Source organism: Salvelinus fontinalis, chromosome 24 (genome assembly GCF_029448725.1).
Source record: "Salvelinus fontinalis isolate EN_2023a chromosome 24, ASM2944872v1, whole genome shotgun sequence".
Classification (NCBI taxonomy): domain Eukaryota; kingdom Metazoa; phylum Chordata; class Actinopteri; order Salmoniformes; family Salmonidae; genus Salvelinus; species Salvelinus fontinalis.
In genome coordinates, this window is record NC_074688.1 from 5,125,474 (window position 1) to 5,353,893 (window position 228,420).

A 228,420-nucleotide genomic window follows, 5' to 3' on the forward strand; every position below is an offset into this window, starting at 1 on the left:
GTGTGAGTCTATAGATGATACTGTACCTCTGAGGTAGTCTGTGTGAGTCTATAGCTGATACTGTACCTCTGAGGTAGTCTGTGTGAGTCTATAGCTGATACTGTACCTCTGAGGTAGTCTGTGTGAGTCTATAGATGATACTGTACCTCTGAGGTAGTCTGTGTGAGTCTATAGCTGATACTGTACCTCTGAGGTAGTCTGTGTGAGTCTATAGATGATACTGTACCACGGAGGTAGTCTGTGTGAGTCTATAGATGATACTGTGCCTCTGAGGTAGTCTGTGTGAGTCTATAGCTGATGCTGTACCTCTGAGGTAGTCTGTGTGAGTCTATAGATGATACTGTACCACGGAGGTAGTCTGTCTGAGTCTATAGATGATACTGTTTCTCTGAGGTAGTCTGTGTGAGTCTATAGATGATACTGTACCACTGAGGTAGTCTGTGTGAGTCTATAGCTGATACTGTACCACTGAGGTAGTCTGTGTGAGTCTATAGATGATACTGTACCACTGAGGTAGTCTGTGTGAGTCTATAGATGATACTGTTTCTCTGAGGTAGTCTGTGTGAGTCTCTATAGATGATACTGTACCTCTGAGGTAGTCCCAGTCGGTACGTCTGACTGCTGCTCCCTCTGTCCCTCCAGGTGGGCGTTCACCCTGATCATCATCTCGTCCTACACGGCCAACCTGGCCGCCTTCCTCACTGTCCAGAGGATGGAGGTGCCCATTGAGTCAGTGGACGACCTGGCTGACCAGACGGCCATCGAGTACGGCACCATGCACGGGGGTTCCACCATGACCTTCTTCCAGGTGAAGGGCATGCACACACACATGCAGACACACACGCACGGATGCATACCTCACACATGGCCCCCTCCACTATAATAGATGACCTGTCACTGGTCTTCTCTTAAACCCTGTCTGTCCCCTGTCTGTCCCCTGCTCCACCTCCACCGACCATGACTTATCTATTTCCTGTCTGATTGTCAATATCCTCTTCCCCCTGAAGGAAAGCTCAGTGCTGCACCTGGAGAGATAGGCAGTCTGGGTCAGCCGCTGACTTTCCCTTTCAGCCTATGTAGCTGGCCTCAAAGCAGGCTTTCATCTGTCAAAGAGAAAGAGAAAGGGCGGAGACAGAGAGAGAAAGACAAAGACCGAAAGGGAAACAGTCAGAGAGAGAGGGAGCTCCTCTCTCTCTCCTTTAGATTCCTATGGGGCCTCCTTTGTGCTCCAGAGCCCAAAGCATGCCCTCAGATCAGACCAGATCTGACCGTGCTTCTCCCTCTTCTTGTCACATGACCCCCCCCCTATATCACAGAACTCGCGCTACCAGACGTACCAGCGCATGTGGAACTTCATGCACTCCAAGCAGCCCAGTGTGTTTGTGAAGAGCACGGAGGAGGGCATCGCCCGCGTGGTCAACTCCAACTATGCCTACCTGCTAGAGAGCACCATGAACGAGTACTACCGTCAGCGTAACTGTAACCTCACCCAGATAGGAGGTCTGCTGGACACCAAGGGCTACGGCATCGGCATGCCAGTGGGTAAGTGTGGAGGGAAGATGGGGAGGAGAGAAGGGCATGGAGGAGAAGGAGAGAGTACCAATTTACACAACTCCAAATGGAGCGTGCATTTTTTGGGGCAAGTTTATGGGTTTTCTCTGCTCACTCTCGTGTTTATGAAAAGGAAATGCTGTGTAACGGCTTTCTTCCATAGATGAAGGAGAGGACCAAAGTGCAGCGCGGCTAGTGTTCAACATGTTTAATACAAGAACAAGTGAAACACTACAAACAACATACAAAATAACAAATGTGCAAAACCGATACAGACCTATCTGGTGCAGAACACAAACACAGAGACAGGTAACAAACACCCACAAAATCCCAACACAAAACAAGCCTCCTATATATGAGTCTCAATCAGAGACAACGACTACCATCTGTCTCTGATTGAGAACCCACACTAGGCTGACATAGAAACAGACAAACTAAACACACAACATAGAATTCCCACCCAGCTCACGTCCTGACCAACTAAACACATACAAAAACAACAGAAAACAGGTCAGGAACGTGACATGCTGTCACTACATCACTTTCAAAGTCCATGAACAGTGGAGCGAACTGGAATGAGTGAAATTATTTTAATCGACTCTTGGTATGGACTGGAGTTTGCTTGAAAAATCTTGTTCAAAGTGAAACCAACAAATGCATTGGTTTTTGTCTTTGAAAAGTGTTTCCCAAACCGGTCCTCGGAAACCCCTAGCCATACCACATACCAGAATTTGTTCAATTTGGGAAACACTGCCTTAGTGTACAGTGTGGGATATGCAAATCATAGGTCATAGGAAGGTTACGTTTACGCACACGCATATAGACTAGCACTTCCTGTAAACTGCACTCATCATAATGCATAGAAACACATGCTACAGGAAACCTCCCGGGTGTAACGCTCGTCGTAATTGGACCAAAGCGCAGAGTGGTTTGAATACATACTTTAATTATTTAAACGAAGACGAAAAATACTTGACAAAATACAAAACAATAAACGACGTGAACAAACGAACGAAAACAGTACCGTGTGGCGAACAAACACAGACACGGCAACAATCACCCACAAACAAACAGTGAAAACAGTCAACCTTAATATGGTTCCCAATCAGAGACAATGACAAACACCTGCCTCTGATTGAGAACCATACTAGGCCAAACAATAAACCCAACATAGAAACACATAACATAGAATTCCCACCCAGCTCACGTCCTGACCGACTAAACAAGACTGAACAAAGGAAATAAGGTCAGGAACGTGACACCGGGAATGTATCTATATGCTCACTCATTGACGAGACGGTCTTTGCAAGGCTGTGACCCTCTGTACATCTCCTCCCTCCTCAGGGTCAGTGTACCGGGATGAGTTTGACCTTGCCATCCTCAAGCTGCAAGAAGACAACCGTCTAGAGATCTTGAAGAGGAAATGGTGGGATGGTGGCAAGTGTCCAAAGGAGGAGGATCACCGTGCCAAAGGTGCCATTACCCCTCCATCTGTCATTCTCTCTCTATCTATCTATCCATCCATCCATCTATCCTTCCCCCTTGTCCGCCCCCTCTCATCTTACTCACCCTATTTAGACGGGTATAGTATCAGGGTCACTGTGATGCTGACTGTGGTGTGTGTGTGTGTGTGTGTGTGTGTGTGTGTGTGTGTGTGTGTGTGTGTGTGTGTGTGTGTGTGTGTGTGTGTGTGTGTGTGTGTGTGTGTGTGTGTGTGTGTGTGTGTGTGTGTGTGTGTGTGTGTGTGTGTGTGTGGTGGTGGGGCGTGTGTGTATATATGTGCATTGTATATGTGTGTGCGTTTGTGACTCTCTCTATTTCTCTCTCTCCCTCTCTCCCTCCCTCTCAGGGCTCGGCATGGAAAACATAGGCGGTATCTTCGTGGTGCTGGTGTGTGGTCTCCTGGTGGCCATATTCATGGCGGTGCTGGAGTTTATGTGGTTTCTGCGGCAGACGCCCGGAACAGAGGTGAGAGAGGGCTATTTTACCTGCATCTGCTTTGTCTCCCTCTCCCCACCCTGATGCTCTCTTCTCCCAGACCCAGCTCAACTCCAGGAGCAGCAATCCCCACAAGCCCACTATGCTGCCTCACACATGGGGAAACACACAGCTTCCTATCCCTGCCACCCCTTGCCGAGTGGGCGCCATGGCCTTTATTTGCCTCTGAGACCTTACAGCACAAAGACAAAGATAATACCTGACATACAGTATCTAACTATCAATCTACAGGCCTTTAGGTAATAGACTTCAGCGGTCTCCACTGGTAGTGAATGTGGCTTCACATGCTGTGCTTTTGTTCTTGAGCAGCCTAAAATCAGCCCCCTTCGAATGAACATTTGAATGAGACGTAGTTTCGTGGTTTGACATTAATTTTATTTCCGTTTCGGCAGTCATTTTCTGTCATGTTTTTCTTCACGAAATAGGATTGTGTTTTCAATTGGATTTGTTCCCGATACAACACCGTGATACAAAAATTCTAATAATATCTAAATAAACCAGCATGTTTACAGAAAAGCCTATGCCACCTGACTTATTTTGGTACGGGGACTAGGAAACAATCAAGTGAGTGTGTGTGTGTGTGCGTACAAGCTGTCTATCGATCTAATTGCTTATTTGGATTGACTTATTTGATTTTTTGTCAGTTGGCATGGCTCATAGCCCACACAGTGCCTCTGTAAGCGTTTCCCTTCTATTACATGGTACAAAGGGAGATGCCATGGGCCAACACAGTTAGAAAGATGTACAGTGTGACTATATCTCTGTTCTTCTCTCCTCACAGAGAGGAGACAGGCACACTAGCACACACAGATACAGCAACACCCATGTAATGCAGTTTGGGCAATATGGGCAATTAGTCTTACGCCATAGAGATGACAATGGCTAAATGTACAATGTAACCAATATTTTGCAATCCTTTCATATAATATATACGAATGTTAAACAACCTAGAGGAAATATATCAATATTTAACCATCAAGTACGGTATACAATGTTGTACAGTTGTCTGTTTTTCTTTAAAGACCCTAGGTTGTCGTTATATTTTCTCAACAAACTACGTCTTCAGTTCCTTTTCGTTAGATATTGTCACGTTTAAATGTCCAGTGCATCCCATTCTATCTTATTTGTGTAGCTGTATTCTCTGTCCGTCAGTCTCTGATCTTGCAGTGTGTCAGTGAGATCACCCGGCCTCTCTCTCTCTCTTCCCTCTCTCTCCCTGTGTGTGTTGCAGCTGTCGGTGTGTGAGGAGATGTTACGAGAGCTCCAGGGGATCGTCCTGTGCCGGGACAGCCTACAGCTGAGGCGTCGGCGGGGGACGACCATGCTCCGTCCTCGCTCCCTGCCCCTGGAAGAGCGCCGGGCGAGGGCCGCCGCCGTCAGCCTGAGCAATGGCAAGTTGTGTGGCGCTGCCGCCGGCCTGCCCCTCTCCGAGCCCCTCTCCCACAGACTGGCGCAGGAGGCGGCTTTGGTGGCGCGTGGCTGCAGCCACATCCGCATCTGCCCCGAGTGCAGGCGCTTCCAGGGGCTGCGCGCCATTCGTCCCGGGGGAGGCCCCGGCCACGGCGCCTCGCCCACCCACAGCGAGGAGAGCATAGAGTGGGAGAAAACGACCAACAGCAGCGAACCCGAATAACAATGACCCCACCCCCCCTTGACCTGGACAACCCTTTTACCTACCTAGACCACCACACACCCACTGTACTACTGTACCCAGTAGGCACGTCTCCACAAGGGCAACAGGGGGCATCATGGGAAGGTCATGTGGTACTGTGGCAGGAGCTGCCTAGTTCCTGGTGTATTTGATTTGGGAGGACGGGGGCTGGGGCGTTGGCTTTGGCTGTGGAAATTTTGGGCACGTCCCCCCTGGAAGAGATCTTTGAGTTGAGTAGAGCTCTGGAATGATGCCCTGGGCTTAGTGATGGAACTCCCGTTGTACATGTCAATAGAGACTACCAGAGGAAGTCCGTGAGAGGGGACACGACCTCTCTGTATGGGCTGTCTGTCTCGAAGGCCCTATGCCCTGTCTAGGATGTGAAGGACACAGGTTACGGGGCATTTGTACTATGCAGTATTTTCTGTCACTCGTGCTAATTGTTGATTTGTTTATAAATTATTTGTCCTTTTTGTTGTGTTCTTGATATTGATCATATTGTTACTATTCTATTGTTCTCTGAGACGGTACCATTTTTTATTTTCTCGAGAGCTGTGGACATTATTGCCTTTTCAGAGCTAAAAACAGAGAACGCGTAGAAAAAGACTTCCAATTCAGCATCATTCTTTGAAAGTGCCGACAAAAAAAGAGGATATTGAGCGATGGGAAAGCACCACGGCCTTGGGACGACGACGATGACGACGACGAGAACTGAACATGAAAACAAACACGACGACTCGTTTTATAATAGTGACTGTATCCTATATGAAAATGTGTTTTCAACATGCTTCTGAAAGACAGCGACGCATGTCAGCAGGTGTGATGCTGATGCTTGGAGGGGAGAATGAGTTTCCCGTTCAAACAATTTGCCCAGAGTCACAAAGAACCCCAATGTAATCAGAAATAGTTCTCATTCATTCCCTTTGCGCATGTGTGGGCCCTGTCTCTTGATATTGCCCCCGGATCACAAGTCATAAACAATACTAGGAACCACAACATCCCACCATTTTGAGTTTCTTTCCATTGTCCACTGTGGTATACAGTATCATATGAATCCCATATACTGTAAGAAATTGGTATTGGTTCGCTATTTCCAATTTGTGCTCTCCATTCCCTCTGTTCAACTCACTCCCTTTGTCATCGTACTGCACCATTGCCTCGACATGACTCAGACACAATCTCTGCGGCATGCACTACACACTCATGCACACGCACAGAAATGCACACACTCACACATGTAGGCACACAGGCATGTGCACACACACACAATACACATAAGCAATGCAGATAGTTACACTGCAGAGGTAGTCATACTGAGATGGTGGCATTGGGGAAGAATTCAACACATTCCAGAAGAAATTAAAACTCCCAGTAAATGTTTTTTACAGGAATTTTAATTTGATTTATTAAAGACTCCACCCAAAATGAAACATTGTCTGACGTTTTCGTAAGTCCGAGATGTTTGAAGTCTTTTATGGGACATTTATTCCTGGATCACCATTTTGTAAATTCCGCAATATAATTTAGAGAAAGGATATGGTGCCAATTATTCCCATTAATTTAGGATATAGGTCTGCAGATTTCCCAATGATAACAAACCTCAATTTTGGGGTGAGCTATCCCTGTAACCATCAGCAGAGACCGTATTAATTTGGCACCAAACGGAACAAAAAGGACTGAAACAGTCTTGAACTTGTCCAATAAGAAACAATCATTTTAATTCTCCTTTGCCATTTAAAAAAAAAATGCGTTTTCCATCACATGCCTTAATGAATACAATCCTTGTAATGAAATGAAGGCCATCCCCGTCCAGATTGGATTTGTGGAGCAAAGCTGTACTTTCTCCATGTGTTCATTCAAGTTGATTTAGTCAATGTACCATATCGCAAATTCATTGATGTAGCATGTAATGTTACTCATTTTCCTTTAGGAAGTTGGATGTTTTATATGTTGCTGGTGGTGTCCTTGGGATTCATTGTTTTGTCTGTGCTTTTCTACTAAATTGACTAAAATGAGTGGGCGAAAGTGAACAACTGTTGTCTGTCTGTCAACATTAGGCTTTGATAGATCCGCCTCCTCGACGATGCCCAAGGGGTGTGCCACTCATATGTCAAGAGTGCCTGAAACCAGGCCATCTTGACAAAGTATTCGATTGGAGGTATGCCAGGTTCATTTGTATTTGTCACATCCAATCTAAAACCTGGACCTTAAATCTGAAGGGACTCTTTCAGCATTTGAATTAAATCCACTATTAAGTTGATTTCATTCATCTCTAAAATTGCTTTTCAAGGCATCTAATACAAAGTGCCAGTCAAACACCGGATTTCCGCACAGGATATGCATTCTCCTGCCTTAGTGTACTTGGTTGAAGGTGTATGACCTAGGCCATGCATTTTTACAATGATGTTAATGAAACGGCTGAGCAGACAGCTTAGTTTGGGTCAATGAGGGTCTGAGACTGTAGAAGGAACTGTTGTCTATTTTCATAATGCCTTAATCTACATGCATTGCGCCAGCAGGCCACAAATGCAAAAGATCCCTTAAGAACAGTGGTATTCAAACTTTTTCAGCGGGGCATACATTATTTTCCACCTGAATTTCTGGGGACACCATTTTCTTCCGAAGAATTTCTTGCGACCCCCACCTCAAATATAATGGCACAACCTTAAAATCATTTTGTTTTTTTACATCAACAATAAACCATTGCATTTTCCTCATATACATTTTTTTAAGAAACCAATAAATACATGTACTCAATAAAATTATATTTTCTAATTATCTTTCTCAGAAACATTTTAATATATATTCCATACAATAATCTGTACTCATAATGTTTTGTTCCTAATATACATCTATACACTGATTGAGTGTAAAAAATATTAGGAACACCTGCTCTTTCCATGACATAGACTGACCAGGTGAATCAAGGTGAAAGCTATGACCCCTTATTGATGTCACTTGTTAAATCCACTTCAGTCAGTGTACATTGAGACAATTGAGACATGGATTGTGTATGTGTGACATTCAGAGAAGGAATGGGCAAGACTACCATACCCTATTTAAGTGCCTTTAAATGGGGTACGGTAGTAGGTGCCAGGCGCACCGGTTAGTGTTTTAAGAACTGCAATGCTGCTGGGTTTTTGGCGCTCAACAGTTTCCTGTGTGGATCTAGAATGGTCCACCAGCCAAAGGACATCCAGCCAACTTAACACAACTGTGGGAAGTATACAAGTCAACATGGGCCAGCATCCATGTGGAACACTTTCGACACCTTGTAGAGTCCATGTCCTGACGAATTGAGGCTGTTTTAAGGGCGAAAGGGAGTGCAGCTCAATATTAGGAAGGTGTGTACACTCAGTGTGTATATATATATATATACAATATACATAGATATATATATATATATATATATTATGTTTTGTTTTGTCGACCCCACTGCAGCCTAGCTTTGAATACCACTTTTTAAGAATGTTCTCTTGCTTCAATACTAGAAGATCACTAGTGAATTCCTTTAGTAGCCAATGCCAACACATTCAACAAATATGACGTTCATATTCCCCATTTAAAAGTCCCTCAATTACACCAAATATGGTGTTGCGACTTAACAATTCCTTTACTTGTGGTATGCACAGCCATACTTTTCCTTAGTTTGATTTTACAAATAGACTTGGGATCATCATCTGTTTTCAAAGGATTCGATTTCTTCTCATGTCTGTTCATTATTCCACTGGAGACCAGTCCGACATGTTTCCATACGTTGTGAATACCCGTAAATACATTTAGTTTGATGCTCTACGAGAGGTTTTACCCTGTGAGTGAAGTCGTCCTGGTTTTGCTGTGTGACTATTCTCTGAGAGGTGTTTGCTGTACAGTGTGTTTGTTTTTGAGCTCCTAAGGATACAGAGAGAGGGGGTAAAGAATAAGCTGTACAGCGCTCATTGTTTTATCATATAGAGGCTATAGTGTCAATCCTCTTATGGAACTTTCTTGTCATAGGTGTGTGAATACAGAATGCTCAACAAGGGTTTCCCAGTGGAGGTTCCAGGGGCTCTTTATTTCTACAAGCCCTTACCTTAATTAACCAGTATCCACATCAAATTGAACTTGTGTGAACACACACACACACACACACACACACACAAGCACACACATACTGCACTCACGTCTACAGGCATGATGAACAATGACACATTCAAACATTCAATCTGCAGGTGTTCTATAAGGAGATTGTATGTAGCTGCTAGGTCACAGAGGCTGCATACAAAATGGTACCCTTTTGCTATTCCCTGCTCTGGACAAAAGAAGTGTGCACTATATAGGGAATAGGGTGCCGTTTGGGACAAACACTGAGACAGCGTGGGGTCAGCTGGATGAGCTCCCGAGTTTAGGGAATGCATAGTGGGATTCTGTGCTCCCAACTTTTATGCATCGAAAACATTCACAGACTTTCAATCAAGCGTAGTTGGAATAAGATTGCCAATTACCTTAAAGGCTAAAGGGAGTTGAATTGGAATGAAGAGGAATCGTCACGTAGAAGTAGCACTCTGAGACTTTCACTGGGAGACCCTGAGTAGGATGGCAGGATTTGGTTGCTATATTTTATATGCTTTATTTTCTTATGTTGTCCTTTTTATTCCAATATAAATACATTTCTTAAAACATAAACCGCCGATCTGAGGGTTTCCTGTTTGTCCTGTTGTCTTTATTCAACGTTGTAAGGCCATGCAACATTTTAACACGTATGGTGAACAATATTGACAGTTAAATAGGCAGGTAATCCCAGCAGTTAGAGGGGCGAGCCAGCAGCCGGAGGGTTGCGAGATCAAATCCCGGGTCCGACAGGAAAAATCTGGTGGGAAGTGAGCTGGCAACTGAACGGTTGCTGGTATCAAATCATAGATGCCCTTGCCTGCCTCTGTGCCTTTGAGCAAGGCACTTATCCCACCATAACACAGTGTGGCAGCTCCCGCACCTCTTCGAAACCTGTACATGTATATATGTATGTCTTTCAGAGGGGTTGGGTTAAAAGCGGAAGTCAAATTTTAGTTTGTTGTGTGCACTTCACCAATAAAGTGATTTTAAGATCTTGATCTTAATTGCATTTTCCAAGGCTGACAAAGTAAAACCTGGGCCCCTACTCACGAAGCGAATAGTAGTTCTAATCTAGCATCAGATATAATCTTGTTAATTATGATCTAAAAGGTAAAGGAAAGAGTCTACACATGAAATGTTACAACAAAAGGGACACGTTGCTTCTTACTTGACTTGCCTAGTTAAATAAAGGTTCAACAAAAATAACTAAATAAACTCAAGCTTCTCAAGTACAAGCCTACACTAAATAGTGTGGGGGACATACAGATCTCTTCCTTAAAGCTAATGAAATTAGGTTCACAACTAGGGTTGCAAAGGGAGGAAATATTACTGGAAACGTTCAAAGTTTTCCAGTAAACTACCAGAATTTTGGTATCATTCAAGAATTGTATGTAATCTATCACAAAACATTTAGTGGCCCTTTTGGGTACTTGAGATTATCACAGTTGTCTGTAATTATCTCTGGCCCTCTCTCTGGCTTTATCACATGTAAAATATATGAAATAATTCAATAAGATGATTTTAAAATGAAACATAGAATGATGTAGCTGCAAAACATTATCCTAAATATAAACCATACATTTACTGAATACTTTTGGTGTTTATTTAATATGAGAGTTTCAGCATAAATAAATACAGTACCAGTCAAAAGTTTGGACACACCCACTCAAAATAAGAATTTGTTCTTAACTGACTTGCCTAGTTAAATAAAGGTAAAATTTCAAAAAATTCAAGGGTTTTTCTTTATTTTTTACTATTTTCTAAATTGTTGAATAATAGTGAAGACATCAAAACTATGAAATAACACATATGGAATCATGTAGTAACCAAAAAAGTGTTAAAACAAATCAAAATATATTTGAGATTCTTCAGAGTAGCCACCCTTTGCCCTGATGACAGCTTTCCACACTCTTGGCATTCTCTCAACCAGCTTCATGAGGTAATTAATAGCTGTGCCTTGTTAGAAGTACATTTGTGGAATTTCTTTCCTTCTTAAGGCTACTTTGAAGAATCTCAAATATAAAATACATGTTGATTTGTTTAACACTTTTTGGATTACTACAGTCATGGCCAAAAGTTTTGAGAATGAGACAAATATTAATTTACACAAATTTTGCTGCTTCAGTGTCTTTAGATATTTTTGTCAGATGTTACTGTGGAATACTGAAGTATAATTACAAGCATTTCATAAGTGTCAAAGGCTTTTATTGACAATTACATGAAGTTGATGCAAAGAGTCAATATTTGCAGTGTTGACCCTTCTTTTTCAAGACCTCTGCAATCTGCCCTGGCATGCTGTCAATTAACTTCTGGGCCACATCCTGACTGATGGCAGCCCATTCTTGCATAATCGATGCTTGGAGGTGGTCAGAATTTGTGGGGTTTTGTTTGTCCACCCGCCTCTTGAGGATTGACCACAAGTTCTCAATGGGATTAAGGTCTGGGGAGTTTCCTGGCCATGGACCCAAAATACTGTTTTGTTCCCCGAGCCACTTAGTTATCACTTTTGCCTTATGGCAAGGTGCTCCATCATGCTGGAAAAGGCATTGTTCGTCACCAAACTGTTCCTGGATGGTTGGGAGTAGTTGCTCTCGGAGGATGTGTTGGTACCATTCTTTATTCATGGCTGTGTTCTTAGGCAAAATTGTGAGTGAGCCCACTCCCTTGGCTGAGAAGCAACCCCACACATGAGATGGTCTCAGTATGCTTTACTGTTGGCATGACAGGACTGATGGGTAGCGCTCACCTTATCTTCTCGGGACAAGCTTTTTTCCGGATGCCCCAAACAATCAGAAATGGGATTCATCAGAGAAAAGGACTTTACTCCAGTCCTCAGAAGTCCAATCCCTGTACCTTTTCCAGAATATCAGTCTGTCCCTGATGTTTTTCCTGGAGAGAAGTGGCTTCTTTGCTGCCCTTCTTGACACCAGGCCATCCTCCAAAAGTCTTCGCCTCACTGTGCGTGCAGATGCACTCACACCTGCCTGCTGCCATTCCTGAACAAGCTCTGTACTGGCGGTGCCCCGATCCTGCAGCTGAATCAACTTTAGGAGACGGTCCTGACGCTTGCTGGACTTTCTTGGGCGCCCTGAAGCCTTCTTCACAACAATTGAACCGCTTTCCTTGAAGTTCTTGATAAACCGATAAATGGTTGATTTAGGTGCAATCTTACTGGCAGCAATATCCTTGCCTGTGAAGCCCTTTTTGTGCAAAGCAATGATGACGGCACGTGTATTCTTGCAGGTAACCATGGTTGACAGAGGAAGAACAATGATTCCAAGCACCAGCCTCCTTTTGAAGCTTCCAGTCTGTTATTCGAACTCAATCACTGACATGATGTCAGCTGGTCCTTTTGTGGCAGGGTTGAAATGCAGTGGAAATGCTTTTTGGGGATTCCGTTCATTTGCGTGGCAAAGAGGGACTTTGCAATTAATTGCAATTCATCTGATCGCTCTTCATAACATTCTGGAGTATATGCAAATTGCCATCAAACAAACGGAGGCAGCAGACTTTGTGAAAATTTATATTTGTGTCATTCTCAAAACTTTTGGCCACGACTGTACATGATTCCATTTGTGTTATTTCATAGTGTTGATGTCTTCACTATTATTCTACAATAGAAAATAGTGAAAATAAAGAAAAATCCTTCAATCACTAGGTGTGTCCAATCTTTTGACTGGTACTGTATGTCAATATGAATTTGTTGTACATTTTTTGGCGTCAAACTGGTGGCAGTTGCGAAAAAAGTCAATAGTTGGATGAGTTGCAGAGGTAATTGAAAACAATGCCATTGTTGATTAGAAGCTTTTTTCATTAATTAGGCTATTTTCTCTTGAACAATATGGTCTATCTACTTGAACTCATGGACATTATGGATACAGATATATAAATAATACTATGTATGGATTCAAGTTATTCAAGTGTAAATGACCAAAGTTACGATATAGTGCCATACATTTTCTGTTAATTACCCAAATTACTAAAGATTTGCAACCCTATTCACAACTCAATCTGTCTGCATTTCCTCAATGGGGTTTTCTCTATCTCTATCTCTATCCATGACTGCAGAGCTGACACCTCAGACCTGGCTCCAACTTATTTATATTGTTACCCAACCCCAGTTCTCCCTCTCCTTTTCTCTCTTCGTGCAGATGCCTCTCTAGACAAGGGCCTGTATTCATAAGACGTCTCAGAGTAGGAGTGCTGGTCTAGGATCAGGGCCCCCCTCTCCGTGTAGTCTTATTTATTATGATCTAAAAGGCAAATCTGATCCTAGTTTAGCACCCATACTCCGATACAGTGTATGAAGACTGGCTCAAATCCCCATTTGCACTAGTTGGCATTGCATAGCCTAGCAAAACGTCACCACCTGTGTGCCGTGATGAACTCTGCTTGTTGTGAGAGAGACTTCTCATCCCCTGCGATCTCCGCTGCTAGCTCAACATAAATAAAGCAGATCCCCATCCAGCAGCCTCGGTGATGCAGGAATTTATCAAATGGATGCAAACTTAAGGCCTGCAGTCCGTGTGTGACTCCCCTGGCATCGCCATGGATGTTGGAACCCATTCTGATTTGAATGAGGCAAGAGAATTCTCTCTAGATAGGATGGGGATTATACTGGGTTTTGCCCAAAAACTCAATACTGTTTCCTGTAATGAAGATTCTATGCCTCTTAGTCTTTTTTAAATTTGTATTTATTTCACCTTTATTTAACCAGGTAGGCCAATTGAGAACAAGTTCTCATTTACATCTGCGACCTGGCCAAGATAAAGCAAAGCAGTGCGACAAAAACAACAACACAGAGTTACACATAAATAAATGTGCAGTCAATAACACAATAGAAGAATCTATGTACAGTGTGTGCAAATGCAGAAGAGTATGGAGGTAAGGCAATAAATAGTAATAATAAATAATTACAATTTAGCATTAACACTGGACTGATAGATGTGCAGATGATTATGTGCAAGTAGAGATACTGGGGTGCAAAAGAGCACGAGGATAAGTAACAATATGGGGATGAGGTAGTTGGGTGTGCTATTTACAGATTGGCTGTGAGAGGTACAGTGATTGGTGAGCTGCTCTGACAGCTGATGCTTAAAGTTAGAGAGGCAGATATAAGACTCCAGCTTCAGGGATTTTTGCAATTCGTTCCAGTCATTGGCAGCAGAGAACTGGAAGGAAAGGCGGCCAAAGCAAGTGTTGGCTTTGGGGGTGACCAGTGAAATATACCTGCTGGAGCTCGTCCTACGTGTGGGTGTTGCTATGGTGACCAGTGAGCTGAGATAAGGTGGGGCTTTACCTAACATAGACTTATAGATGACCTGGAGCCAGTGGGTTTGGCAACGAATATGTAGTGAGGGCCAGCCAACGAGAGCATACAGGTCGCAGTGGTGGGTAGTATATGGGGCTTTGGTGACAAAACTGATGGCACTGTGATAGACTACATCCAATTTGCTGAGTAGAGTGTTGGAAGCTATTTTGTAAATGACATCGCCAAAGTCAAGGATCGGTAGGATAGTCAGTTTTATGAGGGTATGTTTGGCAGCATGAGTGAAGGAGGTTTTGTTGCGAAATAGGAAGCCGATTCTAGATTTAATTTTGGATTGGAGATGCTTAATGTGAGTCTGGAAGGAGAGTTTACAGTCTAAAAAATACGTCCAAAAGATGTTGGCGTCGGTCCGTCCTTACTGGGGTGTAGACTATCAAGTCCGCCTGCAATGGCATTTTATGAATACCCATCCATGTGTTAGGCCCACCGCTTTATTGGTCCACATTACTGTACCTACTCAATTTGGCTATTTAAGTTCTGAATTTCAGCCTCCCAACTTTACAAGGAGTTATCCTGAGCCTTTCTGCAATGTGTTTACACAGCAGAAAATGCAAAAGAATTTTCATTTTCGCTATGATCAGCACGTCAAAAATGTACGGATACAAACTTGACTCCTCTGATCACGACAATTTAGCTAACGAGGTGAAACTCCTGGACAGCAGTTGTGAGTAGCCTGATTGTCCATTCCATATTTTCCATTTTACCCTAACTTGTTTTTAGGATATTTTAGGATATGTCAGCATATTTTTTATTTGATTGGGCGCCATTTAGGTTAGCCTATTTGATCGGAGGAACCTGCATGATGTAAAAAGTGTCTGTCTCATTACATTGTCATACATTTTATCTCCAGCCTGTAGGCTACAGAAAAGGTCACACACTCTTTCTACCATATACGACACTGAATAAAAATATAAACGAAACATGCAACAATTTCAAAGATTTTACTGAGTTACAGTTCATATAAGGAAACCAATCAATTGAAATAAATAAATGAGGCCCTAATCTATGGATTTCACATCTAGGAATACAGACATGCATCTGTTGGTCACAGGTACCTTAAAACAAAAGGTAGGGGAGTGGATCAGAAAACTAGTCAGTATCTGGTGTCACCACCATTTGCCTCATGCAGGGCGACATCTCCTTCGCATAGAGTTGATCAGGCTGTGGATTGTGGCCTGTGGAATGTTGTCCCACTCCTCTTCAATGGCGGTGCGAAGTTGCTGGATATTGGCGGGAACTGGAACATGCTGTCGTACATGTCGATCCAGAGCATCCAAAACATTCTCAATGGTTGAGTATGTCTGGTGAGTATGCAGATCATGGAAGAACTGGGACATTTTCAGCTTCCAGAAATTGCATACAGATCCTTGTGACATGGGGCCGTGCATTAGCATGCTGAAACATGACGTGATGGCGTTGGATGAATGGCACGACAATGGGCCTCAGGATCTCGTCGCGGTATCACTTTGCATTCAATTTGCCAACGATAAAATGCAATTGTGTTTGTTGTCCGTAGCCTATGCCTGCCCATACCATAACCCCACCGCCACCATGGGGCACTCTGTTCATACTGTTGACATCAGCAAACCGCTCGCCCATACAACTCTCATCTGCCCAGTACAGTTGAAACCGGGATTCATCCGTGAAGAGCACACTTCTCCAGCGTGCCAATGGCCATCGAAGGTGAGCATTTCCCCACTGAAGTCAGCTACGACGCCAAACTGCAGTCAGGTCAAACACGCAGATGAGCTTCCCTGAGATGGTTTCTGACAATTTGTGCAGACATTCTGCACAGCTGTCCAGGTGGCTGGTCTCAGATGATCCCGCAGGTGAAGAAACCGGATGTAGAGGTCCTGAGCTGGCGTGGTTACACGTGGTCTGCGGTTGTGAGGCCGGTTGGACGTACTGCCAAATTCTCTGAAACGACGTTGGAGTTGGCTTATGGTAGAGAAATGAACATGACATGATCTGGCAACAGCTCTGGTGGACATGCCAATTGCACACTCCCTAAAAACCTGAGACATCTGTGGGATTGTATTGTGTGACAAAACTGCACATTTTAGAGTGACCTTTTATTGTCCCCAGCACAAGATGCACCTGTGTAATGATCATGCTATTTAATCAGCTTCTTGATATGCCCCACTTGTCAGGTGGATGGATTATCTTGGCAAAGGAGAAATGCTCACTATCAGGGATGTAAGCTCAATTGTACCCAAAATTTGAGAGAAATAAGCTTTTTGAGGTTATGAAACATTTCTGGGATCTTTTATTTCAGCTCATGAAACATGGGACAAATACTTTAGATGTTGCGTTTATATTTTTGTTCAGTATATATCTGCTACATGATTTATGTGACATCATTTTTTTGACGCAACGTTGGTTGAGCGTGGCAGAGATGCGTCTCTCCAACAGCACCCTGGAGAGGCGCTGAGAATGGACAAGCTATATATTTTGCGCCCCAGCCTTTGACAGAGTGGGCACTGCTTATCACACGGCGTCATCAGAGCTCAAATAAAAAGCCAATTTGTCACTGGTTGAGAGAAATTGTCAATGTTTGGGGGCAGAATTATTTGACGTTTTATGTGTTGTCGGAGGTGCGTCTTGGTCAGTTTAGTTTAGAAAATGCCGCCCTCTTCAATCTGCCGGCTGCCTAATCCTGCCTAATGAGCAGGCCGGCCTTGGGTTTCAGGGTATTTATCAATGACAAGGTTAGATAGGAGGCACCAGTGAAATGCCCAGTCTGGTAGTTTTGGGGTAGGGGAGAATCAGAAAAGAGAGGCTATGGAGTGTGATGATAGGGTAGTAATGGAGGGTCATTACAGTATGGTATGGGTATGGTAAGTATATATTTTGAAACCAATTAAAGGACTGTTCGAAGCTTAGAACGTAGTAGGCTACACAATTGTAGCAACACTATAAGGCCAATGATTATTACGAAATAAATTGAGTTTCAATTCTCTGATTGCAGACAATATCAGGACCATCAAGTCCCATCCTCCAGCTACACACATGTTATAATCTTATTGTATAGCAATGTATCTCTATTATGTACATTAAGGTAAAAAATACATGAAAACAGATATAATTGACACTGATTAGGTTCATTTTTCATTGATGCAAGTACCACAGTAAAAGAACATTGGCAACCGGTTAGCAGGACACAAAATACGACACAAATTTTTGTGTTTATTGATTTGCTGGCAATTCTACGGAATGACCCATTGTGGTGTATAAAGAGTGGTTTTCTAGTGTTTCTAACCAAGGTGAGACGCTCGTTGTTGGACATATTGACCAAAACATCTTGACATTGTTTGTCTTTCAGAGAAATAAAATGGAGGTTCATTTACTTTGTTGCGTCCCCTTGCGCTTTATTCCTGCCTTAATCGATGGCCCTCGAATGGGGAAACATTGATTGCCTAGCAGCCAGATTGTGTGTGAGGCAGAGAGACACATCAGCCTGCACAAAAGTGTTACTCTGAAGAAATAATATAACACATTTCAGCAGGGAGACATACACATGGGCACATGCATGTGTGTAAACATGTACACACACACGTAAACACACACATATGCACACTTGCACACGCACACACACACACACAAATGTTTTCATGGGTAATCGCAGCAGGAGTGTCTGATGATTCATCAGTTGGAAACAATCTCAGATTTGTGATAGTGAGAGGGATAGCAACCTGTACGCCATGCTGTTGGACAGCCATTGGAGTAAATAATCATGGGAGTATAGAGTACACAGCATATAGAGTACACAGTATTATTTGCTCCAGTTTGCATCATAGGTTTACATCAGACGCAAACAGCTCTTTTTATGCATCTGCAGCAGATACGGCTGCCACTTAATTGACACGAATGCCATCCTGTATTGCAACAATCAGACCATAGACTGTTTGAATCAGTGAAGTCATAGGGCTCATGTAACCTTCCCACGAATGTGACCAAGAATAGAGTCTGGTGATTTCTGTCTACTTGTGGAGTTGCTATTCACTTAAGAAACATGTCTCAGTTGTGTATGATTTATACCACTAAAGCGACAAACTAATTACAATGAGTGTACACACACATTACTAAAATGAAGTTGGGTTCATACTTCTTATTGGAGTGAATTTAAGGGAAGTTTGATCATTAGCTGCTGTGGAAGCACAAGACAAAAAGCATAAAGCAGCAGAGACACCTAGAGGCCCCAGTGGAGAAAGTGCTTCTTCTGGTTGCAATTATGTTAGCACAGCTGAAAAATGTTGTCCTGATTAAAGAAGCAATAAAACTGGCTTTCTTTAGACTAGTTGAGTATCTGGAGAATCAGCATTTGTGGGTTCGATGACAGGCTCAAAATGTCTAGAAACAAATCATTTCTTCTGAAACTTGTCAGTCTATTCTTGTTCTGAGAAAATGAAGGCTACCCCAAGTGAGAAATTGCCAAGAAACTGAAGATCTCGTACACCGCTGTGTACTACTCCCTTCAAAGAACAGAGCAAACTGGCTCTAACCAGAATAAAAAGAGGAGTTGTTGGCCCCGGTGCACAACTAAGCAAGAGGACAAGTACATTCGAGTGTCTAGTTTGAGAAACAGATGCCTCACAAGTCCTCAACTGGCAGCTTCATTAAATAGTACCCGCAAAACACCAGTCTCAACGTCAACAGTGAAGAGGCGACTCCAGGATGCCGTTCCTTCTAGGTGCAAAGAAAAAAGTGCAAAGAAAAAGCCATATCTCAGACTGGCCAATAAAAATAAAAGATTAATATGGGCAAAAGAACACAGACACTGGACAGAGGAACTCTGCCTAGAAGGCCAGCATCCCGAAGTCGCCTCTTCACTGTTGACGTTGAAATGATAAACTTGCTGATAATGGGCCTCTGTACGCCTATGTAGATATTCCATTAAAAATCAGCCATTTCCAGCTACAATAGTCATTTACAACATTAACAATGTCTACACTGTATTTCTGATCAATTTGATGTTATTGTCACGCACTGACGATAGAGAGCCCTTGGTTCTCCATGGTGTTGTAGGTCAGGGCGTGACTAGGGGGTGTTCTAGTCGATTTGTTTCTATGTTTGGGATTGAGTATGGTTCCCAATTAGAGGCAGCTGATTATCGTTGTCTCTAATTGGGGATCATACTTAAGGTGTCCCTGTTCCCACCTGCATTTGTGGGATATTGTTTCTATATGTGCTTGTTGCACTATATTACTTCACGTTTCGGTGCTTGTTTATTGTTTGAGAAGTTTCACTTTCAATAAAGATGTGGAACTCCGATCACGCTGCGCCTTAGTCTGTCCATTTTCACGAGCGTGACAGTTATTTTAAATCGACATTTTTTTTAATTTTCTTTCAAAAGCAAGGACATGTCTAAGTGACCCCACACTTTTGAACGGTAGTATTTATACATATATACACAGTGTCCTCTTAACTGTGATGGAAAAGTACGAGAGAGATAATGTGCATCTACTGTATTTTTGCATCTTGTTTATTTCCCTTTGTGGCCTCCGGCTGTCCTGCTTGTGTCCCACTTGGCCTTTAGCCCACACAGCATATGGCCAGTAAGTAAGTCCATACTTCACACGACCATCATCTTCACTGGATCTCTGCTTAAGTCATGGCATTAATATATTCTAAACAACATTACAAACCTATACAAGTACATTTTAAGTGGGTATGGCTAACTACTGACACCAACTCAGTGGCCTTGTGTTGGAGGTTAGATTCCAAGTCATACCAGAGCCTCGACAAATTTGAAGTTAGTTTTGTCTTAACACGGTTGACAAGCAAACACTTTAAATAGCGTTGCCACAAACGCAATAGTTATGAAGCAAATCTGCATTCATATCTTTCACCAGGAAGAGCCTAAAGCTAGGCTTAATTGTGCCATGATCAGCCACATCTAGTGGACATGAAAAGGTAGTGTTCAATAAAATACCTGAATGACTATCAGGAAAGATGGGAGATGCACCCTGGTAGAAATGTACGATACATAAACTAACTTACTTCCATAAATATGTGTTGTAAGTGTAAAAAAGCCAATCAATGCACAGTAGTTGTTTCCCTCTCAAACAATAGCCATTCGTTTGAGAGTTAGTATGTAAGTTACTGTGGATCATTTCAAACGACAATTTGTGTCACCCAAAGATTCAAAAACGTAATATTTGTGAATGACCATCAATAGCACAATAACTATAGGAAGAAAATCAAACGGCATGTATTTAAGAAGTATTTTAAGAAGTATTATACATCATGAAAGACACAGTAACAAAATGAATCAAACACTGGTTGTTACATTATTGTCATTAAGTTTTCCTTCTCGTTAATGAATGACTTCAAATCAACACGGAATCTATCTATTTCCTTTGCCATAATGTGTGTCAAGCGTCTCAGAGTAGGAGTGCTGATGTGGATCAGGTCCTCACTGTCCATGTAATGTTATTCATTCTTATCTAAAAAAGAAAACTGATCCTAGATCAACACTCCAACTCTGAGACGCTTGACACATACGAGCGCCTGGTGTGCCTGCTCTTATACAAGCAATGGCACTATGTGGTGGTGATCAGGGCCAGTATTCATAAAGATTATCAGAGTAGGAGTGCTGATCTAGGATCTATGTAGCCTTTTAGATTGTAACGAAATGTACATGGACAGGGGGGTAAAAGGGGGGACATGGATCCGAGATCTGCACTCTTACCCGGAGACATTTTATGAATACGGGCCCTGGTTACATAATTAGAGTCCTTCAGATGTCCAGTGAGTTCAAGCCAAAGTCAGAGAGCAGCTCTTTGTATTCCTGATGGACAACAGTACTCTCATGCTCCCACCGCAGTCGAGCCTCAGCCAGTTGGGAGGTCAAACTGTCCAACGTGTCCTGGTAGGGGTCAATCAAGAAAAGCACTCTATTGCCAACTATTGCCAAGTAGTGCACCATATAGGGAAAATAGTGTAATTTGGGAAACCCACTGGGAATCATTCTCATGAAGAGAAAAACAAGACCTACATATAATATCTCAAACGTTATCACATCTATAGCATACGTTGTTATCAAAGATAGAATCAGTGGTAGCAAAAGCATCAATATTTACATCAATAGTTTACAATTGGCTCATTCATCCCCCTCCTCTCCCCTGTAACTATTCCCCAGGTCATTGCTGCAAATGAGAACGTATTCTCAGTCAACTTACCTGGTAAAATAAAAAATAAATAAATAAATAAAAAATATCATTGCCCGATATTCATTTTCTTCAGGCAACTAACAAATGTGTTTGCATTCCTTTCATACTCGTTCCCTGTGATTATGTTACAACATAAGCCCTCGTTGATAAGCTGAAATGAGTTCACTCACATGCAGAATCTTCTCATAGTCGGTCTCCATGTTGTCCAGTTTGTTTTGTAAGTCAGCTATTGTGGTATCCTTCTCCTGCTGCAACTGCTCATGCGCTTTCCTTTCTGCCCTCAGCTCCTCCTGACACTGAGCTGAGCACACTCAGACAGAGACAGACAGACAGACAGACAGACAGACAGACAGACAGACAAGACATCACTTACAATGTATCCGATTCTTACTAAAACAACAATTGTTGCAGCTTGAATGAACTGGATATACTGTGTGTTCAATAGCTCACCAAGCTGTTCTCGCAGCAAAATGGCCTCATCCCCCAGCTTTTTCACTTTGACCGTCATGTCTGTTTGCATGGTCTTATACTGACGGGTGAGATCTGCAAGGTATGCCAGTATTACATATTACCTAAAGAGCACCCTACTAATAATAAAGAATAATACATTTTATTTTAAGCACTTTTCAAGACACCTAGGGTGTTTCTCAAAATGCATACTACCGTGCTCGCAAATTGGAGCACGGGAGGGTCGGAGTATGAGTCCAAATCAAAGTGTGCAAAAACGGACACTTCTCGAATGAGTATTCTGTTTGTACATATCGATGCAAGTTTCAACGGAAAGTATGCAAAGAAATATGACGCAACCACATAAAAAAATTAAGAAACATTTCTTGAAATCAATGGCGGTCATTATTTGAGCTGATGCGAGAGGAGATACTCTACAACTTCAGAAATGAAATGTTGCCTATTCACATCTCATATGTTGCCTGACTACAACATTTTATCTTGATACTATAATAAATACATGCTGTGTTCCTTTTGGCATGTTTACCTGCCTATGTATTGTAGATTGCAAGCCCATAATAAGTCAATAGGTCTAAGAATTTAATGACCTTTTTATTTGTTGAGTATAATTCAAAATCTACTAAGAAATAGGCCTTTTTATTTTATATAAACTATTTATAAATTAATTTACTCTCTTGCATAATATTCGTTTTAGGATATTTTTGTCTGTTAAACTTTCTGGTTAGCGACATTATTACGATTCACATATAGCTAGCTGATAGTTATGAAGTAAAACGGTTACTTTGTGTATATCTTGTTTCGTCTCTATTGCCATTGTTGTCCTGGCTGGAAGACGGTTCAGTGAATGGGTAAATCAATAGTAAGTCAATAGGGCTAACTGGCTAACTAGCCATGAAGTATTGGTAGCTACCCAGGGAAAATGTACATCTACCTTCCATAACAGTAGTTTTAGGTCATTTTTGCCTGTTTTAACTAGCTGGCTAGCTAGATTATTACGATTCACATATCTAGCTGACAATTAGGAAGTAAAATGTTTGCTTTGTGTATATCTTGGAAGAAGGTTCAGTGAATGGGGAGGTGAAGTGTGAGGTAATACAGTAGGGGGAGTGGGGGTCCTTCTCAAGTGTATTGTTTTATGCATTCTCCACACTCTAGTCCTCACAAGGATGTACTCAAGAGAACGTAGTCGGAGAATGCACTCTGAGCATGACAGTGTGGAGCACGATAGTATGCATATTGAGTGTGTGTGTGTGTGTGTGTGTGTGTGTGTGTGTGTGTGTGTGTGTGTGTGTGTGTGTGTGTGTGTGTGTGTGTGTGTGTGTGTGTGTGTGTAGTGCGTTACTGTGTGCGCGTACGTATGCACGTGTGTCTGTTTGAGATTGTTCCCTTCCACCAACCTGCACTGACGTCTTTGCGGTCCAATCTCTCATGGTGGAGCTGCTGCTCCATGTCCCGCATACGAGATCTCAGGTCATGACTGATGGACTGGGCCTGCTGTGCCACGTCCCCTCGCAGAGCTGTCGTGTCACACATAGAGTATGCATTTGATCAGTGTGTAAAATACCTTTGTAGTTATTGTTCAATCAATTCGTAGTTGTTCATATTGAAATCAGTACATCTCAGAAGTGCTGTGGGATCCCAGTGTAATTATTTGAGTTAGTGTTTTAACCTCCTAATAGGTAGCCTAGTCAAAAGATCGGTTCGTGCTCTTGCGTTTTCCACTGTCATTCCATAAGAAGTTGACAAGAGAGCAGAAACAGGCCCGCACCCAGGCTAGTTCATTTGTTCTAATCTCCAGATTATCACGAATTTATAAAAAAATATATATATATATTTTGAGGTGAACTGATTGAACTGACTTATTTGATGATTGGAGCAAAAACATACTAAGGTTCCCCTTGAATAGCTTTCATTTTAGAGTCGCTGCTCTGCTTTTAATGAACGCATTTTAGGAGCTCTAGAGAAGTGGCCGCAGTCTAGTGTTCTCACCAAGATGGTCCCTCAGAACTGTTACATCCAATGCACTTCGCCTGTACTTCTCCGCCAATTCATTTCCCCCTGCATGAACACAGTGAATTAGACAATACTCACATATGCAGAGCCCAGCTAAAATTGTGCGCTCTTTCTAACAGGCAAAATAAGGTTTAAAAAAGTACGAAAATTAAACATATTACATCGAAAATGTAACAGTAAGCAGCCCTGAGAAAATAAAAAAACATACCCTCATTTGTTTTCTTATTTTTGGTCTTTGACTTATTGATATTACTTTTCCCTTTCTTCTTCTTTGGAGGCATTATTCTGCTGCAAAATTCCTCTTCAACCGATATGCCTACAAGCAAATGCGCATTGCTTGGCGTCCCGTTGTTGCTGTGGTGACAACGCGTCACATTCATGGAATCCTTATTCAGGAATGCTTTGTAGGTTGAACGCTCCAAAAACGTGCACGGGGGAGTTTTTCAAGTTAGTAGCCAATAATACCATATGTTCTATTCGGTTGGATTTATTCATACATTTCATTAACAAATATGAAATAGCAGAGAAACATGTATTTGGTCAACTGACGAACTAAGTTCGTGTAGTGTATAGAGAAATGTGAGATACAATTATTTTATAGGATTTGTTTATTAGAATATTCGGTGTAGGGGCATACACGTTTTATTTATTTAAATATATCATAGTCCAGTCAGAGATTAAAAGCAGGTGAGCTGGTTTTACTATTTTTCGTGTATTGTGGTGGGAAACTGAGCAAGTCAAGCATATGTCAACCCATAAATAGACAGGCTAGATTTTATTTTTTTAAAGCTTGCCTGGATTTCGTCAGTAAGGGGGTGACTGCAGCTGTTTTGAAGATCAGTGGTACCTCTCAGGTCAGCAGGAACTTGTTGATCAGGGTGGTGACGCTGGCTGAACAAACATAAGCAAGCTAGATGAACCGGTTTTGAGTAGGGATGTAGTCAAGGGAGCCTTCATTTTAGAGATGATTAACTGCACAGTGGAGGTTTCTACCATTATTATCACTAACGTACAGTATCAGTCAATAGTTTTAGAACACCTACTTATTCAAGGGTTTTTCTTTATTTGTACTATGTTCTACATTGTAGAATAATAGTGAAGACATCAAAACTATAAAATAACACATATGGAATCATGTAGTAACCAAAAAAGTGTTCAACAAATCAAAATATATTTTATATTTGATTCTTCAAATAGCCACCATTTGTTTTTCAACAGGACAATGACCCAACACACTTCCAGGCTGTGTAAGGGCTATTTTACCAAGGAGGAGAGTGATGGAGTGGTGCATCAGATGACCTGGCCTCCACAATCCCCCAACCTCAACCAAATTGAGATGGTTTGCGATGAGTCGGACCGCAGAGTGAAGGAAAAGCAGCCAACAGGTGCTCAGCATATGTGGGAACTCCTTCAAGACCGTTGGAAAAGCATTCCTCATGAAGCTGGTTGAGAGAATGCCAAGAGTGTGCAAAGCTGTCATCAAGGCAAAGGGTGGCTATTGGAATGGAGTCAGCCCCATGGAGGAGTGACGAAGTGAGTTCTGGGTGTATTCCGCCCAGGGAAGGAACCGGGACCGCTCCTCTTGCCGGACCTGGCAGTGACTTCTTAGGAACCTCCCCAGCTCCTGCTTAGTCCTCTCCACCTGCCCGTTAGACTGGCCCCCAGCTGCTCCATAAAGGAGGACGTCATCAGAGTGTGCAGCTGAACACTGTATGGTAGAAACACTTGGTTTGTTATTTGACTAAAACATAACCAATATTTGTTAAATATAAATACCAAACTTGTTTTTTGTATGGATTCCACGACGCGGTTAGCTTTAACAGCTAGGACCGCTATTTCTTGTCCCAGAATCCCGCTTAAGACAGGTTGAAGTCTGCTTGACAGAGCCGCTAAGCTGCTAGCCATCAAGTTAACGAAGTTAGTACCAGATGAGTTTTGCAATGGAGCCGTCTTTGTCTGAGGAAATAAATTAACGGTTCCAGCGCTGTAGTAGCTGTATCTGTAACGGATGTGAAATGGCTAGCTAGTTAGCGGGTACGCGCTAGTAGCATTTCAATCAGTTACGTCACTTGCTCTGAGACATTAAGTAGGGTTGCCCCTTGCTCTGCAAGGGCCGTGGCTTTTGTGGAGCGATGGGTAACGACGCTTCGTGGGTGACTTGTTGATGTGTGCAGAGGGTCCCTGGTTCGCGCCCGTGTCGGGGCGAGGGGACGACGTAAAGTTATACTGTTACATATCTACTACACTTTGTTTGACAAACCGGATCACTCAGAGTTCCAATACGGCAATTGTTTACTTGCCGAGGATTATAGGCTTGAGGTGGCTTCATTGATCACACAGGTAGCCAGCCTACGTAAGAAACGGGAAAATGCAGAGTGGAATGTTTACCTTTTCTACGCCGGTGGCTGGATGGCGATCGCACTTGTTGGATGCATCTCCGCCTTATCGTTTGTCATTATCCAACTGGCCGGTGTTGCCCGGGGCTCCCCCATCTGATAGTGGAGTCGAAGGAGTACAGCAAGAGGAGCATGGCAATTAAAGATGGTCGCATGTCATGAGCCGTGGAAGCCGAAGACAGCGGCTTTTCGCAAAGCAGTCAACACTCCCAACGAGTGGCCCGGAGCAGATACAAACAACCAACTGTTTGGCCGTCCTGGAGCCTGACCACCCTATTCATAGACGGTTCTCTCTGCTACCACACGGCAAGTGGTACCGGAGCGCCAAGTCTAGGTCCAAGAGGCTTCTAAACAGCTTCTACCCCCAAGCCATAAGACTGAACATCTAGTCAAATGGCTACCCAGACTATACACATTGTCCCCCCCCCCCCCCCCCCCCACACACACCACTACCACTCTCAGTTGTCATCTATGCATAGTCACTTTAATTAACTCTACCTACATGTACATACTACCTCAACTAACCGGTGCCCCCACACACTGACTCTGTACCAGCACCCCCCTGTATATATTGTTAGTTTTTTACTGCTCCTCTAATTACTTGTTACTTTCGTCTTATTCTTATCTGTATTTTTTGAAACTGCACTGTCGGTTAGGGGCTCGTAAGTAAGCATTTCACTGTAAGGTCTACACCGGTTGTATTCGGTGCATATGACTAATACAATTTGGATTTGATCTTCCTGCACCTTCGTCGCTGGGGGTACCTGTACCTGTTTTCTGTATTATTTTAATTAGGTCAGGGTGTGACAGGGGGGGATGTTTGTGTGTATTTGTCTCGTCTTGGGGGGTTGTATTGTATAGGGGGTTTTGTTGAGTGTATGGGGTTGTGTTCAGTATAGATGTTTAGGAAAGTCTATGGTTGCCTGGTTTGGTTCTCAATCAGAGGCAGCTGTTTATTGTTGTCTCTGATTGGGATTCATATTTAAGGCAGCCATAGGCATTAGGCTATTGTGGGTAATTGTCTATGTCTATGTTGTCTATGTCTATGTCTATCTTCACGATCGTTTGTTGTTTTTGTTCGTTTGTAAGTGTTTGTCTTCATTAAAGAAGATGTATTCATATCACGCTGCGCCTTGGTCCTCTCTTCAAAGTTACGACTATCGTGACAGAATTACCCACCATACCAGGACCAAGCAGCGTGGTAAACGGCAAGAGAAGCCAGAGCAAGAGAAGGCAAGAGCAAGAGAAGCCCGAGCCGTCCGCCAGACAGGAGCAGCCAGAGCCGTCCGCCAGACAGGAGCAGCCAGAGCCGTCCGCCAGACAGGAGCAGCCTGAGCCGTCAGCCAGACAGGAGCAGCCAGAGCTGTCCGCCAGACAGGAGCAGCCAGAGCCGTCCGCCAGACAGGAGCAGCCAGAGCCGTCCGCCAGACAGGAGCAGCCAGAGCCGTCCGCCAGACAGGATCAGCCAGAGCCGTACGCCAGACAGGAGGAGCCAGAGCTGCCCGCCAGCCAGGAGCAGCCAGAGCTGCCCGCCAGCCAGGAGCAGCCAGAGCCGCCAGCCAGCCAGGACCTGCCAGAGCCGCCAGCCAGCCATGACCTGCCAGAGCCGCCAGCCAGCCATGACCTGGCAGAGCCGCCAGCCAGCCAGGATCTGCCAGAGCCGCCAGTCAGCCAGGATCTGCCAGAGCCGCCAGACAGCCAGGATCTGCCAGAGCCGCCAGTCAGCCAGGATCTGCCAGAGCCGCCAGTCAGCCAGGATCTGCCAGAGTCACCAAAGCGGGTATTAACTATGGTGGAGTGGGGGCCACGTCCCGCACCCGAGCCGCCGCCGTAGGAAGGCCCACCCGGACCCTCCCCTTCTATGTCAGGTTTTGCGGCCGGAGTCCGCACCTTTGGGGGGGGTACTGTCACGCCCTGGCCTTAGTTATCTTTGTTTTCTGTATTATTTTAGTTAGGTCAGGGTGTGACACGGGGGGATTTTTGTGTGTATTTGTCTCGTCTTGGGTGGTTGTATTGTATAGGGGGTTTTGTTGAGTGTATGGGGTTGTGTTCAGTATAGATGTTTAGGAAAGTCTATGGTTGCCTGGTTTGGTTCTCAATCAGAGACAGCTGTTTATTGTTGTCTCTGATTGGGAGCCATATTTAAGGCAGCCATATGCATCAGGCTATTGTGGGTAATTGTCTATGTTGCATGTGTGCACGTAGTTTGATTAGCTTCACGATCGTTTGTTGTTTTTGTTCATTTGTAAGTGTTTGTCCTCATTAAAGATGATGTATTCATATCACGCTGCGCCTTGGTCCTCTCTTCAAAGTTACGACGATCGTGACAACGCCGGCAACCTTCCGTCCCTGCTCTGGGTTGAGCGGGGCTTCTCCATCTGAGGCCTGGCCTGCTCCAGGCACAGGGAGTAATGGGTTATCAAGTTATCCTGCCTCTCGCCCGTCCATAAAGGTTTCTCCGAATCCTGTGAAGCGTGGGAGTGGGCGGATTTCCTCGTCCCTCTCGCCAAACGTGATATTGGGCAGCTCCATGGTAAGAAATGTGACCATTCCTGGTGCAAAAACTAGTAAATTATGTTACTAAGCTGCTCCCGAATGTACTACGTCAGGACATGAAAATGAATTATATCGTAGTCCATGTGGGTTTTAATGACATTATGAAGGGCAGCTCTGAGCAGTTAAAACTTGATTTTAAAGAGCTGACTGACTCTCTGCTAGACACTAATAAAAGACCCATCATATCTGGCCCTGTGCCGTCTCTGAATCTTGGCATTGAACACTTAAGAAGGATTCTTTCTCTACGTGATTATTGCAGTTCAATGGGTGTAACAGGTGTGTGCAATGATGGTTTGCAGGTGTGCGCAATGATGGTTTGCCAGGACCGATGGTTAGTAGACCAGCGGCATCGAGCGCTGGAGGGAGGAGCAGGAGTAGGCTTGACAACAACATTGCTCTTAAGGAATTGGCACATTGCTTCATTGATATTTGACATACTGTACAGCAGGGGTGTCAAACTCATTCCACGGAGGGCCTTGTGTCTGCAGGTTTTTGGTTTTTCCTTTCAATAAAGCCCTAGACAACCAGGTGTGGGGAGTTCCTAACTAATTAGTGATGTTAATTCATCAATCAAGTACAAGGGTGGAGCAAAAACCCGCAGACACTCGGCCCTCCGTGGAATGAGTTTGACACCTGTGCTGTACAGTATCAGAATTATGCTCATGTAACCGATGTGAAATGGCTAGCTAGTTAGCGGTGGTGCGCGCTAATAGCGTTTCAATCGGTGACGTCACTCGCTCTGAAGCCTTGAAGTAGTTGTTCCCCTTGCTCTGCAAGGGCCGTGGGTTTTGTGGCGCGATGGGTAACGATGCTTCGTGGGTGACTGTTGTCAATGTGTGCAGAGGGTCCCTGGTTCGAGCCCGGCGAGGGGACGGACTAAAGTTAAACTGTTACACTCAGCATTAAAAATAATTACTGTAGATCAGGGTGGATTGCAGGTTGTGTTGCGCATCATCACGCGATAGATACGCTATAAAGGGCTACCATATCTCAACGAATGTATTAGATCTGCCAGAGATATCATGGTAAATTCTTGGTATATGTAGTAAACTGGTGACTTCAGCTAACCAGGTTTTAAAAACAGGTACAGTTTCCTTATTCCAAAGGCTTAACATGCCATATTGTACAGTCGTCTGTTCCCAGTGGGTTAGAGTCGTTAGGTGCTGTGACCTGCCTAAAACAGCAGTGTCTGGAGATGGTATGAGGTTACAGCTGTATACTTCTGAGTAACACTTAAAAATATCCTGCCAGAATGTGTGTAGTTTGGGGCATGACCAAAAGAGGTGTGTGAGGGCAACTTCTGTCAAACCTTACTAATGCTTGTGTACTAAGATATCCTTCTTTAAGCCTAGACATTGGGCTTGAGATTGTTAAAGAAATGACCTCCTATAACATAGAAAAGTGTGTGTGCGTTTTGATGTGTGTAGAATGAACCCATGATGTTCAGGCACTCAGCCAAGAATATGACAGAAACTGACTGGTTCCTCTTGATCCTCGACAGAGTAAAGATTATATCCTGCACACCAGCAACAGAGCTATTGTTCTGTTTTGGAGCCTGTTCCTGGGGAAAGATTGTGGTGGAGAAATCCGAATTAGCTAAGTAACACAGATAATTAAGATGTCTTATCGGCAGAATACGCTTATATCATTGAACTGTTGAAACTCTTGTTATTAGAATGTCTCCTTTCGGACTCTGGTGTTGGCACCTGCACTTCCTCCCTCAAATGGGCCTCAGTCACCTTGGGTCCAGAGAGGGGAGAAGTCAGCCTTATCTATCACATGTTCCTGTTGTTATGTAAAATATCAGCAAGGAGTATGGCAAAGGAGGTCAGAAGGAAACATTGTTTCCATATGTGAACTGTTGTGTCTTTATTGCAAACCATGTGAAGGGATGGCGTGAGTAATGGGGAAGCAATCACTTGTCTCCACAATGTCTGTGTGTTAGTCACCTCCTCCTAGGGGGAGATTGTTCTCTCCCCTAGTTCAAGGTGGAAACTAAGTAACAACAAATGTCCTAAGTTCTTAGTACTGAACAAAACAACAAGTTATTTGTATTTGGGGCCCAAGGTCTGGCACAGGATGTGTGGGGTTAGTGTTTGGAACCATTGTATGACATTTCCGAAGTGGCACCTATCCTGAGATAGTATTTAACCCAGAAGCTAACTCCACTCAGTGGGCTCTCACTCCACCACCTGCGGGGGTGGGCTGACCAGCCTCCTCGTTGTAACAAGTCTTTTAATAAAAGTAACACCTTGATTGATTATTAATTTTGCCTCTCATTATTGATTAAGGGTAGAATTCCCACCACAGGTGACCAAGAATACCCTCGGCAGACTTGCCTGTTAGGGCATATCGGAGAGACCAAGGGGTAGAACGAGTGTAATTTGGTTCAGGAATAGTGTAGTGGTGAATCACTTTGTATTGAATAAGTTGGTGTCGGGAGTTTATCGAGCACAAGTGAATATCTCGAAGGCAATCAGCCCAACTGTCATCAGCAATCTCCATACCGAGGTCTTCCTCCCAGGTCTCCTTCAAATGTTGTGTGGATACAGAGTAATATGCTGTAAAGTGATCTACACATCTGGAGATCAAACTAATGGAGTCAGGGGCAAGGTTCATGTAATATACAGTTCGCGGGCAGGTGTAATTGCCTCAAAATTTGGTATATTTAAGCAAACATAATTTCTTTTCGGAAGAAGTTAGATGCAGGGAGATCGTACACTTCCCTCAACTGTGCAAATGTGGCAAAAGTATTATTGATGTAAAGGTCTGCAATAGCAGTAATGCCCTTTCTCTTCCAGAATAAAACGTTGTCAGTTAGTGAGGGGGGAAAGCATGGTTATGGTAAGTAGGAGAACTCTGGGAGAGCGAATATTTTCTTTATTTGTAAAAATGTGTAATATATTTTTTTGCAGAAAGTTACTGCAATTAATACTTGTAGGGGATTTAGTTGGTGAAAAGAGAATTGCTGGAAGAGAGGTGTTGTGTATATCTTGTTCAATAGTGAGCCATGAAGAGGTGGAGGGATCTACCACGCCAGTGTAACGGCAGTCTAGCTCTTCCTCCTCCTCGGACGAGGAGAGGCGAGAAGGATCGGAGGACCAATGTGCAGCGTGGTAAGTTTCCATGATTTAATATACACGAAGACAAGACACTATACAAAATAACTAACATACTAACCGTCAAAGTCCGGTGTGGCACAAACACTGACACAGGAAACAACCACCCACAAATCCCCAACACAAAACAAGCCACCTATATATGATTCTCAATCAGGGACAACGATTGACAGCTGCCTCTGATTGAGAACCATATTAGGCCGAACACAGAAACAGACAAACTAGACACACAACATAGAATGCCCACCCAGCTCACGTCCTGACCAACACTAAAACAAGCAAAACACATAAGAACTATGGTCAGGACGTGACAGTACCCCCCTCCTGAGGTGCGGACTCCGAACGCACCCCTAAAACTCAAGGGGAGGGTCTGGGAGGGCATCTGATCGCGGTGGCGGCTCCGGCGCAGGACGAGGCCACCACTCCACCATTGTCTTTGTTCCCCTCCTTAGCGTCCTTTGAGTGGCGACCCTCGCCCCCGACCTTGGCCTAGGAATCCTCACCAAGGTCCCCACTAAATTTAGGAGACAGCTCAGGACAGAGAGTTAGCTCAGGACAGAGAGGTAGGGTGCTTGGGGATGACAACACCTAAATATTTAATTTTGTCTCCTGCGATTTGAAAGAGTTATGTTTAAGAAACTGTGGGTTTAAATCGCCATTAAGAGGCATGAATTCACTTTTATCCCAGTTTATGGTATAGCCAGAGAGTTCTCCAAATGATTCAATGAGCTCCAACAACAGTGGGAGTGACTCTTCTGGGCGTGAAAGGAACAAAACAATGTAATCCGCATAGAGCGAGATGTGTTGATCAACTTTGCCCATGTTTAGCGGAGCAATGACAGGATGGCTTTTAACACTAATAACTAGGGGTTTGATAGCAATGGCAAATAGCAACGGACTCAAGGGGCATCCCTGGCGGCAGGAACATTGAAGTGAAAACAGAGGTGCTTTATTGTAATTAGTGAAAACTGAAGCCGCCGGCCACGCATATAGTATTCAAAGAGACAAAACTCTCGGCCTAACCAAACTCATTAATTACTGTCAGAATGTAGTTCCATTCCACTTGGTCAAATGGTCTTTGAGCGTCAAGTGCAAGAATGGCAACTTTAGAATCTTTGTCATGTTTGGAATACACGATATTCATCAGTCACCTAACGTTGCAAAATGAGAATCTGCCTGGGATAAAACCAGTTTGGTCATGATGAATTATAATCCAAATATATTTATTTAGTCTTTGTGCAATTATTTTAGTAAACACCTTAAGGTTGCATCCGAGGAAGGCAATGGGATGATATGAAGATGGATCTGTTTCATCTTTCTATAATATTAGGGACATATTGGCCAAGTATAAACACTCTGGGAGTCTGCGAGTTTCAATAGAGTGTTTAAACATCCTCAACATAAGAGGATTAACCTTTTCTGAATACACTTTGTAAAACTCTATACCAATAGAGCGAGATGCGTTGATCATGATTCCTCTAAAGAATAGAGGAAATTAGAAATTTCCGCTGTATCTACAGTAGTCTTTGAAGTGTAAAGGTCTTGATAAAACTTTGTGAAACATGCATTCTTTTATTTGGGGTCCGTAGTAACAGCTTCTGTACTAGATTAAATTTTATGAATAGCTCTATTGGCCTGTATACCTCTCAGCTGGCACACCAGTAGTTTATACAGCTTGTCACCCAACTCAAAGTGTTTTTATTCCATCTTTAATTAATAGCATTGTGTTTACTTGGTTAGAGTGAATAGTATTGAATTCATATTTTAGTATTATTATGTCATTCAGCTTCCATATAATCTCTCTCAGGCACCGGGAGCTGTGCCTCGAACAAGATGGAGCTGACAGAGAGGGCCGCCTCGCTTCTTGTCCTTAGGAAACTTTGCAGTATTTAGATTTTTTTATGTATTATTTCTCACATTGTTAGCCCAGAAAATCTTAAGTGTTATTACATACAGCCGGAAAGAACTATTGGATATCAGAGAGATGTCAACTTACCAGCACTACGACCAGGAATACGACTTTCCCAAAGCAGATCCTTTGTCGGAACCACCCAGGACATCTGAAATGATTCCAAAGGCTGACCCAAAACAACGTTGCCACAGAAGACGTAGATGGAGCAGCCTTCTGGTCAGACTTCGGAGGCGCGCACACCCCTCACCACTTCCAAGTATATTACTCACTAATGTCCAGTCTCTAGATAACAAGGTAGACAAAATTATGGAAAGGGTTGCTTTCCAGAGAGACATCAGGGATTGTAACATACTCTTTTTCACAGTAACATGGCTCTCTCTGGATATGCTGTCGGAGTCGGTACAGTCACCAGGATTCATTGTACAGCTCGCAGAAAGAAATAAACATCCCACTGGGAAGAAGAAGGGCAGGGGTGTATGTTTCATGATTAACGACTCATGGTGTAATTGTAACAACATACAGGAACTCAAGTCCTTTTGTTCACCTGACCTAGAATTCCTCACAATCAAAAGCCGACCGTATTACCTCCCAAGAGAATTCTCATCGGTTATTGTCACAGCCATGCATGTCCCCCCTCAAGCCAACACCACGACGGCCCTCAAGGAACTTCACTGGACTTTATGCAAACTGGAAACCATATATCCCGAGGCTGCATTTCTTGTAGCTGGGGATATTAACAAAGCAAATTTGAGAACAAGGCTGCCTAAATTCTATCAGCATATTAATTGTAGCGCTTGTGCTGGCAAAACTCAGAATCACTGATACTCTAACTTCCGCGATGCGTACTAGGCCCTTCCCCGACCTGGCCCGCCCTCCCTTTGACAAATCTGACCACGACTCCATTTTGCTTCTCCCCTCCTATAGACAGAAACTCAAAGAGAATGTACCCGTCACAAGGACTATTCAACGCTGGTCTGACCAAACGGAATCCACGCTTCAAGATTGTTTTGGTCACGCAGACTGGGACATGTTCCGGGTAGCCTCACAGAATAATATAAATGTATTCGCTGATTCGGTGAGTGAGTTTATAAGGAAGTGCATAGGAGATGTTGTACCCACTGTGACTATTAAAGCCTACTCTAACCAAAAACCGTGGATAGATTGCGGCATTCAGGCAAAACTGAAAGCGTGAACCACTGCATTTAACCATGGAAAGTTGACTGGGAATATGGCCGAATACAAACAGTGTAGTTATTCCCTCCGCAAGGCAATCAAACAAGCGAAATGTCAGTATAGAGACAATGTGGAGACGAAATTCAACCGCTCAGACACGAGTCGTATGTGGCAGGATCTACAGACAATCATGGACTACAAAAATAAAACCATCCACATCACGGACACCGCTGTCTTGCTTCCAGACAAACTAAACACCTTCTTTGCCCGCTTTGAGGATAATACAGTGCCACCAACGAAGCCCACTACCAAGGACTGTGGGTTAATCCTTCTCCGTGGCCAACGTGAGTAAGATATTTAAACATGTTAATCCTCGCAAGGCTAAGTAAATCTAAGTAAAGGAATGGAATAAGAATATACACATATAAATACATGGATGAGCAATGACGGAGCTACATAGGCAAGATGCAATAGATGGTATAAAATACAGTATATACATATGAGGTGAGTAATGCAAGATATGTAAACATTATTAAAGTGGCATTATTAAAGTGACTAGTGATCCATTTATTAAAGTGGCCAATGGTTTCAAGTCTGAATGCAGGCCAAAGTTGTGGCACATTGTGTAACGGCAGCCTTCCTTCTCTTCAAGAGAAGAGGAGGTGTAGCAGGGATCGGACCAACACGCAGCGTAGCCAGTGCTCAACATGTTTAATTAAATGATAAACAGAGAACCATTACAAATACAAAATAACAAAAAAGTGGCAAACCGATACAGTCTTAGCTGGTGCAGAGAAAACACTTTAGACAGGAAACAACCACCCACAAACCCCAACACAAAACAAGCCAGCTATATATGATTCCCAATCAGAGACAACACAAAACATCTGCCTCTGATTGAGAACCATATTAGGCCAAACATAGAAACAGACAAACTAGACACACAACATAGAATGCCCACCCAGCTCACGTCCTGACCAACACTAAAACAAGCAAAACACATAAGAACTATGGTCAGAACGTGACACATTGTTACGATGGGGCCGCAGTCATGGCCTCTGGTATAAACAGAGTACAAGCCAAGGTGAAAGAAACTATCCCGCAAGCTCTGTTCATTCATTGCTATGGGCACACTCTTAATCTGGTGATGTCACAAGGTGCTGGTAAACTTAAAGAATGCAAGAATTGTTTTCCTTACCTTGGTGGCCTAGCATCGTTTTTCTCGAGATCTGTCAAAACGAACAAAACTACTGGATGAAATATGCCAGGGAAGACTACCCAGAGTGGTGCCAACACGATGGAACTTCTCCTCGCGCTTAGTTTGCACTGTGTATGAAAAAAAAAGGCGGAACTCATTGAACTCTTTCGATACATAGCGGACCATCACGATGACTCTGATGAAGACACCGTTCACAACGCAGATGGATACATGATGCACCTGACAAGCTTCGAGTTCTGCTTCCTTCTATCCGCGTTCTACTCCATATTTGCATACTCCGACGTGCTGTTTGGAATATTGCAGAACAGGGAGTTTGACATGCAGTTCTGCTTGTCCAGGGTGGACGACTTCTACAACACCACAGAGAGGGGGGAAAGAAAAATTTGATTCCATCTACGAGGACACTGTGAGTGAGACCGGAGTTCCAAGGGACACATATGCAAGGAGACGTTCGCGGGCAGCACCAACAGCTGCACATTGCGATCATCGACAACATCACTCAGCTAAGAAACAGGTTCAATGACCATGAAAGGCTCATGTTCCTTTCCCTCCTTGACCCCAAAAGGGAAACGGCAAACTTTCCAAACGCTGCGTTCTCAAGTCTCGAGGAAAGCTATGGCCCTAATTTTGATTTGCCACGGCTTAAAACAGAACTCACCATTATGTACTCAATGTCTGACTTTGAGGGTAAGAGCCCGGCTGATCTGCTTCACTTTCTCCAGCAGAAGAGACTAATTGATAGTATGCACCAATTGTATCTACTTACCTGTCTAGTTTTGAATATTCCAGTGTCCACTGCATCAGTAGAAAGAATATTTTCTGCATTAAATAGGATCAAGACATATTCCAGGAACACCACTGGACAGATCCGACTGTCAACCCATTTTCTCAATCGAAAAATAACTTATTTCGGTTTTAAAATCAAAAGGCAAGCTATATGAACCTGCCTTTTCCCATTTCATAAAGAAGGACAGGTGAATGGACTTAGTTTTTAAATGATAATCATAATGGTGAGTGGACTTTTTGTTTTCATCTACAGCTTGTTTTTTTGTCGATATCTCGTTCATATCATTTTGAATACAATGTGTAAAATATTATTTCAACTTTAGATCACTGGTTGTGTGGTAAAAACAACGGTACCGACCGTTGCAATTGGAAGTACTGGGTACATGACATTTCGTGTTATGGTGCATTTTTTTACTTATTTATTGTTGAACGCTGGAGATCGAACATCGAATACAACTTTGTTCTCTCTGACAGCATATACTGTCCGTGGTCTTAAAACAATGTGACTAGTTGTGTGGTTGAATTTATTCCGCCACTATTTGAGTGACTCTTTGTTTTGGTAAATGTTTCTTTGAAACGACGCAACCGTATTTTCTTCTGGCGATATTTGCGACCGTTGTGTACGTCTGCTGCTTCTGTGAGCCACAGCCGAGGCGTGGCTTAGGACCGTTTGACTCTGTCATCAAAGAATTGCTTCTCTTACATAGGTCTGTAAAAGAAAGGTCTCTAGTCATGCTCTGTATACACAGGCATCCGAGTTCTCTATCTATATCTATGACGTCAGATCTGTTTCCGCAACTGAGGGCCTAGCTCCAATAGTCACGGTTCGCCACTGGAATAAAGACAATTCAAATGTCAGATTATGCCTATATACAGTGTTGTAGCAATGTGCAAATTACAAAAGGGAAAATTAATAAACATACATTTGGGTTGTATTTACAATGGTGTTTGTTTCTCTCCTCTCCCCCTGTCTCTCTCTCCCTCCTCCACCCCATTCTCTTCACCTTCTTCTTTCCTTCCCTACCCCTCTACTCATCTTTCTTCTCTTCCCTCTCCTCTCTCACCTTCACAAACAGGATATTGACGCATAAATATGTGACACATAGTAAGTCAAAAAGGACATTCAATGCAAAAACGTTGGCGATAAAGCTGCAATGGGTAAATTGGTGAAAGACAGACAGGCAGAAGGTTAGGCAGACACACAGACAGACAGACAAGTAGACGCAGACAAACTGACAGTTTCAATCTAAATAAATGTGACCAATATCCTCTTCAGAATTCATTCTAACAAGGATCTTAGTTTCTAGAACTGCAAGACCATTGTGTCCAATGGAGGTCAAAAATTATTTTGGGTCAATTAACCCATCAAAACCGCCCCTATTACCCCCAATTAAGTCACTTCCTGTAATTGTGTATTTGCAGGAAGCTGAAATTCAATGTAAGGCCTCCTGGGGACACTCTTTAACAATGCCCTGAGTTAGCATGTTTTATTTGTATAGTTCCAGCCCAAGCAGCAGAACTATCGGGGCAATACCCACTGGGCACAGACTTCAGTTCAATGTCTAGTTTTGATTTACATTTGGTTGAGTTGTCAACTAATGTGAATTCAACGTGAAATAAACCAAACATTTCACCATGTCATTGTATTCAGGTTCAAAGTTGTGTGAAAAAAAAGACTAAATGCCCTTACGTTGATTACTTTTCGCAAATCCAATTAGTTTTCCATGTTGATTCAATGTCATCACATAGATTTTGGGGGGTTGAAATGACGTGGAAACAACATTGATTCAACCAGTTTTTGCCCAGTCGGTAGTCACAGACAGGGAGAAAGAGGTGGAGGAGATAAAGAGAATGCAGCTAAATGTGTGGATATTATTTGAATTTATCCCTAAAAGAAATTGTTTATGATTTGGTCGTCTGTATCAGATCAAGAGCTCCAAATATGTTCTCTCTGTAATTCCCGCCACCGGGACCAAGGGACAGCTAGCGAGAAAGAGATGGAGGACTTGAAGAGAGAGAATGCAGGTAAGAGGCTTTTATAGTGTGATACCTTGGTCACAGTGTTGATTGCCAACTAATTCTACCAGAAACAGACACATTTTCACAAACTGTGCATCTATATCATTTCCAGAAGTTGTTGGTGACAACAATCTATTTATCTCCTCATCTATTATCATCTGAGAGTCACATGATACTGTGTGCTACATTTGATGTTTCCATTTTTCTTATAGAAGTCGGAACATTCTGTGAATGTATCTTTCAAAGTGTAGCATATCATTGCCTTAGGCTCTTTAGATCAACAATATGAATGCTGTGTTGTTGGGCGCACTGGATGGAATCTCAGGTACGCCGTGACAGACATGGATCACATTACAGTAACACAGTGTATTGTATGCTTGATGGTACTGTACTGAGGTACAGTGTAGTTGAAATACTGTGGAGTTCACAGACAATCTGAGGATTTCATTTGAGAAGGTAGGACCTTTCACTGATGATACCACTACGGTCTTCACCAAAGTCATCACAAACATCAACAATGCATACAGCTCAGTTACAGGTACTATTAACACATGTATGTACACACATGTATGTATGTATGTACATCATATCCAAAGAGACCAGCGACAAGCACTGAGTCCAATGTCACTAACAGGCTGTCTATGAGAGAATGCCAGTGATATTGTTGATCCCTCCATGCTATTCCTCTGATGCAGCTACCTTCACAGCACCAGTTAGAGGAGTCTACGACTTCAGATTCACTGGCTTGGACAACTGCAAACCTCTGTACATGGGCGCATGGTTGAGGCATAATCGCTGACCCATAATGTTATTGCAACAGAGCAATAGTCATGGAGGGCAGGATGTATCCAGTGGAGCAATTGTAAAGATGGAGCAGGGGGACTCGGTCTACCTGACGCTCCCAAAAGGCTACAGGCTCATTGATAATGGCTTTCACAGCAGCTTCAGTAGATTCCTGCCCTGTGTGAGGGGAATACAACTAGAGATGTAATGAGCCAAAATATAGGCATGAGTTACTCTGCCAGGCATACAATACAAAAAAAACATGAATGACAGACCAGCAGTAATTTAACAAAGGTCGCGTTCCATCTGCTTAGACGTTGCTAGATCTTACAAAAAAATATTTTTGAAAGGTCATCCAACTCGGAATTCCAAGTCGGAAACTCTGGCATCTTTCTAAACCTCCGACTTTCCGACCTGAAGATCACTGATGTCATGATTTGACCTCGTTTGTTTATGAGTTCCCAGTTGTCTTGAAGTCACCAAACGCAATCTGTCACTCGATGACACAGTCGATGTTGTCGCACGCAACCATTGGATGCATGCAACGTCTAAGCAGTGGAATGCAACCAAACTGGAGTGCTTGAGGCAGCAGGCCACAGGTGCCAGCAATCAGCTAATGAGCAGGATTGCAAACAGCCGTTTGACAATTAAAGGGACATTTCACTCATTCTTCATTCAAACAAACAGGTAAAGATTGTGTTGATGGAAAAATATTAATTACAATAACTGTCCCGTGAAAATCTCCCTTTGAAAAGTTAATATTCTGTTAAAGGTCCAATGCAGCCATTTTGATCTCAATATCATCATTTCTGGGTAACAATTAAGTACCTTAAAAGTATTGCTTTTAATTAAAATGCTCAAAAAGAAACTTGTCAAAGAGTGATTTCTCAAGCAAGAATTTTGCTAGGGCTGTCTGGGAGTGGGGAAAGGAAAACTGAAAACTAGCTGTTATTGGCAGAGAGGTTTGGAACTCTGTTTCTTATTGTTCTATGAACTAATTTCCCACCTGGTCATGTCACCGGCGAGGCCAAAACTCCATCCAACCAAAACAGGCTGGAATTTCAAGTGGTCTTGTCAAACAGCTCTTACTCTAAAAGGCCACTAACATTTTCACAATTTCGCAGCATTATTCCAACCTCATGGTGTGGAAATATACAGGCGGCCCATCATTACGTACACCTGTCACCATCGTTACGCGCATCAACGCTTCATGGGACTCACCTGGACTCTATTACTTTATTGATTGCCTCCCCTATATCTGTCACATCCTCTGTCATTAATGTTGTTTTGTTTCCCCTGTCCAGATGAGGTCCGTGGTTTGTTTCATGTCCGTTATTTATTAAACGTTCACTCCCAGTACTTGCTTTTCGTCTCCCAGCGTCTGTCCTTACAGAATGCAGACATCAAAATTGGAAGCATCAGGGAATTTTTTTGTTGGGGTTGGTGACGTCGGTTCCCAGTGCCGCTGTCGAAGGAACCGGGGATGCCTCAGCTGGCTCGTTGGGCTTCCATGCCTTAGCCGGCTCGAGAGGTTTTCTTGGCTCGGCAGGCTCCCATCCCACGTCATGCCTCAGCCTAGATCAAACTAAATATAATCACGTCACCAAATAATTGATTAAAACACACTATTTTGCAAAGAAGGTATACAGAAGCCTCACCAGCACTCTGTAGGGTAGCACCATGGTGAAGCCAGAGGAAAGTTAACTTCCGTCCTCCTCTGGGTACATTGACTTCAATACAAAACCTAGGAGGATCATGGTTCTCACCCCCTTCCATAGACTTACACAGTAATTATGACAACTTCCAGAGGACGTCCTCCAGCCTGTCAGAGCTTTTGCAGCATGAACTGACATGTTGTCCACCCAATCAAAGGATCAGAGAATGAATCTATTACAGAAAGAATAAACTACAGCTTGCTAGCATTGCAGTGTATAAAATATGGTGAGTAGTTGTACTCAAAGAGTGAGAGAAAAATAATTGAATAGTTTTGAACAAATTAATTTATTCCAAAACGAAGGAGAAGCAAGAGAGAAAGAGAGTCAGATTTTTTCAGTTTCACTTACTTAGGTAACAAATGCAGTTACTATATCTAGTTTAGCCTACTGAAACACTCTGCTCAAACAGATGGATGCTATGTTAGCTAGCTGGCTATGACTTTCCAACACAACACTGGAACTCTTTCAAGTCTAGGTAAGCTTTTGTTAATACTAATTTATTGCCACCGGGGCCCGCAGGTGTAACTGCTTACTGACTGTACACTAACGTTATGGCATGATTGCAGCGGGTTTACTAACGCGTTAGTTCTATTAGCTATGCTGACTATGACATTACTTTAGCTAATATGGTGACAACGATGTAGGCTGTGTGTAGGGGTTTGGCCTGGATTCTTTTTTCTTCGCCTGGCCACATACAGCTGATGTGTTGTGCATTGAAGTCTACAAGCAAACGGAAGAGAAAGAACACAACATGGCTGTTATGAGAGTGAACTCTGTTTACAAGTGATCAGGGGTGTATTCATTCCGCCGATTCTGTTGAATCTTTTTGAATCTTTCTAATCGAATAGTATCCACAGATTGCGAGTTGAAGATAAATACTTTTACTAAGAGTATTAGTATATTGGTAATTGACTGACCAGGTCTCTCCAGATCTCCTAACAATGCTATTTCTAGGGTGAATTTCAGATTAATGTTATGCTTTTTCAGCCATTCCTGAACCAGAGACCAGAAACAGGCTACCTGAGGGCAATACCAAAACAAGTGGTCTATTGATTCTGTATCCTCACAACAAAATCTTCAGAGCTGCGGTGATTGTATGCCCCAAATATTCAACATTTTGTTGGTGGCAAGAATTCTGTACAATAATTTTAGCTAAAAAGCACGAAGTCTTGAATCTTGCATCGTTTTATATATCAACCCGTACCATGGAATTGGTACACCAAAAAATCTCTTCCCAAATATTTTGCAATCTGTATGGCACAGCTGGCAACATCCTGGTCCTCAAATGAAACTGGTATACTTTCCTATTTATGCTATTTTTATTCCTCCGCCAGTTTTGACCCTTTATATTAGGCAAACAGACCAGTTCACTAGCGCCTCCCACTGCCAACTGCCTCTTCTATTTTTGGGGTAATGCTGTAATCAGTTGGTTGTAATCTTGGATTGGGCAGACCTTTCGATACAATTCTGATAAAATGAAATGAATGATGAAAGAAATAACTACCATTCCAATTTACAATGTCATATAAAACAAAATACCTTTTTCAAACATATTTTCCATAAATACAGGTCTTTTATCAAATAGCACATTTGAGTTCAACCATAATATTTGTGTTAATATTTGTTCTATCTTCTCAGGGGGAGGAGATTGAAATTGTAACCACCTCTGCAATGGTTGTTTGAAAAAGAGAGATACTTGAAAAAGGTTTCATTTTCAATTAACAAAAAATTCTGCACAAAGAAAAAAGGCCATTTTTAAACAATGGATGGGCTTTTGTTAGTAATCTACTTGAGAACCATTTAAGGAACAAGTAAAACTTTTCTCTAAGTGAAGTTAATATTCAGATAGGCACGGTTTATCTTGTCTGGAAAAGCATCCCAGACAAAGGAAAATATTTTTTACTCATGATTTGAAAAAATTAATCAGGAGTAGGCAGCTCCAAAGGAAAATGCCTTCAGAAAGTTTTCAGACCCTTTCACTTTTTCCACATTTTGTTAGGTTATAGCCTTATTCTAAAATTGATTAAATTGTTTTTTCCCTCATCAATCTAGACACAATACCGCATAATGACAAGGCAAAATTTGAAATATGACATTTACATAAGTATTTAGACCATTTATTTAGTACTTTGTTGAAGCACCTTTGGCAGCGATTACAGCCTTCTTACAGTCTTCTTGCATATAACTCTACAAGCTTGGCACACCAGTATTTGGGGAGTTTCTCCCATTCTTCTCTGCAGATCCTCTCAAACTCTGTCAGGTTGGATGGGGAGCGTTGCTGCATGGCTATTTTCAGGTCTCTCCAGAGATGTTTGATCAGGTTTAAGTCCAGGCTCTGGCTGGGCCACTCAAGGACATTCAGAGACTTGCCCAGAAGCCACTCCTGCATTGTCATGGCTGTCTGCTTAGGGTCATTGTCCTGTTGTTAATATGGGGTATTGTGTGTAAATTGCTGAGAATTTGTATTTATTTAATTAATTTTAGAATAAGGCTTTAAGGTAACAAAATGTGGAAAAAGTGAAGGGGTCTGAATACTTTTGTTAGGATTTATGTTTATGCACTATAGCCTGCTACCATATTGTATGAAGATGAATATTGTTTTGTTACACACACACACAAACAATACAGATGTATGTGTGTAAAGACTGACCAACATTGAGTGAAAGGCCATAAAAGCTGTGGTCAATCTGGAGAGGGGAGGGGTGCATATATCTAAGCCAACCAGGAAGGTTAGGACACTGGACAATACCAAATAAGGGACTGTGTGTAGCATCGGGGGAGACACAAGACAGATCTAATCTACGCAACGACCAGATGCGGACATCTGAGAGAAGGGGACAGGCTGAGCAAAGTTTAAACCGCGCTCAGCCTCTACTGTGATAGGCCAACAGACGCGTTGGAACTACGTCATCACGGTATAAGAACAGCTGTTTACGTACTTCCTGCCAGTTCCCTGTTCTACCCTGCGCGGAGATACAGCGAACCCGTATTTACGAAAATTGCATTTGCCATTTATTGTTTGCGTTAATTAAACATAATTAAAGAAAGTTAGCAGACCTTGCTTTTTATTTATCCTGATACCGGATTTGAATAACACAGCGCTCACACTTTCCGAAGGCACTGTAAGTGAATAAACTGAGATATGACTAAGGAGATAATCAGTGCAATTTTTACATACAGTTGAAGTCGGAAGTTTACATACACTTAGTCATTAAAACTCGTTTTTCAACCACTCCACAAATTTCTTGTTAACAAACTATAGTTTTGGCAAGTCGGTTAGGACATCTAATGTGTGCATGACACAAGCAATTTTTCCAACAATTGTTTACAGACAGATTATTTCACTTATGATTCACTGTATCACAATTCCAGTGGGTCAGAAGTTTACATACACTCAATTAGTATTTGGTAGCATTGCCTTTAAATTGTTTCACTTGGGTCAAATGTTTCGGGTAGCCTTCCACAAGCATCCCACACTAAGTTGGGTGAATTTTGGCCCATTCCTCCTGACAGAGCTGGTGTAACTGAGTCAAGTTGGTAGGCGTCCTTGCTCGCACACACTTTTTCAGTTCTGCCTGTTCCATAGGATTGAGGTCAGGGCTTTGTGATGGCCACTCCAATACCTTGACTTTGTTGTTCTTTAGCCATTTTGCCACAACTTTGGAAGAATGCTTGGGGTCATTGTCTATTTGGAAGACCCATTTGCGACCAAGCTTTGACTTTGTGACCGATATCTTGCTTCAATATATAAATCATTCTCTCTGCTTTTATTGTGATATTTCACATTCTTAAAATAAGTGGTGATCCTAACTGACCTAAGACAGGGACTTTTTACTAGGATTACATGTCAGGAATTGTTTAAAACTGAGTTTAAATGTCTTTGGCTGAGGTGTATGTAAACTTCCGACTTCAACTGTAAATTGACAGGTATTTACCTCTACATGGTTGCAGGATATTGTCTATTTTTACTAGTTTTCTATTGAAATTCATTGTGGAGAGCTCATTTATATAATTTGTGATATGAATACTAAGTTGTTCTACTTCAACGTCAGGTTTCATGAATAGGTTTTAATCCAGAGTGCAGAAAAGTTATCTAGGTCTTCAATGAGACATTGCAGGGATCTAGCTTGCAGACTTAATATAAAACTTGAGTCATCGGAATGCATGGACACCTTTGTTTTTAACGCTTTAATTTCTAATGCTTTAATTTTTTATTTCTTGTTATTTATTTTACCTTTATTTAACCAGGTAGATCAGTTGAGAACAAGTTCTCATTTACAACTGCGACCTGGCCAAGATAAAGAAAAGCAGTGCTACACATAAACAAACGTACAGTCAATAACACAATAGAAAAATCTATGTACAGTGTGTGCAAATGTAGAAGAGTAAGGAGGTAAGGCAATAAATAGGCCATAGAAGTAAAATAATTACAATATAGCATTAACACTGGAGTGATAGATGTGCAGATGATGATGTGCAAGTAGAGATACTGGGTGCAAAAGAGCAAGAAGATAAATAACAATATGGGGATGGGGTAGTTGGGTGTGCTATTTACAGATTGGCTGTGTACAGGTACAATGATTGGTAAACTGCTCTGACAGCTGATGCTTAAAGTTAGAGAGGGAGATGTAAGACTCCAGCTTCAGTGATTTTTGCAATTCATTCCAGTCACTGGCAGCAGAGAACTGGAAGGAAAGGCGGCCAAAGTAAGTGATGGTTTTTGGGATGACCAGTGAAATATACCTGCTGGAGCGCGTGCTACGGGTGGGTGTTGCTATGGTGAGCAGTGAGCTGAGATAAGGCGGGCTGGGCTTTACCTAGCAAAGACTTATAGATGACGTGGAGCCAGTGGGTTTGGCGACGAATATGTAGCGAGGGCCAGCCAACGAGAGCCTACAGGTCGCAGTGGTGGGTAGTATATGAGGCTTTGGTGAAAAAATGGATGGCACTGTGATAGACTACATCCAGTTTGCTGAGTAGAATGTTGGATGCTATTTTGTAAATGACATCGCCAAAGTCAAGGATCGGCAGCATGGTCAGGTTTACAAGGGTATGTTTGGCAGCATGAGTGAAGGAGGCTTTGTTGTGAAATAGGAAGCCGATTCTAGATTTAGTTTTGGATTGGAGATGCATAATGTGAGTCTGGAAGGAGAGTTTACAGTCTAACCAGACACCTAGGTACTTGTAATTGTCCATATATTCTAAGTCAGAACCGTCCAAAGTAGTGATGCTAGTCGGGTGGGAGGGTGCGGGCAGGAATCGGTTGAAGAGCATGCATTTAGTTTTACTGGCATTTAAAAGCAGTTGGAGGCCACGGAAGGAGTATATATATGGCATTGAATGTATATACAGTATATATATATGATATGTATATGGCATTGAAGCTCGTTTGGAGGTTTGTTAACACAGTGTCCAAAGAAGGGCCAGATGTATACAGAACCGTGTCGTCTGCGTAGAGGTGTATCAGAGAATAACCAGCAGCAAGAGCGACATCATTGAAATATACAGAGAAAATAAAATGTTCTGATGTTCTTACTTGATCTGATTTTAATAGCTAGCATTTCGATGACCATAACGAATAGATAAATATGGTGACAGCGGACACCCTTGTTTAACTTCTTTGGGCTGCAAGCCCGAAGCCGGGCACAATATGACAACAGCCACTTCAAGTGCAGGGCGCGAAATTCAAAATATATTTTTTAGAAATATTTAACTTTCACACATTAACAAGTCCAATACAGCATATGAAAGATAAACATCTTGTGAATCCAGCCAACATGTCCGATTTTTAAAATGTTTTACAGCGAAAACACCACAATACACCACAGGTTATACATACCCTTATGTTTTGTTCGAAAATGTGCATATTTAGAGCTGAAATCCGTGGTTATACATTGTGCTAACGTAGCATCTTTTTCCCAGAATGTGCGGATATTTTTATGACACTCAAACTATTCTGACCAAATAACTATACATAAACGTTACTAAAAAGTACATGTTGTATAGGAAATGATAGATACACTAGTTCTTAATGCAATCGCCATGTTCGAATTCTAAAAATAACTTAATTACGACATCCAGTTTAGTTATAGCGAGAGAGTGCCCAAACTCTGGGCGCAAACGACTAGTACAACATGTTCGACAGATATATGAAATAGCATCATAAAATGGGTCCTACTTTTGACGATCTTTCATCAGAATGTTGTACAAGGGGTCCTTTGTCGGGAACAATCGTTGTTTGGATTTAGAATGTCCTCTTCTCCAGTCAATTAGCACGGAAAGCTAGCAAATTGGCGCGAAGCTCTCCTTCCTGAACAAAGGCACACAACGCAACACGCCTAATGTCCCCCAAAAAATTCAATAATCTAATAAAACTATATTGAAAAAACATACTTTACGATGATATTGTCACATGTATCAAATAAAATCAAAGCCGGAGATATTAGTCGTCTATAACGGCAGCTTATCAGAAGGCAAATCCAGGTCCCTTCACGCGCTCTCCAGAAAACAGGAAACTGGTGACACGTCATACAAAGAGCTTTTGTTCGACCCCAGATCAAGTTACACACTCCATTTCTTCTCTCACTGCCTGTCACCATCTAGTGGAAGACGTATGAAGTGCATGTATACTGATATATATCAAGGACATTTATAGGCAGGCCCTAGAACAGAGCATCGATTTCAGATTTTCCACTTCCTGTCAGGAAGTTTGCTGCAAAATGAGTTCTGTTTTACTCACAGATATAATTCAAACGGTTTTAGAAACTAGAGAGTGTTTTCTATCCAATAGTAATAATAATATGCATATTGTACGAGCAAGAATTGAGTACGAGGCCGTTTGAAATGGGCACCTTTTATCCGGCTACTCAACACTGCCCCTGCAGCCCAAACAGGTTAACTGCTCATGTCAATTCAAAACTCTGAGAAGTAGCTGAGAGACCTTTACATGACTATCAGAACGTCACACCAGGGTAAGCCTACACAATACACAGCCCTTATTTTAAGTGTTTCTAAAATCCCCTATGGGAAAAATTTATGGTATCATTACCCTGTTTGACCACTAGGTTTTATGGGTATTACGACACCACTGTGGGGCTCTATAGGCAAAATATGTGCATTGACTGAAACATAACACAGATAGGCCTATGCTATAGTTTAAGACCATCTGCTCTACAATTCGCTCACTGTACATAATTCGAAACAACACTGTAGGCTACCTTTAAACAACACTGTACATAACTCAAGAAGATCTAAATGCATATTCCCAGGGTCACAACTTTCACAACTTTTTTTCAGACACATTCTGAAAATGCACCACCCAGTGTTATCATTGGAGTGTCATACAAAACAGGGGAACTCTGTGCTTTACGACCATGCGGACGCCTCCAAGCGTCGGGTTGGCTGTTTGGAGTGTTTCTTCGACAGGATTCAATAATAATAATGCCCCCCCCCCCCCCCCCCCCCCACACTTCGAAAACGAAAATTGCGTCCCTGCACATTCCCACATAGGAATGAAAACTGATATGAAACTGATTTTAGTTCAAATGTTTCACTGGTAAAACTTGAAGAATTTTTATTCACGATTGACAGTGAGAAATGTTTAGGTCTGGGGAAAGGTTTCCAGGGGAGCAGAACGGGCAGTTACCTTCGGAACCAAAGCCTCTGCCGTTATATAACATCTGAATTATCATCTGAGAGAGTTGAAACGACAACGGTACAGACATAGCTTTACGCGTTTTAGTGCCAATTGCACACTTATCATGAAGTAGTACCCATCTAGGTAGGCTACAACATTAAGTATAATGTAATGATTCAAGCCACAGGAGCGGGCACAGGTCAATGTCACCTCAGTTATTGTTAGGAATTTACAACAAAAACTTGTGTCTGAATTTACACAGCCAAATGTTTTTGGTAGAAAGGAATTTCCGACCATAATTGATGATGTTCTTGAACATGCAGTCTACTGTTACAACAGACGCGCGTGCCTGTATTTTTACCTCGAGATCGCGCATGAAGAGGGCGTAGTTAGAGGAGGTGTTGGGGGCAACATTTGTGCAAGACGGAGGGCAGGGAGAGGTTCTGCAAACGGAAGGGGATGAACAGGAAGAGCACGGGCCGTGCACACAGAGGGGGGGAAACTGCAGGCTGTGTGGATTTTTCTAAATGTATTTATGCACCTCGTCTCTCTTCCGCCTATGTTAATGATTTGTGTTAGCTATGTAAATGTCCCTTTAGTTTATTGGCGCCACCGTCAGCTCTCCCTTCTACCTCAACAGTAAGCGTATTATCAAGCTATCTTGACTGTATCCAGCCTGCCACTGAACTTCCCGTCACTGAGAAGAACGCAGACGGAGAGATCGAGCAGCTGAATAGGAAACATAGGGGTTGTCAATGAGAATACAGTTCAATCTACACGGAGACCAGACGGATAGACAAATCATTATCATTGTCTTTTAGTCGACTAGACGGGTCTGGACTGGCTTGCTTACCAACCTGCGTTGTATTCCTTGCTGAGCACCCAGCTGCAGTTTGCCCCACTGTCGTCGAGGCTCGAGACAACCACTGGTGGGGGGTTTAATGGGATCCTTGTTTCAATAGAACTCCCTTCTCCCACCCCCCGACGGACCTTCGCTCGAATCCGACTCGGGCGCTGTCTTCCCCGGGGGGTGCCGGTTTTTGCTCAGTCTGACTGGGGAAGGAGGGCGCCCCCCCCCCCCCCCCCCAGCATTGACTGTCGCTCTGGCCGACCCTAGTGGAGCCTAATATGGCAGGAAATCTGAAGAAAGGCGGAGGATTGATCGGGATGATGAAGGACGCGTTTCAGCCTCATCACCACCTCCATTCCCATCACCAACCTGGGGCCGTGGACAAAAAGACGGTGGAGAAATGCTGGAAACTAATGGACAAGGTGGGTGACTAGCAGTCGGAGAACTATCTATCTAGCTACAGTACCCAGCTGATGATCAGTGGCCCAGGAAATTAGCTTAGCTAACTTTAGCTAATTTGCTGGCTAGCTTCCTAGCTAACGAGTCAGTTTCTAGCTAGCTAGATAACATTAGTTAGCTAGGGGTACACTGACCAGCTAGGCTACACCGAATAGTAGAGAAGGTGGTAGCTAGCTAACGTTAATGATCTATAATATATTCTATTCATCTGCAGAATATGTAGCTAGGTGAAGTTAGCTAGAACTGGCTATATGGTTGTAACTAGTTAGCTTAATGCTGGTGCCTGGATTGCTAGCTACGTTAGCCAGCTACCTAGCCAATTAACATTAGTTAGCAACATTGACCAATATAATCTCGTGTACATGGGGATGGTGACTCAATACTCATCCCAGATTAGGGTCATGAAAATAGTAGCTAGTTAGCTGAGCAAAATTAGGCTTGGGTTTTGATCATACCCACCGAGCTATATTTGACTGTTTAGAACAAGATCCTTTCCATTGACAAAGTTGTTCAATAAGGTTGTTAAATGTCAGATTTAGCTAGCTAAATGTGATTTTAATCTGTAATTTGTATGATCAGATATTAAACACACTTAGCCGTGGCATCTGAAATCCAGAGTAATGTGCAGTAATGAAATTAATACATGTGAGCATAATAAAGAATTAGCTACATTTACAGCATCACTTCTTGGTAAATGTAGCTGGCTGACCCCTAGTTTCCTGTGTGATTCACACTGAATTATCACAGTGATTCAGAGGACAAGACAGCCTTTTATGTTCGTTTCTCTAGGAGTATTCTACACATGTTATTCTTTTCTCTTATCCGTAAGAACCCAAGCCCCTGAAGATTGTCATAATGGAACTTTGTTGGGGCCAATTTGCATTTCTTTCCACCAGACAAGCACATCTGCATTGACTCTTTATGATGAAGAGGTCACTTCACACAAACAGAAAAACAGAAGTGACACTGCAATGTCAGTTCTCCTTTTCTGTTTCAGAAAGTAGCCTGGGCTTCCCAATCAGTGGCACAATGACTAGTCTGAGGCAGAGTTGAGGAAGAGGTGTGTGTGTGTGTTTCCCGCAAGACCTTTGAAATAGAAGAGTTTGTCCACGATGGAGGTTTTGTTGAGAGGAAAACCACTGTGGAACCTGCGATACGTGTTCTTTTGCCTGCTGATTTTAGCAGACTGTTACCCTGTATCAACAGGTCTCCGTCAAGTAGTGTGAGTGCTTCAAGGCAGGATACAACTTTACAAATGACCCCTGTGGAGACTTTGTTTGTTACTGCGGAAACTGGTACCCTATCAAGGGTTCTTCATAGAATTTGTACAGTATGAATGTCCCTCCCCTCTTTCAAAACGGGTTAACAATCATTACACTGACCTTTCTGCATCAGGTTTAACCAATAATAAAAGCTTGTGTTCAGACGGTTATGCTCCATGCACAAGTTAGCCTATCTGCTCATTCAAATATCATGAGGACAACCCAAACAACAGTGCATGCTTGTCATAGATCGGCCTAAGAACGTCAAAGTTCAGTAAAAGTGTTTGAATGGAATATAAGTGTCCTATAGGGTTATTATAGGCTTATTACTCTTCCCATGTTGATTGGGTGTCTCTCTCTCTCTCAATTAAATGTCAATTTAAGGGGCATTATTGGCATGGGAAACAGTCAATATTTTAGTGGTTTTATCATAGCAGGAACCTGCAGTCATGGGTTACGTCCCAAATGGAATCCTATTCCGTATGTGGTGCTGATCAAAAGCAGTGGGCTATATAGAGAATAGGGTGCCATTTGGGATGTAACCCATTACTGCAGCTTTCTGCTATGATAAAACCACTAAAATATTGACTGTTTCCAATGTTTCCCACAGCTGAGAGGCAATCTTCTCTTTGTTTTTGGTTCGGTCCAGGCCACCACGACTGGATGTGTGTGCGTGTGTGCACGTTTAGCCAAGGGCTTATCTGCTCTCTGACAGGACTCATATTCTTGGGTTGGAAGCGCATTAGGGTTTACTGTGACCCCCTCTGTCTGACGTCAGCAGTGCTGCTGCTCAACACATGGCATGCGTCTCTCTGTATCCATGCGTCTCTCTGTATGCAGCCTTTTAAGCATTCTAGTACAGTTAAATAGTTAACACACACACATGGACGCAACGGTCTAAGGCACTGCATCTCAGTGCAAGAGGCGTCACTACAGTCCCTGGTTCGAATCCAGGCCGTATCACATCCAGCCGTGATTGGGTGTCCCATAGGGCGTCGCACAATTGGCCCAGCGGCGTCCGGGGTAGGCCGTTAATGTAAATATGAATTTGTTCTTAACTGACTTGCCTAGTTAACTTCTCTAGGATAGGGGGCAGCATTTTCACGTTTGGATGGAAAGCGTGCCCAGAGTAAACTGCCTCCTATTCAGTCCCAATTGCTAATATATGCATAGTATTACTAGTATTGGATAGAAAACACTCAGAAGTTTATAAAACTGTTTGAATCATGCCTGTGACTATAACAGAACTTATTTGGCTGGCAAAACCCCGAGGACAAACCATTCAGATTTTCTTTTTGAGGTCACTCTCTTTTCAATGGGCTTTCATTGGTAATTCATTTTTCTAAGGGACCTTCTTGTAGTTCCTATCGCTTCCACTGGATGTCAACAGTCTTTAGAAATTGGTTGAGGTTTTTCCTTTGAGAAATGAAGAAATAGCCATGTTCAGAATGAGGCTCCAGTTAAGTGTACTGTTTGTCAGAGGCACGTGACCAGAAAGCATGCTACACATTGTTTTCCTCCGGTATTGAACACAGATCATCCCGTCTTCAATTTTATCGATTATTTACGTAAAAAAATACCTAAAGTTGTATTACAAAAGTAGTTTGAAATGTTTGGACAAAGCTTACAGGTAACTTTTGAGATATTTTGTAGTCACGTTGTGCAAGTTGGAACCGGTGTTTTTCTGGATCAAACGCGCCAAATAAATGGATATTTTGGATATATTTCGACAGAATTAATCGAACAAAAGGACCATTTGTGATATTTATGGGACATATTGGAGTGCCAACAGAAGAAGCTCGTCAAAGGTAAGGCATGAATTATATCTTTATTTCTGCGTTTTGTGTCGCACCGGGAGGGTTGAAATTTGATTGTTAGCTGGGGTGCTATCCTCAGATAATAGCATTGTTTGCTTTCACCGTAAAGCATTTTTTGAAATCTGACACGTTGGTTGGATTCACAACAAGTGTAGCTTTAATTTGGTATATTGAATGTGTGATTTCATGAAAGTTACATTTTTATAGTCATTTATAGTCATTTATAGTCATTACAGCCAGCAGCATACCACCCTGCATACCACTGCTGGCTTGCTTCTGAAGCTAAGCATGGTTGGTCCTGGTCAGTCCCTGGATGGGAGACCAGATGCTGCTGGAAGTGGTGTTGGAGGGCCAGTAGGAGGCACTCTTTCCTCTGGTTTAAAAAATATCCCAATGCCCCAGGGCAGTGATTGGGGACACTGCCCTGTGTAGGGTGCTGTCTTTCAGATGGGACGTTAAACGGGTGTCCTGACTCTCTGAGGTCATTAAAGAGCCCATGGCACTTATCGTAAGAGTAGTGGTGTTAACCCCGGTGTCCTGGCTAAATTCCCAATCTGGCCCTCAAACCATCATGGTCACCTAATAATCCCCAGTTTACAATTGACTCATTCATCCCCCTCCTCTCCCCTGTAACTATTCCCCAGGTCGTTGCTGCAAATGAGAACGTGTTCTCAGTCAACTTGCCTGGTAAAATAACGGTAAAAAATAAATAAATAATAATTATTATTATTTGAATTTGGCGCTCTGCATTTTCACTGGATGTTGGCCAGGTGTGACGCTACCGTCCCACATATCCCAGAGAGGTTAAATAAAGGTTACACACACACACTGACCAAAAATACATTTTTGGGGCATTTTATGTATGTCCCCATTATCAGTAAAACAATCATATTCTTCCTTCACTTACTTGCTGTGCTGTTTCGTTGTTCATTTGTTCAGTCGTTTCATTCTCAACCAGGATTTCATCATACATGTCAAGCAGTGAAGTTTCAGCTCTCTGTCCGTGGCTTCTCTTCCTCGGTGTACACTGTCACTGTGTCCGTTTCCATCTTGAACAGCTGTGTATGTAACATTTCACACAAACCCTGTTTCTTGTCTGCCTCGCGGTAGCGGTCTTTGTACATAGCATCGAGCATGGTGGCGACACGGTAAAGAGAGAATGCCACCGAATCGCTTTGTTGAGCAGGCGTTTCAATGCCATGACCGAGGGTATCAAAGTCTGTTGCAGGCACAGTTGATACGCTTATTTCTCGAGTCAGTTGTTCGACTGGAGCTAGCTAGTGTGTTCATGTTTCAAACATGTTCTCAAATGCCATTGAAATGCCAGTAGCGGTATGACATCTGGTCATACATTTGGCAGGAGATTAGCAAGTGCAGCTCAGTTTCCACCTCATTTTGTGGGCTGTGTGCACATAGCCTGTCTTCTCTTGAGAGCCAGGTCTGCTTATTGCGGCCTTTCTCTTTTTTCTTTTTATTTTTTTTCTTAATTTTTTTATCCCATTTTCTCCCCAATTTTCGTGGTATCCAATCGCTAGTAATTACTACCTTGTCTCATCGCTACAACTCCCGTACGGGCTCGGGAGAGACGAAGGTCGAAAGCCATGCGTCCTCCGAAGCACAACCCAACCAGCCGTACTGCTTCTTAACACAGCGCGCCTCCAACCCGGAAGCCAGCCGCACCAATGTGTCGGAGGAAACACCGTGTACCTGGCCCCCTTGGTTGGCGCGCACTGCGCCCGGCCTGCCACAGGAGTCGCTGGAGCGCGATGAGACAAGGATATCCCTACCGGCCAAACCCTCCCTACCCCGGACAACGCTATGCCAATTGTGCGTCGCCCCACGGACCTCCCGGTCGCGGCCGGCTGCGACAGAGCCTGGGCGCGAACCCAGAGACTCTGGTGGCGCAGTTAGCACTGCGATGCAGTGCCCTAGACCACTGCGCCACCCGGGAGGCCCCATTGCGGCCTTTCTCAATAGCAAGGCTATGCTCACTCAGTCTGTACATAGTCAAAGCTTTCCTTAAGTTTGGGTCAGTCACAGTGGTCAGGTATTCTGCCACTGTGTATTCTCTGTTTAGGGCCAAATAGCATTCTAGTTCGCTCTGTTTTTTGTTAGTTGACACATTGGAAAGAATTATCTTTTTGTTTTCTCATGATTTGGTTGGGTCTAACTGTGTTGCTGTCTTGGGGCTCTGTGGGGTCTGATTTGTGTTTGTGAAGAGAGGAATAGCTTGCTTAGGGGACTCTTCTCCAGGTTCATCTGTCTGTAGGTGATGGCTTTGTTATGGAAGGTTTGGGAATTGCTTCCTTTTAGGTGGTTGAATTTAACTGCTCTTTTCTAGATTCTGGTAACTATCGTGTATCAGCCTAATTTTACTTTGCCTGCATTATTTGGTGTTTTACGTTGTACACTGAGGATATTTTTGCAGAATTCTGCATGCAGTCTCAATTTGGTGTTTGTCCCATTTTGTGAATTCTTGGTTGGTGAGCGGACCCCAGACCTCACAACCATAAACGGCAATGGGTTCTATAACTGAATCAAGTATTTTTTTAGACAGATCCTAATTGGTATGTCAAATGTTATGTTCCTTTTGATGGCATAGAAGGCCCTTCTTGCCTTGTATCCCAGCTCATTCACAGCTTTGTGGACGTTACCTCTGGCGTTGATGTTTAGGACAAGCTATGTATAGTTTTTTGTGTGCTCTAGGGCAATGGTGTCTAGATGGAATTTGTATTTGTGGTCCTGGCGACTGGATCTTTTTTAGAACACCATTATTTTTGTCTTACTGAGATTTACTGTCAGGGCCCAGGTCTGGCAGAATCTGTGCAGAAGATCTAGGTGCTTCTGTAGGCCCTCCTTGGTTGGTGACAGTAGCACCAGATCATCAGCAAACAGTAAACATTTGACTGCAGATTCTAGTAGGGTGAGGCTGGGTGCTGCAGACTGTTCTAGTGCCCTCGCCAATTCCTTGATATGTTGAAGAGGGTGGGGCTTAAGGTGCATCCCTGTCTCACCCCATGGCCCTGTGGAAAGAAATGTTTGCCAATTTTAACCTCACACTTGTTTGTGTACATGGATTTCATAACGTATGTTTTTTCCCCAACACCCCTTTCCATCAATTTGTATAGCAGACCCTCATGCCAAATTGAGTGTCAGGCTTTTTTGAAATCAACAAAGCACGAGAAGACTTTTCCTTTGTTTTGGTTTGTTTGTTTGTCAATTAGGGTGTGCAGGGTGAAATTCATGGTCTGTCGTACGGTAATTTGGTAAAAAGCCAATTTGAATTGTACCTGCAAACACCAGTCTCAACGTTAACAGTGAAGAGGTGACTCCGGGATGCTGGCCTTCTAGGCAGAGTTGCAAAGAAAAGCCATATCTCAGACTGGCCAATAAAAAGAGAAGATTAAGATGGGCAAAAGAACACCGACACTGGACAGAGGAACTCCCACTCCTTTTTCTATTCTGGTTAGAGACAGTTTACGCTGTTCTGTGAAGGGAGTAGTACACAGCGTTGTACGAGATCTTCAGTTTCATGGCAATTTCTTGCATGGAATAGCCTTCATTTCTCAGAACAAGAATAGACTGAGTTTCAGAAGAAAGTTCTTTGTTTCTGGCCATTTTGAGCCTGTAATCGAACCCACGAATGCGGATGCTCCAGATACTCAACTAGTCTAAAGAAGGACAGTTTTATTGCTTCTTTAATCAGGACAACAGTTTTCAGCTGTGCTAACATAATTGCAAAAGGGTTTTCTCATGATCAATTAGCCTTTTAAAAATGATGAACTTCGATTAACTAACACAACGTGCATCACAGAAGTGATGGTTGCTGATAATGGGCCTCTGTACACTTATGGAGATATTCCACTAAACATCTGCCATTTTCAGCTACAATAGTCATTTACAAGATTAACGATTTCTACAGTGTTTCTGATCAATTTGATGTTATTTTAATGGACAAAAAATTTGCTTTTCTTTCAAAAACAAGGACATTTCTAAGTGACCCCAAACTTTTTAACTGTATGTGTGTGTGTGAATTAAAGGGGGTTTCCACCCAAGTAGTCTGCATATTAGATGCAGTAGTTGGTGCACTTCTCCAATCTCTGATAGTTTTAGGTGTCTTTTGCCAGAGGTTACCTCAGCATATGTAGGCTGATGAGCTGAATGATACATGGTGTGGACTGCATCATGTGGTGTACTTCTCTGAAGGACTGTGTTCTGCCTGACCCTAGAGTAGTGGTCAGAGCTGTGTTGTGATGGGCCGGGTCCAGTAGAGCTGTGTTGTGATGGGTCTAGTCTGGTAAATCTGTGCTGTGTTGGGCCATGTCTGGCTCTTCTCTCCTAGGGACGGTGGGGGTACTGTTGTTTCAGAAAGGGGGGGGGGGGGGCACACTGCTGCTGTGGTGAAGGGTATGGGTCCCTGCCAAGTGTTGCATCCTTTAGGTCCTTAGCAAAGGTTCTGACACTGTCCTGATCAAGATGTACATTATCGTGTAAGTGTTCAGATGTCAGAGTGGGATGGTGAGCCATTCTGACATTGAGCAGTAAGGCACAGTCCACGGTGATCTGTTGATTTATTTTGTTGATCAACTTTCCTGGGACGTCTTTTCTTGGTAAGACCCAACTATATTGTTTTTTGTGAACATAGCCTGTTCTGCCACTCTTCTCACTGCCCCAGATACTTTTTCACCTTTGCCAGTGTGGAGGATGATGTTGTCAGGGGTGTCAATCCTGGTCTGACTGAGTAGCTGCATTGCGCTCTCTGTTGTAGGACACCAAAACGTATACTTCTGGTGTCTAGGGAATACTATTTCCTGGACTAAGAACTTCCCATTTGAATCGATAAGGATTGCAGTTGTGGGTGATTGTCTGGGTGGAGGCTGGTATTCTGACCTGAGCTATGAGCAGACTGGGAGGCTGGTATTCTGACCTGAGCTGGAGCAGACTGGGAGGCTGGTATTCTGACCTGAGCTGGAGCAGACTGGGGGGCTGGTGGGTTGACCTGGGCTGGAGCAGACTGGGAAGCTGGTTGGCTGACCTGGGCTGGAGCAGACTGGGAAGCTGGTTGGCTGACCTGGGCTGGAGCAGACTGGGAAGCTGGTTGGCTGACCTGGGCTGGAGCAGACTGGGAAGCTGGTTGGCTGACCTGGGCTGGAGCAGACTGGGAAGCTGGTGTAATGTCATCGGGCTATGTGGTGGAGCCCATGCTGCTTGTGCTGGTCTCAGGTTCTGCCTGTTTTGTACCAAGCTGGTGGACAAGTTTCTGAGATGAGTTCCGCTTCTACTTTTAGGGTAGCAAACACATTCTCAAAAGCCTGGAGACTTGAATCATTGCCTTGTATCAATACAGTTCCATTATTGTATAAGTTGACTGTTTGATATGTGTTGCTCTGGTCAGCTTACAAAAAGCTGATCTGGGGCCTCCTGAGGGGCGCGGTGGTCTAGGGCACTGAATCACAGTGCAACCTGTGCCACTAGAGATCCTGGTTCGAGTCCAGGCTCTGTCGCAGCCGGCCGCGACCGGGAGACCCATGGGGCGGCGCACAATTGGCCCAGCGTCGTCCAGGTTAGAGGAGGGTTTGGCCAGCAGGGATGTCTTTGTCCCATTGCACTCCTGCAAATCCTGTGGTGGGCCGGTCGCGTCCACGCTGCCACGGTAGCTAGGTGTATGGTGTTTCTTCCGACACATTGGTGTGGCTGGCTTCCAGGTTAAGAGGGCATTGTGTCAAGAAGCAGTGCTGCTTGGTTGGGTCGTATTACATGACAGTTTGCTCCTGTATTTCTTTATAAAGTCAGCAAAAAAAGAAACGTCCTCTCACTTTCAACTGCGTTTATTTTCAGCAAACTTAACGTGTAAATATTTGTATGAACATAAGATTCAATAACTGAGACAAGTTTCACAGACATGTGACTAACAGAAATTGAATAATGTGTCCCTGAGCAAAGGGGGTGTCAAAATCAAAAGGAACAGTCAGTATCTGGTGTGGCCACGAGCTGCATTAAGTACTGCAGTGCATCTCCTCCTCATGGACTGCACCAGATTTGCCAGTTCTTGTTGTGAAATGTTACCCCACTCTTCCACCAAGGCACCTGCCAGTTCCCAGACATTTCTGGGGGGAATGGCCCTAGCCCTCACCCTCGGATCCAACAGGTCCCAGACTTGCTCAATGGGATTGCGAACCGGGCTCTTCGCTGGCCATGGCAGAACACTGACATTCCGGTCTTGCATAAAATCATGCACAGAACGAGCAGTATGGCCGGTGGCATTGTCATGTCAGGAGGAGCCTGCAGGAAGGGTACCACATGGGGGAGGAGAATGTCTTCCCTTTTAACGCAAAGCATTGAGATTGCCCGCAATGACAACAAGCTCAGTCCGATGATGCTGTGACTAACCGCCCCAGACCATGACGGACCCTCCACCTCCAAATCGATCCCTCTCCAGTGTAACGCTCATTCCTTCGCCGATAAATGCGAATCCGACCATCACCCCTGGTGAGACAAAACCGCGACTCATCAGAGTAGATCACTTTTTGCCAGTCCTGTCTGATCAAGCAACGGTGGGTTTGTGCCCATAGGCGACGTTGTTGCCGGTGATGTCTGGGGAGGGCCTGCCTTACAACAGGCCACATTTTTTGGTGTTGCTACATACAGCTGGAAATAACTTTTGGATATCAGTGCAGGGGTAACTCACCAGGAATACGAATTTCCTGAATTGGATCCTTTGTTCGTAACCCCAAGGGCAATTGAACTTATTCCAGAGGCTGCTCCAAAACACCGCCGGTGGAGAAGCGGTATTCAGAGTGGATTTCTAGTCCGACTCAGGAGACGTGCACACCATCCACCGCTTCCGAGTATATTACTCGCTAATGTTCAGTCTCTGGATAATAAAGTAGACGAGCTCAGGGTGAGGGTCTCTTTCCATAGAGACATCAGGGATTGTAACATACTCTGTTTCATTTAAACATGGCTCTCTCGGGATATACTATCCCCGTCCAATCAGCCATTTTGGGTTCTCAGTACATCGCACAGACAGGAATAAATACATCTCTGGGAAGAAAAAAGGCGGGAGTGTATGTTTCATGATTAACCACTCATGGTGTGATTGTGATGACATACAAAAACTCAAGTCCTTTTTTTCACCTGACCTAGAATACCTCACATTCAAATGCTGACCGTATTACCTCCCAAGATAATTATCTTTGGTTATAGTCACAGCTGTGTATATTCCCTGTCAAGCCGATACCACGACGGCCCTCAACGAACTACACTGGACTTTAGGCAAACTAGAAACCACATTCTGAGGCCGCATTTATTGTAGCTGGGGTTTTAACAAAGCAAATTTGATAAACGCTATCGAAGTTCTACCAACACATTGGCTTTAGTACTCGCGCTGGTAAAACGTTGGACCACTGCTACTCAATTTTTCAAAATGCCTACAAGGCCCTCCCCCACCCTCTCTTCGGCAAATCTGATCACGACTCCATTTTGCTCCTCCTTTCCTATAGGCAGAAACTCAAACAGGAAGTACCCGTGCTAAGATTTATTCAATGCTCTTCTGACCAATCAAAATCCATGCTTCAAGATTGTTTTGATCACGTGGACTGGGATATGTTCCGGATAGCCTCTAAGAATAACATTGACGAATACACTGATACGGTGACTGAGTTCGTCAGTAAGTGTATATGAGATGTTGTACCCACTGTGACCTATTAAAACCTACCCTAACCAGAAACCGTGGACAGATGGCAGCATTCGATGCAAAACTGAAAGTGCGAACCACCACATTTAACCATAGCAAGGTGACTGGGAATATGGCGAGCTCTGAACCAACTAATATTAATTTGGGGACAGGTCAAAAAGCATTAAACATTTAAGGCAATTTAGCTAGCTAGCTTGCTGTTGCTAGCTAATTTGGCCGCGGATATTCAGGTATAATGCGTGTGCGAGCAAGGAGGCCTAGAAACCTGACTCAGTTACACCAGCTCTGTGAGGAGGAATGGGCCAAAATTCACCCAACTTATTGTGGGAAGCTTGTGGAAGGCTACCTGAAACTTTTGACCCAAGTGAAACAATTTAAAGGCAATGCTACCAAATACTAATTGAGTGTATGTAAACTTCTGACCCACTGGGAATGTGATGAAAGAAATAAAAGCTGAAATAAGTAATTCTCTCTACTATTATTCTGACATTTCACATTATTAAAATAAAGTGGTGATCCTAACTGACCTAAAACAGGGAATTTTTACTAGGATTAAATGTCAGGAATTGTGAAAAACTGAGTTTAAATGTCTTTGGCTAAGGTGTATGTAAACTTCCGACTTCAACTGTATATACTGTATTATATTCTACTGTATTTTAGTCAATGCCACTCCGACAATGCTCAATCTAATATTTCATATATTTCTTAATATCATTATTTTACTTTTAAATTTGTGTGTTTTGCTGTGAATCATTTTTAGATACTACTGCACTGTTGGAGCTTGGAACACAAGCATTTCGCTACACCCGCGATAACATCTGCTAAATATGTTTGTGACCAATAAAATTTGATTTGCTTTTGACTGTCTGCAAGTTGAACATGAATGTAGCCAGTAAGTCTAAGGTAGACACAGATTCTCTGTTTTTTGATCTAGCCTTTATACTATATACAAAGAAGAAGCTGACGAAAAAGTAGATGACAGTGTAATTGGGCATACTTTCCCGACAATAATAAATCATCTTCCTTGTTTCATTCTGATAACGTTACTCATTCATCGCAGAATGCCATGACATGCGTGTTTGTGTTTATTGATTGTGTTTATGGTTGTGTCTCAGCTGCATACCATGCTTCGCTATATTATTTTTCACCAGATGTGTTAGTAGCTTGAGGGGAGTGACAATGGGAAGTGCAAACCCACACACAGCCAAGATGCCAGCCTCCGACAAATACTTGTAAAAAAACAAGAAAAATACTTGTAAAAAAACAAAAAGTACTGTCAGCCCCTTGCATCAACATCTGCTGTACAGTTCATTCAGGAAGTATTCAGACACCTTCACTTTTTCCACATTTTGTTATGTGAAAGCCTTATTCTAAAAATGTATTAACCTGTTTGGGATAGGGGGCAGCATTTTCACATTCGGATGAAAAGCGTGCCCAGAGTAAACTTCCTGCTACTCTGGCCCAGAAGCTAATATATGAATATTATTCGTAGTATTGGATAGAAAACACTCTGAAGTTTCTGAAACTGTTTGAATGATGTCTGTGAGTATAACAGAACTCATATGGCAGGTGAAAACCTGAGAAAAATCTGAGGTTTGTAGTTTTTCAACTCATTGCCTATCGAATATACAGTGTCTATGGGGTCATATTGCACTTCCTAAGGCTTCCACTAGATGTCAACAGTTTGATGCTAGCTACTGTGAAGGAGGGGGGAAGAAGAGCTGATTGAGTCAGGGGTCTGCCAGAGTGGCATGAGCTGGTCACGCGCACTCATGTGAGAGCATCCTGCGTTCCATTGCAATTCTAAAGACAAAGGAATTATCCGGTTGAAACATTATTGGAGATTTATGTTAAAAACATCCTAAAGATTGATTCTATACATCGTTTGACATGTTTCTACGAACTGTAATATAATTTTTGGAACTTTTCGTGGGAACTTTCGCCTGGACTTGCCCGTGTCTCGTGAGTTTGGATTGTGAACTGAACGCGCAAACAAAAGGAGGTATTTGGACATAAATGATGGACTTTATCGAACAAATCAAACATTTATTGTGGAACTGGGATTCCTGGGAGTGCATTCTGATGAAGATCATCAAACGCTATTTCTGACTTCTGTTGACTCCACAATATTGCGGGTGTCTGCATTGCTTGTTTTTGTCTGAGCGCCGTACTCAGATTATTGCATGGTTTGCTTTTTCCGTAAAGCTTTTTTGAAATCTGACACTGCGGTTGCATTAAGGAGAAGTATATCTATAATTCTGTGCATAATACTTGTATCTTTTATCAAAGTTTATTATGAGTATTTCTGTAAATTGATGTGGCTCTCTGAAAATTCGCCAGATGTTTTCGAGGCACAACATTACTGACCATAAAGCGCCAATGTAAACTGAGATTTTTGGATATAAGTATGAACTTTATCGAACAGAACATGCATGTATTGTGTAACATGAAGTCCATTGAGTGTCATCTGATGAAGATCATCAAAGATTAGTGATTAATTTTATCTCTATTTCTGCTTTTTGTGACTCCTCTCTTTGGCTGGAAAATGACCGTGTGTTTTTGTGACTAGGCTCTGACCTAACATAATCATATGGTGTGCTTTCGCTGTAAAGTCTTTTTGAAATCGGACACGATGGGTAGATTAACAAGAAGTTAAGCTTTAATTTGGTGTATTGCACTTGTGAATGTATGAAAGTTACATATTTCCCAAAAATATTTTTGAATTTCGCGCGCTGCCTTTTCAGAGGAATGTTGTCGAGGGGTTCTGCTAGCCTAGCCATATTAAATACATGTTTCGTTTTCATCAATCTACACACAATACCTCAATGACAAAGCGAAAATAGTTTTTTTGAAATGTTTGCATATGTCAAATTTGTATTTTTTTATTAAATAAGTATTCAGACCCCAATCGGGGGAGAAGGGTCTTGGTCAGGGAGGTGACCAAGAACCCGATGGTCACTCTCACAGAGTTCCTCTGTGGAAATGGGAGAACTTTCCAGATGGACAACTATCTCTGGGGCGATCCACCAGTCAGGCCTTTATGGTATAGTGGCCAGACGAAAGCCAATCTTCAGTAAAAGGCACATGACAGCCCGCTTGGAGTTTGCCAAAAGGCATCTAAAAAAACTCTCAAACTATGAGAAACAAGATTCTCTGGTCTGATGAAACCAATATTGAAGTCTTTGGCCTGAATGCCAAGCCTGGAGGAAGCCAGGCACTGCTTATCACCTGGACAATACCATCCCTACAGTGAAGTATGGTGGTTGCATCATCATGCTGTGGGGATATTTTTCAGAGGCAGGGACTGGGAGAATAGTCAGGATCGAGTGAAAGATGAACGGAGCAAGGTATGGAGAGATCCTTAATGAAAACCTGCTCCAGAGCGCTCAGGACCTCAGACTGGGGCGCAGGTTCCCCTTCCATACCCAAATAGACTCGAGGCTGTAATCACTTCCAAAGGCACATCAACATATAGTACTGAATAAAGGGTCTGAATACTTATGTAAATGTGATATTTCAGTTTTTTTAATACATTTGCAAACATTTCTAAAAACCGGTTTTTGCTTCGTCATTATGGGGTGTTGTGTGTAGATTTATGAAAACAATTTAATCAATTTTAGAATACGGCTGTAACGTAACAAAATGTGGAAAAAGTCAAGGGGTCTGAATACTTTCCTAATGCACTGTACAAGCCATAACATGATGATTTGTAAGAAAACACAGGGCTTCACTCGTGTGTGTGTGTGTGTGTGTGTGTGTGTGTGTGTGTGTGTGTGTGTGTGTGTGTGTGTGTGTGAGAGAGCACATGCACGTGTGTGTGTCCTCTATTACCGGACCAACAGGAAGCCGTAAGCCTGAGATGAGTGTGTTTTCATTTTCTTCACTGTGTTGAAGGCTTTAAAATAGACTCACTTAGCAAACCCTGAATGTTACGACCTGAGCACTGATCTTTCGCTCGCTCTCCCATGCTCTTTTACTAGATCTCCCACTTCTCCTCCGAGAGACTTTTCTCTCTTCCCCTTTTGAACCTAGTCCTTACTTGCCTTGATGCTCTGGCAACCCACTGCTGCACAAATGATTGTCAGATAGAGCTGGAGTATTTTACATTCACGCGAAAAGTGGTATGATCAATATAATCCACGTCACACTATCGTAATACCCACGTAATACCCATGTATTTGTCAAATGGTGTTCAGTGGTAGTTTCATTAGTGATATTGATGGTTCCTTTTCACTGACCATTTTATGTGCAGAAGTTCTGCTTGTGTATGTAGGCTAGTTTAAACACGGTACACTCTTGAAGTTAGTTCAGTTAATGTTAGGGTACTTGTCAGGGTTTTGGTCAATTCACTTCCTGAATTGAAAAGATATTCATAGGAAACCAATGTGCAACTTTCAATTCAAGAACTAGCATTTTTATTCACTTCCTGAATTGAAAAGCTATTCATAGGAAACATATGTGCAACTTTCAATTCAAGAACTAGCATTTTTATTCTCTTCCTGAATTGAAAAGCTATTCATAGGAAACCAATGTGAAACTTTCAATTCAAGAACTAGCATTTTTATTTACTTCCTGAATTGTATTAAAACAGAAAAATGGATCCCAGCTCTGGTATGCATTAGCGTGCTACTCAGTCTCTTCCTCCACGGTTGCTGGCTTCTTATTTGTCTCAGTAAGCTGATTTATCATCTCCCCTAATGTGTCCTATTCTCTCCCTCCATCCAGGTGGTGAGACTGTGCCAGAACCCCAAGCTGGCCCTGAAGAACAGCCCACCTTATATCCTGGACCTGCTGCCAGACACCTACCAGCACCTCCGCACCATCCTGTCCCGCTACGAGGGCAAGATGGAGACGCTCGGCGACAACGAGTATTTCCGCGTCTTCATGGAGAACCTGACCAAGAAGACCAAGCAGACCATCAGCCTGTTCAAGGAGGGCAAGGAGCGCATGTACGAGGAGAACTCGCAGCCCAGGTGAGAGGATTACGTTTTTTGGAGATTTGAGGTGGAAATGGAACTTGTTGTTGACGAAATATAGCTTACTTTTTCTGTAATACCTAGGTACTTTTCTCAAATCTCAAAATTGCCGTATCCTGATTTTTACGAGACACCAAGAGAATTGCCTCTGTTTTTGTACATCGAGCGAGAATCATTCGTCATCCTCCTGAAATTCTCTTGTGAGGTAGGTCTGTACCCTGACCCGTGTTGAGGGATACTCCGTTCATTCACTACCAGAATATTATCCCTTTCATGAGCCCAGAGCTAAGCCGAGCTGTGCGGTACTGGCTTTGGTTACACATCCACCATGGGTCCAGGGACCGTAATTGAAGGAACATGGTGCACAGCAAGTATCTGAGCCAGTACGGTTTGGGATGGCACAATAGTAGGATCAACATATTCAGAACCTTTTCAGACTATGTCTGAAGTGAAGTGGGGTGTTCTTTTTGTTGAACCCTTCCCAGTCATAGCATGCAGGTGTAGGGGGTTAGCTCTCATCCGTGGGTACGTTTCTTCACCGATCTTAAAATGGAGCAATTTAGACTTGTACTGAGTTAACAGCCTAAGAGAAGAGGGTGCTGTGGTTTGCACAAGGGAACGTTTGTGGTCAGGATGACGCCGCTCTACTTGCCTGTGACTCTGTCCCTGTGTTCACAGCCTTTTTTGTCGGCAGTAGCCCCCAGACCCGCAGGCTAGAAGAAGCGAAAGAAACCGCAAAATGTAGTCTAACACATTTTCTTTTCTCAATAACATCGACTACAGCAAAAGTCACTCTCTATGCAAAGGTATACATACAAAACAACTTACGGATGCACACAAACAATGACTACATCTCACACCCCCGTCCCTAGTGCCTGCATTATTGTTCGCCACTAGGCCTTAAATTGAATCAATTTAACTAGCACTTTTAAAAAAGAATACATTTTGTTTAACAATTTCTTAACGTCGTTTTAGATGAGTTAATTTTTTTGCCGCAGCCCTTGCTGTCCATGCATTTGTAGGTCAGGGGTCTGAGTAATCAAGCATCCCAGAGAAGGACTTGTATGCGAAGTCATTAGCAATGTTGAAACATTCTTGACCGCCCTTTATAAATCCCGTCAGAAATGCAGGATTTGGCCTAAATCTGTGGGGGGTGGGCTATGACAGGCTGTCATTCAACTTTGCCAACGGCACCCCTTATCATTCCTCCTCTGAGATGCCTGATAACTACGGCCCCAGGTTATACAGTTAAATAGGACGATAGGCTAAGCTTGATTTGCACATATCTATCTTATTGCTGGCCTCTCCCAGCCCAATCGGTTACACGCAGGGGGAGCATGATTATGATGGCTTGAGTCAAGTATCAATAGCATATCTTTTGTCCATGAACTGATAGACAAATTAGACCCCTGAGCTCATTCTACTCAAAACACTACCCTTTTTATTTTATAATAATAAATAAAAAAAAACTTATGAAAACTGTAGTTAATTTCCTTCTTTTAATGCGATGAATCAGAGTAGCGATGACTCTGTCTGCCTGTAGTTTTTCCACGGCTTCTGTTTTTCCGGACAATGAGTCTCCTTGTGCTGAAACTAAGGGAGAGGAGGCTCCGCTCACAAGTTCATTCCTCTTCTGTCTTCCCCCTAATTGAATTAGCGTTAAGTAATGGGCCCATTTTTTTGAACTGTCTTAACCACTCCTTTGTGAAATACAATTTCATCACTTCGTTACAGAGGGAGTGGGTTCTAGAGCCGGAGCTGGTAATAACCGATGAAGCTCTCTCACACGGACCAGAGACAAAGAGCGCTATTGTGCCTAGGGAAGGGCTCAAATGAGTAGGCTATTGCCCGGTAGTGTGGTTAGTGTGTTACCGTTAGACATTGGCTTTAGCTGAGTGACACTCCTCCCAGCTCTACTTTACCTTTTTTTACAAGGAGCACGTGTTTGCTTAAGTTGAAAAAATGTAGGCGGACACACAAATTTAGGAGCACAATGAAAAATATTTGAGTTGCTAAAGCTCCTAAATTATAATTCCATTAAATATTTAGGGGCGTATGCGACTTTAAAACGGTCGCACTGTAGAGCCCTACTTACCACTCTCTCTTTCCTTCTGGATAGGATGGAGATGGTTAAAACAATTTGATACACTGTTAGCTTCAGACTCGACTGATATTAGTTTCCTGTATCGACATAATGTTCGCTATTCCCTTTCCTCTGGTTGTTAAAGATTGAGCACCATTTAGTGAAAAATGATGGATGGTAGTTATGAATGATACGTGATGATTACAATGGCCGTTTCTCCTCAGACCATTGCAGTACAAAGAGCGATAGAGTGGGTGGATGTGGTGCTGAGATGCATATGCAGATTTCGCCACAATAGTACCCCCGCTAAATTCACTTCTATTTATTTACATTTTGGCGTCCGCCCCTCCATATTTAGGTTTGAGCAGTACAAATAGTTTTTGCTTCTCTTGTACACAGACATACAGACACACAGCCCCCATAGGCTCGCGAGTGGCGCAGTGGTCGAAGTCTAAGCATCTCAGTGCTAGAGGCATCACTACAGACCCTGGTTCGACCCCGTCCGGGTTTGGCCGGGTAGGCTGTCATTGTAAATAAGAATTTGTTCTTAACTGACTTGCCTAGTTAAATAAAGGTTCAATTAGTATACTGTATATCTTTTTTTTATTCTTAGGAGTGTGAACTGTGCATTCAGTGTTCTGACTGTATTGCTGGTTGATTACCACAACCACGGTAGACTTGCTATTTTGAGTTCCGCTTTTTGTGCGGCGGTGGTCTGACATGGGAGTCTAGCTGCAGCGCTGCTGTGTGAGGGGGCGAGGTGGTGTCTGCGAGAAGGGACCTAATGATTAACAGTGACACAGAGTCACAAACTGTGTGCGCCACCGTTTCTTCCCGGTAGCCTGCGAGCTTCCTTTTCCTGTTTCTCACAGGCCAGCTAGTTCCATTTTTCCTACCCTGCTCAAAGAGAAAGGGGGAGGGTGCACAGCTGACGCTAGCCTGTCTATAACCGCAAAGTCCAGGCTGAGTATGGAGTCAATGTGGGCAGAAAATAGGCACTTCCAACCTCCCCTATATCCAGATATTGTTCTAACCTCCCTGAGCTTTGCTGTTTGATCTGGCTTCCTTGACTAAGCCTATGACGAGCGAGCCATCCTGACTGCTGGTAGTTAATACATCCTGAGGGGAGAGGAAGGACCACAAATGGCATCCTCTTCCTTATATAGTGCACTACTTTTAACCAGGGCCTATGCGGCTTTAGTCAAAAGTATTGCACTATGTAGGGAACGGGGTGCCATTTGGGATGTAGTCCCGGGTCTGTAGTCCGAGGCGCGAGGCAAGGCTGTCATTTCAACTCCTACCGCCGTTTTCATCTCCACGGGGCAGGGTACCAGAACAACAGTCCGGCTCTCCTTTTTAGCGGGCTGGCTCTCTCATCCTTGTTTCACTCCACCGCATGCCCATGATCCTGGCCTTGTTGGATTTGAACGTGTTCAGATCAACATAAGAGGAAGGACACGCCCTCTACATTCATGCATCCCCGTTACAGCCTCCTGCTGCCTGTCGTAGCCTCCGCTGGCTACAGCTGGGGGTATTGCAGATGGTGGGACCGCAGTGACGTTGCGAGAAGGATCTGCATGGTTGGCCCTGGGCCTCCTACTTCATCTTCCTCACTACTGCCGACACCCACTGTCTCTGCCATCCTTTCTCTCTGCAGACAGGGGAAGAGCTAGCCGCTCATATCTTCTTGCACCTGGCAGTCTCAAGCCAGTCTGCACGTCCCTGAAAGTGCCTCGGTGGCTCACACAACCCCCCCCCCCCCCCCCCTGTATCCATCTCTTCCACCTTACTCTGACGTATTCAATCTCTTCTCTAAATAAGACAAAGACATGATTGCAAATGGTTTATTTTGATAGTTTTGAGAATGCGGACAAAACGGTTGTCATTACAGTATGTAGTTGCTGTCTGAAGGGGCTTCTCTGCCTCTTATCTATGCTGCCGGGATCTACGCTGTGGTATCATGCCAAGTTCAGCATTAGTACCATGACGTCACTGTATTTGCAAAGGGCACTTGTGCCAGTTGCTAAATGTGTCCCTCAAAGCTCTGGCCTAAGATAAAGTATGACTTCCTATTTTCTATAAATGTGCCTGACTAGACGGGCGGACAGCCTGCTGGTGAAACAATAGTTTCTCTCTCAGGAGCAGGCTATTGGCTTTGACTATCCCATCGTATCTGCTGGCGAAGGTCTATGTGAACGGATCAGTTCTAGCAATAGGGAAATGCACTGTTGGATAACAATATCATGCAAAGAAAGGATGTGCACATTTTTGTGGTGCATGCAGAGAATGTGGCCCACATTTGCATAATGCATAATGCAGCGTCACTCACTGTCTGCTTATCTGTGTTTTAGGCTGCTGAATTTTACATATTCTTTTCCACTTCATTCATTCATTCATTCATTCATACTTTTATATAACTGCTTTGTCTGAAATGTTAGGCTATTTCTTAATGGGTTCTGTAAGATCAGACAGACGATTTGTGGTTGGTTTCTGACTAGTGGTGTGACATGGAAAACATTTAACGTTTAAACAGCCTTTTTTTTTTTTTCCGAATAAGAAAATCGTCTTAAAATTTACATGTGAATTTACAATACAGCTGTGCTGCTTCCGGCAATGGTTTGGGTCTGAGTCCCTTTCAGATAGTTAAGCAGTGCACCTGTACCTCAATTCCACCTCGCCAAGTTTGCATATCCTTCTCATTTAACTTCTCAAAGTGTTGCCGTACAGGGAGGGCTGACCCATTTAGTCGATTGTTTGGTGGATAGGCTGTTGGTCGACCAAGATGAAATGAAAAAAAAATTGTAGAGCAGTCCAAAATATATATATATATATATATATATCTTTTATTGCGCATGAGACACCCGTCTCATTCACTCCTGTCTCGGTGGACTAATCCATTGCGGACGCCACGTGTATGGCACACCAGTATCACCAGTAGTACATTTACCATTAATTCCCATCATTTCTCATCTACAATGCTTGTTTGGTTACGGCCATTTCTGTTAATGCATGACATATATTTTGATTAGTCTTTTACAGTTTTCATTGTCTGAGTGGACATGTTTGCAGACCGCACAACCTAGGCTACACTAGTTTTGGTTCATTTCACTCCATTTAGGAGTTGTTAATTTATTCATTGACATTTTTATATATATATATATATTCTTTTAGGGGGTAGATTGTAGCTTCCATCAATGTAATTGTCTGTATCACTTCCAATCCCCCATATATTTTTTTTGCAAATATATATATACATATATATATATATATATATATATACATACATACATACATACATACATACATACATACATACATACATACATACATACATACATACATACATACATACATACATACATACATACATACATACATGCGTGCATATACATACACAAATACACACTTATATATTTTCCTTTACTTTCTAACTCTACCACCCGAACAACAACGCTTCTGCTTCCAGCTTATACATACTATATAAATAGTTGTCATTGTCGTTTGTTTCAAGCGATCCTGTCAATGTTGAATAAAGACGCGCTCCAGATTATACATAGAAGTATGCCTGCCTGGCCTGTGTGCAAATGTAGGCCTCTAAATGTGCCCATTTGGGGATCTGATAGTATTTCTCATTTACTTAACTCACCACCAGTGTGGAACTTCTCAAAGTAATTTTTTTACTTCACGTCAAACAGCAAGTGAACAAAGTCTTTTTACAGCCATTAAGAATAGTCCCTCAATGTAGTCTATTTTAAACATCTTTCCAGCTCTCTTTCCGTAACCACTCAGCGTGGGGGGGTTGCAAATGTGCTCGAGCTTCAGTAGCTAGGTTAGACCCAAGTTAATAGTTGATACAATGTTTCATGTTCGTTGCAGACAGGCCATGCCTAGCCAATGTGATTTCTAGAATATTTATTTTTATCCGGATATTTTCTATCTGCAGGCTGCAATGTTTTTATTTGTTGGCTTTATATATGCTATTTTTTTACATAGTTAGCAATGGCTATATAAGTATTTTTTTTATAATTTTGATTAACCACATGATCATTTATTTTGAGATTCGAAGACTTTATTATACTGAAAAAAATATATAAATGCAATATGTAAGGTGTTGGTCCCATGTTTTATCAGCTGAAATAAAAGATCCCAGAAATGTTCCAAATGCACAAAAACTTATTTCTCTCAAATATTGACAACAAATTTGTTTACATCCCTGTCAGTGAGCATTTCTCCTTTGCCAAAATAATCTATTCGCCTGACAGGTGTGGCATGTTAAGAATTTGTTTAAACAGCATTATCATTACACAGGTGCACCTTGTGCTGGGGACAATAAAAGGCTACTCTAAAATGTGCAGTTTTGTCATACAACACAATGCCACAGATGGCCCAAGTTTTGAGTGAGCGTGCAATTGACATGCTGACTGCAGGAATGTCCACCACAGCTTTTGCCAAAGAATTTAATGTTAATTTCTCACCTGCGGGATTGTCTGAGGGGGTGCTAAGGTCTATTTCTGTCTGCAATAAAGCCCTTTTGTGGGGGAAAACTCATTCTGATTGGCTGCGCCCTTACCATGTGAAATCCATAGATTAGGGCCTAATTTATTTATTTCAGTTGACTGATTTCCTTATGAACTCAGTAAAATCTTTGACATTTTTGCATATTACAATTTAGATATTTTTTTCAGTATATAAATTAAATAAAACTTTAAATTAAAAATGTGCATATAAAAATCATAACTGGTATGCAGATCGGTAGAAATGGTAAGATAAGTTGGCACTCCAAGTGGAAAAGGTTGCTGACCCCTGGAGTAGCCTGAGTTTTCCGTGCATCGCCAAGATGGAACAAGGAAGTCTTGAGGTTTTGCTCACCTGAGGTAGAGTATCTCATGATAAGCTGTAGACCACACTATATTTACCTAGAGATTTCATCTATATTTTTCGTAGCTGTCTATTTACCAACACAAACCAATGCTGGCACTAAGACCGCACTCAACGAGCTGTATAAGGCCATATGCAAACAAGAAAATGCTCATCCAGAGTTGGCACTCCTAGTGGCCAGGGACTTTAATGCAGAGAAACTTAAATCAGGTTTACCTAATTTCTACCAGCATGTGCAACAAGAGGGGGAAAAAAACTCTAGACCACCTTTACTCCACACACATAGACGGGTACAAAGCTCTCGCTCGCCCTCCATTTGGCAAATCTGACCATAACTCTATCTTCCTGATTCCTGCTTACAAGCAAAAACTACCAGTGACTTGCTCAATACCAAAATGGTCAGACGACGCAGATGCTAAGCTACAGGACTGTTTTGCTAGCAGAGACTGGAATATGTTCCGGGATTCTTCCGATGGCATTGAGGAGTATACCACATCAGTCACTGACTTCATCAATAAGTGCATCGATGACGTCGCCCCCACAGTGACCATACGTACATCCGCATCCAAAAGCCATGCATTACAGGCAACATCCGCACTGAGCTAAAGGGTAGAGATGCTGCTTTCAAGGAGCGGGACTCTAACCCGGACGCTTATAAGAAATCCTGCTATGACTTCCGACGAACCATCAAACAGGCAAAGCATCCATACAGGACTACGATTGAATCCTACTACACCGGCTCCGACGCTCATCAGATGTGGCAGGGCATTCAAACTATTACGGACAACAAAGCGAAGCACAGCTGCGAGCTGCCCGGTGACACGAGCCTACCAGACAGCTAAATTACTTCTATGCGCGCATCGAGGCAAGCAACACTGAAGCGTGCATGAGAGCACCAGCTGGTACGGACGACTGTGTGATCACGCTCTCCGTAGCTGATGTGATTTAAGACCTTTAAACAGGTCAACATTCACAAGGCCGCAGGGCTAGACGGATTACCGGGATCTGTACCCCGTGCTTGCGTTGGTCAACTGGCAAGTGTCTTCACTGACATTTTCAACCTGTCCCTGACTGAGTCTGTAATACCAACATGTTTCAAGCAGACCACCATCGTCCCTGTGCCCAAGAACACGAAGGCAACCTGCCTAAATGACTACCGACCCGTAGCGTTCACGTCTGTAGCTATGAAGTGCTTTGAAAGGCTGGTCATGGCTCACATCAACACCATTATACCATAAACCCAAGACCCACTCCAATTTGCATACCACCCCAACAGATCCACAAGTTATGCAGTCTCTGTTGCACTCCACACTACCCTTTCCCACCTGGACAAAAGGAACACCTACGTGAGAATGCTATTCATTGACTACAGCTCAGCGTTCAACACCATAGTGCTCTCAATGCTCATCACTAAGCTAAGGACCCTGGGACTAAACACCTCTTTCTGCAACTGGATCCTGGACTTCCTGATGGGTCGCCCTCAGGTGGTAAGGGTAGGTAACACATCTGCCACGCTGGACCTCAACACGGGGACCCCTCGGGTGCGTGCTCAGCCCCCTCCTGTACTCCCTGTTCACCCATGACTGCATGGCCAAGCACCACTCCAACAACATCATTAACTTTGCCGACGACACAATGATGAGACAGCCTATAGGGAGGAGGTCAGAGACCTGGCAGTGTGGTGCCAGGATAACAACCTCTCCCTCAACGTGAACAAGACAAAGGAGATAATCGTGGACTACAGGAAAAGGAGGGCCAAGCATGCTCCCATTCTCATCGACAGGGCTGTAGTGGAGCAGGTTGAGAGCTTCAAGTTCCTTGGTGTCCACATCACCAACAAACTATCATGGTCCAAACACACCAAGACAGTTGTGAAGAGGGCACAACAAAGCCCCTCAGGAGATTTGAAAAGTTTTGGCATGGGTCCTCAGAGCCTCAAAGTTCCACAGCTGCACCATCGAGAGCATCCTGGTTGGTTGCATCACTGCAACCTGGTTTTCTTCTGGTTTTCTTGATCTCTGGCACCCTCGAGTCATTTGTGTCTTAATTATTTAAACACAGTGTGCTTAAAGCATCAGACAAGCTCAGTAGCCTACATATAGTTTTATTAAAACACATAGGGTGTCTAAATAGGGAAAAATACACGTTTAAAAATGTATACCAATCCATTGAAACAGACGAATCTAGGTCGACCACTATTTTATTTTTAGTCTGGGTCAGCCTTACGTACAGGACTTCGCTTCTGTCGCTTTCCCTTCTCTGCCAATTTTCCAACTGTTAACAACGATGACGTTGATTCCTCGACTTCTTGCCCAGTGTCGACTCATTTCTGAGTGTCAAGATTAGATTCTGCTAGGAATCGATTCCTAAGATTCAGTGTTTTTGGAACGGAGGAAACTGTTTAGTTGCCGTACTTCCAAGAACATTTGCAGCTTTCATAGCAAGCTAGCGAGGGATGGAGAGAGACGGGAGGGGCACAGTATAGGAAGGTCGGCCACCAGGCAGACCGAGTCAGAACTGTGTACTAGGCCTACCCATCGGCGATCAAAAGCTGTATCTCACAATTTCTTGGCTTAGTGTCTTGCGGCTAGGATATTCTACACGCAACAGACCGAAGACTGAACACATACTCGCATCAGTAGATAAGAGAAAGACACACACACACACAGACGCACACACACACACGCACGCACACAGGCACGCACACAGGCACGTACACATATATGCACGCGTACACAAACGCACACGGAGGCAACACTGCATCATGTTTATTTATGGCGTTCTGCTGTCAGTTTCAAAATAATACAGATAATCTAGTCCTCACACTAGATTACGAGCAACATTAGGCTATTAACAGTTTCCTATTTGGCCTGGCGACACAGCAAATAGGCTATGCAAGTGTGGTAAAGGCTATTTAGACAGGAAATGGTAAGATTAGGCATTGGTTGATATCTCACACTGTTAGCACGTAATAGCACTGAGTGAACATTTTTCAGGGGTGAGGCAGTGACTTGTGTCTTTCCGAGTCTTGATCAGGGTGGATGCGTCCGTCTGCTGTCACTGCTGTTTCCTATCAGAGATCTGGTGCGAAGCCACTTCCGGAGAGTTCAATGTTACAATGTGAAGACTGTGATGAAAGGGGAACTCAGTTTTTCCATCTTGTAGCAGCGATGTTTCTTTTTTTTTTTTTTTTTTAAGTGTCAATATGAGTATTGTGGCGTGCTTTTGTTGCTGCTGCACGCTGGGTGTTGAGGATCCTAGTTCACAGACTGATGGTACATTGTATTGCGTTGAAAGAAGGCCTACCACCAGGCTTGCACAATGTCAATCCCCCCCCCCTCCCCGAATGTCATGTAGGCCTAATGTGTGCAGCCACTGTCATTTAGTCCCCCAGACCGTCCGTCCGTCCGTCCAGTAATTGGCTTCAAGTGGTCCGCGGCTTTAACTTTCTCGCTTTCTATCTCAGAAAACCGTAAACGGGAAGGGAGCAGCCAGCTGCAGGTCAAAGGTCAGCACCGTATCCAGGGAGAGCTTGGCCCATCCCCGCGGTAACGGCGAGGATCTATGCTTCATTGTCGAGGTAGCGCTGGATTGAGGGGGCATATGTATCTGCGGGTTAACTAGCGCATGCAGAATAAGAACAGGACTGCATCCCAAGTGGCACCATTTTGCCTATATAGTGCACTACTTTTGGCGAAAGTAGTGCACTATATGGGGAATAGTATTCCATTTTGAACGCAGAGAAATGCCATGCCGGGGTTAGCAAAACACCCAGCAGCCCACTCACTGAGGTTGCATTTACTTAGAAACACACTCTCTTTCTCTCCCTCTCTCCGGCTAATGATGTCCTTGGGTTTTTCAGCGGAAAAGGAATGGACATAAATAATAAATGGATGTATTTGTGAGTTGGTGTAGTTTTTCGAAAATTCTAACTTTAACTTTTGTTGGGTGCTGCTGTTTGTATCTGTTTTGGTTTTGAGTTAAAGCAGATGACACATACAGACGCGTATAGGACTAGCCTATATATTTTAATTTGATTTAACTAGACAAGTCCGTTAAGAACAAATTCTTATTTACAATGACGGCCTACCCCGGCCAAACCCGGACGACGCTGGGCCAATTGTGCGCCGCCCTATGGGGCTCCCATTCACGGCCGGATGTGATGCAGCCTGGATTCGAACCAGGGACTGCAGTGACGGCCCTTGCACTGAGATGCAGTGTCTTAGACCGGGAGCCCGTATGCACTTGTGAGGATCCGAGAGGATTCTAAACAATGTTTTTAATAGCACCACCTTGCCCTCTGTTAGGAGTGTGTGGACTAAGCAGTGTCAACTTCACTGTCCACTAGGCTGGTCTCTGTATCAATCAACATACCTGAGATGCATTTAAGGGTTAGGGCCCCCTTGCCTCTCCTTGTAGCATTGGTGCCATGCCCAGTCGCACAGAGAAATACATAGCAAGAGTCCTACCCTAGTCAGAGATGTGAGGAAAGGAATCACACGCACACTGTAAACTCATAAACTACAATATCACTCTCAGATTAACAGTAACTCATTGTTTTCTAGAAAGTTTCACTTAATGGTGACTACACACACATACACTAGTCTCTCACACACACACAGTGACTGAGCACAGGTGTGCTTCACCGAGGGCACTGCCACCTACAGAGCAATGCCCACACTAGCCTCGTCAAGAAGGCAGGAAGTTCATGGCAAAAAAATAGCTAAATGAGGTGGACACCCTGTGTAAATCTCACACACACACCCACACACACACACACACACACACACACACACACACACACACACACACACACACACACACACACACACACACACACACACACACACACACACACACACACACACACACACACACACACACACACACACACAATTTGTAGGGTGTCTGTATCCTCACTCTGTTCTTAAGTCTGTCCTCCTCTCTCTCCCCTCCCTTCCCCTCTGCTGGCATTGTGGAGTGAGAGGAGAGGGAGAATCTGGTTGGAAGCAGCTGCGACGACGCTGCCGCCACACTCGCGCTCTCTTGTGCATGTCAATTGTCCCGGCTCCAAGAGCCTCGCCTCGCACAATCCCTCACTGTGCTATCCCGTAAATCACGCGCTCCCTCCCCACTTTCTCCCCCCTGCCAACACTGCGCTCGCCCTCCTGCCCCACCTCGCTGCTCATGTGCCCAGGGGCGGCTGGAATCAGATAAATGTACCAGGCATGTCGTGGCCTCACCTCCCTCCAACCACCCCTCCCTTCTGCCCGTCAAACCCCAGCTTGCACATCCAGGGCCCAGGCTAGCATGTGTAGCGTGATGGGGGTCTGGTCCCTCCTGGTGCTCTCTCTCTCTCAGCTTCCACCATGAAGCTCAGCCCCTGGCCTTTATCTATGTTGTGGCGTGGAAATTACAAAGACATGTTAACATGACATGTTAGCTATCGGTGGCTAAAGTTAGCTGATATGTGTAGTGGCTGTTTTAAAGAAAACAAACCCATGGGTTAGTTTTCTCCTGGCCCATAAGAGTACTTTCAGGGTGAGGAACCATCTAACATGAAGTTGTACAATACTCTCTCTCTCTCTCTGTTCCTCTTCTGTAGACGGAACTTGACCAAGTTGTCGCTGATCTTCAGTCACATGCTGGCCGAGCTCAAAGCCATCTTCCCCAACGGCCTGTTCCAGGGGGATAACTTCCGAATCACCAAGGCTGACGCCGCCGAGTTCTGGAGAAGATCGTTTGGGGACAAGTGAGTCCACCTCTGCTCTCTGCAAAAAAAAAAGTAGACATTTGCTGCAAGCTAGCTAGTCACGGTGGAGGTATTTACATCTAAGTGGTAAGACTGGATATATTTATGCACCACATGATGGAAACAGGAAGAAGGAAATGGCTTTGACCTTTTCAAGCTATGTGAGGTAGCCTAGATAAGCAGATAGAAAGTAGTTACTTGAGTAGATTTTGTTTTGTTTACTATCCTTGTTTTATTAGTCACATTTTTTGTCAGTTGTCGTAAACACCCAGAAAAAGGAACTGGTCAAATTAAGCCCACGTGATTTCATATGGCGTGACGAAAATGGGTCCATAAAAAAGAACAGAATCGGCCGTGGCTTGATGTCATTGCTGACCCCTGACCTAAACTCTATTATTGCACTGTAGCAAATAACATTGTGTGGAACGTCCATGTGAAGGGTCAAATCAGAAGTGGGATCGGACATTGTAAGTGCAATAACGGGGAAGGTTTAATACACTGCATCGATGTTGCTTGTTCGGCTCAATGGGTATAGTATCGTAAACATGTTGTCCTGATGTGTTCTCAAGGACTATAGTGCCTTGGAAGGTGTTCCGGCAGGCACTGCACGAGTTCCACCCCATCAGCTCGGGCCTGGAAGCCATGGCCCTCAAGTCCACCATCGACCTCGCCTGCAACGACTACATCTCCGTCTTCGAGTTTGACATCTTCACCAGGCTCTTCCAGGTCGGGCCTACACTCGCATGCGCACACACACATGGACGCACACAATCACACACTTCCCCCTTTGTACTACTTCCCACTGCGACAATGTACACACTTTCTCTTGAGAGATAAGTTGAGAAAAAGGGTCTAATAATGCTCATTACCATAGCAACACTTTCTAACTACCCATGGGTTTTCCAAAGCAAGACTATTGTGGCCGTGTGTGTTTCGCTGCTATGTGTTATTGGGTGGCAGTTGTCTGCATCCCTGGCTGCCTGCTGAGAGAGAGACAGGGAGCCAGTGTTTTGAGTTGAGTGGCTGCTTCACGTGTGTCCAGGCTGAATAGAGGCCTCTTGCTGCCCCTTGTTGTTGGCATAATGCAGGCTCCAACTCTTAAAGAACCCACTTTACAGCAGTGGTTCTCAACTGGCTTTGCTTCGGGACCCATATTGAACCAGGCTGTCTAAGTCGCGATCTAATATTCGCATCGTGATTTTATTTATTTTTTGCCAAAATGCAATCTGGAGAACTGTTTTATTCTATATTGATAGTAAATGTGACAATTATATGACAAGTGAACAACAGTCCCATCTTTTTCATTTTCAATAATACAATTTTGCCCATATTCTGGTTTGAGACTATAAAATCAACCAAATACTCGAAATGAATAATTCTACATTGAAAATACTACGATTGAAGAAAAGTAATTTGGAGGTAAAATGATTTAAATGTAAAGGTTCATTATTATTTCTACACACTTTCTACCTGGTCTAAGTCATTTCAAATCAGACTGGAGTATATATTTAAAAAAAACACTCACAACCCATTCAAACCTGAGTCGCGACCCACCAGTTGGGAATCGCTGCTCTACAGGGAGTCAGGAGACTGGGTGAAATGAAGTGCCTTGGAGAGGAGTGGTGTTTTTGGGCTAATTCTATCAAGTCGTTAAGTGGCCACTGGACAGAGAACAGAGAGCGCTTACTGGGCCTGCTGGTGAGCTGTGAGGCACAAACTGTACCACAATATATCCGTCCTGTCACAAAGGACTTCTAGTTGCATTGAAGATTAAGTTTAAGCCTAGTGTTGGATTGGTTTCAATTTAGATGAACCTCTATCCGGGGACACCCCCCCCCCCCCCCCCCGCTGCTCTTCTACACACACGTCATGTTTAATGCTGCTGCTAAATGCTAAAAGACCAACAACCAACTAAGTTATTCATTAGGGCACGCACCGGGAAAATATTGTAAAACGTTTTGCGACAGAAAATGGAAATGAGGTGTTTCTTATTGGACAAGTCCAAGTAGTTGCTCCTTGTTTCAGTCCATTTTCTTCTGTCTGGTGCCTAATGAATATGACCCACGCCACTTACATGGCAATTTCAAAACCTAAAAGCGAAGGTTTATATAAATGTTCCCAATTTGTTTCTAAGGGACAACTAATATTTGATTTGATGGTTTCTTCATTTCATTAGGCCGTAGCTAGCTCCCCGGCTTGTGTGACTGTGAGCGGATTGGATGCGGTGCAACCTAGATGGCTGGCTGGCTGCGAGTCGTGCTGAACAGCTGAATACAGGCTCTTTATTTTGGCTTTTAGAAGCGCCCTGGAAATAGCCGCGGCGTGTTTGCCGACAGCGCTCATGTTCTTTCGAAGCCCCTGGACATCAAGGTCATGCTTCTCATCAGCATGTGAATCAACCTGTATGATGGATAGATGGATAAAGGAGACACTGCAGTAGGATGGAAGCATCATTTCCAGTTAGTAACAAGACAGGGTGGTCTGTTTTAGAAGTAGTGCACTATATGGAATAGGGTGCCATTTGTGACGTGTCCGTTTGCTACTAGCTACCTTTTATACAATAGCCAACTGACGATAAAAATACTGGTAGTAGTAAATGTATAATTAGGACTGCTGTCTGCCATGGATGTCTTAGCACAGGAGCCATAGTTATAGATATCTGATGGTTAGGTTCAGTGCAGTGTGACGTGACTTTGATTAATGTGATGACTGTTATTTATAGAATCAACTAACTTATGTTTAATTGTTACCAGATTTAATTCATCACGTAACAACTAACTCATTTGGAATTTGGGGCACCACGGAAGTTATTGTTTAACGAGTTACCATCTCCCGAATTCAACTCATTCCTAAACTAGCCCACCAATGTCTGTTGTGTGGATCGAGCAGTCATTTGAAAGAGTAACAAAATTTCAGCGAGACAACTCAAAGGTGAAATCCATTAACGCCAAGATAATGGAATTCATTGCCCTTGACAATCAACCGTTCTCTGTCGTGGGTGATGTTGGCTTTTACATTTACATTACATTTAAGTCATTTAGCAGACGCTCTTATCCAGAGCGACTTACAAATTGGTGCATTCACCTTATGATATCCAGTGGAACAACCACTTTACAATAGTGCATCTAACTCTTTTAAGGGGGGGGGGGGGGGTTAGAAGGATTACTTTATCCTATCCTAGGTATTCCTTAAAGAGGTGGGGTTTCAGGTGTCTCCGGAAGGTGGTGATTGACTCCGCTGACCTGGCGTCGTGAGGGAGTTTGTTCCACCATTGGGGTGCCAGAGCAGCGAACAGTTTTGACCGGGCTTTTGCCGACTGGTACGCATTAGCAAGTGCGCTATTTTTCAGATGTTTCTCTACCGGAGTTAGCTTGTGTAGCTTCACAACATACATACTATGGAACACCGTTTGGGTCTTTGCATGTCAAAAAATATACAGTATCGCTGTCAAAGCTGTACAAATAAAGTCTGCAAACTAGCAAACACCGGCCTCAAACGATGTGTTTACAATACCGCGTTGGTAATAAAGCATAATTTGGTCGACCGCAACTTCTGGGGTAGCTAGCTTTAGCTTGGTACCTAGCTAGCACCAATACATCCAACCTGAAAACAATGACCAGTAGAACCTACAGTCATTTTCATTATTCTTATCAATAATTTAGGAATCCTTGTGTGTAAGTATTAGCTAGGTTGCCACTTGTTGTTCGCCTATTGAAATTGAACTTCAGTTCATGAAAATAAATAGCTAGTCAGCAACTTCACCCTGTTTCCCAAGCTAACATTATAAGCAGCCAGCTAGCTTAATCTGGCTAGTGAGGCTCGACCGCACAAGGTTATGTGTTGTGAAGCTAGCCACAATAAGAATTATGCACAATAATGTAATTTACGGTTTGCCTTCAAAATAAAAGTATGTCATTGACAGTAATGCAAATGAATACAAATAGTAGAATTATGCCATAGTTTTATTTTAAAGGCTAACCGAAAGTCCACTTGTGGCTAATCCTTATTGTGGCTAGCTTCACATAGATGGGTCGGACAACCATTAATCAAATAAGAACTGTCTTATAAATTAGGGTTATTTTAGATGATGACACCTAGCTATATAGTTAGCTGGCTAACTATAGCTACTGAAGCAGATGTTGTGTTATTTGACGTGTCAAATAACACTATTTGACGTGTATCTTTTTTGACACATAAAGACCCAAACGGCCTTCCATAGAAATCCTGGTTGAGAAAGAAACGACTGAACAAATTAATAACAAAACAGCACAGCAAGTAAGTGAAAGAAATAGGTTTTGATTGTTTTACTAGTAATGGGGACATGTGTAAATGCCAACAAAATAATGTGTGTGTGTGTAACCTTTATTTAACTAGGCAAGTCAGTTAAGAACAAATTGTTATTTACAATGATGGCCCAGATGACACTGGGCCAATTGTGCGCCGCACTATGGGACTCCCAATCACGGCCGGATGTGATGCAGCCTAGATTCAAACCAGGGACTGTAGTGACGCCTCTTGCACTGAGATGGAGTGCCTTAGACCACTGTGTCCGTGTGTAACGGATGTGAAATGGCTAGCTAGTTAGCGGGTACGCGCTAGTAGCGTTTCAATCAGTTACGTCACTTGCTCTGAAACCTATTAGTAGTGTTGCCCCTTGCTCTGCAAGGGCCGTGGCCTTTGTGGAGCGATGGGTAACGATGCTTCGTGGGCGACCGTTGTTGATGTGTGCAGAAGGTCCCTGGTTCGCGCCCGGGTCGGGGCGAGGGGACGTACTAAAGTTCTACTGTTACACGTGTGTGTGTTAACTATACTAGAATGCGTAAAAGGCCACTAAAATTGTAAATATCGGGTATTGTTTTTTTGTCAAGGAAAATATTGGATATCGGTATAGGCCAAAAATGTAAAATGTGCATCACTAATATAAGATATATCGATAACTGTCATTTAGTAATCATTACCTCATATCAGTCTCATTCTGAACGTCGCAGACTTCTTGAATCCGCAAGAACCCCAGCCTTTTCTGATTATTCAGTTCTACACAAATTGATGTAAGTATTTATTTACTAAATAACAACACAGAATACACATACACACTTACATGAGACAAAAGTCCCATGTGGACTGACAAGATATGACGGCTTGTTACACAGTGGCGAGGGGGTGGGGAAAGCGAGAGATAAAGGGACGTTTATCGTGGATACGTTTCTATAACTATTCTCACATTAATCATAAACCTTGCACATGAACCACAGTCCGTCTGGGTAAGAAATGCAATGTACAGTTGAAGTCAGAAGTTTACATACACTTTAGCCTAATACATTTAAACTCAGTTTTTCACAATTCCTGACATTTAATCCAAGTAAAAATTCCCTGTTTTGGGTCAGTTAGGATCACCACTTTATTTTAAGAATGTGAAATGTCAGAATAATGGTAGAGAGAATGATTTATTTAATCTTTTATTTCTTTCATCATATTCCCAGTGGGTCATAAGTTTGCATACTCTCAATTAGTATTTGGTAGCATTGCCTTTAAATTGTTTAACTTGGGTCAAATGTTTCGGGTAGCCTTCCACAAGCTTCCCACAATAAGTTGGGTGAATTTTGTCCCATTCCTCCTGACAGAGCTGGTGTAACTGAGTCAGGTTTGTAGGCTGTCCACAAATTTTCTATAGGATTGAGGTAGCTTTGTGATGGCCACTCCAATACCTTGATTTTGTTGTCCTTAACCCATTTTGCCACAACTTAGGAAATATGCTTGGTGTCATTGTCCATTTGGAAGACCCATTGCAACCAAGCTTTAACTTCCTGACTGATGTCTTGAGATGTTGCTTCAATATATCCACAACATTTACTCTCCTCATGATGACATCTATTTTGTGAGTGCACCAGTCCATCCTGCAGCAAAGCACCCCCACATGATGCTGCCACCCCTGTGCTTCATGGTTGGGATGGTGTTCTTCGGCTTGCAAGCATCCCCCTTTTTCCTCCAAATATAACAATGGTCATTATGGCCAAACTGTTCTATTTTTGTTTCAAAAGACCAGAGGACATTTCTCAAAAAAGTACGATCTTTGTCCCAATGTGCAGTTGCAAACCGTAGTCTGGCTTTTTTATGGCGGTTTTGGAGCAGTGGCTTCTTCCTTGCCGAGCGGCCTTTCAGGTTATGTCGATATAGGACTCATTTTACTGTGGATATAGATACTTTTGTACCGGTTTCCTCCAGCATCTTCACTAGGTCCTTTGCTGTTGTTCTGGGAATGATTTGCACTTTATGCACCAAAGTACGTTCATCTCTAGGAGACAGAACGTGTCTCCTTCCTGAGCAGTATGACGGCTGTGTGTTCCCATGGTGTTTACACTTGCGTACTATTGTTTGTACAGGTGAACTTGTTAACTTCAGGCGTTTGGAAATTGCTCCCAAGGATGAACCAGACTTGTGGAGGTCTGCAACTTATTTTCTGAGGTCTTGGCTGATTTCTTTTGATTTTCCCATGATGTCAAGCAAAGAGGCACTGAGTTTGAAGGTAGGCCTCAATGTATCCACAGGTACACCTCCAATTGACTCAAATGATGTCAATTAGCCTATCAGAAGCTTCTAAAGCCATGACATAATTTTCGGTAATTTTCCAAGCTATTTAAAGGCACAGTCAACTTAGTGTATGTAAACTTCTAACCCACTGGAATTGTGATACAGTGAATTATAAGTGAATTCATCTTTTTGTAAACAATTGTTGGGAAATTACTTGTCATGCACAAAGTAGATGTCCTAACCAACTTGCCAAAACTATAGTTTGCTATGAAGAAATTTGTAGAGTGGTTGAAAAACGAGTTTTAATGACTCCAACCAAAGTGTATGTAAACTTCTGACTTCAACTGTATTTATTTGTAGATGTTTTTGTTCTTCATCTCTTTGTTGAAACCAATCGATCCTTCTATGGGGAATGTCTCGATGGGTGTAAGGCTCTGGTTGTCCACCAGAGGTCACAATGTCCTTGTATGTGGCTTCTCAATGATTCACCAGTGATTTTCAGAGGTGAGCTTCTCGACACTTTTCTTACTCGGGTAGATAGTCAAAGTTCTAGACCCTTTTACATGCACAGCTGCAGACTGTCAATGTTTGGGTCTAGTGAGGTTACCTTCTTCACCTCATGTTGAGTTTCAGAGTTTCAACCATTTGTAACTTTTAGCTCACGTTTCACGTTTGCTGGTCTGGGAGTTAATTCTTAGCGAGTCCTTTTAAGCACTCTGGTCGAAAAGGGCGGTTCCGTCTCACTGACATGCTCTTCTGACCTCATTTGGGGCATGGCTTAGTTAATGTGCAAGGGACATGAAAACTACGATCTCGTTTGAAAACTAAATCACATTCCTATCTTAACCTCTCTGGGAAATGTGGGACGCTAGCATCCCACCGGCCAACATCCAGTGAAAATGCAGAGCGCCAAATTCAAATAAATGACTATAAACAATTTACCTTCATGAAATCACACATGCAATACACCAAATTAAAGCTACACTTGTTGTGAATCCAGCCAACATGTCAGATTTCAAAAAGGCTTTACGGTGAAAGCAAACAATGCTATTATCTGAGGACAGCACCCCAGTAGACAAACACAGACAATCCTATTTCAACCCTCCAGGCGCGACACAAAACGCAGAAATAAAGATATAATTCATGCCTTACCTTTGACAAGCTTCTTCTGTTGGCACTCCAATATGTCCCATAAACATCACAAATGGTCCTTTTGTTCGATTAATTCTGTCGATATCTAAAATGTCCATTTATTTGGCGCGTTTGATCCAGAAAAACACTGGTTCCAACTTGCGCAACGTGACTAAAAAATTTCTCATAAGTTACCCGTAAGCTTTGTCCAAACATTTCAAACTACTTTTGTAATACAACTTTAGGTATTTTTTAACTTGAATAATCGATCAAAGTTAAGACGGGATGATCTGTTTTCAATACCGGAGGAAAACAAAGTGTAGCATGCTTTCTGGTCACGCGCCTCTGACAAACAGTACACTTCACTGGAGCCTCATTCTGAACAATGCTACTTCTTAATTTCTCAAAGGAAAAACCTCAACCAATTTCTAAAGACTGTTGACATCCAGTGGAAGCGATAGGAACTGCAAGAAGGTCCCTTAGAAATCTGGATTCCCAATGAAAAACCATTGAAAAGAGAGTGACCTCAAAAAAAAGAAGAATTCTGAGTGGTTTGTTCCCGGGGTTTCGCCTGCCAAATAAGTTCTGTTATACACAGACATGATTCAAACAGTTTTAGAAACTTCAGAGTGTTTTCTATCCAAATCTACTAATAATATGCATATCTTAGCTTCTGGGCCTGATTAGCAGGCAGTTTACTTTAGACACGCTTTTCATCCGAACATGAAAATACTGCCACCTATCCCAGAGAAGTTAACAAAAATAGTTTCTTTGTACTGTATTAACATCATATTGGATGGAAACTTAACAGCTAAAGTTGGTTTCCTTCATAAGTTACAGTATTTGGTTGATACAGTTAATAACACAAAATGAAAAGCAATATGACATGATTATTTATTAGTTCCCCACTGACCAATCTTAACATTTCTATCCTAGAAGTATTGTTCCAAAGTTCACTCTTTGGGTGTTATAGTTTTGGCTGCAAAAGTCTTAATTGGGGACAAAGGCATTCCTTTAGTAATACTAAAGAGCAAGAGAGGGTTCTCTGCTGCATAAGATTTACGATTGGTGTGAGGTGTCATAAAACCTGCCCAGGTTAAAATGGCTATCTGTCAGCCTTTTGCCAAGCTGATCTGAGGTCTTGCATAGAGGTCGACCGATTATGATTTTTCAACGCCGATACCGATTATTGGAGGACCAAAAAAAAGCCGATACCGATTAGTCGGCCGATTTATTTTATTTTATTTATATATATATATATTTGTAATAATGACAATTACAACAATACTGAATGAACAATGAACACTTTTATTTTAACTTAATATAATACATCAATAAAATCTATTTAGTCTCAAATAAATAATGAAACATGTTCAATTTGGTTTAAATAATGCAAAAACAAAGTGTTGGAGAAGAAAGTAAAAGTGCAATATGCGCCATGTAAAAAAGCTAACGTTTTAGTTCCTTGCTCAGAACATGAGAACAAATGAAAGCTGGTGGTTCCTTTTAACACGAGTCTTCCATATTCCCAGGTAAGAAGTTTTAGGTTGTAGTTATTATAGGACTATTTCTCATACCTTTGACTATTGGATGTTCTAATAGGCACTATAGTTTTGCCAGCCTAATCTCGGGAGTTGATAGGCGTGAAGTCATAAACAGCGCAACGCTTGAAACACAGCAAAGAGCTGCTGGCAAATGCAGGAAAGTGCTGTCTGAATGAATGCTTACGAGCATGCTGCTGCCTACCACCGCTCAGTCAGACTGCTCTATCAAATCATAGACTTAATTATAACATAATAACACACAGAAATACGAGCATTAGGTCATTAATATGGTCAAATTCGGAAACTATAATTTCAAAAACAAAATGTTTATTCTTTCAGTGAAATACGGAACCGTTCCGTATTTTATCTAACGGGTGGCATCCATAAGTCTAAATATTCTTGTTACATTGCACAACCTTCAATGTTATGTCATAATTACATAACATTCTGGCAAATTAGTTCGCAACGAGCCAGGCTGCCCAACTGTTGCGTATACCCAGAATGCGTGCAATGAACGCAAGAGAAGTGACACAATTTCCCTAGTTTAATATTGCCTGCAAACATGAATTTCTTAACTAAATATGCAGGTTTAAAAAAATATATACTTCTGTGTATTGATTTTAAGAAAGGCATTGCTGTTTATGGTTAGGTACATTCGTGCAATGATTATGCTTTTTTCGCAAATGCGCTTTTGTTACATCATCCCCCGTTTGGCGAAGTTGGCTGTCTTTGTTAGGAAGAAATAGTTTTCACACAGTTCGCAACGAGCCAGGCGGCCCAAACTGCTGCATATACCCTGACTCTGTTGCACAGAACGCAAGAGAAGTGACGCAATTTCCCTAGTTAAAAGAAATGAATGTTAGTAGGCGGCAATATTAACGAAATATGCAGGTTTATAAATATATACTTGTTTATTGATTTTAAGAAAGGCGTTGATGTTTATGGTAAGGTACACATTGGTGCAACGACTGTGCTTTTTTCGCAAATGCGCTTGTTAAATCACCTGTTTGGCGAAGTAGGCTTTGGTTCAATGGAACATTAACAGGCACCGCATCGATTATATGCAGCGCAGGACAAGCTAGTTAACCTATTAATATCATCAACCATGTGTAGTTAACTAGTGATTATGTTAAGATTGATAGTGTTTTATAAAATATGTTTAATGCTAGCTAGCACCTTACCTTGGCTCCATGCTGCACTCGCATAACAGATAGTCAGCCTGCCACGCAGTCTCCTCGTGGAGTGCAATGTAATCGGCCATGATCGGTGTCCAAAAATGCCGATTACCGACCGTTATGAAAACTTGAAATCGGGCCCTAATTAAGCGGCCATTCCGATGAATCGGTCGACCTCTAGTCTTGGAGTAGTAGGTTTGCTAATGGCTCGTATTGGTGATGCTGCGTGCATGACACTTAGCACCTGGTAGTGGTTGAGGTAAAGATGAACACGTAGCTTTCTTTCTGGTCATATAAGGTGACTGAAGCTGAAGTCAAAGCTGAAACAACTGACTGATATAGCCTTGAATCTAGGACTGTGTCCTAGGGTTGTGTACATTGGGCATAGACTGGGCTTAGAAAAGTGCCCTAATATAAATGCTTTCACAGTTACAGCCACCATTTTTTTTTAATGACATCTGAAGTGACAGGATGCCATTTGGGGTCTTTCGGGTCACCATACATGCATAACCCATTGGTTAACTGTGTTGAACAAGGCTAGGTCTTTGGCCATTGTGTTTCCACTTTATTTTTCGTGTTGTGTTTCCTCTAAACCATCAGCATGAATTCACTTCACAATTTCTTTCACCGTTTTTGACGTGTCCAAGGACCTCATAAACCCACTGGTGTGGATCCCCCTTTGTGCCGCTATGTAAGCTAGCTAATTGCTAAGTACATTTTTAAAGAGGTTTATAGCGCGTTAGCTTCCATCGCTAGCAGTATAACTTTCACAATCACCGGCCTAACTCTATTTCCTCGTTCCTCTTGTCACCTCGCATACATTTTTAAGACCAGCCAGCTGAAAATGGTTCCTCGCGGTGTTTCAGTGTACTCTGTGAATTCGTCCGTCCCTCCTCCTCCTCTTCCCGGCGGAGTAACACTCTAATTTGAGTCAAGCAGGCAGGCGTCGTGCAGCGCAGGGTGATTGACTCTTAGTACAGTACCTTCGTGGCTTCTCACTATCGTTACCACATTACCATTCCCCAGGGGGGCAGATCTGATATGAAGATATGAAGATAGGGTTGCATCTCTGGAGGAAGTAAAGGGAGCTTTTAAGAGTCAGTCATGATTTCTTGCTTTACTCAACGTGTTGTACCACTCTGAGACGACGGGACTCACCCTCCGCTCTGTGTGCGCGCGCGTGTGTGTGTGTACAGCCTTGGTCATCTCTGCTGAGGAACTGGAACAGCCTGGCGGTGACTCATTCGGGCTACATGGCCTTCCTCACCTACGATGAGGTCAAGGCCCGGCTGCAGAAGTTCATCCACAAACCTGGCAGGTCAGTGTGAGACTACATACGTACACAGACGCATGCAACACTGGCACGCGCACGTCAACACACACACATAGCGTATGCACACTGACCGGAGCACACACACACACACCTCAGCTAAATACACTTTCTCCGCTAATGTCAAAGCACAAACACAGTGACAGATGCTGCTGTTTATTATGCACTTTCATTCACGTTACAAACTCATTATAACCATTACTCTGCATATTCAAAAAAAATCTATAAATAATCAACTCACTGACTTGCCCGTGCTGTCGCGTACTCTCACACTCCAAAACAGCTACTTAGACAACTGTTAAGCACACTGCGTTCATACACAGTCTGTCTGACATGAGCTTACACACCACTAACAAACCCAACCTTGCACCACCAACCTAACACACACTTACACAATGACACAGAAGGCGCCAGTCCGCCCCCCCCCGGTCTCACGTGCCCCCTGTGGCACATGGAACGGCGTGGTACCTAGCATCAATAGGACGTATTGTAGAGACTGGGCTGATGTCAATACTCGCTCCAACAGAGAGCAAGTGTGTGACACAACACAGCAAGTATTGAGCCTTCATTCACCTCTTAGTCCTAGTTGACACATTTCTAATGATTTTAAAGCATAAGCTTTGCTTAGCTATTTATGGATAGTATATATTCATACTAATAATACTTGAGGTTTCTGTGATGTACAAACATTTACAAGCATTGTAAGCATATATACTGCATTGTAAGCAATGGGTGTGTGCGCACACACTCACACTATAAGCAGTACAATTTATAAGCGTACCGTCTATTGTTTACTAAGCTTGTAATGCCCACAATTGCTTTATAAAAGGCTCGTTAAGGAAAATATGTCCTTTAGTATTGAACTCAAGACAGGGAAGCTCATCAGGAGTTTGTTTAGGGTGGGGATGAGCTGGGATTGGGCATTTTGTTTAGTTTTTTCCCCCTGTTGTCATTAGTCCTTGGTGTGTATGTGTGTGTTCCACAGCTATATCTTCAGGCTGAGCTGCACGCGGCTGGGCCAGTGGGCCATCGGCTACGTCACTGCAGACGGGAACATCCTGCAGACCATCCCCCACAACAAGCCCCTCTTCCAGGCCCTCATCGACGGCTTCCGGGAAGGATTGTGAGTTTCCCTAACCTCTCTCTCTGTGTGTCGGTCTCTCTCTCTTTCTGTCTCGCCTGTCTCACTGTCGGTCTTTCTGTCTCACCTGTATTTCTGTCCCCCCCGCCCATATATACAATGTGGCTACGTCTCAAAGTCCCTATGCCACTGAACTCAAACCAACACGTCTCATGTTGCGTCGGCCACGACTCCATGTCTGCCTCTTCTGTTTTCATAAGCAACAGGAGAGTTTGATTTGCAATGTGCAGTAGTTAGGGGGGGATAGTGGATATGATATCGTCTCCTACAGCAGTGGTTCCGGACTCTGGTCCTCGAGTAAACCCCAACAGTACACCTTTCTGTTGTGGCCCCGGACAAGCACACCTGATTCTACTCGTCAACTAATCATCAACCCCTTGACAAGTTGAATTGAGGTATGTTTGTCTGGGGTTTCAACAGAAAGATGTGCTATGGGGGGGGGGGGGGGGGGGGGGGTACTCGAGGACCGGAGTTGGGAACCACTGTCCTCGAGTATGCCGGTGTTCAAACTTCTGTTTTGTTTTCATAAACGCTGTGGTATAAACCTGTAATCAAATGCTGAATTAGTCTGTGGAAAGGTTTGCTTTGCAAAGAGCCGGATGCATGTGTTCTATAAAGCCACTATGAAAGTATCACTTAGGCCTCTACATGAAAGATATAGTCAGAAGCACGCAGTATGGCTGCGACTCAAATTGCACCCTATTCCCCATAGGGTGCCCTATGTGGCAGCCCTGTGTGGCTCTAGTCCGTAGTAGTGTACTTCATAAGGGGAATAGGGTGTCATTTGAGACAACCTATGTGTGTTGCTTTACCCTTGTGAGTGACCAGAGTTCCACCTCCTCTGCCCAGCTACCTGTTCCCCGACGGGCGCACCCAGAACCCAGACCTCACAGGACTGTGTGAGCCCTCGCCACAAGACCATATCAAAGTCACACAGGTGGGTCTCCTCTCGCTCTCTCACTCTCTCTCAGTACATACTGCACTTCCTGAATCTTGGGTCCTGTTTAGTAGGGGGAAAGTTTTTGAAACTGAGTGAAACGCATATGAACGTGTCCAGTCGAAAATTCTCATTAGTTTTCTGTTTCAAAATGCTTTGCTGCGCTGTGTCCTCCTGAACATGACCCTGGCTCTTTTTAGTTGCCGTATACGGTACGAACTAAACTCAACTAAGGGTGCTTTAATGTGCTCTATTTGTATGAATGTGTTACCCTGTGCTCAGGGAGGTTTGCTGAAATCCCATGGCTGACTGTGTGTATCTCTGTGTGTATCTCTGTGTGTATGTCCTCAGGAGCAATATGAGCTCTACTGTGAGATGGGCTCCACCTTCCAGCTGTGTAAGATCTGTGCGGAGAACGACAAGGACGTGAAGATCGAGCCCTGCGGTCACCTCATGTGTACCTCCTGTCTCACCGCCTGGCAGGTACTGTACCCCTAGTCTCTTTCACACTTGCTGAGTTGGGCGGGTGGGTGGATCAGTGGGTCAGTGGGCGGAAGTGTGTATGTGGGTGCATGCATGTGCGTCCTCATATCAACATGAATTTCCCTAATCCCTCCTCCCCCCTCTCTCTCTCTTCTTTTCTTCTCCTTCAGGAGTCGGAGGGTCAGGGCTGCCCATTCTGCCGCTGTGAGATCAAGGGCACGGAGCCCATCGTGGTTGACCCCTTTGACCCCAAGGACCCCATAGGTGGCTCCTGTAGGGCCCTGTTCGGGGCAGAGGGCGCCCCCTCGCCCAGCTACGATGATGACGACGATGACCGGCTGGACGACCCCCACCTCATGATGAGCAAGCTGGCCTGTTCCAAGGTGAGCGCGGTCTAGCTGGGGCCTAAAGCTGATTATGGAGCCCTCTATAGCTCCGGGGAGAAGTTTTCTCTAGGTGACAGGTCTAGGATCAGCTTCCCTGCCCCCCCCAATCTTAATACATACTCTTCCTCTATCGCTGGGCCACGTTCAGCAAGGTGCAACACTGTGGAACGTTCAGATAGAAACGTATTATTTGTGACTGAATTTTTCTCAAAGTTTGCTTGCCGAATCTGGGCATATAGCCTACTGTAATCTTTGGGGACTATAGTTGAGCACCCCTGCTGTGAACTGAACTGTTCTGAGAAACTCTTCCCCTCTCTCTTTCTCGCACCTTCAGAGTGTAAGATCACATCGCTTTCATCTTTGACTTCTAAGGTCAGGGTTAGCTTTGCTTCTTCCAGGTATTTGATGTGGAGGGCCCTTTCTTTTTCTCCTCTTGTGAGCCGGCATCTCTCAGCTGTCTGTCCGTAACACGTCAGAACTCAGCCAGTGGAGTAAGCTTGAATAGACAAATACTTTGAGAGTGAGACTACACACACAGCTTTGACGTGATGGGGAAAGTTTCCCCCTGGTTTTGAAGAGTATGTGCAGTGAAAAGTATCCATAACTCTCTTCCTGAGCTGTGGGGTGGTGATGTTGGTGTGTTGCAGGTGGAGCGTCCCCCCTCGCCCATGTCCCTGGCGCCACAGTCCTCCCTGCCCCCCGTGCCCCCCCGCCTTGACCTCCTGCAGCACCGACCACCTAACCCCCCAGGAGCATCCAGCCCAGGGGCCACATCCAAGGCAAGCTCTCTGCTCATTAAACAGCAATAGACAAATGGGAATGTCACAAGTTGAAATGTGTGAGAGAGGGGCCTATTTAGCCACTGTTTGAGGACAAAATAATAAATAAACCAAAAACCTCAAACAACTTTCTTAAAAAAACCAAAGGCATGACAGCTGTTAATAATAATAATAAGTTGACAAATAAGTTGACAAAGGCTACTTCCTCCTTTGAAAACAGATTCAATTGATTGTCCTCACGGTCTGTAATTGTGCTCTCCTTTCCCCTAGGCGTCCTCCCACCACAAGGACAAGCCTCTCCCCCTGCCCCCAGCCCTGAGGGACCTGCCACCCCCTCCTCCCCCAGACAGACCTCTCTCTGCCGGGCCTGACGGGTGGCTCGGCAGACGTCCCCTACCCTGCACCCCCCTGGGGGAGCCCAAGCTGCCCCCGGCCCCGCCCAACCGCAACCTGGCTGACTGGAACCCCAGGCCAGTGCCCAAGGCCCCCGGACAGCCACCCGCTGTGGGAGACACGCGGGGGGTCCGGGAGCTCTCCAACAGACACTCGCTCCCCCTGGCCCTACCCTCAGCGCTAGACGGATGCACAGACGGACAGCGGAACAACAGCTCGCTCAGTCTGGACCATCAGCTGGAGAAGGGAGCCCAGGTATAATACTAGCTTCTGTTAGAGCAGTTGGTTAAATGTGGTTTCACAGACATGGATTTAACCTATACCAAGACTGTGTACAATTTGTATGGGGATCACAAATTGGTATTTACAGAAATAGGACTTTAGCTGTGTCTGACTGTGTGTCTTGTCTGTCTTCTCTGTTCCTCCCCAGAGTTTTGGAGGCACGGCGTCTGGCAGTCAGGCGTATGACAACCCCAAAGTGAAGCCGTCAGTCTCGGCCAATGCCATCTATGCTCTGTCAACAAGGTGCAGTGAAGGACACACACTCCTCTCCCTGCTGTGTGAATGTGTTGTATGATGTATAGGGCCAGGAGTTTTTCCTGGCCAAGTGACTTTACCCATGACAAACTCTGTCCTAGGTTTTGCCTATACTCGGAACCTAGAGTTTTCCCTGGTCAGGTCCCAAAATCTCCTGGCCTTGGTTATATGAAGTGTCCCCCTCTCTCTCTCTGTGCGTTGTCAGATCCCATCCAGGTCTGAAGCCAGTGGCTGGGGAGGAGGCCTACGAGAGTGACGAGGAGTCCGACTACATGATCCCCACCTCTCGGCCCGTCCTGGCCCCCATGGCAGCTCCCCTTGTGGTGGCAGAGACCCCAGTCCCCAAACCTCCCCAGCCTACCTCTCTCAACTCATGGTAAGCACCCTCTGCTCTAAGTCAGCATATCCTCTCATTGAAAAACACTTCACTGTAAGTTCGTTGATGATATTGTAGGGGTACTGTGTACATCTTCTGTTATGTATATTCTTATTCTGACATTTGATTGCACGTCAATAGCGAAAAACACAATTATTATTATTTATTTATTTTTTAACTTATTTGGCCATATGATGTCATGTCCTATTAGTCTCCCTCCCCTTCCTGTGTTTGGTAGGCCCATGCTGAATGACCTGGATGAAGGACCTCAAATGTATGAAGCCATGTATAACGTCCAGGCCCAGGCTCACCTGGCCAGAGACTCGGGTACTGCCCTACCGCAACACTGTCTGTGTGCCAAATGGCACCATTTTCACTACATAGTTCACTATTGACCAGTACTTTTTGGCAACTCTCTGTTACTAAACCCCATCTACTTCTGCTTATTATAAACACACATGCAGTATACCCCATCTTTGCTAGTTCAGCACTCCAGCTCTATTCTCATTTTAGCCCACTGATCTATCCCACTGTATTCCATCCCACTGTATTCTATTCTATCCCACTGTATTCAATTCCATTCTATTCAAAGAGATTAAAATGCCATTGTTTCATTTCACCCCTCTGAACCCACTGTGAATCCCTCCGTTCCCCAGATTACTCTGAGCTGCCCCCCTTGGCCAGTACCAATTGTCCCATCTGGGAGATCCCCTGCCCGGTCCGGGAGCCCCCTGAGGAGGTAGTGGAGGAAAACGGCTACGACATCCCCAAACCAGTGTTGCCCATGGCCCCTGCCCGACGCACCCTGTCCGAGCTGGGGGCCACTTCCAGCGCCGCCATCAGCCGTCTCTCCATGGACAGCGAGCCCGGAGCATCCGCCTGTAAGGGTCTGCTTCAGAGTCACCAGTTTCGGACCCCTATAGTTAATTTGTAGGGCAGGGAGTTTTTCCTGACCTGATCTGACCAGGGAACACTGAGCCCTAGGTAGTTTATTTGATAGAGACCATGTACGACAAAACGGTGCACCAGATTTGAGTTAAATAAATAACTAATTCTGTTACTAGAGCCCAGAGTTTTTCCAGCCCAGTCGTGTTGAAGAGAAACTCCTGGCCCTATGTGTCTCGAACGGTTAAACAACCCTGTTTATTTAACAAGGTAGTCCCTAGTGTTGTTTTCCTATATTCATACTATTTAATCTCAGAGCACCCTTATGGCGTCTTCAAGACTTCCGATTGCGATCTACATATTTGGGCAGCAGTACTGGATTGTAAATGTGGATGCTGCTTGTTGTTCTGTGGTTTGGGATGTGAATGGCGTTTTATTTTCCTCCCTGTCCTTCTAGCCTTCTCAGATTCCAGCGACGCCCCAGTGCGGCCGCCCAAGCCCCTCCCCCGCCGCATCAACTCCGAGCCCCGGCCCAGCCCCGTACCTCCTGGATTAGGCGGTGGTGGAGGAGGAGGAGGTGGAGGAGTAGCCAACCCCCAGATCACCAGTGAGATCGAGCATCTCATGAGGCAAGGCTACACCTACCAGGACATCCAGAAAGCCTTGATGATTGCACAGAACAATATGGAGATGGCCAAGAATATCTTGCGCGAGTTTGTCTCCATTCCCTCCACAGCTCACATTCTTACATAGTACCTCCTCTGCTCCAGCCCTGCCCAGCTCAGCCCAAAGCCCATCGCCTGCAGTACTAGCGCTTCAGTGCTAACTGGAGCCCCTGCAGTCTCTTGTGCGGCGCCCTCTCAAAACTAGCTCACTCCGAGCCCTGCGCTTCACTCGCTTTTTTAAGAGTGTCCGGACGCCTTTTGTCATGTGCTGCAGGGCCACTCTCCAGATCCCATGGGGTGAAGTGATGATGATGATGATGATGGTGGCTCATCGCACGTCCGGCGCTTCGGCGGTCGTTTTCACGTCCTCTCCAGGCCTCTACCGAAATGTAATCGACACCTCCCCCCCCAAAAAACATGTATGTGTGTCTATCTAAGAATTTAATATTTAACTAAATATATATTAAATGTGTATAATGTATACATATATATTTCCAATGAGTTCCGCTTCGAAGGTCTGTTCTTGTCTTCATGTTAAGGATAGATTGCAGAGGACAAAGATGGTGATTCTTTGGGAGAGAGCACCCTTCTATAGTCCCCAGCCCTCACTTTGAAGAGAGCGGCGGTCTTCGTTTAGCATTCAGAAGCAGGCGTTTCCTAGACTCACAGCAGAACATTTGGCAACATGTCAAATATGGCCTTTATTAATATTGCTTCGGTACTTCTTTGGGGGGGAAATGAATGTGTGTGTGTGGTTTGCCTCAAAGTAGCATGATGTTAGTGTGAGATGTCTAGACTGTTGTCTTCAGCTGAGGGTGTGTGTGTGTGTGTGTGTGTGTGTGTCGGGCCAATGACTTGGCTAGTAGGGTTGGGACATGTGATGGCTGACCTAGCTCACTGGTTGACCATATGACCTAAAACCCCGGTGAAAAGCAAAGCTGTGTTTGACTGTGTTGTTATCTATGTGCATCATTTTCTACTGTGGGTGGCATTGTTTCCTACATCTAACCACCCCTAATCATCTCGTCAGTGATTTCCATGACCAGACTGGGATGCCTGTGTTTTTTTTAGTTTTTTTTTCAGTAAGACGTTTTTTAAGAGGCAGTCCTGGCTCTGCTGTCAGAGCTAATCAATCGAAGCCATCTGCGAGGTCCCGGTTGGCCCATGTCCCAATCCCTCTTCTATTCGTGTGCAAAATGAATGTGGAATTAATATATTGCTCAGACGTTTTTTGTTCTTCCTCAAATGTAGTGCTCTCTTAACAAGAGTCTGAATGGGAGAGTCTGAATGGGAGAGGCAAAGTGTACTGAAACTTAATGGTGAGCGAAAAAGGATTGATGGATTCTAATAAAGGCCCAGTACCCGGGCCAAGATTCTATGATCCATTGAAAACCACTCAGACATGAGGAGAGCTTCGTCAGAGATGTACACCGAAGCTGTTCAGCGTGGCGTAACAAAATAATGTGTCATCGATTACTTTAATAATATATTATTATTATGATCATTATTGTTATTATTAATTCAGAAGTGCTTTACTGCTGCTACTATTGTTAGTGCTATACAATTAAGCCTTAAATGTACATTTGTGAATATTGTTTAACCAGGTTTTTTTTTAAAGTGACAGTATCTCATTTGTATTCTTTATTTGGTGATGTAGCATACTTGAAAATGCAAGCAGCTTGGGTTGTGCAATTCAAGCTGACTTCAGTTGTTTTCCCATTTTTAGGATCGTGTTTGACTGGATAGCCTTTAGAGGAATTACGATGACGTCGTAAACGGCGCTGTCAGCTTGTTGACCTACGTGGTAGCACCAGCAAAACAATGTGATTGACGAAAAGTAACCGTGTCATAACTCATTCGGGAATCTGTATGGTAGATGCCTCCCACTTTTCAAGGGGAGTCTAATCTAATCTAGATTACAATTGTGCGAGCTTTGTCATTTAAGGATCGACTTAATTGCACCGCTTGCAAAAAGCCCAGTAGCTTAGTGAACAAGAACATGTTGAGACGCACACCCAAAACATTGACGAGTTGCAGCCCCAAAAAAAAGGAAAAGGGGGGTGGGGGGGAAAGTTGCACATTCTATAAAACTCTTTATTTATTTTCGTAAACCTTTTCGGTCACACAATGACGGGGTTCTAAAGAGTATGACTTTTTCCTATAGAGATATTACAACCAGTGTTTGGGTCAACGCAACAGCAGGGTTTGTGGACCAGTTGGGAATGTGGCCATTTTTTATCTCTGTTTTCGATTGTTAAACACTCCCTGGTTGAAGGAGGACTAACACATCTTCCTCTGTAACTAGGGTTGCAAAGTTACTGAAACGTTCCCAAATTTCCCAGAATTCCCAGTTGGAGGATTCCCTGCTTTTACCTCCCGATTCCAGGAAAAATGGTGCAATCCTATCTGTAACTCAAGAATACCGTATGTACCCTAGCCAGACAAGTGACTTCACATGGACTGTTCCGACTCGGCTTGACTCTGAGTTGGCAACGAATTGTTAAACTAACCAATGCACTCATTGAATTACAGTAGGGTGCATCTTGTTCCTGTATGTCTACATGGTAGGTCTTCATTCACTTTGAGTTTTCCTGCGTTTTCAGATTCAGTGGTTATAGGGCCTTGGGAGTTTGAACGCAATCCACAAACCCCTATTTTTAGGGAGTCCATACCGATGAATATCCGAATATCCACACGTATTGAATTTACGAAAGAAGCCTATTACTAATTGTCATCATTTTGTGCTGACTTCTATGACATTGTTGGTTAAAATGTAAAAAATCTCACTGACTCACATTCCTAGATGTTTTCTCTCCAGGACCGGTACTATTGAGGTACATTGGCTTCACCCCTAAAGGTGGAGAAGCTCGGTTAATGGGATTGCCGCCATGGGCTGTAGAATCACCGTGTAGGCTAGCTTCTCAACTGTATCTCACGGTCTCCGGACTGGAAGAGGTTTGTGCGGTGTCTTTTTGTTTCTTTTTCTTCTGTTCCTAGTTGCCTTGAGGGAAAGGGTGAAGTAACTTTCGAATGCACCACGTTCAATAGGGATTGTGAGGTTTCAGAATGGAATCACTTATCCTTTCATCTTGATTTACTGTACTGATTCTTGTCTATGTATGAACATGTATGTACAGTGCCTTCCGAAAGTATTCATACCCCTTGACTTGTTGCAGCCTGAATTCTAAATGGATTACATATTTGTTTCTCACCCATCTACACACTATACCCCATAATGGCAAAGTGAAAGTGCTTAACAATGTTTGCAAATGTATTGAAAATGAAATGCAGAAATATCTCATTTACATAAGAATTCACACCCCTGAGTCAATACATGTTAGAATTGCCTTTGGCAGTGATTACAGCTGTGAGTCTTTCTGGGTAAGTCTCTAAGAGCTTTGCATTCCTGGATTGTACAATATTTGCACATTCTTTTTTTTCCCGTTTTTATTCTTCAAGCTCTGTTAAATCATTACTAGACAACCATTTTCAGGTCTTGCCATAGATTTTCAAGCAGATTTAAGTCAAAACTGTAACTCGGCTACTCAGGAACATTCACTGTCTTCTTGGTAAGCAACTCCAGTTGTAGATTTGGCCTTGTGTTTTAGGTTATGGTTCTGCTGAAAGGTGAATTAATCTCCCGGTGTCTGGCGGAAAGCAAACTAAACCAGGTTTTCCTCTAGGATTTTGCCTGTGCTTAGCTCCGTTACATTTATTTTTTTTATCCTGAAAACTCCCCAATGAATACAAGCATACCATTAACATGATGCAGCCACCACTATGCTTGAAAATATGGAGAGTTGTACTCAGTAATGTGTTGTACTGGATTTGCCCCAAATATAACACTTAGTATTGTGGAGTAACTACAATGTTGTTGATCCATCCTCAGTTTTCTCCTATCACAGCCATTAAACTCTCAAACTGTTTTAAAGTCACCATTGGCCTCACGGTGAAATCACTGAGCGGGTTCCTTCCTCTCCGTCAACTGAGTTAGGAAGGACACCTGTATCTTTGTAATGACTGGGTGTATGGATACACCATCCAAAATGTAATTTATAACTTCACCATGCTCAAAGGGAAGTTCAATGTCAGCTTTTATTTTTACCCATCTACCAATAGGTGCCCTTCATTGGAAAACCTTCCTGGTCTTTGTGGTTGAATCTGTCTTTTGAAATTCACTGCTCAACTTAGGGACCTTGCAGATAATTGTATGTCTGGGGTACAGAGATGAGGTAGTCATTCAGAAATCATGTTTTTGCACACAGAATTATTATTGCACACAGAATTTGACTTGATTTGTTAAGTACATTTTTACTCCTGAACTTATTTAGTCTTGCCATAACAAAAGGGTTGAATACTTATTGACTCAAGACGTTTCAGCTTTTCATGTTTTATGAATTTGTAAAAATGTAGAAAAAATATTTTCCACTTTGACATTATGGGGTATTGTATGTAGGCCAGTGACAATCGACATGAGCTTCAGGCTGTAACACAGCAACAATATGTGGATAAAGTCAAATGGTGTGAACTTTCTGAAGGTACTGTAAGTGTATATTGACTTTTTCTGCATACTATACCAATTTGTGCTACGATACTGTCACTTAAAAAATGAAGTGTATACTGACTGATTTAAAATAATGTGCGGAAATTGCTATGTTGTATTTTATTCAGCATTCCTGTATATGTCAGAATTCTATTTTGTATTTTTCCCCCCAATGTTTTTTTGTTGACTTTTGTGAATAATTCTGTGAGCAGTGCCATATGTTTAGAAGTGTCGGTAACGTCCTACTGCTGACTAAGGCATCGTCTGACAGGAGGACTTGGTCTCGGATAGTCCAGTGTTCTCCTTACAGTACCTATAGGCCCTCTCTGCCTATTGGATGGCGTCACCACGTTACACACCAAACTCCTTTTCTCAGTTGGAATTGTTCAACTTTTTACCAGAAGAGGGAGCTGTCTGTCCACATTGCCATGTTTCTTTCAACAGTCGAGGCGTTTGAACTTTTTGATGTTTTTTAATGCTCATATCACTTTGGAAGTATGCACAGTGCTGTACTGTTTATTAAATGAATAGTAAGATGTCTCTGTTTAGCGGTACTTATGCAACGCTCAAGGGCTGTGTTCAGCTCTCTACTCTGGTTCACACCTGTGCCACAGCAGAATATTCTCTTCATCCATCTAGTTTTTAAAAACCATGTTTTATACATAACATGTTATTGACTGCTGATTGTGCCCCAGGCTTGGGCTTTTGGAAGACGCTTATCAAATCAAATGTATTTATATAGCCCTTCGTACATCAGCTGATATCTCAAAGTGCTGTACAGAAACCCAGCCTAAAACCCCAAACAGCAAGCAATGCAGGTGTAGAAGCACGATGGCTAGGAAAAACTCCGTAGAAAGGCCAAAACCTAGGAAGAAACCTAGAGAGGAACCAGGCTATGAGGGGTGGCCAGTCCTCTTCTGGCGGTGCCAGGTGGAGATTAGAACAGAACATGGCCAAGATGTTCATAAATGACCCGCATGGTCAAATAATAATAATCACAGTAGTTGTCGGGGGTGCAGCAAGTCGGCACCTCAGGAGTAAATGTCCAATCCCAAATCAAGCCCTTGACCCTATGCACCTTTAGAAGTAATATGGTAATTGGTCCTGAGACCTCCGTAAATGCATAGAGGTTATGGGTGGATTTGGGATTGGGGAAGTGTCCACCCCTCTCTCTCGTTGCCTTACTGCTTCAGTTTTTCTCACTACCAAGTGTGAACTGCCATCAGTGTGAACGTCCACTTTGGTTTAAAACATCTGTAAGTCGATGCATGTGGATGGGCCGATAACGGGGGCCTTTCAGAGTCCATTGTTCTTCGTTATGCATTTTCCATTATAAACATATTTAGTCATTTAATGCTTTACTGCTCCTCCAGAACTTCATAAAATCATGTTTTTCTGGAATTTGAAGCATTTTTCATGTCTTGAAAAAAACATATATATACATACATTGCTGTGCTGCATTTATTTTGTCCATGCTCATTAATCCTGTTTGTTTATTTCTGCTATTTATCCATTATCATAGACATTCATCAATTTGATGCAATCCTCTCTTGTCACTTGAATCACAAAGAAAAGACCCAGAAAGCCCAACTAGGGTTATGTCCTGATTCTTCACCCTTCTCCCTTAGTCCAGAAACATGCAGTCGTGGATTTAACAATGGTGGAAACGACCTCAAACGCTTACACTCAATGCATTTAAAACCATGATGGGTAGTGTGCACTGTGCACATGCACGCTTTGGGAGAAAAGTTGGAAAATCGGAACCTTGGACTTTAGCTTCTCCAGTGAACTTGAACATGATTCAATTATCCACATTGGGGTGCGCTTGTCCTCCAGTTAATCTCCCAGTAATAAGCGGATGCTCTGCCAGTCCGCCTTCCTGTCCAACTACAACAAACATCTCTGCAGTGATCACTAGGGGACGATCGAGGTCTTATTTGCTTACTTGTCGTTTGTGCCTTTTGTCTGAGTCTGAAGGTAAACTCCTTGGTAAGAATTGTTATCACCATTTTAGTGTTCTTAAGGAAGGGCTAAGATCCTTTATGAATATAGACCCAGTACAACCAACTCACTCCTGTTCCCCTCGTCTTGGTATCAATTAAAAATGGGATAATTATCGAAATATGTTTTAGTACTCTTGGGAAGCAACGTGGGAAACATGGTAGATGACAAACGCTGTCTTCACAAGCCAAAAGTGGTCTTCTCTTCCACCGGTGTTTATATTTGGATTATATACTATACAGTATTCTTTATATCAATGGATGGCTAGTCCTGTCAAAAAAACGGAAAGTGGAAGGTCGTCAAGATGATGTACAATCTTTTCAGGCTTAAAGACACGATTTTCATTGAACAGTCATTTTTATTTGGCATTTACTTAAAATAAATTGCAAACAAAAGGAATCTGTTAATCTGTCTTTGCAACTCATAGATATTACATTTTTTTTTTTTAAATAATCAAAATTAACACTGATAGTTCTTGTCCAAAATATGAACAAAACATTCTTTAGGGGGAGATATTGAAGGGTGTAAGTAAAAATGAACCAAACATACATTTTACCTCATACTATCAAAGATTGATTGATTGATTGATTGTCATTCTTTTCTCCTCTAACCGTAACATATGATTGGGAGGACCATGAGTAAAAATGAATAAAAAAATCAACTGGTGGCCCTAATGATTGATGCAGACTTAAGTTTGGCGCTCACTTAAGCAAACCAGCTTTTAACCTGTAGTGTAATGAGAGGACATTCTGGGGTTTGTGTTTTAATATGGCCATGAGCGAGCTCTTCGGATCTTACTTGTGATTAAATTAAGGAAGCTCAAACTAAGGAGTGTATTGTTAAAGTCATTCTCTCCTGTAGAAATGGTAGGCAGTCTGACCAACAGATCAAATGAATTCTTGCCATTTTGTTTGTAGAATGAAAACCACTAGGTATGTGTTTATACATATATACAGTATACACATATAAGCATTAGCAGAGGAGTTCTGTGTAAAACACTATCAGAGATTAACATTTTAGTCCCTGTTCAGATGACTTTCATATAGTTTATATTTGCCATAGGGGAGAGTAGAGTACATTTGAGATGTTTTACTTTCAGCATCACGCCATCAAGGGAAATATAGTATTCTTTCGAACAAAGATATCTACATATGTCAGGATGTTGTGTATCCCTGGAAATAATCAGAATTCATATAAAATGTTACCGTTTTGAAAACATAGCTTGTCCAAAAAAAAGTGGTGTCTTGACACAACTTACAAGTTGAGCCACCTACAAATTTCTTTACTGAATTAAATATGACCACTACCTTTTTAAAAAACATATCTATCTTTATCCTGTTGTTACCTCATATTCCAGTGATAATGCCTTGCATTACGCCTGGGAAGAAAACACTTAACTTGGCATTTCCTCAACTTACCCCATGGCCAACATTTTGACTTTATTAGCCCACACAGTTACAAGGATGCACTTTCATGGTGTGTTTAGGAATTCCTATTGAAGCTTATAGTGACCCCAACCAATGTATAGAACAAGCTTACAATGATCTACTTTGGTTTAGATACAAGCATCATGAAACCTTTAACACAATCAATTCATTTGACTTGGTGAAAATCTGTTTTTTGGACCTAACTTGCTTACCACTTTTTCCATGTGGTTTCTTCCTACACAGACTTCATGAAATGATGACCTCTTCCTAAATATTTGGTCAAATTATTAATTTTGTGAAGGGTTTCCTAGACACAAGGGTGGCTCAACTTTCCCCTCTCCCCACATCAAAGAGCCATTTTACCTTCACTTTCATTAAAAACTAGCTGACATTTCACTCACATTACACGCGCAAACACTCCTTCACCCAACTTAAACCAGAGATTCACAAACCAAACATGACAAAAAAAATCCTAACAAACAAAACAAAATCAGTGCACTGGACATTCTCACGAATAACTGTAAAACAAGTGTGAAAGAAAATAAGCTATACTGCTAGCTGTGATTTGTAGAATAAGAGGCTGAATGTATAAGCCAGACAGAAGTTTACGGACAGAAGCTGGAAACATATCAGCGTGATTCTAACCTCTTATTTTACAAAGAATACAAGAACTGTGGAAGAAGAAAAAGTAACCAATGACACTTTGGCTTCATCGGAGCTCTGCTATTGGCTATTGTCGTACAAAATAACCCAATCCTGAACAGATAGGAATGGGGACCTCTAATCCATGGATATTTCACCACATATCCTTCCTTCCATGAAGAAATCACTGATTTGACCTGATTGGATAGACCTTCACCTATCCGAGTCATGTCAGCTCGTTGATTACTCCAATGAAGGAAAGAAGCAAGGATGTATTCCAACATATTCAAACAGGGCCCGTCTCTCATAAGATAACAAAAGGATGAGACAAGGCCTTACATGTTCATTCACAAAGCCATTCACAAAGGGGAAACACGTCTAAGATTAGTTTCAGTGGTAAGTAAAAGCTACAACAACAAAAAATATACAGACTAAACTAAAACGGAATCATGACCCATACTGGAGTCCATTTTGAGAACATAGCTCTAAAGGTTGGATGTTGGTTTACATGGGTAGATGAAGCAGGCTGTATACATGTAGACATGGTTGGTAAGACCGTCATTATGCACCCATGGTTTCAGTGTACGGACTTTAGCAAAGTAGGAAGGGAATGCAGCCAATCACACGCAGAGCAACAGCAGGTGGACCTCTAAGAGTAAAGCTAGCTCTGGTCCAGGGCGTTAGTTCACGTTCCTCCACTATGCTGCCGAGGAACGTGCACTAACACCCTGGACAAGAGCTAGCGCAAAGCCTACACAGACGTCCCTCCATCAAAAAGCAACAAACCCAAAACAACTCCTAGCCATGTCTTTTTAAAAGGTTTGTCTCAGGGTGTTTTAAATAAAGAAATATATACAGAATATAATACTCTTCATGAAGAGCAGTTCCAGGCTGTTCTTCAGTGATTGGTTGCCCCGAGTTGGCATTTGGATTAAGGAAAATATATAACCAAGAGTCCCTCTTATTTTATGCTCTAACTGGATTTTATGGGTGCAAAGAATAACCACATTCATAAAAATTGCTAGGGTGATCCCAGATCTGTATGTGCTTAGGCCAGCATCTCTGTCATGTTCTTCGTTATGCATAGGAAAAACATGATAAAGTATGAAATAGCATGACTTAATAAGAGAACATAGCCACGACCTTTGTTAGCCACTGCCGTGCTAAAGAACTACGAATCTGGGATCAGGTTAGAGAACTGCAGCACATATCAGATGAGTTCTCCTGGGAGTTGTAGGCTATGAGGCATCAAAGGATCCATCCCACCCTGAGAGAGTGAACTGGACTGGGAGCAGCAGCAGCAGCAGTCGCCCCCTCACACACCTACGCTCACTTCTGCACGTACATATACTTATCACCCTTTACTCCAGAGGACACACACACACACACACACACACACACACACACACACACACACACACACACACACACACAAAATGTGTAAATGGACTGTATCATAGGGCAGCTGGTAAGGAACATTCAATACCAACACAACAATGCATTGTATTAACCACTAAAGTTCAGATACTAAAAAATACAATTGTAACTATAATTTTGATGAGTAGTTGTACAATTTATAAGGATGGTAAAAAAATAGCCAGTGTCCATAGTTACCTGGTCACTAGGAGGTTTCTTGTCTCCGTTGACACTTAAAAGCACGGCCTCCTCTGTGTTGTCACTCTTCATCTCCACCACTATGCCGCCCTTATTCGGTTTGGTACTAGAAGGACAGCTCGTAATCACCAGCATGACCAATATAGTACCCTTTTCACACTACTACGAGCTGGCCTGTTATTGCCTCCACCATAGTTGCGATACTAAAAAAGGACAACAAACTATCCCAGCCAGCACAGTACGGTTCGGGTTAGCACGATAGTGTGAAAAGGGTATCTGATAGCAACTATAATGACACATCAGGTTAAATCATGGAGGAAAAAAATGAGGAGCTATTGTAGAGATATCGTCTGAGGCATATCCAACAAAGTAAGCGCTCTGATAAAAAAAAAACTTTCTCCAAAATGCACATCTCTTCCAGCAATCCTGATTGGAGGATTCCTGGGAATTTTGAGAAGGCTTCTGGAATTTTGCAAACCTTAAATAAATAAAAAAATGTGGAAAACACACTTACAGATCCTGCTTGCCCGAACGCCCACATGGGAGCTTGCCCTTCTTGTACAGGAAGTACAGCACACTGCCAAGGATAGCCAGCAGGAGAATACAGATGATGATGACAGCTATGACCACACCGCTGCCCTCTTGTGGGACAAAGAAGAGGAGGCAGAACCACGGGTCATTTCCTGTCCGGTAATTGCTTTATGATAACATCGTCCTCTTGTGTGTGTGTGTGTGTGTGTGTGTGTGTGTGTGTGTGTGTGTGTGTGTGCGTGTGTGCGTGTGTGCGTGCGTGCGTGCGTACGTGCGTGCGTGCGTGCGTGTGCATCATTCAGAGACAACAGCATGAACAGGTGGTGGTGGTGATGGTGATGAACAGGTGTACAGTCTCTGAACCAGGTTGTTCATCATGGAAGAAGTTCTTCATTGAGAACTAAAGATCAGTCTGAAGGAACACTTTCCAGAGTTGTGCTGCTTGGTTTCTCTGTCAGAGAATACCAACCAGAACTACAGTAGGAGGTAGCATGACAAAGGGAGAGAGAAAGAGTGAAGGAAGGTAAAGAGGCGGATGGGTGCACTTGGGGATGGACCTCCCCTGGAGGAAGAATGCAGATGTAGATGAATGGATCCATTTCCATCAAGGGAGAGAATGGGTGATACCACTCCATTCTCTCAGGAGGGGGGTTGTACTCAAAATGCTCAATGTGCAAATTGAACTTTTCAGCCTAGTTTAACTTAGTTTTTTCTGATTATGTGTTCGATGATTCACGAAGCATCATACAGAGAAAATATACAAATGATAACATTGTAACTAACAATGTATGATGATAAAAAAAAAAAAAAAAAAATCTAGATTTCATAATATTCCACTTTATCATTTATAAGTATCTCTCCACATAGATAAATACGGTACATTTTCATACAGTATTACAAAGTCACAAACAGAGAGATCCTATTCAATTATGAATTATTCCATACGTCACAGGTGTTGCCTCCTGAGTAGTGAGTACAAAGCCCTCCCCTGCATAGAGAACGAGGGTCCTGTGTTGAGAAAGTGAGAGTGTGCAGGTTGTGGAGGGTGATGGTGGTGGTGGGGGTGTTCAGTCTAGGCAGTGTGAGCTGGGTGGAGCGAGGGGTGGGCAGGGCAGCCTTCTAAGCGTGTTAGGTAGGTGGCAGCATCAACACCCAGTACCAGAAGTCACAAACCTTTCTTGACTCTCTTCGGAGGAGTTACTGGGGTTACTGTTGTTACTGTCACTGGAGCTACCACTGTTACTGGAACTAATGGAGTCGTTACTGGACAAACCACATGGACACAGTTATCATGATAATACAGCAGCTCTATGGCAACCTAACACTGTTAACCATTGTGCAACAACCGCCTTGTCTACTTAGCATGGCCCTAATCACTTAGCTCCGTGTTACAAACACAGATAGGCAGGAGACATGAACCAGGAAATGCTCTGCAGTCTGCACTCCCCCCAAAAATGTCCTAATCATTTCCATGAGCAGCAGCGCTGGCTATTTAATCCAATTTTGTCTGCAAATAAAACAACAAACAGGATTTTCCCTCAGAGGGACGTAGGCAAAGATTTCCTGGCATGACGTGAGCGGTCCGCTGAGGTAATGGGAGTCAGGAGACTGTGTTGAGGGCCCTTTACCATCAGTGCACGGCTACAGTTTCAGCCTCGATCCTGATCTGTGTGCAAACAAGACAGCTATAGGCTATCTTTATGCAATAGGGCGATACGCAGCCAGTTAGTGAACATAGCCAAAATAGGATGACAGCGTAGTAAGAGTTCTATGGCTGGTTTCCTGGACCCAGATTTAGCCTAATCCTGGACTAAAAAGCATGCTCAATGATAGCCCAGAATCTCCAATGAAATAGATTTTCAGTCCAGCTCAGGACAAGGCTTAATCTATCCGTGTCTGGGAAGCCGGGCCATAAAGATTTAATTTAATCGAACATCTAATTATGATAGTTATCAAAGAACAGATCCGGATATGTTCGTATTAGATGACGAAGCAACATATGGAAAATAAACAGCTCTCGCACACCAACTAGTCCATAAAAGGTTTCTCGACCATGAGACCATTTAATTATGAGTTTTATTTCAGATTTTGGTCATTTCTAAAAGCACCTGTCGCGTTTTTTTCTTTGATTTAAAAAGAATTCTGCCTGACTCACATAGAAAGCTAAACTAGACCATAGACCGCTCCAACACCACGGTCATTTTCATTGCATTCACGCTGCACAGGTGATCCGATCTCACAACGCTTGGCAAATGTTAAACACCCCATTGATGGGATATAGTATAGTGATCTTCTGGAAGGTGCAGCCCGACCGCAATAAAGACAACGTGGAACTCAACCAATGCCACAGCAGTGATGACAGTGAGTGTTATCTACTAAAAGAGTGGTACGCTTACCTGTAGTACTGAGAGCTGACGAGGTCGTTTGGACAACTGAAAACAGGCAAAAAGGGAGAGTGACACTACTGTTAGCTCACTGAGTTTGAGGGAAACTAAGAGACGCTTTACTAAAGATGATTTGAAGCTCAGGTTCAAGTTTTCTGTTATGTTGCCATGAATTAAATCCTTCGGTCGTTAGTATATTCTGCCTGTTGATTTTCTCTTAACAGTCAAACCGGACATGTTGACATAAAATATACACGATATGACAAATAAGAAAGTGGACAGACAAAACTTACTGGCTTTGAGGCTGAAGGAGACGGAGACTGTGCCATGCTTGTTGGAGGCGTTGCAGTAGGCTGTGATGTCAGAGGTCACCTTGACGCTCACCACACTGAGGACCTCGTCCTCTGTCTCTCTTTGGGACAACTTCAGGACCTAGCACAAACAGGGAAATAAAGCACAGATAAGACCAGAAACAGAACAGCGGGTGTCCCCCAAATGTCATCCTATGGGCCCCGGGTCAAAAGTAGTGCACTACAATGGGAAAAGACTGTCATTTGGGACGAACAATAAACATTATTGACAAATGTAGAGATGTCAGTTAAGAAAGGAATGTTGAACGTGAGTTGCTTTGTCTATTAACATTGTTACAGGAAATGACCCAGGTAGCCAGGATTGGAACAGATCTGTGCACACATAGATCAAAAGCTAGTCAAACATTGTCTGTATGAGCTGACCCAGAGAAGCCCTCTTTTCCTGCTGGTCTGTCTGTCTGTCTACCTGTGATTTGTCAGAGGAGCTCCAGGTGATAACAGGGGTTGGGTATCCTCTAGCGTGGCAGCTCAGCTTCTGGGTCTTCTCTGGGCTCACCTCCTGGACTGGGTCTGCTGACTTCTTGATCTCTGGGCGTCCTGCATGGGAGAGGAGGAGGGTTAGTTGTGTGTGTGTGTATATGTATATGTGTGTGTGTTTGTGTTTGTGGGCTCACCCTGTACGAAGACACGTAAAGAACCAGTGGTCTCCAGTCCTTCCACTGAAGGCACCTTCACCACACACATGTACGTCCCTGCCATGTCAAACACAGCGTCCTTCAGGGTCAATGTGTGGCCCTCTGCAACTTTTTTTCCTTTCTAGACACACACACACACACACACACACACACACACACAGACACGTCTAAATAAAATCAAACTTTATTTGTCACATGCGCAATGAAATAATTACTTACAAGCCCTTAACCAACAATTTAGGTCAAGAAATAAACTGAAGTAAATCAAAATAAAAAGTAACACAATAAAATAACAATAACGAGGCTATATACAGGGGGTACCGGTACCGAGTCAATGTGCGGGGGAACGGGTTAGTCGAGGTAATTTGTACATGTAGGTAGGGGTAACGTGACTATGCATATATAAAAAATAGCGAGTACCAGCAGTGTAAAAACAAATGGGGGGGTCAATGTACAATTGAAGTCGGAAGTTTACATAGACCTTAGCCAAAGACATTTAAACTCAGTTTTTCACAATTCCTGACATTTAATCAGAGTAAAAATGTCCTGTCTTAGGTCAGTTAGGATCACCACTTTATTTTAAGAATGTGAAATGTCAGAATAATAGTAGAGAGAATGATTTATTTCAGCTTTTATTACTTTCATCACATTCCCAGTAGGTCAGAAGTTTACATACTCGCAATTAGTATTTGGTAGCATTGCCTTTAAATTGTTTCACGTGGGTCAAATGTTTCGGGTAGCCTTCCACAAGCTTCCCACAATAAGTTGGGTGAAATTTGGCCCATTCCTCCTGACAGAGCTTGTGTAACTGAGTCAGGTTTGTAGTCCTCCTTGCTCGCACACACTTTTTCAGTTCTGCCCACAGATTATCTATAGGATTGAGGTCAGGGCTTTGTGATGGCCACTCCAATACCTTGACTTTGTTGTCCTTAAGCCATTTGCCACACCTTTGGAAGTATGCTTGGGGTCATTGTTCATTTGGAAGACCCATTTGCTACCAAGCTTTAACTTCCTTACTGATATCTTCAATATATCCACATCATTTTCCTGCCTCATGATGCCATCTATTTTGTGAATTGCACCAGTCCCTCCTGCAGCAAAGCACCCCCACAACATGATGTTGCCACCCCGTGCTTCACGGTTGGGATGGTGTTCTTCGGATTGCAAGCATCCCCCTTTTTCCTCCAAACAAAACAATGGTCATTATGGCCAAACAGTTCTATTTTTGTTTCATCAGACCAGAGGACTTTTCTCCAAAAAGTATGATCTTTGTCCCAATGTGCAGTTGCAAATGGTAGTCTAGCTTTTTATGGCGGTTTTGGAGCAGTGGCTTCTTCCTTGCTGAGCAGTCTTTCAGGTTATGTTGATATAGGACTTGTTTTACTGTGGATATAGATACTTTTGTACCTGTTTCCTCCAGCATCTTCACAAGGTCCTTTGCTGTTGTTCTGGGATTGATATGCACTTTTCGCACTAAAGTACGTTAATCTCTAGGAGACAGAACGCGTCTCCTTCCTGAGCGGTATGACGGCTGCGTGGTCCCATGGTGTTAATACTTGCATACTATTGTTTGTACAGATGAACGTGGTACCTTCAGGCGTTTGGAAATTGCTCCCAAGGATGAACCAGACTTGTGGAGGTCCACAATTTCTTTTCTGAGGTTTTGGCTGATTTCTTTTGATTTTCCCATGATGTCAAGCAAAGGCACTGAGTTTAAAGGTAGGCCTTGAAATACATACACAGGTACACCTCCAATTGACTCAAATGATGTCAATTGGACTATCAGAAGCTTATAAAGCCATGACATCATTTTCTGGAATTTTCCAAGCTGTTTAAAGGCACAGCCAACTTAGTGTATGTAAACTTCTGACCCACTGGAATCGTGATACAGTGAATGATAAGTGAAATAATCTGTCTGTAAACAATTGTTGGAAAAAGTATTTGTCATGCACAAAGTAGATGTCCTAACCGACTTGCCAAAACTATAGTTTGTTAATAAAAAAATTGTAGAGAGGTTGAAAAACTAGTTTTAATGACTCCAACAGGGGCGGCAGGTAGCCTAGTGGTTAGAGCGTTGGACTAGTAAAGAAAGGTTGCAAGATTAAAAAAAACCTAAGTGTATGTAAACTTCCGACTTCAACTGTAAATAGTCCGGGTGGCCAGTTGATTAAATGTTCAGCAGTCTTATGGCTTGGGGGTAGAAGCTGTTATGGAGCCTTTGGTCCTAGACTTGGTGCTCCGGTACCGCTCGCCGTGCGGTAGCAGAGAGAACAGTCTATGACTTGGGTGACTGGAGTCTATGACAATTTTTGGGGCATTCCTCTGACACCGCCTGGTATATAGGTCCTTCATGTCAGGAAGCTTGGTCCCAGTGATATACTGGGCCGTACGCACGACCCTCTGTAGCGCCTTATGGTCAGATGCCGAGCAGTTGCCATACCAGGCGGTGATGCAACCGGTCAGGATGTTCTCGATGGTGCAGCTGTAGAACTTTCTGAGGATCTGGGGACCCATGCCAAATCATTTCAGTCTCCTGGGGGGGAATAGGTGTTGTCGTGCCCTCTTCACGGCTGTCTTGGTGTGTTTGGACCATGGTAGCTCGTTGGTGATGTGGACACCAAGGAACTTGAAACTCTCGACCCGCTCCACAACAGCCCCGTTGATGTTAATGGGGGCCTGTTCGGCCCAACACGATCTGCTCTTTTGTCTTGCGCACATTGAGGGAGAGGTTGTTGTCCTGGCACCACACTGCCAGGTCTCTGACCTCCTCCCTATAGGCTGTCTCATCGTTGTCGGTAATCAGGCCTACCACTGTTGTGTCGTCAGCAAACTTAATGATGGTGTTGGAGTCGTGTTTGGCCACGCAGTCGTGGGTGAACAGGGAGTACAGGAGGGGACTAGGTGGGAAAGGGCAGTGTGGAGTGCAATTGAGATTGCGTCATCTATGGATCTGTTGGGGCGGTATGCAAATTGGAGTGGGTCTACGATATCCGGGATGATGCTGTTGATGTGAGCCATGACCAGCCTTTCAAAGCACTTCATGGTTACCGACGTGAGTGCTACAGGGCGGTAATAATTTAGGCAGGTTACCTTCGCTTCCTTGGGCACAGAGACTATGGTGCTGCTTGAAACATGTAGGCATTACAAACTCGGTCAGGGAGAGGTTGAAAATGTCAGTGAAGAAACTTGCCAGTTGGTCCGCGCATGCGCTGAGTACATGTCCTGGTAATCGGTCTGGCCCCGCGGCTTTGTGACTGTTGACCTGTTTAAAGGTCTTGCTGACATCGGCTACTAAGGGAGTTATCACACAGTCGTCCGGAACAGCTGGTGCTCTCCTGCATGCTTCAGTGTTGCTTGCCTCGAAGCGAGCATAAAAGACATTTAGATCGTCTGGTACGCTCGCGTCACTGGGCAGGTCGCAGCTGGATTTGCCTTTGTAGTCCGTAATAGTTTTCAAGTCCTGCCACATCTGACGAGCGTCAGAGTCGGTGTAGTAGGATTCAATCTTAATCCTGTATTGACTCTTTGCCTGTTTGATGGTTCGTAGCGGGATTTCTTATAAGCGTCCGAATTAGTGTCCCACTCCTTGAAAGCGGCAGCTCTAGCCTTTAGCTCGATGCAGATGTTGCCTGTAATCCATGGCTTCTGGTTGGGATATGTACGTACGGGCACGGTTGGGCGACGTCGTCAATGCACTTATTGATGAAGCCGATGACTGAGGTGGTATACTCCTCAATGCCATTGGATGAAGCACGGAACATATTCCAGTCTGTGCTAGCAAAACTGTCCTGTAGCATAGCATCTGCGTCATCTGACCACTTCCGTGTTGAGCAAGTCCCTGGTACTTCCTGCTTTAGTTTTTGCTTGTAAACAGGAATCAGGAGGATAGAATTGTGGTCAGATTTGCCAAATGGAGAGTAAGGGAGAGCTTTGTATGTGTCTCTGTGTGTGGAGTAAAGGTGGTCTAGAGTTCTTTTCCCTCTGGTTGCACATGTGACATGCTGGTAGAAATTAGGTAAAACGGATTTAAGTTTGCCTACATTAAAGTCCCCAGCCAGTAGGAGTGCTGCTTCTGGATGAGTATTTTCTTGTTAGCTTATGGCCTTATACAGCTGGTTGAGTGCAGTCATAGTGCCAGTATCGGTTTGTGGTGATAAATAGACGGTTAAAAAACATATAGATGAGAACTCTCTTGGTAGATAGTGTGGTCTACAGCTTATCATAAGGTACTCTACCTCAGGCGAGCAATACCTTGAGACTTCTTTGATATTAGACATTGCGCACCAGCTGCTATTGACAAATAGACACACACCCCAGCCCCTCGTCTTACCAGACGTAGCTTCTCTGTCCTGCCGATGCATGGAAAATCCCACCAGCTCTATATTATCTGTGTCGTCGTTCAGCCACAACTCAGTGAAACATAAGATATTACAGTTTGTAATGTCCCGTTGGTAGGATAGTCTTGATCTTATATCATCCGTTTTGTTTTCCTATGATTGCACGTTAGCCAATTGAACGGATGGTAGTGGAGGTTTACTCACTCAAATTCTCAGAAGGCAAACCGACCTCCGCCTCCTTTTTCTCTGTCTTTTCTTCACGCAAATGACGGGAATTTGGGCCCGTTCCCAAGAAAGCAGTACATCCTTCGCGTCGGACTCGTTAAAGAAAAAATCTTTGTCCAGTTCGAGGTGAGTAATCACTTTTCTGATGTCCAGAAGTTATTTTCGGTCATAAGAGACGGTAGCAGCAACATTATGTACAAAATAAGTTTAAAAAAACAAGTTACAATTCATGCGAGAAAATGAACAAAATAGCACAGTTGGTTAGGAGCCCGTAAAACGGCAGCCATCCCCTCCGGCGCCAATCAAGCACAGCTACACCTCTTTTAGGAGAGTCGAAAGACACAGGGAGATTCGAAAGACACAGGCAGATTCGAATGACACAGGGAGATTCGAAAGACACAGGGAGATTCGAAAGACACAGTGAGATTCGAAAGACACAGAGAGATTCGAATGACACAGGGAGATTCGAAAGACACAGGGAGATCCGAAAGACACAGGGAGATTCGAAAGACACAGGAAGATTCGAATGACATACTTGAGACAGATATCAGGGGGTTGTGGGAGCTGTTTAGTAAGACATTATCGGTCATTGTCTTCTGCTGAAAAAAACATGGCTTTCCTTTCTCTGCCATATCGTGGATTGAGTTACCTATCTAACAGAACACAGTGGGAGTTATTTAATGGAAGCCCCTCTATCATAAACCAGATAGAGTTTGGTATACGTCTAGATAGCTGTCTTTTGACCTACCACCAGTATTGAGTAAAGCCTGTGTGTCTATGTATGTTGATGACTCAACATTATACACATCAGCTACCACAGCAAGTGAAATTACTGCAACACTGAACCAAGAGCTGCAGTCAGTTCTAGAATGGGTGGCAAGTAATAAGCTAATCCTAAATATATCAAAAACTAAAAGCTTTGTATTTGTGACCAAACATTAGCCTAAACCTAATATTGTAATGAATAATGTGGCAATTGAGCAAGTTGAGGATCTGCTTGGTGTAACCCTAGATTGTAAACTGACATGGTCACAACATATTGATGCAACGGTAGCTAAGATGGGGAAAGGTCTGTCCGTGATAAAGCATTGGTCTGATTTCTTGACATCACAATCAACAAAACAAGTCCTACAGGCCTTAGTTTTTATCACAGATTAACTACTGCACAGTTATATAGTCAATGCCACAAATAAGAACATAGGCTAATTGACTGCATCACTACTTGTCTTTGTGAGAGGTATTGCCATGTTGAAAGTAGCTAATACACCGCTCTGACACCCATACATTCCCCACAAGACATGCCACCAGGGGTCTCTTCACAGTCCCAAAGTCCAGAACAGACTATGGGAAACGCACAGTACTACATATAGCCATGACTACATGGAACTCTCTTCCACATCAAGTAGCTCAAGCAAGCAGTAAAATCCCACATACACACACACACAAACTCTAAAACACACTCTACACACAAACACACATTTTAATGTTGAGGTATTGTGTATTTTATATTGTACATTTGTATTAAGATAGTAATAATGTAATAATATATTGTATGATGTACTGTTTTATTGAAGAAGTAGGCTGTTGGTGTGTTTTGTTGTAAGGTAATTGATTTAATCCTGTGTTGACCCTAGGAAGAGTATGGGGATCCTAATAACTACTAAATATCAGCATAGCTCGATCGCCTCTGAAGATGAAATATACAGTAACATAGTCTAATATAACTGTGTAGGAGTATAGCGTTTGACTCAGTGGGCTACTGTAATTTACCTTGAACCATACAGTGTGTGTGGGCAGAGAGGATAGAGCGTTGCATGTGACCATCAGCTCCTCTCCCTGGGCCATGACATGGGTGTCTTTGGGAATCAACACAGCCGGGTCCAGATCTATGGACACACAACATCCAATGTTATGAACACTGCTACACTGCTATATATACAGTAGGCCAATGTTAGTAACCAGATCGAAAGGCCAATGGTATACATTGTTCACATTCAGTTTCACATTCGCGACCCACAGTTTGAGGACCAGTGCACTACATTACACTACATTTCACTACTACTGCAATAATTAGGCCAGGAGTTTTTCCGGAGCCAGGGAATAATTCCTGGTACTACTAATAAGACCACAAAAAGGGCCCTAAGTTTTTCCCGGTCATGTCACAACTCCTGGTGCTACTAACAATGACTAACGTCCCAGAAATGTCCGGGAAGTACAGGACAGTTGCACCAGAGTAATGTCTCACTCACAGTCGACGAAGAGCTCTGTTTGCCCTAGGGTTTCCTCGTACGTGTCCAGGTCCAGTGCTGTACACGTGATGTTGCCGTTGCTTTGCCGCGTCACGTCTTTCAGGACCAATACGTTCGGCTCAGATTTCAGCTCCTCCTAAAGAGAGACAGTGGCATTTATAACATACATCAACAGTGTTGTGTATGAACAAAGACATGCACCCCCCCCCCCCCCCCCCCCCCCACTTACAGTAAACACATGCATAAATGTATATGGTTCTGTTTATAGTTGGAGACACAGGACACATTTTATTTAACATTTTTATATGGGACTAGGAGATAGGCAAGGGTTTCTTACCATATTGTGCATGAATGTAAAGGGTGGTTGAGGATTCCCGTTGGCACGGCAATGAACCTCAACTGTGTCTCCTTCTTTGACACGCCCCTTTGGTGACTCCACCCACACATCAAGAGAAGTGGTTGGATCTGAAGAGATTTTACATCCATTTGATTGAACTCCTTAATTTTTCCAGGCAAGTCAACAAGATTCTAATTCTCGTTGACAAATATGACCTGGAAAGTGGCAAGTATGGCCACGTAAAGTACAGGACAAGAGAAACTAGACAGAAACACGTGGCGACAGCACAAACAGTCAGAAAATAAAAACGTTGCACTGTAGCATAGTTACTTGTATTTATGATTCATGCTTCTCGTTGAGACTGAACACGATTTGAGATGGCACTGTACATAGTTTTCTACTGTCTCCATATGAGGGGGGACACATTAAGAGGGTGCACAGTAGACTCACAGTAGACAGTAATGTTGATCTTGTTGGTTTCAGTCATCTTGGTTCCACCAGGGACGAGGTAGCTGACTTCGCAGTAGAAGAACGAATCCTTGTCTTCCTTGACCACGTTCAGGTGAAGGTCACTCTGGACAGTGTACAGACCACTGGACTCCTTGGTGACCAGGGTCACCACACTGACCTCTGTGAGACATGCAGCACATATGGAAAACAGAGAACATGAGTTACTGTAGAAGTGTAGCTGCTTGCACATGTTGATGTGTGTTGATGTGGAATTGACAGCTGTTATTATCAACTCTGTTTCACATAGCGTAGATACTAATGTGTCTATGGACACCGTGGTCCAAGCCTTAGTAGTACTCACCGCCTGGCGTGTTCTGCAGTGAGCTCTGGTCACGGTACCAAGTGATGTTGGGCCTGGGGTAGCCGTTCCTAGCCTCACAGCTCCCCATCTGTGGAGAAAAATGACGTTACACGGTCAGTGTAAACCCTTTTCTCCTGAAAACCATGTGCTCGATTTCGGGGATAAAAAGCTCAATGTTTTTTTTGTTTTTTTTACAATAAAACCGGCATACTTTGCATTTCGCTAAATGTCAGTGTTACAAGCCCTCAAAAGTTACAAGCCCTTACCTTATCCCCATGCTATAACCTGAAGTCCTCCCTGTCAATCACTAACAATGTGGTTTTTGTTTGTTTGTTTTTACCTTTGATGGGTTCTCATTGCTGACAGAGATCCCAGATTCCTCCCCTGTGATGATTGGACGATCAGGTGACGCTAGAGGAACAATGGATGACATCAAATAGAGAGCAGTAGCTAGAATACTGAAGCTTTATAAGCATGCCACATGCTTTTTAGTCCAGGACTAGGCTAAATCTGGGTCCAGGAAACTGGCCCTAGGAATGGGTGCATCACACTCTTACCGAACACCCTGAGCATAGTGCGTCCCTCTTCGCTACCGACTGACATCTCGTTGACCTGGCAGATGAACTCTAGCTCATCCTCCAGCTTCACGTCCCTGATGGTCAGCACCACCTCGCTGCTATTCCCCATCCCGTTCACACTGATCTTGTCTGTGAACTGCCCGCCCCGGTCGACTACCTGCATGGTGCTGTTTCCGTAGTAGATCCTCAAGCGGACATTGGTCTTTGTGATCTACGATCCAAGTCGAAGATCATTGTCAAAGTCAATTGGAAAACAGGGCAGAGACAGAGGGATGAATCCTTGAGATCCATGGGTGTAAAGTAAATATTTGTGCCCATGTAAATCTCCCATTTACATCAATGTTAGCTGATGTATAAATGTACAGATGTAGGTTAGGAATCAGCCCAGAGAGCTAAGAGAGCATGTGTTCATTTGTGAAACATGGATCTGAGATGGAAGGGATATGTTAGCCTGGTTGTCAGATCTGTTGGTCCTTTAGCCAGCTGCTAACAGAGTTAGCTAAAGCACTAACAGATTTTGCAACCAGGCTAATGTGCGTGTGTGTGCGCGTGTGTCCATGTTCATGTGTTTGTGTGTGGGACTACTCACCATGTACCACTGGATAATGACGTTGTCGGGGCTGTCTGAGACCGTGAACATGCATGTGATCTGGGCCGTGTCCCCCAGAAACACCTCCACTCTGTCCTCCATGTTCACCTGCACCGTGGCCCAGGCTGCTGTAGAGACACAGAGAAACAAGCCACATGTTTGAGATCATTTACAGCAGGCAGAGTGTGCAGAATCAGTCACGTTTAAAGACCCTTTTCACGATGATGTGACAGTTTGTATTTCTGTACCAACATTAAAGATGGAATCCGCAGTAGGGGGAAACAGCACCGATGGCCGCCCCACCACCGTCTTCTATCAATGGACAAACGGTGTTTGTTGTTTGCAGTAACTTCTTTGTTGTTGCAATATCACACACGGACATTGCTATTTCACCATTAACACACACACACACACACACACACACACACACACACACACACACACACACACACACACACACACACACACACACACACACACACACACACACACACACACACACACATACACACACACACACACACACACATACACAGACAACCATTGCACAATCACACACACATCTGCCTGGCCTGAAAAAAAGCAACAAAAAGCTCATGATGGTCAAAGAAAAAAGAAGCAATGACAGGAATTCTGGAAGCCCACCCATGTCCATATTAATGTTCTGCATTCCAGTGTGTCACCGTTTAGGAGGGAAGAAAGACTCAATTTACAAACAGCATAGTGAGCCAGTGTTCGGCTCTCTCACAGAGGAATGAGTGGTTTTTCCCTCCAAGCGTGTCTAGGACGACACACAGGCCAGAAGGGCCATTGTGCACTTTACACACAATATGAAAGCAGACTCCTTCCTATAGCCTCTAGGTTGGCAATGACCCCCTGCTGTGCCTATAGACTTTTCTGCCCAGATCCAGCGTTAATTAGCCACTTTCAGTAGCATGCTGTGAGTTAAGAGTTAAGAAAGGTGGCAACTCAATCACGTGTGGTTTGTTGATGTGGACACCGTGTGTGTGTGTGGGGGGGGGGGGGGGGGGGGGGGGGACAGTGTGTCATTGGATGCATGGTCTACGTACATGTACTGTATGTACGTATGTACTGTATGTACTGTATGTACGTGTGCATGTCTTCCTTTTCACTTGAACAAGTGAGACCGTTCACACGGAGGGCACATTAATACTCACTGAGCACGTTTGACCTCAACAACACAGTGACAGCCAGGTTATTATCTCTCCGCCATGTCATGCACCAGCAGTAAACCCACATCACACACACACCAGAGGCTAATGGAGGAAGAAGGATGTTGTCTTATTACAGTGATTCAATTAGGTATCCCCACAAAAAACATTTCCTGTGCATTAGCAACGTAACAACAGGCCAATGCTGACTCACTCTGAACAGGCTTGTGTGTGTCCAGTGCTTGACTTGGACTGAAATAGGTGCTGGTACTCATTTTATATTAAGGCGCGGGGGGGGCAACACATTGGCCTCCGTATTTACAAGATCTACAGTACCATTCAAAAGTTTGGACACTCCTACTCATTCCAGGGTTTTTATTTATTTTATTTATCTACACTGTAGAATAATTGTGAAGACATCAAAACTATGAAATAACACATATGGAATCATGTAGTAACCTAAAAAACGTGTTAATCAAATCAAAATATATTTGATATTTGAGATTCTTCAAAGTAGCCACCCTTTGCCTTGACAGCTTTGCACACTCTTGGAATTCTCTCAACCAGCTTCATGAGGTAGTCAGCTGGAATGCATTTCAATTAACAGCTGTGCCTTGATAAAAGTTAATTTGTGGAATTTCTTTCCTTCTTAATGCGTTTGAGCCAATCAGTTGTGTTGTGACAAGGTCGAGGTGGTATACAGAATATCGCCCTATTTGGTAAAAGACCATGTCCATATTATGTCAAGAACAGCTAAAAAAAAAGCAAAGAGAAATGACAGTCCATCATTACTTTAAGACATGAAGGTCAGTCAATGCGGAAAATGTCAAGAACTTTGAAAGTTTCTTCAAGTGCAGTAGCAAAAACCACCAAGCACTATGATTAAACTGGCTCTCATGAAGAACGCCACAGGAAAGGAGGACCCAGAGTTACCTCCGCTACAGGGGATAAGTTCATTAGAGTTACCAGCCTCAGAAATTGCAGCCCAAATAAAAGCTTCACAGAGTTCAAGTAACAGACACATCTCAACATCAACTGTTCAGAGGAGACTGTGTGAATCAGGCCTTCATGGTCGAATTGCTGCAAAGAAACCACTCCTAAAGGACACAAACAAGCAGAAGAGACGTGCTTGGGCCAAGAAACACGAGCAATGGACCTCAGACCGGTGGAAATCTGTCCTTTGGTCTGATGAGTCCAAATTTGAGATTTTTGATCTCCGCATGTGTGGTTCCCACCCTGAAGCATGGAGGAGGAAGTGTGATGGTGTGGGCGTGCTTTGCTGGTGACACTGTCTGTGATTTATTTATCATTCAGGCACACTTAACCAGCATGGCTACCATAGCATTCTGCAGCGATACGCCATCCCATTTGGTTTGCGCTTATTGGGACTATCATTTGTTTTTCAACAGGACAATGACCCAACACACCTCCAGTGTAAGGGTTATTTGACTAAGAAGGAGAATGATGGAGTGCTGTATCAGATGACCTGGCCTCCACAATCACCCGACCTCAACCCAATTGAGATGGTTTGGGATGATTTGGACCACAGAGTGAAAGAAAAGCAGCCAACAAGTGCTCAGCATATGTGGGAACTCCTTCAAGACTTTTGGAAAAGCATTCCAGGTGAAGCTGGTTGAAAGAATGCAAAAAGTGTGCAAAGCTGTCATCAAGGCTAAGGGTGGCTACTTTGAAGAATCCCAATATAAAAAATATTTAGATTTGCTTAACATTTTTTTGGTTACTACATATGTTTTATTTCATAATTTTGATGTCTTCACTATTATTCTACAATGTAGAAAATAGTAAAAAATAAAGAAAAACCCTTGAATGAGTAGGTGTTGCCAAACCTTTGCCTGGTACTGTATAACGAGTTATTGATGGTCGGGAGGCCAGAATGTGAGAGGAGCTGTGCCCCTTGTTCACACTGTGCACAAGTGAGGTGAGTACCTTCACGTGCAGAAGAGATACGTTCAAACATTATGTAGCCCTCATTAAGGCTTTATGAATGCAGCCTACTTACTGTAAGGTGTTACCAAGACCTTTCTCCCATGGTATTAGGCATTATCTTACCTAACATTGAATATAATTACCACATGGTACAGTATTATTTTGCAAATAAACAAAATGCTTGATACCAGCAGTTGAAAACATCCTTTCATCATTATGACATGAAATGCTTTGCATGTTTTTTAAATGCGATTACCTAGTAGACTAGACTGGACACATTAAGAATGTCTTAAAAAAGGTTTCAGTGAAAAAAACGGGGCTTCAAACACAGCATTGTTCACTGCAGTCAGTCTTTAGCTGGAGGCAGTGCATACCTAAGAATCAACCACCTTGAACATCATAATTGAGTCTAATTACGACAAACGAGTCTTCAGACACGTCTGGAGCGGGCTGACAACTCGGATCATTTCTAGGTGTTGACATGCTCTCTGACAGAAGACGAGAGATTAAAAGAGTTGTCATTACGGTGCATTAGCAATGGAGTCACTGTTGATAGTTCAAGTGAGGAACCGGAAGTGTTCCAGCTGTCCATGTGAGATCATGTGAGATCAGTGGGCTTGCCAACAAAGCGTGGCATAATTACACCAGGTAACAGAAACAAGCATTTTCAGGTTAACTCTTCATTATTGTTACTGCTTTCAAAGACATGTAAAGGCGGAGCCCTCTTTTTCAGGCCATATTATATCAAATATTTTGCATATCTGCACACCGGACTTTGATGTATTTGTAGACGTAACTCCTGCCTGCAAACACCTAGTGCTGAGCGATTATCTGAAATGTAGGTTATTTCTCGGTTTTTAAACAACTAGTTGATGACATAAGTTCAATTATTTGAATTCCAGTTGGCTCGGGTTTTTTCTGTAACCGCAATGCGCACATCGTACAGTTTCTCTAGAGATAAATCACATCCAAACATAGTCCGGAGTTGTAGTTTCCAACATGCCAATATTCTACATAGTTTAGCGCATAAAACGTGGCAATTAACTACAATGACCATAATCAATTGCGCATCATTTGTCGGTCTGTGTATATATATTTTTTGGGTGTGATTTTGTCAGACAGCATAGGCATCAGCTCTATAGAGATGAGATGATGACTTGGAATGAAACAATAGTCATCAAACCTAAGAATCCCCAGTTTACAATTGGCTCATTCATCCCCCTCCTCTCCCCTGTAACTATTCCCCAGGTCGTTGCTGTAAATGAGAACGTGTTCTCAGTCAACTTACCTGGTAAAATAACGGATAATTAAAATAAAACATAAAACAAAGATACACAACAACTGAAATGTTTAATAAAGTAAAGTGAATAAATGAGGGTTAATAAGTAATAAGCAGTAATGGGTAGTCACTACCATCATGGGACTTGTATTCATTGTTGTATTATTTGTTGTGCGTTTAATGTGTACACCATGACAATGTTCCCCTCTTTCTCTCTCTCTCTCTCTGGCCCAGCTGAACCCAATCGGCCCACCAGCTGCTCTACACATACACACTCAAACACACACGAAAGCACACACACACACGAAAGCACCCACATACGCATATGCAAGCACCCACACATCCCCACAAACAATACGCACGCACGCTCGTGCGCACGGTCATGTCCGAATACCCATTCTAGCGTACTACGTACAAACGGCATACTCATTTCGGCGTTCACTCGTCTTTTCCAAGTCACGTGTTTGACAACAGCTGATAATTGACGCGCTGTACTTAAATGAACTATGGCGGGAGTCAACGCAATCACGCACTAGATCATGCATTCGGAGTAATATTTTCGAGATTTCACATACTATAAAGCTTTCTTTTTTTTTCTTCCCCTAACCTGCAAGTGCAAAAAAGCAGAAGCCACAGACAGGTTGATGAGACACAGCACTGGCTTTTCAAAGCCTGGAATGTGTTTGACTCAAAGGTATGCATGGAGAGACAGCCCTACCCGCCTCCCTCCCTCTGTCTGTCTGTCTAGCTAGCCTGGCTTTAGGGGAGCAGGTATGGGGCACTCACACCACCTCTTATCTCTTCATATACTGTATCTCCCCATCTAATCCGCTTCAAGGTCTCACCTTTCAACTAGCATTGGACCTTGACAGGATATCTGGGTTTCAACCACACTAGCCAAAGACCTGCATTGTTAATTACATACCATCAGAGTCTCAGCAGTCATCTTTGGGATTCAATTCATGTTGCCACTGAGGTTAATGCTGATTTTAAATCAATTATTATGGAGGATGTCCTTGTGATTTCCTAACTGAGAGACCTGTCATCTGACAAGACTGCTCATCCCTATCATCTGTCTTGGGGGGCCATTGGAGTGGTACAAATCCCTGTGAGGAGGGGGGTGTGGCGGTGGATTCAGATCTGCGCTGATGTGGCCGATGTGAAATGGCTAGCTAGTTAGCGGTGGTGCGCGCTAATAGTGTGTCAATCGGTGACGTCACTCGCCCTGAGACCTAGAAGTAGTTGTTCCCCTTGCTCTGCAAGGTCCGCGGCTTTTGTGGCGCGAAGGGTAACGATGCTTCATGAGTGACTGGTTGATGTGTGCAGAGGGTCCCTGGTTCGCGCCCGGGTCCGGGCGAGAGGGACGGAAGCTATACTGTTACACTGAGACTCCCCAAACAACCACCCTCCATCCCTAAATAAAGCTTCACCTTACCAATCGAACGTGAAACATTCAACTTAAGCAAGTTTATGCTCTGGGGGCCCGTGAACTTGACCTGAAGACATGATTCCACCAGTAAACAGACTACACACGTTAAAGGCAACCTGCCAGATTTACAGCATTTGAGATCGACACACATCTACACACACCACATTATAGTACATATATACACGGTAAGGAATCTTTCTGCACATCCATTGGAGAGTCATTCTTCCCATTACTTTACGTCTGTTTATGTTTCAATAAGTGATTGAGTATTACTCTCTCGAGGCAGTTGTGAAGAGAATCATTTGTATTTGAAAACTCTTCATATAAACTGCATATAGTACCACAATTCTGTTTTATTTATAATGCCTACAATGTATTTCATCTACTCTGATTGATCTTCCAGTCAGGTGAGTGTGTCTCTGTGTAGCTGTAAAGTCTGGCACGCTAGATGAATCTATTCTAAACAAGACTAGGGCTACATCTAAATATTCTTTATAATATTTAGATATAAGCTGTGGATTCTCCCCACTAAAAATAAATCCATTCTTTATTTATAGTGGACTTTACCATGGTCTTCGATAAACTGAAATTTCACAAAGCTAAAAAGAAAAAAAAACAGTACGGTTTAGGAACCAGGAGGACAGAAAGCAGCTATTCCATGCTTTCTCATCATTTTCCCCATAGATGTTTGTTATAGAATTTGATCACTGCACGATACAGTGCATTTGGAAAGTTTTCAGACCCCTTCACTTTGTCCACATTTTGTTACTTTACAGCCTTAAACAGAAACAGGATGCACCTAAGCTCAATTTCGAGTCTCATAGCAAAGGGTCTGAATACTTAAGCAAATAAGGCATTTTAAAAAATATATTTAAATCATTTCTAAAAAAAATGATTTTGCTTTGTCATTATGGGGTATTGTGTGTCGATTGATGAGGATTTTTATTTATTTAATCCATTTTTAGAATAAGGCTGTAACATAACAGAATGTGGAAAAGTGAAGGGGTCTGAATACATTTACATTTACATTTAAGTCATTTAGCAGACGCTCTTATCCAGAGCGACTTACAAATTGGTGCATTCACCTTATGATATTCGGACGGAAGCTATATACTTTCCGAATGCACTGTATTTATTTATTTATTTATTTATTTATTTATTTTATTTAACCTTTATTTAACCAGGTAGGCAAATTGAGAACACGTTCTCATTTACAATTGCGACCTGGCCAAGATAAAGCAAAGCAGTTCGACACATACAACAACACATAGTTACACATGGAGTAAAAACAAACATATAGTCAATAATACAGTGAAAAAATAAAAAAATAAGTCTATATACAATGTGAGCAAGTGAGGTGAGATAAGGGAGGTGAAGGCAAACAGATATATGTATAAATAAATAAAAATATAAAAAGGCCATGGAGGCGAAGTGAGTACAACACAGCAAGTAAAATAAAAACTAAAAAAACACTGGAATGGTTGGTTTGCATTGGAAGAAAGTGCAAAGTAGAGACAGAAATAATGGGGTGCAAAGGAGCAAAATAAATTAATTAATAAATACAGTAGGTAAAGAGGTAGTTGTTTGGGCTAAATTGTAGATGGGTTATGTACAGGTGCAGTAATCTATGAGCTGCTCTGACAGCTGGTGCTTAAAGCTAGTGAGGGAGATAGGTGTTTCCAGTTTCAGAGATTTTTGTAGTTCGTTCCAGTCATTGGCAGCAGAGAACTGGAAGGAGAGGCGTCCAAAGGAAGAATTGGTTTTGGGGGTGACTAGAGAGATATACCTGCTGGAGCGCGTGCTACGGGTAGGTGCTGCTATGGTGACCAGCGAGCTGAGATAAGGGGGGACTTTACCTAGCAGGGTCTTGTAGATGACCTGGAACCAATGGGTTTGGCGACGAGTATGAAGCGAGGGCCAGCCAACGAGAGTGTACAGGTCGCAGTGGTGGGTAGTATATGGGGCTTTGGTGACAAAACAGATGGCACTGTGATAGACTGCATCCAATTTATTGAGTAGGGTTTTGGAGGCTATTTTGTAAATGACATCACCGAAGTCGAGGATTGGTAGGATGGTCAGTTTTACAAGGGTATGTTTGGCAGCATGAGTAAAGGATGCTTTGTTGCGGAATAGGAAGCCAATTCTAGATTTGACTTTGGATTGGAGATGTTTGATGTGGGTCTGGAAGGAGAGTTTACAGTCTAACCAGACACCTAGGTATTTGTAGTTGTCCACATATTCTAAGTCAGAGCCGTCCAAAGTAGTGATGTTGGACAGGCGGGCAGGAGCAGGCAGCGATCGGTTGAAGAGCATGCATTTGGTTTTACTTGTATTTAAGAGCAGTTGGAGGCCACGGAAGGAGAGTTGTATGGCATTGAAGCTCGCCTGGAGGGTTGTTAACACAGTGTCAAAAGAAGGGCCAGAAGTATACAGAATAGTGTCGTCTGCGTAGAGGTGGATCAGAGAATCACCAGCAGCAAGAGCGACATCATTGATGTAAACAGAGAAGAGAGTCGGTCCAAGAATTGAACCCTGTGGCACCCCCATAGAGACTGCCAGAGGCCCGGACAACAGACCCTCCGATTTGACACACTGAACTCTATCAGAGAAGTAGTTGGTGAACCAGGCGAGGCAATCATTAGAGAAACCAAGGCTGTCGAGTCTGCCAATGAGGATGTGGTGATTGACAGAGTCAAAAGCCTTGGCCAGGTCAATGAATACGGCTGCACAGTATTGTTTCCTATCGATGGCGGTTACGATATCGTTTATGACCTTGAGCGTGGCTGAGGTGCACCCATGACCAGCTCTGAAACCAGATTGCATAGCGGAGAAGGTGTGGTGTGATTCGAAATGGTCGGTAATCTGTTTGTTGACTTGGCTTTCGAAGACCTTAGAAAGGCAGGGTAGGATAGATATAGGTCTGTAGCAGTTAGGGTCAAGGGTGTCCCCCCCTTTGAAGAGGGGGATAACCGCAGCTGCTTTCCAATCTTTGGGGATCTCAGACGACACGAAAGAGAGGTTGAAGAGGCTAGTAATAGGGGTGGCAACAATTTCAGCAGATAGTTTTAGAAAGAAAGGGTCCAGATAATCTAGCCCGGCTGATTTGTAAGGGTCCAGATTTTGCAGCTCATTAAGAACATCAGCTGACTGTATTTGGGAGAAAGAGAAATGGGGAAGGCTTGGGCGAGTAGCAGAGGGGAGGGCAGTGCTGTTGTCCCGGGTAGGGGTAGCCTGGTGGAAAGCATGGCCAGCCGTAGAAAAATGCTTATTGAAATTCTCAATTATAGTGGATTTGTCGGTGGTGACAGTGTTTCCTATCTTCAGGGCGGTTGGAAGCTGGGAGGAGGTGTTCTTATTCTCCATGGACTTTACGGTGTCCCAGAACTTTTTTGAATTTGTGTTGCAGGAAGCAAATTTCTGCTTGAAAAAGCTAGCCTTGGCTGTTCTAACTGCCTGTGTATATTGGTTTCTGGCTTCCCTGAAAAGTTGCATATCACGGGGGCTGTTCGATGCTAATGCAGAACGCCATAGGATGTTTTTCTGTTGGTTAACCTGTTGGGGATGGGGGCGCTGTTTAGACTATTTATGCTAATGTGGCTAATTTTTTAAACGGCTTCCCACAAAATCCTTGATCGTACAATATGCATATTATTATTATTATTGGATAGAAAACAGTCTATAGTTTCTATAGGAGTTGAAATTTTGTCTCTAAGTGGAACAGAGCCCATTCTACAGCAATTTCCCTGACATGGAGTCAGATTTGAGAAACGTTGGCCACTTTTCTGAAGTCATTTAAACGGGCACTGTCGTTGCTATGACTATACGGACACTTCTTACGTCTTCCCCTGGATGCCTTTACGTGATGACGATTCCAACGGGCTCGATTGCTCGTTCACAGGCACTACAAATGAAAAAAACCTTTAGCTAGCAAGTCTTTTCTTGCTGCGTAACGCGCGTGGAAGACACCGACCCTCTCCTGTTCCAAGCATTAGTTTAGCCTGTTATATTTCTCCGGTCATCTTTTCACTCGTTATAGGAGTTACAAACATCACAAAGTAGTTAATTTAAAGCGTTTTATAGCAATTTATATCCGTTTAGTGCGATTTTGGGACATTTATTTTTGCAACGATGTGAAAAGTTGGGAACGCTTTTCAGTTCATCCCGAACGTAGTTGACATTTCCACATGGCAAGAGGACAGCTTTCCACCAAAAGACGATTTCTCCCAAGAAAGGATCCTTTGCCCAAGATACTGATGGAAGAACAGCTCAAGGTAGGACATTTTTATTATGATAAATCGTGTTTCTGTCGAAACATTTTAGTGGCTTAGGACGCCATGTTTTTTGACGTAGCTTCGCTTGGCGCAAACTGTATTGAAAAGTAAGGATAAATTAAAAAATGTAATAACGCAATTGTATTAAGAATTAAATTGTCTATCAATCCCTGTCCACCCTATATTTTTTAGTCACGTTTATGAGTATTTATGTATAAGGGTAGATCACTGTCTAAGTGGCGCAAGGACAAATTCTGACCAGCTGAGTTACATTTCACATTGTCTAACCATGATTTTGGTGGCTAAATATAAACATTTTCGATCAAACTGTATATGCATGTTGTAATGTGATGTTACAGGAGTGTCATCGGAAGAATTCTGAGAAGGTTAGTGAAAAAATTAATATCTTTTGGCGATGTTGACTTTTATCGCTCACTTTGGCTAGAATCAATGCTGGGCTGCTAATTGCTATGTGCTAAGCTAATATAACGATTTATTGTGTTTTCGCTGTAAGACACTTAGAAAATCTGAAATATTGTCTGTATTCACAGGATCTGTGTCTTTCGATTCGTGTATGCTGTGTATTTTTACGAAATGTTTGATGATTAGTAGTTAGGTAAACACGTTGCTCATTGTAATTATTCTAGTCCATTTGTGATGGTGGGTGCAATTGTAAACTATGCCATATACCTGAAATATGCACTTTTTTCTAACAAAACCTATCCCATACCATAAATATGTTATCAGACTGTCATCTAATGAGTTTTTTTGTTGGTTAGGGGCTATAAATATCTTAGTTTAGCCGAATTGGTGATGGCTACTGGTGTTGGTGGACAAATAAAAGATGGTGGAATATGCTAATGTGTTTTTAGGTAATAGATGTACATCTTTACATATTGTGTCTTCCCTGTAAAACATTTTAAAAATCGGAAATGTTGACTGGATTCATAAGATCTGTGTCTTTCATTAGCTGTATTGGACTTTAATGTGTGAAAGTTAAATATTTTAAAAAAATATTTTTTTTGAATTTCGCGGCACTGGTTTTTCAGTGGGGGGGGGGGGGGTGTGCCGCTAGCGCCACGCTGATCCTAGACAGGTTAAGGGCAGTCAGGTCAGGAGAGAACCAAGGGCTATATCTGTTCCTGGTTCTAAATTTCTTGAATGGGGCATGCTTATTCAAGATGGTGAGGAAGGCATTTTTAAAAAATGACCAGGCATCCTCTACTGACGGGATGAGATCAATATCCTTCCAGGATACCCCGGCCAGGTCAATTAGGAAGGCCTGCTCGCTGAAGTGTTTCAGGGAGCGTTTGACAGTGATGAGTGGAGGTCGTTTGACCGCTGACCCATTACGGATGCAGGCAATGAGGCAGTGATCGCTAAGATCTTGGTTGAAAACAGCAGAGGTGTATTTGGAGGGCAAGTTTGTTAGGATGATATCTATGAGGGTACCCGTGTTTACGGAATTGGGGTGGTACCTGGTAGGTTCATTAATAATTTGTGTGAGATTGAGGGCATCAAGCTTAGATTGTAGGGTGGCTGGGGTGTTGAGCATGTTCAAATTTAGGTCGCCTAGCAGCACGAGCTCTGAAGATAGATGGGGGGCAATCAGTTCACATATAGTGTCCAGAGCACAGCTGGGGGCAGAGGGTGGTCTATAGCAGGCGGCAACGGTGAGAGACTTGTTTTTAGAGAGGTGGATTTTTAAAAGTAGAAGTTCAAATTGTTTGGGAACAGACCTGGATAGTATAACAGAACTCTGCAGGCAGTCTTTGCAGTAGATTGCAACACCGCCCCCTTTGGCCGTTCTATCTTGTCTGAAAATATTGTAATTGGGGATAAAAATGTCTGAATTTTTGGTGGTCTTTCTAAGCCAGGATTCAGACACGGCTAAAACATCCGGGTTGGTAGAGTGTGCTAAAGCAGTGAACAAAACAAACTTAGGGAGGAGGCTCCTAATGTTAACATGCATGAAGCCAAGGCTATTACGGTTACAGAAGTCATCAAAAGAGAGCGCCTGGGGAATAGGAGTGGAGCCAGGTACTGCAGGGCCTGGATTCACCTCTACATCACCAGAGGAACAGAGGAGAAGTAGGATAATGGTACGGCTAAAAGCTATGAGAATTGGTCGCCTAGAGCTACCAGAGCAGAGAGTAAAAGGAAGTTTCTGGGGGCGATAAAATAGTTTAAAGGAATAATGTACAGACAAAGGTATGGTAGGATGTGAATACAGTGGAGGTAAACCTAGGTATTGAGTGATGATGAGAGAGATCTTGTCTCTAGAAACATCATTGAAACCAGGTGATGTCATCGCATATGTGGGTGGTGGAACTGCAGGGTTGGATATGGTATAGAGAGCAGGGCTAGAATCTCTACAGTGAAATAAGCCAATAAACACTAACCAGAACAGCAATGGACAAGGCATATTTACATTAAGGAGAGGCAAGCTTAATCGAGTGATAAATAAGGGTCCAGTGAGTAGAGGTTGGTTGGGGTCGTGGCGATCCAGAAAGCTGGTCGGGCATATGGCTATCGGTAGCAGCATAGGATGGAGGTCTGTTTGTAGATACCTCGTGCGTTTCCGTCGGTAGGTTCCGTGTAGTGGGGTTTTGTTCAGATAGCAGCCGATAAGACAGCTAACGATTAGCGGGCCTCAGATGAGCGTTCAGGTAACGCCGGGACGGAGGTGCCGGTTGGATAAATCCCTCGGGCAGATAACGTCGGCAGTCAGTCGTGAAGGCCCGGTGGGGTTCCGTATCTGCAGCAGCAACAAAGAAACGGGTCCGGATGGTGATGGAACTCCTCAGCTGGCTAGCTCCAGCATGATTTGAGTTAGCTCCGGGGTCGACGTAAGCCAATAGTCACACGGTATGCAGCTAGCTAGCTGCGAAATCAAGGTGCAAGTGTCCAGAGGCTGCGGTTGGAATCCGGGGAAACTGAGAGAAAAAAAGTCCCGGAATGCTCCGGTCCGAGTCGCGTTGCACAAAAGTGCCGGTAGATTATCGAGCTAGAGGAATAGCTGATGACCGCAAAACGTGGGCAGCTGAAACACCAACGCTAGCCAGCAAACCGGCTAATTTCGGGGCAGCTACAGATTAGCTTCTGGCTAGCTATCGGAGTAGCTTCTGGATTAGCTTTCAGGCTAGCTTCTGAATTAGCCCCTGGCTATCTTCCACGATGGATTTCAGATTGAGGTAAATAGTACTTATTGTAATTGGTGAAGCGGGTTGCAGGAAAGCTTTTGTAGTTGAGTTCTTGGATAATAAAATAAATAAAAGATATGTGAAGAAAAGGTGTAAATATATATATATATACAGGACACGACATGGACACGACACGACAACACGGAAAAATACGTCTGAACTGCTAAGCCACCTTGGTATATGTTTCCATACATACTCATATACTCCACTCATTGTTCATAATGACAGTTCAATGACATCTCTGTCACCTCTAAGAATAACAATACCATATCATGTGTGTTTGCTTACACGATACGGTAGACACTGTACAATGCGTTGACCCCCTAAGCGTCATAAATAGACCCCCTACTTTAGTGCCGTGCCAGTGTTCGTGAGAACCTAGGAACAACATGGCTGGGTTTGTTTGGCCTGTCTGGCTCTAGACTAGGAGAGAGTTGGCACTGGACTTGGCATTGAGAGTTAGCACAGAGTGGTGCTGTAGCCTAGATTCTTACATTTAGGGGTAATCCTTCAACAGGAGAAATATACTGGATGGCAAGCGGTGGAGTAACCTCCTGAGAGGGCAACAAAGTTCAAGACCGTGTCAACCCAACACAGAACTGCATTCTTGTACCACTAGTTTCCCTTGTTACCTAGAGGTCTTAAAATCCTTAAGAGAGTAGGTCTCTCTCAGAGGCATTCCCAAAGATGCAAATATGAGGACCTTGTCAAGAGCTCGTCAATAAAATTAGTTCTGCTGCTGTACCCTCTGTCTGTTCTAACAGGCACCAAAGAAAGAGCTCCCCTTTAATCATCAGAACCATCAAATGCTCTTTTATCTGTCAAAAACACTGATCCTCACAGGTTACGCTGCGCAGGCGTACAATTCGCAGTCAGTCAAGCATGTCTGCATACACAGAACATGTTAAAAGTCAAATCATCAAATATGCTTTGGGACTAGACCTTCAAAGAGAATGGAAAAGTGATCACAGGTGTGCATACTTCAGAGCGAATGAGAAGAGGCCCCCTTATGAAGCATCAGACACTAGGACTCTGGCCGTCCCCTAATTATTGCCTGGCTCATTAACTTTCAATATCCTCTTTTGGGAGTATGTTTTATTAGGCGCAGAGTGAAGTTGCCCCCTAGACACCGGTCTTGAGTCAATTTGGGATTTTTCCCACTAATTGGTAAGATTAGGTAGGATTGGGGGAGGGGTAGCTGATAGGAAAACCCTGCTATCGGGAACTTAAAAACACACACATACTGTATATCGTTGGCACTGGGGCGAAGAACAACAACCCACATTTCACTGGTGGGATGACTGCATGGGCTCCCTTTGATACATATGCAGTACCGTATAACATGCTACTTTTATTGTAAAAGAAAAAAAGAAAAAAAACATAAATCAGCATCGGTGCACGCAATGCACGTTCACATGACGTTACTGTAGATTGTGACATATCAAAACTGAACTACCACGTGAACAATTATTGTCATGGCAGTAGTTCTGTAAATGTCTGTCCTTTGCATTAAATCCCGAACAAGTCAGAACAAAAGTGTTGAATGAGGTGTTCAACAATAGAGTAGCCCCTGTCTGAATAGGAATGGCGAACAGGCAAAGCCCTTGGCCTTGGGCGTAATGCACTCAATATAAAGGACCATGAATAAGACTTGTTTTCTCACCAAACTTGGTATTTGATACACAGTGTCTACAGAATAAACACCGGCAGAAACCTTTAAGGAATAAAAACATTACAGAGAGACACAGAGATCACAGAACTGTTTTTCTATGCCATCGCAGTAACATTGGGTATATTCTGAAATCTCTCAAGACCTAATAACAATGTGTACTGGTCCCAATTCCAGCCATCATTTAATGACACTGTGCTAGCTACGGTAGTGGCGTAACCTTGGGATAGCGCTGGTGTTATGGCGGAGCTTCAACTCACCACACCTGCTATGGTTCCAACTTCACTGTGCTGTGGTTAGCTGCTCTGCTAGCCAGTTAGCTTTAGAAAGGCTAACTCCAGGTTTTAACTCCCTATTTTTTAACTCCCTATTAAAAAGTATGGGTCAAATCAGTTTTACTTCAACGTCTTGCAGAGCAATAAATTGGTACAGTATGGTGACATCGAAACTAATGTAGCAACTTCACTGTGCTGAGTTAGCTGCTAGCCAGTTAGCATTAGAAAGGCTAACTCCAACTTCACTGTGCTGAGTTAGCTGCTAGCCAGTTAGCATTAGAAAGGCTAACTCCAACTTCACTGTGCTGAGTTAGCTGCTAGCCAGTTAGCATTAGAAAGGCTAACTCCAACTTCACTGTGCTGAGTTAGCTGCTAGCCAGTTAGCATTAGAAAGGCTAACTCCAACTTCACTGTGCTGAGTTAGCCTTTCTAATGCTAACTGGCTAGCAGCTAACGCCAACTTCACTGTGCTGAGTTAGCTGCTAGCCAGTCAGCATTAGAAAGGCTAACTCCAACTTCACTGTGCAGAGTTAGCTGCTAGCCAGTTAGCATTAGTAAGGCTAACTCCAACTTCACTGCGCTGAGTTAGCTACAGTAGCTATCTTGCGCTGCAAGAAGCTGTGACTCAGCTGATACTTTACATGCTGAGAGATAGTACTGACATGGGCAGCTACAATAGGCACATTTCCGTGCCAAAATTCAAGACAACATCCAGATGGACCAATAGAAGAGGTGATTTTAGGAACAGGTGTGCTGTTTGGTCACCATGACCCAAATGCTTTCCCCTGGGCCGTCATCTAATGCCTACTCTGGGGGCCAGTCAACATACCGTTACAGTCCAATGATGTATAAGAGAGAGGAGTAGGAGGATGAGCAGAAAGTAAACATAAGATGGATAAATGGGACCACACACACGCAACAGAAAAGAACGTCATCCAATTTTTTTCTCAGTGAATCCGATCCCTTCTTACTCTTTCAGCAGCACACCTGTTCCTAAAATCACCTCAGGGGCGGATTTTTTAAAGACTTAACACTCCTCTTCTATTGGTCCATCTGGATGTTGTCTTGAATTACATGTTCCCATAGGGAGAAAAGGTTGTGAAACAGGGAGGTACTACCTGAACCTGTCCAATGAGGTTACAGGTTTTTGGTTTTCTGTTGCACTGTTTTTATACGATGTACCCTAATGAACACGACCCAGTCTAGAACATTCTCCGGCTCCCACTGTGAAGAGACTGAAGACTACTCCTGCAGATTCAGCAGGTTCACTGGCTCATCGCTCTTGAAATATTTGTTATTTGTTTGGCATTGTCTCAAAAGATGAACACCAAAAGAGAGTTCACTGTGTTCTCCTGCTTTGATAACTTGGCGACATATTGCTCTCTTCCACGCACGCTCTCCAACACTCACTGTTTGGATAACCTCTGCATAAAAGTATGTGTTGCACATGACTTCTGACATTATGTGGGATGCGGTCAGCTTCCCATGTCCAGCTCTGACTCCCACCCCCAAAAAATACAAGTGAAATCATAACAAAATGGACACTATCTCACAGCTGCATTTTAACTGCAAACTCAGAGGGTTCCCGCCTTTTTCCGTATCCCATGGTGGTAAAAATTTCCCCTTCCATCCTCTTTCCCACATTTCAGAGAAAAAGTGGCCTCCAAAAGGATTTGTGTACTCAGGAAAAGGCAAAAATAACACTGAAGCACAAAAGTATGGGAAAGGCCATTAGGGACAATATTATTTTCGTGCCGCATTGACTGTGACGACAGAGCAAACCCCATGACATGCCTTCAGAAATATGAGATGTATGCTGGAACTCTCTCTCTCTCGCATTGTCTCTCTCTCAGTGGCAATTCTAAAGATAGCCACCTTTGGAAGTATTCGAGAGCGGCTCTCTCCTTTTTTGGTGTACCCTAAAAGTGGCATGAATCAATGCCAGGTAGTACAAAGTACTATACAAGGGGTTGAGTGTGTCAGAGAAGCAGCCATTCACCCTTTGAGACACAGAAATCTTTTAAAGCAGGTTTTCCCAACAGGTGGCCAGTGGGTGGTTTTATTCGCCCCCCTCCCCCCCCCAACTTTATTAATATATTACATTGTTGGTCATAAAAGATTGTAAAAACACAGGGAAATCAGCTCCAAGTGATTTTAATTTTGGAAAACTGTTCCAAAGTATTCCCATGCATTATAGATTGTATACAAATGTAAGCAAGGTATTAAATGATTATGTTTTAGTCAAATATTATATCTATTTGGGATTCTTGCTGTCAATTTGCGGTCTACAAATGATTTGTAATTATTATGTTCCGGCCCCCCGCCCATCCGCTCAAGAAGAAATCAGCCCGTGGCTGAATATAGTTGATGATCCCTGTTTTAAGGGCATTCGATATCCATGTGGTGAAAAAAAGCCTTTATGTGGAGATAAAACAAATACAAATAATTTGGAGCCAATATTACAGAAAGAGCTGTTCCCTATTAAAAAGTATGGGTCAAATCGTCTTGCAGAGCAATAAATTGGTACAGTATGGTGACATCGAAACTAATGTAGCGTCTTTTACAAGGGCTTTATCGTAGTATGCTAGTCCTGAAAATAGTAGCAATGTATTGTTCTTATGAAGAAGGTACTAAGCTAACATATGGAATTGTTTTAAGATGGTCATACCATGGATCATTTAGTTATTTATTTAAGGACTCCTTTAGATATCAATATATTTTTTGGGGGGGGGGATAAAATATTGAATTTGGCCTTTACTACTATAGCCCATAGAAACGCATGAAAAACACATTCATAAACAGCAAAAAATAAATTTAAAAAATTGCTAATAAGGTTTTGAAGTGCCTGTCCGATATCTAAGAGATATAAGAAAGCTCAGGAAAATATATATATATATTTTTACACATATTTAACCCTATATTTTGTTGGCACAAAACTACCTCCATACTTCCATTAGTCTGACATTAGTGGGGGTCTCATGGTCTGACAAAAACGGCTGTAGCTCGGCCACCTTCCACCGCAGATGCGGAAGGCCGACATAGGCGGATGCGGTGGATTGAGATGCAGCCCGTGCAAGCTTAAGCTGACGGATTTTTATGGGGATTTTTGGTATTATGTTGCTTTGATTGACGCATGGGTTCAACAACAGACTCGGAAGGATTCAACATTTTACACTTGAAAGTGTCTTAGATAGAATAAAATAATGTAGTGTCCACTGTGTATTATTTCATGTGCTTCTTCATGAAAGATGTTAAGATGTAAATTACCTCACCCAATAATACAACTCTATATGGAGGAGCCATACAACATATAATGGCAATAGGATCTTGTACAGTAAGGCTACTGTACAGTAAGGCCAGCGAGAAGAACATTGTCTGGAATGTAAACAGACACTACCAGAGTGCTCTACTGTATGTTCCATGAAACAGCACAAACACACGCGCACATGCACGCACACGTGCACGCACAAACACAGTAAAGTAGTGTGTTCTGCATTAGGCATTAGGGTTAAAATGCCTAATGTGCTTTAGATGAGCTGAGAGACGTTTGATGTTTCAGAAAACAGCATTCATTATTAAGCAGCAGTGTGTACTGATGGCAGTGGACGAGACACTGCTTCTGACACGGGCTGAGCGATCTCCTCCGCTCCCACATTTCAACCAATCAAATGAGCACCCCCGAGGGCCACTCCAGTACTCTCCAATACCTATACAGGCCGTCAGCTAAAAGCAGGGCTCTTTGAGGCTCTGCAAGAGGGACTCCGGTGTTCCCATATTTGACACTGCTGTCCCATCAGCCCTTTACATCTCTCACAGCCAGCGCCAGTTTAGCAGGCCTACCATATTAGTCTTATCTCCCAGAGAGAGAAAACATATACGGTTGTTTGATATAATACAGTAACTACTGTACATCTGATTTTTCTCAAATGTAGCCCTCTGTAAAATATTATGTCTAAATATGGAACTTGGTGTAACTGTCAAATTCAATGTGTGTCATGCTCACCAGCAACTACAGAAATTGAACTTCTCTCCTTGTCCGGCTAGTCTGACTCTGTGGTTGATCTATAGCGGCATTCAATCACATCTGCTGAATCAAATATACCAAACAAAAATATAAACGCAACATGTAAAGTGTTGGCACCAAGTTTCATGAACTGAAATAAAAGATCCCCGAAATTTTTCATATGCACAAAAATATTATTTCTCTCAAATGTTGTGCACAAACTTGTTTACATTAGTGAGCAGTTCTCCTTTGCCAAAATAATTCATCCACCTGACAGGTGTGGCACATCGAGAAGTTGATTAAACAACATGATCATTACACAGGTGCACCTTGTGCTGGGTACAATAAAAGGTCACTAATATGGGCCGTTTTGTCACACAACAGAATGCCACAGATGTCTCATGGTTTGAGGGAGCGTGCAATTGGGATGCTGACTGCAGGAATATCCACCAGAGCTGTTGCCACAGAATTGAATGTTCATTTCTCTACCATAAGCCGCCTCCAATGTCGTTTTAGAGAATTTGGCAGTACGTCCAACCGGGTCATGTAACCATGCCAACCCATGACCTCTGCATCCGGCTTCTTCACTTGCGGGATCGTCTGAGACCAGCCACCTTGACAGCTGATGAAACCGAGGAGTATTTACAATATATATCTGTAATAAAGCCCTTTTGTCGGGGAAAACTCATTCTGATTGGCTTGAATTGAGAACCATGGCAGGAATCCAGGGCTGGTCTGAGGGATCGGAGGCCCTCTGCCCCTGAATCTGGCGGGGGAACAGAAGAGAAGAGAGAAGCAGGCAGGCAGGGGGAGAAATGTCTGAGGAATGCTCGGCATCTCAGTCCATCATGGCTGCCTTGGCTATTGGAAGGGCCCAACCACATGTGCACACACACATGCACACACGCACACAAACACTCTCTCAGAAAACTCACAGTACCGAACCCAGTTAACGGACCACTGTCCAGAAGTGTCTAGCTACTTGACAGTGAGACAGGGGCGAGCACTCCACAGCAATTGGCCACCGTGTCTATAGGAGTCAAGGAGAAAGCATAAGGAGTGGTAGTACCAGGCAGGGCCTCCTTTTCCTTATCCTGCTCCTCCTCTACTGCTCGATGGTGACTGGCTGGTGTTGAGTGTTTTCTCTCAGGTCATTAACCCTCACCACAGGAACAGAGAGCAGTGTGCGTTTGACCCCAGGGCAGAAGTCAAGGGCTTGAGAACCACAATCACAATCGGCCTAGCTAGAGCGAGAACGCTATAGCAATGACCAATGGCATGACATGAAAAACCAGTTAGCTTTCTGGTAGCTTTCTGTAGTACACAGTAAGTTCATGATATACTTCATATTACCGATCTACAATATTCTCCACATAGAAGATTCAACAGATTCTCCACACAATGATGAAAATCCACACAAAGAGTATATCTTAGTTTCTTCCTGGAAAAGAACATCTTCACTAGAATATATGTTCTTGAAACAAAACAGCCTTCTCAACTCACATGGTCTAAAGTCATTTTCTTTTTTTGGGGGAAACATTCTATCTACGTTAGCAAACCTTCTGAGAACCTTTTGGTGTTAAAGTTAGGAGAACGTTCCCGTAATGTCAAGCAGCACTTATCTAGAATGTGGTTACAATGTTCTCAGAGTATACAGCATTAATGTTCATGGGATGTTGCAAGAACATTCATGTGTCCAGTTTTATGTAAGAGCATCATTCTATTTGACCTGGCACCAGGAGCTTAATGCTTAGACAGAGACGGTGCAGAAGGACCATTTAACCAAACACAAAGCCGTTGAGTGGCCTCAGATTCCAGCAAATCGCGTAATGAGCTCCGGGCTTTAGAAGTGGCTTCCACACAACACAATTCATGTGACAGTGGACACTGGGCAGCGAAGAACACAGAGCAGAACAGGCCTCTTTCATTCATGGCACAAGCAGGCTGTTAGAGCTACCTCGGGTATGGTAGCACTTGATATAAGGCTTGCTGTCTCTCTATCTACGATCAAAAAGGTGCACAAACTAGTTCATAAGTTTGGACAGTTGCACGGAATGTTTACAAATGCAATTTAGTTGTCTATAAGATCAAAGTGTGTGTGCATGCTCGCCTTTCTGCTTCTGTCTGCACGTGTGTCTGTCTGTGTGTTGTCAGCTGAGGGGGTGAAAGGTTGAAACAAATGTCACTCCTTTGGTTCACACAGACTCACACAGCACAGCTGTCATGCCTGACTCTGTCCGATCCGTTATCATCACACTGCTGTAAGGAGTAGAGCTATGTTATCTAATAACCACATGGACACATTGAGAGGTGCTTAGCCACAAAATATGCCAATTACTGAAACAAATGACCTCAACTGCTCCTGAGGGGCAAAGAGGAAATAAAAGCTAGCCTGATTTAATTTAGCTCTCAGCATTTTGTCTCCCAACATTTTATTCCTAAAATAGGCAGAGACAGCAAGAATTGGCACGTATAACAACTTAATAAATGAGATATCTGGAGAAAACAACAATAATCTTTCACAACCAGGTGATGAGTCGAGTGTTAAAGCAACTGTTTGCATGCCGACTGGGCTTTGTCCCGAAACATTTGCTTTGGTTATTGTATCCAAAAGCATTCAAGCATTAAATAATGTCCTTCTATGGTATCATGCCTTGTCCTCTGAGAAAACGCCAGACAGCAAAACAAACTGAGAGTCACAGCTAATTGTGTAAGTGGGAAATAAAATCATAGACTGATACAGGTAGAGAGTCTGATGAAGGTGCAGTCATAACAGGCTAGTGTGTCATATTTGTAATTATAAACTGGGTGGTTAGATCCCTGAATGCTGATTGGCTGACAGCCATGGTATATCATACCGTATACCACGGGTATGACAAAACTGTTATTTTTACTGCTCTAATTATTTTGATAAACAGTTTATAATAGCAATAAGGAACCTCTGGGGTTTGTGATATATGGCCAATATACCACGGGTAAGGGCTGTATCCAAGCACTCCGCATTGTTTTGTTTTAACAGCCCGTAGCCGTGGTTATTGGCCATATACCACACTTTCTCGGGCCTTATTGCTTAATTATAAACAGGGTAGTCCTGGATGCCAGTGGGGGTGTGGTATATGGCCAATGACACAAAGCGGAGTACCCGGGTTCCTGCCCTTAGCCGTGGTACACTACATGACCAAAAGTATGTGGACACCTGCATGAAAATCTCGTTCCATATTCATGGGGATTAATATGGAGTTGGTCCACCGTCTGCTTCCATAACAGCCTCCACTCTTCTGGGAAGGCTTTCCACTAGATGTTGGAACATTGCTGCGGGTTCTTGCTTCCATTCAGCCACAAGAGCATTAGTGAGGTCGGGCAACTGATGTTGTGCGATTAGGCCTGGCTCGCAGTCTGCGTTCCAATTCATCCCAAAGATGTTCGATGGGGTTGAGGTCAGGGCTCTGTGCAGGCCAGTCAAGTTCTTCCACACCGATCTCAACAAACCATTTCTGTATGGACCTCGCTTTGTGCACAGGGTTGCTGAAACAGGAAAGGGCCTTCCTCAAACTGTTGCCACAATGTTGGAAGGACAGAATCGTCTAGAATGTCATTGTATGCTGTCGCATTAAGATTTCCCTTCACTGGAACTAAGGGTCTAGTCCGAACCATGGAAAACAGCCCCAGACCATTATTCCTCCACCACCAAACTTTACAGTTACCCCGGGTATGACAAAACATGTATTTTTACTGCTCTAATTACATTGGTAACCAGTTTATAATAGCAATAAGGCACCTCTGGGGTTTGTGGTATATTTCCAAAATATCACGGCTAAGGGCTATATCCAGGCACTCCACGTTGCGTCATGCGTTTGAACATCCCTTAGTCATTGTATATTTGACATATACCACACCCCCTCCTGACTTATTGCTTAAATATGGGCACTAGTTTTTCACAAGGCCCATAAAAGTGAAAAAATGTTTTGCATAGTCAAACATTCTCACTAATTACTCGTTTTGAGAATCAAGGTTTACTAGAGGACAACACCAACAATCCAAAACCAACTTTGGATACTTACTGCCACAACTGTAGAGCTAAGTTTAACTGATATGAAAGAAATTTAACAGAAATTCAGTTCTCCAATTTTTATTTCAGACCTTGATCAAACTCCTGTTTAATAATGACCGACTTCAGTTCACCAATATTACGTATTTTGCAAGAGCAGAGCAACATTTTAAGTGACCGCTGATGTTTTTGGCCAGGAAGAGAGCTCTCTATTTCTCAAAGAAAAAGAAAAATTACTTTTCCTCAGTGGACAAAGCATCAGTTTATGGCTGACCAGTAGTGGCATACAGAGTTTCACTTGGTTTGGTTTGTTGCTTTAACCCCCAAGACTGGCTTAGCAATCACACAAGCTATTCAGGAGAGTAAAATGACTCTACTGCGATAACACTTTTTCTGACCTCATAACAGAAACACCTAGCTACCACAGACACCAAAAGGAACACTTCCTAAGAACTAGGTTTCTTCTCAGGATCTCAGGAGAAGACTCATATTAAAGTGTTGATGACACGGCAGCAAGTCACTGAGGGGTTAATTTTTTGGTGTGTGTGGAGGGAAAGCGAATGATTGAGATCAACTAGCCAACGCCCCTCAGCGACAGGAGAAGAACAGCAAGAGGTGAAAAGGTGGTTAGTCCCTTAATGTCCATATTAGCTCCTCCATGGGAAGCCCTACGGTGCCTCAGTGGGGGCAGTCTCCATTGAGATAAACACAATGCGAAAGTGCTCTGGTAAAGCTGGGGAGGAGTTGAATGTTGGCGGCTTTGTTTACACTGTTCAAGAGCACTGCAGCAACAGGCAATCAGAGTGTTGATGATGAATTTAAACGTGATGCGGACCACCCAGACAATTTCTCTGGGTAAACGTGTATTCTGTGTGAAAAGCTACTAATAACCAATCAAAGGATTTGTACCCTAATAGATTCCCCCCCTCTCTTACGAAGCAGGCTAGCTCTTTGTTATTCCTACAGTTGAAAACCTCCGAGACGACACAACGTTCAGTGATTTGAAACAGTGAATCAAATGTCTCTGTAATCTCTTGTTCTGAGAGTTTGATGAAGGGGGCTTTACATGACTGTTGTTGTGATGGCGAGATCACAGCATCAACAGGCACAATAGACAGAACCAAGAAGGCCCAAGTCTGTAACATGTGTGGGCAGTGCAGCAATTCTCGCAGTAATATATTTAGCATTTTCCGCTACATTGTTAGGCTAGATCAGAGGAGGCCGTTGCGAGGAGCTATAGGAGGATGGGCTCATTGTAATGGCTGCTATTGAATGAATGGAACAGTATGAAACACATCACACATATGGAAACGACATGTTTGACTCTGTTCCATTAATTCCATTCCATCCATTACAATGAGCCCGTCCTCCTATAGCTCCTCCCACCAGCCTCCTCTGGGCTAGATAAATGTAAGGTAGGTAATTGGCAGGTAATTACATCCAATGCGATCAAGCATTATGTCAATGACACCAGTCTGACACTTATTCGGGCTCCAATGACAGAACACTTGGTCTGTAATCGAAGCAAACGACAAGAGATCAAATCAAATCGTATTGGTCGCATACACATGGTTGGCAGATGTTATTGCGAGTGTAGTGAAATGAGGTAGAAGGAGGTGTGAGAGTGGGTGGCCAATAAAGGAGGATTCCAGAGGCTGGAGGACTTCAGAGGAATCAAGTAGCAGCAGTGCTTGAGACATGACCCCAGGGGGACGCGGACAGACAGGCTACTGGATAATGAAGACTTCAGTAACCTGAACCTCCGCCTGGGTTCTCTCAGACAGTTTTGGCGCCTGGTGTATGCAGCTGTGTGTGCATCTGTCTAGAGATCAGTTCCACGGGAATCAAAAGAGCTAAGGTATAAGGGCAAGATAGTGGCAAGACTGCCCTTATACCTTAGCTCTTTTGATTTCCGTTGAACTGATGGCAAGATAGTGGTGGCATTTCTAGCAACACCTGAAGTGATTTCAAACACACTAAACATTCATGGCTCAGTGGACTGTGCGACAGCCCCGATGGAGAACACATATTAATGCAACATGTGGCAGGTGTCTTACATACGGCCTGCCTCAATCTGGAGACATTGAAAGACTGTAATGGCAATTTCACATCAAGCCAATCTGTAAATGCACGCAGCATTGATCCAATCAAAATCAAAACCAGATCAGAACCAGATCCTTTACACCTGGAAATAATACAAAAAAGACACAAGAATTGTCTTTCTTTATCATAAAACATTTGGATGGCTGTTTAAAACATTAGTTGACGACAGAGATTTCATTCCAAGAGCCTGGCTGCTTAATTAATCGAGCAGTGGTTGTGTGCTACCAATTAGCTTAAGCGAGATAGCCAGTGCTAACAACGTGTCAACAATGCCCTGACGTCAACAGTGGAGGGGCCTGGGAGGGAGCCTCCACACAAACAAACAACTCAATGGACTGCTCCTTTCATTTCTCCAGTCTGATCCAGCACACCATGTATTGATTGTGGTAATGCCTGTCTGTGGGGGCAGATTCATACCCTCCGATCTGTACTTTACACAGGACATTTCCCTTCCTGGCTTCTGTCCATTGTTGTCTCTACTCGTGCCATCTCTAGTATTGAAAGTCATTCCCTACAGCCTAAAACCATTAGGCCATTTCATCCTGACAACACAGCAAACATAATGCCCTGGTAGCCACTGCTATACTCTCTAACTTGTTTCGCACTTCAGATGGTGTCCTCTACAACTTAATGGAGAGAGTAAGAGCGAGCGACAATAAAAGTTAATGGTTTGGAAGATTGATTCTTTTTCAAATTCTATTTATAATCACTAAGCTTGTGAAACTTTCCTGAATCCGTACACCAGTGTGGCTGCAGACTACTGAGAGAGGGTACTTCATTCAGGAAGCCTGGCTTTGTTCAATAGCTTTTATAGAGATAAAGAAAGTGTGCTCCTTTCTAGCTTGCCAGATACAGCAGAAATCCAGTTGCAGGAGAGATCCTTTGGGGTTCAATTAAACTAATATTACGCTAGCAGATCCTTAACTGTCTCTGGTTGTTGTTCTAACCTAATTCAATCATAGGGTTGATTTGGAAAAGCCCCAAAGTTTCCTTAACGACCCATAACTTCCCTCAAAACCAGACCCCTGACAACGGCCTCTAGCCGTTTAGAGCTGAGGACAGCATGTTTTTACGACATTGTGACTATCTGATCAATCAGGTAGTTTCCCAGTTAGCTTTGATGTGTCTTCAGACTTCAGAGCACCATACCAGTAACCAAGCAACATCGTCACAACTCAGCCTCACTGTCCTCTTTTTGAGATTCCAAGTAGGATCCAAGATGGTGCAAGATGCTAAATGCTGAAAAAGAAGATCATTCATGTTTCTGTTCCTGACCTCCTTCTATCTTCCTGTACCAGCCTGCTAATTCTTATAAATTATTTTGCTTTACAAGATGTATGCAGTTTACGAGGAATGTGTGTTTATTTTTTATATTTCTATAAAAACAATTTCACAGGACCTTCTATTTGCCAATTTGATTTAAATGTATAGCATTGCCTGGGGTGTGATACTAACTTCCTCTTCAGGCACACATCGGAAAGGCTTATCCTTTGAGTGCATTTATAACTTTTCCTGTTGATTCCGCACAGAGATCTGGACATTTTCACACAGGTCTAAAACCGATGAATGACCATTGTGTGAAGAATGAATTTACATTACGCAAGCATTTCTGATGGATGGTTCACAGTAACGACCGAACAATATCAAAAAGCGGAGGTGGCTTGTTTCTTGACTTTGTCACGAGGACTTTGTGTTGAATGGGAATGTGTAAACAATGTTTGGAGAGCTGAGCTAAAGTTTATTTCTGGACTATGATGATAAGGGGCAATGTGGCCTAATCTGTGTACAGCACAGGACATTACGGCATAATTTTTTTTTTTTAAACACAGCTACATTTCTGAGCAGGGTGGCTAACCAGCTGCTATTCATCAAACACATAAACCTACCACACTGTTCTCAAAAGCATTGGTTATGGCTTGCTTTCAAATGTAAAACGATAAAGCATTTGTATAGGGTTAGACCTGCATAACATAAACATAATATGACACATTCCTAACGTCTTCCAAATGATGTAATGAGATCGGTTACATTTGTGACATCACACATTTGATTGACGACGTACATGTTGTCATTACACATGCATTAATGATTCATAAAAGAGGTAACGATAAATATGTGGAATATTGAGATTTTACGAAACATTTATGAGGGCGTCCACTGATCTGTCACTAAATGTTAATTATTCCACCTAGCTACATACAGTTTACGCTCCCCAACCACGATATCTGACAGTACGGTGGTAATTAAAGGCATCAAGCAAGTGTCGGTGGTGAGGCTTCATTCACAAGGATTCCAACCAGTGTGAAGAAAGATAGGAACTACTCAGGATCACGTCCCAGGCTACTACTTTGAATTCCTGGATACATTTGACTGTAGGAGGATTCTACCTAAAAACCTCATTGTTACATTAACAGGATGAGGATGGAGAATGTGTGCCACTGGCTGTAACTGGTTGCTCTTATCAGAAGGCTAAGATGAACAAGGCTTTGCAGTGTAAGAACTCTGTCACCGTGAAAATTTAAGTGGGGCTTGGAAGTGAAACAGTGGCATTCCGCACTCTATCTATCCCCTTTGCCAGAGGCCCGAATTTAGGGACTTCCGTTTCAAACACAGCTCTCTGCTGATTTGCTGCCCCGATCTACACTTCATTTTATCGACGCTCTGAGATGGTGCACAAGGACTTTTATTGTGTACATTGACTGGCAGCCCCTCTCAACACCCAGCCCATCACCAGCATTCCCCAACAACAACAAAAAGAAAAGAAAAGATGTCCTTTTAATGGGAGATGTCTTTGTGATGAGCATGCTGTTTTCCCCTGCTTTCCGCCGGTGTTACAGGAAGTACATTCTCTCATTATCAAAGGGTCGTTATGGAATCCCTGATGATGCCATCACTCCTTTGACGCCTTCGCTATTGTGAAGGTTTATTTAGGTATTACTGTAAGCAGCTTGATTAATGTATTTAGATAAGTTGTTAAAGTGATGTTGCTCCTTTGAGGGTAAATGTATTTGCTGGGACCTTGTGGTCAATAACAAGCTGGCGTGCTGGCATTCTGGCACAAAGATATCTTTGAAGGCTGTGTCCAATATGACACCTGGCCTCGATAGCAACCAGATGAGGGCAAACCCTTCTGATCACTCTGGCATAGTAATCAATTGAGGCTAATATGAAATCCAACTCAGCAAGACCAGATTTGACCTGTTTTTTTTTTTCAGAATGAAAAAAAGTTTTATGCGGCTGTCAAATGTGAAGGTGAAGGATGCCCATCAAAGAACAGACCAGATAGACACCATAGGAACATCAGACAAACCCATAGTAAGAAATCAAGAACATGACCAACAGTAAAGACTGAGGACGTAGCCTATAAAGTCATATGATGTAACCTGCTCTATCGACCTCTGCTATATGTATGTTCAACACGATAGCTATGGCATTCCCACCGTAGTCCAAAACGAGCATCTACTTCCTGGGAAACAAGGAGTGTGGGATAAGAGGGGCGGTGGGAAACCACCACAATTGGTTCTCCGAGGCCAAGAAGTAAGGCAGGGGTTTAGGAAGCAAGCTCACCGGAAGCAGGGAGGTCAAGGAAAGGATGATATTAGGAACAATAGCCGAGCGTGAGCTAAAACAGGGGACAAGTACAATAAAGAGAGGGAGTTAGCGAGACGAGGGTCCAAACAGGAGGGGAGAGAAGGCGACCAGGGATGTAAAGGGGTAAGAGGGAAGGGAAGTCAGATACGCAAAGGACGTGTTATAAGGGAAAGACTGGAGACATCTAAATAAACAGAAACAGACAAATATGCTGAAAAAATGCTTTGAAATGACTGAGCTGTAAAATAGGATATTATACCCACCACCAGGCTGCAGCACGCTTCCTACAACATGCTCCTCCCCTCATCCTCCCACCCCACCCAGGCAGCACACCCTAAAATACACTTATAAGCCATCATTTCACATTCCGTTTTTTTCAATCTTCGCCTTAAATTACATACCCAAATCTAACTGCCTATATCTCAAGACCTGATGCAAGGATATGCATATTCTTGATACCATTTGAAAGGAAACACTTTGACGTTTGTGTAAATGTGAAATTAATGTAGGAGAATATAACACATTAGATCTGGTAAAAGATAATACAAAGAAAAAAACATGAGTTTTTTTGTATTTCTTTTGTTCCATCATCTTTGAAATGCAAGAGAAAGGCCACAATGTATTATTTCAGCTTAGGCGCAATTTAGATTTTGGCCACTAGATGGCAGCAGTGTATGTGCAAAGGTTTAGACTGATCTAATGAACCATTGCATTTCTGTTCACAATGTTGTGTCAAGACTGCCCAAATGTGCCTAATTGGTTTATTAATACATTTTTCAAGTTCATAACTGTGCACACTCCTCAAACAATAGCAATGGTATTCTTTCACTGTAATAGCTACTGTAAATTGGACATCGCAGTTAGCTTAACAACAATTTCAGCCTTCTGCCCATATCAGATATGTCTATGTCCTAGGAAATGTTCTTGTTACTTAAAACATCATGCTAATCACATTAGTGCACGTTAGCTCAACCGTCCCATGGCGGGGATACCAATCCCGTAGAGGTTTTAATGACACTGGTGCTCCTTGTGTATCACAGATTGAGTTAGTCCATTTAAAATATATATTATAATCTATGATGTCAGTAAGGTATAACCTAGCAGAGGGACCTGTATCCTTTTTCCTTCATTTCTCCTTACCTTTTCCCCTAGGAATCGTTCTGTGTAGATTTGGTAAGAGCATGCATACTGCATCCATCATACGGTGATCATATTTGACTTAGTATGAAAATGTATGCACTTACTACTGTACTGGATGTCACTCTGGATAAGAATGTCTGCTAAATGGTGTCAGAACATGACTGACCAAGATTAACTCTGGTAGGAAGACATGACCTGACAGTAAGCAGCTAGGCAGCTCCTTTTCCCTTCTCAACAACATATTCGACCAAATGACCAAAAAAAAACATTTGTAACAACCAATATCTGCGAAGCATATAACAAAAACATAGCTGTATTCGATGGGCTTACTGCACAAACATTCATAGACCTTAGAGTAGGCTCCATAAAATCCGAAGTAATTGAGCTATTTCATTATGGACAAAAATACAATCGCATCAGTGGAATGCTTTTCACAATTGCAGTTATGTGAATAAATCGTTTTTGATCTAAAAAAAAGTAAGCTATAGAACAGACTAGAAAAGTGGTCTCTTTGCGACAACTTTCATATTTTTCATAGCCAGTTACAGATTGCATTCCTCAAGAGTCATACATACCTAAAATTACAGTATTTTCGTATTCAGTCAAAACAAAATAATGACTCATATACAGTAATAGTGAGGGCATGATTACAACATGAAAGAAGAGCTTACCTTTTTGTTCATATGCATAGGCTAAGTGACACAATCTAATGACTATCTTTCAAGACAGAATTTGCTCTATAGGGGTGACTAATTCAATCCACTTATTCTATCCACTTACTACTCCTATTTATATGATGACAAATAAATAACCACTTTATACACATTAGACATGCACATGTGTAAATCTCAAATACTTCTATTACTTGAATTATTGTAACTAGGTAACCTACAGTATCATGTATCTTTAACTGATAGTAGAAAAGTGATATGCTTTAAACATCCTAGGCAGCTATATTCATCATTTGTGAAAATAAGCTTCCATTTGCTTTTCAGCTTTCTTAAACAATTGACCAGAAAAACGACCGAATAAAGGTAGCAACATCACATATTTGCAGTTTGCTGGGTCTACGGAGCCTTATTCGGAGCGGAGCAGAGAAGCGTTCCATCAAGAAGCCAGACTTCAGTTGACAAGCAACCCCGCAAAGTTTCCAATGTACAGTACAGTAGTCACAAAACGGATCTGTATTAGGTCACATACCTTTCCAGGCCAGAGAAAGCAGGAAAAGTCCCACGAACATGGAAGCCTTCATTCGTAAAGCCATGTTGTTGCTTCTGCCCAGTGTCGTCCTGAGAGTGAGTGTGACGGCTGGACGATGCTGGAAAACTGCGAGACAGACGCAGGGTGCGAGAGAGGCAAGAGATCTGTGTGCAGATATGGTCGAGAGGGACAGTGCAGTTGGTGGGAGGAACTTGTAGGGGAGAGAGCTCAGTACAGTCAGTAGCCTAATCTTTCTGAACAATCAATCAATCAATTTTATTTTATATAGCCCTTCGTACATCAGATAATATCTCGAAGTGCTGTACAGAAACCCAGCCTAAAACCCCAAACAGCTAGAATGCAGGTGTAGAAGCACGGTGGCTAGGAAAAACTCCCTAGAAAGGCCAAAACCTAGGAAGAAACCTAGAGAGGAACCAGGCTATGAGGGGTGGCCAGTCCTCTTCTGGCTGTGCCGGGTGGAGATTATAACAGAACTATGCCAAGATGTTCAAAAATGTTCATAAGTGACAAGCATGGTCAAATAATAATCATGAATAATTTTCAGTTGGCTTTTCATAGCTGATCATTAAGAGTTGAAAAACAACAGGTCTGGGACAGGTGGCGGTTCCATAACCGCAGGCAGCCTTAATGATAACATGGTTTGGTACAAGGGTTCCTTGTTAGTTTAGAATGGATTATAATAGAATATAAAATATAGCTGCGAGCAGCAATGAACGGGGTACGCAGGATCAGTTGGATAACAAAGCAAGCACTCATTACTTAATGCATTGAGTTTCAGTGATGGGGAAGCTACTCTAGAAATCTAGTTTACCAAGGTACCAATTACTTCACACTGGAAGAAGTTAAGCTAAACTAAAGTTAGCCTTAAGATAAATATAGTTACTTAACTAAAGTTACTTTGAAAAAGTAGTTCACTACATCCAAACTACTTCATAAATTATCATATCTAAATATAAAATGTCATAGACTTGAAATTGCAAGAATAAATCACTCTGAAATAAGATGTCAACAGAATGTGTAATTTAGCATATTCAACACAAAAACTATGTTTCAAGTGAGAATTAGGAATTTTATTTTCTGCTTGCAAAAAAGGTTAGTGTAGTTTCAGTAGTTAGCTAGACCACTAAATGGCAAAAAGTTAATTAACTACTGAAAACAATACCTAGATTTATAGTTAGTTAAACTATGACCAAGCTACTGCAAAATGTAGTTAAATAACAAGTTGAACTACGTGTAGTTCACTTCTCCCCAAAATTGTTGAATTTATATACCAATTCTCGGGTCAATTTGACTAATGTTAAGATTTCTGAAATATTTTCAGTGTTAGTTTATTTGTATATTGCCGTCATCTTTGTAATCTGGGACTTTATTTTGTTGAAATCTGTCTGTGTAAATGATTTAAATCCCACTAAGTACACGCCATTTTAGCATTCCAAAGTACTTCAATACACTCTCACAGCTGTAATACGCTGACTGCGCAAGCGGCAGGACTTCCGGTTTCTAATTTTCCCGGATAAAAGATCCACTTTTCACTACATGCAGACCACATAGTAGGGCAAAAATATGTGAATATACAGATATAATAATCACAATTTTTCACATTATTCGTCTGCACAATTTAAATCTGACATTCATTTGCAAGAGACAAAGTCCACTTGTTCAATAGTTAATGCTTTAGTATCTTATGGTGCCACTGGTGCCAATTATATCTACAGTGGCAAGAAAAGGTATGTGAACCCTTTGGAAATACCTGGATTTCTGCATAAATTGGTCATGAAATTTGATCTGACCGTCATCTGGGTCACAACAGACAAACACAATCTATTTAAACTAATAACACAAACAATTACACATTTTCATGTCTTTATTGAACACACTGTGTAAACATTCACAGTGCATGGTGGGGAAAGTATGTGAACCCTTGGATTTAATAACCGGTTGACCCCCCTTTGGCAGCAATAACCTCAACCAAACGTTTTCTGTAGTTGCGGATCAGACCTGCTGTCACGATCGTGTGGAGGATTGACGGACCAAAACGCAGCATTAGGAAAATAAGCCATCTCCTTTTATTGATGAAGGCAAAAACGAAACAAACACACTTACGAACTAAATAACGATGTGCACACACAGGCTACAAACGTATCACATAGACACGAACTTGAATAAACTAACAAAACAACAAAACGGTGTAGACAGACCTATACGACGAACTTACATCAAAACAAGAAGAACGCACGAAATAGGACAATTAGACTACACAAACCGAACAAACCGTAACAGTCCCGTATGGTGCAAACAATTACACAGACACGGAAGACAATCACCCACCACGAACACTGTGACAACGCCTACCTAAATATGACTCTTAATTAGAGGAACGCCAAACACCTGCCTCTAATTAAGAGCCATACCAGGCAACCCAAAACCAACACAGAAACAGAAAACATAGAATGCCCACCCAACCTCACGTCCTGACCAACTAACACACATAACAAACTAACATAAATAGGTCAGGAACGTGACACCTGCACAACAGTCAGGAGGTATTTTGGACTATTCCTCTTTACAAAACTGCTTCGGTTCAGAAATATTATTGGGATGTCTGGTGTGAACCTATCCCTTGAGGTCATGCGACATCTTCTCAATCAGGTTGCGATCAGGACTCTGACTGGGCCACTCCAGAAGTCGTATTTTATTCTGTTGTTGATTTACTTCTGTGTTTTGGGTCATTGTCCTGTTGCATCACCCAACTTCTGTTGAGCTTCAATTGGAGGACAGATAACCTTACATTCTCCTGCAAAATGTCTTGATAAACTTTGGAATTCATTTTTTGTCGATGATGGCAAGGTGAGGCAGCAAAGCAGCTCTTAGTTCTTTTGTGAACTTCAGACGTGTAGCAATGCAGTGGCTTCTTCCGTGGTGTCCTCCCATGAACACCATTCTTGTATAGTGTTTTACGTAACGTAGACTCGTCAACAGAGATGTTAGCATGTTCCAGAGATTTCTGTAAGTCTTTAGCTGACACTCTAGGATTCTTCTTAACCTCATTGAGCATTCTGCACTGTGCTCTTGCAGTCATCTTTGTAGGAGGGCCACTCCTAGTAGCAACAGTGCTGAACTTTCTCCATTTATAGACAATTTGTCTTTCTGTGGACTGATGAACATCAAGGCTTTTAGAGATACTTTTGTAACCCTTTCCAGCTTTATGCAAGTCAACATTTCTTAATCTTAGGTCTTCTGAGATCTCTTTTGTTCGAGGCGTGGTTCACATCAGACAATGCTTCTTGTGAATAGCAAACTCAAATTTTGTGAGTGTTTTTTATAGGACAAGGCAGCTCTAACCAACATCTCATTGATTGGACTCCAGGTTAGCTGACTCCTGACTCCAATTATCTTTTGGAGAAGTCATTAGCCTAGGGGTTCACATACTTTGTCCAACCTACACTGTGAATGTTTAAATGATTTATTCAATATAGACAAGAAAAATACAATAATTTGTGTGTTATTAGTTTAAGCACCCTATGTTTGTCTATTGTTGTGACTTAGATGAAGATCCGATCACATTTGATGACCAATTTATGCAGAAATACTTTCACAACTAGTCTGGTGCATCCATCTGAGGTTGCGGTGACTTTATATTCACACAGCTTCTAAGGACGTATACACTCTTAGAAAAAAGGGTTCTTCGGCTGTCTCAGGTAGAACCCTTTTAGGTTCTAGATAGTACATATGGTTTACATTTACACATGTCATGGCCATCGGTTCAATTCTTATAGCCCTGGTGTGATGTTTTATTGAACCTATATTTAACTAGGCAAGACAGTTAAAAACAAATCCTTATTTACAATGACGGCCTACCCCAGCCAAACCCTAACCCGGATGATGCTGGGCCAGTTGTGCGCCGCCCTATGGGACTCCCAATCACGGCCGGTTGTGATACAGTCTGGAATCAAACCAGCATCTGTAGTGTCTCCTCTTGCACTGAGAAGCAGTGCCTTAGACCGCTGCGCCAATCGCGAGCTCCTCGTGGTGCCGTCTAGTGGTGTAGCATGACTGAATTTGAATGCAGCAACTAATCATTCTCAAATTCATCAGAGGCAAATTCATTGAGTCTATATGCCAAATCTGGAGTCAATCTGATTTATGGTTCACGAGAAGAAGATTTTTCAAGTATTTTCAACAGTAGCATATGTGCTCATGTGCATCTATAGGTACAGTACAGCCATATTTGAACGCAGCAGCAATCTTTTCTCAAAACCATTAAAGAATGATGTAATGAGTCAAAATACCAAATCTGTAGTGAATCTGAAGTATGGTTCATGATGAGAAGATGATAGCAGATGATTTTGAGCATAAACATTGCATATGCAAATAATGCGTTGTTAATAGTTTCTTTGTTTCAATACCAAATTCAATGTGGGTCATCTTTGGGACGTCCATGATAGCAATGACAAGTTTCAAATTGATAGGCCACTGTGGTTTAAATGGACACGTAAAAGCATTTTTTTTATTTGTCAATAACTCAGCCATCTTTTGACCAATGCCTTAGCTTTTAAGCTTTTTTCTAGTTAAGACATGTACCATGGGCCTACATTCCAAATGTGGTGTCATTTGGTCCTATGGTTCAAGATAAAAATATTTTTAAAGCAATTTTAGCATAATTTAGCATAATATGTGCTGACATGATTCTACTGGTGGCCATCTTTGAATGCATCAACTTTATTTTCTCAAACTCTTTATGGATTATTGTGATTAGTTCAAAGACCAAATTTGGAGTGAATCTGAATGTTATTATTATTTTAAGTATTAGCGTTACATAGTCAAGAAAGTGAATTGTTAATAGTTTCATTATTTTTTAAAGATATGCCAAACTTAATATGGTTCATCATGGTAATGTATTTGATGACCCTAAAGTTGATAGGCCATTGTGGAGTGGATTTACAAGGGATTTAAATGGACACGTAAAATCAGATTTCCTTATTTATCAATAATTCAGCCATCTCTTAATCCAATTTTGTTATTTTGATTTATGGTTCATAAAAAATATATTTTTCTAAAGTTTAAAAAAAAAATCCAAGATGGAGGAAAATCTATCCTGGTGGACCCTTGAGGCAAATGTGTTCAGCAGGAGGAAAGATACCTACATACAAAGTTTCAAGTCTCTAGGCTGCTTATAACTGAGACTGCTTATAACTGCTTATAATAGTCCAATCGGTGCCATTCTTTTTTATCAAGTTACTCAGTGCTTGAGTTATTTGACCAAGTCAAGGAAAAATAATACTAATACAAATTCAGAAAATAACAATAGGTTTCATAGCTTCACTGTGAACCCCTAAATATCTTCATTGTCTTCGTCTGAAATGTGAATTATTTGAGTAATTGCCAATTATGCGAATCACATCTTGCTATAAGGCCTCTTGCTATGTAGGCTCATTGATGGTTTGTGTTTGAAATCAACTATTTATTTTCTAACCATGACTGATGACTGAAAATGTAGCTGTACATTGAATATTAGCCCTTGTAGGATAAGCATAGACACATGGACATGGTATGTGCTTTATGAAAAGCATTACATAAATATTGGAAAGCTGTGAGAAGACAATCACCAATGGAGTTATTTATTGATCTGCATCTTTCAGCCTTGCCAGCAGCTCTTGGTTCGTGGGGCCCTAGGAGCCTCCAGGGGCCTCTGCAGTCATGGCTGTCCTATCAGATCTCAGGACTTACATAACATTTAAATAGTGGGAAAAACCATTTGACGTGTATGAGTGAAAAATACGCTACATTACCAAAAGTATGTGGACCCCGTTCGCCGAACATCTCATTCCAAAATCATGGGCGTTAATATGGACTTGGTCCCCCTTTGCTGCTATAACAGCCTCTTCTGGGAAGGCTTTCCACTAGATTTTGGAACATTGCTGCAGGGACTTGCTTCCATTCAGCCACAAGTGCATTAGTGAGATCGGGCACTGATGTTGGGCGATTAGGTCTGGCTTGCAGTCTGCGCTCCAATTCATCCCAAAGGTGTTAGATCGGGTTGAGGTCAGGGCTCTGTGCAGGCCAGTCAAGTTCTTCTGCACCGATCTTGACAAACAAATTCTGATGGACCTCACTTTGTGCTCGGTGGCATTGTCATGCTGAAACAGGAAAGGGCCTTCCCCAAACTGTTGCCACAAAGATGGAAGCACAGAATCGTCTAGAACGTCATTGCATGCTGTAGCGTTAAGATTTCCCTTTACTGGAACTAAGGGGCCTAGCCCGAACCATTAAAAACAGCCCCAGACCATTATTCCTCCTCCAATAAACTTTACAATTGGCACTATGCATTCGGGCAGGTAGCGTTCACCTTGCATCCGCCAAACCCAGATTTGTCCGTCGGACTGTCGGATGGTGAAGTGTGATTCATCACTCCAGAGAACGCGTTTCCACTGCTCCAGAGCCCAATGGTGGTGAGCTTTACACCACTCCAAATGGCGCTTGGCATTGCGCAAGGTGGTCTTAGGCTTTTGTGCGGCTGCTCGGCCATGGAAACCCATTTCATGAAGCTCCCAACAGTTATTGTGCTGACGTTGCTTCCAGAGGCAGTTTGGAACTAGGTAGTGAGTGTTGCAACTGAGGACAGACGATTTTTACGCGTTACACGCTTCAGCACTCGGCGGTCCTGTTCTGTGAGCGGCTGAGCCGTTGCTGCTTCTAAACGTTTCCACTTCACAATAACAACACTTACACTTACACTTGCAGCTTTAGCAGGGCAGAATTTTGACGAACTGACTTGTTGGAAAGGTGGCATCCTATGACAGTGACACGTTGAAATTCACTGAGCTCTTCAGTAAGGCCATTCTTCTGCCAATATTTGTTTATAGAGATTGCATAGCTGTGTGCTCGATTTTATACACCTGTCAGTAACGAGTGGGGCTGAAATAGCCGAATCCACTCATTTGAATGGGTGTCCACATACTTTTGTATATATAGTGTATGATCGGACTGAGGGTCCCTTAAAATGTAATTGTGTTGAAATGATACATGGGCCTGTTCTCTTGCCGGATTCGTAAAGCATACATGGCATTGAATTCCATTTCAGTTGGTTCCAGAGCTTTCCCGAGCATTCAATTGCTTGACCAACAGCTGTTCTAATTGATAAATCAAAGCCTATTAGAAAGCTTAGATTGCTCTGCTTATTCCTCTGTACTCAAACTGTACTATATCTGGGCCTTCGGAAATCATGGATTTCAACTACAAGCCCCAATACATTTGCCACATGATAAAGAACTTGAAAAGTCAAGAAGAAGGAACTACTACTCTGTGCTGAAAGAAAACATCTGGTACAGGTAGACAGAAGTCTTTTTAGGTAGTCTGAAAAAAAAACAGGCTAGCTCCAGTACAAAAAGCACAGTGTGCTCGCTGCACTAGAGCCAGGAGTTTTATCATCGGCATTGGAGCTCCTCCTGTGGTGTGAGACCAAGTGTATCCGAGTCGACAGTCTCAATATACACTGTGTTTGCATACAAAGCCGCTGACTGTTTGTACACCTGTGGGAGAGCACACACACGTCACTGCTGTCGAGTAATAAAAGGTTCCTGCTGACCATTAGGCACTGGCAGCAGTAGGAACATGCAATAGACAGGCATTTTGGCTCCTCTGCATTTGTGGGACTTTGAGTCGAACTGAACTACTCCTTTGAAGGGAAGTGGATTGTTATGAACTAAGATTTGATTTATTTGATCAGATTGCTCTTTGCTCTATCTGTCTGTCTGTCTACTCCCTCCACCCCCCCCTCTCTCCTCCTCCTCCTGCTTTCTCTTTCTGTGTCAGGGGAATTGAATGGACGTATTAGCACTGAGGTTTCAATGAGATATGAAGAGTTTATTTCCAAAATGCAATATACACCAATTTTTCACATGTGTTTTTTCATGAGAAATGATTTGCTTAATGGGTAAAATATTACTGTTCTCTGATTTTTATTCATAGATTTTTAGATGTGTATGAAAATGTATTTTTTTTGCTAAACGCTATATATCCATTGTTCAGCTGGAATGGCGTGTTCGTACACAGTATGTGTGGCTGTGATATGTGGTTGTCTCACCTAGCTATTATAAGTCTTATTGACTTAAATGTCATTTCATTCACTAAATATTCATGTCACAAATGAAGGGTGAGTAATGCGTCCTCTGAAACATGACCCGCCAAACCGCGGTCCTTTACACCTACCCACTTAACCCAGAAGCCAGCCGCACCAATGTGTCGGAGGAAACATTGTTCAACTGACGACTGAAGTCAGCCTGCAGGCCCCGGGCCCACCAAAAGAAGACACTAGAGTGCCAGGAGCCAAGTAAATGCTGGGCCAATTGTGCACCGTCCAATGGGACTCCCGGTCACAGCCGGTTGTGACACAGCCTGGGATCAAACCCGGGTCTGTAGTGACCCCTCAAACACTGCCTTGGACCACTGCGCCATTTGGGAGGCAATTTGTACAGTTCTTTATTAAAAATGTAGTTATTTGTTACATTTGACTGTGTTAAACCTAGCAGTACTAATTTATCTGCGAGTGAGGCGGATATATAGCATTTAGCAACAACAAAAAACATTACCATGATTATTTGTCTCTGAAATAAAACCATCAAGTGACAGATTTTAAACAAATGCATGTCTGTCATTCAACAACCATGCCATGATTAGATAATGAAAAACACACCAACCTCTTTTATAATTTCTTTAAACAATAAAAACTATTTGCCAAGATTTCTGAAAATGTAGTACGCGGAGTGTACAAAACATTAGGAACACCTGCTCTTACCATGACATAGACTCACCAGGTGAATCCAGGTGAAAGCTATGATCCCTTATTGATGATAAATCCACTTCAATCAGTGTAGATGAATGGGAGGAGACATTTTAAAGAAGGATTTTAAAGCCTTGGGACAATTGAGACATGGATTGTGTATGTGTGCCATTCAGAGGGTGAATGGGCAAGACAAAATATTGAAGTGCCTTTGAACGGGGTATGGTAGTAGGTGCCAGGTGCACCCATTTGAATGTGTGAAGAACTGCAACGCTGCTGGGTTTTTCACACTCAACAGTTTCCCATGTGTATCGAGAATGGTCCACCAACCAAAGAACATCCAGCCAACTTGACACAACTGTGGGAAGCATGGGAGATAACATGGGCCAGCATCCCTCTAGAACGCGTTATAAACCTTGTAGAGTCAATGAATTGAGGCTGTTCTGAGGGAAAAGGGGGGTGCAACTATTAGGAAGGTGTTCCTAAGGTTTTGTACACTCATGGAATAGGATTTTGGAATGAAACTCTTTATATATTATAATAGTTATACAATGACTAAGTAAAAATGTAATTGGGATATGATATTTTATGAGGAACTATCATTGTTAAGATTTCAATATTTCATCATTTTAGTTTGTATAGATTTATGGCTTTGTTTTTAATATTCCTTAGTCTGCCGTTCATAGGCTCTATTTCAAGCCTGTGTTCTTTAAGATATGTATTTTATTTATTTATGTTGTAGTGACCTACTGGAGGTTGTGGGAGAGGCCTCTGTGGAGCTATTTTCTCAGCTAGCTGCACTTTCTCAGTTAGCTGCCAAGCCTCCCCAGATCAGAATACTGTGAACTTAAAAGCCCTTGAGGTGAGGTACAGTACATGCAAGGGGCATCAATAATAATGCCATGATTAAAGGTGGAAGAGGTGTTCACGCTTCCTTTGAGACAAAGGCTTTTAGTCTTTCATCGTTGCTTCCCATTATCTTCTGTGTAGTCCTGTGCAGGGCAGGTGTGTTGCCATCTGGGGGATCAAGCTTTCTAAAACCGTAATGAAGGCCATTCAACAGACCAGACAACTCCTTTTATGCTCAGTAGACTTCATTGCTCTCTGTTTTTCTTTCCCCATGATATCAGACGACGATCTGTTTGTGGAGACGTTGCTCTGTTTTGATGGAAACATATGTTAAACGCAGATAAATGACGACAACTGCCTCCTCCTCTTCCTCCTCCATCTGTGTTTACAGCAAATCCATTTTCTCTGGTTTGGTTAAAGCTCCAATCCACAACACTCACTCATAGAGTACTCCTAGGGAGGGAATACACGTCTGTCTCTGAGCAATGCTAATCATCACACACAATACATAAATATGTTTGACATTATTTGAAAAGGCTTCATCCAACATATTTCTTCATGTTGCGGGTGAAACTTTAATGTAGATTCTAGAGTATCTTTGTTCAGTTTTTGTGTGTGAAAATGTATACTTTATTATAGGAATAATAGTGCTGCGACCTTAGGTAAGACAGAGGCCAACGGTGGCTGGTGTGTGGATGACCTTCAGAAGTTTACCAGAAGTCAAACAGGGAGATCACGACACCTCTGGATGAAAAGGGGACGTAAACAAAGAGGCTGTTGATGCTTCCACTTCCTGTATGGCTTGGCAGAATCCTTGCACTGTGTAGTGATAGGTTAGCAGATGATGGGGCCCCTGTTTCCAGACGAACCAGTGAAATGTAGCACACATTCAGTTTAGGCAAAGTAACAATTCTGATGTCAACCGAATGTATCATATTAGATTGTTCTGTTATGAATGTATCCATTGTATCCACAATGTAATGTATGCAAACAACAGCCATTAATACAGGCAGGGGGGAAATGGGGGGGGGTGTGAAATAAATTGTCATCTTTTGTAAAACGGAGCTTGTATTTTGTAAAACTGATTCCGTGGATTTTACATGGGTGTATCCCCAGACAGATTTTGTTCTCCTTTTCAACCCCTGAATATGGGTACTTATTTTGCAACGACAGAGTGAAGCAACAGTGGACCATGCCTTGCCTCGTTGGCTTTCACATGATAGAATACAATGTGCAGTATTCTTGTGAGACAAATTAATTGATCTAAATACAGTTGAGCCGTATGGTCAATGGACAGTCTGGTAGTAGTGAGGTGAGAGGCCAACCTAAGACACAGCTGTCAATAATGTGATTAGCTTGGGGATTTGTTCCTGCACTTCTTTCAGCCCAGCACAGACTAGTCTAGCTGTGGTGTGTAGGCTATGGTAGGTTAGGTTTCACAGTCAGTGGGTGGATGGACAATTCTCATCATTGTGTCAGAGCTTGCGCACATGAGCAAGGGTGGAGTTTTATAGTTGACATGTAGAGAAGAAAATGGAAAAACATCCAAACGTTTCCGCCAATCACTCATTGTTTTACTACTAGGTCATGTGACATATGTTTACTGTACATGTGACCATTCCTGAAATACCTAGAAGAGACTTATATTGAAACGATATGTCATAGCATTGTCACACCCTGATCAGTTTCACCTGTCCTCGTTATTGTCTCCACCCCCTCCAGGTGTCGCTTATTTTCCCCAGTGTATTTATCCCTGTGTTTCCTGTCTCTCTGTGACAGTTCGTCTTGTATGTTTCCAAGTCAACCAGTGGTTTTTCCATTCTCCTGCTTTTTGCATTCTCCTTTTTCTAGTCCTCCTGGTTTTGACCTTTGCCTGTTTCTGGACTTTGTACCCGCCTGCCTGACCATTCTGCCTGCCTTGACTAAGAGCCTGTCTGCCACTCTGTACCTCCTGGACTCTGATCTGGTTTTGACCTTTTGCCTGTCCCTTTGGATTATTAATAAACATTGTAAGACTCCAACCATCTGCCTCCCGTGTCTGCATTTGGGTCTCGCCTTGTGCCTTGATAAGCATACTCATTTAGCACATGGAAGTCATGATGAATGCAGTTAAGACCAGCGTTGCTGCGATAAAGTAAATGACTGCCATGTTGTGGGTTTTGGAACAATAGTCTTACCGTCTCTACCACTTTGTTATGATAGGTTGAGTTAGCCTTATTCCTCCGAGGTTATTGATGGTAAGTCAGTTTATGCTTGCATTATAGCTGTGATCAGCTCTTCCCTTGACCATTCATTTTAAAATGATGTAAAAATGCAAATGATACAAGTAAAATAGTCAGTAGATTTGCTGTATATTTGTGATGTACAGTATAAACAGAGAAGATGCCGGTGTTATCTTTTACATCAAGATAAATCTTATGAGTGCTCTTTACCTGTAACATGGTACGTTCTAGGCAGAGGGTTTGGGAAGATTGGGAGCATTCAGTTTGGAAAATAAAATGGACTAGGACTGAGTAAGGAAAAGACAACGCAAAGAAAAGTGCCTGGATGCCTCTCCCCCTTGCAGTTCCCAGGGACTGCGAAGACCCTAGGAGACCCAAGAGAGTAACCTTTTGACCTGGCTGACAGAGAGGGACAGAAAGTCAGGGTATTCTCGAATTTTGTGAGTGGACACAGAAAAACAAAACATAGGGTGTTCCAAACAAACGTCCTGCTTTTTCATTCAGGATCCTCACAACTTGAGATCTGCATATCTTATTTACTTTGAGTATTTTAGGTGATGTTTTGGAAGTGTTTTCTTGACGGTTGTCTTTGTGTCCCTTTACATTAAACTTTAGACCCATGACAATCGCAATCTACATCTGTTGGGAATAAACACACTTAAATGTTGTCCTTGAATCCGATTGCACTGTCATTTCCCCTTTGGCGTATTCTCTAGCCTAGCACCCTTAGCATATAACCCAGAGTACCCTGGTCCCTGCATGAGTGTGATTGATGATTGGACAGAACTGTTTGTTATCGCGCTCGCTCTCTGTGGTGGAAAGAGACTCTATAGCTCATGATCTAAGGAGAGCCTAGAGGAAGGAAAGAGGGAAAGAAGTCATTCTTTCCAGGCCAGGCCCAAGAGCAAGTTGTTTTGTGGTTATCTGCTCGAATGAGAGAGGGCCATTGTCCAATGCGCACAAGGGTGGGAGCACGGAGTGTGCGCAGGAGTCCTTTTTTTCTGCTAAACTCTGTCACTATAACTTGGATTGTGACAAAGGGACACTTTGATAAGAGATGCAAGCTTTTGCAAATCCCTGTCTCCATGGTGATTACATGTAATTATAGGCTATTAAACATCCCACGAACAGTGTTTCAGGGTATGTCCAGTCCTACCCAACGCCTTGAAGAGTGAGAGAGTGATTTAGGCTGTTCTTTATCCAAAGTCCATCCAGTTGTCACTGAGTGAACTCAGTTTATCACATGTGTGATGCCTATTTTTGGAATGTCAAAATTTGCACATCTCTGGACTCATTCCTAAAATGTTAAAAGAAGCATAACATTGAGCATTCTAACATTATAAATTAAATTGAGCTAACAAGTGAAGACCATGTCGACCAAGTAGAGCCATCCCAATGGTCCTGGGAAGGAGAACTTTCACAGACCAAGAATGTCGTCCTGGGGGACTTCCACATTCAACAGTAGTCTTACTTTTTCTGATCTTCCTCTTTCTCAGTCAGTCAGTGCCTCAGTCCCCCCCCCCCCCCACTCTGTTTCTCTCTCTCTCTGCACATGTATGGCTCTTTCTTACCCCTGTGGGCTGCTGTGGTATGCAGGGTCTTAGCCTGGGTTGTGACCAGTCTGCTCGCCAGTGATTTCTTCTGTTTGGAGTTTGTGTTTCCCATAGAAGCTTCTGGTCTGCTGATTACCCCCTGCTTGCTGTCACACCCTCTCCCAGTCTGTGAATATTAATAGTACTCTCCTCCAGTTACACTGGCAGGCTGCCAAAGTCAACAGAGGATTAGATGGTCGCAATACAAAGCTACCCGAAAACTAACCATAAAGTCCTAAATGAAAAAAATCCTGCCACACATCTCAGAGATAGAGATGCCTAAAGGTCAAAAGAGGAAAGTTAAATAAAGTATTTGGGGTTTTAACTGATTTCCTTTCCTTTCACATTATGTCATGAAACTATAGTGGTTTGCCACATGAGAAATATAAAAGTGATATATTACTTAATTCTTATGAGTTATTGAAAATAGTTCAAGCTTTGCAGACAGTGGATTGCAGACAGTGGACAGTGAAATATGAATAAATTACTATTCATTCTAGTTATCTTTTCCCTGCTTGGAGAAACAAAGAGTTGACAAGATCATCACAAGACCCAGTTGTTAAACAGCCATTTAACGCAGACCAGAGGACGCCACCCATCAGATCACTTCCTGTGTTAAAAGGGGTGACCCTCTTTTTTTACAGCCCACACTACAATTAGGCCTGCCGGTCATGTACAAGGATGCAAGGGCGGGTCAGCTGGTCACATTCTCTATAGCGGGAAAATCAATTGTAGAAAATGCGTCCTTGGCGTGTCCCCTCGCCTTGTAGGAAACGTGTCAAGCGGTTTGCTTATTATACCCTGGGACCCATCCTGCTGGCTTCTGTTGTTCTCCAATCTGGGACACATGTCAATATTGTTTGTTTATTTTACCCAGGGCCTCTGACGAGACCGTTTCCATTTTGGCCCAAGAGCAGGGATGGGCAACTGGCGGCCCGGATGTAGGTACGCAGACCCATGTGCCACTGGGGAGGGGGGGGGGGGGTGAATGCCCCTGTCGGTCATCGGCTGTTTGTACGTACCTCCATACTACACGTACCTCCATACTACTGATAACCCTCTGACTGGGTTTTGTATGAAAAAGAAAACATATTTTTCTTGGTTAAAATGAATATCTAGAACCATACACTCCTCCTTATTGGGAATGCCCCTTTGGAGCTGAAGTAAGTAGCTCTGTGCCTTGGGGTTGTGATTGAGTGTCACACTTATTATCCCTAGTGGAATGAATCCCAGATGTGAGCTTGCTGGAGGGGTGTATCTACTGTGTAAAATCTAAACAATAATTTTAGAGATTAATTTATAAGTGTACTGAGGGAATCATAAAATTCAGTTTGATTTTTTTTTATCACTTCGTTGATGGGTTTTTACTGGTTTATTACTGGTTTATTACTTAGAATTTTGTGGAAATAATGATCAAAGTTAGGCAAAATTGCATGACATGTAGGCCTAATCTTCATCTGACATAGTTTGGTGGTCGCATTGTAATCTCGGCAACCCAGAATCAAATCTCGCCAGGTATCCTATAGCATGCACATGCACCCCCGCAAAATGATGATTCGTCCAAAAACACCTGTGAGGCAAAAAACAGCACACCGGTAGAATTGTTCCTCATAAGCCTGATATCCCACTGCCTCTCAACAGATGTAACAATTTAATGTTACTGATGGCACTGCAAATTAAGCATTTGGTCCAGCAGTAAAACAAACATGGGAAGCTGAGTCCTGCCCCCAGACAAACTGTTACCATAAAAGGCATAGAGTACAAAGAAACACACCGGACTCTTAATAGGCTAAACAAGTAACTGAACTCATGCAACTGCTCTTCCTCCATACTTTGACATTAATTACTTAAGCAAATGGTGTCTTTGTTGGTTCCAATGATTCAATCTGTTTCCCATGATCATATCAGTTCCTTTTTGGCATCTGCTCTCCTTCCACACTTCCATACCCCCAGCTGGAGAGGATGATCATCAGACAAGGAAGGAAACTTGGTTGAAGTTGTTCAGTATTGTATTGTTCAGAAAAACAGAGTTTTTATTGTCATCCTATATCAGCTGAGGTAATGGGAAGCTCAACACACAGAGTGGTAAGGGAATTTGAGTCCCCCTTACAGCGTGAATGAAACGATGGCTGAAGTGTATGATTAAAGCCCAGTGAAAAAAGAAAACTACAGATAAGTTGCCTAGTCAAAGACATAGCCCACTAAATGTACTTTAATTTAATAAATGAAATATAAAGTTCTGATGAAAATGTAACTGTAAATTAAATGTATTGAATGTAGTTTCATCAAAGATTTTTTCCAACCGCATCGACTTCAATTAAGGAAATTCATTTTAAACCGGTCGAATTTACATACATAAGTACTGCTTTTGACTCCGGTGATGCGGACATGCGCAAAAAGCTCGCCGACGTGATTCATTGGAGGAGAAGATCATGTGACCAAACCGAAACCGTTATGGTGGCCAGCGTGTAAATATGGTTATGATTATGGTGGACTTTTAACAGTGAGTTGAGAGATACGTTATTGACGACGGGTCATGAGTAAATGTAACATTGTGTGAGCCTAAGACGGAAATGTATTTAGCAAGAAAAGTTTATGCTAGTTAGTCGGCTAACCGACGAGCTAGCTCGTTACTGGTACTAGCCAGCTCGAGTTTGGAAGTTAACGTCCGCTGATTACAGTGCGTGCATAAGTTTGCACTTTAGCCAAAACAAACGCGGTTGCACAGCTGTTTGTTTGAAATTGCAAGTGGAATGTGCCCTACCGAAGGGTTTGGCAGGTAGCTATGCTAGCTAGTTAATAGAGCTAGCATTGTTATGCTAGATCGCTAACTAGTTTAGCTAGCTGGCTAATTGTACCGAACGAGAAGTGGACAACGCATCTGCCAACCTTATCTAGCTAGTGTTGATAAAAGGTGAGGTGCACAGGTGAGCGAGTCGGTCAAGGATCGACTCAGACGAGGAGTTAAAGTTTAACAATCAGCAGTTTATTCAGAGTAAATATATTTGGTACTGCGCATGCGGGGCTCCGTCTAAGAACTCCGAGTGAGCTAAAAGAAGAGAGCCCCTAAAACAGGTTGATTACAGATTATATACAGTACAGAAAGTAGGTTGATTCTTTGAAGTCCCGGTCCTCTGGTTGGCTCTGGTCCGGGCGTAGTCCATGCTTATTGGTCCACCATTGTTGTTGAAGAATGTCCCTTGCTTAATGTCTGTTTTGAATTTCCCAACTGCCGTGGGTGCACAATGTTGATAAGCTTAGGATCCCTAGAAGCTCTATTAGGTATTAATGCGGTGTGTGTGGTTCTCTGTGTTTGAGTGTGAATGTGCGTAGGTGGTGTATGTGTGTGTGTGTGTCTTCCAGCCATCAGCAGATATGTCATCACAAGATGAAGTCCCTTAGACCTCTGCGGTTGACCCAGTTCCTGTTTTCTTGGCTGTATGTGGAAACATTAGTATGGCATGCCAGAAGCAGGTTGTGCAACATACTGCAAACACATTTGTAATATAAGTTCATTCGCTTTGCCTTTTGTTACTAAAGGCTAATGCATAGATATAAAGGCCTATCTTGGCTTCAAGCATATATGAGCATAAAAGTTTTTCTTACACTAGCTATATGTAACCTTTGCTGGCCAGACAAAAAAAGTGATTTTATCAAGACAGTGAAGCAACTCGAGTAAGAGCTTTGTCATGGGTCTGGTGAACCTTGTCTTTTGCACCATTGGGAAATGTTTCAATTTCATATCTTTACTCCTGGACCTACATTTCTTAATAGTCCATTCAGTGATACGTCTCCTGGCGGCATGTATCACCTTTGTGAATAACCTACCCATGTTACTGACCAACTCAATGGTGAAGTGCTGGAACTTCACTGTGTTCTGCATGGTCGCCATGATGGACAGCGTAACACTTTTGGCCCAGGGCACAGTCAACATGTTAGGGCGCTGGGTGCACCTCTTGGGAGGTGTTCTGGAGAGTTTCAAAATGGTGTGCTACTTGTCCTCACATGTTCTCCTGCGTGTCAGGGATCTGTTCCACCGTGGGCTGCTGTGTGGCCACTGCTTGCTGCAGCAGGTATGGGAGGGCTGTGGCATTGTGGTCAGCCTGGTGTTCTACCTGGTCAACACGGTGGTCAACCTGCTGCTCATCGGGACACAGAACGTCTACTCTGTTGTAGTCAGCATGTGGGAGGCGGTCTCCTGCCCCCTGCAGAAGGCTGTGGAGCTCACCCTCACACTCTTCACCTTTCTGTACAGCAGCCTGGTTGGCACCTCAGTCGTTCTCTGGACTCCCATCAGGCTGGCCCTGGAGTTCCTGGGCTCGCTCGGACACATCTTTGTCAGCGTCTTCCTCCTGAACATCTATGGCCTCATTCTCACAGCGACCATTGTTGTCACCGCTACAGTCTACATGAACCCTGAGCTGACCAGTCTTGGAGTCCGGCGCGCCTTCGGTTTTGTCAACTCTGTCCCCACCCTGCATCTCATCCAGAGGGCGCTACATCGTCTATATGTGCTGGAGAGGGGCGTGTGGCAGAGGCTTCAGCGGCAGGCCAGCCGCCTACACCAAACAATAACACCAGTCTACAGGAACATCAGAGTGAGGGGTGACGGCCACGCCAGGCAATCTGAGCCCAGTGACAGAGAGCAGGGATCTCTTACGGACAGTAGGGAAGGAGACGCAGCACCACCCGCTGAACATGCTGCCTGGCCCGGCCAGCTAATGGATGACCTGTGGGACCTAGCGTTCCCCAGCTCCAGCAGCACAGACAGGCCTTTACAGAAACTCTCCTCGGGGGAGGAGTGCTGCAGCTCCAAGGGTCCCCCGGCCGACAGCCTACTGACTCTGCTCAAGGAGCAGGAGGAGAGGAAGAAGTGCGTCATCTGCCAGGACAGCACCAAGACAGTGGTGCTGCTGCCCTGCCGCCACCTGTGTCTGTGTCGGGACTGTACTCACATACTGCTGCGCCAGCCCGTCTACCAGCAGAACTGTCCGCTCTGCCGCCATATGATCCTTAATACCATGGATGTGTATCTCTGAGGGGCGTTACCCAGAGTGCTGCCTTGTTAACATGTTGAATCTCGGGTTTAGGATGTGCAGAGACTATAGGCTACATCTACACCTGCAGTACATTGCAGCTCAGACGCACGCTATCCAAGTCCAGTGCACTGCTGAAATTGCTTGTCGTCCGTGGCTGATGTCATAAACTATGCCTGTATTTTGTTCAGACCACCATGACAGTGCTTGCCAAACTGTTTATACTTGTTTGTTCATATTACTGAACACTTCATGTGCTGTACACTTCATGTCGTTCCAAACTGTATGTGGTGTGTGAACCTAATAAGGAATGTTTGCTGTGTAGCAGTTAATTGACTTTATTCAGCATAGGTTCAGTTTGAAAGCATTCCATTGGCAGTTTAAAACACTGGAGACAATACCGAACTAAATGCTGTCGTAAAAACACATTTTGTAGCTTATGTATAGGTTTAAATGGTGACAAACTCTCAAATGCAATTTGCCAATAGCCAATATTGTTCCAAGCAGTTCACATCCAGAGACCCGTAAAAAGTGTGAAATTGTTTTGTATTGTGAGAAAAGGTTAATTTCCTAAGCTATGGTTGTCTAAAAATATCAGTGTCAGAAATTATTAACCAGATCTGTCTTGTCATATGAACCAATTTTTTGGGGGTTTTGTTCAAATTGTTATTCCATCACTTGTATCACTATAGCCAATTCTTTCCACTATGCTGATATATGAACACTACCTAATTTATGCTTCACAACAAGGTTTATTCATCTTTATAGTTATTCAGATGTTTTTATTTTGTGATCAAACATTGACGTGTTCACAGTGACCACCATTAATCAGTAATGGGTTCATAATTCCTTGTTTCAATTTTGTCTCTGCTCAAAATAAGTATTGATCAAAGCTCTGGGAAATGCCATGTTGAAGATTTACAGCACAAACTGCAATGGTTATTGAATTAGATTGAAAGTGTTGGAGAAAGGCCTGTTAAGTGACAATAAAAGCAAAAGGCTGGTGAGTCATATTTGATATGCCTTTTTTGGGCCAATGTTTCATAAATGTTGGATAGGCTTTGCCTGTAATATATTTTGGGGTCATACACGATGGAGTGACTTCAATATTGTGACAGAGGAGCCAGAATGTGAACCACAGTGTCACTGATGTCCTATGGTTGTCTTAGTCTCATTGACATTGTGTAGCCTATAATCATTTCCCACTGTCTTTGTTCCAATCAGAAGTCTTAACATTTGTCAGGTATTTCAACAGATGCTGTAATCACTCATTCAATACTTTGCCCTTTATCCCTTTTATCTAGTGCCAAACCAACATTTTCCAAAAGGCCTACCATTTTCTTAACACCCCATGTAAAAAATATAATAACTATGAAACCAACAATGGTCTACGATGTGACATATTGCTAAAAATCTGGAGAGAGAAAAGGTTAGGCCCATGAATTATCTGACTTGACATTATATTGACACAAATGTATGAAAAAAGATTAGGCATATTATATTTTTGATGTCCAGAGTAAATCCTAGGTTATATTCTGAGTTTACCTCTTTTCCCAAAGCCCTTCAATCGTTGTGTGACATTCCTGTCTACATATACAGTGGACTCTTATCACAGACCACACATGTTGCCATTCACATGGCTTATTTTGTCTAGGAAGACTGACCTGTGTATCCAGGAGCCATGGCACAAAGTTATGGACGTTGCAATAAGCCGTGAATGGGGTAGCAGGTAGCCTAGTGGTTAAGAGTGTTGGGCCAGTAACTGAAAGGTTGCTGGTTTGAATCCCTGACTAGTTGAAAAATCTTAACCCTAATTTCTCCTATAGGTCTCTGGTTAAGAGTGTGCTATATGACTTATGTACACATTTATTTTGTTTTATAAAGGTTTATGAATGTGGACATACTCACGAATGAGAATGACAAATGTCTGTGAGACAATAAACGAACAATCTTTCGGTACTGTTTTTCTGTTGTGAAAAAAAATGATTTGATGCATTTTCACTATTTACTTCGCATCCCTGTTCAGAGCAGTCAATAGACTGGGTTTTTGTTACAGATTGGGTTTACCAACTTGTGTGAGCAAACCTAGGTTTGATACAATCCATCAGAAAGAGAACAGCACCACAGCCAGTTCTGTTTCACAGGATGCTTTGCTCATCATAATAGATCATATCAGCACTAGATGCATCAGCATCTTTGAGATAATCAAGGTTATTATTTCCTTGTTGATAAAACAATGTTTAATGTATAATTGATTCCGGTCTTCTTGATCAATGAATCCCCAAATAAGTGTTTCACATTACACGCACCAGACATTGGTAATGTCTTGAGTCAAACTCCGAAATGATAGGGCAATGTTTCCAACATACATTTTGAACGTGGATTAGTTAAAACCCATATTTCCTATCATTGCTGTGCCACCATTGCCAAGATTTCAATTTTGATCCAACACACTGAAGTTCACTAAAACTGCTAGATTTTCTTGAAAACCAAGTAGGATGGTGATGTTGAAGATTCCATATAAATGTAGCCATTATGCTAACCCTGATGCTAGTATCTCTGAATGTGAGAAAGTAGCCATCCCCTGCACCAGACTTCCCCAGCTGTGAAGAGAGGGAACCAGTGAAGAGCAGCAGCTGGGGGTGATGGGTGTAGGAAGGGGTCAGGAAAGGGGGCTCTACTGGACATCGGGGACCACTTCCTCCAGGAACTAGTTATTCACTAGAGTTTTGTGGTTTATAACTTCTGGGACTTAATTCCCAAAGTCCCTTAAAATATATCCCATCTGTGACATGTAAAGTGTTGGTTCCATGTTTCATGAGCTGAAATAAAGACCTCTAGAAAAATAAGTACAAAAATCTTATTTAAAAAAATGTGTATGCTTACATTTGTTTACATCCCTGTTAGTGAGCATTCCTCCTTTGCCAAGATAATCCATCCGCCTAAACGGTGTGACATATCAAGAAGGTGATTAAACAGCATGATCATTATACACGTGCACCTTTATTTAACCAGTAAGGCCAGTTAAAAACAAGTTCTCATTTATAACTGCGACCTGGCCAAGATAAAGCAAAGCAGTACGACAAAAACAACAACACAGTTACACATAAAAAAACGTACAGTCAATAACACAAAATAAAAGAAAAATTGAAAAATCTATGTACAGTGTGTGCAAATGTAGAAGAGTAGGGCGGTCGGCAATAAATAGGCCATAGAGGCGGAAATAATTACAAATTAGCATTAATACTGGAGTGATAAAGGTGCAGATGGTGATGTGGAAGTAGAGATGTACAAAAGAGCTAGAGGGTAAGTAATAATATGGGCATGAGGTAGTCGGGTGTGCTATTTACAGATTGGCAGTGATCTGTAAGCTACAGTGATCGGTAAGCTGCTCTGACAGCTGATGCTTAAAGTTAGAGAGGGAGATATAAGACTCCAGCTTCAGAGATTGGCAGCAGAGAACTGGAAGGAAAGGCGGCCAAAGAAAGTGTTGGCTTTGGGGATGACCAGTGCAATATACCTGCTGGAGCGCGTGCTACGGGTGGGTGTTGCTATGGTGACCAGTGAACTGAGATAAGGTAGGGCTTTACCTAGCAAAGACTTATAGCTGACCTGTAGCCAATGGGTTTGGCGACGTGTATGTAGTGAGGGCCAGCCAACGAGAGCATACAGGTCGCAGTGGTGGGGCTTTGGTGATAAAAACGGATGGCACTGTGATAGACTACATCCAGTTTGCTGAGTAGAGTGTTGGGGGCTATTTTGTAAATGACATCGCCGAAGTCAAGGATCAATAGGATAGTCAGTTTTACGAGGGTATGTTTTGCGGCATGAGTGAAAGAGGCAATGTTGCGAAATAGGAAGCCGATTCTAGATTTCATTTTGGATTGGAGATGCTTAATGTGAGTCTGGAAGGAGAGTTTACAGTCTAACCAGACATCTAGGTATTTGTAGTTGTCCACATATTCTAAGTCCGAACCGTCCAGAGTAGTGATGCTAGTCAGGCGGGAGGGTGTGGGCAGCAATCGGTTGAAAAGCGTGCACTTAGTTGTACTAGCATTAAAAATCAGTTGGAGGCCACGGAAGGAGTGTTGTATGGCATTGAAGCTTGTTTGGAGGTTTGTTAGCACAGTGTCCAAAGAAGGGCCAGATGTATACAGAATGATATCTGCGTAGAGGTGGATCAGAGACTCACCAGCAGCAAGAGCGACATCATTGATGTATACAGAGAAAAGAGTCGGCCCGAGAATTGAACCCTGTGGCACCCCCATAGAGACTGCCAGAGGTCCGAACAACAGGCCCTCCGATTTGACACACTGAACTCTCTCTGAGAAGTAGTTGGTGAACCAGGCAAGGCAGTCATTTGAGAAGCCACGGCTATTGAGTCTGCCGATAAGAATGCAGTGATTGACAGTCGAAAGCCTTGGCCAGGTCGATGAAGACGGCTGCACAGTACTGTCTTTTATCAGCGGTTATGATATCGTTTAGGACCTTGAGCGTGGCTGAGGTGCACCTATGACGGAAACCAGACTGCATAGCGGAGAAGGTACGGTGGGATTCAAAATGGTTGGTGATTTATTAACTTGGCTTTCGAAAATTTTAGAAAGGCAGGGCAAGATGGATATAGGTCTATAACAGTTTGTGTCTAGAGTGTCTCCCTTTGGAGTGGGGGATGATCGTGGCAGCTTTCCAATCTTTGGGGATCTCAGACGATACGAAAGAGATCGTCTGCCGTAGATGTCTCAAGTTTTGAGGGAGCGTGCAATTGGCATGCTGACGGCAGGAATGTCCACCAGAGCTGTTGCCAGATAATTTTATGTTAATTTCTCGACCATAAGCCACCTCCAACATCATTTTGGAGAATTTGGCAGAACTTCCAACCAGCCTCACAACCGCAGACCATGTGTAATCACACCAGCTGATGAAACTGTGGGTTTGCACAACAAAATAATTTCTGCACAAACTGTCAGAAACTGTCTCACGGAAGCTCATCTGAGTGCTTGTCGTCCTCACCAGGGTCTTGACTTAACTGCAGGTTAAGACCCTGTGGGCAAAAGCTCACCTTCAATGGCCACTGGCACACTGTACAAGTGTGCTCTTTACAAATGAATCCCGGTTTCAACTGTCCCGGGCAGATGACAGACAGCGTGTACAGTTGAAGTCGGAAGTTTACATACGCTTAGGTTGGAGTCATTAAAACTCGTTTTTCAACCACTCCACAAATTTCTTGTTAACAAACTATTGTTTTGGCAAGTCAGTTAGGACATCTACTTTGCGCATGACACAAGTATTTTTTACAACAATTGTTTACAGACAGATTATTTCACTTATATTTCACTGTATCACAATTCCAGTGGGTCAGAAGTTTGCATACACTAACTTGACTGTGCCTTTAAACAGCTTGGAAAATTCCAGAAAATGATGTCATGGCTTTAGAAGCTTCTGATAGGCTAATTGACATCCTTTGAGTCAATTGGAGGTGTACCTGTGGATGTATTTCAAGGCCTACCCTCAAACTCACTGCCTCTTTGCTTGACATCATGGGAAAATCAAAAGAAATCAGACAAGACCTCAGAAAAAAAGTTGTAGACCTCCAAAAGTCTGGTTCATCCTTGGGAGCAATTTCCAAATGCCTGAAGGAACCACGTTCATCTGTACAAACAATAGTACGCAAGTATAAACACCATGGGACCACGCAGCCGTCATACCGCTCAGGAAGGAGACACGTTCTGTCTCCTAGAGATGAACGTACTTTTGTGCGAAAAGTGCAAATCAATCCCAGAACAACAGCAAAGGACCTTGTGAAGATGCTGGAGGAAACAGGTACAAAAGTATCTGTATCCACAGTAAAACGAGTCCTATATCGACATAACCTGAAAGGCCGCTCAGCAAGGAAGAAGCCACTGCTCCAAAACCGCTATAAAAAAGCCAGACTACGGTTTGCAACTGCACATTGGGACAAAGATCGTACTTTTTTGAGAAAAGTCCTCTGCTCTGATGAAACGAAAATAGAACTGTTTGGCCATAATGACCATAGTTTTGTTTGGAGGAAAAAGGGGGATGCTTGTGTAGCAGTGTGATGTTGTTCCCCTAGATTACGCACCAAATTGCACACAAGGACCAATTCAAATAGGCCAGGTCAAGAGGGGATGTTAATAATCTGATAATAATAATAATAATTCAGTGTATTTTTTTATTTAATTACAGCTGCATAGCTAATGTTTTTATTTGGTGTACAAACACTTTTTCATACCAATATTGTGCATACAAGTGATTGTAAAAGTTTTGTATATTTTGGTTTGGCCCATCGCGGGTTATCTGTATCCCCATACCACTTTATCGTTCTCTTTTGCCTGACCCTCGGCTAGCAAGGTATGTTGTCCTTGGCTCCGAAACTGTTTAATATAAAACCGTCATAAGGTTATACAATGTACTGTTTTGCAACCATACGTTTGTTATAGTGTGGACAGTGTAGGAATTTATGTTAACAAGTTTCACAGAGCTCACTGACTGGGGTATCTGTTGTAACTTCTAAGTACTTGTGACAGTGGTTGAGTGAGTGTACATGTGCTCGCGCAGGTGCCGGAGAGCTGAGACTGCACCAAGGGTAACGTGTGTGTTGTCTCTTCGTGTGCAGGTATGTCTTTTATTTTGTCAGAATTATGTTCTGTATAGTTTTACTTGTATATGTGTAACGGATGTGAAATGGCTAGCTAGTTAGCGGGTACGCGCTAGTAGCATTTCAATCAGTTACGTCACTTGCTCTGAGACTTAAGTAGTGTTGCCCCTTGCTTTGCAAGGGCCGTGGCTTTTGTGGAGCGATGGGTAACGCTGCTTCGTGGGTGACTGTTGTCGATGTGTGCAGAGGGTCCCTGGTTCGCGCCCGTGTCGGGGCGAGGGGACGGTTTAAAGTTATACTGTTACATTGATGCTGTTGACCCGGATCACTGGTTGCTGCGGAAAAGGAGGAGGTTGAAAGGGGGGTGAGTGTAACGGATGTGAAATGGCTAGCTAGTTAGCGGGTACGCGCTAGTAGCATTTCAATCAGTTACGTCACTTGCTCTGAGACTTAAGTAGTGTTGCCCCTTGCTTTGCAAGGGCCGTGGCTTTTGTGGAGCGATGGGTAACGCTGCTTCGTGGGTGACTGTTGTCGATGTGTGCAGAGGGTCCCTGGTTCGCGCCCGGGTCGGGGCGAGGGGACGGTTTAAAGTTATACTGTTACATATGCTGTTGTGCAGCGAGTGTGTGCACGCAGCACCTGTTAATTCCTTTTGGCGCTCTCTTTTGCCTGACCCTCGGCTAGCAAGGTGCCGGAGAGCTGAGACTGCACCAAGGGTAACGTGGGTGTTGTCTCTTCGTGTGCAGGGCAAATAAAAAGATTTCAACGAGCAGACCATCAGTTGTGGCAGCGTCTTCATTAAGAATTACACAACGCAGAACGAACCACGCTACACTTGCAAGCCGAAGAACACCATCCCAACCGTGAAGCACGGGGGTGGCAGCATCATGGTGTGGGGATGCTTTGCTGCAGGAGGGACTGGTGCACTTCACAAAATGGATGGCATCATGAGGCAGGAAAATGATGTCGATATATTCAACAAACATCTCAAGACATCAGTCAGGAAGTTAAAGCTTGGTCGCAAATGGGTCTTCCAAATGGACAATGACCTCAAGTATACTTCCAAAAATGTGACAAAATGGCTTAAGGACAACAAAGTCAATGTATTGGACGTCAATCCTGTAGAAAATTTGTGGGCAGAACTGAAAAAGCGTGTGCGAGCAAGGAGGCCTACAAACCTGACTCAGTTACACTGAGAAGGAATGGGCCAAAAATCACCCAACACTGTCAGGAGGAATGGGCCAAAATTCACCCAACTTATTGTTCACCCAAGCTTGTGGATGTCAGTACAGTGGAAGGCTACCTGACAGGTTTGACCCATGTTAAACAATTTAAAGGCAATGCTACCAAATACTAATTGAGTGTATGTAAACTTCTGACCCACTGGGAATGTGGTGAAAGACATAAAAGCTGAAATAAATCATTCTCTCTACTATTATTCTGACATTTCACATCTTAAAATAAAGTGGTGATCCTAACTGACCTAAAACAGGGAATTTTTACTACGATTAAATGTCAGGAATTGTGAAAAACAGAGTTTAAATGTATTTGGCTAAGGTGTATGGAAACTTCCGACTTCAACTGTAGTACTGTGAGAGGTAGGCTTGGACAATCTCTTAATATGTGTTTTTTAAAAGATAATAAAAAATGAAAACAGTAAAAACATAAAAGCCCCTGTTGAAGGTACACTCAGAGCGGTCTTCCTTAAGAGGGTCACAGCTGAGGTAACTAGCAGCACTGAGATGAGTTGATTAGAGTGTTCTTAAGTGAGGTATCCTTGGGCATAATTGTTCATTAGCCAGTTGCGGGCAACCAAAAGTCCAGATCCGTGGTACTGAGTTGATCACAGTAGGATTGGTGAGGTTAATGTAGAGTGAAGGACTAGAGCATGGGTAATATTGCGAGAAAACTCAGCTTGGTGAAGCTCATTGAATGAGGGACTATAGTGCAAGTGACGCCTTGCGAGGCCATCTAACTGGAAGTTCCAATTTTTAACATGTATGTAATTGATCAAGCCCTGTGTTACTATGGTTAGTTGTTATTGTGCGTGTTTTGATGTTCCTGATACTTAGAACATTTGAGGTCAAATTAGATTTTTGTGACTGTGTTACAAACTTAGATAGGACATTTGGATAGATGTAAGATAATCTATACCATAGTAATCGCAGTAGGCAATATCCCAGTGTGGATACAACACATGTTGTGGGACCACTAATTAGGCAATATTTTAATAATGGTATGGGTTTCCCTGTTTATATAGACCGGGTTTTGAAATCTAAAAACAGAGCTAACCAGTTTTCCTTGTCTGTCTCATTCCCCTCTGTGTTTTTGTTTGTATTTTATGTGAATGAGGGTGTGTGAGGGAAGTATGTTTTGGGAACAGTACTGTGGGAATGTGAATGAGAGTGTGTGTGAGGGTAGAAATAAGTGTTAATCTTACATTTGGAGAATAAGATATGTAGCGTTATCTTGGGGTTCCGTTCAACCCTGCCCATCATAGAATGTCACGGAGAGGTATTATTAAGTGCTAGATGTTAGTCTATAATTTCTTTAAGACTGGAGAACCGTTGAGAAACGCTTTTGGGTTCCTCTGGGAGTGTATGGATGAAGAGTCGTTGGAAACAGGGTGATTCATTCATGAGTACCTAAGATTTCCTACGTTTATGTATTGATTCTGTGAAGATATGGGGGGGGGGGGAATGAATGAGAAATGTACGTGTGTATAATCGTTTACTAGAGATTTGATGAAGTTATACTGGGAATATAATGAGGTCAAATCAAATCTAAACATTTTAGTCACATGCGACAGATAGAACAAGACCCTAACCGACAGTGCAGTTTCAAAAAATACGGATAAGAATAAGAAGTAAAAGTAACAAGTAATTAAAGAGGAGCAGTAAAAAAGAACAATATATACAGGGGGGTGCCGGTACAGAGTCAATGTGCGGGGGCACCGGTTAGTTGAGGTGGTATGTACATGTAGGTAGAGTTAATTAAAGTGACTATGCATAGATGACAACAGAGAGTGGCAGTGGTGTGGAGAGGGGATGGGAGGGGGGGGGGGGGGGGGGGGGGGGGGGCAATGTGAATAATCTGGGTAGCCATTTGACTAGATGTTCAGGAGTCTTATGGCTTGGGGGTAGAAGCTGTTTAGAAGCCTCTTGGACCTAGACTTGGCGCTCCGGTACCGCTTGCCGTGTGGTAGCAGAGAGAACAATCTATTACTAGGGTGGCTGGAGTCTTTGTCAATTATTAGGGCCTTCCTCTGACACCGCCTGGTATAGAGGTCCTGGATGGCAGGAAGCTTGGCCCCAGTAATGTACTGGGCTGTTCGCACTACCCTCTATAGTGCCTCGTGGTCGGAGGCCAATCCGTTGCCATACTAGGCAGTGATGCAACCAGTCAGGATACTCTCGATGCAACTTAAACAACCCATACGTAGACGTACGTAGGTTCAGAGTGGTCTCTTTATGGATCATTTGATAGAGATAAGGTTAAAAGCATCATATGACTGTCTAAATACTTATGTGATTTTTTCTGTCAGGGTAATACATTTAGAGAAAACTGAAAGGCCTGAAAATTAGTTTTTCGCAGTAAGAGATGTTAGAGCGAAATATGGTGGAATTTCGACTTATAACGTACAGTGCCTTGCAAAAGTATTCATCCCCTTGGCATTTTTCCTCTTTTATTGCATTACAACCTGTAATTTGCATGGATTTTTATTTGGATTTCATGTAATGGACATACACAAAATAGTCCCAATTGGTGAAGTGAAATGAAAAAAATTACTTGTTTCAATAAATTCAAAAAAATTCTAAACGGAAAAGTGGTGCGTGATATGAAGCCCCTAAATAAGATCTGGTGCAACCAATTACCTTCAGAAGTCACATAATTAGTTAAATAAAGTCCACCTGTGTGCAATCTAAGTCTCACATGATCTGTCACATGATCTCAGTATGTATACACCTATTCTGAAAGGCCCCAGAGTCTGCAACACCACTAAGCAAGGGGCACCACCAAGCAAGCGGCACCATGAAGACCAAGGATCTCTCCAAACAGGTCAGGGACAAAGTTGTGAAGAAGTACATATCAGGGTTGGGTTATAAAGAAGTATCAGAAACTTTGAACATCCCACGGAGCACCATTAAATACATAATAAAAAAATGGAAAGAATATGGCACCACAACAAACCTGCCAAGTGAGGGCTGCCCACCAAAACTCACGGACCAGGCAAGGAGGGCATTAATCAGAGAGGCAACAAAGAGACCAGAGATAAGCCTGAAGGAGCTGCAAAGCTCCACAGTGGAGTATCTGTCCATAGGACCACTTTAAGCCGTACACTCCACAGAACTGGGCTTTACAGAAGAGTGGACAGAAAAAAGCCATTGCTTAAAGAAAGAATTAAGCAAACACATTTGGTGTTTGCCAAAAGGCATGTGGGAGACTCCACAAACATATGGAAGAAGGTACTCTGGTCAGATGAAACAAAAATGTAGCATTTTGGCCATCAAGGAAAACGCTATGTCTGGCGCAAACCCAACACCTCTCATCACACCGAGAACACCACCCCCACAGTGAAGCATGGTGGTGGTAGTATTATGCTGTGGGGATGTTTTTCATCAGCAGGGACCTCTGAAACTGGTCAGAATTGAAGGAATGATGGATGGTGCTAAATACAGGGAAATTCTCGAGGGAAACCTGTTTCAGTCTTCCAGAGATTTGAGACTAGGACGGAGGTTCACCTTCCAGCAGGACAATGACCCTAAGCATAATGCTAAATCAACACTCTAGTGGTTTAAGGGGGAAAATGTAATGTCTTGGAATGGCCTAGTCAAAGCCCAGACCTCAATCCAATTGAGAATCTGTGGTATGATTTAAAGATTGCTGTACACCAGCGGAACCCATCCAACTTGAAGGAGCAGGTGCATTTTTTGCCTTGAAGAAGAGGCAAAAATCCCAGTGGCTAGATGTGCCAAGCTTATAGAGACATACCCCAATAGACTTGCAGCTGTAATTGCTGCAAAAGGTATTGACTTTAGGGGGGTGAATAGTTATGCACGCTCAAGTTTTCATTTTTTTGTCTTATTTCTTGCTTGTTTCACAATAAAAAATATTTTGCATCTTCAAAGTGGTAGACATGTTGTGTAAATCAAATGATACAAACCCCCCAAAAATCTATTTTAATTCCACGATGTAAGGCAACAAAATAGGAAAAATGCCAAGGGGGTGAATACTTTCGCAAGCCACTGTAGTACAAAGCGTAATTTAGGGTTTTTCATCAATATATTAAAACCGTGAGGAGAGAGGAGCAGAAATAAACATCATAGAAGAGGTACACTAAAGCATAGCCATAAAGATACTAATCTAATCATGGATAAAATTCGGCCCTGCTGAAAGGAAAATTCCAATCTTAGAGAATTCAGGGATGTTATTGTGACTTAGCACAATGACATAAAAGAAGAATCATTAGTTCAATACACCAGCGTATTGATGTTAGCGTTCTATTTAAGTAATTGTACTTTTTTGTGAAGTAATTTGAGTATGTAGTATGCTCATTGGTCTTAAGATACAAATTCTTTGTTTTAACTAATTATGAGAAATTTGTTGGTTGCGCTATCAATATGAACCGCATAGCATGTCATTGCATCGAACTTGCTAGTATATTGACTATTCACGTCATGCTTAGCTAAATGGTATAGCTGTTGTGCGTTCTCAATGGACATTGTTAAATTGGGTGCTGGAAATTCGCTCTGGCTATTTCATTCGAATTTCAGAGCACTGGTTTGAATGACCACAGATGCTCAACGCCGGGTTGAATATATCCGGTGTCAGTAAACATTAGGGAAATAACATAATTGGAACTATTGCCAGCAGCACAGTTTGTCACCAACTTTTGAATAAACATGAAAAAGCCTAACCAGCTCTACTAGGCAAGTAGAATGGAGAGTGACGATGTATTATCTTGCTTATTTCTTGAAGTAGCGTTGACTAGCAAGCTAGCCAACTTTAGCCAGTTAGCTTGGGTGTGGGGCAAGAAACGTATTATATTTTGTGAGGTCAGAGAGCTTGGATCAACCCTGCTCCTTGGCAGATTTTGGGGTTGAATAATCCGTGTGAGAATCAAGGACAGTGGATATTAGGTAACATATTAAAATGAGCAGTACATATGGGGAAGAGCACGAATGATGTTACGAATAGTCAAACTTTGCTTCACGCCGCATTTAAACAATCGCTAAAGGGTGTAGATTTGAGGGTTCTGTGTTGATACACTATGTAGTGAATCTATTATTGGCGTAAAACCCGTGAACAGAAGTTACGTTTGTTTTGACTATAATTTAAAACTATTGCCATGTTTGTTCTTAGATATAGCAGCCAGTGTTTGTTTTAAGATGCAAACTGAACATTTTAACAGCTTGCTTAGTTCCAATAGAAAGGCTAATTTATTCAACATAAATAGCGAGGCGATTTCCAGGTTAAAACGCTGTGTGGTCTAAATGCTCTGCCGGAATAACCTAGTGAGAATGGAGTCATATTTAAATCACTGAATATCTGCTTGGAAACAATTGCAAGTGTTTGTTTTCTTTACTTGTAGCCTACTCAGAAGAGACAGTTGCCTAAATCTAATTCATTCTAATAATAGAGGATATGCAATTGCGATAAAGCTGTGACCATGATCATGATGAAACAAGGCTACAACAGCAATGGATTGAAGTTTTGGATGGTAAGAGGCTGTAGTATTGTGCCCACCCGAATGTGTTTTTCCCTTAAGAATTGGCTGAGGTATTTTATACATTTGGGCATTACAAGTTCGTCTTAACATAACAGATGTTTAATGAGAGTTTAATGAGAGTGAAGCAGAGGTTGGTATTAAAATATAGAGTAATATTGTAAACATGTTCTAATTCTCAGAGTAAAAAACTCTTCGGACACTATGAAAGCTTAACCAAGTTTATTCTTCCCAGAGGATCAATACAGCTACATTAGACAAAAACATGGTTTCCCCCGTGGTAGTATACAGACCCCACTTTGGGTGGAATCTCCTCCTTATCACTAAACATTGCATCATTATTGCTAGGAAGGGAGCTGAGTGATATGGGCCTTGAATGGTTCCTCCCCTTATCAATACTGCTACGTGTGTTGCTTTCCCTGCACTCAGCCCCCCCGAAGCTTAATTATGGCACCCCTTATGTCTCTATACGATCTCCTGTAACAATATCCATAGTCTCTGGGGATGATACCGCTCTATCACCCCGATCACATTCCATCCCACTTAACAGTCGGATGTAAACATTCTATCTCACACAGGCCTCATGTGTACCTCGCCTCCTGCTACAGATACATGTGCACATATATCTTTCCATCTAACCCATAACACACTCGTCACTACTCCTAATGCACTTCTACAGTTATAAAACATACTAAAACATTCCTAAATCAATTAGTCAATATACATCAGTCCCTCCTCTGGAACAATGATCACTCTTATGTTCCATGGCACCTTAAAACATATTGACTTAAAAAGGAAAGAGAACAAGTGCACGTTTAGTAATTTCACACCACCCTTGATGTGACTAAAACTGGGGACAGAACTGCCCATCTGTTACGTTCTATGCCCATGTGATGCTGGTCTTTATCATCCAGCAATCTATATGTATTGATGCGATTTAACATTAAAATTCTGATGACATGGTAAGACAAAAGAAGAAAAAGAACCTACATGGTTGCTAAGGTTTCTAGAGCCTCCCTAGGCCTAATACATTTGAGCAGTGCCCCCACCCCTCCAGTTTGAAAGCAACTCTCTCTCGCTGCATCCGAATCATAACTAAAACATTTAATAAATTATCCAACCCAAATATAGAATGACCGTCCTAAGGTCTTTACTTTGAGTCTATGACTCGAATTCAAGCTTCTCAACCTAGCACACATCATCACGGATAGAACATTTATAAACGGGACCTTTTATTGCCGGTGATAACGCTTCTCATTACAGCCCCCCTTTGTCCCTGTTTTCCTGACTCGAGTGGCCTGGTTGGCCTGGTGTTGGCCTGGTGTTCGCAGTGTGTGTGGACCTTCCTCAATACCACCCCCCCTCCTCCCGGCACTTATCATTCTAGCGTGTCTTCAGATAGCGTTACAGTTCATCTTCCCAATGGCACATGTAACTCTCGCCTGTCACATTTGATGGCCCTTGATAATGTCCCGATTTCAATATCCAAATAGATACATCCGTTTTTCCCACGTACACGAGTCTCCCACCTGATCCGCTACCAAGCAGTTATGTCTAGTTCGTTTCTCCCACCAGCACCCCAGGAACATGAGAGAAATGTTAACGTTATATCTCTCCGTGCTCACTCCACATGTGGAGTCTCAGCATTCCTGCCGCCTGTACCCAGGTTTGACTCAGACTCAGACTCAGATTGGAGTGTTTAAAACTTCTTAGGGATAGGGGGCATTATTTTCACATCCGAATGAAAAGCGTGCCCAAAGTAAACTGCCTGTTACTCAGGCCCAGAAGCTAGGATATGCTTAGAATATGCATAGATAGAAAACACTCTAAAGTTTCTAAAACTGTTAAAATAATGTCTGTGAGTATAACAGAACTGATTTGGCAGGCGAAACCCCGAGGACAAACCATCCAGGGGAAAAGAATTTGAGCTCACTGTGTTTTCAATTGGGTTTCTATGGGAGGCTCTATTTAATAGGAACCTGGTTGCAGTTCCTATGGTTTCCACTAGATGTAAACAGTCTTTAGAAATTGGTTGATGTTTTTCTTTTGAGAAATGAGGAAGTAGGGCTGTTCTTTATGAGTGTCAAGCCAAGTGGACTCTTCTGTTTGTGGCGCGTGAACTGAAACGCGCTTCACCTTGTATTTATCCGGTATTGAACACAATATATTCCGTCTTAAATTTTATCGATTATTTACGTTTTAGGATACGTAAGGTTGGATTAGGAATGTTGTTTGAAATGTTTGGACCAAGTTTACAGGTAATTTATTAGATACTTTGTAGGCATGTTGTGCGAGTTGGAACCGGTGTATTTCTGAATCAAACGCGCCAAATAAATGGACATTTTTGGGACATAAAGAAGGACATTATCGTACAAAAGGACCATTTGTGATGTTTCTGGGACATTTTGGAGTGCCAACAGAAGAAGATCTTCAAAGGTAAGGTATTTTGACGTATAACACATGTATGTTTTATGAATTTTTATTATGAGTATTTCTGTTTTTGAATTTGGCGCGCTGCAATTTCACTGGATGTTGTCAAATCAAACCCGTTAACAGGATTCGAGCGGGAAGGGATCACTAAGAAGTTAAAAGTCACAGTCGCATTGAACGCCTTTGTCGCTCTTTCTTCAGCCGGTTAGGGAGGGTTTTGAGGTTCACACACATTGTTTGTGGTGAAATTATTCATACCATGCATTAAGACATCATCTGCCTTCACCTTCCATGATGACCTCAAGAGAGGACAGATCAGAACAACAGTTTAGTTCAACTAATTTCTGTTTCAGGAAATCTAGACAAGTATTGACTGTATGACCAATTACTACATTCCCAATTTTCTTAATAACATTATCTCTATGACAAACGTCAAAGAGCATAACAACTTACTGTTACTGTTGAAACCATTTTAAAATGTAATTCATACTCCCGTATTTTACTGGCGACCTCTTGGAAGAGTTACCAGATTAGGAAGTTAGCCCCCTAACCCATCGGGGAATCTCACAATCCAGTAGACCCAATCTGGTGAAATTTGTATTGAAACAAAAAGAAAAATGAAATCAGCAATGCACATATAACCATCCATTTGAAGTAACTGTCATCCCTTTTAAACATTTATTTTTTCTGACTGAACAAAATATACTTGTATATTTACCCAAGGACCAGGACCCCAGGGAACTGGTAATTTTCCCTTCGAACACATGATTCACATCGTGTTTCAAAAACAACATGTTAAATCAAAAATAAACTAATTCAAATAACCAATCAACTTAGAGTTACAACTCTTGATAACTCCATAAGAAAATAATAGTATCTCATAAAGTAATGGTGAAATAGAATAGAGTCTGATGTTTCTCATTCATTTTATAATTAAATCCCACCTGTTTCGATCATTTCTAGTGAGATTGATCAGGCCTCACCAGAAAGTCATCATACAGGGCATTCGACACCATTCAATATTTCCTCTCCCTTTTCTTTCCCTGTCCTTCAGAAACCCTTTAAACATTTCAAACATTTCCATCCTTCTGAATACCCAATTTAAAACCAAATTGGAAAGACCCCAGTAAATAAATCCTCTGGTATCAACACCACTATTCACAACCGGTAAGTTGTGTGTACGTGCTGGTGTGTATGTGGTAAACCGTAGGTTAAAAACACACATCAACAGGCCTTACTTATCTGGGAACTCCTTTTATGTTCAGGGTATTTTAGATTTCTTCACTCCCGTCTATAATATACACCTTGTATTAACTATTTTCCAAGGTAGCGCTACCCAATTCCCTGGATAATAGTTATAGTATTTGTACCTATTAATTGGTTACGGCACTTAATACCTTGTATTAGAACCTATACTATAGCGTCTGCAAATGTATTATTGGAGAATACGGATGACTTAATGTCTTATTCCAGTATGGCGCCTCAAATATCACTGTTGTTGATAACCCACATAACCAAAATTATTCATACTTGTCTTCCTATTTCCACCCCAACAGGGCATAAAACCAACCTCTCTTTACTGCTAACCCCTTTTGAGGACTCAAAACTCTTTTGCACAAAAACAGAGGCCTCAAACCTTTTAATAGCGGAACCGAACCCCTATAATAGAGCTTGTTCAAACCTTCATACACACCCACACACACACTCACACCCTGCGCTCTCACGGCCACTGCGACTGGGATTCCACCCTTCTTACGGGTCTGGCCACTACACTACTGTTTACCCTCCACAGGACCACCCTGTTCAGGACTTCCCCTCTCTCTATTAGAATTCACCCTCCACAGGCTTTCTGCTCAGGACTTTATCAGATTTACCCTCCACAGATCTATTCTGCTCGGGACTTTATGAGATTTACCCTCCACAGATCTATTCTGCTCGGGACTTACTCTATGAAATGTTACCCTCCACAGGAGCTATCCTGCTCGGGACTTAGGAGATTTACCCTCCACAGATCTATTCTGCTCAGGACTTACTCTAAACTTTATGGTACTAGCATATACCACAAAGCTACGACCGGTCGTAACACAATGGGCTTACTGAATAAACTCAGGCTTTCGAGGTCCATATCTTAAAATTGGTTCAGCCTACGACTCTCATCTCCCCAAGATGTCAGAATTAGTGATAACAGGTGTAGGAACTGTGCCTACCTTGCTTCTGGTGCCGGCTCCTGTGTCACTGATTTGGAATCTCTAGTTAGAATGCAAATCGTGGTGAACACTGCTCGCAGCTCCATCTGTTAGGTTCTAATTCTCAGAGTAAAAAACTCAATGGACATTTATGAAAGCTTAACCAAGTTTAATTCTTCCCAGAGGGTCAATACAGCTGCATTCAGACAAAAACATTGTCACACAAGCACTGATATTTAACCGTTCCTCATAGGCTGAGTCTCGACCTACCCATCTGCACAAACATCGTCCTTAACTGCTAGGCAGGACACTAGTGATACGGGCAATAAACTTTTGTTTCTCTCGTAAGGTGACCTGATCTGACCTCAACCCCACTCCATCACCAATACATGGCTTTCTCCCCTTATCAAGGCCTGCCACATGTAATCACTTCCCTGCACTCAACACATTCCACGCTGAATTGCACACACTATATACCTTCCTCCTATAATCATTAACTTCTGCTGCAGACCCTCTAAACCTCAGCACTCCATCAGTGACATGAATAACTATATTTTATATTCTCAGAACCCAACACATGTGTAAGGGATGCGTACGGGCGGCAGAGTCAGACGCAGGAGAGCAAAAACTGTGTTTCCAATGGCGCAGTTTAATAATAAAAACCCACCGGAAAACAGAACAATCAATAAATGGGTACAAAACCCAACGCACACTAGACATAACGCAGAGGTTAAGACAACACCCACGTGCAGATAACGACAGGATGAACCCAGAGTGACTTATGATGGTCCTTGTTCTGCATGGGAGGGGCTGAACCAACCATGACTGAGCATTGTTAGTGTCAGCTATATATAGTACTCTGCATCTGTGTAAAGGTCAGGTTACTCGGTCCAACACTCAAGAGTGGGGGGGGGGGGGGGGGGGGGGGGGGGGGGTCGACCAGCCTCATTATTGCAATAATTAATCGATATTAAATAAAGATGATTGTTTGAAGAAATGACAATCTCTCTCAGTTCTGAATTTCCACGACAACTCACCATTAAAAAGTGTCCATATAACTATATACCATGATATTTGCATTGCTACTAAGTAAACCTCCAATTGGCCCCCACTATTCCACCCACAGAACAGAAGCAGATCAGGCGCCCCAAAAAATCCTGCTTATCTGTAAAGGCAGTCATTGTTGTTCTCCCCCTTAGACGAGGAGGAGCATGGATAGGACCAAGATGCGGATTGAGGGAAATAAGCCATCTTTTAATGGAAAACAGCAAAACAATACACTACAAAACAACAAATGTGACTAACCTTCAACTGTCCTGTGAGGACACAGGAACAAACACCCACAAAACACCAGTGAAACCCTGGCTGCCTTTGTATGACTCTCAATTAGAGACAAACAATACACACCTGTCTCTAATTGAGAATCATACCAGGCCGAACACAAAACCCCACATAGAAATACAAACATAGACAAACCCACCCAACTCACGCCCTGACCAACTAAAATGAATACAAAACAAAGGAAAACAGGTCAGGAACGTGACAGAACCCCCCCCTTAAGGTGCGAACTCCGGGCGCACCAGCACAAAGTCTAGGGGAGGGTCTGGGTGGGCGTCTGTCCACGGTGGCGGCTCTGGCGGTGGACGAGGTCCCCACCCCACCATAATCAATCCCCGCTTCTTTATCCCCCTCCCAATGACCACCCTCCCACTAACCCCACCTAAATGAAGGGGCAGCACCGGGATAAGGGGCAGCACCGGGATAAGGGGCAGCACCGTGACAAGGGGCAGCACCGTGACAAGGGGCAGCACCGGGACAAGGGGCAGCACCGGGACAAGGGGCAGCACCGGGACAAGGGGCAGCACCGGGACAAGGGGCAGCAGGTCCTGGCTGAGGGACTCCGGCAGGTCCTGGCTGAGGGACTCCGGCAGGTCCTGGCTGAGGGACTCCGGCAGGTCCTGGCTGAGGGACTCCGGCAGGTCCGGGCTGAGGGACTCCGGCAGGTCCGGGCTGAGGGACTCCGGCAGGTCCGGGCTGAGGGACTCCGGCAGGTCCGGGCTGAGGGACTCCGGCAGGTCCGGGCTGAGGGACTCCGGCAGGTCCGGGCTGAGGGACTCCGGCAGGTCCGGGCTGAGGGACTCCGGCAGGTCCGGGCTGAGTGGCAGCTCCGGACTGTAGGGCAGCTCCGGACTGTAGGGCAGCTCCGGACTGTAGGGCAGCTCCGGACTGGCGGGCAGCTCCGGACTGGCGGGCAGCTCCGGACTGGCGGGCGTCTCTGGCAGCTCCTGACTGGCGGGCGTCTCTGGCAGCTCCTGACTGGCGGGCGTCTCTGGCAGCTCCTGACTGGCGGGCGTCTCTGGCAGCTCCTGACTGGCGGGCGTCTCTGGCAGCTCCTGACTGGCGGGCGTCTCTGGCAGCTCCTGACTGGCGGGCGTCTCTGGCAGCTCCTGACTGACGGACGGCTCTAGCGGCTCGGGACAGACGGGCGGCTCTAATGGCTCGGGACAGACGGGCGGCTCTAATGGCTCGTGGCAGACGGCTGACTCAGACGGCGCTGGGCAGACAGATGGCTCAGACGGCGCTGGGCAGACAGATGGCTCAGACGGCGCTGGGCAGACAGATGGCTCAGACGGCGCTGGGCAGACAGATGGCTCAGACGGCGCTGGGCAGACAGATGGCTCAGACGGCGCTGGGCAGACAGATGGCTCAGACGGCGCTGGGCAGACAGATGGCTCAGACGGCGCTGGGCAGACAGATGGCTCAGACGGCGCTGGGCAGACAGATGGCTCAGACGGCGCTGGGCAGACAGATGGCTCAGACGGCGCTGGGCAGACAGATGGCTCAGACGGCGCTGGGCAGACAGATGGCTCAGACGGCGCTGGGCAGACAGATGGCTCAGACGGCGCTGGGCAGACAGATGGCTCAGACGGCGCTGGGCAGACAGATGGCTCAGACGGCGCTGGGCAGACAGATGGCTCAGACGGCGCTGGGCAGACAGATGGCTCAGACGGCGCTGGGCAGACAGATGGCTCAGACGGCGCTGGGCAGACAGATGGCTCAGACGGCGCTGGGCAGACAGATGGCTCAGACGGCGCTGGGCAGACGGGCCGTTCAGGCACCGCTGGGCAGACGGCAGACTCTGGCCGGCTGAGACGCACTATAGGCCTGGTGCGTGGTACCGGAACTGGAGGTACCGGGCTGAGGGCACGCACCTCAGGGCGAGTGCGGGGAACAGGAACAGGGCACACTGGACTCTCGTGGCGCACTCTAGGCCTGGTGCGTGGTACCGGAACTGGAGGTACCGGGCTGAGGGCACGCACCTCAGGGCGAGTGCGGGGAGAAGGAACAGTGCGTCCAGGGCTCTGGAGACGCACAGGAGGCTTGGTGCGTGGTGCCGGAACTGGAGGCACCGGGCTGGAGACACGCACCATAGGGAGAGTACGTGGAAGAGGAACAGAGCTCTGGAGATGCACTGGAAGCCTGGTGCGTGGTGTAGGCACTGGTGGTACTGAGCTGGGGTGGGAAGGTGGCGCCGGATATACCGGACCGTGAAGGAGGACACGTGCTCTTGAGCACCGAGCCTCCCCAACCTTACCAGGTTGAATGGACCCCGTAGCCCTGCCAGTGCGGCGAGGTGGAATAGCCCGCACTGGGCTATGCAGGCGAACCGGGGACACCACCTGTAAGGCTGGTGCCATGTACACCGGCCCGAGGAGACGTACTGGAGACCAGATACGTTGGGCCGGCTTCATGGCACTCGGCTCGATGCCCAACCTAGCCCTCCCAGTGCGGCAAGGTGGAATAGCCCGCACTGGGCTAAGCACGCGTACTGGGAACACCGTGCGCTTCACCGCATAACACGGTTTCTGTACAGTACGACGCCCTCTTACTCCACGGCAAGCCCGGGGAGTTGGCTCAGGTATCCAACCCGGCTTCGCCACACTCCCCGTTAGCCCCCCCCCCAAGAAATTTTTGGGTGAGCCTCTCGGGTTTCCAGCCACTCTGCCTTGCAAGCGCCTCATAATGCCGCCTCTCCGCTTTCGCTGCCTCCAGCTCCGCTTTGGGGCGGCGACACTCCACTGGCTGTGCCCAGGGTCCTTCTCCGTCCAGAATCTCCTCCCAAGTCCATTTCTCTTTTCCCCATTGCTGTAGTTCCTTTTCTCTCTCCTCAATCCGCTTGGTCCTGTTGTGGTGGGTGTTTCTGTAAAGGCAGTCATTGTTGTTCTCCCCCTTAGACGAGGAGGAGCATGGATAGGACCAAGATGCGGATTGAGGGAAATAAGCCATCTTTTAATGGAAAACAGCAAAACAATACACTACAAAACTACAAAACAACAAATGTGACTAACCTTCAACTGTCCTGTGAGGACACAGGAACAAACACCCACAAAACACCAGTGAAACCCTGGCTGCCTTTGTATGACTCTCAATTAGAGACAAACAATACACACCTGTCTCTAATTGAGAATCATACCAGGCCGAACACAAAACCCCACATAGAAATACAAACATAGACAAACCCACCCAACTCACGCCCTGACCAACTAAAATGAATACAAAACAAAGGAAAACAGGTCAGGAACGTGACATTATCTTAATTTCCATAATTAACAATTCACATTTGTAATAATGTAGGATTGTTACCTCTTACCAGTTTTGCCATTACAAAAAATTACATTTTGGCAAGCAATTATTATTTTAGCAAACAATTCTTGTGATTCATCCTATATTGTCCCTAACATCTTTACTCCCTAGCAACAGGATAAATACACACACATACACACACACAAACACTCATACACACCCTTTCCCCACAAGCAACCATACACTCAGATGCTCAACAGTTGTTCCATCCCAGAGCCCAACTCAAGAAAGGCCTTGATTTACGAATGCATATACATTTGCAGTCATATGAGAAGGCATGCAAATTTGAGCAAAAATTGGCAAAAATGGGGAGATTTGATTAATGGTGTCACATCCTAGTTGATGGAGATCAGATATACCCCCTTCACCTGAAACACCCACAAGCAATCCCCCGCTGTGACCATATTCCCAAGCATCTCTGTGCAGTCAGACCTTTGATGATTTTATGCCACAAGGGCCACAATAATATGCCCCCTCTCTGAATGTCTGAATGTGACCCCCCTCCACATGGGTTACTGCAGTTAGTGTTAGCCAGCACTGCTACTGCCTGGGTGGGGGGCACCCCACCGGAATCCCCACCGACTAGGTACAAGGACTTCAAGGTTCTCATTAGCAGCTTTGAGAATTTCCTTGTATATTATGCTCTCCCATCAGGGGGCTCTGGCTTTGTAGGACCAACCCTGCCAGGCAGGCTCAGAATCTTGAGGGAGCGGTGCTGTTTTATTAGGTCTCTGACCACATTCATCTTTCTGATTTGGCTGCGTATAGGCTACTTACAGTAGGCCCATTAAACAGATAAGGACTTCTCCTTAGTGTATGGGTCTCTCAGGTGGGTGTCTAGGGTATAGGGTTATCATGATAGGACAGTATATAAATAAACAATCATTTATTTTAAAATGTATATCCCATATCTGCACAAAATTGAATGCTCTCTCTCATAACCCCTGCTCACAAATACACATGGGCTCTGAGATTTGCAACCCGTATCCTTTTTCACCTCAACTCCATACTTTTCCAAACACAAAAACTCACACCCTACCTTCCATCACAATACATGCACACATACCCACATACTGTGCCTTCTGTGTCCTCTGTGTTTTATCTCTACCATGTTGATCGAGTACTTTTGTGCTCCAGTTCCTTATATTTGAAGATGTATTATTTCGCTAATTATCCTTTCTTCTAATGCTGTCTTGTCAATTTATGAAATAGTGTAAATGGAATGTCTTAAACAAATTATTTTCCAACATTCCCCATCTAGAATGGTATAGTGTAGTTGTAGTTTATTTCTTTAACAATTGTTGTATTTTATTGCTTTTCAATATATATTTTTTATTACAATCCTTACAATGTCTAGTAGTGTGTGTTCCAATATTCGATGACTCTTTGGGAACTTTGCAATACTTAGAATAGCCATGGAGTAGTCTTTGTGTCTCTGAAAATTTGGTTATCAATATACAGTTTATCGACTATGAGAGCTACGCGTTTCCCTTTCAATCTATTTTCCTTGAAGATTGGATACAGAACTTTGCACCGTTCTGCAATTTCCTTCGGGAACTGATCATTCATGCCTATTTCCGTGCCAGCAAGTCTTTTCCCCAGGCTTTTGAACCATTATTTTATCTTTAAAGAAAGCAAATTTGGCAATGATTGGACGTTTATACCTCTGCCCTCTCTGTCCGAAACGGTGTACACGTTCGAGTTGGATTTTGTCGACAGCTTCTTGTAGGAAGCTGTCGACAAAACTACACCCTCCCAACTACACCCTCAGGAACTTCTCCTTCTTTCTCTTGGATACCAGTAAGTACTAGATGTTCTCTCATCGATCTAGTCTGTATGTCAAGTAGCGCTTCTCTCAGAAAGATGTTCTCCTCTCTAAGTTCATTAACATCTGTTTCTATCGTATTGAATGTCCCTTTTAGCTTGTTTGTTTCTTTCTCCAATGTCGCAGCTTTTTCGTCACTCATCTCGAGGCTCGCCTTCAACTCCTGTATATCCTTACTGCCTAATTCAAGTATGCCCATTGATCTTAAAAGATCGGTTTCCACCTTTACCGTTCCCGGTGGTGAAAAGATCATCATGTTTGGGGGTTGCTTGTTTTTGTATCTGTCGATACATTTCTCTAGCCTTATGATTTGTTTTGTGTTGTTATCCAGATTGAAGGTTATAGCTCACCAGTTTGTGAAGTGCTAATATTTAGTCTAACTTACCGATATTGAATATTACGTTTTTATCTTGAGGTGATCTACACTGCTATGCTCAGTCCGCCATCTTTTCTGGGAAACTTAGCATAGCTGTGAAAGTTGACGTGTTTCTGAGTGACATCATCAAGAGGTAGAATATATAGTGAAAACAATAGTGGTCCTAAAACGGAACCTTGAGGAACAACGAAACTTACAATTGATTTGTCAGTGGACAAACCTTCCACAGAGACTAACTGATATATTTCCCGACAGATAAGACCTAAACCAGGCAAGAACTTGTCTGTGTAGACCAATTAGGGTTTCCAATTTCTCCAAAAGAATGTGATGATTAATGGTGTCAAAAGCAGCACTAAGGTCTAGGACAAGGGGGGGCAAAGTACCACCCGCCTCGCACTTAAATCCATCCCGCGAGACACTTTTAAATGTATTAAATATGATTATATTTGAGTTACGATTTTTGGCCTAAAATTACTTTGAAATACAATAGGAACTTCTTCTGATTTAATCAATGATGGGAACAACCAGGAGCTCTGACTTATATGACAGGGTGTCTGCCTGCTTGGAAAAACGAATCTACCGTGGAGCAAACTGACAAACGTCACAACAGATGGATCACCATATCTAACCGGTAAAAACATTGGCCTACTAAAAAGATTACAAGACAAAGTAAAAGAAAAAAGCCCTAACTCGGAAGAATGTATTTCTTCACTGTATTATTCATTAGGAAGCCCTTTGTAAAAGTGTGTTAAAGCTGGAAAATGTTGTAAAAGTGGTTGTCAACTTTATACAGGCAAGGGGGCTTAGTTCATTCAGCTGCTCAATGACACAGAGGCAGAACACCAGGACTTGTTGTACCATTCAAATGTGTGCTGGCTAAGCCTGGGGAAAGTATTTCGCCATGTGTGGGAACTGAGAGAGGAGGTATGTTCCTTGATACGGTTGGTGAAGCTGAGAACTTCTCAGAGTTGAAAGACACAGACTGGCTGGGCAACTTTGCACCCGGTGTGGACATATCGGGGCAACTGAAGGATCTAAATGTGAAACTGCAGGCAAATGGTGTTTTTGCGCATGAACTGTATTCCGACGTGAAAAGCATTCAAGGTCAAACATGTTGTTTGACCTTGAATGCTTTCTCTCTCATTTTCTGACACTGGCCACACTGAATGCACCCACATCGCATACAGTAGCACTTTGATCGACCTGTATGCTGAGTTTTCCCACCGCTTCTCAGACTTCACCAAGATTGAGACCGAGCTGGAGCTTGTATCATGCCCCCTGTCTTTCGACAGTGAGAAAGCACCACCAGACACACAATTGGAGCTCATCGACATCCAATGGGACAGTGCTTTGAAGGAGAAGTACAAAACAGCAACAATAGAACAGTTCTATGGCTCACTGAATGAAACAAAATTTCCAAACATTAAAAAGCACACACAAAGGATGTTTGTATTATTCGGGTCCACATATGTGCGTGAACAAACGTTCTCAATCATGAATTACAACAAATCCTGTCACAGGTCAAATTTAACAAATTACCACTTGTCAGCTGTTCTGAGAATCTCTACATCAAAGATGACACCAGACTTCGATGCCCTTGCCAAGAGAGGTGAGCAGACCCATTGTTCACTTTAAGACTCGAATAACCGTGACTGGAGTAGGCAAGGATTATGCTTTTTCATGGTGATGGTTATGCAGTGAGCAATGCACTTGGATGCAGGTAATTTGTCCCCATGCATCTGACAATGAACATGTATTCAGTCAGATTTGGGCTAAGGTGATTGGATAACTGTAAATATGGCCCACAATGGAGATGATAATTGTTCCGTAATATGCTTTCAAAAACAGACCATTCCAAGTTGAACGGATGCTCTTAGCATATGTTTCACTCATATGTTTCACTCATATGTTTCACTCAAATTTTCTGCTGCTACATTTTGCATGTCTCCAGTCATATAATATTTATCTATTTTTAAGTTTGCATATTGTGACTAAGTTCAATTGTACTTTACAAGGGTAGAGATGCAGGATCTGTGTGTGTGTTTGACTGTGTCTGTGATGTTCTAAATTATATACATTTTGTGAGAAAAGAAATTCACAAAAAACAAGGGTAGAATTGTTCTGCAAGGATATGTACACCTACAGTACACTAGTAGTTGCGTGTCAATGTGAAAATGAATAAAGGCTTCACACATATAGTATGTGGCCCTTCACTTGGTTTCAAAAACTCAATGTGGCCCCTGAGCCAAAAGGTTTGCCGACCACGGTTCTAGGAGCACAAGGACAGATGCAGAGCCTTGGTCTGACGCCATTAACAGGTAATTTCCTACCTTCACGAGTGCAGTCTTAGTGCTATGATGGGTTCTAAAACCAGACTGAAGCATTTCATATACATTATTTGTCTTCAGAAAGGCAGTGAGTAGTTGCGCAACAGCTTTTTCTGGGAGGGGAGGGGGATTGGATATAGGCCGATAGTTTTTTACATTTTCCGGGTCAAGGTTTGGCTTTTTCAAGAGAGGCTTTATTACTGCCACTTTTAGTGAGTCTGTTACACATCTGGATGATAGGGAGCCATTTATTATGCTCAACATAGGAGGGCCAAGCACAGGAAGTAGTTCTTTCAGTAGTTTAGTTGAAATAGGGTGTAGTATGCAGCCTCAAGGTTTAGAGGCCACGACTATTTTCATGAATGTGTCAAGAGATAAAGGATTCAAAAACGTGTTCGTATCCACTGATCCTAGGTCCTAGCAGTTCTGTGCAGTCCCAGAACAACTGGGCTTTGGAGAAATACGCAGATTCAAAGAGGAGTCCGTAATTTGCTTTTCGTCTAAGAAGTTCATGAATTTGTCACTGATGAAGTGAAAGCCATCCTCTCTTGAGGAATGCTGCTTTTTAGTTAGCTTTGCAACAAGATTCTCCTCAATTAGGTTGGAAAAATAGGATGATCGAGCAGCATTGAGGGCTCTTTGATATTGCAAGGTACTGTCTTTCCAAGCTTGTCAGAAGACTTCCAGTTTGGTGGAGTGCCATTTCCTTTCCAATTGTCTGAGAGCTTGCTTCGGGGCTCGGGTATTTTCTGTATACCAGGGAGCAAATGTATTGTTTTTGGTTTTTAGGGGTGCAACTGCATCTAGGGTATTACACAAGGTTAAACTAGATCCACGGTATGACTCTGGCAATGAGTAGGTCTGGAGACATGTTGGACAAAACACACTGAGTTGAAGCCAAGTCTGTGGACTTTTCCATGTGAATATTGAAGTCACCAAAAATTTGAATATTATCTGCCATGACCACAAGGTCCAATAGGAATTCAGGGAACTCAGTGAATAACGCTGTATACGACCCAGGAGTCCTGTAAACAGGCATAAAAAGTGATTGAGTAGGCTGCATAGATTTCATGACTAGAAGCTCAAACAACGAAAACGCAGTAATTTTTTATGTGTAAATTGAAATTTGCTGTCATAAATGTTTGCAACACCTCCGCCTTTGTGGGATGCTATGGTCTAGTGTAACCAGGAGGAGAGGCCTCAATTAACACAGTAAATTGATCAGGCTTGAACAATGTTTCAGTCAGGCTAATCACATCAAGGTTATGATCAGTGATTAGTTCATTGACTATGACTTTCTTGGAAGTGAGGGATCTAACATTAAGTAGCCCTATTTTGAGATGTGAGATATCACAATCTTTTTCAATAATGACAGGACCGGAGGAGATCTTTATTCTAGCGAGATTGCAAAGACGAACACCGCCATGTTAAGTTTTGCCCAACCTAGATCGAGGCACAGACACAGCCTAAATGGGGATAGCTGAGCCTGCTGCCTGGCCTGCACCCTATCTCATTGTGGAGCTAGAGGAGTTAGAGCCCTGTCTATGTTGATAGATAAGATTAGGGCACCTCTCCAGCTAGGATGGAGTCCGTCACTCCTCAGCAGGCATGGCTTGGCCCTGTTTGTCCCAGAAAAAGGGCCAATTATCCACAAATTTTATCTTTTGGGAGGGGCAGAAAACCATTTTCAACCAAAGATTTAGTTGTGAGACTGTTGTAGAGCTCATCACTCCCCTTAACTGGGAGGGGGCCAGAGACAATTACTCAATGCCGACATCTTTCTAGCTAATTTACACACTGAAGCTATGTTGCGATAGGTGACCTATGACTGTTTCATCCTAACATTGTTGGTGAATAACAATATCTCTATACTCGTCAGTTTTAGCCAACAACCTCTTCAGATTAGCCTTTATGTCGGTAGCCCTGCCCTCTGGTAAACCGTGTATGATCACTGGATGATTCTTTTTAAGTCTAATATTGCGAGTAATGGAGTCGCCAATGACTACAGTTTTCAATTTGTCAGAGCTAGGGAGGCTTCGGTGGCTGTCCGGCTTAGACCCCGTGACGGGTGGAGGAGAGATCTGAGAAGGCTCCGACTGGTTGATTAATGGAGAGAACCGGTTGAAAGTTTCTGTCGGCTGAATGAGCGACACTGGTTGCGCATGCTGACAGCATTTCTTTCCAGAAGTCTTAAGAAAGTTGTCTGGCTACGGGGACTGTACAGGGGGGATGTATACTATTATCTGTACTTACTGCTGGCACAGATGCTGTTTCATCCTTTCCTTCACTTAAATTGCCCTTGCCTAACGATTGCATCTGAAGCTGGGCTTGCAACATCGCTATCCTCACCATAAGGTGAGAGTTCTCCTGTATATAATGAGTACGGCGACTGCAATTAGATGGCATAATGTTAATGTTACTACTTAACTTTTGTCTGGTGTAGGTCCTGTAGAACCATGTCCAGATAAAGCATCCAGGGGGAAAAAGTTGAGCGAGGAAAAAAAAAAACAACGATGTTGGTAAATGTGTTAAATGCAGGCTCATTATCGTGACATTCATCCGCCCCATGTTTCAGCATGATATTGCACGGCCCCCAAGGATGTCTCAAGGATCTGGACACAATTCCTGGAAGCTGAAAATGTTCCAGTTCTTCCATGGCCTGCATACTCACCAGACATGTCACCCATTGAGCATGTTTGGGATGCTCTGGATTGACATGTACGACAGCGTGTTCCAATTCCCGCCAATATCCAGCAACTTTACACAGCCATTGAAGAGAAGTGGGACAACATTCCACAGGCCACAATCAACAGCCTGATCAACTCTATGCAAAGGAGATGTGTTGCACTGCATGAGGCAAATGGTGGTCACACCAGATACTGAGTAGTTTTCTGATCCACGCCCCTACCCTTTTTTAAGGTATGACCAACAGATGCATATCTGTATTCCCCGTCTGGTGAAATCCATCGATTAGGTCCCAATTCATTTATTTCAATGGACTGTTTTCCTTATATGAACTGTAACTCAGTAAAATCTTTGAAATTGTTGCATTTTGCAGTTATATTTTTGTTCAGTGTGAGAACAGAGTAACACAGTTCATGGTACCAATGAATAGAGAGTACAGACATTGATTAAACATTACATCTGTCATAGTGGTATTGTTCATCAGGAGACTAAACTAAAGCAATTGAAGGCATAAGCCAATGTTACTCACGACACCAGTGTAGTTCCAAACCACCTTTGTTACACATGGCATTAGGTGTTTATGATCAGGCTTTTGCCACATAACTGTCGTTAGAGCCTCCATGATACCGCAGCACCCTCCAAGTCCTTGGGGGGAGAACCGCCCAAACAGAACCGCCAAACAGGTGAACTCCAGGAAAGGCCTGATGACCGCATACATAATCATCACGTTTCATTTTCACGGAGCACAATGTTGTCAGGGCTCCTGTGTCAGAAATAGTGGCTGATTTAGGGGCTGGCTTCCATGTGGAAAACAGCGAGGTAATTAAGGGACAACAAGATCACAGAGAGCGCAAGTAGTCTCACAATGGTTCAAGGACGATGACACTTCACTAGCATTGGCTTGACATGTAGAGCGGCCTTTGTTGTGTTGTTACCAGAATTAGAATGTGTGATCCAACTCAACTCCTGGAAATTCTATCGCACCTTTATCATTTCAATAGAATCCAAAAGCTTTGCTCAATCTGACCAGCCCTACTGGTTAAAAACTGGTTGATTCAACCTTGTTTCCACGTCATTTCAACCCCCCCCAAAATCTATGCGAAGGCGTTGAATCAACAAAGTCATCAACGTACTGGCATTAAGTCATTTATTTTCACCCAACTTTTTGAATTTTAACATTTTTATGTTGAATTCACATTAGTTGACAACTCAACCAAATGTAAATCAAAACTGCATGTTGAATTGACATCTGTGCCCAGTTCGGCACATTTCCCAATTGTGTGTATATGAGCATGATCTAGTTGAGACAATAAAAAAGGAAAACAGTGCGATCCCAGTACAGTTTTTTTCATGCTCTAACTGTTTCCATTGCATCATCCACTACAGTGTACCGTTTGATGTCCTAAACTGCATGTCATGATCCGTATTATGGCATCAAACCTATATAAACCGCAGTCTAACACAAGTGGCTGCTGTGTAGAGACACTGGAGATACCGTTGGATCCATTTCTTGTGATCACGAGTATGAGAGAAAATTACGTATATTCCTGATTTGTTTGATATTAATAGTTAACGATTATATACTTAACAAATAGTAAGACATTTCTGTTCTGTTAAATGCTGTGTTCCTGTAAAGGGATGGTTTCCACTCTAGCTTCCTGCAGTTAGTCGGGGCAGATGGTCAAGGAAAGGGGTTTTGCTAGAAATAGCTTGAGCTGACAATGGCTTTGTGATAAAAAACCTACAGCCAGCATTCCATAGATAAGATGTGGTGTGTTACCCGAGATAGAGATAGCCTGGAAGAGTTTAGAACAATCCCTCCTTGTCTCATCATCCTGGCATCTGGGAAACTAAGCTGGGTTGGGGGAAAACAACATCCTGTGCAGATAACCAGGAGATGAACCAAGGTGGCTTATGATGCCCCCCGATCAGCATGGGAAGGGTGGAACCAGCCCAGACTAAGCATTTTTAGGTCTCCTATATAAGATCTCAGTTTTTCCATTATCAGTTAAGCTCTCGGCAACACATACTTCGGAGTGTGGGGTCGACGGTATCATTATTGCAATAATTAATCGATATTGCATAAAGATGATTGTTTGAAGAAATGACAAAGTCTCTCTCACTTGGTTAGAATTTCCCCACACGAGTGACACCATCTTGGGTAAGTGTTTTGATTTTGGAACCAGCAAGTGGCTTTGAAGTGCACTGTGTTGTATTGAGCATTGACAGCCGCAGACTGTCAAAGGGGATGGTGTTGCAATCTACTGCAGAGATAGCCTGCAGAGTTCTGTCTTACTATCCAGGTCTGTACCCAAACAATTCGAGCTTCTACTTTTAAAAATCCACCTTTCCAGAAACAAGTCTCTCACCGTTGCCGCTTGCTATAGACCACCTTCTGCCCCCAGCTGTGCCCTGGACACCATATGTGAATTGATTGCCCCCCATCTATCTTCAGAGCTCGTGCTGCTAGGTGACCTAAACTGGGACATGCTTAACACCCCGGCCATCCTACAATATAAGCTTGATGCCCTCAATCTCTCACAAATTATCAATGAACCTACCAGGTACAACCCCAAATCCGTAAACACGGGCACCCTCATAGATATCATCCTAACCAACTTGCCCTCCAAATACACCTCTGCTGTTTTCAACCAAGATCTCAGCGATCACTGCCTCATTGCCTGCATCCGTAATGGGTCTGCGGTCAAATGACCACCCCTCATCACTGTCAAACGCTCCCTAAAACACTTCAGCGAGCAGGCCTTTCTAATCGACCTGGCCGGGGTATCCTGGAAGGATATTGACCTCACCTTCAAACTACACTGCATGGGGAATCATTTCTATCCTGATTGGAGTGGTCTCCTCCAGGATGACAATGCCCCCAATCCACAGGGCACGAGTGGTCACTGAATGGTTTGATGAGCATGAAAAGGATGTAAACCATATGCTATGGCTGTCTATGTCATCAGATTCCGAGCCAATTGAGAACTTATGGGAGATTCTGGAATGGCGCCTGAGATAGAGTTTTCCACCACCATCAACAAAACACCAAATGATGGTGTCGCATCCCTCCAATAGAGTTCCAGACATTTGTTCAATTTAGGCCAAAGCATATTGAAGCTGTTCTGGCGGCTCGTGCAGTCCCAACGCCCTATTAAGACTCTATATGTTGGTGTTTCTTGTATTTTTGGCAGTTACCTGTACATGGTATTGTCTGCTCTCCAGAGCGCTCCTACTGTGTGTAGATGTGAAGCTCTCTGTTGTTGCAGGTCTACTGGCAGGTCTCAGAGCGGCAGTAAAAGGAATGCAAGACCAAGGGGGGGGAAAATCAGATGCAAGTGGATTCTATGCTGCAGCATCTCTCCTCACAGACAACTCTGAAGCAATATACTGATAGATGTTTCAGAAACAAACCACAAAGTTATACAAGCCTTATCCTATTCCAGTTGGAATGCTGAAACGATATCAAGACCCTTAAGACTCTGGACAATTTGGATGTTTGTTTGTGGGACCCACGCCTACAATATCACATGTATAACTTAGCCAGGACAGAACATCTCTATTCTTGTTTGACACTGGCATGTGACTTCAAGCAGTTGTCATACTCTGGATATTAACACTGAACTAACTGCACACACACACATCACACACCTTCCCTCTGTCTGTCTGTGAGGGGCTCCACTACCTTTCAAAGTGGTTCAAGATAACAGCAATAATGTACACCTCTACATCGCAACCAAACATGGATCGTGATCTCCAACATGCCTACTCAAACGAAAAGTTGACCCTAGAAGGGAAGAGGAACAGTTGAATTTGACTCCTTCCCCGAGCTCAACCTCGTCATGGTTGGTGAGTACTGTTACGTTATGATCTCTACAGTACCTCCACACAGGGACAGAGTGTTAGACTAGTGCACCGACACTGAAAGTTGTGCTTGTGATCTAAAATACATCACTGGTAGACTTCTTTACATTCTTTTGAGATTCGTCGTTTCTAGTTCTGATGATTGTTATTGTTCCTCATCTATCAGGGACAGACCTTTATTCAGCCCCAGCAGTCATCTTCCTGGGCACTGAGCAGGTGTTCCAATATCACTCCTCCCCGGCTATCAGGACTGAATACAGACAGTTCTGGCTTTTTAAAATATTTTTATTTCACCTTTATTTAACCAGGTAGGCTAGTTGAGAATAAGTTCTCATTTGCAACTGCGACCTGGCCAAGATAAAGCATAGCAGTGTGAACAGACAACAACACAGAGTTACACATGGAGTAAACAATAAACAAGTCAATAACATGGTAGAAAAAAAAGAAGAGAAATGAAGAGAAAGAAATGTCCAACATTTTCAACTACATATTCATAATCTCCAGCACCACCCCAACATCAACATTACGTGGGGAAAAAGATAGAGGAAGATAAGTGTTTCCAATAACATCATCAACCAGTTAGTAGACAATGCCCACTCATAATTGGTTAAAATCACATGATACGCAGGGATGATGTCATTGGACACACTTGTCTTCCTCGATCCTTTTTTACTACAAAACATAGAAACACGCCATTTTCACTAGGTTGATGTTGGGGTGATGCCGGAGATGAGGAATGTGAAGTTGAAACACTTCTGGAATTGCCCTTTAAGAGTTAGCTCCTCCGCCTCTATTAACTCAGTACTACAGGATACTATGACAGTGTGTCCAAACATGTCTTAGGCCAGGATTCAATCCGCTCATGCGTTGTGGCGTGCTTGATATAGAGAGGTCATTTTCTATTCAGCCGACAATATGCAGCATTTGCTGTGAATATGATCTCCCGACAACGCGCGATCAGATTGAATCCTGCCCTTATTGTATAGCTAAAAGACACCTCCACAGAGAAATATTGCAGTTTTGAATTGAATGTTTTCTTTATTCAATATGCCTTACATAATGAAACCCAAGTGGCATTCTTTCTGTGTTTTCAATCTCCTTGAGAACTGAACTGTGACAACGTCCAAGTGTACCCTCCTTGGTACACTTGGACGTTGTCCCCGAGAGCATTAACAGCCTTAGCGGGGATGACAATGAAGTCTGTTATTTAGCGAAGAGGCCATGGAGTTTGACCTGCCAAACCTGCTCCAGGTTTCTCGAGTGGCACAGGTCTGCAAGGTACAGTTGTATAATATGCTCTAACGTCATCATCTGATATAAATGTGTTGGCTCCACTGACACCAAGCATGTCTACCTCTATGTGGTTGGTTGGTGTGTATGGGGACATGGGTGGCCAGAGGACCCTACAGAGGAAGTGGACGTCCTACCTGAAGGCTCGGTGCCCTTGGATCTTTAGCCTGCCAGCTACCATTCTAGACATCTTCCTCCTCAATGACCAGGACTGGAAGATGAGCGTGTTTTATGCTGATTTTACGCCTCAGACATGAGTTCTACTATTCCTTTAATAGTACATACCAGTAGAAGTGCTATACTGTCAATTCTGTAAAACAAAATATTATCCAAGATGAGCACGTTACGAGATAGATTTTGATGTGTGTGGAATAATCAATGATGTTTTGATGATTGTAGGACCACATCGGACCAGTGTTCAGTGTTGAAGACATCGGCCAAGTCTTTGGCGAGGGTAGGTTTTTGACTCCAGTGACAATCTATAGAAGGCACCATCACATCACCAAAGGAAACATACTAATTCCACTGTTTCTTGACAGAGGGATATGCATAGATACTGCCAGCAAAGAGCAAAGGCATGTCTGAGAACAAGATTCGTCGATCATAATGGCAAACAAATCGTAGTTATCATCAATGAGATGGTGCTATTTGGCAATGACATACAATGTCCAGAGTTCAGCGACAGATAGAGAATTTTAAGGCGGGTGCACACAATTTTATATATAAATATTTCAATCTCATAGAATAGTTCCCTTCTCATTCCCGTTTCTGAGTGCAGCACCAATGGACATGACCTGTCCTAAGTGTTCATCTTAATCACACCGGAGACAGGCATTCACAGTTGGCCCGGGGCCTAGTTCTAAAAGGAAGTGTAGGCCTATCTCTGCTTCAGTTTATCTTACCGTTATGCAGCACACACATTCCATAGTTCCTGAGCCAATGGGAACTATTTAAAAAGCTCTCTCAATGCTCACGCCCACACAGTAGGGCCATGGACTGCTTCAAACTCCAAGATCACCCTTCACTTTGTGATGGATTAAAAGTAGAGTAAGGATCTAAGAAAGGATGCATTGCATAAACATTTGTTCATGAATAAGGCGATGAGAGGAGAGTTTATAGGCTGGAGCTGGGCCGGATGAGGAAAATGGAAGTGGGCCATAAGTTGAAACATTTAGTTACTGTTGTTATAACCAGCAGGGCACTTCAACCCCTAAAGACTGTTATCTTACATATTCTACCAAGACAAATTGGCTCACAAATTACTTGTGAATTCTTATATTTGAGGCACTTGGTAACAGATGTTCCCTCCATGTTCCCTCCAGTAACCAATGGGGAAAAAATCGTTTTGAATGAGGCACTGCTGTGCTGTGGTGATACAACTCTTCCATCGTGTGGACAAAGTGGCTCTCCTTCTCACCATAGGAACAATGAGCAAGTTACTCTTACCACTCTATATCAGTAACCCCAGGCAGGCAATAGATTCAGCGTCATAAAGGTTTTTAAGACACAAGATCTGAATGTGTTGTGATACAGTATCGTTGTATTTTTTTATCTTGTTCTCTGACTTTCCTCCTCTAGACACTCGCCCATGCTTGCTATGTCAATGAATGACATCACTGTCTCATTCACCACTGTTTGGCAGTCTTGTTGTCAGACGGAGAGAGGGAGAGATTTACAGGGCCTGAACTAACGGAAAAGAGTGACGTGAATAGTGAGAGGAAGATTGATTAACTCTCCGTTCCCTCGTTTTTTTCAGGGCAAAAACTATTAAAGTGTATTTTGGGAACATCATTTTGCCCAAGAGTTTGAGGCAAAGGGGAAAATATGAGTTCATTGTCTCAAAGTGAGAACATTTAACAGTCAGAGAAGCATTCCACTGGTTTTGGCAGCGCAAGGTAAACAGTGTCTGCCTGTAGCTAAGAGTCTGTCAATGTACTTTAAACTTTAGATCCCCAATGGTGAAACAGCCACCTCCATGTGCAATAGTACAACAAAGAAGTTACTGAAATCAAAGCACACTGTTTCCCCCCCCCCCCCTCAGACATCATTGCGCGCACAATAGAAGAGCACAATATATGATGCCATTTTTTTTCATCGTGCTGTGCGACATCTCCTCACCTTGAAAACAACGACAATAACAATGCTGGTGGGGCGGCTGTGGCACTAGTTCCGCCTACTGTGAGTTCTGCTTCAAGAGAGAGGAGCCCATGTTTGGTGACGTCATTAGACTGAAGTAAACAGGGGCCTCAGTGGAAAAGAAATCCACGCGGATACTCTCTTTTCACTTTTTTAAGGTCTTCTTGGATAACAAACATTATAATCTTAGAAAGAGAAAAGAATGCAGCGCCATTACACTGGCAGGCAAGCGGTCAGCTTGTCATTAAATCATAATCATTAATATGTAACATGGAACCAGGCATATTGTCCTTGTTGAGCACATAGTACCTGATGTCCTCTCTCTTGTGGGTCCTTGTTTGTTGTGTTGCCATAGATGTACTTACCTGGCCACAGTCTTAGGTATTAAAGCCAGTCATGAAAGTTGACAATTTTATTGGTGACATAACTGAGGGTTGCACAGACAGATAAGTTAAACGATTGTGAAAAGCCTATTTTAGGGCTTTCGTTTGAATACTTTCCAACTCGTTTTTTTGGAACAAAATACTAAGTACCATGACATCAGTCAGTGATGTCACAGTTGGAAGACCTAAACAGCTCACATACCTGTATGACGCCTTCTTGAATCCTCTTTACCTCTCCACCACTAAACTGGATATATAACCTTCTGATGTTGCTAATTCCTACCAACTGATGCATGTAGATCAAAAACTGTGTAGGGCCACCGTCAGGTCGTCTGTTAAAACGATTCCCCATCACACAGCGGCAGTCGAAAGGCTAACCTGAAGCACAGCTGAAAGCACCACAGTTCACCTGATTTCTCATCATAACTCATCAGTATGGTATGTGCCATAGCCTACTGCTTAATGTGCTTATGCAAAGACCAGAGTTTTCGAATAACCTCCTAAAGAAGCCACGAGTCATGTAGAATGGCAGTAAATTTGTTTAAAATGTTCAAATATTTTCTGAGGGAGGTCCCCCCAGCCCCCACACTAAACTTGGTCCCCCACATGTCTACACCCCTTCGCCCTTGGCGAAGACAGCAGAGTTTTTCCAGTCCGAGTACACCAAGAAGCCAGTGAAGGTGCTGTCAGTCTTAGAGCTGGAGTAGAAGCCACTGTACTCTCCCAACGCCATCTGTACCCACACCTGGTCGCCCGGGATGAGGTGCAGCAGCGAGCCCCCGGACAAAGACGCTGGCTTGGGCCAGTTCCCATAGAACTGGAAATACGACGCCATCGTGTGACCGTTTTTCATCAGGTCAAACTGCAGGCTGGCCCGGTAGACGGTGGCGTGGACCGCAAAGTAGTAGACGCCGGGCACTTTGCAGGTGAAACGTCCTGTTTCCATGTCGTAGTCGCCCTGCTCGTTGAGTATTACCTTGTCAAAGCGCACAGCGTCTTCCGCCGCCACGGGCTTGGTGCGACCCTCGGACAACTTGGCGCTGAAGGCTGATTTGGGAGCGATGGCGCATTCCCCCGACTGCCCCATGTCTCCTTTATCTCCAGGGTTCCCCTGGTCTCCAGTGAGGCCCCTAAAGCCTGTGTCACCTTTAAGAATAGGGCAAAGACACAATGCTGTTACTACTGTTCATTCAATAACACTTGAACCAACAGTAAACCAATTGAACCAAGGGAAGACTCATGGATCATTATAGTCCACAGTATGTTGTAGAAAGTATGGTGCCCTGATGTGACTGTACCTGGCTCTCCCCCGACTCCTTTCTCTCCCTTCTCCCCTGGGGCAGAATCACGCCCGTCCCTCCCATCTCTTCCTGGTTGGCCAGCACCTCCGTGCAACCCAGGGGTGCCTGGGATGCCTGGGTGTCCCGTACACAGACTGGGCGGTATCTTGTTGTCTTCTAATTGGTTGGAGAAGTTGACCAGTAGAACGAGGAGGAGTAGAATCTGGGGTGATTTCATTTCAATGCTACGATGTAGAGGAGAGAAACATTCTCTGTCAACATAATGGAATGGAAAATACATGTTTTACTTGATACTCTTTTCTCTAGAACTGACTTCTCAAGGGGATCCACATAGTGTTCCATCCGTGAGTTTATAAATAGATATGGAGTTCATTGATTTGTTCTGCAGACGATATCAGAAGCACCATACTGCAAAAGGTTACATAAATCACAAGGAAATCTAAGAACACAAACACTTCAACCCGTAAATGCTATGTGCTGAAATCAGTGGGAATATCCTTCAAAGAAGGATGATATGAAACGAGAGCAGAAAAAGAACATGTAATAACAGTGTAACAGCTGTCATATAGTAGAGATTGAATCAGCTGTTCTCGTTGACAGATTCATGTATTGTGAATACAGACGTCCAACTCCTTTCCCGTTGGTCACAGGTCTTGGACCCTCACTCAGCTGGACACGTCTAAGAGGAGGGGTCAGATGATCGGGGGAAAGCATGCAACTGGAGAGAGGGAGTAACCATCTAAAAAAAATAACAGAAGACGCCTCATACCACGGAGCCAAAGCATTGGGAGTATAGGGCCCCAGTACATTTAATGAGAGCGTACACCTATGGCCGACAGGCATTACACCTTTAAAAGGCTATAAGGGCAATCGGATTATGACCATCCCTATATCTGCTTGTAGCTGTTGGCATCAGTAACCTGCACTCCAGTATACTTGTTTTCTCCGTTTTTAAAACAGCTGTTTCACATTAAATGTTAAAGAGAGCAGCAGTGCCAGAATGGAAGCAATCATTATTTACACAGTTCAAAACAAAAGCTCAGTGTTAATCCCTGTTTTCCTTTGGCGCGAGTTCAGGATCATCTCGTCCGTCCCGTCCCGTGCGTGCGTGCGTGTAACCCTTAGCGTGTTGAATTGAGGAAGAGAGAGTCTCCCTCCTTTAGCAGTGCTGGGAAAGAGAGGAGCCAGCTGTGAGAGACTGACTGACAGCATCTCTACAGACGAACACTGTTGGCTACCATGGGACTTCAGCACAGGACAAGCCTCACAAGGCCTGGACATACAGACACTGGGAACGACAGGGCATGTCTCCAGAGAACCTCCCAATCAATTTGCTGATAGCAAGAGTGTGCTAGAGAGCTGTGCAACTTGATCACACAACATTATGCTCACGTTGAACATTTTAAAATCACTACCACGGGATATGCCCATATTCAAACATCCGTTTTAGACATACCATAGAACAATCGGCGAATAAGGACTTCCAGCGTGTAGTGTGCTCACTACAAGCAAATATTACTTTCAGGCCAGAAAAGACCTTTGATAAAAGATGAAATCCTCAATGCACTGTCTTCCAGGTTATTTTCAGCTCACTGCCACCTTCATGAGTCATGTTATATTTTTCAGCCTCAGCTGCTGTATTCTTTATGGCAGCACTTAAAGACCTGTGCAGAGCAGAGAGGGCTGGCCTGTGGAGAAACTAGCCAAAACCTGTGTCAGCATTCTGAGGAAGAACAGACAGACAGGATAAACACTGGAATCTGAGAAGCTGCAGACCTCTGTATCCCTATCCCCTATAATGACCACAAACACACTTTTTTTGTGTGGGAGTATGATATGCAACGTACAGTAATACATCGGTATGTATTGTTGCAACTTTCTGAGCAACTAACCATCCAATAATATACAGGGGATGTTAGCAGTATCACAAAGAATCCCAGTATAACACGTTTCTGATAAGGATAGCAGCAGTTTTATCACTGGTTAGAAAAAATGTATGCTATTTGAATATGATAGCCAGTGTGACGAATAGGCTACGTTATTTGTTACTTCAATAAGACATTTATATTCCAATTATATAGGAATTCATCAACACATTTGCAAAACAAAATGAGTTGCCTATGAAACATACACTCCTCCATTCCTTTGCTGACTGTTTGCGTGGCAGCAAAATATTCTCAATGTAAAATAGATTATTTTCCTTATTGTAGATCATGTTGAACTCACAGCAGACAGCAGACATATACAACGATTTTCAATCAGGTATTATATGAAAAGAAAGTTTACCAGTCAACGTCCAAAAGTCCTTAGGAGCAGCAGTCGTTGCCTTGTGCTGAAGTGAAAACAGTCAAAGTTATCTTTGCTGCTTCAGCCAAAGAGCCTGGGAAAAGAGGAGAACTCTCAGCCTTGAAAGGAAACGGTAATGAAAGCAAATTAGAAAGACGGAGGGTGGGAGAGAGGGAGGGAGACAGAGAGGAAAATATAGTGAGAGTAGGAGGGAAATATTTGAAGTCTCCCCAGCACAAATAATAAAGAGGAAAATTAGTCTTCAATACGTCAAACCACAAGATCAGGATCAAAACAAGAGAGATGTTGAGAAATCAGGAAAGCGAGGGAGTGGGGAAAAGGCGGTGCAGTGAGGATAACAAAGGTTGGCAGATTACATACGATTGAAAGATCTGAGGCTGGAGGAATTTCTTTCCCAAACATAAACAGTGGGAGAAGATCAAGGGGTTGTGGTCACTGGTCAGGGATATGTATCCACGATACACTGAGTCAAAGTCCTGGAAAACTCGAGCAATACTGTTGACTGCTGTTACAGCCTACGCATTGTATTGTGAACTCCTCAAAAAAGCCGTAAGGCCTTCGAGTCGGAGGATTCTTCATTATTAGCCTCAACGCTGAGACAGTTGATCCGTTTCGTGAGAGTAACGATACAGGGAGAGACGTGAAGTTATGCTATGTTTTTCTTTCTTCCGATTTTCTCCCGAAATTGAAACAATAGAGACTTCGGGCTGGAATCGTCTCCTCGTGTCAGTTTTGAGCTGATTGAAGGTGAAATAAACATCCCACATCTCACTTAACCATTTGCAGCCACTCTTAAAGAGGATGTGACCTATTTTACTGAACTATCACTCACTTTGATTGCTGTCTCTCCATGCATGTATCCCTACATTCTGCTCCAGCATTTACCAAGACACCACCTTAAGTTAGTAGTATGTCACTGATGACACTGCTACAGGTACAGACTACATTGGCGGGACTGTTGAGGCTTGGTCACATTTAGGGTGGAACCTCCATGTTTCTACACATTGGTTTGGTTTGGTATTTTACATTACAGCACTGTTTTATGGGACATTGGCCAAGAAGGGGTTGGCAATGGCTCTTTGAAATCCGAAACCTTGACTTTTCCTTTTCACTCTTTAGGCAATTAAACTGTTTCACAGAGGACTTCACAAGCCTCATGTTGAGCTCAGTAGCCATAACTGCACTGAGGTGGAGCAGATTTATACATGGTTTCAATTACCATTAGAAATATAAGCATATTTTGCCCCCTGCTCAATAAGGGCCTGTTAAAACGGCAAACTATTACAGAGGCACTTTCAGATACAGCAATGGTTTTGTAAGTTCCAACAAGTCTTCTTTTTTTATGTCCCTAGGTTCCTAGGTTCCTCAAGGTTCCCCAACTGGCCCTCGAGCCACATACTTGTATTTTCATTTTTTTATTGCAAATAAAGAACAGAAGAAACGGATTTTAATTTTGTGAATCTGTTCCAAAGTATCCCCACGCATAATAGAGAGATTTACAGTATGTGATCGTTTACAAATGTAAGCAAGGTTTGAAATGTTTTGGTCAAATAGTACATCTGTTTGGGCTTCTTAGAGTCAATTTGCGGTCTACAAATGATTTGTAATTATCTTCAATAAAACCATTTTATAAAAGATACTTCTGACCAACAGATGCATTTCTGTATTCCCTGTCATGTGAAATCCATAGATTAGGGCCTAATGAATTTATGTCAGTTGACTGATTTCCTCATATGGGGACTGTAACTCAGTCAAATCTTAGACATTGTTGCATGTTGCATTTATATTTTTGTTCATTATAGTGTGCTTGATTCCTCTTAGTTTGCTATTTGTGACAATTCCAATGTTTCCATTGTACTACCAGGCAAATGAAATAGCGTGCAGATCAAGTATTTGAATCAACCCGTCTCTCATTCTCTCTAGTCAATCACCATATCAACATATTGGCACTTGCCGGTAATAAAATAAACCATGCTCTTGAGTGTGTTAAAGGCCAAGGTCAGGTAAGATTTCTTGCTGTTCAATTGTCATTTCGTAGGGTTCTAGTACACCAAGGACCAATAAATAACCACTTTGCCTTTATTTATCATTTGAGAAGAAATATGTGTATGTGTGTTCCTCCATCCTACTCCCTTTTGATGAGGACAGGGATGTAATCACTTTAGCTGTCCCATCTGGGAATCTGAAAGTGCCCGAAACAGTTCAGTCGTTTCGAAAGAACAACATCAATACTTTAAGGTGGTTTATCCATCCAAACAAGAGCATGCTACCTGGGGTCCATTTAATCTCAATTGAATAGTGGCTCTGGTTATGTAAACAAGCTAAAGTTAGTGATTAGTGGCTACGGCCCCTAAAGGTACCTGTATTGTATTGTTACTATATTCCTAGAGCTCTGGCTCTGTGCAGTATACAAACCAGAGTACTTACAGAAGGTCATTTGAGTGAACTATCTGGTTATGTGAAGTTTTTGTACCTGTATTTTCCATCCGGCCTGTTTATTTTTCTTGATAAGTCTGCAGATCAATTCCTTCCTCTCATCCTGCAACTCGCTAATCTTCATGGCGTTGCTCTCTCTCTCTCTCTGCTCTGTCTTTGAGCATCCCTCGCTCTCTCCACACCAGGTCTCACATCCCCCAGGTTCTATCTTACATTCTATAGTATTTTTATTTCCCAGCTCTAGCAATGCCTCCTTGTATTCTTCCTTCTCTCCTTCCATAATCTCTCACCTGACCTTCTTCTCCATGGACCCTCTCTCTCTCCCTCTCCTTTTCTATTTCCTCCTTGATCCTCTCTTTCTTCACAGTCTCCTTAATCTTCTCATTCAACCCTTCCAACTCCTCCATCAATCTCTTTGTCTTCGTCTCCTCCATTCTCTCAATCCTCTCTCTGACTAGTCAAATAAAAATAAAATGTTATTTGTCACATACACATGGTTAGCAGATGTTAATGCGAGTGTAGTGAAATGCTTGTTTTTCTAGATCCGACAGTGCAGTAATATCTAACAAGTAATCTAACAATTCCCCAACAACTACCTAATACACAGAAATCTAAAGGGGTGAATGAGAATATGTACATGTAAGTATATGGATGAGCAATGGGCGAGCAGCATAGGCAAGGTGCAATAGATGGTATAAAATACAGTTTAAGTTTTTCTACTTTACCTTTATTTAACCAGGTAGGCTAGTTGAGAACAAGTTCTCATTTGCAACTGCGACCTGGCCAAGATAAAGCATAGCAATTCGACACATAAAACAACACAGAGTTACACATAGAATAAACAAAACATACGGTCAATAATACAGTAGAATAATAAGTCTATATACAATGTGAGGAAATGAGGTGAGATAAGGGAAAAAGGCAAAAAAAAGCCATGGTGGCGAAATAAATACAATATAGCAAGTAAAACACTGGAATGGTAGATTTGCAGTGGAAGAATGTGCAAAGTAGAGATAGAAATAATGGGGTGCAAAGGAGCAAAATAAATAAATAAATAAATACAGTAGGGGAAGAGGTAGTTGTTTGGGCTAAATTATAGATGGGCTATGTACATGTGCAGTAATCTGTGAGCTGCTCTGACAGCTGGTGCTTAAAGCTAGTGAGGGAGATAAGTGTTTCCAGCTTCAGAGATTTTTGCAGTTTGTTCCAGTCATTGGGGGCAGAGAACTGTAAGGAAAGACGACCAAAGGAGGAATTGGCTTTGGGGGTGACCAGTGAGATATACCTGCTGGAGCACGTGCTACAGAGGGGTGCTGCTATGGTGACCAGCGAGCTGAGATAAGGCGGGACTTTACCTAGCAGAGACTTGTAGATAACCTGTAGCCAGTGGGTTTGGCGACGAGTATGAAGCGAGGGCCAACCAACGAGAGCGTACAGGTCGCAATGGTGGGTAGTGTATGGGACTTTGGTGTCTAAACGGATGGCACTGTGATAGACTGCATGCAGTTTGTTGAGTAGAGTGTTGGAGGCTATTTTATAGATGACATCACCGAAGTCGAGGATCGATAGGATGGTCAGTTTTACAAGGGTATGTTTGGCAGCATGAGTGAAGGATGCTTTGTTGCGATATAGGATTTCATTTTGGATTGAAGATGCTTAATGTGAGTCTGGAAGGAGAGTTTACAGTCTAACCAGACCCCAGGTATTTGTAGTTGTCCACGTATTCTAAGTCAGAGCCGTCCAGAGAGGTAATGCTGGACGGGCGAGCAGGTGCGGGCAGTGATCGGTTGAATAGCATGCATTTAGTTTTACTTGTGTTTAAGAGCAGTTTGAGGCCACGGAGGGAGAGTTGTATGGCATTGAAGCTCGTCTGGAGGTTAGTTAACACAGTGTCCAAAGAGGGGCCAGAAGTATACAGAATGGTGTCGTCTGCGTAGAGGTGTATCAGAGAATCACCAGCAGCAAGAGCAACATCATTGATGTATACAGAGAAGGCCCGAGGATTAAACCCTGTGGCACCCCATAGAGACTGCCAGAGGTCCGGACAACAGGCCCTCCGATTTGACACACTGAACTCTATCAGAGAAGTAGTTGGTGAACCAGGCAAGGCAATCTTTTGAGAAACCAAGGCTGTCAAGTCTGCCAGTAAGAATGTGGTGATTGACAGAGTCGAAAGCCTTGGCCAGGGCGATGAATACGGCTGCACAGTAATGTCTCTTATCGATGGCAGTTATGATGTCCTTTAGGACCTTGAGCATGGCTGAGCTCATGACGAGCTCTGAAACCAGATTGCATAGGGGTCGAAATGGTTGGTAATCTGTTTGTTAACTTGGCTTTCGAAGACCTTAGAAAGACAGGGTAGGATAGATATAGGTCTGTAGCAGTTTGGGTCTAGAGTGTCACCCCCTTTGAAGAGGGGGATGACCGCGGCAGCTTTCCAATCTTTGGTAATCTCAGACGATACGAAAGAGAGGTTGAACAGGCTAGTAATAGGGGTTGCAACAATTTCGGCAGATAAAGAAGAAAGAAAGGGTCCAGATTGTCTAGCCCGGCTGATTTGTAGGGGTCCAGATTTTGCAGCTCTTTCAGAACATCAGCTATCTGGATTTGGGTGAAGGAGAAATGGTGGGGGCTTTGGCGGGTTGCTGTGGAGGGTGCCGGGCAGTTGACCGGGGAAGGGGTAGCCAGGTGGAAAGCATGGCCAGCCGTAGAGAAATGCTTATTGAAATTCTCAATCTAGCCTCACAGCAGTGGGCAGCTGGGAGGAGATGCTCTTATTCTCCATTGACTTTACAGTGTCCCAGAACATTTTTGAATTTGTACTACAGGATGCAAATTTCTGTTTGAAAAAGCTAGCCTTTGCTTTTCTAACTGCCTGTGTATATTTGTTCCTAACTTCCCTGAAAAGTTGCATATCACGGGGGCTATTCGATGCTAATGCAGAACGCCACAGGATGTTTTTGTGCTGGTCAAGGGCAGTCAGGTCTGGAGTGAACCAAGGACTATATATATTCCTAGTTCTACATTTTTTGAATGGGGCATGCTTATTTAAGATGGTGAGGAAGGCACTTTTAAAGAATAGCCAGGCATCATCTACTGACGGGATGAGGTCAATGTCATTCCAGAATACCCCGGCCAGGTCGATTAGAAAGGCCTGCTCGCTGAAGTGTTTTAGGGAGCGTTTGACAGTGATGAGGGGTGGTCGTTTGGTCGCAGACCCATTACGGATGCAGGTAATGAGGCAGTGATCGCTGAGATCTTGATTGAAAACAGCAGAGGCGTATTTGGAGGGCGAGTTAGTTAGGATGACATCTATGAGGGTGCCCGTTTTTTACGGATTTGGAGTTGTACCTGGTAGGTTCATTGATAATTTGTGTGAGATTGAGGGCATCAAGCTTAGATTGTAGGTTGGCCGGAGTTGATGTCGGAAGTTTACATACACTTAGCCAAATACATTTAAACTCAGTTTTTCACAATTCCTGACATTTAATCCAGGCAAAAGTTCCCTGTTTTAGGTCACTTAGGATCACCACTTTATTTTTAGAATGTGAAAGGTCAGAATAATTTTTTATTTTATTTATTTATTTAACCTTTATTTAACCAGGTAGGCAAATTGAGAACACGTTCTCATTTACAATTGCGACCTGGCCAAGATAAAGCAAAGCAGTTCGACACATACAACAACACATAGTTACACATGGAGTAAAAACAAACATATAGTCAATAATACAGTGAAAAAAAAAAATAAGTCTATATACAATGTGAGCAAGTGAGGTGAGATAAGGGAGGTGAAGGCAAACAGATATATGTATAAATAAATAAAAATATAAAAAGGCCATGGAGGCGAAGTGAGTACAACACAGCAATTAAAATAAAAACTAAAAAAAAACACTGGAATGGTTGGTTTGCATTGGAAGAAAGTGCAAAGTAGAGACAGAAATAATGGGGTGCAAAGGAGCAAAATAAATTAATAAATAAATACAGTAGGTAAAGAGGTAGTTGTTTGGGCTAAATTGTAGATGGGTTATGTACAGGTGCAGTAATCTATGAGCTGCTCTGACAGCTGGTGCTTAAAGCTAGTGAGGGAGATAGGTGTTTCCAGTTTCAGAGATTTTTGTAGTTCGTTCCAGTCATTGGCAGCAGAGAACTGGAAGGAGAGGCGTCCAAAGGAAGAATTGGTTTTGGGGGTGACTAGAGAGATATACCTGCTGGAGCGCGTGCTACAGGTAGGTGCTGCTATGGTGACCAGCGAGCTGAGATAAGGGGGGACTTTACCTAGCAGGGTCTTGTAGATGACCTGGAACCAGTGGGTTTGGCGACGAGTATGAAGCGAGGGCCAGCCAACGAGAGTGTACAGGTCGCAGTGGTGGGTAGTATATGGGGCTTTGGTGACAAAACGGATGGCACTGTGATAGACTGCATCCAATTTATTGAGTAGGGTTTTGGAGGCTATTTTGTAAATGACATCACCGAAGTCGAGGATTGGTAGGATGGTCAGTTTTACAAGGGTATGTTTGGCAGCATGAGTAAAGGATGCTTTGTTGCGGAATAGGAAGCCAATTCTAGATTTGACTTTGGATTGGAGATGTTTGATGTGGGTCTGGAAGGAGAGTTTACAGTCTAACCAGACACCTAGGTATTTGTAGTTGTCCACATATTCTAAGTCAGAGCCGTCCAAAGTAGTGATGTTGGACAGGCGGGCAGGAGCAGGCAGCGATCGGTTGAAGAGCATGCATTTGGTTTTACTTGTATTTAAGAGCAGTTGGAGGCCACGGAAGGAGAGTTGTATGGCATTGAAGCTCGCCTGGAGGGTTGTTAACACAGTGTCAAAAGAAGGGCCAGAAGTATACAGAATAGTGTCGTCTGCGTAGAGGTGGATCAGAGAATCACCAGCAGCAAGAGCGACATCATTGATGTAAACAGAGAAGAGAGTCGGTCCAAGAATTGAACCCTGTGGCACCCCCATAGAGACTGCCAGAGGCCCGGACAACAGACCCTCCGATTTGACACACTGAACTCTATCAGAGAAGTAGTTGGTGAACCAGGCGAGGCAATCATTAGAGAAACCAAGGCTGTCGAGTCTGCCAATGAGGATGTGGTGATTGACAGAGTCAAAAGCCTTGGCCAGGTCAATGAATACGGCTGCACAGTATTGTTTCCTATCGATGGCGGTTACGATATCGTTTATGACCTTGAGCGTGGCTGAGGTGCACCCATGACCAGCTCTGAAACCAGATTGCATAGCGGAGAAGGTGTGGTGTGATTCGAAATGGTCGGTAATCTGTTTGTTGACTTGGCTTTCGAAGACCTTAGAAAGGCAGGGTAGGATAGATATAGGTCTGTAGCAGTTAGGGTCAAGGGTGTCCCCCCCTTTGAAGAGGGGGATAACCGCAGCTGCTTTCCAATCTTTGGGGATCTCAGACGACACGAAAGAGAGGTTGAAGAGGCTAGTAATAGGGGTGGCAACAATTTCAGCAGATAGTTTTAGAAAGAAAGGGTCCAGATTATCTAGCCCGGCTGATTTGTAAGGGTCCAGATTTTGCAGCTCATTAAGAACATCAGCTGACTGTATTTGGGAGAAAGAGAAATGGGGAAGGCTTGGGCGAGTAGCAGAGGGGAGGGCAGTGCTGTTGTCCGGGGTAGGGGTAGCCAGGTGGAAAGCATGGCCAGCCGTAGAAAAATGCTTATTGAAATTCTCAATTATAGTGGATTTGTCGGTGGTGACAGTGTTTCCTATCTTCAGAGCGGTTGGAAGCTGGGAGGAGGTGTTCTTATTCTCCATGGACTTTACGGTGTCCCAGAACTTTTTTGAATTTGTGTTGCAGGAAGCAAATTTCTGCTTGAAAAAGCTAGCCTTGGCTGTTCTAACTGCCTGTGTATATTGGTTTCTGGCTTCCCTGAAAAGTTGCATATCACGGGGGCTGTTCGATGCTATTGCAGAACGCCATAGGATGTTTTTCTGTTGGTTAAGGGCAGTCAGGTCAGGAGAGAACCAAGGGCTATATCTGTTCCTGGTTCTAAATTTCTTGAATGGGGCATGCTTATTCAAGATGGTGAGGAAGGCATTTAAAAAAAATGACCAGGCATCCTCTACTGACGGGATGAGATCAATATCCTTCCAGGATACCCCGGCCAGGTCGATTAGGAAGGCCTGCTCGCTGAAGTGTTTCAGGGAGCGTTTGACAGTGATGAGTGGAGGTCGTTTGACCGCTGACCCATTACGGATGCAGGCAATGAGGCAGTGATCGCTAAGATCTTGGTTGAAAACAGCAGAGGTGTATTTGGAGGGCAAGTTTGTTAGGATGATATCTATGAGGGTACCCGTGTTTACGGAATTGGGGTGGTACCTGGTAGGTTCATTGATAATTTGTGTGAGATTGAGGGCATCAAGCTTAGATTGTAGGGTGGCTGGGGTGTTGAGCATGTTCAAATTTAGGTCGCCTAGCAGCACGAGCTCTGAAGATAGATGGGGGGCAATCAGTTCACATATAGTGTCCAGAGCACAGCTGGGGGCAGAGGGTGGTCTATAGCAGGCGGCAACGGTGAGAGACTTGTTTTTAGAGAGGTGGATTTTTAAAAGTAGAAGTTCAAATTGTTTGGGAACAGACCTGGATAGTATAACAGAACTCTGCAGGCAGTCTTTGCAGTAGATTGCAACACCGCCCCCTTTGGCCGTTCTATCTTGTCTGAAAATATTGTAATTGGGGATAAAAATGTCTGAATTTTTGGTGGTCTTTCTAAGCCAGGATTCAGACACGGCTAAAACATCCGGGTTGGTAGAGTGTGCTAAAGCAGTGAACAAAACAAACTTAGGGAGGAGGCTTCTAATGTTAACATGCATGAAGCCAAGGCTATTACGGTTACAGAAGTCATCAAAAGAGAGCGCCTGGGGAATAGGAGTGGAGCCAGGTACTGCAGGGCCTGGATTCACCTCTACATCACCAGAGGAACAGAGGAGAAGTAGGATAAGGGTACGGCTAAAAGCTATGAGAATTGGTCGCCTAGAGCTACTAGAGCAGAGAGTAAAATGAAGTTTCTGGGGGCGATAAAATAGTTTAAAGGAATAATGTACAGACAAAGGTATGGTAGGATGTGAATACAGTGGAGGTAAACCTAGGTATTGAGTGATGATGAGAGAGATCTTGTCTCTAGAAACATCATTGAAACCAGGTGATGTCATCGCATATGTGGGTGGTGGAACTGAGAGGTTGGATATGGTATAGAGAGCAGGGCTAGAATCTCTACAGTGAAATAAGCCAATAAACACTAACCAGAACAGCAATGCACAAGGCATATTTACATTAAGGAGAGGCATGCTTAATCGAGTGATCAATAAGGGTCCAGTGAGTAGAGGTTGGTTGGGGTCGTGGCGATCCAGACAGCTGGCCGGGTATATGGCTATCGGTAGCAGCATAGGATGGAGGTCTGTTTGTAGATACCTCGTGCGTTTCCGTCGGTAGGTTCCGTGTAGTGGGGTTTTGTTCAGACACGACACGACAATACGGAAAAAGACGTCTGAACTGCTAAGCCACCTTGGAAGCGAATAATAGTAGAGAGAATTATTTTATTTCTTTCATCACATTCCCAGTGGGTCAGAAGTTTACATACACTCAATTAGTATTTGGTAGCATTGCCTTTAAATTGTTTAACTTGGGTCAAACGTTTCGGGTAGCCTTCCACAAGCTTCCCACTATAAATTGGGTGAATTTTGGCCCATTCCTCCTGACAGAGCTGGTGTAACTGAGTCAGGTTTGTAGGCCTCCTTGCTCGCACATACTTTTTCATTTCTGCCCACAAATTTTCTATAGGATTGAGGTTAGGGCTTTGTGATGGCCACTCCAATTCCTTGACTTTGTTGTCCTTAAGCCATTTTGTCACAACTTTGGAAGTATGCTTGGGGTCATTGTTCATTTGGAAGACCCATTTGCGACCAAGTTTTAACTTCCTGACTGATATCTTGAGATGTTGCTTCAATATATCCACATAATTTTCCTCCCTCATGATGCCATCTATTTTGTGAGTGCACCAGTCCCTCCTGCAGCAAAGCACCCCCACGCTTCACGGTTGGGATGGTGTTCTTCGGCTTGCAAGCCTCCCCCTTTTTCCTCCAAGCATAACAATGTTCATTATGGCCAACAGTTCTATTTTTGTTTCATCAGACCAGAGGACATTTCTCCAAAAAGTACAATCTTTGTCCCCATGTGCAGTTGCAAACCGTTGTCTGGCTTTTTTAATGGCGGTTTTGGAGCAGTTGCTTCTTCCTTGCTGAGTGGCCTTTCAGGTTATGTCAATATAGGACTCGTTTTACTGTGGATATAGATACTTTTGTACCTGTTTCCTCCAGCATCTTCACAAGGTCCTTTGCTGTTGTTCTGGGATTGATTTGCACTTTTCGCACCAAAGTACGTTCATCTCTAGGAGACAGAACGAGCCTCCTTCCTGAGCTGTATGACGGTTGTGTGGTCCCATGGTGTTTATACTTGCATACTATTGTTTGTACAGATGAACGTGATACCTTCAGGCGTTTGGAAATTGCTCCCAAGGATGAACCAGACTTGTGGAGGTCTTGGCTGATTTCTTTATATTTTCCCATGATGTCAAGCAAAGAGGCATTGAGTTTGAAGGTAGGCCTTGAAATACATCCCCAGGTACACCTCCAATTGACTCAAATGATGTCAATTAGCCTATCAGAAGCTTCTAAAGCCATTACATAATTTTCTGGAATTTTTCAAGCTGTTTAAAGGCACAGTCAACTTAGTGTATGTAAACTTCTGACCCACTGGAATTGTGATACAGTGAATTATAAGTGAAATAATCTGTCTGTAAACAATTGTTGGAAAAATTACTTGTGTCATGCACAAAGTAGATGTCCTAACTGACTTACAAAAACTATAGTTTGTTAACAAGAAATTTGTGGAGTGGTTGAAAAAGGAGTTTTAATGACTCCAACCTAAGTGTATGTAAACTTCCGACTTCAACTGTACATTTGATATGAGTAATGTAAGATATGTAAACATTATTAAAGTGCCATTATTTAGAGTGCAATGTATAAAGTGACTAGTGATGCATTTATTAAATTGGCCAGTGATTGGGTCTCAATGTAGGCAGCAGCCTCTCTGAGTTAGTGATTGCTGTTTAGCAGTCTGATGGCCTTGAGACAGAAGCTGTTTTTCAGTCTCTCGGTCCCAGCTTTGATGCCCCTGTACTGACCTCGCCTTCTGGATGGTAGCGGTGTGAACAGGCAGTGGCTCGGGTGGTTGATGTCGTTGATGATCTTTTTGGCCTTCCTGTGACATCGGGTACTGTAAATGTCATGGAGGGCAGGTAGTTTGCTCCTGGTGATGCGTTGTTCAGACTGCACCACCCTCTGGAGTGCCTTGCGGTTGAGGGCGGTGCAGTTTCCATACCAGGCGGTGATACAGCCTGAGACGATGCTCTCATTTGTGAATCTGTAAATGTTTGTCAGGGTTTTGGGTGACAAGCCAAATTTCTTCAGCCTCCTGAGGTTGAAGAGGCGAAGTTGCGCCTTCTTCACCACACTGTCTGTGTCAGTGGACCATTTCAGTTTGTCTGTGATGTGTACGCCGAGGAACTTAATACTTTCCACCTTCTCCACCTTCTCCACTGCTTTCCACCTTCTCCACCTTCGATGTGGATAGGGGGGTGCTCCCTCTGCTGTTTCCTGAAGTCAACGATCATCTCCTTTGTTTTGTTGACTTTGAGTGAGATGTTGTTTTCCTGACACCACACTCCGAGTGCCCTCACCTCCTCCCTGTAGGCTGTCTCATTGTTGTTGGTAATCAAGCCCATTATAGTTGTGTCGTCTGCAAACTTGATGATTGAGTTGGAGGCGTGCATGGCCACGCAATCATGGATGAACAGGGAGAACAGGAGGGGGCTGAGTACCTACCCTTGTGGGGCCCCAATGTTGAGGGTCAGCGAAGTGGAGATGTTGCTTCCTACCTTCACCACCTGGGGAGGCCCGTCAGAAAGTCCAGGACCCAATTGCCTAGGGCGGGGTCGAGACTGATGGCCTTGAGACAGAAGCTGTTGGTGTTGGTGTTGAATGCGGAGCTGTAGTCAATGAACAGCATTCTTGCATAGGTATTCCTTTAATCCAGATGGGATAGGGCAGTGTGCAGTGTGATGGCGATTGCGTCGTCTGTGGACCTGTTGGGGCGGTATGCAAACTGAAGTGGATGGCCGGTAAGGTGGAGGAGGTGATATGATCCTTGACTAGTCTCTCGAAGCACTTCATGATGTCAGAAGTGAGTGCTAGGGTACAGTAGTCATTTAGTTCAGTTATCTTTTCCTTCTTGGGTACAGGAACAATGGTAGCCATCTTGAAGCATGTGGGGACAACAGACTGGGATGGGGAGCGATTGAATATTTCCGTAAACACACCAGCCAGCTGGTCTGCACATGCTCTGAGGATCCGGCTAAGGATGCCGTCTGGGCCAGCAGCCTTGCAAGGGTTAACACGTTTAAATGTTTTACTCACGTCAGCCATGGAGAAGGAGAGGGGGGGGGGGGGGTGGCGCAGGCAATGTTAGCGGGCCGCGACGGTGGCACTGTATTATCCTCAAAGCGGGCAAAGAAGGTGTTTAGTTTGTCTGGAAGCGTGACGTCAGTATTCGTGACGTGGCTGGATTTCTTTTTGTAGTCCGTGATTTCCTGTAGACCCTGCCTGCATACGTCTCGTGTCTGAGCCATTGAATCGCGACTCCACCTTGTCCCTGTACTGGCATTTGCTTGTTTGATTACCTTGCGGAGGGAATAGCTGCACTGTTTATATTCAGACATATTCCCAGACCTCTTTCCATGGTTAAATGCGGTGGATCGCGCTTTCAGTTTTGCGCGAATGCCGTCATCCATCCACGGTTTCTTGTTTGGGTAGGTTTTAATAGTCACAGTGGGTACAACATCTCCAATGCTCTTCTTTATAAACGCACTCACCGAGTCAGCGTATAGGTTGATGTTGTTCTCGGAGGCTGACCGGAAACATATTCCAGTCCGCGTGTTCAAAACAATCTTTTTTTATTTATTTATTTTTTATTTTTTATTTTTTTTATCCCATTTTCTCGTGGTATCCAATCGCTAGTAATTACTACCTTGTCTCATCGCTACAACTCCCGTACGGGCTCAGGAGAGACGAAGGTCGAAAGCCATGCGTCCTCCGAAGCACAACCCAACCAGCCGTACTGCTTCTTAACACAGCGCGCCTCCAACCCGGAAGCCAGCCGCACCAATGTGTCGGAGGAAACACCGTGTACCTGGCCCCCTTGGCTGGCGCGCACTGCGCCCGGCCCGCCACAGGAGTCGCTGGAGCGCGATGAGACAAGGATATCCCTACCGGCCAAACCCTCCCTACCCCGGACGACGCTATGCCAATTGTGCGTCGCCCCACGGACCTCCCGGTCGAGGCCGGCTGCGACAGAGCCTGGGCGCGAACCCAGAGACTCTGGTGGCGCAGTTAGCACTGCGATGCAGTGCCCTAGACCACTGCGCCACCCGGGAGGCCCTTTCAAAACAATCTTAAAGCGTGGCTTCCAATTGGTCGGACCAGCGTTGAATGGTTCTCGTCACTGGTACATCCTGTTTGAGTTTTTGCCTATAAGACGGAAGGAACAAGATGGCGTCATGGTCGGATTTGGGAGGGCGGGGAGGGCTTTGTATGCATCATGGAAGTTAGAGTAGCAGTGGTCGAGGGTTTTGCGCATGCGCGTAGCGCAAACAATATGCTGGAAGAATTTAGGTACACTTGTTCTCAAATTTGCTTTGTTAAAATCCCCAGCTACAATAAATGCAACCGCAGGATGTATGGTTTCCAGTTTGCATATAGTCCAGTGAAGTTCTCCAATTTGTTCTCTTTCTTATCCTCACCCTCTCTACTTACATCTTCTCCTCCATATCCAGCTTCACACACTCCACCTCGTCATTCCATTTCTCAAACTACTCCGTATCTCCACTTTGTTCTCTCTTCTTTTCTCCCTCTCTTTTGCCTCATCTTCTATCCCTCCAACTCCTTTCTTCACCTCCACCTTTGCCTTCTCTTCCACATCGGTTTTCATTCTGACCATCTCCTTTTCTTTCTTTTTAATAATTTCTCATGTTCTTGTCATTTTCCTCCATCTCTCATCCACAGTCAACCTTATCACTATTTTATTCCTCTTCAACTTCTCTTTCTCCCTGTCCGACTCCAACTTTTCTCCAGTTTCTCTTTCTGTCTATCCAGACCCTTGTCTTTCATAACGACCTCCTCTCGCTTCTTCTCCACTTCATTGTCCTCCTTCCTCACCCTCTGTTTGTCCTTCTCTGCATTGCCTCCCATTCCCTCTTAATTTCCTCCAACAACTCTTGTATTTCGATCTTCTCCCCCTCCTGGATTTTCTCCAGCAGTCCATTGAGAACTTTTAGTCTTTCTTCATCTCTGCATCCACACTCTCCTTAACTCTCTCTCTCCATTTCTTTCCTCCAGCTCTCTCGCTCCATCTGAGGAGTTGACTGGAAAAGCAATGAGAATGTGAATTAAGCTTTAAAGGTAGAGGCACGCTAGTATCAGTGGGGTGATCTGGTTAGCTGATCTGAGGAATCCCAGGTCTGGGAAAAGAATATCTAGTGAAATGTGATCTGCTCAATAAGAGAGCTGCTAGCAGGAATTTATCTGAGGTGCCACCTGCCACCCAAAACACTGCCTATTATTTCTAACACAAACTGCTTCTCAGTTGACCAAATATGGTTATCTGCTGCTACACATTTGGAACTTGCATTACAATGGAAGTATTTATGACCTAGATTTGTATTCCGAATTGACAAATTCATTTTGGCTTTGTTATAGTTTGGGTTACCCTGCTGCCTTCAAAATAGGTTATGTGAACTGAGGAAATCAAGTTGAGTTGGCAAACTAGATAAACTTAATACGTCACACTTTATATCAGTGGGATACACTTTTTACAATAGGGTACTATGGGGTTCATAAACATAGAAATTGAGAACTGAACAAGGAGTGACACAGATCTGGCCACGGTTGCCCAAACGTATCTTAAGGCTAAATGCATCATTAGAACCGTTGTGGGAGCATTGCTTGATCTCCGAGCTGTTTCCAAAAACCATAGTTACTAAAAGTGCACTTAAACTCTCGATATTTACCGACTGCCTCGTAAAACGGCTAAGTGGGTTAGATGTGTTCTTTCCCTATCGCGTCACTTTATACACAGAAGATCTCCGCTAAACATAAACAGCTCTATTCTATCTGCCAATCTGTGACCGATAACTTCAGAACGAAGTTGACTACAAATACAGTTGCCATTGTCTTTGCAACTGAACAAGCGAAGGTTAAAAAGATGTTTAAAAAAAAAAATGGTCCTATAGGCACTGAGCACACAAAACATTATGAACACCTGTTCTTTCCATGACAGTGACCTGGTGAATCTAGGTAAAAGCTACGATCCCTTATTCTCACTTGTAAAATCCACTTCAATCAGTGTAGATGAAGGGGAGATAGATTTTTAAGCCTTGAGAACGGAATTGTGTGCGCACCATTGAGGGTGAATGGCAAGACAAAATATTTAACTGCCTTTGAACGGGGTATGGCAGTAGGTGCCAGGTGCACCGGTTTGTGTCAAGAACTGCAACGCTGCTGGGTTTTTCACGCTCAACAGTTTCCCGTGTGTATCAAGAACGTTCCATCACCCAAAGGACATCCAGCCAATTTGACAACTGTGGGAAGCATTAGTCAACATGGGCCAGCATCCCTGTGGAACGATTGACAGTTTGTAATCTATACCCTGACAAATTGAGGATTTTCTGAAGGCAAAAGGTGGTGGGGAAACTCAATGTTAGGAAGGTGTTATTGTTTTGCACAGTGCATTTCGAAGATAGAAATCAACTTCATGTTCAGTCAATTTAGTAATTTGTAGGGTACTCGGTCTATATTTTGCCAGAATTTCTCTCATCATGTGTAAAGTGCGCAATGTGCCAAATGAATGCGATTTAGTGGCTCAGAGTAAGCATTCGAATAAGCCGCCTCAATAGTTGTAATCATAAGGTGATCTCTCTAGGAGCCGATCCGTCATCAGTCTTGTAAAATAATTACAACGTTAACGTTCAGATTTGAATGGCGAAATCTGATCA

General features: G+C 43.3%; 6 protein-coding genes across 9 annotated transcripts in view; 3 read left to right on the plus strand and 3 right to left on the minus strand.

The window, feature by feature from the left end:
* LOC129821801 (glutamate receptor ionotropic, kainate 4-like) overlaps positions 1-9,865 on the plus strand; it is a 451,716-nt gene extending 441,851 nt beyond the window's left edge. The window contains 6 exon segments of the mRNA XM_055879464.1: positions 643-808; positions 1,317-1,542; positions 2,896-3,024; positions 3,401-3,519; positions 4,781-5,027; positions 5,030-9,865. Coding sequence (XP_055735439.1) covers positions 643-808; positions 1,317-1,542; positions 2,896-3,024; positions 3,401-3,519; positions 4,781-5,027; positions 5,030-5,352 — 1,210 coding nt within the window. The 3' untranslated portion in view covers positions 5,353-9,865.
* Positions 9,866-20,831: 10,966 nt separating this feature from the next.
* ccdc153 (coiled-coil domain containing 153) lies at positions 20,832-24,654 on the minus strand. The gene is made up of 6 exons (XM_055879466.1): positions 24,483-24,654; positions 24,251-24,319; positions 23,659-23,778; positions 22,244-22,336; positions 21,964-22,094; positions 20,832-21,489 (listed from the first exon to the last, which is right to left on the minus strand). Exons 1-6 carry the CDS (start codon positions 24,652-24,654, stop codon positions 21,361-21,363), a joined length of 714 nt encoding a protein of 237 aa, XP_055735441.1. The 3' UTR covers positions 20,832-21,360.
* Positions 24,655-49,985: 25,331 nt separating this feature from the next.
* On the plus strand, positions 49,986-102,732 carry cbl (Cbl proto-oncogene, E3 ubiquitin protein ligase). The gene is made up of 16 exons (XM_055879467.1): positions 49,986-50,860; positions 66,398-66,645; positions 79,215-79,361; positions 79,931-80,087; positions 90,936-91,057; positions 92,055-92,192; positions 93,060-93,147; positions 93,499-93,630; positions 93,801-94,013; positions 94,664-94,795; positions 95,066-95,443; positions 95,619-95,713; positions 95,931-96,101; positions 96,340-96,428; positions 96,758-96,982; positions 97,444-102,732. The coding sequence occupies exons 1-16, from the start codon at positions 50,717-50,719 to the stop codon at positions 97,737-97,739; spliced, it is 2,775 nt and encodes a 924-aa protein (XP_055735442.1). The 5' UTR covers positions 49,986-50,716; the 3' UTR covers positions 97,740-102,732.
* Positions 102,733-104,533: 1,801 nt separating this feature from the next.
* LOC129821804 (cell surface glycoprotein MUC18-like) lies at positions 104,534-152,478 on the minus strand. 4 transcript variants are annotated; one of them, XM_055879469.1, is made up of 17 exons: positions 152,256-152,478; positions 120,926-121,050; positions 120,316-120,547; positions 120,099-120,169; positions 119,759-119,846; positions 119,398-119,577; positions 118,948-119,075; positions 118,611-118,746; positions 118,132-118,247; positions 111,779-111,920; positions 111,571-111,701; positions 111,087-111,225; positions 110,806-110,841; positions 109,583-109,672; positions 108,393-108,519; positions 107,879-107,984; positions 104,534-107,623 (listed from the first exon to the last, which is right to left on the minus strand). In XM_055879469.1, the coding sequence occupies exons 1-17, from the start codon at positions 152,317-152,319 to the stop codon at positions 107,594-107,596; spliced, it is 1,941 nt and encodes a 646-aa protein (XP_055735444.1). In that variant the 5' UTR covers positions 152,320-152,478; the 3' UTR covers positions 104,534-107,593. The 4 variants fall into 4 exon arrangements, with proteins under 4 accessions (XP_055735444.1, XP_055735443.1, XP_055735445.1 ...); XM_055879468.1 differs by having other exon boundaries at positions 120,926-121,053; positions 152,256-152,476; XM_055879470.1 differs by having other exon boundaries at positions 104,534-107,628; positions 120,926-121,053; positions 152,256-152,475.
* Positions 152,479-168,138: 15,660 nt separating this feature from the next.
* rnf26 (ring finger protein 26) lies at positions 168,139-172,718 on the plus strand. The gene has a single exon (XM_055879472.1). It carries the CDS (start codon positions 169,408-169,410, stop codon positions 170,755-170,757), a length of 1,350 nt encoding a protein of 449 aa, XP_055735447.1. The 5' UTR covers positions 168,139-169,407; the 3' UTR covers positions 170,758-172,718.
* A 35,539-nt stretch (positions 172,719-208,257) lies between these two features.
* LOC129821806 (complement C1q tumor necrosis factor-related protein 5-like) lies at positions 208,258-212,199 on the minus strand. Its single transcript, XM_055879474.1, has 3 exons — positions 211,831-212,199; positions 209,542-209,768; positions 208,258-209,389 (listed from the first exon to the last, which is right to left on the minus strand). Exons 2-3 carry the CDS (start codon positions 209,759-209,761, stop codon positions 208,854-208,856), a joined length of 756 nt encoding a protein of 251 aa, XP_055735449.1. The 5' UTR covers positions 209,762-209,768; positions 211,831-212,199; the 3' UTR covers positions 208,258-208,853.
* Between the last annotated feature and the right edge of the window lie 16,221 nt (positions 212,200-228,420).

Coding starts and splice junctions, on each gene's coding strand:
- LOC129821804 (XM_055879468.1), bottom strand. CDS start 152,319: ATGGCTTTACGAATGAAGGCTTCCATGTTCGTGGGACTTTTCCTGCTT. Junction 120,170..120,315: donor CACTATGCTCAGGGTGTTCG/GTAAGAGTGTGA, acceptor TTGTTCCTCTAG/CGTCACCTGATCGTCCAATC. Junction 119,847..120,098: donor GCAATGAGAACCCATCAAAG/GTAAAAACAAAC, acceptor TTTTCTCCACAG/ATGGGGAGCTGTGAGGCTAG.
- cbl (XM_055879467.1), top strand. CDS start 50,717: ATGGCAGGAAATCTGAAGAAAGGCGGAGGATTGATCGGGATGATGAAG. Junction 94,796..95,065: donor GCCCAGGGGCCACATCCAAG/GCAAGCTCTCTG, acceptor CCTTTCCCCTAG/GCGTCCTCCCACCACAAGGA. Junction 96,102..96,339: donor CCTACCTCTCTCAACTCATG/GTAAGCACCCTC, acceptor TGTGTTTGGTAG/GCCCATGCTGAATGACCTGG.
- ccdc153 (XM_055879466.1), bottom strand. CDS start 24,654: ATGAATGTGACGCGTTGTCACCACAGCAACAACGGGACGCCAAGCAAT. Junction 22,337..23,658: donor CCGCAAAGACGTCAGTGCAG/GTTGGTGGAAGG, acceptor CATACCTTGCAG/ATCTCACCCGTCAGTATAAG. Junction 22,095..22,243: donor TTTGCTGCGAGAACAGCTTG/GTGAGCTATTGA, acceptor GAGTGTGCTCAG/CTCAGTGTCAGGAGGAGCTG.
- rnf26 (XM_055879472.1), top strand. CDS start 169,408: ATGGGTCTGGTGAACCTTGTCTTTTGCACCATTGGGAAATGTTTCAAT.
- LOC129821806 (XM_055879474.1), bottom strand. CDS start 209,761: ATGAAATCACCCCAGATTCTACTCCTCCTCGTTCTACTGGTCAACTTC. Junction 209,390..209,541: donor AGGAGTCGGGGGAGAGCCAG/GTACAGTCACAT, acceptor CTATTCTTAAAG/GTGACACAGGCTTTAGGGGC.